Genomic DNA, 288,358 nt, shown 5'->3' with positions numbered 1-288,358 from the left:
TCACACTATGTTTTCAATATTAATCGTGTCCCACTTCAATTCTAAATGGCATTATATTACCATACGTGTAGTTTATGAGGCCCCTTACATATCAGCAAGGGTATCAAAGAAAAACAGAACACACAGCACAAGTGATCAAGTAGATAATGCCCAAATAAAGTGAGATGGATACCTGATTGCTGCTGCCGTGTATTTAGTGATGCTGTCAGGACTTTCAGCTTCCTGCCCCGACGCGCGCGTTTCGCCCTGCTTCTTCGGGGGACATATCCTGAACAAAGAGGCATGTTTGCATAAATACCTGACCTCTCCAATGAAAGAATTTCCTTACATGACATCAGTAATTGCAATATGTATTGCGAATGCACGAAGAAGAAGAAATTCTCCAATAGGATAATGTTTTGGATGGTGACATAGGCTTTTGCCAGGTATCATGGCGCATGGGCGGGGTATATAGCACATTCATAGTAATGTAGCCCAACTGCAGCGATCCTGTGGAGCACAACCTCACCATCACACACCCTAATGGGGCGAGGGAGGTGGTGACCACATCCTGATCAGCTGATATTGGAGCTGAATGAGTGCACAGCCAAAAGACGTGCACCAGCCAGCACTGCCACGGTCATAAATTAAACTGCCTTGCTGAATGAGTGACACAATGTGAAAAAATATATGATGTAGTATGTGAGAATAATTTGTAATTATTAAGGTTTAAACTATTAAAAATGCCAAAAGCAAAGACAAAGTGAAAGATAGTAATTGAAATTATTTAGTTTTAATTGCTAACGACCCTTAAAAATGAAATAGTGAAGACAAAGTGAAAGATATTGATAAAACCATTTAGTTTTAATTTTAATTAGATTAGTAATCACCCTATATTAAAGCTGAATAAAGTGAAGACACATAAATGAAATGAACAAATATAGAATATCACAGGAAAAATTATTTTACAGGAGAAGTTGTTTGGAACATCAGCATTATGAGTATATGTTGACAGAATTCACCTACATACATTAAATATACTTAAAGTTATATATTCTTTTTAAGATGTAGATACATGTAGGCTAAAATGCAATCACAAGACATTAAGACCTATTCATACACCTATCAGTGGTGTTTTTAATAGTACCACCATATACGTTTAAAAATAAGTGGGAACAGGAACCCATGTCCATAGAAAATAGAAGAATTCTTATTACTAAATGTCCTTCATTTTTCCATCACAGATGTTTTTTTAGCAGTATCGTTAAATATTATTTCATTTTTTCTTTTCTTTATTGCAGGGTTTACCAGAAACACCAGCCAGTACTCACGACCAGGGCCGGACTGGGAATAAAATTCAGCCCTGGCATTTGAAGTTACACAGGCCCACTTGTCACATGGTGACTGTATAATATCTTTGTAGGTTACAAAAAGTGAGGGGAGTTTAATACGACTATATAACATATAATTACAGCTGTATCCAGCATTACAGCTCAGTCCTAATTATTGCTTTTAGTTGCAGTACCAAGAAAATACGATACTTTACCTACATAACTGGATCTCGTAGATAATGAAAGGATTGAGACAACCAAAGGCTATGAAACCTCAGTCTGATGCTCCATAAATTTTGCCTACAGCCACTTTTGGTTCCGCTGCGCAGCACGAGACCCGGTGACTCTGAAGAACGGTTACATCAGTAACGTCGCCGCTCTTCAGATGTTCCGGGTCTTGCACTGAGCTCGGTGAAGAGTGGTACCGTTACTACCGTCACCACTAGAGTTGAGCGACCTTGAACTTTTTAGAGTCGAGCCGGGTTTCGCGAAACCCGACTATCTCAAAAGTCGGGTCGAGTGAAATCGGCCGATTATGACGTAAAGTCGGGATCGACCGAAACACGAAACCCAATGCAAGTCAATGGGGCAGCATAGTCGGCAGTGAGTGGGGGCCAGGAAAACACCTAGAGTGCCCATTTTAATGTCAAAACCATCCATTCTTCTTAATGAAGCTTGTCAAGCGTAATTTACCTTATAATAATTGTAAGGCATTTGAAATTGGGGGTCATTTGGCTAAAGTTGTGGTGGGTAGGGCTGGTTCAAGTAATTAGTGGGCCCAGGAAATCTGGACCACGTCACGGCAGTGGAGCAGGGAGAGGTAAGTATTTCAACTTTGCAAGTGCTGTGAACCTGAGCAAGCAGGGGGGGCCCACTCGTTGGCATTGGCACTGGCACAGGGCCCCTCAAAGTACAGTGGTGTGTTTGCACGGCGGGGGCGCCTCCCACCGGCAGCAACACTTTTGCGTACTATGAGAGGCCCTGTGCCAGTGATGTCGCCAACTAGTATTCCTCCCCCCACCTGATGAAGGAACCTGCACTTTCATCTGCACCTTCCTCTTTGTCCCCGTGTAAGGTGGTATGGTATGCGGGAAAAGCAACCTGACTTTCAGCAGGGTCACAATGTTGTTGTGTAGCGTGCATGGGGAATGTTGCGTTATGGGTCAATGTACCAGCAGACTCATCTATCACTGGCTGGGCAATGGGCAGGATGAGGAGGAAACACAGATATAGGCCCAAAGAATAAAGTTGGCTAAATGCAGTTCAAAATTGGTAACACAGGAATAACCAGGGGGCATTGCAATGGAGGACAACTGGAATGAGAGGCTGACACAGAGAGTAGGCCCAAATCAGTAAGTAGTCGAAATGCAGTTCAAAATTGGCAACCGTAGTAAACAGGCGGCACAGCTTTGTTCAGTGGAGGAGAACAGCAAGGAGTGGCAGACACCGATAGTAGGCCCCAACCCAACTAGTAGGCCAAATGCAGTCTAACATTAACAACTACTTAACGAGCGCCTGAAAACGGAATTTCAGGACAGGAAACCAGGAGAACAGCAAGGAGTGGCAGACACCGATAGTAGGCCCCAAACCAACTAGTACGCCAAATGCAGTTGTTCCGTTTAACCACAATTTAATGAGAGCCTGAAGATAGAAGTTCAGGAAAGGCAACCTGGAGAACACCTTGGAGTGGAACACACCATCTCTCTACACCCCATACCCAATTTGTAGGCCTAATGCAGTGTAGTTTCCAAGAACTACTAAACGAGAGCCGGAAGATCAAAGCTCAGGAAAGGCAACCTGGAGAACACCTTGGAGTGGAACACACCATCTCTCTACACCCCATACCCAATTTGTAGGCCTAATGCAGTGTAGTTTCCAACAACTACTAAACGAGAGCCGGAAGATCGAAGCTCAGGAAAGGCAACCTGGAGAACACCTTGGAGTGGAACACACCATCTCTCTACACCCCATACCCAATTTGTAGGCCTAATGCAGCGTAGTTTCCAACAACTACTAAACGAGAGCCGGAAGATCGAAGCTCAGGAAAGGCAACCTGGAGAACACCTTGGAGTGGAACACACCATCTCTCTACACCCCATACCCAATTTGTAGGCCTAATGCAGCGTAGTTTCCAAGAACTACTAAACGAGAGCCGGAAGATCGAAGCTCAGGAAAGGCAACCTGGAGAACACCTTGGAGTGGAACACACCATCTCTCTACACCCCATACCCAATTTGTAGGCCTAATGCAGCGTAGTTTCCAACAACTACTAAAAGAGAGCCGGAAGATCGAAGCTCAGGAAAGGCAACCTGGAGAACACCTTGGAGTGGAACACACCATCTCTCTACACCCCATACCCAATTTGTAGGCCTAATGCAGTGTAGTTTCCAAGAACTACTAAACGAGAGCCGGAAGATCGAAGCTCAGGAAAGGCAACCTGGAGAACACCTTGGAGTGGAACACACCATCTCTCTACACCCCATACCCAATTTGTAGGCCTAATGCAGTGTAGTTTCCAAGAACTACTAAACGAGAGCCGGAAGATCGAAGCTCAGGAAAGGCAACCTGGAGAACACCTTGGAGTGGAACACACCATCTCTCTACACCCCATACCCAATTTGTAGGCCTAATGCAGCGTAGTTTCCAACAACTACTAAACGAGAGCCGGAAGATCGAAGCTCAGGAAAGGCAACCTGGAGAACACCTTGGAGTGGAACACACCATCTCTCTACACCCCATACCCAATTTGTAGGCCTAATGCAGCGTAGTTTCCAACAACTACTAAACGAGAGCCGGAAGATCGAAGCTCAGGAAAGGCAGCCTGGAGAACACCTTGGAGTGGAACACACCATCTCTCTACACCCCATACCCAATTCGTAGGCCTAATGCAGCGTAGTTTCCAACAACTACTAAACGAGAGCCGGAAGATCGAAGCTCAGGAAAGGCAACCTGGAGAACACCTTGGAGTGGAACACACCATCTCTCTACACCCCATACCCAATTTGTAGGCCTAATGCAGCATAGTTTCCAACAACTACTAAACGAGAGCATGAAGATCGAAGCATTGGCGAGGAAACCTGGGGAACACCTTGGAGTGGAACACACCATCTCTCTACACCCCATACCCAATTTGTAGGCCTAATGCAGCGTAGTTTCCAACAACTACTAAATGAGAGCCGGAAGATCGAAGCTCAGGAAAGGCAACCTGGAGAACACCTTGGAGTGGAACACACCATCTCTCTACACCCCATACCCAATTTGTAGGCCTAATGCAGTGTAGTTTCCAACAACTACTAAACGAGAGCCGGAAGATCGAAGCTCAGGAAAGGCAACCTGGAGAACACCTTGGAGTGGAACACACCATCTCTCTACACCCCATACCCAATTTGTAGGCCTAATGCAGCTTAGTTTCCAACAACTACTAAACGAGAGCATGAAGATCGAAGCATTGGCGAGGAAACCTGGGGAACACCTTGGAGTGGAACACACCATCTCTCGACACCCCATACCCAATTTGTAGGCCTAATGCAGCGTAGTTTCCAACAACTACTAAACGAGAGCCGGAAGATCGAAGCTCAGGAAAGGCAACCTGGAGAACACCTTGGAGTGGAACACACCATCTCTCTACACCCCATACCCAATTTGTAGGCCTAATGCAGTGTAGTTTCCAACAACTACTAAACGAGAGCCGGAAGATCGAAGCTCAGGAAAGGCAACCTGGGGAACACCTTGGAGTGTAACACACCATCTCTCTCCACCCGATACCCATTTTGTAGGCCTAATGCAGTGTAGTTTTCTACAACTACTAAACGAGAGTCGGAAGACCGAAGCAATGGCAAGGAAACCTGGGGAACACCTTGGAGTGTAACACACCATCTCTCTCCACCCCATACCCAATTTGTAGGCCTAATGCAGCCTACTTTCCGACAACTACTAAACGAGAGCATGAAGATCGAAGCTCAGGAAAGGCAACCTGGGGAACACCTTGGAGTGTAACAAACCCTCTCTCTACACCACGGAAGGGCTGATTCTTAGGAAGGAAGGCTGTCGGAAAGAAGCAGGGTGCGTCCGAGGGTGATTATATTCTTATTAGGTATATACTCACCCTCGGACGCGCCCTGCTTCTTTATTTGTAATGAATGTTTATTTGCAATGTGGTTTTGACTTACTCTATTTTTTTGGTAAATAATGATTTTATTATTTTCATTGTTTTGCATCTTCTTGGCAATAATATAAAGAAGACGCGACAGGACAACACTCGGTGGATGCCATATCTGTGTTTTAAATTGAAAAAAACTTTCAGTTAACTACTTGCAGGAGAAAGTTATTGTAGCTGGTGGCCATTTTTAGTACTGTACCAGATTTTTGTTGTATGTGTTTGTTTTTAATGTTAAAATGTCTGCATTTGATATCTCTCCAGTATTTTCTTTTTTATAAGCAAAATACTTATTTTTATATTTTCTGATGTTGGTTCAAGGGGTACACGGGCAGCAGTAGACAGGTCAGTGGAGGCCTAGTGGAAGGAGGGACCGCAGACAGGCTTCGAAGCCCTAACATAATAAATTGGGCTGGCTGTAGGCAATTTAAAATTGGTTCCAGGGGAACATGGGCAGCAGTAGACAGGTCAGTGGAGGCCTAGTGGAAGGAGGGACCGCAGACAGGCTTCGAAGCCCTAACATAATAAATTGGGCTGGCTGTAGGCAATTTAAAATTGGTTCCAGGGGAACACGGGCAGCAGTAGACAGGTCAGTGGAGGCCTAGTGGAAGGAGGGACCGCAGACAGGCTTCGAAGCCCTAACATAATAAATTGGGCTGGCTGTAGGCAATTTAAAATTGGTTCCAGGGGAACACGGGCAGCAGTAGACAGGTCAGTGGAGGCCTAGTGGAAGGAGGGACCGCAGACAGGCTTCGAAGCCCTAACATAATAAATTGGGCTGGCTGTAGGCAATTTAAAATTGGTTCCAGGGGAACACGGGCAGCAGTAGACAGGTCAGTGGAGGCCTAGTGGAAGGAGGGACCGCAGACAGGCTTCGAAGCCCTAACATAATAAATTGGGCTGGCTGTAGGCAATTTAAAATTGGTTCCAGGGGAACACGGGCAGCAGTAGACAGGTCAGTGGAGGCCTAGTGGAAGGAGGGACCGCAGACAGGCTTTGAAGCCCTAACATAATAAATTGGGCTGGCTGTAGGCAATTTAAAATTGGTTCCAGGGGAACACGGGCAGCAGTAGACAGGTCAGTGGAGGCCTAGTGGAAGGAGGGACCGCAGACAGGCTTCGAAGCCCTAACATAATAAATTGGGCTGGCTGTAGGCAATTTAAAATTGGTTCAAGGGGTACACGGGCAGCAGTAGACAGGTCAGTGGAGGCCTAGTGGAAGGAGGGACCGCAGACAGGCTTTGAAGCCCTAACATAATAAATTGGGCTGGCTGTAGGCAATTTAAAATTGGTTCCAGGGGAACACGGGCAGCAGTAGACAGGTCAGTGGAGGCCTAGTGGAAGGAGGGACCGCAGACAGGCTTCGAAGCCCTAACATAATAAATTGGGCTGGCTGTAGGCAATTTAAAATTGGTTCCAGGGGAACACGGGCAGCAGTAGACAGGTCAGTGGAGGCCTAGTGGAAGGAGGGACCGCAGACAGGCTTCGAAGCCCTAACATAATAAATTGGGCTGGCTGTAGGCAATATAAAATTGGTTCCAGGGGAACACGGGCGGCAGTAGACAGGTCAGTGGAGGCCTAGTGGAAGGAGGGACCGCAGACAGGCTTCGAAGCCCTAACATAATAAATTGGGCTGGCTGTAGGCAATTTAAAATTGGTTCCAGGGGAACACCGGCAGTAGACAGGTCAGTGGAGGCCTAGTGGAAGGAGGGACCGCAGACAGGCTTCGAAGCCCTAACATAATCAATTGGGCTGGCTGTAGGCAATTTAAAATTGGTTCCAGGGGAACACGGGCAGCGGTAGACAGGTCAGTGGAGGCCTAGTGGAAGGAGGGACCGCAGACAGGCTTCGAAGGCCTAACATAAGAAAAATGTCAATACAATGGTATTGACAGTGCCAGGCATTGAAGGATGTCAGCGCATAGACTAAACATTGGTGGAGCTGTGAGAGAAAATTTTGCAAGTCGTAGAGCACTGTTTGACCTGGGGGGGGGACTGTCTTGTGGCCGGCGGTACAGGCCCAGGGCCCCTCATATTACAACGGTGTGTCTGACGTTGGGTGCGCACCACCACCGCCAGACACTTTATTGTACTATGAGGGACCTAGTGGCAGTGCCGTCGACCAAAAGCGGGCACACCCACCTCTTCAGACAAACAGTACTCTCACGGGTGCTGGCGCCAAGTGGCGATACCACGGCCCCGTGTGGGGACTTTGGCCATTTAGGGAGGTGTTAACATGTCGGATGCTGGACAATCAGGTGCTGCAAATTACGAGATTGGAAAAGTAGTTCAGAATAGTCCACAGGCAAGACCTTTACATAGGAAAGCTAGGTGTCAGCCGGGCAAGGTGGGGCAAAAGATTTCGAAATCCAGTTGTGGTTCATTTTAATGAAGGTTAGATCATCTACATTTTGGGTAGCCAGACGAGTCCTTTTTTCTGTTAGTATTGAACCTGCAGCACTGAATACTCTTTCTGATAGGACACTAGCTGCCGGGCAAGCAAGCTCCTGCAATGCATATTCTGCCAATTCTGGCCAGGTGTCTAATTTTGATGCCCAGTAATCAAATGGGAATGACGGTTGAGGGAGAACATCGATAAGGGATGAAAAATAGTTTGTAACCATACTGGACAAATGTTGTCTCCTGTCACTTTGAATTGATGCTGCAGTACCTGTCCTGTCTGCGGTCATAGCAAAATCACTCCACAACCTGGTCAGAAAACCCCTCTGGCCAACGCCACTTCTGATTTCTGCCCCTCTAACTCCTCTGGTCTGCTGGCCCCTGCAGCTCATGTGAGAACGATCACGGGCGCTGTGTGCAGGGAATGCCAGAAGCAAACGGTCAACAAGAGTTGATTGTTTGGTTGCTAATATTAGTTCCAAGTTCTCATGTGGCATTATATTTTGCAATTTGCCTTTATAGTGAGGATCAAGGAGGCAGGCCAACCAGTAATCGTCATCGTTCATCATTTTAGTTATGCGTGTGTCCCTTTTGAGGATACGTAAGGCATAATCCGCCATGTGGGCCAAAGTTCCAGTTCTCAAATCTCCGGTTGTGCTTGGTTGAGGGGCAGTTTCAGGCAAATCCACGTCACTTGTGTCCCTCCAAAAACCAGAACCCGGCCTTGCCGCGCCACCAATTTCCAGTGGCCCCGAAAAAGCTTCCTCATTACAAATATAATCATCCCCATCATCCTCCTCGTCCTCCTCCTCCTCTTCGCCCGCTAACTCGTCCTGTACACTGCCCTGGCCAGACAATGGCTGACTGTCATCAAGGCTTTCCTCTTCCTCAGCTGCAGACGCCTGATCCTTTATGTGCGTCAAACTTTGCATCAGCAGACGCATTAGGGGGATGCTCATGCTTATTATGGCGTTGTCTGCACTAACCAGCCGTGTGCATTCCTCAAAACACTGAAGGACTTGACACATGTCTTGAATCTTCGACCACTGCACACCTGACAACTCCATGTCTGCCATCCTACTGCCTGCCCGTGTATGTGTATCCTCCCACAAAAACATAACAGCCCGCCTCTGTTCGCACAGTCTCTGAAGCATGTGCAGTGTTGAGTTCCACCTTGTTGCAACGTCTATGATTAGGCGATGCTGGGGAAGGTTCAAAGAACGCTGATAGGTCTGCATACGGCTGGAGTGTACGGGCGAACGGCGGATATGTGAGCAAAGTCCACGCACTTTGAGGAGCAGGTCGGATAACCCCGGATAACTTTTCAGGAAGCACTGCACCACCAGGTTTAAGGTGTGAGCCAGGCAAGGAATGTGTTTCAGTTGGGAAAGGGAGATGGCAGCCATGAAATTCCTTCCGTTATCACTCACTACCTTGCCTGCCTCAAGATCTACAGTGTCCAGCCACGACTGCGTTTCTTTCTGCAAGAACTCGGACAGAACTTCCGCGGTGTGTCTGTTGTCGCCCAAACACTTCATAGCCAATACAGCCTGCTGACGTTTGCCAGTAGCTGCCCCATAATGGGAGACCTGGTGTGCAACAGTGGCAGCTGCGGATGGAGTGGTTGTGCGACTGCGGTCTGTGGACGAGCTCTCGCTTCTGCAGGAGGACGAAGAGGAGGAGGAGGGGGTGCGAACGGCTACAGCCAACTGTTTCCTAGACCGTGGGCTAGGCAGAACTGTCCCAAACTTGCTGTCCCCTGTGGACCCTGCATCCACCACATTTACCCAGTGTGCCATGATGGACACGTAACGTCCCTGGCCATGCCTACTGGTCCATGCATCTGTTGTCAGGTGCACCTTTGTGCTCACAGATTACCTGAGTGCATGGACGATGCGCTCTTTAACATGCTGGTGGAGGGCTGGGATGGCTTTTCTGGAAAAAAGTGTCGACTGGGTAGCTCGTACAGCTGGTACAGCGTAGTCCATCAGGGCTTTGAAAGCTTCGCTTTCAACTAACCGGTAGGGCATCATCTCTAACGAGATTAGTCTAGCTATGTGGGCGTTCAAACCCTGTGTACGCGGATGCGAGGCTAAGTACTTCCATTTTCTAACCATAGTCTCATGTAGGGTGAGCTGGACTGGAGAGCTGGAGATCGTGGAACTAGCGGGGGTGCCGGTGGACATGGCAGACTGAGAGACGGTGGGAGATGGTATTGTTGCCGCCGGTGTCCTAGATGCAGTGTTTCCTACTACGAAACTGGTGATTCCCTGACCCTGACTGCTTTGGCCTGGCAAAGAAACCTGCACAGATACTGCAGGTGGTGCTGAAAATGGTGGCCCTACACTGCCGGAAGGGATGTTGCGTTGCTGACTAGCTTCATTGGCCGAGGGTGCTACAACCTTAAGGGACGTTTGGTAGTTAGTCCAGGCTTGCAAATGCATGGTGGTTAAATGTCTATGCATGCAACTTGTATTGAGACTTTTCAGATTCTGTCCTCTGCTTAAGGTAGTTGAACATTTTTGACAGATGACTTTGCGCTGATCAATTGGATGTTGTTTAAAAAAATGCCAGACTGCACTCTTTCTAGCATCGGATACCTTTTCAGGCATTGCAGACTGAGCTTTAACCGGATGGCCACGCTGTCCTCCAACAGGTTTTGGCTTTGCCACGCGTTTTGGGCAAGATACGGGCCCGGCAGATGGAACCTGTTGCGATGTTGATGCCTGCTGCGGCCCCTCCTCCTCCGCTTCAGAACTGCTGCCGCCTGCACCCTGTTCCCCCAATGGCTGCCAATCGGGGTCAAGAACTGGGTCATCTATTACCTCTTCTTGTAGCTCGTGTGCAACTTCGTCTGTGTCACCGTGTCGGTCGGTGGTATAGCGTTCGTGATGGGGCAACATAGTCTCATCAGGGTCTGATTCTTGATCATTACCCTGCGAGGGCAATGTTGTGGTCTGAGTCAAAGGACCAGCATAGTAGTCTGGCTGTGGCTGTGCATCAGTGCACTCCATGTCAGATTCAACTTGTAATGGGCATGGACTGTTAACTGCTTCACTTTCTAAGCCAGGGACGGTATGTGTAAAGAGCTCCATGGAGTAACCCGTTGTGTCGCCTGCTGCATTCTTCTCTGTTGTTGTTTTTGCTGAAGAGGACAAGGAAGCGACTTGTCCCTGACCGTGAACATCCACTAACGACGCGCTGCTTTGACATTTACCAGTTTCACGAGAGGAGGCAAAAGAGCTAGAGGCTGAGTCAGCAAGATAAGCCAAAACTTGCTCTTGCTGCTCCGGCTTTAAAAGCGGTTTTCCTACTCCCAGAAAAGGGAGCGTTCGAGGCCTTGTGTAGCCAGACGACGAACCTGGCTCCACAGCTCCAGACTTAGGTGCAATATTTTTTTTCCCACGACCAGCTGATGCTCCACCACTACCACTACCCTCATTACCAGCTGACAATGAACGCCCCCGGCCACGACCTCTTCCACCAGACTTCCTCATTGTTTTAAAAACGTAAACAAACTAATGGTATTTGTTGCTGGTACACAAATTACACGGTGAGCTATAACTTCAGTATGATTTAGCTACCCCTTTACAGGTGAGTGAGACCACAACGAAAATCAGGCACAATGTTACACACTCTGTTGTTGGTGGCAACAAATGAGAGAGATGCCACACACGCAGGACTGTCACTGAAGCACATATGTAAATATTAATCTCCCACTGATTTGATTTTTTTTTTTTTTCAGGGAGACTTTAGGAAAAAAAAATAATAGAATAAAATGATTTTTTCAGGAAGAATTTAGAAACCAAATAAAATAAAATGATTTTTTCAGGGAGAATTTAGAAAACAAATAAAACAAAAAAAGGCTTTCTATGGCCCACTGAGTGAGAGATGACGCACACAGGAGTCAGGAGTGGCACACAAGCCCAGAGGCCAATATTTATCTCCCACTGATTGATGTAGTGATTTTTTCAGGTAGATTTTGGAACCCAAATCAAGCTAAAAAAATAATAGGCTTTCTATGGCCCACAATTGGAGAGAGAGAGATAGATGGCACACCCAGGAGTCAAGACTGGCACACAAGCAGAAAGGGCAATATTAATCTCCCACTGATTTGTTGTTGTTGTTTTTTTCAGGGAGACTTTAGGAAAAAAAAATAATAGAATAAAATGATTTTTTCAGGAAGAATTTAGAAACCAAATAAAATAAAATGATTTTTTCAGGGAGAATTTAGAAAACAAATAAAACAAAAAAAGGCTTTCTATGGCCCACTGAGTGAGAGATGACGCACACAGGAGTCAGGAGTGGCACACAAGCCCAGAGGCCAATATTTATCTCCCATTGATTGATGTAGTGATTTTTTCAGGTAGATTTTGGAACCCAAATCAAGCTAAAAAAATAATAGGCTTTCTATGGCCCACAATTGGAGAGAGAGAGAGAGAGATGGCACACCCAGGAGTCAAGACTGGCACACAAGCAGAAAGGGCAATATTAATCTCCCACTGATTTGTTTTTTTTTTTTGTTTCAGGGAGACTTTAGGAAAAAAAAATAATAGAATAAAATGATTTTTTCAGGAAGAATTTAGAAACCAAATAAAATAAAATGATTTTTTCAGGGAGAATTTAGAAAACAAATAAAACAAAAAAAGGCTTTCTATGGCCCACTGAGTGAGAGATGACGCACACAGGAGTCAGGAGTGGCACACAAGCCCAGAGGCCAATATTTATCTCCCACTGATTGATGTAGTGATTTTTTCAGGTAGATTTTGGAACCCAAATCAAGCTAAAAAAATAATAGGCTTTCTATGGCCCACAATTGGAGAGAGAGAGAGAGATGGCACACCCAGGAGTCAAGACTGGCACACAAGCAGAAAGGGCAATATTAATCTCCCACTGATTTGTTTTTTTTTTTTGTTTCAGGGAGACTTTAGGAAAAAAAAATAATAGAATAAAATGATTTTTTCAGGAAGAATTTAGAAACCAAATAAAATAAAATGATTTTTTCAGGGAGAATTTAGAAAACACATAAAACAAAAAAAGGCTTTCTATGGCCCACTGAGTGAGAGATGACGCACACAGGAGTCAGGAGTGGCACACAAGCCCAGGGGCCAATATTTATCTCCCACTTTTTTTTTTTGTTCCAGGGAAAATTTATAAACCCAATAAAAAAAATAATAAATAGGCTTTCTATGGCCCACTATCTGAGAGAGAGAGAGAGATGGCACGCTTAGGACTGGCACACAAGCCCAAAGGCCAATATTAATTTCCCTTTTTTTTTTCAGGGAGAATTTATAAAACCAAAAAAAAATAAATAAATAGGCTTTCTATGGCCCACTATTTGTGAGAGAGATGGCACGCTCAGGACTGGCACACAAGCCCAGAGGCCAATATTAATCTCCCACTTTTTTTTTTTTGTTCCAGGGAAAATTTATAAACCCAATAAAAAAAATAATAAATAGGCTTTCTATGGCCCACTATCTGAGAGAGAGAGATGGCACGCTTAGGACTGGCACACAAGCCCAAAGGCCAATATTAATCTCCCACTGATTGATTTATTGATTTTTTCAGGTAGAATTTAGAACCCAAATAAAGCAAAAAAAAAAAAAAAAGGGCTTTCTATGGCCCACTGAGTGAGTGATGATGCACACAGGAGTCAGGAGTGGCACACAAGCCCTGAGGCCAATATTTTTCTCCCACTGATTGATGTAGTGATTTTTTCAGGTAGATTTTAGAACCCAAATCAAGCAAAAAAATAAATAGGCTTTCTATGGCCCACTATTTGTGAGAGAGATGGCACGCTCAGGACTGGCACACAAGCCCAGAGGCCAATATTAATCTCCCACTTTTTTTTTTTTTGTTCCAGGGAAAATTTATAAACCCAATAAAAAAAATAATAAATAGGCTTTCTATGGCCCACTATCCGAGAGAGAGAGATGGCACGCTTAGGACTGGCACACAAGCCCAAAGGCCAATATTAATCTCCCACTGATTGATTTATTGATTTTTTCAGGTTGAATTTAGAACCCAAATAAAGCAAAAAAAAAAAAAAGGGCTTTCTATGGCCCACTGAGTGAGTGATGATGCACACAGGAGTCAGGAGTGGCACACAAGCCCTGAGGCCAATATTTTTCTCCCACTGATTGATGTAGTGATTTTTTCAGGTAGATTTTAGAACCAAAATCAAGCAAAAAAATAAATAGGCTTTCTATGGCCCACTGACTGAGAGATGGCACACACAGGAGTCAAGAGTGGCACACAAGCCCTGAGGCCAATATTTTTCTCCTACTGATTGATGTAGTGATTTTTTCAGGTAGATTTTATAACCCAAATCAAGCAAAAAAATAAATAGGCTTTCTATGGCCCACTGAGTGAGAGATGGCACACACAGGGATGGCACTCTAGCAGAAATGTCAATCTTAATCTCCCACAAAAAAAAAACAAAAAAAAAAAAACAGGGAGTGTCCTTCAATTACTATCTCCCTGCAGTAATCTCAGCCAGGTATGGCAGGCAGCAATATGGAGTGGACTGATGCACAAATTAAATAAAAAGTGTGTACAAACAAAAAAGATAGCTGTGCAGAAAGGAAGGAACAAGAGGATTTGTGCTTTGAAAAAAGCAGTTGGTTTGCACAGCGGCGTACACACAGCAATGCAGCTATCAGGGAGCCTTCTAGGGCAGCCCAATGAGCTACAGCGCTGAGGGGAAAAAAAAAAAAAAATGTAGCTTCCACTGTCCCTGCACACCGAAGGTGGTGTTGGGCAGTGGAAATCGCTACAGCACAAGTGGTTTGGTGGTTAATGGACCCTGCCTAACGCTATCCCTGCTTCTGACGAAGCGGCAGCAACCTCTCCCTAAGCTCAGATCAGCAGCAGTAACATGGCGGTCGGCGGGAACGCCCCTTTATAGCCCCTGTGACGCCGCAGACAGCAAGCCAATCACTGCAATGCCCTTCTCTAAGATGGTGGGGACCAGGACCTATGTCATCACGCTGCCCACACTCTGCGTTTACCTTCATTGGCTGAGAAATGGCGCTTTTCGCGTCATTGAAACGCGACTTTGGCGCGAAAGTCGCGTACCGCATGGCCGACCCCGCACAGGGGTCGGATCGGGTTTCATGAAACCCGACTTTGCCAAAAGTCGGCGACTTTTGAAAATGAACGACCCGTTTCGCTCAACCCTAGTCACCACTCTTCAGAGTCGCTGGGTCTCGCCAGGTCTGGGCTAGTAGTGGGGGTGTCTGATAGACACCTCTCCATTACTTACACCAGGGATTGATAGCAGCTGACAGAGTATAATGCAGCCACCCCACAGAATATATTGTAGCCCCCTGAGTATAATGTAACACCCAAGAGAATATAATGCAGCCCCCTCATATAGTATAATGCAGCCCCTGCATATACATGGTAGCCCCCTCATAGAGCATAATGCAGCCCCCCATAGAATATAATGTAGCCCATCCATAGAATACAATGCAGCCCTCCTCATATAGTATAATGCAGCTCCCCATACAATATAATGTAGCCCCCTCATAGATTATGATGCAAGTGCAGCGCCCCAGAGTCCTGGTCGTTGCAGTAATGTAATTCTCCCACCAGGGGGAGTGATGTTACGTCTGATGGCAATAAAGGATATCACCTTACCAGGTATCAGAAACAACACAACACACTTTACACTCCAGTCCACCAGGGGGAGCTATGCTCCTATCTAGTAGGACACTCCTCACAGTTGGGTAAAACTGGTGGTCTGAATAGGAAGTTAGGCAGAAGCTGACTGGGCATTGACCCAGGCAGAAGCTGACTGGGCATTGACCCAGGCAGAACCTGTCAGGCAGACAGGGGGAAGGAGGAACATCAAACAGCTGCCGACAGAGAGGTGGGATCCTGTCAGAGGCCTAGATAGAGGATTACAGAGCTGCTCCTGCCTCGATGTGCGGCAGCATCCTAAGGAAGGACACAAAGAGAATTGCTTGTAAAAAGCCTCAGGCCATCAGTCATACGGGTTTGTCCAATCCATACCATCTGGGGAACAGAGAGAAAGATACAGAACACCTAGAACACCGACATCAGTTGTGAGGACCTCACCGAGAAGCTCAGCAGGGAGGTACTACAACACTCAGGCGCTAGAGGAAGGCTACTGATTTCTACCTGGATAAGAAGGGAACTCTGGAATTGCCTTCAGACCGGCCAGACTCTGCCTACCCTGTGATCTGGTGCTCTGGACTATGGATGCTGAACCCTTCAGTAAAAGTAAAGAGACTGCAACCTTGTGTCCTTGTTATTCACTGCGCCTTACAGCATCCACCATTCACCATCTACACTCTGGGAAGCCCTGGGGACATACTTCACCTGTGGGAAGGTATACCATCTAGCTGCCATCACATCACCCCAGTGGACCCCTAAGCAGCGTCGGTCACCCTGACCGAATACTACAGGTGGCGTCACGAACATTATCCTATTAACTTTCGTCCTTTTATTAGACGCTCCTCAAAGGGCCACGGACCGGGTCAGGCCACCGTCACATCCCTGACGAGTACCGAAGGGCCCGGCTCCGAGTACCCCATTGCCCTGACACGGGGGCACTCCAACTTTGGCGTCACGAACAGGATCTACTTAAGCCTGAAAATCGGGTCATGAGCGCCTAAGAACTGTGCCAGAATCGTATTTGAACTGTTTGTGCTTAAAGAACTGTGTATTGCCATTTACCGCCAAAAATTCCCGCCAAAACCGCCGCCATTAAAGCGCCATGCAGCATGAAGGAGGAGTGGGGTGTGTCATCGTGGGCGTAGCCTGGAAGAACGGTGCGATAATGGAGCCAGCCCCTCACAGATACTACTATGTCAGAAAAATATGCCCATCAACCAAAGGAAACCACCTCCTAGTCTGGGATGGTGGAGGAAGAAGAAACCGCCCTCCTGAAGAGGAGGAGGGGGAGAACACCCGCAGTGCTGTCCACCAATCAGGAGCCGAAGAGGCCCCGCCGCCATGTATGAACCCGGAGGTTCTCGGCGTGGAAGTCGAGGAGCTGTGCCACCAGCTCTGGAAATCTTGGTACCGCGCAGCTGCTAGCGTCGAGGAGCAGCACGCAGCCAGCCCACGGAGCCGCCACCTGCAGTGGAAGAGACCGGCACCGGAGACGCTGCGGCGGCAGGTAAGCAATCCGAATCTGCCCCAGCCACTGACGAGACCCTCCTAGTGCCCATCAACTCCCTGCCATCGCTGTTGTGAATTCCGTTCTTGGTTGTAAGTAGTATTTTTGTGAGTTCTGCTCTTGGGCTCCTCCTGTGGTCTTTAGTGGTATTGCTGCTTCTTGGATTTAGCTTCTCAGCTGTTTCCTTTGATTGTCTTTTGGGCTCGGCTATATTAGTCTGGCCTTAGCCCTCAATCAATGCCAGTTGTCAATTGTCTCTGCCTGGAGTCATTGCTCTTTGGATTGTCCTGACTCTCTGACCAAGTTCTGCAAAGCTAAGTCCTTCTATGTCCTTTGCGGTTCACTTATTGTGGACTTGTTGTTTTGTACTGTCTTGTTTTTTGCTCATTTGTCCAGTTTATCAGTATGGATCTATTTAGCAAAACTGGAAGCTCTGGGCAGCAGAGTTTGCCCTCCACACCTTTAGTTAGGTGTGGAGATGTTTGCATTTCTCTGCGGTGGACTTTTTTTTAGTTTTTTCTACTGACCGCACAGAGCTCTTTTCTGTACTTTCCTTTTTAGCTAGAAGTGGCCTCCTGTGCTCAATCTTGTTTCATACTACATATGTCATTTCATTCTCCTCTCACAGTCATTACATGTGGGGGGCTGTCTTTCCTTTGAGGATTTTCTCTGAGGCAAGATAGTTTTCCTGCTTCTATCTTTAGGGGAAGTTAGCTCTTAGGCTGTGACGAGTTGCCTAGGGAGCTGTTATGCTGTGCTGTCAGGCAACACAGTGTGCAGTAATCAGCGCACATACAGTGATATGGCAATAACCCAAAAACAATAGAACAAGCTCTGAGACGTGGAATCTCTGCAGACTGCAATACCTGAACCTATCCTCACACAACTAAAAGCAGCAGTGGATTGCGCCTAACACTACCTATGCAACTCGGCACTGCCTGAGGAGCTGACTAGCCTGAAGATAGAAATACAAGCCTGACTTGCCTCAGAGAAATACCCCAAAGGAATAGGCAGCCCCCCACATATAATGACTGTTAGCAAGATGAAAAGACAAAACGTAGGAATGAAATAGATTCAGCAAAGTGAGGCCCGATATTCTAGACAGAGCGAGGATAGCAAAGAGAACTATGCAGTCTACAAAAAACCCTAAAGCAGAACCACGCAAAGGGGGGCAAAAAGACCCACCGTGCCGAACTAACGGCACGGCGGTGCACCCTTTGCGTCTCAGAGCTTCCAGCAAAAGAGAATAGCACAGCTGGACAGAAAAAACGGAAACAAAAACAAAGTAACACTTATCTAGCAGAGCAGCAGGCCACAGGAAAGATGCAGTAGCTCAGATCCAACACTGGAACATTGACAAGGAGCAAGGAAGACAGACTCAGGTGGAGTTAAATAGCAAGGCAGCCAACGAGCTCACCAAAACACCTGAGGGAGGAAGCCCAGAGGCTGCAATACCACTTGTGACCGCAGGAGTGAATTCAGCCACAGAATTCACAACAGTACCCCCCCCTTGAGGAGGGGTCACTGAACCCTCACCAGAACCCCCAGGCCGACCAGGATGAGCCACATGAAAGGCACGAACAAGATCTGGGGCATGGACATCAGAGGCAAAAACCCAGGAATTATCCTCCTGAGCATAACCCTTCCATTTGACCAGATACTGGAGTTTCCGTCTAGAGACACGAGAATCCAAAATTTTCTCCACAATATACTCCAATTCCCCCTCCACCAAAACAGGGGCAGGAGGCTCCACAGATGGAACCATAGGTGCCACGTATCTTCTCAACAACGACCTATGGAATACATTATGTATGGAAAAGGAGTCTGGGAGGGTCAGACGAAAAGACACCGGATTGAGAATCTCAGAAATCCTATACGGACCAATAAAACGAGGTTTAAATTTAGGAGAGGAAACCTTCATAGGAATATGACGAGAAGATAACCAAACCAGATCCCCAACACGAAGTCGGGGACCCACACGGCGTCTACGATTAGCGAAAAGCTGAGCCTTCTCCTGGGACAAGGTCAAATTGTCCACTACCTGAGTCCAGATCAGCTGCAACCTGTCCACCACAGAATCCACACCAGGACAGTCCGAAGACTCAACCTGTCCTGAATTGAAACGAGGATGGAACCCAGAATTACAGAAAAATGGAGAGACCAAGGTAGCCGAGCTGGCCCGATTATTAAGGGCGAACTCAGCCAACGGCAAAAATGACACCCAATCATCCTGGTCAGCAGAAACAAAACATCTCAGATATGTTTCCAAGGTCTGATTGGTTCGTTCGGTCTGGCCATTAGTCTGAGGATGGAAGGCCGAGGAAAAAGATAGGTCAATGCCCATCCTACCACAAAAGGCTCGCCAGAACCTCGAGACAAACTGGGAACCTCTGTCAGAAACAATATTCTCAGGAATGCCATGCAAACGAACCACATGCTGGAAGAACAAAGGCACCAAATCAGAGGAGGAAGGCAATTTAACCAAGGGCACCAGATGGACCATTTTAGAAAAGCGATCACAGACCACCCAAATGACCGACATCTTTTGAGAAACGGGAAGGTCAGAAATGAAATCCATCGAAATATGTGTCCAAGGCCTCTTCGGGACCGGCAAGGGCAAAAGCAACCCACTGGCACGTGAACAGCAGGGCTTAGCCCTAGCACAAATCCCACAGGACTGCACAAAAGCACGCACATCCCGTGACAGAGATGGCCACCAGAAGGATCTAGCCACTAACTCTCTGGTACCAAAGATTCCTGGATGACCAGCCAGCACCGAACAATGAAGTTCAGAGATAACTTTACTAGTCCACCTATCAGGGACGAACAGTTTCTCGGCCGGACAACGATCAGGTTTATTAGCCTGAAATTTCTGCAACACTCTCCGCAAATCAGGAGAGATGGCAGACACAATGACTCCTTCCTTGAGGATACTCGCCGGCTCAGATAACCCCGGAGAGTCAGGCACAAAACTCCTAGACAGAGCATCCGCCTTCACATTTTTAGAGCCCGGAAGGTACGAAATCACAAAATCAAAACGAGCAAAAAATAACGACCAACGGGCCTGTCTAGGATTCAAGCGCTTGGCAGACTCGAGATAAGTAAGATTCTTATGATCAGTCAATACCACCACGCGATGCTGAGCTCCCTCAAGCCAATGACGCCACTCCTCGAATGCCCACTTCATGGCCAGCAACTCTCGGTTGCCCACATCATAATTACGCTCAGCAGCAGAAAATTTCCTGGAAAAGAAAGCACATGGTTTCAACACTGAGCAACCAGAACCTCTCTGTGACAAAACCGCCCCTGCTCCAATCTCAGAAGCATCAACCTCGACCTGGAACGGAAGAGAAACATCTGGTTGACACAACACAGGGGCACAGCAAAAACGACGCTTCAACTCCTGAAAAGCTTCCACGGCAGCAGAAGACCAATTAACCAAATCAGCACCCTTCTTGGTCAAATCGGTCAATGGTCTGGCAATGCTAGAAAAATTACAGATGAAGCGACGATAAAAATTAGCAAAGCCCAGGAATTTCTGCAGACTTTTCAGAGATGTAGGCTGAGTCCAATCCTGGATGGCCTGGACCTTAACCGGATCCATCTCGATAGTAGAAGGGGAAAAGATGAACCCCAAAAATGAAACTTTCTGCACACCGAAGAGACACTTTGATCCCTTCACGAACAAGGAATTAGCACGCAGTACCTGGAAAACCATTCTGACTTGCTTCACATGAGACTCCCAATCATCAGAGAAGATCAAAATGTCATCCAAGTAAACAATCAGGAATTTATCCAGATACTCACGGAAAATGTCATGCATAAAAGACTGAAAAACAGATGGAGCATTGGCAAGTCCGAACGGCATCACCAGATACTCAAAATGACCCTCGGGCGTATTAAATGCAGTTTTCCATTCATCTCCCTGCCTGATTCTCACCAGATTATACGCACCACGAAGATCAATCTTAGTAAACCAACTAGCCCCCTTAATCCGAGCAAACAAGTCAGATATCAATGGCAAGGGATACTGAAACTTAACAGTGATCTTATTAAGAAGGCGGTAATCAATACACGGTCTTAGCGAACCATCCTTTTTGGCTACAAAAAAGAACCCTGCTCCCAATGGTGATGACGATGGGCGAATATGTCCCTTCTCCAGGGATTCTTTCACATAACTGCGCATAGCGGTGTGTTCAGGCACGGACAAATTAAATAAACGACCCTTAGGGAATTTACTACCAGGAATCAAATTGATAGCACAATCACAATTCCTATGCGGAGGTAGGGCATCAGACTTGGGCTCTTCAAATACATCCTGATAATCAGACAAGAACTCTGGGACCTCAGAAGGGGTGGATGACGAAATAGACAAAAATGGAACATCACCATGTACTCCCTGACAACCCCAGCTGGTTACCGACATAGAGTTCCAATCTAAGACTGGATTATGGGTTTGTAGCCATGGCAACCCCAACACGACCACATCATGCAGATTATGCAGTACCAGAAAGCGAATAACTTCCTGATGTGCAGGAGCCATGCACATGGTCAGCTGGGCCCAGTACTGAGGCTTATTCTTGGCCAAAGGTGTAGCATCAATTCCTCTCAACGGAATAGGACACCGCAAAGGCTCCAAGAAAAATCCACAACGTTTAGCATAATCCAAATCCATCAGATTCAGGGCAGCGCCTGAATCCACAAACGCCATGACAGAATACGATGACAAAGAGCATATCAAGGTAATGGACAGAAGGAATTTGGACTGTACAGTACCAATGACGGCAGAGCTATCGAGCCGCCTAGTGCGCTTAGGACAATTAGAAATAGCATGAGTGGAATCACCACAGTAGAAACACAGCCTGTTCAGACGTCTGTGTTCTTGCCGTTCAACTTTAGTCATAGTCCTGTCGCACTGCATAGGCTCAGGTTTACTCTCAGACAATACCGCCAGATGGTGCACAGATTTACGCTCGCGCAAGCGACGACCGATCTGAATGGCCAAGGACATAGACTCATTCAAACCAGCAGGCATAGGAAATCCCACCATGACATCCTTAAGAGCTTCAGAGAGACCCTTTCTGAACCAAGCCGCCAGTGCAGATTCATTCCACAGAGTGAGTACTGACCACTTCCTAAATTTCTGACAATATACTTCTACATCATCCTGACCCTGGCATAAAGCCAGCAAATTTTTCTCAGCCTGATCCACTGAATTAGGCTCATCGTAAAGCAATCCAAGCGCCTGGAAAAACGCATCAACATTACTCAATGCAGGGTCTCCTGGCGCAAGAGAAAACGCCCAGTCTTGAGGGTCGCCGCGCAAAAAAGAAATAATAATCAAAACCTGTTGAATAGGATTACCAGAAGAATGAGGTTTCAAAGCCAGAAATAGCTTACAATTATTTTTGAAGCTCAGGAACTTAGTTCTGTCACCAAAAAACAAATCAGGAATAGGAATTCTTGGTTCTAGCATAGATTTCTGATCAATTGTATCTTGAATCTTTTGTACATTTATAACGAGATTATCCATTGAGGAGCACAGAGCCTGAATATCCATGTCCACAGCTGTGTCCTGAAGCACTCTAATGTCTAGGGGAAAAAAAAAAAAACAACTGAAGACAGAGCTGAGGAAAAAAAAAAATGATGTCAGGACTTCTTTTTTCCCTCTATTGAGAATCATTGGTTTGGCTCCTTGTACTGTTATGCTGTGCTGTCAGGCAACACAGTGTGCAGTAATCAGCGCACATACAGTGATATGGCAATAACCCAAAAACAATAGAACAAGCTCTGAGACGTGGAATCTCTGCAGACTGCAATACCTGAACCTATCCTCACACAACTAAAAGCAGCAGTGGATTGCGCCTAACACTACCTATGCAACTCGGCACTGCCTGAGGAGCTGACTAGCCTGAAGATAGAAATACAAGCCTGACTTGCCTCAGAGAAATACCCCAAAGGAATAGGCAGCCCCCCACATATAATGACTGTTAGCAAGATGAAAAGACAAAACGTAGGAATGAAATAGATTCAGCAAAGTGAGGCCCGATATTCTAGACAGAGCGAGGATAGCAAAGAGAACTATGCAGTCTACAAAAAACCCTAAAGCAGAACCACGCAAAGGGGGGCAAAAAGACCCATCGTGCCGAACTAACGGCACGGCGGTGCACCCTTTGCGTCTCAGAGCTTCCAGCAAAAGAGAATAGCACAGCTGGACAGAAAAAACGGAAACAAAAACAAAGTAACACTTATCTAGCAGAGCAGCAGGCCACAGGAAAGATGCAGTAGCTCAGATCCAACACTGGAACATTGACAAGGAGCAAGGAAGACAGACTCAGGTGGAGTTAAATAGCAAGGCAGCCAACGAGCTCACCAAAACACCTGAGGGAGGAAGCCCAGAGTGCAATACCACTTGTGACCGCAGGAGTGAATTCAGCCACAGAATTCACAACAGGGAGCGTTAGGAGCAATCCACGGCTGCTTCTAGTTGTGTGTTGAGCTTAGGGTCTGCGGTCAGTATAGACACCACCTGCTCAGAGCTAGTCTCATGTCGCTCCATAATCACCAGACCATAACAGTACAACTGGCCAAAATTGAACTGAATGCCTCTCAAAAGAAGGAAAAGAAAAGGAGTTTTGAGTCATTTTTTTTTCTTGGGTTTTGTCTTTTTTTTTCCTCTTGATTTCTGGGTGATTCTGGATTTGGATGCAGGCATGGATGTTCAAGGGTTATTTTCTCGTGTTGATCAGCTTGCTGCAAGAGTACAGAATATCCAAGATTTTGTTGTTCAGACTCCGGCCTTAGAGCCTAGAATTCCTACTCCGGATTTGTTTTACGGGGATAGATCTAAGTTTCTGAACTTTAAAAATAATTGCAAATTGTTTTTTGCTCTGAAACCCCGTTCCTCTGGTGATCCCATTCAGCAAGTAAAGATTGTTATTTCTCTGCTACGTGGCGATCCTCAGGACTGGGCATTCTCTCTTGAGTCAGGGAATCCGGCATTGCTTAATGTAGATGCATTTTTTCAATCGCTCGGATTATTGTATGACGAACCTAACTCTGTAGAGCATGCTGAGAAAACACTGTTGGCCCTGTGTCAGGGTCAGGAAGCAGCAGAGTTATACTGCCAGAAATTTAGAAAATGGTCTGTGCTCACTGGATGGAATGAGGACGCTCTGGCAGCCATTTTCAGGAAGGGTCTTTCTGAAGCCCTTAAAGATGTTATGGTGGGGTTTCCCACGCCTATTGGTTTGAGCGAATGTATGTCTCTAGCCATTCAGATTGATCGTCGCCTGCGTGAACGCAGGGTGGTGCACCATATGGCAGTGTCCTCTGAGCAGAGTCCTGAGTCCATGCAATGTGATAGGATTTTGACTAGAGCGGAACAGAGGGGATACAGACGTCAGAATGGGTTGTGTTTTTACTGTGGTGATTCAGCTCATGCTATTTCTGATTGCCCTAAGCGTATTAAGAAGGTCGCCAGATCTGTTACCATTAGTGCTGTGCACCCTAAATTTCTCCTGTCTGTAACCCTGATTTGCTCATTGTCATCTTTTTCTGTCATGGCATTTGTGGATTCAGGCGCTGCTCTGAATTTAATGGACTTAGAATTCGCTAGGCGCTGTGGTTTTTCTTTGCAGCCTTTGCAGAGTCCCATACCCTTGAGGGGTATTGATGCTACACCATTGGCCAAGAATAAACCTCAGTATTGGACTCAGCTGACTATGTGCATGACTCCTGCACATCAGGAAGATTGCCGTTTTCTGGTGTTGCATAATTTACATGATGATGTTGTACTGGGTTTTCCATGGTTACAAGTACACAATCCAGTGCTGGATTGGAAATCAATGTCTGTGACTAGTTGGGGTTGTCAAGGGGTACATAGTGACGTTCCTCTGATGTCTATTTCCTCTTCCCCCTCTTCTGATGTTCCTGAATTTTTGTCGGATTTCCAGGATGTATTCGATGAGCCCAAGTCCAGTTCCCTTCCTCCACACAGGGACTGTAATTGTGCTATTGACTTAATTCCTGGTTGTAAATTCCCTAAGGGCTGACTTTTCAATCTGTCTGTACCAGAGCATGCCGCCATGCGGAGCTATGTTAAGGAGTCTTTAGAGAAGGGGCATATTCGGCCGTCTTCGTCATCATTGGGAGCGGGATTCTTTTTTGTTGCCAAGAAGGATGGCTTCTTAAGACCCTGTATTGATTATCGCCTTCTTAATAAGATCAAATTCCAATATCCTTTACCTTTGCTCTCTGATTTATTTGCTAGGATTAAGGGGGCTAGTTGGTTTACCAAGATTGACCTTCGAGGGGCATATAATCTTGTTCGTATTAGAAAGGGTGACGAATGGAAAACTGCATTCAATACGCCCGAAGGCCATTTTGAATACCTGGTGATGCCTTTCGGGCTTTCTAATGCTCCTTCTGTGTTTCAGTCCTTTATGCATGATATGTTCCGCAATTATCTTGACTAATTCTTGATTGTGTATTTGGATGATATTTTGATTTTTTGTAATGATTGGGAGTCTCATGTGAAGTAGGTCAGGATGGTGTTCCAGATCCTTCGTGATAATGCTCTATTTGTGAAGGGGGTCTAAGTGCCTATTTGGAGTTCAGAAGGTTTCTTTTTTGGGGTTTATTTTTTCCCCTTCGTCTATAGAAATGGATCCTGTTAAGGTCCAAGCCATTCATGACTGGATTCAACCCACATCTGTGAAGAGCCTTCAGAAATTTTTGGGCTTTGCTAATTTTTATCGTCGTTTCGTCGCTAACTTCTCTAGTGTGGTTAAACCCCTGACCGATTTGACTAAGAAAGGCGCTGATGTGACTAACTGGTCCTCTGAGGCTGTCGAGGCTTTTCAGGAACTTAAACGCCGATTTACTTCTGCCCCTGTCTTGCGTCAGCCGGATGTTTCTCTTCATTTTCAGGTTGAGGTTGATGCTTCCGAGATTGGGGCAGGGGCCGTTTTGTCACAGAGGAATTCTGATGGTTCCTTGATGAAGCCATGTGCCTTCTTTTCTCGGAAGTTTTCGCCTGCGGAACGCAATTATGATGTCGGCAATCGGGAGTTGTTGGCTATGAAGTGGGCATTTGAGGAGTGGCATCATTGGCTTGAGGGAGCCAAGCACCGCATTGTGGTCTTGACCGATCATAAGAATCTGATTTACCTTGAGTCGGCCAAGCGGCTGAACCCTAGACAGGCTCGGTGGTCCCTGTTTTTCTCCCGTTTTGATTTTGTGGTCTCGTATCTTCCGGGATCTAAGAATGTTAAGGCGGATGCCCTCTCTAGGAGTTTTTTGCCTGATTCCCCTGGAGTCCTTGAGCCGGTTGGCATTCTTAGGGAAGGGGTGATTTTATCTGCCATCTCCCCTGATTTACGGCGGGCGCTTCAGGAGTTTCAGGCTGATAAGCCTGACCGCTGTCCTGTGGGGAAGCTGTTTGTCCCTGATAGATGGACAAGTAAGGTAATTTCTGAGGTCCATTGTTCTGTGTTGGCCGGTCATCCTGGAATTTTTGGTACCAGAGATTTGGTTGCTAGGTCCTTTTGGTGGCCTTCCTTGTCGCGGGATGTGCGTGCTTTTGTGCAGTCCTGTGGGACCTGTGCCCGGGCTAAGCCTTGCTGTTCCCGTGCTAGTGGGTTGCTTACACCTTTGCCCATTCCGGAGAGGCCTTGGACGCATATTTCCATGGATTTTATTTCAGATCTTCCTGTGTCCCAGAGGATGTCTGTTATCTGGGTGGTTTGTGACCGGTTCTCTAAAATGGTCCATTTGGTACCTTTGCCTAAATTGCCTTCCTCCTCTGATTTGGTTCCATTGTTTTTTCAACATGTGGTTCGTTTGCATGGCATTCCGGAGAATATTGTGTCTGATAGAGGTTCCCAGTTTGTTTCCAGGTTTTGGCGGGCCTTTTGTGTTAGGATGGGTATTGATTTGTCTTTTTCTTCAGCGTTCCATCCTCAGACAAATGGCCAAACTGAGCGAACTAATCAAACCTTGGAAACCTATTTGAGATGCTTTGTGTCTGCTGATCAGGATGATTGGGTGACTTTTTTGCCGTTGGCCGAGTTTGCCCTTAATAATCGGGCCAGTTTGGCTACTTTGGTTTCGCCTTTCTTTTGTAATATTGGTTTCCATCCTCGTTTTTCTTCAGGGCAGGTTGAGTCTTCTGATTGTCCTGGTGTGGATTCTGTGGTGGACAGGTTGCAGCGGATTTGGGCTCATGTGGTGGACAATTTGACATTGTCCCAGGAAAGGGCTCAGCGTCTTGCTAACCGCCGTCGGTGTGTTGGTTCTCGGCTTCGTGTGGGGGATTTGGTCTGGTTATCCTCTCGTCATGTCCCTATGAAGGTTTCTTCCCCTAAGTTCAAGCCTCAGTTTATTGGTCCTTATAAGATTTCTGAGATTATCAATCCTGTGTCTTTTCGTTTGGCCCTTCCAGCTTCTTTATCCATACACAATGTTTTCCATAGATCTTTGTTGCGGAGATATGTGAAGCCCGTTTGTTATGATAAGGTAATTCAGTACCACAATGGACATAGAAGTCAGAGCACATACAGTGACCTGACTATAATCCAAAAACATAGAACGAGCTCTGAGACGTGGGAACTCTGCTGACCGCAATCCCTAATCCTCTCCAACCACACTAGAGGCAGCCGTGGATTGCGCCTAACGCTCCCTATGCAACTCGGCACAGCCTGAGAAACTAGCTAGCCTGAAGATAGAAAATAAGCCTACCTTGCCTCAGAGAAATACCCCAAAGGAAAAGGCAGCCCCCACATATAATGACTGTGAGTTAAGATGAAAAGACAAACGTAGAGATGAAATAGATTTAGCAAAGTGAGGCCCGACTTTCTGAACAGAGCGAGGATAGGAAAGGTAACTTTGCGGTCAACACAAAACCCTACAAACAACCACGCAAAGGGGGCAAAAAGACCCTCCGTACCGAACTAACGGCACGGAGGCACACCCTCTGCGTCCCAGAGCTTCCAGCAAGCAAGAAAAAACAAATAAGCAAGCTGGACAGAAAAAAACAGCAAACAAAATAGCAAAAGCGGAACTTAGCTATGCAGAGCAGCAGGCCACAGGAAGATCCAGGAGGAAACAGGTCCAACACTAGAACATTGACTGGAGGCCAGGATCAAAGCACTAGGTGGAGTTAAATAGAGCAGCACCTAACGACTTCACCACATCACCTGAGGAAGGAAACTCAGAAGCCGCAGTACCACTCTCCTCCACCAACGGAAGCTCACAGAGAGAATCAGCCGAAGTACCACTTGTGACCACAGGAGGGAGCTCTGCCACAGAATTCACAACAGTGCCCCCCCCTTGAGGAGGGGTCACCGAACCATCACCAGAGCCCCCAGGACGATCAGGATGAGCCATATGAAAGGCACGAACAAGATCGGGAGCATGGACATCAGAGGCAAAGACCCAGGAATTATCTTCCTGAGCATAACCCTTCCACTTAACCAGATACTGGAGTTTCCGTCTTGAAACACGAGAATCCAAAATCTTCTCCACAATATACTCCAACTCCCCCTCCACCAAAACCGGGGCAGGAGGAACAACAGATGGAACCATAGGTGCCACGTATCTCCGCAACAATGACCTATGGAATACGTTATGAATGGAAAAAGAATCTGGAAGGGTCAGACGAAAAGACACAGGATTAAGAACCTCAGAAATCATATACGGACCAATGAAACGAGGTTTAAACTTAGGAGAGGAAACCTTCATAGGAATATGACGAGAAGATAACCAAACCAAATCCCCAACACGAAGTCGGGGACCCACACAGCGTCTGCGATTAGCGAAACGTTGAGCCTTCTCCTGGGACAAGGTCAAATTGTCCACTACATGAGTCCAAATCTGCTGCAACCTGTCCACCACAGTATCCACACCAGGACAGTCCGAAGACTCAACCTGCCCTGAAGAGAAACGAGGATGGAACCCAGAGTTGCAGAAAAACGGCGAAACCAAGGTAGCCGAGCTGGCCCGATTATTAAGGGCGAACTCAGCCAAAGGCAAAAAGGACACCCAGTCATCCTGATCAGCAGAAACAAAGCATCTCAGATATGTTTCCAAGGTCTGATTGGTTCGTTCGGTCTGGCTATTAGTCTGAGGATGGAAAGCCGAGGAAAAAGACAAGTCAATGCCCATCCTAGCACAAAAGGCTCGCCAAAACCTCGAAACAAACTGGGAACCTCTGTCAGAAACGATATTCTCTGGAATGCCATGTAAACGAACCACATGCTGGAAGAACAATGGCACCAAATCAGAGGAGGAAGGTAATTTAGACAAGGGTACCAAATGGATCATCTTAGAGAAGCTATCACAAACCACCCAAATGAATGACATTTTTTGAGAGACGGGAAGATCTGAAATAAAATCCATAGAGATATGTGTCCAAGGCCTCTTCGGGACCGGCAAGGGCAAAAGCAACCCACTGGCACGAGAACAGCAGGGCTTAGCCCGAGCACAAATCCCACAGGACTGCACAAAAGAACGCACATCCCGCGACAGAGGTGGCCACCAAAAGGATCTAGCCACTAACTCTCTGGTACCAAAGATTCCAGGATGACCAGCCAACACCGAACAATGAACCTCAGAGATAACTTTATTCGTCCACCTATCAGGGACAAACAGTTTCTCCGCTGGGCAACGATCAGGTTTATTAGCCTGAAATTTTTGCAGCACCCGCCGCAAATCAGGGGAGATGGCAGACACAATTACTCCCTCTTTGAGAATACCCACCGGCTCAGATAAACCCGGAGAGTCGGGCACAAAACTCCTAGACAGAGCATCCGCCTTCACATTTTTAGAGCCCGGAAGGTACGAAATCACAAAGTCAAAACGGGCAAAAAACAGCGACCAACGAGCCTGTCTAGGATTCAACCGCTTGGCAGACTCGAGATAAGTCAAGTTCTTATGATCAGTCAAGACCACCACGCGATGCTTAGCTCCTTCAAGTCAATGATGCCACTCCTCGAATGCGCACTTCATGGCCAGCAACTCTCGATTGCCAACATCATAATTTCGCTCAGCAGGCGAAAACTTCCTGGAAAAGAAGGCGCATGGTTTCATCACCGAGCAATCAGAACTTTTCTGCGACAAAACAGCCCCTGCTCCAATCTCAGAAGCATCAACCTCGACCTGGAATGGAAGTGAAACATCTGGTTGACACAACACAGGGGCAGAAGAAAAACGACGCTTCAACTCTTGAAAAGCTTCCACAGCAGCAGAAGACCAATTGACCACATCAGCACCCTTCTTGGTCAAATCGGTCAATGGTTTAGCAATACTAGAAAAATTGCAGATGAAGCGACGATAAAAATTAGCAAAGCCCAGGAACTTTTGCAGACTTTTCAGAGATGTCGGCTGAGTCCAATCATGGATGGCTTGGACCTTAACAGGGTCCATCTCGATAGTAGAAGGGGAAAAGATGAACCCCAAAAATGAAACCTTCTGAACACCAAAGAGACACTTTGATCCCTTCACAAACAAAGAATTAGCACGCAGGACCTGAAACACCGTTCTGACCTGTTTCACATGAGACTCCCAATCATCCGAGAAGATCAAAATGTCATCCAAGTAGACAATCAGGAATTTATCCAGGTACTCTCGGAAGATGTCATGCATAAAGGACTGAAACACTGATGGAGCATTGGCAAGTCCGAATGGCATTACTAGATACTCAAAATGGCCCTCGGGCGTATTAAATGCAGTTTTCCATTCATCGCCTCGCTTAATACGCACAAGATTATACGCACCACGAAGATCTATCTTGGTGAAACAACTAGCCCCCTTAATCCGAGCAAACAAATCAGGTAACAACGGCAAGGGGTACTGAAATTTAACCGTGATCTTATTTAGAAGGCGGTAATCTATACAAGGTCTCAGCGAACCATCCTTCTTGGCCACAAAAAAGAACCCTGCTCCTAATGGCGACGATGACGGGTGAATATGCCTCTTCTCCAAGGACTCCTTCACGTAACTCCGCATAGCGGCGTGCTCAGGCACAGATAAATTAAACAGTCGACCCTTTGGGAATTTACTACCAGGAATCAAATCGATAGCACAATCACAATCCCTATGTGGAGGTAGGGTATCGGACTTGGGCTCATCAAATACATCCCGGTAATCAGACAAGAACTCTGGAACCTCAGAAGGGGTGGATGACAAAATAGACAGAAATGGGACATCACCATGTACCCCCTGACAACCCCAGCTGGACACAGACATGGATTTCCAATCTAATACTGGATTATGGACTTGTAGCCATGGCAACCCCAACACGACCACATCATGCAGATTATGCAACACCAGAAAGCGAATAACCTCCTGATGTGCAGGAGCCATGCACATGGTCAGCTGGGTCCAGTACTGAGGCTTATTCTTGGCCAAAGGCGTAGCATCAATTCCTCTCAATGGAATAGGACACTGCAAGGGCTCCAAGAAAAACCCACAACGCCTAGCATACTCCAAGTCCATCAAATTCAGGGCAGCGCCTGAATCCACAAATGCCATGACAGAATAAGATGACAAAGAGCAGATCAAGGTAACGGACAAAAGAAATTTTGACTGTACCGTACCAATGGTGGCAGACCTAGCGAACCGCTTAGTGCGCTTAGGACAATCAGATATAGCATGAGTGGAATCACCACAGTAGAAACACAGCCCTTTCAGACGTCTGTGTTCTTGCCGTTCAACTCTGGTCAAAGTCCTATCACACTGCATAGGCTCAGGTTTATGCTCAAATAATACCGCCAAATGGTGCACAGATTTACGCTCACGCAGGCGTCGACCGATCTGAATGGCCAAAGACATAGACTCATTCAGACCAGCAGGCATAGGAAATCCCACCATGACATCCTTAAGGGCTTCAGAGAGACCCTTTCTGAAAATAGCTGCGAGCGCACCTTCATTCCATTGAGTGAGTACGGACCACTTTCTAAATTTCTGACAATATACCTCTATCTCATCCTGACCCTGACACAGAGCCAGCAAATTTTTCTCTGCCTGATCCACTGAATTAGGTTCATCGTACAGCAATCCGAGCGCCAGGAAAAACTCATCGATATTACTTAATGCAGGATCTCCTGACGCAAGAGAAAATGCCCAGTTCTGAGGGTCGCCACGTAAAAAAGAAATAATGATCCTAACTTGTTGAACTGGGTCACCAGAGGAGCGAGGTTTCAAAGCCAGAAATAGTTTACAATTATTTTTGAAACTCAGAAATTTAGTTCTATCTCCAAACAACAAATCAGGAATAGGAATTCTTGGTTCTAACATAAAATTCTGAACCACAAAGTCTTGAATATTTTGTACTCTTGCCGTGAGCTGATCCACACATGAAGACAGACCTTTAATGTCCATCGCTACACCTGTGTCCTGAACCACCCAAATTTCTAGGGGAAAAAAAAGGCAAAACACAGTGCAGAGAAAAAAAAAATGGTCTCAGAACTTCTTTTTTCCCTCTATTGAGAATCATTAGTACTTTGGGCCTCCAGTACTGTTATGATAAGGTAATTCAGTACCACAATGGACATAGAAGTCAGAGCACATACAGTGACCTGACTATAATCCAAAAACATAGAACGAGCTCTGAGACGTGGGAACTCTGCTGACCGCAATCCCTAATCCTCTCCAACCACACTAGAGGCAGCCGTGGATTGCGCCTAACGCTCCCTATGCAACTCGGCACAGCCTGAGAAACTAGCTAGCCTGAAGATAGAAAATAAGCCTACCTTGCCTCAGAGAAATACCCCAAAGGAAAAGGCAGCCCCCACATATAATGACTGTGAGTTAAGATGAAAAGACAAACGTAGAGATGAAATAGATTTAGCAAAGTGAGGCCCGACTTTCTGAACAGAGCGAGGATAGGAAAGGTAACTTTGCGGTCAACACAAAACCCTACAAACAACCACGCAAAGGGGGCAAAAAGACCCTCCGTACCGAACTAACGGCACGGAGGTACACCCTCTGCGTCCCAGAGCTTCCAGCAAGCAAGAAAAAACAAATAAGCAAGCTGGACAGAAAAAAACAGCAAACAAAATAGCAAAAGCAGAACTTCGCTATGCAGAGCAGCAGGCCACAGGAAGATCCAGGAGGAAACAGGTCCAACACTAGAACATTGACTGGAGGCCAGGATCAAAGCACTAGGTGGAGTTAAATAGAGCAGCACCTAACGACTTCACCACATCACCTGAGGAAGGAAACTCAGAAGCCGCAGTACCATTCTCCTCCACCAACGGAAGCTCACAGAGAGAATCAGCCGAAGTACCACTTGTGACCACAGGAGGGAGCTCTGCCACAGAATTCACAACACCCGTTGTTCCATCTGTTGATCCTCCTGCCCTGGTGTTGGTTGAGGGGGAGTTGGAATATGTGGTTGAGAAAATTTTGGATTCTCGTTTTTCAAGGCGGAAGCTTCAGTATCTTGTCAAGTGGAAGTTATGGCCAGGAAGATAATTCTTGGGTTGTTGCCTCCGATGTTCATGCTGCCGAGTTGGTTTGTGCTTTTCATTTGGCTCGTCCTGATAGGCCTGGGGGCTCTGGTGAGGGTTCGGTGACCCCTCCTCAAGGGGGGGGGTACTGTTGTGAATTCCGTTCTTGGTTGTAAGTAGTATTTTTGTGAGTTCTGCTCTTGGGCTCCTCCTGTGGTCTTTAGTGGTATTGCTGCTTCTTGGATTTAGCTTCTCAGCTGTTTCCTTTGATTGTCTTTTGGGCTCGGCTATATTAGTCTGGCCTTAGCCCTCAATCAATGCCAGTTGTCAATTGTCTCTGCCTGGAGTCATTGCTCTTTGGATTGTCCTGACTCTCTGACCAAGTTCTGCAAAGCTAAGTCCTTCTATGTCCTTTGTGGTTCACTTATTGTGGACTTGTTGTTTTGTACTGTCTTCTTTTTTGCTCATTTGTCCAGTTTATCAGTATGGATCTATTTAGCTAAACTGGAAGCTCTGGGCAGCAGAGTTTGCCCTCCACACCTTTAGTTAGGTGTGGAGATTTTTGCATTTCTCTGCGGTGGACTTTTTTTAGTTTTTTCTACTGACCGCACAGAGCTCTTTTCTGTACTTTCCTTTTTAGCTAGAAGTGGCCTCCTGTGCTCAATCTTGTTTCATACTACGTATGTCATTTCATTCTCCTCTCACAGTCATTACATGTGGGGGGCTGTCTTTCCTTTGGGGATTTTCTCTGAGGCAAGATAGTTTTCCTGCTTCTATCTTTAGGGGAAGTTAGCTCTTAGGCTGTGACGAGTTGCCTAGGGAGCGTTAGGAGCAATCCACGGCTGCTTCTAGTTGTGTGTTGAGCTTAGGGTCTGCGGTCAGTATAGATACCACCTGCTCAGAAATAGTCTCATGTCGCTCCATAATCACCAGACCATAACACATCGCCACCTAGAGACTCGGAGCCGTTGTCATCAGAGGCTCCACATTGCCCAACATCGCCCTCATCTGGCCAGGTGAGAGAAACAATAACCCCCACCATTCCTGAAAGAGCCCCTGTCATTCTGTGCTCCAGATGTCCTTGTGCCCTGGTGGAGCAAAGAACTGTGAGCACACAGACTGCAATTCATAGCGCAGATGCCCTCTATGTAGTACCGGGTAGTCAACAGTACCCAAAGTGCCTCCGCCGGTACTATCTCCAGAACTGCAATAAAGCCTTGGAACCCTGGCTGAATGTAAATAGTTTTAAAAACAATTTTCTTGCTGCTTTCCCATTTTAAACCTGCCCAGGGTTAATCCTTAAAGGGGTCCTCAGTTATAGGAGGATTCCAAGTTCTGCATTTGTTTTTGCACAAGTTTTCATATTTCTTTTACCAAAGACTGCAGGATCATGGATGGTGAATGATTCCTGAACTGCCTGTACATAGTTTGCACCTTCTTAAAGGTGCTTTCTACTGGTTTTACAAAGGAGGCTTTTACAGAGACTGCCTCTTAACAGAAACTGCTGTTAAATCTTGCTGTAATAATTGCTTTACTCTACAGACCTGAAGAAAAACCCGTTGGTGCGGCAGAGTTCCGGGTCAGGATTACACATCTTGCTGCCGACCCAAGACCAACGTTCGGGGGTTCGTCACGGGTCCCTCGCATCACGTCACCTCTGTTGCTAAAACTGACTTGAATATTGATGATGTGATTGTTTGCACTACCTCAGAAGAGACTTGACTTTGCCCTTAAAGGGAACGTTCATTTATTGCACTTTGCTTTAGAGTAATAATGTTTGAAAGTATTGAGTAGTTAGATAGTAATAATGTTTGCATAGTAGATAGGATATAGAATAGAAAATGTTTGAAGATGATGTACTTGTGAATAAACTGAAGAAAATGCAGTGAGCCCGTGGGGGTTGATAGATAGTCCTGCATGTGTAGAAAAATAAAGAAAATGTTGATTTGCACTTTGAGGTTTAATGATAGTATACTCTAAGGGTACCGTCACACTATACGATTTACCAACGATCACGACCAGCGATACGACCTGGCCGTGATCGTTGGTAAGTCGTTGTGTGGTCGCTGGAGAGCTGTCACACAGACAGCTCTCCAGCGACCAACGATGCCGAGGTCCCCAGGTAACCAGGGTAAACATCGGGTTACTAAACGCAGAGCCGCGCTTAGTAACCCGATGTTTACCCTGGTTACCAGCGTAAAAAAAAACAAACACTACATACTTACATTCCGGTGTCTGTCCCTTGCCGTCTGCTTCCCGCACTGACTGACTGCCGGCTGTAAAGTGAAAGCAGAGCACAGCACTTTACGGCCGGCAGTCAGTCAGTGCGGGAAGCAGACGGCAAGGGACCTGACGGACACCGGAATGTAAGTATGTACTGTTTTTTTACATTTACGATGGTAACCAGGATAAACATCGGGTTACTAAGCGCGGCCCTGCGCTTAGTAACCCGATGTTTAACCTGGTTACAAGCGAACGCATCGCTGGATCGGTGTCACACACACCGATCCAGCGATGACAGCGGGAGATCCAGCGACGAAAGAATGTTCCAAACGATCTGCTACGACGTACGATTCTCAGCAGGGTCCCTGATCGCTGCTGCGTGTCAGACACAGCGATATCGTATGGATATCGCTGGAACGTCACGAATCGTACCGTCATAGCGATTAAAATGGCACTGTGTGACGGTACCCTTAGAGAGTACTTGCACCTAGTAGATAGTATACCTGTATGGGTAATTGTGTTTCATAGATAGATAGTAACTGTTTCTACTTGCCTTAGAAAGTCGTACGCACAATGTAAATATGTTACTGTTTGTAATGTTCAAGTGTTCTCACCTCCCATAAAGGGAAGCACAGTTATATTAATTTGTTTTATAGCATTTCAAAAATTTGCATGTCTTTTGCTAATGTATTGTTGTTTTCTTTTCCCAGTCCAGGAGTACTGGATTTAATGGGGGGGTGGAAGTGGGGGAGTGCAGCGCCCCAGAGTCCTGGTCGTTGCAGTAATGTCATTCTTCCACCAGTGGGAGTGATGTTACGTCTGATGGCAATAAAGGAGATCACCTTACCAGGTATCACAAACCACACAACACGCTTCACACTCCAGTCCACCAGGGGGAGCTATGCTCCTATCTAGTAAGGCACTCCTCACAGTTGGGTAAAACTGGTGGTCTGGATAGGAAGTTAGGCAGAAGCTGACTGGGCATTGACCCAGGCAGAAGCTGACTGGGAATTGACCCAGGCAGAACCTGTCAGGCAGACAGGGGGAAGGAGGAACATCAAACAGCTGCAGACAGAGAGGTCCCTGACAGGGGTGGGATCCTGTCAGAGGCCTAGATAGAGGGTTACGGAGCTGCTCCTGCCTCGATGTGCGGCAGCATCCTAAGGAAGGACACGAAGAGAATTGCATTGTTGAGAGTGAAAATCGAAGTCATAGCACAAGTAGAGGAATCCAGAGGGAGTTCTGCCCTGCAATAGGCTGCCTCCCTCTGAGGCGCAGAAGCCGGTAGCCAGAACACCGAGGGAGGACAGTTAATTCCACGTTAGCTGCCCGACCTTACACCCAGGAGCCACGGTGGCAACTTGTGGGGGCTGGGGAATCTCTAGGGTCCCTGTAAAAAGCCTCAGGCCATCAGTCATACAGGTTTGTCCAATTCATACCGTCTGGGGGACAGAGAGAAAGAGACAGAACACCTAGAACATCGACATCAGTTGTGAGGACCTTACCGAGAAGCTCAGCAGGGAGGTACTACAACACTCAGGTGCTAGAGGAAGGCTACTGATTTCCACCTGGATGAGGGGACTCTGGAGTTGCCTTCAGACCGGCCGGACTCTGCCTACCCTGTGACTGGTGCTCTGGACTGTGGACGCTGAAGCCTTCAGTAAAGGTAAAGAGACTGCAACCTTGTGTCCTCGTTATTCACTGTGCCTTACAGCATCCACCATTCACCATCGACACTCTGGGAAGCCCTAGGGACATACTTCACCTGTGGGAAGGTATACCATCTAGGTGCCATCACATCACCCCAGTGGACCCCTAAGCAGCGTCGGTCACCCTGACCGAATACCGTCCCGAACATTATCCTACTAACTTTTGTCCTTTCTATCAGACGCCCCTCAAAGGGCCACGGACCAGGTCAGGCCATTGTGACATCCTTGACGAGTACCGAAGGGCCTGGCTCCGGGTACCCCATTGCCCTGACGTGGGGGCGCTCCACAATCACCCCTCATAGAATATAATACAGTCCCCTTAAAATATAATGCAGTCCCCAGAGAATGTATTACAGCCCCCCATAGAATGTAATACAGCCCCCCCTATAGAATATAATACAGACCACCTCCCCACAGAATATAATACAAGCCCCCATGGAATATAATGTAGCCCCCATAGCATGTAATACAGCCCAGCCCCCATAGAATGTAATACAGCACAGCCCCCATAGAATGTAATACAGCACAGCCCCCATAGAATGCAATGCAGCCAGCCCCCATAGAATGTAATAAAGCCACCCCAATAGAATGTAATACAGCACAGCCCCCAAAGAATGTAATGCAGCCAGCCCCCATAGAATGTAATGCAGCCAGCCCCCATAGAATGTAATGCAGCCAGCCCCTATAGAATGTTATGCAGCCAGCCCCCATAGAATGTAATACAGCACAGCCCACATAGAATGTAATACAGCACAGCCCCCATAGAATGTAATACAACCAGCCCCATAGAATGTAATAAAGCCCCCCCATAGAATGTAATACAGCCCTTCCTCATAGAATGTAATACAGCACAGCCCCCATGGAATGTAATGCAGCTAGCCCCCATAGAATGTAATGCAGCCAGCCCCCATAGAATGTAATGCAGCCAGCCCCCATAGAATGTAATGCAGCCAGCCCCCATAGAATGTAATGCAGCACAGCCCCCATAGAATGTAATGCAGCACAGCCCCCATAGAATGTAATATAGCACAGCCCCCATAGAATGTAATAAAGCCCCCCATTGAATGTAATACAGCACAGCCCCCATAGAATGTAATGCAGCCAGCCCCCATAGAATGTAATGCAGCCAGCCCCCATAGAATGTAATGCAGCCAGCCCTCATAGAATGTAATGCAGCCAGCCCCCATAGAATGTAATACAGCCAGCCCCCATAGAATGTAATACAGCACAGCCCCCCATAGAATGTAATACAGCCCCCCAATTGCCCCACAATCCAGTTATCACTCACTGATATATTTTTAAAAAAACACTCTACGCACCTCTCCTCGTGCCCCGCGCTGCTCCCGGCTCCGGTCTCAGCAGCTGCAGTCTTCCCGCCCAACACACAACAGGTACACGATGATATGATGTCATTGCGCACCCGTAGTGTCAGAGCGAGGCAGAGCGGGGAATGATTGGAGAGGGAGCGACAGCGGATGCTCTCTCCTCCATCATTGCATTCAACTGTACCGGTGTCATAGACGCCGGTATAGTTGAATGCGGGGCGGGCGATCGGGGAGGTGAGTCTGCGCTGGGGTGGAGTCGGCCCTAGCACCACTGATAGCGGCAGCGGTCCACTCCTGGCACCGAATCTTCTGGCATTTGCCAGAAGTGCCCGATGGCCAGTCTGGCCCTGCTCACAACGATCGATGCCATCGCCAAACATTAGGTAAGTATGCACAAACTAGAATTAATAAAGAACAATAATTAAAATCAAATCCTACATTATATAACAATATTAAAATAAAAGACTAAAACCACTCAATAACTACTAAAACATCTCTCCATATACAAAGAGCCCCAAACTAATGGACCTATGTACATTACAAACTCCTATCATACAAAGGAATATAACAATTCTCTACTTAAAGAAAAGCCAAAAAGCCAAAGCTCTCATTAAGGCCTTGTAGCGTCAAGGAGCCCAGTTGGAAAACCCATCAACTTTCCTTTTTTTGCCAAGTGTTTCCCTAAATCCCCACTTCTAAATCCCATAGTGACCAAATCTATCCCCTGGATTCTGGGGAGGTTGGGGTTGCTTTGATGGAATGTTTCAAAATGCCTAGGGAGTGTTTTAAGATCAGAATCATCTGTTGAGCTTTTTGCCTTTCCTATATCCAAACAGTGCTCTCTCGCCCTTACCTTTAGTTCTCTGCTAGTGAGGCTAACACAAATTGTTTGCCATCGACACTCAGCCCGATAAATTACCCCCTTAGAACTGCATGTTATATTTTTGAAATTTTTGCTTTTTGTTAAATTAGCACAAGCTTTACATAATCCACATGGAAATAATCCATTTTTTTCATTCCCAATTCAGCTTGTTGTTTCGACTCATAATGTCTATGGACCAAGAGATTTCATAAGTTTTTAGAGCATCTCGCCACAATGGAAGGAGTAGGGGTTAAAATCCTTTTTAAAATGAGATCAGTTGATAAAATGTCCCAATGACATGTTATAATTTGTTTAAAATCAGCACGAGCAGTACTGTGACTCAGTGGTTAGCACTGCAGGCTTGCAGCGCTGGAGTTCTGGGTTCAAATCCCTCCAAGGACAACATCTGCAAGGAGTTTGTATGTTCTCTCCGTGTTTGCGTGGGTTTCCTCCGGGTACTCCGGTTTCCTCCAACATTACAAAACCATACTGATAGGGAATTTAGATTGTGAGCCCCATCGGGGACAGCGATGATAATGTGTGCAAACTGTAAAGCGCTGTGTTATATTTTAGCGCTATATAATAAAAATAAAGAGACAAATAACGATAACATTGTGAGTGAAAATTGGTAATCAATCGTACCTCATCTTCTGTTGTCCTTATCTTTGCTTTTGATTCGTTTTTATATAGCAGAGAATTTCTTGTTGTCTTTTTGGCTCGTTGAAAGCCTTTTTTGATGTTTCGATGGCTATAGCTTCTTTCTTTGAAGCATATTGATAGTTGTTTGGATTGTGTCAGAAAATCACTTTCTTCTTAACAGATTCTCTTCAATCTTAAAAATTGCCTTTAATTGTGGACCTTGAATGAGAAGATGTAGCCTCAAGAAGCGAATTTGTTGCTGTTGGTTTCCTGAATATGGTGGTGGTTAAATGTACATCCAATCCTGTAGAAATTAATACATCTAGAAATGTAACTAATTTACCATATTTATAAGTTAATTGTAAGTTATAGTTGTTGACATTGAGTCTCTACATTAGTTTGGTCAGATCTTCTATTGATCCCTCAAAGACAAACAGAATGTCATCAATGTAATATATCCATTTCTGGATTTTATCGATGCCCGGTATGGATTCACTCTGAAAAATCTCTCGCTCCCAATACTCAAAAAAAAAGGTTTGCATATGACGGGGCACATGCTGCCCCCACTGCTGTTCCCTGATGTTGCTGTTTTCTTAAAAGTAAAGACATTTTGGTTCAAGATGAAACTTAATACGGTAACCAAAAGATCCGCTATTGGTTTGTCAATGTTACTTGACTCAAGAAAGCAATTAACTGCCTTTAGACCATCATGATGTTGAATCAAAGTATATAGTGTTTCTACGTCTGCTGTTACAAGTAACATGTTTTCATTCGAAATCATGTGGTTTAAATGTCCCAGGGCCGCCGTAGTGTCTTTTATATGTGATGGCAATTCCGATACCAATAATCAATAATTTTACAAATAGCTTCACACTGGCTATCATTCCCAGAGACTATTGGTCTCCCTGGAGGATGCTCAGCATCTTTATGCATTTTTGGAATCAAATAAAATGTTGCCAGTTTTGGATGCAAATTTTTGTAGAGCTCCAATATTCTCTTGGGAATGTTGCCTTTTTCAAAGGCTTCTGATAAAATTTCCCCTGTACAGGGGACAGATGTTTATAGCCTGCGAAGAGGGTAATACCCATGGAGCTTCCCGGGCTATTAATATCAGCTCACAACTGTATACTTACCTTTACTGGCTATTAACCCCTTAGTGACGGAGCCAAATTTTTTAAATCTGACCAGTGTCCTTATATGTGGTAATAACTCTGGAACAAATCCCAGTGATTTTGAGACTGTTTTTTCGTGACACATTATTACTTTATGATAGTGATAAATGTAGGTCAATATGTTTTGTGTTTGTTTATAAAAAATATCAGAAATTTGAGAAAATTTTTAAAAAATTTGCAATTTTCAAACTTTGAATGAATTATCTCTTTAATCCAGATAGTCATACCATAGAAAAAAATTAATAAATAACATTTCCCACATGTCTGCTTTACATCAGCACCATTTGTAATTGCTGATTGGCTTTCCCTCTGCTGGTTACAAAAATTGCGCTGGAGCCCACGCCATTTTTTTCCGAAAAATAATCTTTTATTAATTAAATACATGTACAGTAATTTGCACACACACTGTATTAATTCTATTTGTCACTAACATCTATTTATATACCTATTCTATTTGTATTTACTGTATCTAATCCTTTTCTATTATCCTGTCGTGATTCTACAGAACACGGCAGAGGAATTACCGGCTTCTATTCTATCTATCTATGCAATATAAATACATATATATATATATATACCGTATTTCCCGGCGTATAAGACGACTTTTTGACCCAAAAAAATTGTCCCAAAAGTCGGGGGTCGTCTTATACGCCAGGTACGGCGTGTGCAGGGAGCGATCCTGCATTTCGGTGTGTGGTTCCCAGGGTCTGGAGCAGAGGAGACTCTCCTTCAGGCCCTGGGATCCATTCTCATGTAAAAAATAAAGAATAAAAATAAAAAACATGGATATACTCACCCTCGGACGGCCCCTGGCTCACAGCGCTGCTAGCGTCTCCCTCTGTTCCTTAGAATGCGGTGAGTGAAGGACCTTCAATGACGTCGCGGTCACATGAGCGGTCAGGTGACCGGTCAGGGCCCGTCCGAGGGTGAGTATATCCATGTTTTTTATTTTTATTCTTTATTTTTTACATGAATATGGAACCCAGGGCCTGAAGGAGAGTCTCCTCTCCTCCAGACCCTGGGAACCACACGCCGTATAAGATGACTGGGCATATAAGAAGACCCCCGTCTTATATGGCGGGCATATCCCAAATTCCATATTTTATATGGAAAAGTTGGGGGTCGTCTTATACGCCCAGTCGTCTTATACGCCAGAAAATACAGTATATGTATCTTGAAGATTGTGAGCCCTCGCAGGCAGGGTCCTCTCTCCTCCTGTACCAGTTGTGACTTGTATTGTTCAAGATTATTGTACCTGTTTTTATTATTTTATACCCCTCCTCACATGTAAAGCGCCATGGAATAAATGGCGCTATAATAATAAATAATAATAATAATAAAAAAATAAAATAAAATAATATATATGTGTGTGTGTGTGTTACTGACATCTACAGTATATATCTATGTATTCTATATGTATATATCTATTCTATCTATTCTATTCTAACATGTCAGTGTGATTTTACTTTACACCACACATGATTTGCCAGCTTTTCAAAGGGCACCGGTGCGTAAACATTGGACAGCACCCGCATGGTCCGTGTGATGTCCCATTTTTTCTCACACCCATAGACTTGCATTGGCGAGACTCGGCCAATATACGCATAAATCGCAGCATGCTGCGATTTTACACACATGTAGAATATGCCCCGAGAAAAAATATGCTGCCCCATAGATTAACACTGGTCCAAGTGCTATGCGATGTTTTCTCCCAGCCCATTACACCAGCACTGTTGTGAATTCTGTTTTCGAACTCCCTCCTGTGGTCATGAATGGTACTTCGGCGAGTTCTGTCCATGGACTCCCTCTGGTGGCTGTGAGTGGAGCTGCTGCTTCTGAGGTTCCTTCCACAGGTGACGTAGTTTATTCTTTGGCTGGCTGTTCTATTTAACTCCACTCAGATCGTTACTCCATGCCAGCTGTCAATGTTCTTGTACTGGTTCAGTTCGCTCTTGGATCTTTCTGGTGACCTGTCTACTCCAGCAGAAGCTAAGTCCCTGCTAGTTATTATTTATTCATTGTTTCCTTGTCCAGTTGGCTATCATGATTTTGCCTTGCTATCTGGAAGCTCTGGGATGCAGAGTGGCACCTCCGCACCGTGAGTCGGTGCGGAGGTCTTTTTTGCACACTCTGCGTGGTCTTTTGTAGTTTTTTGTGCTGACCGCAAAGATACCTTTCCTATCCTCAGTCTGTTTAGTAAGTCTGGCCTCCCTTTGCTGAAACCTGTTTCATTTCTGTGTTTGTGACTTTCATCTTAACTCACAGTCAATATATGTGGGGGGCTGCCTTTTCCTTTGGGGAATTTCTCTGAGGCAAGGTAGGCTTTATTTTCTATCTTTAGGGCTAGTTAGCTCTTAGGCTGTGAAGAGGCGTCTAGGTCGTGTTAGGTACGCTCCACGGCTATTTCTAGTTGTGTGATAGGATTAGGGGTTGCGGTCAGCAGGGCTCCCACTTCCCAGAGCTTGTCCTGTGTGAGTTTAACCATCAGGTCGTTCCGGGTGCTCCTAACCACCAGGTCCATAACAGTACAGCTGGCCCAAAGTATTAATGCATCTCAATAGAGGGATAAGAGAAGTTCTGAGACCATTTTTTTTTCTCTGCAGTGTTTTGTGTCTTTCTTTTCTCCTTAACCTCTGGGTGGTTCAGGACACAGGTGTAGATATGGACATTCAAGGTCTGTCCTCTTGTGTGGATCATCTCACTGCAAGGGTACAAAACATTCAAGATTTTGTGGTTCAGAATCCGATGTTAGAGCCTAGAATTCCAATTCCTGATTTGTTTTCTGGGGATAGATCTAAATTCCTGAATTTCAAAAATAATTGTAAACTGTTTCTAGCTTTGAAACCCTGCTCCTCTGCTGACCCCGTTCAACAAGTAAAAATCATTATTTCTTTGTTGCGTGGTGACCCTCAAGACTGGGCATTTTCCCTTGCGCCTTGAGATCCTGCATTGCGTGATGTAGATGCGTTTTTTCTGGCGCTTGGATTGCTTTATGATGAACCAAATTCAGTGGATCAGGCAGAGAAAATCTTGCTGGCTTTGTATCAGGGTCAGGATGAAGCGGAGGTGTACTGTCAGAAGTTTAGAAAGTGGTCTGTGCTTACTCAGTGGAATGAGTGTGCCCAGGCGGCAATTTTCAGAAAGGGTCTTTCTGAAGCCCTTAAGGATGTCATGGTGGGATTTCCCACGCCTGCTGGTCTGAATGAGTCTATGTCCTTGGCCAGTCAGATCGATCGGCGCTTGCGTGAGCGCAAAGCTGTGCACCATTTGGCGGTATTCTCTGAGCATAGGCCTGAGCCTATGCAATGTGATAGGACTTTGACCAGAGCGGAACGGCAAGAACACAAACGTCGGAATGGGCTGTTTTTACTGTGGTGATTCCACTCATGCTATCTCTGATTGTCCTAAGCGCACTAAGCGGTTCGCTAGGTCTGCCACCATTGGTATGGTACAGTCTAAATTTCTTTTGTCCGTTAGTCTGATTTGCTCTTTGTCGTCGTATTCTGTTATGGCATTTGTGGATTCAGGCGCTGCCCTGAATTTGATGGACTTGAAGTTTGCCAGGCGCTGTGGTTTTTTCTTGGAGCCCTTGCAGTATCCTATTCCATTGAGAGGAATTGATGCTACGCCTTTGGCCAAGAATAAGTCTCAGTACTGGACTCAATTGACCATGTGCATGGCTCCTGCACATCAGGAGGATATTCGCTTTTTGGTGTTGCATAATCTGCATGATGTGGTCGTTTTGGGGTTGCCATGGCTACAGGTCCATAATCCAGTATTGGATTGGAAATCTATGTCTGTGTCCGGCTGGGGTTGTCAGGGGGTACATGGTGATGTTCCATTGCTGTCAATTTCGCCTTCCACTCCTTCTGAAGTCCCTGAGTTTTTGTCAGATTACCGGGATGTATTTGAAGAGCCCAAATCCGGTGCCCTACCTCCTCATAGGGATTGCGATTGTGCTATTAATTTGATTCCTGGTAGTAAGTTTCCTAAGGGCCGACTGTTTAATTTATCTGTGCCAGAGCACGCCGCTATGCGGAGTTATATAAAGGAATCCTTGGAGAAAGGTCATATTCGCCCGTCGTCATCACCGTTGGGAGCAGGGTTCTTTTTTGTGGCCAAGAAGGATGGCTCTTTGAGACCTTGTATTGATTACCGCCTTCTTAATAAGATCACAGTCAAATTTCAGTACCCTTTGCCGCTGCTGTCTGATTTGTTTGCTCGGATTAAGGGGGCTAGTTGGTTCACCAAGATAGATCTTCGTGGGGTGTATAATCTTGTGCAAATTAAACAGGGCGATGAATGGAAAACAGCATTTAATACGCCCGAGGACCATTTTGAGTACATGGTTATGCCATTCGGGCTTTCTAATGCTCCATCTGTGTTTCAGTCCTTTATGCATGACATCTTCCGAGAGTACCTGGATAGATTCATGATTGTATATTTGGATGATATTTTGGTCTTTTCGGATGATTGGGAGTCTCATGTGAAGCAGGTCAGAATGGTGTTCCAGGTCCTTCGTGCGAATTCCTTGTTTGTGAAGGGGTCGAAATGTCTCTTTGGGGTTCAGAAGGTTTCATTTTTGGGTTTCATTTTTTCCCCTTCTACTATCGAGATGGACCCTGTTAAAGTTCAGGCCATTTATGATTGGACTCAGCCGACATCTGTGAAGAGCCTGCAGAAGTTCCTGGGCTTTGCTAATTTTTACCGTCGCTTCATCGCTAATTTTTCTAGTGTTGCTAAACCGTTGACTGATTTGACCAAGAAAGGTGCTGATGTGGTCAATTGATCCTCGGCGGCTGTAGAGGCTTTTCAGGAGTTGAAGCGTCGTTTTTCTTCTGCCCCTGTGTTGTGCCAGCCAGATGTTTCGCTCCCGTTTCAGGTTGAGGTTGATGCTTCTGAGATTGGAGCAGGGGCTGTTTTGTCGCAAAGAAGTTCTGATGGCTCGGTGATGAAAACATGTGCCTTCTTTTCTAGAAAATTCTCGCCTGCTGAGCGCAATTATGATGTTGGCAATCGAGAGTTGTTGGCCATGAAGTGGGCATTTGAGGAGTGGCGACATTGGCTTGAAGGAGCCAAGCATCGCGTGGTGGTCTTGACGGAGCACAAGAATTTGACTTATCTCGAGTCTGCCAAACGGTTGAATCCTAGACAGGCTCGATGGTCGCTGTTTTTCTCCCGTTTTGATTTTGTGGTTTCGTACCTTCCGGGCTCTAAGAATGTGAAGGCTGATGCCCTGTCAAGGAGTTTTGTGCCTGACTCTCCGGGTGTTCCTGAGCCAGCGGGTATTCTCAAAGAGGGGGTAATTTTGTCTGCCATCTCCCCTGATTTGCGGCGTGTGCTTCAGAAGTTTCAGGCTGATAAACCTGACCGTTGTCCGGCGGAGAAACTGTTTGTCCCTGATAGATGGACTAGTAGAGTTATCTCTGAGGTTCATTGTTCGGTGTTGGCAGGTCATCCTGGAATCTTTGGTACCAGAGATTTTGTGGCTAGATCCTTTTGGTGGCCTTCTTTGTCACGGGATGTGCGTTCTTTTGTGCAGTCCTGTGGGACTTGTGCTCGGGCTAAGCCCTGCTGTTCTCGTGCCAGTGGGTTGCTTTTGCCCTTGCCGGTCCCGGAGAGGCCCTGGACGCATATTTCCATGGATTTTATTTCAGATCTCCCTGTCTCTCAAAGGATGTCGGTCATTTGGGTGTGGTTTGTGATCGCTTCTCTAAGATGGTTCATTTGGAACCCTTGTCTAAATTGCCTTCCTCCTCTGATTTGGTGCCATTGTTTTTCCAGCATGTGGTTCGTTTGCATGGCATTCCGGAGAACATCGTCTCGGACAGAGGTTCCCAGTTTGTTTCGAGGTTTTGGCGGTCCTTTTGTGCTAAGATGGGCATTGATTTGTCTTTTTCTTCGGCTTTCCATCCTCAGACAAATGGCCAAACCAAACGAACTAATCAGACTTTGGAGACATATCTGAGATGCTTTGTTTCTGCTGATCAGGATGATTGGGTGTCCTTCTTGCCTTTGGCTGAGTTCGCCCTTAATAATCGGGCCAGCTCGGCTACTTTGGTTTCGCCTTTTTTCTGTAATTCTGGTTTCCATCCTCGTTTCTCTTCAGGGCAGTTTGAGCCTTCGGACTGTCCTGGTGTGGATACGGTGGTGGACAGGTTGCAGCAGATTTGGACTCATGTGGTGGACAATTTGACATTGTCCCAGGAGAAGGCTCAACGTTTCGCTAACCGCCGGCGCTGTGTTGGTCCCCGACTTCGTGTTGGGGATTTGGTTTGGTTGTCATCTCGTCATGTTACTATGAAGGTTTCCTCTCCTAAGTTTAAGCCTCGTTTCATTGGTCCGTATAAGATTTCTGAGGTTCTCAATCCTGTGTCATTTCGTTTCGCCCTTCTAGCTTCTTTTGCCATCCATAATGTGTTCCATAGGTCGTTATTGCGGAGATACGTGGCGCCTATGGTTCCCTCCGTTGATCCTCCTGCCCCGGTGTTGGTCGAGGGGGAGTTGGAGTATGTGGTGGAGAAGATTTTGGATTCTCGTATTTCGAGACGGAAACTCCAGTACCTGGTCAAGTGGAAGGGTTATGATCAGGAAGATAATTCCTGGGTTTTTGCCTCTGATTTTCATGCTGCCGATCTAGTTTGTGCCTTTCATTTGGCTCATCCTGATCGGCCTGGGGGCTCTGGTGAGGGTTCGGTGACCCCTCCTCAAGGGGGGGTACTGTTGTGAATTCTGTTTTCGAACTCCCTCCTGTGGTCATGAATGGTACTTCGGCGAGTTCTGTCCATGGACTCCCTCTGGTGGCTGTGAGTGGAGCTGCTGCTTCTGAGGTTCCTTCCACAGGTGACGTAGTTTATTCTTTGGCTGGCTGTTCTATTTAACTCCACTCAGATCGTTACTCCATGCCAGCTGTCAATGTTCTTTTACTGGTTCAGTTCGCTCTTGGATCTTTCTGGTGACCTGTCTACTCCAGCAGAAGCTAAGTCCCTGCTAGTTATTATTTGTTCATTGTTTCCTTGTCCAGTTGGCTATCATGATTTTGCCTTGCTAGCTGGAAGCTCTGGGATGCAGAGTGGCACCTCCGCACCGTGAGTCGGTGCGGAGGTCTTTTTTGCACACTCTGCGTGGTCTTTTGTAGTTTTTTGTGCTGAACGCAAAGATACCTTTCCTATCCTCAGTCTGTTTAGTAAGTCTGGCCTCCCTTTGCTGAAACCTGTTTCATTTCTGTGTTTGTGACTTTCATCTTAACTCACAGTCAATATATGTGGGGGGCTGCCTTTTCCTTTGGGGAATTTCTCTGAGGCAAGGTAGGCTTTATTTTCTATCTTTAGGGCTAGTTAGCTCTTAGGCTGTGAAGAGGCGTCTAGGTCGTGTTAGGTACGCTCCACGGCTATTTCTAGTTGTGTGATAGGATTAGGGGTTGCGGTCAGCAGGGCTCCCACTTTCCAGAGCTTGTCCTGTGTGAGTTTAACCATCAGGTCGTTCCGGGTGCTCCTAACCACCAGGTCCATAACACAGCACCTCTCCTACTAGACAGAGTGCACGCTAATTCTGTACCTTTGGCACATGAAGGCACATGACAGCAAAGCACCCAACCAGTTGGGCCGAATGCCAGGGTCCAGAAACAGTGTCTGCAGGTGACACCACTGCCTCCTCCCCTGTTCTACGTACATGCCAATACCCTTTTCATGAAGCAGGCAATATACCTCCCACCCTGCACCTTTCATTGCACACTTGCAACCCCCATCAGCACCCAGGTTCCCGTCCTTTTCTCAGCGCAGTGTTCAGTTGTCCCTACCCCAGTCCTTGGAATGCAAGCGTAAATACGCAGCCACCCACAGGCCACAATACTAAATGTCTAAATTTCCAGATTGCTTGGCCTGGAAATGTTGCCGTTTAGGCCTGTGGAGATGGAATCTTTTCGCAATCTCATGGCGGCAGCTGTCCCTTGGTTTTCGGTCCCCAGCCACAACTATTTCTCCTAGTGTGACTTCCCCGCCTTACACAAGCACGTGTCCCATAACATCATCCGTGGCCTGACCAAAGCTGTTACTGGGAAAGTCCACTTTACCATGGACACATTGAAAAGTGCTTGTGACCCGGGACTCTACATTTTTTTGATGGCAAACTGGATGAACATTGTGGAAGCCGGGACCCAGTCAGACCCTGGGATGGAACAGGTGCTACCGGCACCGAGGATTACGGCACCTGGTTCAATCAGCGTTTCCCCCGCCTTCTACAGCAGTTCCTGCACCTCCTTCTCACCCTCCATCTCAGAAACGTCAACATCAGTGACAAGCTGGAAGCATTGCAGCACTGCCTAGGCCAAGCAGCAATAGGCTCTGATGAAGCTAATCTGCATTGGTGACAAACCACACACCGCTTCAGAGTTGTTGAAAGGTCTAACAGACCAGACTTCTCTATGGCTCTCACACCTGAACTTACAAACAGGTATAGTTGTGAGTGACAATGGCGGTAACCTGGAGGTGACTCTGTAGCTTGGCAACCTTGCACACGTACCATGCCAGGCCCACATGCTCAACCTAGTGGTTCGGCTATTTCTCAAAACCTACCCAGATCTGCCTGCGCTACTTGTGAAAGTATGCCGTGTTTTTGCCGTTAAGTCAGCTACAGGTATTGCCGCCCTGGCAGTGCTGCAGCAGCGTTTGCAACTTCCAGCTCACTGACTGATGTGCAATGTCACCATGCGTTGGAACTCAATGTTACATATGTTGCCAATACTTGGCAAGCAGCAGAGTGCAGTAGTTGAATACTAGCTGCAATATGCCCATCGGTATTCCGGTCAGCCTCTGCAAATAGGAGCTGATGAGTGGGCATAGATGTCTGACATGTGTGTGGTTCTCCAAAACTTTGAGGACTTAAACAAGATGGTGAGCAGCGTTTACAGCATAATCAGAGTAACCATCCTGCAGTGCCCAGGCCAAAAATAAAGAAATTAGAAATGTCACAGGCGGTGTTGTGGCGTGCTAGCCCTGTGTCCCTCACACTGAGCCCTTACAGCCTCTTAGTGTGTGTGCGCAGTTTCAAGGATGAATGCTGACAAGGGTATTAACGTAATCAAAAGTGAGTCCTTATTGTATTCACTTCACAATACATAGTCCATAGCGATGGTATCACAGTCCTTCATACAAGCTTGAAATTTTAGGTAGCAAGAAAGCAGGTTACCATGACGTTTAAGATGGAATCTTCCCAGTTAATGGCTTAAATAAAGTGATCGGCTGACTGCTGCTTATATACCGAGTTACTATATTAATTCACACATTCCTTCAGTTAGATTACTACCAAGGATGGGCCTACACAGTTTGGTTCACAGTGGAAATAGTTTTCATGGCTTACTTATGATTAAGTCCTGATATGGTTCCCTGTCACAGGGCCTACAGTAGAAGATGCAGTACACATGAGGCACTCATGCTGGCAGAACCATTAAAGGCGTGGAGTGTAGCAGAAGAGCCCTTTTACAGCTCTATCTCTTCTGTCTCTATGAAGATTAAAATTTAACATGCCCTCCTGGCGTAGGCTGTGGCAGTTTTCTGGCCAATTGAAGATTAAGGGAAGCGGGTCCTAGGCTAAAGGCAGGGCAGCCTAGGAAGTCAACCTCTCCTCACAGGAAAGACAGGAACGCCTCTCTGACTTTTATCTCAGTAGAGGCTTCTGCAGGAAACCAGCTGAGAGAGTGTCATGTGACCAAAAACTCTTGCATCTTTACACTTTCGACAGTAGATGGCAGTTTAGGACAATTGAACGTTGAATATACCACATAACAGAACATAGGTTTTTGGTAATAATCACCCAACAACTATATTTTGCAACAGATAGGAGGAGGTATTGGGACACTACAATCCCACTTCTCTGTCTACTGAAACGCTCGCTGCTCACAATTAAAAAGGAGGCTTTACAGGCGAAGCAAGTTGAGATGGAGCAAGAAACTATACAGGGTGATGCTACACAGCTCCGCCTCATCTCATCACCTCAACACGGATTTGGTGATGATGAGGAAGAGGAGGAGGAACATAATCTGCTTGCTTACACTACAGACAGTACTACCCACACCACCTTCATCCCGTCTGTTCAGCGTGGATCACCTGAAGACAAGGAGGAGAAGATGGACAGTCATCCTCTTGATGGGGACAGGAAAGTCTTGGCTGTTGGCAGTCTGGAAGACATGGTATAGTTTATGTTCCACTGCCTTTCCCATGGTATGCATTTTGGCCAACAGTTAGTCACCCCTCTAGACCCACGCTACAAGGTGAAATTTCCATCTCTACTTTCTGTGGGAAAGAGGTCTAATAGAATGTTGCAGTACCAGAAGCCCCTAGTTGAAGAATTATTTAAAAAATTTCCATCTGACAACACTGGCGGCAAAGGTCACAGATTTTTGTACAACCAAGAAGTAGAGATGATTAAGTCACACACCAGATGCAGTAGAGGCACGGGAACAATCTCAAAGGTCTGGGACAGTTCTTGACAAGGAGGGAAAAGTTTTGAAAGATGCTGAAAGAGTACCTTGTCAACCGTACCAAAATCCTCAGTGATTCCTCTGTGCCTTACAACTATTGAGTATCCAAGCTAGACACATGGCATGAACTGTGTCTCTATGCCTTGGCGGTCCTGACCTGCCCTCCTGCTAGCGTTTTGTCATAGCAAGTTTGTAGTGCCGCCGAGGGTATTATAACCAATAGGCGCATCCCCCTGTCAAATGAAAATGCAGAATCTTATCAAAATGAACAAGGGCTGGATTGGCTCAGACTTCTCAACACCACCAGATGACAGTAGCGGAACATGAACTCAAATCCAGCAGGGGAGGGTTTTCTGGTCTATTCCCATGCACCTTTTCCCACCCAAACATGGGTATATGCTTCAGAATTTCATCTTTTTTGTGTCGTCCTCCACCTCCACCACCACATCAACAGGGTGATCATACTACCCTCCCTATAAATTTTTAAAGGATGCTTATTAGTGATGGGCGAGTGTACTCGTTGCTCGGGTGGTCTCCGAGTATTTATGACTGCTAAGAGATTTAGTTTTCATCGCTTCAGCTGAATGATTTACAGCTATTATCCAGCCTGAGTACATGTCGGGGTTGCCTCGTTGCTAGGGAATCCTCACGTGTAATCAAGCTGTCTAGTAGCTGTAAATCATTCAGCTGCCGATGAAAACTAAATCTCCGAACACTAACAAATACTCGGAGATCCCGAGCAACGAGTACACTCGCTCATCACTAGTGCTTATGATTCCTACATTAAGATCTTTGAGAGGCTTACCTCTAAGATTCTTAGAGATATATGTATACTCCCTAGTGGTAAATGTTTTTCAGCCCATGCCCATAGTGCATGCGCATTACCAGTCTAGGATACCCACTCTTTAGTAATGGGAAAAAATGCTTTTCTGAGGCTCTACCTTCTAGCTGAGGGAACATTTTTGGAAACCAAAAGAACTGGTGAGTTCTATTAGTATATGATCCAGTGCTTTTTTTGTGGGCTGTTAGGTGGTCATCACAAAAGGAGTTCTCACGCTGCTTACAGGATTTCACAGCCAGGACAGGAGACTTTGTACAGTAAGTACAGAAGATCCTGATCTCCTCTATATCAGGCTGAAATGCTCCACTATATTCCCCAGCAGGGTTGATGAAACAACAGTTCTTGATGTTGCTATGTTTAACTAATAGCTTTTTTCAGGGCTAATTCAAATAGATTCTATTCTCTAATAATACCGCTCTTATCTGCAATTCATGTGGGGTGAGTTGTCACAGTAAGGATAGCATATTAAACGGCTTATTGCCTTATATATTATAATCCTTGTGCTGCGACCTACAAAAAAAATCAAGGTAACATATATTCTATTCCCTATTAATGCCGCTGTTAACTGCGTTTAGTGTAGGGATAGGTGCTATGTATCATCTGCTGGAAATGAGTGTTTATTATGGTCACATTCATCTCTTCTACAGTCCATAACTTGATTGCTTTTTTCCAAGCAATCATTGACAGATTCGTGTTTTCTACGGTGATCTGTATTCAGAAATTCCTCAAAGCTAGCAGTATTGCTTGCGTTCCTCCAGAGTTTGTTGCTGCCACGTACCATAAAAAATCTATTCAGTATCAGATCAAATCCCTTCTATATTCTGCAATAATACCATTCTTATCTGCAATTTGTCTACAGTGAGCTGTTACAATAGGGATTGCGCATTACAGGCATCTAGTTAGGGAATATTGCCTTATAAATTATAATTCTTGCTGCAGCTTTTTTTCCATACACTCATTGACATATTTGTATTTTTTATGCTGATCTGTACTCCGAAATTAATCAAAACTGGCAGTGTTGCTTGCGTTTCTCCACAGTTTGTTGCTGTCACATAGAACAAAAAATATTTTCAGGGCTGGTTCAAATTCTTTTTTATATTCTGCAATAATTTGTCTACTGTGAGCTGTCGCAGTAGGGATGGCATACTACAGGCATCTAGTTAGGGATTATTGCCTTATAAATTATAATCCTTGCTGCTGCTTTTTTCCATACACTGATTGAAAGATTTATGTTTTTTTACGGTGATCTGTACTTAGAAATTCATCAAAGCTGGCAGTGTTGCTTGTATTCCTCCAGAGTTTGTTGCTGCCACGTACAAGAAAAAATCATTTCAGGGCTGGTTCTAATCCCTTCTATACTCTACAATAATACCGCTCTTATCTGTAATTCAGCTACGGTGAGCTGTCGCAGTAGGGATAGCAAACTACAGGCATCTAGTCAGCGATTATTGCCTTATAACTTATAATCCTAGCATCTATTCTATTTTCTATTAATATCGCTCTTAGCTGCATTTAGTGTAGGGACAGGTGCTAGGTACCATCTATTGGAAATGAGTGTTCATTCTGGTCACATACATATCTATCACAGTCCATAGCTTGATTACTTTTTTTCTATACACTCATTGACAGATTCGTGTTTTTTACAGCGATCTGTAATCAGAAATTCATCAAAGCAGGCAAAATTAATTGATTTACTGTGTCCATTCGCAGTCTCACTGTAGCAGCTGTACGTAAGAGGTAGTGGTGGGCGACTTTTCGCTACTGGAGTTTGAATTACCACTTTTGAACTCTCCAGTGCTTTGTTTCCATCCATTCCTGGGTGCCTCTTGAAGTATGTTTGGGGTCATTGTCATGCTGGAAACCCCATGACCTAGGATGCAAATCCACCTTTCTGACACTGGGCACTACATGTGACCAAAAATCATGAGGCAACCTTCACATTTAATGATGCCTTGCACACAGTCAAGGCACCCAGGGCCTAGAGGCAGCAAACCAACCTCAAAATATCTTTGAACCTCCAACATATTTGACTGTAACTACTGTGTTCTTTTATTTGTAGGCCTAATTCCATTTACAGTAAACAGCAGAATGATGTGCTTTACCAAAAAGCTGTATATTGGTCTCATCTGTCAACAAGATGCCTGCTGGCTCTCTAAAAATAGTGGGAGCTGCCTGCTGGCCCTCTATAAATTGTGAGGGCTGCCTGCTGGCCCTCTACAAATAGAGTGAGGGCAACCTGATGGCCTTCCAACAATAGTGAGGGTCAAATGCTGGCCCTCTAACAATAGTGAGGGCCACCTGATGGCCCTCTAGAAATAGTGAGGCCAGGCTGATGGCCCGGAAAAAAAAGTACGACTTTCAGAATCCCTCCTTCATAAATTAAACAGGATGTGTCTGATCATGTCTCACACACCACATGGACAGAGGTAGTAAAATGTTAAAATTACATTTTCTGGTGAATTTTTTTTCACCAATTTCACCATTGAAAGTAATGCAAAATTAGTATGTGTGAACATAGCCCAACGTGTATTTTATCTTCTCTTACTCATTTTGCCTTATATACAAGTCATAATCCTGGAAAGAATGTTTCTGAACATTTTTTTCCAGTAAAATTCATTTTAACCTCGATTTTGTATGTTTTATTATCAGTCCATAAAAGTGGCATAATACTCTGACAACATAGTAGCCGCCGGATGGTTCGAGGGAGGCGGCATGACTCTGGCAGGGAGGAAGTGATGGATGGGTGGAATTGGGAAGAAAGCAGGGAGGGGTGGATCGGGGGATGGAGGTGGACGAGAGGTGGGCTAGGGGGGCGGGTATGAAGTGACATTGGCAAGGGGGGGTTTGAGTAACAAAAAGGAAGAGGCAATTGCTCTCATTGCTCAAAGGACGTGCGGACAGCAAGTCACTGCAGCCCCTCACGCTCCCTACTGGACAGGCCCCATCAGACTCCCCTTCACCCCCCTTCTTACTAGCATGGACATCCTCGTCACCAGACTGCAGGCAGCAGCCAGCGCTCACCCACTAATATGGCTGGAGAACGCGTTAGAAGGTATCCTGAAGGGTGGAAGTGGTAGTCCAGAGGTTGCAGGGAGGTCACTGTCGGGGTCCCGGAGGAGATGGGATGAAAGGTCCCATGGGAAGCGGGTGGAGGTGTCCCCCTCAGGGAGCTGTGCCTTGGAGGGCTGGGGGCATTCAGGCGGGCACCGGCCGGCAGATGCTGCATGCTCCGCCACACAGCGGCCGGTGGTGTCCCCTGCAGGGAGCGGCGCCTTACAGGGTCAGGGGTCCTTGGGTGCAGGTGGATGCCACACAACCAGTCCGAGATTAGATCGGTGGCTTCCAGGCTGAGCGGGGAAGTCGCGAGGCGTAGGCGGCGCCATCTTGTTTACGGGGTCCTTCACAAAGGCCATCAAAGGAGATGCTGGGTAAAAAATCCCAAAGTAGCGGGTTGTCCAGGGAAATGCCTGGGGGAAGAAAGGGATATTATGCCAGCCGGCATGACTAGGCCCCCAGAAAGGCTGTCCCTGGACTTGCCTGTGAGGGCACAGCGGTGGCGGGGTAGAAATCTCTCAAGAGATCCCGGGCCGGGTCATAACAGGAGGGGCCGGCCCCACTCAGCTGTCGGGCTCCTTAGTGTGGTAGGATGAGGGCTACCACCAGGGAGGCGAAGCGGCATCCATTCCCCCCAGGACAGCTGTGGACAATGAGGTAGCAATGGGCTGCCTTTATAGGACCTGCAGACCACTGTGCAAAGGAGGTGCAGGGGGTGTGCGCCAACTTCAGGAATCAGCAGCTGCCCTAACCCTGGCCGTGGACGATGACGACGATGACGTGGAGGATTCCAGGACAACAGCGGCCATGGGGAAGATGACTCCCAGGCGGCCTGGTAATTATGATTCTGTTTTCTAAGCCAAAAAAGTAAAGAAAAAACAGATTGCCGCACCAGCTGCTAGTGAGTACACCTATACACATGCATGTCAGATATCCAGCGTGTATGCCAATTACAGAAATCGGGTGCTGCCACCGAAAAAAAGTCCATAAAGTTGCAAAATCATAGAAGAAGAGTGGGCACTCACCATCTGCTAATATTCAGTCTTTATTATGACCACATGTTAATTGCAGGAACAGCAGGGAGAATCGTGATATCACAAGACGACGGTCTTCCCCGTGGAAGCGCGGCAGCGCAAAACGGCCATCATCTTGTAGCAGATGGTGAGTGCCCACTTTTCTTCCACGAGCTTGCAACTTTATGATTCTATGTTTTGTCCGTCCTCTTAAGCCGGTCCATTAGAAGGGGGAGGGGGGAGTCAGGGATCACCGGGAGATAGCTTAGTTCCCAACACAGCCTTCTCAGAGTCCACCACCAGCGAAATTAAAGCATTGTTAACAAGCCTCAAAAGAAGAATGGACCAGTTAGAGGGGCACGGGCCAGCACACTTATCAGCTTGGACGAGTCCTTACGCCCCCCCTCGGGGGGCATGAGTGGTAGGGAAGTGATTATAGGCAGGTCAGAAACAGTGTCAACTGGGAAAGGAGATAATGTTCAGTTAGATGACAGGGCGCTGGGGGAGGTTTATATTTGCTTCTCGGGTCCCCTAGGTGCCCTTCTTTAAAAAAAAAGTTAGGGAACAAACTTGGAAAAATGAGTATGTAGATATTTTTTCGCTGCTGCCAATGGATAGGTTGAGTTCTGAGAAGTCAGGAAAGGAAGGAGGAAAAAAGGATGAAGAGGAAAGACGAAGGGGTCAAATGATACCACAAATATTCTCAAATTGGTTTCAAGCCTTTGCGATCTTAGCTAGTGTGATAGGGGAGAAAGCGCCAGAAAACTGCTCACAATTGTTTTGCTACATGGACTCCATTGGGGAAGCTTATAGAGTGGATGGGGGGCAAGCGTGGCTGCGATATGACTAGCAATTTCATCAACGGAAGGCCGTTCGCCCATCCATTAGATGGGACCAGAATGATATTGGCCTCTGGCTTAAGATTATGGCCTTTCACAATAGATATGGCAATTCCTTTCATGGGTGGGCCGGTAATTCTGGCCAGACAGGGTACAACTCAGCAGGTCAGGCATCAGGAAGCTTTCAGGGCCGGGCGGCACACAGAAACACGGCCTGTGTTGGCAATTTAATGAGAGCCAATGTAGATTCGGTGCAGGTTGCAAATTTAGACACCTGTGTTCCATGGGCAATGGAACTTCACATGGGGCCAATAGGTGTCCCAGAAAGTACGGTGGTAGAGCGGGAGGAGCTGGCTATGGTCAGGGGCCAAACACCAGTCAGGCTACAAGCGATGCTCCCCTATCTAAATAGGTACCCTGATAGACAAAAAGCAGACATACTAGCAAGGGGCTTCAGAGATGGTTTTATTATCCCCGGCGTTCCAAACACCATTTAAATTGAAAAATCTAAGTTCGGCCTATCAGCACTATGGAGTTGTAAAAGAGAAACTAAGAAAAGAAGTGCTGATGGGTCAGATGGCAGGTCCCGCCCCGGACTTGGTGGTTTCTCGAAGAACGAACCAGTACCGAATGATTCATCACCTGTCCTACCCACGGAGTTTGCCCAACAATGACGGCATTGATCCCGATTTATGTTCGGTCTTATACGCATTGTTCGATGAGGCAGTGAAATGGGTGAGAAAATGCGGGAGGGGGCGCTGATGGCAAAAACCGACGTGGAATCAGCATTTCGGTTAATGCCAGTGCATCCGGTTAGTTACCGTCTGCTCGGTTGCTATTGGGAAGGAGAGTATTTTGTTGACAGGTGCTTACCTATGGGATACTCCTTGTTGTGTTCATTGTTTGAGGCCTTTAGCACCTTTTTGGAGTGGGTAGTAAAAGACATCACAGGGCTGGGATCGTTTATCTACTACTTAGATGATTTTAGTGTGTAGGCCCCCCCAATCGCATGTGTGTGATACCATTTTAAAAAGACTGGAGTGAGTCGCAAAGCAGTTTGGGGTCCCATTAGCTCCTGAAAAAAACGGTCAGGCCAACGTCACGTATTTCCTTTCTGGGGATTGTGATCGATACAGTTCAATGGGAATGTCGGCTCCCGGAGGATAAGTTGACAGCACTAAGAGCAGAAATAAGCAGGTCTTTCAGGCCTAAAAAACTGAGGCTGCAGGAGGTTCAGTATTTGCTAGGCAGCTTAAATTTTGCATGCCGGGTCATGCCTATGGGCAGAGTTTTCTCAAGAAGGTTAGCGGGGCAATGGCGGATTTGAAGGCGCCTCTTCATTGTGTGCGGTTATTGGTGGAAAATAAAGCGGACCTGGCGATTTGGGATACATTCTTGGAAAAGTATAATGGGCGATCCTTGATGATTGAGGGAGTGTGTTGTAATTTGGACACTGACTTATACACGGATGTAGCTGGCAGTTCTGGTTTTGGAGCTCACTTTCAAGGGCAATGGTGTGCAGCCAAATGGCCGGATGAATGGGTGGTCGGGCTGGTCAAGAACATAGTATTACTGGAGATTTTCCCCATCTTAGTAGCAGTGACACTATGGAAGGGACGGCTAAAAAACAAAAAGGTTCGGTTCAAATGTGATAACATGGGCGTGGTGATGGCCATAAATAATATCACCACGTCCTCTCCGCCAGTAGTTAGAATGTTGTGCCAGTTGGTGCTAGAAAGCTTTGTTCATCAATGCTCATTTTACCACGTCTCATGTCCCGGGCGAATGTAACTCAATAGCTGATGCATTTTCTCATTTCCAGTGGGAGCGGTTTCGGGCATTGGCCCTGGAGGCAGAAGAAGAGGGCCAACCCTGCCCTCCCGGACTCTGGAGTGTGGCATCAGGGCTGCCGAGCAACTGATCAAATCATCTTTAGCAAGTAGCACTTGGGCAGCTTATCTACGGACATGGGAGCTGTGGGAACAATGGTTAGGACAGGGGAGGGAGCACTTGACAGAGGAAGAGCAGACGGGGTGTTACTGATGGGAATTAGTCAAGCTGCGGATGGTAAGTGGTCGACAGTGAAGATAAATCAATTAATTTCAGGGTTAGCGTTCGGGTTTAAATTTAGGAACAGAATTGATTTGACAAAGAATTTTCTAGTAAGACGGGCCCTTAAGGGTTTGCGGAGAGGGGAAAGCCGGAGGGATAACAGGCGGCCTGTGTCACTCGGCTTACTGGAGAACTTAGGATTACAATTAGAAGCGGTTTGCAGGTCACATTTTGAGATGAGGTTGTTTAGGTTGGCTTTCTCATTGGCATTTTATGGAGCAATGAGAATAGGGGAATTGGTAGCGCCAGGCAGAGCTAAGGTTGAGTACATTTTAGCCGGAGACATCATGGCTACTCAGAAGCAGTTAGAATTTTGGATTAGAAAGTCGAAAACAGAACAGGTGGGGAAAGGAAAAATGGTACTATTGGGAAGGGTGAAAGATTCTGTCTTGTGCCCTTTGAGATGTTTTGAAGGATTCATGGCCTCCAGGCCTCGGCAGAGTGGACCGTTGTTATGTCATGAGGACTGGTCGTTCTTGTCTAGGTATCAGTTCATTAGAGTGTTCCAGAAGTGCTTGGTGAGGGCAGGCGTTGAACCGGGTAATCATGCGGGCCATTCTTTCCACATTAGAGCTGCGACTGAGGCAGCGGTAGCAGGTCTGAGCTTGGAAATTGTAAGGATTGGCCAGTGGGAGTCGCAACGTTACAGGTCCTATAAATGACATCATGGATGAGGGAGCCAATCCTTCGAATGAACAGGATTTCGCACTAACTTATGTTTGGTTTTGTAGATCACATGTCCAGTAATCATCCATTTGAAACAGATCCAACAGCAATTGGTTGTATTACTAAGACAAAAAAGTTCTAAAGGCACATCTTATTTTGTCCGGTCTAAATGGACTTTGTTAATGTAGAATGACTGTAACATTGACTGTTGGGGCCTACTTTTCACCTGTATACAAATATTACACTACCGTTGTTCACAAATTTACCTATATCTCTATCTATCTATATAATTGTCTAAGGGTTTTTCCGTCTGTCTGTCTGTCCTGGAAATCCCGCGCCTCGACCAATCAGCGACGGGCACAGTATCGACGTAGAAATCCTGCGTCTCTGATTGGTCGAGGCCGCCAGGTCTCGACCAATCAGCGACGGGCACAGCGACGATGATGTCATAAAGGACGTAGACATCCCGCATCTCTGATTGGTCGAGGCCGCCATGCATATTCTAGAATACCCGATGCGTTAGAATCGGGCCACAGTCTAGTCTATATATATAATTGTCTAAGGGTTTTTCTGTCTGTCTGTCTGTCCTGGAAATCCCGCGTCTCTGATTGGTCGAGGCTGCCAGACCTCGACCAATCAGCGACGGGCACAGCATGGCGACAATTATGTCATAAAGGTTGCCTCGACCAATCAGCGACGGGCACAGTCTGCCACGAATTCGCCTTGACCAATCAGCGACGGGCACAGTATCGACGTAGATGTCATAATGGTTGCCATGGCGACGATGATGTCATAAAGGTTGCCTCGACCAATCAGCAACGGGCACAGTCTGCCGCGAATTCTGGAATCATCATTGTCCATATGCTACGGGGACATGCATATTCTAGAATACCCGATGCGTTAGAATCGGGCCACAATCTAGTCTATTTATAATTGTCTAAGGGTTTAATTGTCTGTCTGTCCTGGAAATCCCGCGTTGCTGATTGGTCGAGGCCGCCAGGCACAGTCTCTGATTGGTCGAGGCCAGCCGGCCTCGACAAATCAGCGACGGGCACAGTCTGCCGCGAATTCTGGAATCATCATTGTTCTCCACTGCTGTCAAGTGCCGCCATTGTGTTGTCTAAGGCTACTTTCACACTAGTGTCGGACTCGGCCCGTCGCAGTGCGTCGGGCCGAGGTTCCGACGCTAGCTGTGAAACGGAGGCACAACGGAGGCAGCGGATGCATTTTTCCTGCGCATCCGCTGCCCCATTGTAAGGTGTGGGGAGGTGGGGGCGGAGTTCCGGCCGCGCATGAACGGTCGGAAAAAGCGGTCCGTCGGCAGCAAAAAATGTTACATGTAACGTTTTTTGCTCCCGGCGGTCCGGCGCAACTGTCGCACGATGGTTGCGACGTGTGTCAATGCGTCGCAATGCGTCGCTAATGTTAATCTATGGGGCAAAAACGCATCCTGCAAACAACTTTGCAGGATGCGTTTTTTCCCATAAACGACGCATTGCGACGTATTGCAAAAAACGCTAGTGTGAAAGTAGCCTAAGGGTCTAATTGTCTGTCTCAGAAATCCCGCCTTGCTGATTGGTCGAGGCCAGCTGGCCTCTATGGGGCCGTAACTGCATGGAGCATTATAATACGTGACTGGGCAAAATACTACGTGACTGGGCAATATACTACGTGGACATGCATATTCTAGAATACCCGATGCGTTAGAATAGGGCCACCATCTAGTATAATAATAAACTGGGTAGTTTGGTTAATGAATGATGATATGCTTCTTTTTTATGTACAGAGTAAATCAATATAATTATGCCAAATAATGCCCATATAGTGGGGTTGGGGGCCCAGATCTGCAGAGGGGCCTACCGGGAGATTCCCCTGTTACCCTATGGGCCAGTCCGAGCCTGTGTATATAAATGATTGGCCCTGCTGTGATGCACCAAGTGCCTGTACTTGGTTTGAACAGTCATTCTGGGCTCACAGAGTCCCTTTAAAAAAAATGGATTGCAATTGATTGAGCTGCTTTTTGTTTTTTAGTCTATGGAAAACTTATCTTGTTAAATAGTCATTCGTTTTTCTTCCATTTAAAACTTGTCAGATTTTTTGCCTATTGGATCTGTTTCAAACAGATGATTACTGGACATGTGAATTTAGCCTTAGATGCCCGTTGTTAATCTCTGACAGAAGCATTTAAATGGAGTGGATGCTGGTGGTTTCCCTGTGCTCAGCACAACAATCATGAGGCACTGATGGGTTAGGGTGCTTTCACATTGCATGCTTGTCCATGTTGATTGGTCCTGGGCTTGTGTCAGAACCCACCCGCATGACGGGATTCGGATGTATGCGCCGGTGGGACTGTAGACTATAATGGTGACAACACAGTCAACGTGTTCTCTGACATGCATCATTTTCGTGTGTGTATGCCTACTGGAGGTGGCACCAAGATGTAGCCTAGTACTCAAATTGAGATCGGAATGCAGTGCACAGACTGGCCGGCCACTCTCCTGGCCTGAGCGTGACAGCATCATGGGTTTCTATGGGGCTGATATGCTCAGGTTGGGAAAGTCAGCTCCCAGTCCATGCACTGTGTCCCGATCTCGGTCCGATTTACATGGCTGTGTCTGACTGCACCTTTACCGGCAATACCAGAGAATCCTGATGGTGTGTGGTTCATCAGAAGACCGGACAACCCCTTTAAATAATCAAAAAAATGTTATGCAAGTTTGGTATCACTGTAATTGTACTGACATGGAAAATCATACTTCCATTCTATTTTACTATATAAAGAATGCTGCAAAACAAAACAAAAAATGATGGTGAAGTGGGCGTTTTTTTCCCCCCACTCGATCCTACTTGGTTTTTTTCCCCCATTTTTCAGAAAACAGTATTGTTAATTGAATGTTGTCAGTCAAAATTACAACACGTCCTTCATAAAACAAGCCCTCATCCAGGTATGCTGACAGAAAAATAAAAAAGTTATGGCTCTTGGAAGATGGGGAAGGGGGCTAAAATTGTAAATCCAACATGGAGTGTGGCAAAGGACGAGGGATGTTCCCAGTTAGCTGTCTATGAAGTGTGGTTTATGTGTAAACAAAGTGCAAACATGAAAGGAAAATATCAAGATAAATCATCAATGTAACATGCCTTAAAAGTAAAAGAAATTTGCAGCAACAAAAAAATGGGTGGATACAGGAGTCAATGTTTGATATCAGTAACCTTCTGACCAACAGGATATTTACATATAGAACAGCCAATCAAAGACTATCACCAAAGCTGGCCATACACGTTAGTCGAACAGTAGACCGTTGTCACGCCTGACTTCCCATACACTTGAGCGCTCTTCTTGGCTGTGCATTTGTGTTTTCAAAAGGAAGAGAGGAGGAAGCTGCTGCTAGACGCCACTTATGGGAGGCTCCACTCCATATCAGGTAGTTGTCTGGTCCTGCTCAAATCGACTTGTTTGGCTGACTGTCAAATTTGCATTAGGCAAGGAGACGATACAGGATTTTTTTTCTGTTGCTGCTCTACTAAAACATAGAGATCATAACCTGATAAACTATAACATTTCCCACTTATTTGTAAGGGGTGAATGTCAGGGAAAATTACACTTGTTATTATAACTCAATTCAAACTTTGGACACTTTTTTCAATTCTTCAGTTGGTTTAGTGATGGTCATTTTTGAGGATGATAATGCATCCTGTGATTTAGGCAAGCCAACCTCTTCTGGTTGGCACCAGCTTATCACAGCAGAAGTCCCTGGTTCAAAAAGATCAGGAGAAGCAACAAAGTACTATTTGATATATATTTTTTAATTCCACAATTTTTTCCCTTTGTCTGATCTGGAAAACAAATGCCATTAATTAACAAAATGTACGTCCATTTCTCTGAGGTAGGTTTCCTGAAGCCGTTCAGCTTTTAAACAGTCTTGTATCATATATGTGACTTACTTGTTGTGATTAGAGATGGGCGAACCCAAACAGTAAAGTTCAGCGTCCCTACCGAACATCTACTGTTCAGGCATGGACACCGAACACGGACTTGACCAGGAAGTCCATGTTAGGTTGGGGTCCCACTTCCAAGTGCAATGTGAGTCTCTTGCTTCAATACCCAGCACTGCTGCCCGCACTCGGGACCAGAGCACGAGGCTGCATGTACAAAGTACTGCAGTGCGCAGGCGCCGGGAAAGGTCAGAGAGGCCTGGTGCCTGCGCAGTACTTTACCCTGCCCTCAACAGGGCAAATCAGTATGCCTGTGCAGGAGCCGCAACAGAAGCAAGGAGGATGACGATATTGTATGAAGATGGGAGGCGTCGGACCCGGACCTGTGACGCCAATCGGACCGCACCGCAGCAGACCGCCCATGGGTGAGTATAATCTAACTTGTTTTCTTATCTTTCAGGTTATATCAGGGGCTTATCTACAGCATTACAGAATGCTGTAGATAAGCCCTGATGGCGGTGGCCGAAGCTTATAGGCCTAAAATGAGGTGACAGATTCCCTTTAAACAGCTTTTTCAGGAATTTTTCGAGAAGAAACTTTCCCATCAAAGCGAAAAAAAAACTTAGTCTGAACATACCTTAAGTTTGGTACTCCATGATTGCCAAGAGTTGTAGATCCAATTTGCCCTTTTGTGTGGACAGCTATGTATGAGATCTTTTTCCACTGTGACATTTGAGTGTTGCAATTCACATAAAAGAATTAATAAGCTGCTGGTGGAGTAAGAATTTCACAAACCAAACAAACAAATACTATTCAAAGCTGCAAACATTTATTAAAATTGAGAAAAGCTTCAAAATGTCTAAACACTTTCACATGTAAGAATTATTCTGTTCTACTGAGGGGGGAAGGGGGATAGAAGAAATGGGGAGCAACGGTTGTGCTTCTAAAAAATCAAACTAGTAATGGCTCAGTGTGGACAGTTCTCTATTTGTCACTGTTCCTGACAGGTAACTGAAGGTAATTGTTATAGTCTTCTAAACAATATATGCAGCGTCTATTGTTTCCAGTATTTATTATTAAGCATTCCTGAGAGGCTGAGATGGAAGTGCAAGGTTCTACATTTCTACTTTTCCTGCGGGAATGCAACACACGGATGTAATGGGTTGGCACGGAAAAATAGCTACATGTAAATGGTGATCGCACTGGTGTAACCTTTTGTAACACTGGTTATACCCTGCCAACAAGAGGCGCTAGCTGCTGCTGTCAGACCATTTCATTGTAATGATTAGTTCTCTACTCTCAGCTTTCTGCAGTGAACATTTCAGGCACCTCCTTACCAAGGCTCATTACTCTCAGTGTATGGGTGGCAGTTATCTGATCATTTTATTTTTCTAACTTTTGCCTTGGCTGTCTCGTCCTTCTGGTTATTCTGTCCTTGCTGTAATAGAGATCAGCCCTCCATGCGCGAGCTGCCTGTCACGGTATATAGCAGACTTGTTTTATACACAGCAGCCAATCTAAAGAAGGCAGAGCTGGAGGAAGCGGGCGAGAACAGCAGACTGGACCAATGAGAAGACAGGAGGTGTGTCTCAGACTACCTCAGACTCACTGCAGACCTGCCATCACAGATCGCAGCCCTCCACTAACATAGCCGACAACAAACCGCCAAATACAGTACACAAGAAAAACAAACAGCAGCTAGTTGTCCTCTGTGTGTACTGACTAACATATGGTTTTTAAGATCAAGACTCGACAGTTACTTAAGAGCGTTATTTACATTGGCTCAGATTGCCCTATACGTAAATGTAACCAGAAATGTCTGGAAGACCTATGTACCTCACTATGTTTGGCTCACCTGGTGACAGGTTATTTTTAATGAGCCAGACAAACCCAAAACTCAGTTATAATTTTACACAGTGACGCATTACAGACATATAGTATGGATAAAAGATCCACCAACAGCAGCATATTGATTTTTCTGAAGAAAAAAAATAGCCAGCGTTGGTCAAGAGTGATGCTGAGCCTTTCTTTATTATATTGCTCCATGTACAGTACCTGTGCTGTTGGCTGATAAAGAATAAATGAGACTGCTTCCAAAGAGGTAATGGTTGGTGTCTGATGGATGCAACCAACCATTAGATTTTATCTCATTTTTCGATGGACTATCCGCAAATGATTGTGATAACTGTCTATGACAAATTACTAAATAAATAAATAAATGCCTCATTTCCAAGTGTGAATATGCTGTCTTTCTAGTCAGTTAGGGCACCCCTTTTTGTCCATTTATCCTCATAAATTAGCTTAGGATAGAGGAGAACCCAAACTTGAAGGGGTTTTACACTTCAAGACAAGTGGACCCCAAGGATTTTATATACAGTATGTAAAATGAAAAAAAATGAGAAGGTACTCACCCTCCCCGGGTCTAGCACCGGCCCCCTGTCACTGCATCGGTTTCAATGTTTGTCTGCAGCAGTGATGTCACGTCGACAGCTCACATCAACACTGCAGCCAATCACTGACCTCTGCATTTTCTATTATTTCTATTTTAATGTAAAAAGCTGTTGAGATGCTATCAGTGCATTAGATGCTGCACACACAGGGATTGGTAAACTCTACACTTATGGAGACTTATATAGACTCAATCTATGTGGGTGGGGAAGGGAGGACTCACAGCTATTCTCTGACTCCTGGCAGCATTTATGTAGCTTTTACACATAGAAATATAAAATCAAATTATAGGGAACTCTTTCCCTGAGCTAAGCATCTCATGCTTTACCCTGTGCTGCCCAAACATCAGTCTGCTAGGTTTCATATCCATTTTTGGGTTAGTAGAAGAACATATGTAAGTGCCATCATTATGCAATTTCGAAGACTACTAAGAAGACTTTAATAGTTAAACTAACCTGAATGGGATCTGCTAATCAAAACCAAATAGTGGATGTAAGAAAAAGGAAAACTGTCTACTTTCTTTTAGCTAAGAATCTAATCCTAGCTTGTGGTTTACAAATGAGGCCAATAACATAAACCTACACAAGACTTTATGCTACAGTCACACATCGGTGTCTGAGCCCGGGCCGTAACGGATGGACTGTCTGCTGCTCTCCTGAGCCAACCTGACATCCTCAGACTCAGATATAAGGCTGTTAGGTTGGAGGCCGGAGATCCGCAACAGTCCATGCATTACATTACGTGTTCAGACGGGTACATACGGATGTACCAATGTGGCGTTATTCAGGCAGCCACATTTGAGGCGTATGTACGAATTCTCTGCACTTTCAGTATTCAAATGATGGGATCTTTAATCGTAATGTTAGAAAAGGTGAACTATAAACATCTTTACTTTTCTTTTTAAGGAAATAAAATACAGTAAAGAAGAAGTCATTGGCACAAATGCCTGGTACCTACAACAATTTCTTTACTAGTAACTGAATATATTAAAGGACTGTTAGACCACGTTCACACATTCAGTATTTGGTCAGTTTTTTACATCAGTATGTGTAAGCCAAAACCAGGAGTGGGTGATAAATACAGAAGTGGTGCATATGTTTCTATTATACTTTCCCTCTTGATTGTTCCACTCCTGGTTTTGGCTACAAATACTGAGGTAAAATACTGACCAAATACTGAACGTGTGCATGTTCTGTCTACGCAATCTGAAAGTGACATAATGTAGGGGCACACCCTGATTCAGGTGATGTGTCACTTACTGAGCTGTATGCTGTTAATTAGATACAATCACTGTTTTAGTCTGCAGCAGATCTACTATTTCCCTGAAATATAACTCTGCTCACAACAATGTTTGGCAACTTTCTGTGTATAGGCAGAAAACTGCCAATCAGTGGTGGAGACGTGGCTACACAGGGCAGAAGGACCACCTGGCACGAGACACCTAGTCCTGTAGTTATAATCTCCTGTTGATAAACACTGATTTTTATTGAAACAGCAACACACAGCCTAGTAAGTGACACATCACTGGAATCAGGCTCTCATCCCCTACATCATGCTGTTCTCAAAATACATAACAAAAACCTTCTGACAGATTCCTTTTAATGGTATAAAAGAAATGTCTTCCCCAAGCTCTACCGATATCATTACAGAAATGGTTAAAACGAGTTGCTAGGACAGAAATAATATATTTCTCTAAAGATTTGTATGTAGTGTACAGACATCTATTTGATGGTTAGATGTATGTTGTCCAGGTAATATAGGCATCTAACAGGGGTTTACTGAGCCATTAATTGAAGTCATGCGCCTGTGATGAATATCCCTAAAAGGTGGAGGACATGAATATTCTATGGGGAGGCCACAACCACCAACCCTGTAGGTAGTTATAAGCTGCATTCCTGTCAGAAGTGATGGCATGTACTAGGCTAGTATCCTACCATAACACTTGTATGCTGATTTTCAATCTCTTCACTGCATTTCATAATATAGCTATAACTAAGAAGGATTATCCCTGAAAGCCACAGCCATTGTGATGTGATTATAGTGCAGACAATATCATTATCCTCTACCCTTTCAGTGATAAGTACCCTTCATAAAACTAGGCTAGGATACAATACCTGTCACTATGCAAGCCCTCCTTGTCAGGGAACGGTAACAGTCCTGTTGTATATGTGATTAAGGCATTGATGTAGCTGGTCCCAGATTGTGTGGGAGTTCATGTTGTTTTTGCCCTGAAAAAACTGGTCTATAACACGGAAAAGCACAGTGAATGTATTCTGTCACCACAGGGAATAATTGGACTACATGGCACCTGTCTAATCTGGTGCACAGTCCACATGTTCCTTTTGGTTTTGTTTCATGGCTTTTGTTCCTAGTTAGAAATTGGTGCAAACTATAGAAAAGAAATCTATTTTCAATTAGATTTGCAGCGGAAGTATAGGTAATAGAGCAAGTAAATATGCTGGACTTGGACCTGGTGTTTCTACCTGTACAGCTGCCGCCTGGACTAGACAACTAACATTTACGGACATGAAGCCAGTAAATAGAATGACAAGTGGCGACTGTTACACTCCAGGCTCATCGGTCTCTCATTAGGTGCTAGGCATGGTCCAGCGTCCAGCCCAACTCCCACTAGATATACAATCATAATCAATAGTGTGGTCAGAAGCCATCCACGCGGCTCTCAGTTTCCTTCTAGAAGTTGGGAGAGGCCCAATCGCAATTCATTGAGCTGACAGATTTTTATATCCAGCTCATCTCCGGCTCTGCCGATCTCTTCCCGTATCCTGTCTCTCTCCAAGTGAGTATCTTTCAAACCCCGCTCCGCCTTCTGCAGCTCTTCCTCCAGTTCTTGGTTTCGATCCTGCAGCTCCTGCCAAACCACACAGTAAAATGTTCAGTAATGTGATTTTACATAGTACACAGGAAGAATGAAAAGATACCAGCCTAATTCTAACTATTGTGCACAGTGTGGCATCTAAATTCAACAGGGAGATATAAAATCCAAAGAAATCCCATGTTATACATAGCATTCATGTGCACAAAGTGGCAAATCAGGTAATTTAGCGTTTATTGTCACTATGTAGTGGGTTCTGACTAGACATTCTCTGGATTCTGGGTATTGATGCACTATATAAATATGTTTCAGGACAATAGTGTAATCCAGTTCCCACATACGCTCCACATGCCATATGGCTCTCATATAAATCATGGATGTTCCATCAGATCCCAAGTTATGGTGATATGCCACTAATGTAGAACACTTCCATAATTAAGTACCATACAGATATCGAATCAGCTGTAGAAAGCTACCATAATAGGCATTACAATGGCTGGGTTACATTTGCATTGAGAGGTTCAATATGTGAGGCAGTGACCCCTGATACAGCTTGGGGGCGCTGTTTGTTCTCCCCAGGATGCGCACAGAGGCTGTGGCTGTGATTACAATTGTTAAAAGCCCTGTAGTATAGAGAGGTTTGAGAATTGAGCCTGAGGAATGTGTGTCAGGGCCAGAGTGAGGCCTGACAACCCATAGGATACACAGTGGTGGTGCTGTCCATGATGACTGGTCACGGATGTGGACAGGTATTGTGCCCAGAGGTGAACTGGAGGTAGACTGTCCTGTGCCCGAAGGAAGGACCAGCGTGTGTCACAGCTGCAGACTGCAATCTAAAGGATGCTGTTATGAACTGGTGTGAATTGAACACTGAAGTTATAATGCATTTGTGTGGATTGGAACATTTTTTGTGTGAAGAAAACACATTAAAAAGACTTGAACTTTGTGGGTCACTGCCTCATCACTCAGCTCCTGCTTCTAAAGACACACCACCCGTAAACTAGACGGGCTCTTGTCACTACAGAAATGCCAAACATGTGGTAAATGTGGTTTACGCAGACTGTGTGGCTCAGAAGGGAGGGGGGCATTTGGATTTGGGAGTGCAGAATTCATTGGAATTCTTTGGGGGGCAAGGATCCATAGCACTTTTCCAGAGCCTTTGTATTACCAATATCGTGGAAGACCCTATATTTAAATTCAGAGATGACGGAAATGAGTGGGTCCTTGCTTTTTCGTGGAACTTTTTTTGGAACATTTTACATAACATTTTGGTTTCCATCTAAATCTCCAAGTGACGTAATTCAGATGATACCCCGAAGGATCCATTCACTGTAATGAGGCAGCAGAATTACTCTAGACTCCATCTGGCCTCTGTTCAGTGTTGCTTTTTTTTTTTCAGAGGTGTACAAAACTGTGGGCCAACTACACGCTTAAAAACACGGACACCGCCAGATCACAGGTCAGACGGTATCCACAGTATCTCAATCTGCCTCATTATTACGAATCTTCTGCTGGTGCTTCTGTCTGAATCACGTATTTCAGAGATTTACACAGAAACCTAAGTGTAAGCGTAGAGCGCAGGATATATGTGCACCAAGCTTTAATGCGACCTTTGGCTGGCAGAATGAACAAATTAACAGCAGGTGAAAAATTGATTTTATTTATTTTTTACGCCATTTCTTGTGTGGTATAAGTGATTAGATTACTTACAGCAAACCCAGATTTATATCTTTTTTATGTTTGACTGTTGTCACATACTAAAAGACACTTTAGTTTTTGCAAAAACAAGCTTTTTGCATCGTCATATTTGAGACCTATAATTTTTAGGCTATATTCACACTTTGCGGATTTTGCTGCGGATCCGCAGCGGATTTGACCGCTGCGGATCCGCAGCAGTTTCCCATGAGTTTACAGAACAATGTAAACCTATGGGAAACAAAAAACGCAGTGCACATGCTGTGGAAAAAACCGCGCGGAAACGCTGCGGATTACATTCCGCAGCATGTCACTTCTTTTCTGCGGATTTTCACCTGCTCCAATAGAAAACTGCAGATGAAAATCCGCAGAAGAAACCGCAGTAAAAACCGCGATAAATCCGCAGTAAAAACCGCGACGGGTTTTCACTGCGGATTTTGTAATTCTGCTGCGGAAAAATCCGCAGTGGAATCTGCAAAGTGTGAACATAGCCTTACATATTTCTGTCGACAGTTGTGTGAGGCCTAGATTTCTGTGGGACGAGTTGACATTTTTATTGGTACCATTTTTGGGCACATGATATTTTTTGATCGCTTTCTATTTTGATTTTTGTGAAGTAGAATGAACAAAAACCAGCAATTCAGGATTATTTTTTTTTGCCTTTTTATGCCATTCCGCTTTTGGTAAAATTGATAAGGTAGTTTTATTCTTCGGGTCAGTACGATTACAGAAATATCATATTTATATTTTTTTATGTTTTGGCACTCTTACACAACAAAAACTATTTCATAAAAAAATAATTATTTTTGCCTCGCTTTCTTCTGAGAGCTATAACTTTTATACTTTTCCGCTAATGGAGCTGTATGGCAGCTTGGTTCTTGCAGGACATGATGACGTTTTCAGCTATACCTTTTTTTTTTTTTCCCAAAATTCAATTTTTTTGAAAGATTATATTATTTTTAATTACAAAAATGCAAAAAAGAATAAACAGGACAATATCAGTATGAATATATCATAGAAAATGAGTATAACATCCAATAAAACATGAAGTTATAGGAAGAAAAAGGAGGGCAGGGAAGGTAACATTTTAAGCCATCAATATTCCAATTATGAGATTACGAAAATCCAATAAAAAACATACACAGTGCAGCCAGGCACAGACCACAGCTATACTATTTTTATTTACTTTCATCTTTTTGATCGTGTTTTATTCCACTTTTTATTTGGCGGTATGATGATAAAGACTGTTTTTGTTCTTTTTTTTTTTTCTTTCTTTCTTTATTTTTTTTAGGGTGTTCATTTAAGGGGTAAGCTAGTGTGAATTTTTTTTTATAGATGGTGTTGTTCCAGAGGTGGTGATACCAAATATGTGTACTTTTGTTTTTTTTTTTCCATAAAAGTATCTATTTATGGGTACAATATATGTTTTAATTTTATTTTCATTATTTTGTGATTTGTTTGTTAAATATTTGTACAACTTTTTTTAAACTTTTTTACTTAGTCCCACTATGGGACTTTCACTTTTTGCAGTCTGATTGCAGTCATAAATAGAGATAAGTGAATATGTACGGGAAACGGTTGCTGAATCTGAATTTGCCATATTGGTGCCATAATTATCCCATTATCTACCAATGTCCTTTTTTTGGGATGCCTAATCTTTAGCTTCTAGCAACTAAGATTTTATCATTTTTATAATTAGGTCTAATTTTTTATGTTGTGTTTGTAAAATAAATGTTTTCAAAATAGGAAATCATGTCATTGTCATTTTTAATTGAATATTGGGACGCCCTTTTCTGAAAAATCCGTACTTGTAAAAATTTTAATTTGGCAAGTAATGCGTTAATACCACATTCGTGCCAAATTTATGTTTGATCGTTTCCGAACATATTCGCTCATCTGTAATCTCATTGACTCCAATGGCATTCGGTTCGGCGATATTGCAAATATGGCGATTGGAATCCGAACCAAATTTTGAAATATTCGCTCATCTCTAGTCATAAAGCATAGCAACGTAGGAGCATTGCTATGCTTTGTAACTGTCAGTGCTGCACTGACACAAGTTAGTTAGATCATGCACTGCGCATGATCTAATTAACTTGCTCGAGCCTAGTGATCTGGATATCGTTATGATGTCATCAGGTGACCATAGCAAAGATCGGGCCCCTGCTGTCGCCGATCGGAGGGTAGAGCGGGCCCCCTCCCTCTGCCTGCGATATCGATCGTAGTAGTTAGCTGGTTAAGCTGCCTGGACGTATGGATATGTCTAAGGTCGTTAAGGGGTTAATTTACATGAGTACCTCCTTGAATTGCTGCTGTTCCTCCATACTAGAACAGTTTTTCTTTTTCTTCTATGCCTCTCCATTCCAAACTCCTTTGTCTGCTAATAATGGTGCAAATTTTCCCTTCAACCAACTGGGTATATATCATTGAACGTTACTCTTGGTGCGGCTTTAGGGAAAAAGCTAATTCCTACAGAGATGTTCTGTGATATGCCCAGTTGGTTGAATGGACAATTTGCATCTTAATTACCAATAACGGGGGAGGGGGGGGGAAGAACTTTGGAATGAAGGGGCACAAAAGGAAAACTGTTCAAGAATTAGAGGAACAGCAGCAATTGGAAGAGGTACTCAGTGTAAATTAAAAAAGAAATCAAGTGAAAGCTCCTCTTTAAAGGAGGTAGGGGCCAGCTGCTATGATTTACAGCACATACAGTTGAAACCAGAAGTTTACATATGTAACACCCCAGGAAGCCGGTTGTTACAGTGGTGTTGCCTTCCTTTCAGGGTGGGTGATGCCATGCCTGAAAGCGAGGAGAATCCCTTTAACAGGTGGTACATACATGCAACATGTTCTGACTCCAGGCCAGAAGGGGGAGCTCTGAACCCGGTTTTCAGGGGAGCTTCCCCAAATATATATATTCTGGCTTGGAGGAGGAGTCAGTTAGTTCAGTGAGGAGTTTAGTCTGGAGCAGACTGTGATAGAGAGAGGAGCTGGGGCAGTGCAGCCGTGTTGTGCTGCAGCTCCAGGCCAGAGAGGAGAAGCAGACTGGTTGCATCTGTAGAACGTGATGGGAGAGAAGATAACCACAGGAGAATTAAGGAACTGGAAGGGAGTTGCAACTGAGCTCCTTCCATGCTGGAGCGCAGGAACTGGGCACCAGGAGCCCGAGGCTGTGTGGAACTGCATGTCCCATAGCAGAACCGGAGGGCAGAAGATTCTAGGTCATTTGTCATCTGAAGGTACAGCAACATATAGAGCCTGGAGTTATCTGAGAGACACCTGTAAAAAGGCTCGCGTTGCCTACCATGTGGGTACTGTCTTAGAACAGGGAAAGAGAGAACCTTGTGTGAGGCCTAAGGCAGCAAGGGACTCTCCTTACAGTGCTAGAAGGAAGGCTTACAACCTCACCTGGAGAAGGGGATCCATAATCGCTTCCAGGCAGATCGGACCTCACCAACACCTGTTACCGGTACCCTGAACTGTGGCCATGAATCACCAGTAAACAGGTAAAGACAGTGCAATCCTCTGATTATTTCTGGCACCACACTATCTTTGCCAAATACACCGGGAGCCCTGGGGACCCAGCTTCACCTGTCGAAAGCCATACCGTCTTTGCTGCAGTGCCATCACTCCCCAGAGGACCCCTTTAAGCAGAGTCGGTCATCCCTGACTGAATACCACAGGTGGCGTCACAAACATTCTTATTTCTAAAAACCCCTTTAAAGACAACCCCTTTAATTTGGACACCCAGGGCCACGGACGGGGTCGCTGCCACCGTGACCACCCTTTTAATGACCGGACCCGGTACCAAGTACCCCTAGGCCCTGGCGGGCGCTCCACATATGCTATATAAAAAGACACATATGCATGTTTTTCTCAATATCTGACATGAAATCAGAATAAAGCTTTCCTGTTTTAGGTCAATTAGGATTACCATAATCATTAATATTTGCCAAATGCCAGAATAATGAGAGAGGGAATATTTTAAGGCATTTTTATTACTTACTGCAAAGTCAAAAGTTTATATACATTTCATTAGTAATTGGTACGATTGCCCTTAACCCCTTAGTGACAGAGCCATTTTGGTACGTAATGACCAAGCAAATTTTTACAATTCTGACCACTGTCACTTTATGAGGTTATAACTCATAAACTCTGGAATGCTTTAACAGATCCCACTGAGGCCGGCGTCACACTACCATGTTTTACGGACGTAAGAGAGGTGCTGAAAATACGGATTGCACACAGTACAATGCTTCTCTATGGCCCAGCTCCTATCAGCCGTATTTTACTGATCCGTATTATACGGTCTTCTACGGCCGTAGAAAATCGCAGCATGCTGCGTTTGTCACCGTATTGCGCAAAAAATACGCCAATGAAAGTCTATGGGGGCCAGAAAAATACGGATTACACATGGACCAGCAGTGTGACTTGCCAGAAATACGCAGCGGTGTTAGAGAGAAAAGCCGGCAATTCAGCGCGGTGTACAGTAAAATCACACTGCCAGGTTAGAATAGAATAGCTAAAATAAATGTCTACACATAGTATAGGGGTATATATATATGTCAGTGAGACACATACAGTGGGGCAAAAAAGTATTTAGTCAGTCAGCAATAGTGCAAGTTCCACCACTTAAAAAGATGAGAGGCGTCTGTAATTTACATCATAGGTAGACCTCAACTATGGGAGACAAACTGAGAAAAAAAAATCCAGAAAATCACATTGTCTGTTTTTTTAACAATTTATTTGCATATTATGGTGGAAAATAAGTATTTGGTCAGAAACAAACAATCAAGATTTCTGGCTCTCACAGACCTGTAACTGTTATGGCTGGCAATCAGGCAACACAGCGTGCAGTAATCAGCGCACATACAGAGATCTGGCAAAAACCCAAAACAATAGGACGAGCTCTGAGACGTGGAATCTCTGTAGACTGCAGTACCTGAACTGTCCTCACACAACTGGAAGCAGCAGTGGATTGCGCCTATCACTACCTATGCAACTCGGCACTGCCTGAGGAGCTGACTAGCCTGAAGATAGAAATACAAGCCTGACTTACCTCAGAGAAATACCCCAAAGGAATAGGCAGCCCCCACATATAATGACTGTTAGCAAGATGAAAAGACAAACGTAGAAATGAAATAGATTCAGCAAAGTGAGGCCCGATATTCTAGACAGAGCGAGGATAGCAAAGAGAACTATGCAGTCTACAAAAAACCCTAAAACGAAAACCACGCAAAGGGGCAAAAAAGACCCACCGTGCCGAACTAACAGCACGGTGGTGCACCCCTTTGCTTCTCAGAGCTTCCAGCAAAAGATAATAACAAGCTGGACAGAAAAAACAGAAAACAAACTAGAAGCACTTATCTAGCAGAGCAGCAGGCCCAAGGAAAGATGCAGTAGCTCAGATCCAACACTGGAACATTGACAAGGAGCAAGGAAGACAGACTCAGGTGGAGCTAAATAGCAAGGCAGCCAACGAGCTCACCAAAACACCTGAGGGAGGACGCCCAGAGACTGCAATACCACTTGTGACCACAGAATTCACAACAGTACCCCCCCCTTGAGGAGGGGTCACCGAACCCTCACCAGAACCCCCAGGCCGACCAGGATGAGCCACATGAAAGGCACGAACAAGATCTGGGGCATGGACATCAGAGGCAAAAACCCAGGAATTATCTTCCTGAGCATAACCCTTCCATTTGACCAGATACTGGAGTTTCCGTCTAGAGACACGAGAATCCAAAATCTTCTCCACAATATACTCCAATTCCCCCTCCACCAAAACAGGGGCAGGAGGCTCCACAGATGGAACCATAGGTGCCACGTATCTCCTCAACAACGACCTATGGAATACATTATGTATGGAAAAGGAGTCTGGGAGGGTCAGACGAAAAGACACCGGATTGAGAATCTCAGAAATCCTATACGGACCAATAAAACGAGGTTTAAATTTAGGAGAGGAAACCTTCATAGGTATATGACGAGAAGATAACCAAACCAGATCCCCAACACGAAGTCGGGGTCCCACACGGCGTCTGCGATTAGCGAAAAGCTGAGCCTTCTCCTGGGACAAGGTCAAATTGTCCACTACCTGAGTCCAGATCTGCTGCAACCTGTCCACCACATAATCCACACCAGGACAGTCCGAAGACTCAACCTGTCCTGAAGAGAAACGAGGATGGAACCCAGAATTGCAGAAAAATGGAGAGACCAAGGTAGCCGAGCTGGCCCGATTATTAAGGGCGAACTCAGCCAACGGCAAAAATGACACCCAATCATCCTGGTCAGCGGAAACAAAACATCTCAGATATGTTTCCAAGGTCTGATTGGTTCGTTCGGTCTGGCCATTAGTCTGAGGATGGAAGGCCGAGGAAAAAGATAGGTCAATGCCCATCCTACCACAAAAGGCTCGCCAGAACCTTGAGACAAACTGGGAACCTCTGTCAGAAACAATATTCTCAGGAATGCCATGCAAACGAACCACATGCTGGAAGAACAAAGGCACCAAATCAGAGGAGGAAGGCAATTTAACCAAGGGCACCAGATGGACCATTTTAGAAAAGCGATCACAGACCACCCAAATGACAGACATCTTTTGAGAAACGGGAAGGTCAGAAATGAAATCCATCGAAATATGTGTCCAAGGCCTCTTCGGGACCGGCAAGGGCAAAAGCAACCCACTGGCACGTGAACAGCAGGGCTTAGCCCTAGCACAAATTCCACAGGACTGCACAAAAGCACGCACATCCCGCGACAGAGACGGCCACCAAAAGGATCTAGCAACCAACTCCCTGGTACCAAAGATTCCTGGATGACCGGCCAGCACCGAACAATGAAGTTCAGAGATGACTTTACTAGTCCACCCATCAGGGACGAACAGTTTCTCGGCCGGACAACGATCAGGTTTATTAGCCTGAAATTTCTGCAACACTCTCCGCAAATCAGGGGAGATGGCAGACACAATGACTCCTTCCTTGAGGATACTCGCCGGCTCAGATAACCCCGGAGAGTCGGGCACAAAACTCCTAGACAGAGCATCCGCCTTCACATTTTTAGAGCCCGGAAGGTATGAAATCACAAAATCAAAACGAGCAAAAAATAACGACCAACGGGCCTGTCTAGGATTCAAGCGCTTGGCAGACTCAAGATAAGTAAGGTTCTTATGATCAGTCAAAACCACCACGCGATGCTTAGCACCCTCAAGCCAATGACGCCACTCCTCGAATGCCCACTTCATGGCCAGCAACTCTCGGTTGCCCACATCATAATTACGCTCAGCAGCAGAAAATTTCCTGGAAAAGAAAGCACATGGTTTGAACACTGAGCAACCAGAACCTCTCTGTGACAAAACCGCCCCTGCACCAATCTCAGAAGCATCAACCTCGACCTGGAACGGAAGAGAAACATCAGGTTGACACAACACAGGGGCACAGCAAAAACGACGCTTCAACTCCTGAAAAGCTTCCACGGCAGCAGAAGACCAATTAACCAAATCAGCACCCTTCTTGGTCAAATCGGTCAATGGTCTGGCAATGCTAGAAAAATTACAGATGAAGCGACGATAAAAATTAGCAAAGCCCAGGAATTTCTGCAAACTTTTTAGAGATGTCGGCTGAGTCCAATCCTGGATGGCCTGAACCTTAACCGGATCCATCTCGATAGTAGAAGGGGAAAAGATGAACCCCAAAAATGAAACTTTCTGCACACCGAAGAGACACTTTGATCCCTTCACAAACAAGGAATTAGCACGCAGTACCTGGAAAACCATTCTGACTTGCTTTACATGAGACTCCCAATCATCAGAGAAGATCAAAATGTCATCCAAGTAAACAATCAAGAATTTATCCAGATACTCACGAAAAATGTCATGCATAAAAGACTGAAAAACAGATGGAGCATTGGCAAGTCCGAACGGCATCACCAGATACTCAAAATGACCCTCGGGCGTATTAAATGCCGTTTTCCATTCATCTCCCTGCCTGATTCTCACCAGATTATACGCACCACGAAGATCAATCTTAGTAAACCAACTAGCCCCCTTAATCCGAGCAAACAAGTCAGAAATCAATGGCAAGGGATACTGAAACTTAACAGTGATCTTATTAAGAAGGCGGTAATCAATACACGGTCTTAGCGAACCATCCTTCTTGGCTACAAAAAAGAACCCTGCTCCCAATGGTGACGACGATGGGCGAATATGTCCCTTCTCCAGGGACTCCTTCACATAACTGCGCATAGCGGTGTGTTCAGGTACGGACAAATTAAATAAACGACCCTTAGGGAATTTACTACCAGGAATCAAATCGATAGCACAATCACACTTCCTATGCGGAGGAAGGGCATCAGACTTGGACTCTTCAAATACATCCTGAAAGTCCGACAAGAACTCTGGGATGTCAGAAGGAATGGATGACGAAATAGACAAAAATGGAACATCACCATGTACTCCCTGACAACCCCAGCTGGTTACCGACATAGAGTTCCAATCCAATACTGGATTATGGGTTTGTAGCCATGGCAACCCCAACACGACCACATCATGCAAATTATGCAGTACCAAAAAGCGAATAACTTCCTGATGTGCAGGAGCCATGCACATGGTCAGCTGGGCCCAGTACTGAGGCTTATTCTTGGCCAGAGGTGTAGCATCAATTCCTCTCAACGGAATAGGACACCGCAAAGGCTCCAAGAAAAATCCACAACGTTTAGCATAATCCAAATCCATCAGATTCAGGGCAGCGCCTGAATCCACAAACGCCATGACAGAATATGATGACAAAGAGCACATTAAGGTAATGGACAAAAGGAATTTGGACTGTACAGTACCAATAACGGCAGAGCTATCGAACCGCCTAGTGCGTTTAGGACAATTAGAAATAGCATGAGTAGAATCACCACAATAGAAACACAGTCTGTTCAGACGTCTGTGTTCGTGCCGCTCTACTTTAGTCATAGTCCTGTCGCACTGCATAGGCTCAGGCTTACTCTCAGACAATACCGCCAGATGGTGCACAGATTTACGCTCGCGCAAGCGACGACCGATCTGAATGGCCAAGGACATAGACTCATTCAAACCAGCAGGCATAGGAAATCCCACCATTACATCCTTAAGAGCTTCAGAGAGACCCTTTCTGAACAAAGCCGCTAGTGCAGATTCATTCCACAGAGTGAGTACTGACCATTTTCTAAATTTCTGACAATATAGTTCTACATCATCCTGACCCTGGCATAAAGCCAGCAGATTTTTCTCAGCTTGATCCACTGAATTAGGCTCATCGTAAAGCAATCCCAGCGCCTGGAAAAATGCATCAATATTACTCAATGCAGAATCTCCTGGTGCAAGAGAAAACGCCCAGTCCTGTGGGTCGCCGCGCAAAAAAGAAATAATAATCAAAACCTGTTGAATAGGATTACCAGAAGAATGAGGTTTCAAGGCCAAAAATAGCTTACAATTATTTCTGAAGCTCAGGAACTTAGTTCTGTCACCAAAAAACAAATCAGGAATCGGAATTCTTGGTTCTAGCATCGATTTCTGATCAATAGTATCTTGAATCTTTTGTACATTTACAACGAGATTATCCATTGAGGAGCACAGAGCCTGAATATCCATGTCCACAGCTGTGTCCTGAAGCACTCTAATGTCTAGGGGAAAAAAAAGACTGAAGACAAAGCTAAGAAAAAAAAATGATGTCAGGATTTCTTTTTTCCCTCTATTGGAAATCATTGAATTGGCTCCTTGTACTGTTATGGCTGGCAATCAGGCAACACAGCGTGCAGTAATCAGCGCACATACAGAGATCTGGCAAAAACCCAAAACAATAGGACGAGCTCTGAGACGTGGAATCTCTGTAGACTGCAGTACCTGAACTGTCCTCACACAACTGGAAGCAGCAGTGGATTGCGCCTATCACTACCTATGCAACTCGGCACTGCCTGAGGAGCTGACTAGCCTGAAGATAGAAATACAAGCCTGACTTACCTCAGAGAAATACCCCAAAGGAATAGGCAGCCCCCACATATAATGACTGTTAGCAAGATGAAAAGACAAACGTAGAAATGAAATAGATTCAGCAAAGTGAGGCCCGATATTCTAGACAGAGCGAGGATAGCAAAGAGAACTATGCAGTCTACAAAAAACCCTAAAACGAAAACCACGCAAAGGGGCAAAAAAGACCCACCGTGCCGAACTAACAGCACGGTGGTGCACCCCTTTGCTTCTCAGAGCTTCCAGCAAAAGATAATAACAAGCTGGACAGAAAAAACAGAAAACAAACTAGAAGCACTTATCTAGCAGAGCAGCAGGCCCAAGGAAAGATGCAGTAGCTCAGATCCAACACTGGAACATTGACAAGGAGCAAGGAAGACAGACTCAGGTGGAGCTAAATAGCAAGGCAGCCAACGAGCTCACCAAAACACCTGAGGGAGGACGCCCAGAGACTGCAATACCACTTGTGACCACAGAATTCACAACATGTAACTTCTTCTTTAAGAGTCTCCTCTTTCCTCCACTCATTACCTGTAGTAATGGCACCTGTTTAAACTTGTTATCAGTATAAAAAGACACCTGTGCACACCCTCAAACAGTCTGACTCCAAACTCCACTATGGTGAAGACCAAAGAGCTGTCAAAGGACACCAGAAACAAAATTGTAGCCCTGCACCAGGCTGGGAAGACTGAATCTGCAATAGCCAACCAGCTTGGAGTGAAGAAATCAACAGTGGGAGCAATAATTAGAAAATGGAAGACATACAAGACCACTGATAATCTCCCTCGATCTGGGGCTCCACGCAAAATCCCACCCCGTGGGGTCAGAATGATCACAAGAACGGTGAGCAAAAATCCCAGAACCACGCGGGGGGACCTAGTGAATGAACTGCAGAGAGCTGGGACCAATGTAACAAGGCCTACCATAAGTAACACACTACGCCACCATGGACTCAGATCCTGCAGTGCCAGACGTATCCCACTGCTTAAGCCAGTACATGTCCGGGCCCATCTGAAGTTTGCTAGAGAGCATTTGGATGATCCAGAGGAGTTTTGGGAGAATGTCCTATGGTCTGATGAAACCAAACTGGAACTGTTTGGTAGAAACACAACTTGTCGTGTTTGGAGGAAAAAGAATACTGAGCTGCATCCATCAAACACCATACCTACTGTAAAGTATGGTGGTGGAAACATCATGCTTTGGGGCTGTTTCTCTGCAAAGGGGCCAGGACGACTGATCCGGGTACATGAAAGAATGAATGGGGCCATGTATCGTGAGATTTTGAGTGCAAACCTCCTTCCATCAGCAAGGGCATTGAAGATGAAACGTGGCTGGGTCTTTCAACATGACAATGATCCAAAGCACACCGCCAGGGCAACGAAGGAGTGGCTTCGTAAGAAGCATTTCAAGGTCCTGGAGTGGCCTAGCCAGTCTCCAGATCTCAACCCTATAGAAAACCTTTGGAGGGAGTTGAAAGTCCGTGTTGCCAAGCGAAAAGCCAAAAACATCACTGCTCTAGAGGAGATCTGCATGGAGGAATGGGCCAACATACCAACAACAGTGTGTGGCAACCTTGTGAAGACTTACAGAAAACGTTTGACCTCTGTCATTGCCAACAAAGGATATATTACAAAGTATTGAGATGAAATTTTGTTTCTGACCAAATACTTATTTTCCACCATAATATGCAAATAAATTGTTAAAAAAACAGACAATGTGATTTTCTGGATTTTTTTTTCTCAGTTTGTCTCCCATAGTTGAGGTCTACCTATGATGTAAATTACAGACGCCTCTCATCTTTTTAAGTGGTGGAACTTGCACTATTGCTGACTGACTAAATACTTTTTTGCCCCACTGTATATGTATACCGTATTTTTCGCTTTGTAAGACGCTCCAGATTATAAGACGCACCCCAAATTTTGAGGAGAAAAATAGGGAAAAACTTTTTTTTAATAAATTGGTGGTGCGTCTTATAATCCATGCGTCTTATTACTTACCACTGTTACCAGGGGTTGTGGCTGCGGTGGATCAGGGTCCCAGGGTCGTTGCTGGAGACAGGAGTGGAGCATTGCTGCAGGCTGGGATGAGGGGGTCTGCAGGGGAGCTTCTGTGCTGCAGGGGGCTCCTGTGCTGCAGGCTGGGATGAGGGGGTCTGTAGGGGGGCTCCGGTGCTGCGGGGGCTCTGGCGACATTTTGTGAAGGACCAGAGCCCCCCAGCACTTCGTCCATGCGTTCCTGTATGACTGACTCCGGGAAAATGGCCGGTAATTCAATTGCTGGCTTTTGCTATCTCCTTCCCAAACCCGACATGATATGAGACATGGTTTACATACAGTAAACCATCTCATATCCCTTTTTTTTGCATATTCCACACTACTAATGTTAGTAGTGTGTATGTGCAAAATTTGGGCGCTCTAGCTATTAATTTAAAGGGTTAAATCGCGGAAAAAATTGGCGTGGGCTCACGCACAATTTTCTCCGCCAGAATGGTAAAGCCAGTGACTGAGGGCAGATATTAATACCCGGGAGAGGGTCCATGGTTATTGCCCCCCCCCCTGCCTAAAAACATCTGTCCCCAGCCACCCCAGAAAAGGCACATCTGGAAGATGAGCCTATTCTGGCATTTGGCCAATCTCTTCCCATTCCTGTGTAGCTGTGGGATATGGGATAATGAAGGGTTAATGTCACCTTGCTATTGAAAAGTGACATTAAGCCAGATTAATAATGGAGAGGCGTCAATTATGACACCTATTCATTATTAATCCAATAGTATGAAATGGTTAAAAAACACACACATTATTACAAAGTTCTTTAATGAAATAAATACACAGGTTGTTGGAATAGTTTATTATACTGGTAATCCACCTGAAGACCCTCGCTCTGTAAAAAAGGTAAAATAAAAAAACAACAATATCACATACCTTCTGATGTTCAGTCTCGTCCCACGCTGTAAATCCATCTGAAGGGGTTAACTAATTTTAGGAGCTGTGCTTATGCCAGTAAAACCCCAGCGAATGAATGGAATGTAGGTCAATGACCTGTAGTTACCTTCAGTCACGGTGAGGCGCCCTCTGCTGGATGTCCTCATATGAACTCGAGCCTGGAAACTTTTCAGAATATTTTCCCACGCTTTGGGTCATTGTCCACTTGGAAGATCCATTTCCGCCGAAGCTATTTCCTGGCTGATGTCTTCAGATGTTGCTTCAGTATTGCCACATAATCCTCTTTTCTCATGATGCCATCTATTTTATGTAGTGCATCAGTTCCTCCTGCAGCAAAACAACCCCACAACATGATGCTGCCACCTCTGTGTTTCACAGTTGGGATGGTGTTCTTAGGCTTCCAAGCTTATCCCTTTTTCCTCCAAACGTAGCAATGGTCATTATGCTTAAAAAGTTCAATTTTAGTTTCATCAGACGAAAGGACATGTCTCCAAAAATTAAGATTTCCGTTCCTGTGTGCATTTGCAAACATTAATCTTTTTTATTTTTGTTTTGGAGTAATGGCTTTTTCCTGGCAGAGTGGCCTTTCAGCCCATGTTGATACAAAACTTGTTTCACTGTAGATATTGACACAATCTTACCAGCTTCTACCATGATCTTCACAAGGTCTTTTGCTTTTGTCCTTGGGTTGAAATGCACATGTTGGACCAAAACACATTCATCTCTAGGACACAGAACCCATCTCCTTCCTGAGCGGCATGATGGCTAGACATTCCCATCTTGTTTGTACTTGCCTAGAATTGTTTGTACAAGTGAATGAGGTACCTGTAGGTATCTTGAAATTGTACCCAAGGATTAGCCAGACTTATGCAAGTCCACAATTCTCTTCCTGATATCTTGGCTGATTTCTTTAGACTTTCCCATGATGCTACACAAAGAAGCAGTGTGCTTCAGGTGTGCATTAAAACACATCCACAGGTGTGTCTCTAATTAACTCAGATGTTGCCAAAAAATCTATTAGAAGCTTCCGAACACATGACATCATCATACAGGCAGTCCAGAATTGTTTAAAGGCATAGTAATCTTAGTGTATTTAAACTTTTGACTTTATAGTACATAATAAAAATTCCTTAAAACATTCTCTCTCTCTCTCTCATTATTCTGGCATTTGGCAAATATTAATAATTATGGTAATCCTAATTGGCCTAAAATGAGAAACGTTTATTCTGATTTAATGTCAGATATTGACAATATAAAACGTGCATATGTGTCTTTTTATATAGTGTATGTAAACCTCTGGTTTCAACTGTATAGCATCCCACCAGGCTCCAGCACTATGCCCACCCCCCCATGCCACCCTCAAACATAGTATGCTGCCACATATTGCCCCTCTTCTCCGATCCCCCCACTTACTATATATATTCACCACCACCCTCACCCACCCCTGTGTGAACACATTCCCTGCAAGTAATTAAGAACCTAAAACTTGCACAATAAAATGTTTATGGGTAGGTGATGAGGTAACATAGTAACATAGTTATTAAGGTTGAAGGAAGACTTTAAGTCCATCTAGTTCAACCCATAGCCTAACCTAACATGCCCTAACATGTTGATCCAGAGGAAGGTAAAGAAAACCCATGTGGCAAAGAGTAAGCTCCACATTGGGGAAAAAAATTCCTTCCCGACTCCACATATGGCAATCAGACTAGATCCCTGGATCAACGCCCTATTAAGGAATCTAGTATATATACCCTGTAACATTATATATTATTCCCTAGAGCAGGGAAGTAAGCCTATCCTTCTGCTGTGAGTGTCAGTGTTCTTTGCTATGATTGGTGGTGCAGTGGGACTGCTGTTGCACCAATCAGAGCAATGATATTCACTACAATTCCTTAGTTCTTCTCCCACAATCACCCTACTCTGGACAAGTTTGTAAAAAAAATAAAAAATTCAGGTCATTGTCACTGATACCGGCGGAGAGCCAGGGCCTATTGGCAAATACAGGCCTGATTACAGCTAACTGAAAATGGTTGTTTTGATGAATGGAGCCAACCAGCTAACAAATAGGGAAAAGCTCCTATAGAACATTGAGGAAATGCTCTGTGGGAACAGCATGCTCCTGTATTTGTGAAAAACACCATTCCTATGGATGAAAATATGGATTGACAAGATACTGTTTTCAGATGTAAAAAATGTGGACATTCCCTTAGAGGACATATATAGTATAAGGCATGATTTTACCACATCGCCTTACATATTTCTCATATCTCAAGGTCTTGTGCCTCTAGGAGATATCATGGTGCGGAGAGAATACAGTTAGACTGCTCCCCCCATCCAGGGACTTCTCCCTCCCAACAAACTAGAATAACAGGAAGCCAAATGTGTATCCTTCAACAAAGCGCCAGGGCAATGTGTCTCCATAGCAACCTGCCGCAAGCTGACAAAGGGAATCCAGAATGAAATAATACTCACATGGATGAAATGCGTACAAGTGTACATAAGGCACATGGATGTGCTATATGGATCTCGCCTGATGTGCTTCTCGGGTAATTTAGAAAGAATCCATAAGGCTAAATAAGCATGCCAGGGTTGGATGGATGCAATAATTAATAACCAACAGTGAATAGTTGTTAATAATGCAGCACATTTTTTTGCCAGAGACTATTAGTGTCATCGGTAAGCTACCAGCAGTCAGATGAGGACAGTGGCAAAGAGTACACTTTCCCTCCTTGAGTAACAGACTGGGCAGGAGTGTTTTAGAGTATATTCAGAATGGCACTTCATCATAATTTGCGATCTGCATTCGAGCATTGTTGTTAAAGGGGTTTTCCCGGTTTTTATGCCTTTGGGCTTGCTCTAGGTGAAAATAATAAGCTGATAAGCTGAGCTGGTACTCACTTTCCCCTGCTCCAGCACGGCCTCTCTGCTGCTGCCCCCAGCTATTGTCTACAAGCTACAGAGGTGACTTCACTACACTCCCTGACAGAAGTTATGTCGCTTATCCATGTTTTGTAAATAAAAGCTTATAACCTGACGTTAAATTCATCCATTGGTTGTATAAATTATTCATTTGAAAGCTGAAACCCTCCGAAATGTGGTTTTGGTTAAGAAAATAAATTGGCATCAATGCAGAAATATTTATCGGTTAATGGACACAGAATGGTCAGATTTTGGCAAGACAAAAGTTTTGTCACCCACAGAAAGTAATGTGATATTCAAACAAATAATTAACTTAAAATACAAATATAGCTGTGGTGCTATTAGAATCATATTTAATATTTTGTGTGACTTCCATGAGCTTGAAGGATTGCATCCATGCGGTCAGGAATAGCAAAGAATGCAGTCTTACATGCCTCCCAGAGTTCATCTAGATTCTTTGGTTTTGTCTTCCAAGCTTCCCCTTTCATCCTACCCCAAACATGCTCAATGATGTTCATGTCTGGTGACTGGACTGGCCAGTCCTTGAGCACCTTCATTTTTTTTGCCTGGAGGAACTTTGTTGTAGAGATGGATGCATGAGATGGAACACCATCCTGCTGCAGAATTTGACCCTTTTTATTATTTGGAATATAAGAGGTACCTAATACTTCTTGATATTTTAGGCTATTGATATTGCCTTCCACCTTGCAAATGTTTTGCACACCCCCATACTGAATGTAACCCCAGACCATGATCTTTCCACCACAAATGTAACTGTTTTCTGGGTGTCTTTTGGATCCATACGGGCTCCAGTAGGTCTCCTGCAGTATTTGCGGTGTCTGTGGTGTAATTCTACTGAAGATTCATCAGAGAAATCCACTTTCTGCCACTTTTTCAGCGTCTATCTGTTTAGCAGGCGGTGGGACTTTGCCAAATGCCACACGTTTTTTTATTTGCCTTTTGTTTAGTGCTGGCTTCTGGGCACTGATTCGACCATGGAGGCCATTGCGAGTCAGAATCCTACAAACTGTTCTAGATGACACAGGGACTTGAGGTGACCAGGCCTGTTGGAGCTCTGCTGCAGTGGAAGAGGGACTTGCTTTGGATTTTCTAACCAACAAACGTTCCTCCTGAGCAGTTGACTTGCGGGGTTTGCCGAACCTAGGCTAGTCAAACACATCTCCAGTCTCTTCAAATCTTTTTTTAATTCTTTGTACTTGACGCTGAGACACATTAAAGGTGCCAGCCACCTCTGCAGTGGATCTGGCCTTCAGCCTCTTGATAATCCAGGCTTTGGTCGCAGGGTGGATCTTTGGCATGTTGTCAGAACTCAAGTTGCAGTTCAAGTGAAGGTCTGGGGTGCTGGGTTTCTTTTTATACACACACTAATTAACCGATCATTTACTGAGCACAGGTGAGGATGTAAACTAGGATTGGGTGCATTATATGACCAGGCGACAAAACTTTTGTCTTGCCAAAATCTGACCATTCTGTGTCCATTAACTGATAAATATTTCTGCATTGATGCCAATTTATTTTCTTAACCAAAACCATATTTTGGAGGGTTTCAGCTTTCAAAAGAATAATTTATACAACCAATGGATGAACTTAACGTCGGGTTATAAGCTTTTATTTACATAACATGGATAAGCGACATAACTTCTGTCAGGGAGTGTACAGTGCACATGATTGATACAGCCAATCACTTGCCTCAGCAGTGATGATGATTTTTTTCATCTAGAGCAGGGGTGTCAAACTGCATTCCTCGAGGGCTGCAAACAGGTCATGTTTTCAGGATTTCCTTGTACTGCACAGGTGATAATTTAATCACCTACACACATAATGATTGCAGCACCTTGTGCAATGCTAAGGAAATCTTGAAAACACACATGGTTTGCGGCCCTCGAGGAACGCAGTTTGACACCCCTGATCTAGAGGGCTCTCATAGATATAAAAAAGTATATCTGGAAAATCCCTTTAACCAGCTAGACACCAGAGGACAAAATAAACATGATGTCATTGGCCTGCTACACACGGGTTATTACTCACTAAAGGAGTATTGCATAGTAATTAGTGATGAGCGAGTGTGCTCGTTACTCGAGATTTCCGAGCATGCTCGGGTGATCTCCGAGTATCTTGGGCATGCTCAGAGATTTAGTTTGAGTCGCGGCAGCTGCAGCTGCATGATTTGCGGCTATTAGACAGCTTGAATACATGTGATGATTCCCTAACAAACAGGCAATCCATGCATGTGTTCAGGCTGTTTGTTAGGGAATCATCACGTGTTCAGGAGGTCTAAAAGCCGCAAATCATGCAGCTGCGGAGATATAATCTAAATCTCTAAGCTCGCCCAAGATACTTGGAGACCACCCGAGCATGCTCGGAAATCTCAAGTAACGAGCACACTCGCTCATCGCTAATACAGTAGTAATTGGATCTATTCACACATAACAGATCTATTGCAGACATTTTTTAAAATGTGCTGTTTACTTGAATGGGGCTTTGGTAAATAAATCCATGTTCTTGCCGACAAAACAGCTTCTTTCAGCTAACTGGTACTGATTTTCAGTTGAATAATTTCTGCTGCATATGAATACACTCTTATGCCACACTTCACCAAGGCTGGCTTGATGTAGGAAACACTGCAGTAAAATGCAGCAAATTGATGAAGAGACATGCTCTTTTTAATAACTTTGGTGCATCGTTCAGCTGCTGTGCTCCACCATAAGAAATGTTATTCCAAGGGCTGAAATATATTTCTTACATAATTTATTCCACTTTTGTGATGTAAATTATGATGCATTTCTTGGCCATTATCAGTCCCAACCAAACGTCACAAACTTTTCAACAGAGTGGCAGAGATGACCAGGACTAACCGAAAAATGCCAAAAGTCACATTTTATTTTGAAACTATAAGTCATGCATAGGTTTAACAACATTTCAGTTTTAAACCAGAATTCTGTCGAAAAGAGTTTGATGCATCAAATCCCAGTGTTTCTGCACAAAAAAACACCAAGTTTCAAAGAAAGGGAAAAACACAAAGAACGTAGGACTAATGCAATAATAAAAGTAGATTGCGAGGTTCAGAGAAGACACCTGCAGAAGGAAAGCACTGGAAAAAGCAGCATTTCTGCCTGTGGGAAAGTGTGCTGCACAAAGCAGAAGGATTTCTTACCATTGATCATTTTCTTACCTGGAGTTTCTGGAGTAGCTCATCTCGTTCACTCTCCAGCTCTATCAGGTCAGGTCTCTGTCCTTTCAAGTGAAGGATCTCCTGCAGCCAAAGGAAAGGTAAACCCATGAACACTTTTGCTGTGACAGCTATGTTTTTGTGTTTATTGTGCTCTCTTTTGCATTATCATTGTTATATTATTTTGTACTTTTACTATTACTATGTGGTCAGTACAATGTGATATCTCTATTTAATGGTGAGCAATCTCATATATTGCACAACTGAATACGTGCTCATCATCAACATGCAGTCGCACTGTTCAATAGACTATATGCTAATTAATATACTGAATTTTACATGACGTGTACTTCTACAAATCAATTCATTATACAACACTTGAATCACCTCTTCTTTGTTCCTTAGCAGTGTCTCCAGCTCCCGCAGTCGCTCAGAAAGTTCACTTTCTTGATCTGTGGCTGTCATTGTTGTAGACTGAGTCTCCAGCTCTGTAACCTGCACAATAGTGGGATAAAACAATTTTTCTACATATTATCTATGAAGCCTACTCACAACACTGAGTTAATAAGGTTACAATGATGTACAATTATGGAAGAATAGAATTGTAAGATGTTAAACAAAAGCAAAATAAGCCCAAATTAAAACTATATATGTATACATATACATCCTGTAGAACAGTGGTCCCCAACCTTTCTGACCTTGAGAGCCACATTCATCACTGAGAGAGGGTCGCGAGCCACATCCAGCTCCCACCTCCTTCAAAGAAGTGTCAACCAAAGCCCCCATTACAGGTATAATGATAACCAAAGCTTTTCCACAGAAATCACTCCAGAGCAGTACACTGAGATCCAGGGGTTCCCACAATACCCCCATTCAGTATTCTCCCAACACACTGTCACATCCAGCTTTGCGCACCTCCTCTAACAGGTAGTACAAACCTCCAGCGTACCAAACCTAAAACATCTCTAGACCCCTAAGACCAGTAAATATGCATCCAGTATGTAAACCTATAAAAACACACTAGGTTGCGGGGCGAATGAAGATGAGTGAAATACAGAACCCATCAAAAATATAAATATGTCCAAAAGTCCACAACCAAGCGGTAGAGGTATCAAGAACAATTTTATTAAAGTGTCAAATGCACAGAATTATAATAAATACACATGGACAAAAAACAATGCATGGCAAAAAACAGGCATAATGACACCAGCATAAGAGATGTTAAACTAGATGCTGGGGAAAGACACAGAAAAATCCAGGCATCCTAACTACACCAACACGCCGGTATATGCTCATTACTCAAAAATGAAAAAAGGTACACAGATGGGCATCCCCAAGGGAGGACATCATAATATAAGATAATATATAACAAACCCTTAGAGGTAGCCCATCAGGGTATCTCATAAAAAATGTATAACTATGTGCAAAAAGAGCATAGAGGTGTAAATGTCGCCAGCAAACCCAAGTCCTAGGAAAAATGCGTGCATGCTGCTAATGTTGCTGTAACATTACCTTGGGACATGCTGGTGACAGAAAGCCGGCGTGGTGGGAGCAGGGAAAGGCCTCGACGCGCGTTTCGGCGTTTCAAAAAGTTTAGGGTCACCCAGGCAATTTTGTGCTTTCCATGAAGACTCATACTTTTATTAATCAAATGAGTTGCCAAATAATTATAAAATCTAGTCCAGACATTGACAAGGTTTGAAAAAAAGATTTTTATTTGAAATAATAATTTTCTCCTTCAAACTTTGCTTTTGTCAAAGAATGCTCCCTTTGCAGCAATTACAGCATTGCAGACCTTTGGCATTCTAGCAGTTAATTTGCTGAGGTAATCTGGAGAAATTTCACCCCATGCTTCCGGAAGCCCCTCCCACAAGTTGGTTAGCTTGATGGGCACTTTTTGCGTACCATACGGTCAAACCATACGGTCAAGCTGCTCCCACAACAGCTCAATGGGGCTGAGATCTGGTGACTGCACTGGCCACTCCATTAGATAGAATACCAGCTGCCTGCTTCTTCTCTAAATAGTTCTTGCATAATTTGGAGGTGTGCTTTGGGTCATTGTCCTGTTGTAGGATGAAATTGGCTCCAATCAAGCGCTGTCCACAGGGTATGGCATGGTGCTGCAAAATGGAGTGATAGCCTTCCTTACTCAATATTCCCTTTTACCTTGTACAAATCTCCCACTTTACCAGCACCAAAGCAACCCCAGACCATCACAATGCCTCCACTATGCTTGACAGATGGCGCCAGTCACTCTTCCAGCATATTTTCAGTTGTTCTGCGTCTCACAAATGTTCTTCTGTGTGATCCAAACACCTCAAACTTGGATTCGTTTGTCCATAACACTTTATTCCAATCTTCCTCTGTCCAATTTCTGTGTTCTTTTGCCCATATTAATCTTTTCCTTTTACTAGCCAGTCTCAAATATGGCTTTTTTTGCCACACAGCTCTGAAGGCCAGTATTCCAGAGTCGCTTCTTCACTATAGACATTGACACTGGCATTTTGTGTGTACTATTTAATGAAGCTGCCAGTTGAGGACCTGTGAGGCATCGATTTCTCAAACTACAGACTGTAATGTAGTTGTCTTGTTGCTCAGTTGTGCATTGGGGCCACCCACTTCTCTTTTTACTCTGGTTAGAGCCTGTTTGTGCTCTCCTCTGAAGGGAGTAGTACACACCGTTGTAGGAAATCTTCAGTTTCTTGTCAATTTTTCGCATGGTATAGCCTTCATTTCACTTTCAAATCATTTTTATTAACTTTTTAACATAAAGGGAAGATAAGTGGTAGAGGGTGAGGGATAACAGCGAAGGGGGAAAGGAAAGACCCCATACAATATGGGGAAAGGGAAGGAAAAGAGACAGGTATACATACAGACATTTCCGTAGGTTAACGATACAGCTTGAAATAGAAATCATACATGTATACATTTGCTTGTGATGCCAATTTAAATATTATTACTGAAAATAAAATCATTAAACTTAAACAATACAAGTATACATCAGCATATATCACCAAGATAAGTTGCTAAATGTCTGCTTCTCAAACTAAAAGTCAGAATTATGTTATGTAAACCTGCCTGGTCCGGAATCACCCTTAGTGACCCCAAGACCAACTGGAGGGCAGTGTCCGGTTTAGCCTTCATTTCTAAGAACAAGAATAGACTGTCCAGTTTCACATGAAAGTTCTTTTTTTCTGGCCATTTTGAGAGTTTAATGGAACCAACAAATGTAATGCTCCAGATTCTCAACTAGCTCAAAGGAAGGTCAGGTTTATAGGTTCTCTAATCAGCCAAACTGTTTTCAGCTGTGCTAACATACCATCCATTAGCCTTCTTACACAGTTATCAAACACAACGTAGCATAAGAACACTGGAGTGATGGTTGTTGGAAATGGGCCTCTATACACCTCTGAAGATATTGCATTATAAACCAGACGTTTGCAGCTAGAATAGTTATTTACCACATTAACAATGTATTGAGTGTATTTCTGAATCATTTAATGTTAGCTTCATTGGAAAAAGCTGTGCTTTTCTTTAAAAAATAAGAAAATTTCTAAGTGACCCTAAACTTTTGAACGGTAGTGTGTATGTGTGTACACTGCTCAAAAAAATAAAGGGAACACTTAAACAAGAGAATATAACACCAAGTAAACTTCTGTGAAATCAAACTGTCCACTTAGGAAGCAACACTGTTTGACAATCAATTTTGCATGCTGTTATGCAAATTGAATAGACAACAGATGGAAATTATTGGCAATTATCAAGACACACTCACTAAAGGAGTGGTTCTGCAGGTGGGGACCACAGACCGCATCTCAGTACCAATGCTTTCTGGCTGATGTTTTTGTCATTTTTGAATGTTGGTTGTGCATTCACACTCATGGTAGCATGAGACAGACTTTACAAGCCACACATGTGTCTCAGGTAGTGCAGCTCATCCAGGATGGCACATCAGTGCGAGCTGTGGAAAGGTTTGCTTTGCTGGAGGCGCTACCAGCAGACAGGCCAGTACACCAGGAGATGTGGAGGGGGCCGTAGGAAGGCAACAACCCAGCAGGACTGCTACCTCAGCCTTTGTGCAAGGAGGAACAGGAGGAGCACTGCCAGAGCCCTGCAAAATGACCTCCAGCAGGCCATAAATGTGCATGTGTCTGCACAAATGGTTAGAAACCGACTCTATGAGGATGGTCTGAGTGCCCAACATCCACAGATGGGGGTTGTGCTCACAACCCAACACCTTGCAGGACGCTTGGCATTTGCCACAGAACACCATGATTGTCAAATTCGCCACTGGCGCCCTGTGCTCTTCACAGATGAAAGCAGGTTCACACTGAGCACATGTGACAGACATGACAGAGTCTGGAGACGCCGTGGACAGCGATCTGCTGCCTGCAACATCCTTCAGCATGACCGGTTTGGCAGTAGATCAGTAGTGGTGTGGGGTGGAATTTCTTTGGAGGGCCGCACAGCCCTCCATGTGCTTGCCAAAGGTAGCCTGACTGCCATTAGGTACCAAGATAAGATCCTCAGACCCCTTGTGAGACCATATGCTGGTGCGATTGGCCCTGGGGTCCTCCTAATGCAGGACAATGCCAGACCTCATGTGGCTGGAGTGTGTCAAAAGTTCCTGCAAGATGAAGGCATTGAAGCTATGGACTGGCCCGCCCGTTCCCCCGTCCCAATTGAACACATCTGGGACATCATGTCTCGCACCATCCACCAACGTCACGTTGCACCACAGACCACCATCCACCACGTCCAGGTCTGGAAGGAGATCCCTCAGGAGACCATCCGCTGCCTCATCAGGAGCATGCCCAGGCATTTTAGGGAGGTCATACAGGCACGTGGAGGCCACACACACTACTAAGCATCATTTCCTTGTCTTGAGGCATTACCACTGAAGTTGGATCAGCCTACAACTTCATTTTCCACTTTGATTTTGAGCATCATTCCAACTCCAGACCTCCGTGGGATATTAGTTGTGATTTTACATTGATAATTTTTAGTTTTTTTTTTGTTCTCAACACATTCCACTATGTAATGACCAAAGATTTACAACTGGAATATTTCATTCAGTGATATTTAGGATGTGGGTTTTTGTGTTCCCTTTATTTTTTAGAGCAGTGTATATACACACTTTACAGTGGGTATGGAAGGAATGTATACCCCTTTAAAATTTTCACTCTTTGTTTCATTGCTACCATTTGGTAAATTCAAAAAAGTTCATTGTTTTTTCTAAAAAAATATATACTCTGCACCCCATCTTGACTTAAAAAAAACAGAAATGCAATAATTTTTGTAAATTTATTAAAAAAGAAAAACTGAACTATCACAGTCATAAGTATTCAGACCCTTTGCTCAGTACTGAGTAGAAGCACCCTTTTGAGCTAGTACAGCCAGGAGTCTTCTTGGGAATGATATAACAAGTTTTTCACACCTGGTTTTGGGGATCCTCTGACATTCTTCCTTGCAGAACCTCTCCAGTTCCATAAGGTTGGATGTTGAATGTTGGTGGACAGCCATTTTCAGGTCTCTCCAGAGCTGCTCAATTGGGTTTAGGTCAGGGCTCTGGCTGGGCCTGTCAAGAATGGTCAAAGAGTTGTTCTGAAGCCACTACTTTGTTATTATAGCTGTGTGCTTAGGGTCATTGTCTTGTTGGAAGGTGAACCTTTGGCCAAGTCTGAGGTTCAGAGCACTCTGGAAGAGGTTTTCATCCAGGATATCTCTTTACTTGGCCGCATTCATGTTTCCTTCAATGACAACCAGACATCCTGTCCCTGCAGCTGAACACCACCCCCATAGCATGATGCCGCCACCACCTTGTTTCATTGTTGGGATTGTATTGGGCAGGTGATGAGCAGTGCCTGGTTTTCTCCACACATACCACTTAGAATTATCACCAAAAAGGTCCATCTTCATCTCATCAGACCAGAGAATCTTATTTCTCATAGTCTGGGAGTCCTTCATGTGTTTTTTGGCAAACTCTATGCGGGCTTTCAAATATTTTGCACTGGGTAGAGGCTTCTATCGGGATACTCTGCAATAAAATCCTTACTGGTGGAAGGCTGCATTGATACTTGACGTTGTGGAACTCTCTCCTATCTCCCTACTGCATCTCTGGAGCTCAGCCACAGTGATCTTGGGGTTCCTTTTTTTACCTCTGTCACCAAGGCTCTTTGCTCACGATTGCTCAGTTTGGCTGGACGGCCAAGTCTAGGAAGACTTCTGGTGGTCTCAAACTTCTTCCGTTTAAGGATTATGGAGGCCACTGTGCTCTTAGGAACCTTGAGTACTGCAGAAATTCTGTTGTAACCTTGGCCAGATCTGTGCCTTGCCACAATTCTGTCTCTGAGCTCCTTGGCCAGTTCCTTTCACCTCCTGATTCTCATTTGGTCTGACATGCACTCTGAGCTATGAGGTCTTATATAGACACGTGTGTGCCTTTCCAAATCAAGTCCTAGAAGTTTGATTGAACACAGCTGGCCTCCAATGAAGGAGTAGAACCATCTCAAGGAGGATCACTAGAAAATGGACAGCATGTAACTTAAATATGAGTGTCTGAGCAAAGGGTTTGGATACTTATGATTCTGATATTTCAGTTTTTCTTTTTTATAAAATTTGAAAAAATTACTACATTTCAGGTTTTTTTCAGTCAAGATGGGGTGCAGAGTGTAAATTAATGTGAAAAAATTTACTTTTTTGAATTTACAAAATAGCTGCAATAAAACAGAGTGAAACATTTAATGGGGTCTGAATACTTTCTGTACCCACTGTATATACAGGTGCTTCTCACAAAATTAGAATATCATCAAAAAGTTAATTTATTTCAGTTCTTCAATACAAAAAGTAAAATTCATATATTAGAGTCATTACAAACAGAGTGATCTATTTCAGGTGTTTATTTCTGTTAATGTTGATGATTATGGCTTACAGCCAATGAAAACTCAAACATCATTGTCTCAGTAAATTAAGATAATTTATAACACCAGCTTGAAAAAATGATTTCAGAATCTGAAATGCTGCCCTATTGAAATGTATGTTCAGTAAATGCACTCAATGCTCAGGTCTCCTTTTACATCAATTACTGCATCAATGCGGCGTGGCACGGAGGCGATCAGCCTGTGGCACTGCTGAGTTGTTATGGAAGCCCAGTTTGCTTTGATAGCAACATTCAACTCGTCTGCATTGTGGGGTCTGGTGTCTCTCCTCTTCTTCTTTACAATATCCCATAGATTTTCTACGGGGTTAAGGTCAGGTGAGTTTGCTGGCCAATCAAGCACAGGGATACTGTTGTTTTTAAGCCAGGTATTTGTACTTTTGGCAGTGTGGACAGGTGCTGCTAGAGAATGATATTTCCAACTCCAACAAGCTTGTCAGCAGAGGGAAGCATGAAGTGCTCTAAAATATCCTGCTACACCACTGCCGCAACCTCCTTGTAAGCCTGCGTTCGCACTATAAGACGCACCCCCGATTTTCCTCCTAATTTTTTTGGGGAAAGGTACATCTCATAGTCCAAAAAATCCTGTATTATGAGTTTCACTTTTTGTATTGAAGAACTGAAATTAATTAACTTTTTGATGATATTCTAATTTTGTGAGACGCACGTGTGTGTGCGTATATACACACAGGACGGGCAATTTATGTGGGTACACCTAAATAAAATAGGAATGGTTGGTGATATCAACTTCCTGTTTGTGGCACATTAGTATATGGGAGGAGGGAAACTTTTCAAGATGGGTGGTGACCATGACGGCCATTTTGAAGTTGGCCATTTTGGATCCAACTTTATTTTTTCCAATGGGAATAGGGTCATGTGACACATCAAATTTATTGAGAATTTCACAAGAAAAACAATAGTGTGCTTGGTTTTAGCGTAACTTTATTATTTCATGAGTTATTTACAAGTTTATGACCACTTATAAAATGTGTTCAAAGTGCTGCCCATTGTGTTGGATTGTCAATGCAAGCCTCTTCTCCCACTCTTGACACACTGATAGCAACACCGCAGAAGAAATGCTAGCCCAGGCTTCTAGCATCCGTTGTTTCAGATGCTGCACATCACATATCTTCTCAGCATAGGCAATTGCCTTCAGATGACCCCTAAAAGTCTAAGGGGGTCAGATCGGGAGATCTTGGCCCATGACGACCAATCCACTTTCGAGGAAACTGTTCATGTAGGAATGCTCGGACCTGACACCCATATTTGATGGTATGGTGTGGTATATGGGGTGCAAAGATAGTGGGGCCATTCATCAATGGAAACCTCAATGCCACTGAATATCTGAAATTGCTACATGATGATGTGTTGCCCTCTTTACGCACTGAAGATGGCACGTTCCCTGAGTTTTTCCAGCAAGATGGTGCACCACCACATTATGGGTGTCAAGTCCGAGCATTCCTACAAGGAATCTGACCCCTTTAGACTAGCATATCTTCTGCAGTGTTGCTATCAGTGTATCAAGAGTGGGAAAAAAGGCTTGCATTGACAATCCAACACAATGGGCAGCATTTTGAACACATTTTATAAGTGGTCATAACTTGTAAATAACTCATGAAAGAATAAAGTTATGTTAAAACCAAGCACACCATTGTTTTTCTTGTGAAATTCTCACTAAATTTGATGTGGCACATGACCCTCTGCCCATTGGAAAAAATAAAGTTGGATCCAAAATGGCCAACTTCAAAATGGCCGCCATGGTCACCACCCATCTTGAAAAGTTTTCCTCCTCCCATATACTAATGTGCCACAAACAGGAAGTTGATATCACCAACCAATCCCATTTTATTTAGGTGTACCCATATAAATGGCCCACCCTGTACACACGTGTCTGTGTGTGTTCATTATCCAACCTCTGTCTCAGTGGTGGACACAGACTGTACTTGGTCCCCTGTGCAACAACAGTACATGGGCCCCTCTTTGCATCTGTGACTAAGGGTACATTCACACTGGAGTATATCCTCTCATGCGAAAGAATTGGGCCAATGACAATGACAGAGTTTGAGCCAAGTGTCATCTGAGTGTGATCTGATTCTCTTGCATGAGAAAATGGCAGCGCAGGAGCGAGGAAGATAAAATACTACTCAGCATGAGAAAACAATCACAGATCTGCACTGCCCCACAGTATAACACTGAGCCGAATGCTATCTGATAAAACATTGGATATCACTTGGCCATGTTAGGGTACCGTCACACTGAAACGACGCTGCAGTGATACGACAACGATGTCGATCGCTGCAGCGTCGCTGTTTGGTCGCTGGAGACCTGTCACACAGACAGCTCTCCAGCGACCAACGATCCCGAAGTCCCCTGGTAACCAGGGTAAACATCGGGTTACTAAGCGCAGGGCCGCGCTTAGTAACCCGATGTTTACCCTGGTTACCAGCGTAAACGTAAAAAAAACAAACACTACATACTTACATTCCGGTGTCTGTCCCCGGCGCTGTGCTTCTCTGCACTGACTGTGAGCACAGCGGCCGGAAAGCAGAGCGGTGACGTCACCGCTGTGCTTTCCGGCTGGCCGACGCTCACAGCCAGAGCAGAGAAGCACAGCGCCGGGGACAGACAGCAGAAGGTAAGTATGTAGTGTTTGTTTTTTTTTACGCTTACGCTGGTAACCAGGGTAAAAATCGGGTTACTAAGCGCGGCCCTGCGCTTAGTAACCCGATGTTTACCCTGGTTACCAGTGAAGACATCGCTGAATCGACGTCACACACGCCGATTCAGCAATGTCTGCAGGAAGTCCAGCGACGAAATAAAGTTCTGGACTTTCAGCAGCGACCAACGACATCACAGCAGGATCCTGACCGCTGCTGCGTGTCAAACTGAACGATATCGCTAGCCAGGATGCTGCAACGTCACGGATCGCTTGCGATATCGTTCAGTGTGACGGTACCTTTAGACACCAGTGTGAGTGAACCCTGAAGCATAGGTTGCACCATTACTTTGTCCACCCTTGTTGTCTGTCTAGCTCTTGTTTTAAACTTGTACTTAGCAAACTCCAAACTTGAAGCCGTTAATATCAGAATGATATTGAGTCATGAGAGCGATTTCTGATTTTCACAGTATGGAAGTTTCATGTCTTAAACAAATCAAATCTCAGTACATTTCTTTGGTACAAAAAGAACATTTTATGTCTACTTGTGTTAAGTAAGTACAGCATGGGGGACAAACTGTGTGCATTCACTCAGGCAGGAATAAAAAAAAAAACCCTGACATTGGAAATATGAAAGCTACACTGCTGTCCTACCTTGGTCCGCAAAGTGTTTTGCTGTCTGAGTTAGCCCGCTATTTGTGTTGTAATTTTGACTGACATATGAACACTTGTCAAATTGCAGGCTGTATTTTACAACACCTACACATAAACCATGGTCTTAGGCTTCTTTCACACTTCCGTCTTCCAAATCTGCACAGGATCCGTCAAGACATTGAAATGACGGATCCTGTGCAGATTGTGGAGAACGTGTACACTGGGCCCGTCTTTCTAACGGACCTATCGAGGCTATGTGCACCTGTTGTGTATGCGTCTTCGCAGCAGTTTTCCGCTGCAAAAACGCATACACAACACAAACCAGGTTAAAAAAAATTGCAATATTCTCACCTACAGGAGTCCCGCGCACCGATGCTCCCGGCAGCTAGCATTCCTACGCGAGACCGCGAGATTTCGCAATGCATTACTAGGAACGCTAGCTGCCGGGAGCACCGGTGACGCTGCGCGGGACGTCGGTAGGTGAGAATATTGCAATTTTTTATTTTTTTAATTATTTTTCACATTATATCTTGTTACTATTGATGCTGCAAGAGAAAGAGAGCGAGCGAGAGAGAATTTCCTTGACGGGAAATTCTTCCAAGCATGCTCAGTTTGAAAAGGTGGGACCCGTCGCTGGATTCCTGCTTTTCACAGTCAGCGACGCATCCTGGGTCCATAGGCTTCCATTGTAGCCAGTGACGAGCAACGCAGGATGCGTAGCTGACTAATTTTCCGACGTGCAGAAAAAATGTTCCTCTGAACATTTTCTCTGCCCGACGGACCATTTTTTCATCCGTCACAATCCATCGCTAATACAAGTCTATGGGAAAATGCAGGATCCTGCATTCTCAAAAATCGACGGATTGTGACGGGAGCTGAAAGACGGAAGTGTGAAAGAGGCCTAGTTTCATGAAGGTACTTAAAGTGAAGATGAGTAATTTAATACATATTTGTAGCATAACTTATACAATGTTCCATAAATGATTGCTACCCATACCCTTTGCCGTAATCTTTCTGCCTCCTCTTGATATCCAGCCAGCTGCTTCTTCCACTTCTCCACATTGGCATTTGCTTCCCTCAAAGCAGCAACCAACTTATTGTTGTTGTCCTGAAGACTGAAAAACTCAGCTTCCCATTGCACCTCGCATACTGATCTGGTGAAGAGATACAAGTCATGTTGTATGTATGAAAGTGTAACATATTCATTAAAGGCATTCTCACTTTCTATTGCCATATATTGCAGTCAAGAATTTCAAGGTAGAAGTGTCAAGAGTTATCAAATACTTCCACCATTATGTGTTGTAAAACAGACTTTCTTCAACCAGCAAACCTTTTCTTAAGGTTCCTCAAATATTACAACTTGCAGGTTGATATGCTATAGGGAATACACTGCAAGTCAGTGTGAGAACCACAACAACCTGTCATTATTATGCATATAGTGGCCATTCTAATGGATCCTAAACACAATATTCAGTTGATATGGTGCTAAAGCTTTGAAAGTGATTTCCTCTGGTCTACACAGGTGGTCAAAATTGTTGGTACCCCTCATTTAATGACAGCAAAAAAGCCACAATGGTCATAGAAATAACTTGAATCTGACAAAATTAATAATAAATAAAAAATCTATGAAAATGAACAAATGAAAGTCAGACACTGCTTTTGAACCATGCTTCCACTGAATTTAAAAAAAATAAAACTCATGAAATAGGCCTGGACAGAAATGATGGTACCCCTGAAAATAATGTGACAAAAAGGACATGTTAAATCATGGCATCACTATCTAGCATCACATTGTCTACAATCTTGGAATCCGTGACTGGGCCTGTATATAGGGCTACAGATATTCACTATGCTGTTTGGTGACATGTTGTGTATCACACACAACATGGACCAGAGGAAGCAAAAGAAAGAGTTGTTTCAGGAGATTAGAAAGAAAATTATAGACAAACAGGTAAAAGTTATAACAACATCTCCAAGCAGCTTGATGTTCCTGTGACTACAGTTGCACATGTTATTCAGAAATTTAAGATCCATGGGACTATAGCCATCCTCCCTGGACATGGCTGAAGTAGGAAAATGTATGACAAATCAAAGAGTCGGGTAATACGAATGGTAACAAAGGAGCCCAGAAAAACTTCAAAACAGATTAAAGGTGAACTTCAAGCTCAAGGAACATCAGTGTCAGATCGCACCATCCGTCGTTGTCTGGGGCAAAGTGGACTTCATGGTAGATGACCAGGGTGGACACCATTGGTGAAAAAAATCATTAAAAAACAGACAGGAATTTGCCCAACTTCATGTTGACAAGCCACAATGCTTCTGGGAGAATGTCCTATGGACAGATAAGACAAAAATGGAACTTTTTGGCAAGGGACATCAGCTTTATGTTCACAGACGGAAAAAAGAAGCATATCAAGAAAAGCACACTGTCCCTACTGTGAAACATGGAGGAGGCTCTGTTATGTTCTGGGGCTGCTTTGCTGCATCTGGTACAGGGTGTCTAGAATCTGTGCAAGGTACAATGAAATCTCAAGACTATCAAGGGATTCTAGAAGGAAATGTGCTGACCAGTGTCAGAAAGCTTAGTCTCAGTCGCAGGTCATGGGTCATGCAACAGGATAATGACCCAAAACACACAGCTAAAAACACCCAAGAAAGGCTAAGAGGAAAACCTTGGACTATTCTGAAGTGGCCTTCAATGAGCCCTTACCTAAATCCTATTGAGCATTTTTGGAAAGAGCTTAAACATGCCGTATGGAAAAGGCAACCTTCAAACACGAGACAAATGTAGCAGTTTGCTCTTGAGGAGTGGGACAAAATAACTGTCGAGAGGTGCAGAAGACTCATTGACAGTTACAGGAATCGTTTGATTGCAGTGATTGCATTATTTATTATGCTTATTTATACAGTGCCATCATAGTCCACAGGGCTTTACAGATATTGTCATCACTGTCCCCATTGGGGCTCACAATTTCAGTTCCCTATCAGTACATTTTTAGAGTGTGGGAGGAGACCAGCAAAAACGTACATAAACACATGAAGACCGTATAAACTCCTTGCAGATGTTGTCCTTGGTGGGATTTGAACCCAGGACTAGAGATGGGCGAACACCTGGATGTTCGGATCAAGCAGGTTTGGCGGAACAGTTACAAAAAGTTCAGGTTCGGGTACCCGGACCCAAACCCAATCCCCATTCACTTGAATGAGGGGACCGAACATCCAATGTTTGCCACGCTGTCATGTGCATGATCGCGCAGCAAGCACCTTTTCTGATCGGCGGTAAAATAATTACCGTCAGTCAAACGGCCGCAGTTTCCATGTTATCAAAAGACAGCGGGAGCGCACATCTGTGATCGGAGATATAAAGTTTACCTCCGGTCACTGGTGTCGGCTGATGGGACTACTGCTCCCATCAGCCGACGCTTGCTGCTGCTAATAACAGTGAGATCAGCAGTGGCTGATGGGAGTATTAATCAGCCGGCGCTGTAAATAAATAATTTAAAAAAAAAAACAGGGGTGGGTTCCCCTGTATTTTTGATAACCAACCAGGCAAAACTCACGGCTGGGGGCTGCAACCCTCAGCTGTTAGCGTCAGCAAGGCTGGTTATCAAGAATAGAGTGGTCCCCATTCTGATTTTTTAAATTATTTAAATAAATAATTGTTTAAAAATAATGGCATGGGGTCTCCCCATTTTTGACAACCAGCCATGCTAAAGCAGACAACTGGGGGCTGGTACTCTCAGGCTGGTAAGGGGCCATGGATATTGAACCCCCATCCTAAAAATAGCAGCCCGCAGCTGCCCAGAAAAGGCACATCTATTAGATGCGCCAATTCAGGCGTTTTGCCTGGCTCTTCCCACTTGCCCTGTAGCGGTGGAAAGTGGGGTTCATATTTGTGGGGTTGATGTCACCTTTGTAGTGTCCGGTGATATCAAGGTCACGAATTAATAATGGAGAGGCGTCTATAAAACACCTATCCATTACTAATCCTATAGTTGTATTGTAAATAAAGACAAAGCCAAAATAAAGTTCTTTATTTGAAATAAAACAAAACATACTTTTCCATTTTTATTTAAAAATAACAAACACAGTTATACTCACCTAATGCCTAATTCCACTGAATCTCTCGTCTCCTGTAATAAAACAAAAATAAAAAACAACAATATCCCTCACCTGTCCGTCGTTCTGTCCCACGACGTAATCCATTTCTGGGGGATGAACAGTTTTCAACCTGGACGGTGCCAAGATGCGGCCGTCCAAGCTGAGAACCACTGATGAATGAGCTGCTGAGAGCGCAGCCTCAGTGACTAGCGGTGATGTCATTGAGTTTAATGCAGGTCACTGAGGCTGCGTTTCTTTAACACATACACTGTGTTGCATCAGTGAAAAATAATACATCCGACAAATGTGCTCTTTTACAATAGATTATAAGTTATAACACATGCCTAAAACGCAAAGTGAAAATAGCCATACAGACCACAGGGTACTGATATGCTGCTCTAGTCCAGATGCTATTATATCTAATACAGGACAAGTAAGGAGAGGTCATTGTCTTGGCATTTTTGCATTTTCTATTTTAAGGCACTTTCCCAGATTTTACAAAATTTGCCAAGAAGGCAATGCCATAGAATAATGAAATAGCGTTTATTTACTTGTTGTATTTGCCATTGAAATTGACCAGTTTAGAACCACTAGGATAATTCCAGCCATATTACTCAAACAGTATCAGAGTGCCAACATAATTGATCAACAGATAGTGACAAACAATTTTCATTCTGTCTATATATCTACTATATAATTGTCTATGGGTCACTTCCCTCTATCCTTCTGTCTGTCACGGATATTCATTGGTCGCGGCCTCTGTCTGTCATGGAAATCCAAGTCGCTGATTGGTTACGGCAAAACAGCCACGACCAATCAGCGACAGGCACAGTCCGGCGGCAACATGGCCGCTCCTTCTTCCCCGCAGTCAGTGCCCCCTCCATACTCCCCTCCAGTCAGCGCTCACAGGGTTAATGGCAGCACTAATGGACCGCGTTAAGCCGCGGTGTAACACACTAGGTTAACGCTGTTATTAACCCTGTCTGACCAACGTTTTACTATTGATGCTGCCTATGCGGCATGAATAGTAAAAAGATCTAATGTTAAAAATAATTAAAAAATAAAAAATCGTTATATATTCACCGTCCGTCAGCCCATCGGATCCACAACAGGCCTTTCCCGCTCGCAACCCTCCGGTAACCGGTCCATGCTGCGATCTTGCGAGATGATGACGCAGCGGTCTCGCGAGACTGCTACGTCATCATCTCGCGAGACCGCAATGCACTCTTGAGACTGGAGTGCGGGAGGAGCGTCGGTAACTGCTTCGCTTGAATCCGGGGGCTCTGTAAGGTGAGTATACAACTATTTTTTATGTTAATTCTTTTTTTAACAGGGATATGATGCCCACATTGCTATATACTACGTGGGCTGGGCAATATACTACATGGGCTGTGCAATATACTACGTGGGCTGTGCAACGTGGCTTGGCAATATACTACGTGGGCTGTGCTATATACTACGTGGGCTGTGCTATATACTACATGGGCTGTGCTATATACTACGTGGGCTGTGTAATATACTACGTGACTGGGCAATATACTACGTGACTGGGCAATATACTACGTGGCTGGGCAATATACTACATACTACGTGGCTGGGCAATATACTACGTGGACGGGCAATATACTACGTGGACGGGCAATATACTACGTGGACATGCATATTCTAGAATACCCGATGCGTTAGAATCGGACCACCATCTAGTTATTAATATTGACAAACACTATAACTAACTGTGTGATTGAAATACAGTTATGGCCGAAAATGTTGGAACCCTTGAAATTGCTCCAGAAAATTAAGTATTTCTCCAGGAACATTATTGCAATTACACATGTTTATTTTCTTTGTGTGTATTGGAACAGCACACTGAATGCCTTGACTGTGTGCAAGGCTTCATAAAATTTGAAGACTACCAAAGGATTTTGGGTCGCAATGAAGTGCCAGGTGTCAGAAAGCTGGGTTTGCATCCTAGATTATGGGTCTTCTAGCAGGACAATGACCCCAAACATACTTCAGAACTCTCCAGCGCTTTGTTTCCATCCATTTCTGGGTGTTTCTTGAAGTGGCCAGCAATGTGTCCAGATCTAAATCACATTGAACATCTGTGGAGAGATCTTAAAATTGTTGTTGGGAGAAGGCGACTTGAAATATGAGAGACCTGGAGCAGTTTGCAAAAGGAAGACTGGTCCAACATTCCACTTGAGATGTGTAAGACGTTTGTTGATGGTAAGGTTCACGGAAGCGATTGATTGCAGTTATTTTTTCCTAAGGGTGTGCAGCTAAATATTAGGCTGGAGTCACACACTACGTATAAAAAATCGTTCCGTTTCATCGGTCCATTCATACTATTGGATTAATAATGGACAGGTGTCTTATTAACACCTCTCCAATAGCAAGGTGACATTACCCCTTATTACCCCATATGCCACAGCTACAGGGCAATGGGAAGAGAGAGGATAAGTGCTGGGGACAGATGTTTTTAGCCAGAGGGGGCCAAAAACCATGGTCCCTTTATAGGCTATTAACATCTGCCCGCAGTCACTGGCTTTCCCTCTCTGGCGAAGAAACATATAGAAGAGGGACACATATAAATCTAACGGATATGGATATGCAATGGTTTACTGTATGTAAACCATGTCTCATATCCTGTCGGGTTCTGCAATGACTTTACGAAACCTGACAATTCAATTATCGGGCGCGGGAGAGTAGCATTGGCACTCCACATACAGCGCACGGCACTCTTAGATTTACATCTGCACCGCAGGTAATTAACCCATTATACGGAATCTCTTCCCTTTCTCTGGCACCCCCTTTTTTTGGCGTATGCAGTGGTTTCACTTACCAGTTCATTAACAACTGGATGTTGTATTGCTGGGCATATACTCCATACTTACCTCCCCTATTGGGAAGAACAAATGAATGGGATTTTTTAGACTTATCCTCTGCATGTGCATATACATAATTGTTGGGCCTTTGTGTGATTGTTTTTTTTCTTATTTTATATCACCATAACTTCCATCTCTTTATGGTATAAATACAATCTGGTTAATTATACTCTATTGGCCTGGTGGATTTGTGCTGTGCTATCTCCCTCCTTAGTCTGGTGGTTTCAAAACCCCCCTCCCCTTTGTGTCTTCATGTAAAGCTGATTTTTATTTTAATCATTTATAAATAAACACACGATTTTTAATATCATTCCTTTTTCACTTCCTTTCTTATATGGTATTCCATATCTGAATATGTATTTGTTGTACTGTTGAAGTGACTTCAGCCGCAATTAATTAGGACTATGGGAATAATTGAATTATCTTCTATTCTACTACCTAACTCTCTATGAAATATATATCAATAACATATATACCGTACCTATACTATGTGTATACATTTATTTTATTGATTCTATTTTAACCTGTCAGTGTGATTTTACATTACACTGCACTGAATTGCCGGCTTTTCTCGCAAGTCACACTGATGGTCCGTGTGGTGTGCGAGTTTTTCACGCACCCATAGACTTTCATTGGTGAGTCTCAGCCGTAAAATGTGTGATGGGAGCTGCCCATAGATTAACATTGGTCAGAGTGGTATGCAATTTTTTTGTAGCATAGCACTAGTCTGTATTACTCTAGTGTGACTCCGGCCTTAAATTGAGGGTGCCAACAATTCTGTCTGGCCCATTTTGGGGATTTGTGTGAAATTACGTCCAATTTGCCATTTTCTCTCTGTAATTATTGTGTTGTTCCAATACACATAAAGGAAATAAACATTTGTAGAACCAAACGTGTAATTGCAATAATTTTCTGGGAGAAATACTTCATTTTCTGGAACAATTTCAAGGGTGCCAAGACTTTTGGCCATGACTGTATAACAATATAAAGTTAGGCACTTGTAAAGTAATGGAGAATACTTTTCATTTTTATATGAAAGGATAGTAAAGTACAGTAGGCAATAACCAAATATAACCCACTGGAAAGTGAAATAGAAAATGATTAGGCCTTCTAATCTTTTCCATAAAGGAAAGTGATTTACGGATGTGTCTGCACGCTAATCTTTCCCACAGTAATGAAAAGCTCCAGCACTGCAAGCCAGGAGGTATGAGGTTACACGTAAGCTCTCTGGAGTCATTTCATTCTTGGATGCTATACCATTAGACTCTGCTGTAAAGTTTACAAAGAGTTAATATTCTGAGGAAAATGTGCAGAGCTTCTAAAGATGGAGTGTCCCTGAGTCTCTTGTAATTACTGGGTATTTTAATTGGCTTGTGGCAGATGGAGAGGGAACTAAGCCTTAAATCTGGGTTATACTAACACATTTTCAGTAATTTTATATTATGTGTGTCACTGTAAATCTAAACTTAATAATTTCAGCAGTATACTAAAGGTTTATCCTGATGCAAAATGTAAGGAGTCTGTCAATGTATACACTGTATGTACATTACAAGGAGTCTTTTTATAACATATATGTGCTTTCTTCATATACAGTACCTGTGAGTAACGGTAGGACGATTACCTGGAGGAACGGCCCACATCTGCAATATATCTTTATTTCATATTTTAATTTCCCGCTATGGGGTCTCAAATACTTTGCTATGTCAAGTTGCCATATGGCAGATTAGCTGCAGGTAAGTGGATTTTTTAAAACAGATTCCACAATGAAAACCTGAAAATAAATAAAATATCATCCAAGTAATAGATGTGTAAAAAATCCACAATAACTTGAGGCCGTGCTGAGGATTTTTATATCTGCAGCATTCGCTATTTAGATATCTTCCGTATCTGCTGTGGGTTGTCACATATTGCAATTCAAAGAGTAAAATCCACATTCAGGCTCGAATACACATGATTACCTTGATGCAGATTATGATGCTGACTTGCTGCTATCAGAAGCTTGGCAGCTGCATGAAGCCAAAGTCTAAGGCTACGTTCACACTAGCGTTGTGCGCCGCTGCGTCGGCGACGCAACGCACAACGCACGCAAAAACGCGGCAAAACGCATGCAAAAACGCTGCGTTTTGCGACGCATGCGTCGTTTTTTGCCGAAAATCGGACGCAAGAAAAATGCAACTTGTTGCGTTTTCTTGGTCCGATGCTTGCGGCAAAAAAGACGCATGCGTCGCACAACGCAACAAACAAAAACGCATGCGTCCCCCATGTTAAATATAGGGACGCATGACGCGTGCGTCGCCGCTGCGTCGCCCGACGCTAACCCGACGCACACTAGCATAACGCTAGTGTGAACGTAGCCTAAGTTATCTCAGGCTACTCTATTTGCCTTTTATGTAAATGTAATGTAATGTTGGGGAACAGTCAGGAGGTTCCAGAGCCAGCCATGTTGAATTACATGTACAATCCTTAGTTTTTGGGGGAGATAAGGCTATTATCTCCATTTTTCCACCATTCAAAATAGCTTAATGTCCCAAGTATAGGCAAAGATTTGTTGGATGAGTGAGCAAGCTAACTAGTGATGAGCGAATATACTCATTACTCAAGATTTCTCAAGCACACTCGGGTGTCCTCCGAGTATTTTTTAGTACTCGGAGATTTAGTTTTCATCGTCGCAGCTGAATGATTTACAGCTACTAGCCAGCATAAGTACATGTGGGGGTTGCCTGGTTGCTAGGAAATCCCCACATGTACTTATACTGGCTATGAGATGTAAATCATTCAGCTGAGGTGAGGAAAACTAAATCTCTGATAAACTTATCTTCAGAAGCAGAGGTGACTCTTGGTCTTCCTTTCCTGGGGTGGTCCTCATGTGATCCAGTTTCTTTGTAGCGCTTGATGGTTTTTGCCACTGCACTTGGGGACACTTTCAAAGTTTTCCCAATTTTTCGGACTGACTGAACTTCATTTCTTAAAGTAATGAAGGCCACTCATTTTTCTTTACTTAGAATTTGTATTAGGCTGCCGTCACACATTCAGTATTTGGTCAGTATTTTACATCAGTATTTGTAGCCAAAACCAGGAGTGGGTGATAAATACAGAAGTGGTGCATATGTTTCTATTATACTTTTCCTCTAATTGTTCCACTCCTGGTTTTGGCTTCCAAATACTGATGTAAAATACTGACCAAATACTGCTAGTGTGACGGCAGCCTTATAGCAAGAAAAAAGCAGCTAACAGTCTATTCAGCAGGACGATCAGCTGTATATCCACCAGACTTCTGCACAACACAACTGATGGTCCCAACCCAATTTATAAGGCAAGAAATCCCACTTATTAAACCTGACAGGCCACATCTGTGAAGCACCTCTTGAAGCTCATCAAGAGAATGCCAAGAGTGTGCAAAGCAGTCATCAAAGCAAAAGGTGGCTACTTTGAAGAACCTAGAATATAAGACATATTTTCAGTTGTTTCACATTTTTTGTTACGTATATAGTTCCACATGTGTTATTTCATAGTCTTGATGCCTTCAGTGTGAATGTACAATTTTCATAGTCATGAAAATACAGAAAAATCTTTAAATGAGAAGGTGTGTCCAAACTTTTGGTCTCTGTACTGTATATATATATACAGTATATATATATTTTTGTCTATATATATATATATATATATATATATATATATACACACAGACAAAAAGTTGGCTGGTGGGAGCTGCCCCATAGCTTAAAATTGGTCCGAGTGCAATCCAAAGTCAATTGGAGGCATTAAAGACAACCAGGAGTCTTTTTGAGCATTTTTGCTCAAAGAACAGCTAGCAGTTTCTTTATTGCTGAGTTAAAGACAACATCCGGAAAACGCTAGTAAAAAAGATGGCACCAAAAATCCTGGAAAACACTAAAAAAACTGACAGTGGTAAAAAATGTTGAAAAACATTTAGAAAATGACCCAATAAAATGCTGTAAAAATATATGAGGAAAAAAAAAACTGGGGTGTGCACATGCCCTTAGAGAGAACACTTTTCCTCTTTCATACAGTATATATCTCAGTAAAAATATGTCTGGTATGTATTTACCCTTCTGACAACATCTTCTTGACACGTTCTCGTTCTGTACTGAGCTCCATCTCTGCACTTTGGCTCCTGAACAGCTTATCATCTGGTCCATTGGCACTTATGATCGGTGAAGGTACTATCTAGGGAGAATAAAATATGTTAAACTAGAGATCATAGAGATCCTAATGTAGGCCGCATGTGAATTCCCCATGGTTATCTATGACTTCTATTGATTTTAGAATGTTCCAAAAGAGATAAAACAAGGGTGTAAAAGGTCAACCTGTCCCTGACACAACATTTTAACTATAAAAACTCAGATCCTTCTCATGCATGCAGATTGAATGTTAAAACCTATTAATTGGACCTCACATTGGCTCTGCACAGATGCAAGGTAAGATGTCCTGCTCGGAGCATAGGTAGCATAAAATTCTCAATTCACTTAAAATATTGCCAAGATGCTACAATGGTTATGTATACATCCCTGTTAAAATGCCAGGGTTGTGTCATGTAAAAAAATCAAAGCAAACTTTTTACTACGTTTAGTGTCAATTGAAAAATAAGATGAAATGTTTTCAAGTGGAAAAAGAAAAAGAAACAACTAAGATAATATGATTGCATAACGATGCACACCCCTAAACTAATACTTTGTTGAAGTATCCTTTGAATTTATGACAGAATTCAATATTTTTTGGTAGGAGTCTATCAACATGGCACATCTAGAATTGGCAATCTTTGCTCACTCTTTCTTGCAGTAGAGCTCCAAGTCTGTCAGATTGCATGGACATCTCCTCTGTACAGTCCTCTTCAGTTCAACCCACAGATTAATATTTAGAACTTTCAATAATTCACTCAACCTTGACTAAAGCCACAGTTCCAGTTACCAAAAACAGCCCCAAAGCATATTACTGCCTTCTCCATGCTTCACTGTGGGAATTGTGTTCTTTAGTTGATGCCCAATATTGACTTTGCATTAAAAAATCCTTTTGGAACTATGGCTAAAAAGCTCAATCTTGGTTTCGTCAGACCACAACAGGTGGTCCCACATGCTTTGGCAGACTTAATGTAGGTTTTGGCAAAGCATAGCTGGGCTTGGCTATTTTTCTTTGTATTACAATACATCTGTCTTGCTACCCACAGGTCAGATATTTGAAGAATATGGGAGATTGTTGTCATGAGCAGTACACAACCAGTAGTTGCCAGAAATTCCTGCAGGTCCTTTAGTGTTGCAGTAGGACTCTTGGCACCCTCCTGGACCAATTGTCTTCTTGTCTTTTTATCAATTTTTAAGATACTTCTAGTTCTAGGTAATGTCACAGTTGTTCCAAATTTAAGCCACCTCCTCATGACTATCTTCACAGTGTTCCATGTTTTATCTAATACCTTAACATTTTTTTGTATCTTTCCCTTAGCAGATAACTTTCAACAATGAGATCCCTTTGCTGTGTTGTAAGCTGTTTACGGCCCATGGCCTTTGTTGGAAAAGACAACTAAGAAAATGACGGCAAAATCCTATTAGATCAGCTAAACTTTATAACAAGTTATTCAAAATCACGGTAAATGATGGCAGCTATGTACTGACTACTAATTATCATGGGTTTAAATGTGATTGGCTAATTCTGAACACAACCATATCCCCAATATTAAGACAGTGTTAATAATTATGCAACCACTTTATTTTAGTCTTATATTTATTTTCCCATTCAAAATTATTTTATTTTGTTTCTTAATGGATTTCTACAGATTATGGGTGACTTTAAAAGTGAAAACATTCTGAGATTATACTTCTTGGTATGATTTTTTACATGACAGTAAAATGCCATTTTAATAGGGGTGTGTAAACTTTTTATATCCAACATATTTTGTCAGTTTGCCTCAATGTACATTATTTAATTTGCTAAAAATGTCATGTATGTCTAAAATACAGTAGATCCTAAAAAAGACCTTAATAGGTCTCTGTAAAGCTAGTCTTTTTCTAACAAGCAAATGACATTTAAGAGTTAAAGTATCCTCTGGATATAGCCTTATTTAACCCAGTCAACACTGGTAAGAGGCTCCAGGCTCAGAGAAGCTAAATTAAGAGCTTCACATGGATATAACAGCTGAGCCAAAGACATTAGGGAAAAGAAATGACAGGCAAGGCTGCGAGAAATTGATTAGTCTGTGTACTTAAATATGTAAAAGATGGATGCCCCACTATTGGCCCTCCTGTCTCACATTGATTTTATGCAGCACTGTTACATTATTTCAATTTGCACAAGATTATATTGTACATTAGTTTATTTGTAAGTAAACTAATGTACGGCACATAATCTAACAGCAGAATTGCAACACCAATAAGAAAAAGACTTGTAATCATGGAAATTATAAGATCAATAGACATAGTAAGGATATGCAAATGATGAAAAAGTGGAAATAGAATTTTAAAAATATATCAACTTATTCAGTATCAAGTATGAGCACCACACACATGATATCAATGAGGATTCCAATGGTTGTCTGAGGACCGTCCTGCCATGCTGATTACACTAGAGCATGCAAATACTCAAGATCAGATCTGGTCGATGAGACAAAAATGTCTTCTGGGACATTTAAAAAATATAGTCATATCACTGGTTCCACGACCAAATCAATGTAATGCCGAGATGCTAGTGTAACTGGAATGAAGAGGGTCCGGCTACCACATAATATGCCACCACACACATTAATCCCGGAAGTAGGACCGGTGAGGCGTTCCCTCAGGATGGACTCCCTCGTGGCATTGCCTATGTGTTCTCAAGTAAAAAACACTGGCTCAATATAACAAACGCCTCACGCCTTATTAAAGCCGTATAGCAGTCATTCCTTTCAACTGCCTATAGTCCATCATACGTCACAGAAAAATATCTTCTTCGTAGTATTTATATAAGAAAAATCCTTTGTATATACACACACTTTCATATTGAATTCATTATAATCACCACAGTGAACAACTTATCCAGACTGCACTGCGGGCTTATCCAAGCTTCCAAGCTGCAGTTACTGTAGATCCTCGGTGAGGGCTGTAAATGCGCATTCATGGCTTCCGATAAGATGAACAGGAGGTCAGAGACACTGATCAGATTACAGGGAGGCATGCCTGTTGCCTACGTCTTCTCATCATATTCGAAGAATAGCAAGTAGTGACCCATTCTGTACCTAAAGTGAAATTGGACATCACATACCAAGCTTAAGGTGTCAAAATGTGTGTACACAAAGCATTTGAAGGCATTTCCACCACATTAGACTATGAGCCAGATGTCCAGCTACAGGTGTTCAACTGATGTCATGCCACTGCTCTCGAAGGCTATCATGGTTTACAGCAAGCCGGCAATGGAGATCTATTCTCTTCAGCAATGAGTCTTGGATGCATTGAAAGCCAGAGACTGGTCTGGAGACAACATGAACAACACCAAGAGGTCAGCACGAATGAATGTGCAAAGTGCCCATGAGCTGTTTTTCATCATGACCACACCAGTGTACAGGTTCCTCATACTACTGTAAGCAGCCAGCCTGGCCGAAATGTGCTACCATGGCCCTCAGTGGCTCCAAACTTGTCCAACATTGAACACATCTGGGACGCCATTGGTCGGCAATTGCAAAGAGAGTTGCCAGAAGCGGATATTGATGATTTCTATGCCCAAGTAGATTCAGCATGGCAGAAAATTCTTCAGACAACCATGAATAAATTTATTGATAGCAGTGTGGCGTTTATACTTGATACTGAGTAAATCGAGATGTTTTGACATTTTGCTTTCATTTTTTTTAGGTAAATAAAAACTGCAACTGACCCTGCTGGTTCCCGTACAGACTAGAGATCTTGACCAGCAGTCTCTAAAGATTACTGCGTGAGCAGAGACAGCCATAACAACAGAATAGAAGATGGCAGTTCAAACCTAAACTGTCTAAAAGGGTGTTGAGTGCTTCACATACTTCCTAAATAGCCGGAGGGCAGCGCAGAGTGTAAATTACCGACAAAGTGGAATGTATGCTGAGCTATAGCAGAATGGCTGAACATCCACAAGAAACTATCACCAGCAGGAAATTCCAGCAGGGGGACAGAATATAAAGCCGCACCCAAGAGGTGATAGATCAGACAATGAAAACACCTGTGTCATGCTAAACACACTGCAGCCAGAATTACAGAACCTAAACACCCGGAGAAGAGATGGGTCTGCTGTGGCTCTGCGGACAGAGAAACCGACCACAAAACACAGGTTCGAAGACAGGAGCATGACAATTATCATGCTTACTGATCCTGAGATTTTCAGAATTCCACAACTTTTCTTTCTTATTATTGCAATTTCATTTTTGTATTTCAGATTATTAATGAAGTTGGTTTAAACATTTTTTTTTCAATTTAGCTCTATGTGTATCTGAAGTTCCAATGCAATAATCGTGGAACAGCTTGTTTAAAACCGACAGAGTTTTTCACCCATTTGTTCAATGCAGTGGTTAGTCCAGTAGTCTTGTCCAGCGTCTGGCACTCTGTAGGATGCCTGAATGCCAGGATATTGCACTGCCAGTCTGTGGAATTGCCAAGGTCCACCACTCCAGCATTATATAAAGCCGTTTAGGTGGGTGTGGGAACTACAGGCAGAGGCAGTTCAACATGGGGAGAAGGAAGTAAACATGACGGGAAGTATAGTAGAAATAGGTGGAAGAAAAAAGAAAAACAGAAACAACTGGCACAAAAAGTAACATAGTAACATAGTAACATAGTTAGTAAGGCCGAAAAAAGACATTTGTCCATCCAGTTCAGCCTATATTCCATCATAATAAATCCCCAGATCTACGTCCTTCTACAGAACCTAATTGTATGATACAATATTGTTCTGCTCCAGGAAGACATTCAGGCCTCTCTTGAACCCCTCGACTGAGTTCGCCATCACCATCTCCTCAGGCAAGCAATTCCAGATTCTCACTGCCCTAACAGTAAAGAATCCTCTTCTATGTTGGTGGAAAAACCTTCTCTCCTCCAGACGCAAAGAATGCCCCCTTGTGCCCGTCACCTTCCTTGGTATAAACAGATCCTCAGCGAGATATTTGTATTGTCCCCTTATATACTTATACATGGTTATTAGATCGCCCCTCAGTCGTCTTTTTTCTAGACTAAATAATCCTAATTTCGCTAATCTATCTGGGTATTGTAGTTCTCCCATCCCCTTTATTAATTTTGTTGCCCTCCTTTGTACTCTCTCTAGTTCCATTATATCCTTCCTGAGCACCGGTGCCCAAAACTGGACACAGTACTCCATGTGCGGTCTAACTAGGGATTTGTACAGAGGCAGTATAATGCTCTCATCATGTGTATCCAGACCTCTTTTAATGCACCCCATGATCCTGTTTGCCTTGGCAGCTGCTGCCTGGCACTGGCTGCTCCAGGTAAGTTTATCATTAACTAGGATCCCCAAGTCCTTCTCCCTGTCAGATTTACCCAGTGGTTTCCCGTTCAGTGTGTAATGGTGATATTGATTCCTTCTTCCCATGTGTATAATCTTACATTTATCATTGTTAAACCTCATCTGCCACCTTTCAGCCCAAGTTTCCAACTTATCCAGATCCATCTGTAGCAGAATACTATCTTCTCTTGTATTAACTGCTTTACATAGTTTTGTATCATCTGCAAATATCGATATTTTACTGTGTAAACCTTCTACCAGATCATTAATGAATATGTTGAAGAGAACAGGTCCCAATACCGACCCCTGTGGAACCCCACTGGTCACAGCGACCCAGTTAGAGACTATACCATTTATAACCACCCTCTGCTTTCTATCACTAAGCCAGTTACTAACCCATTTACACACATTTTCCCCCAGACCAAGCATTCTCATTTTGTGTACCAACCTCTTGTGCGGCACGGTATCAAACGCTTTGGAAAAATCGAGATATACCACGTCCAATGACTCACCGTGGTCCAGCCTATAGCTTACCTCTTCATAAAAACTGATTAGATTGGTTTGACAGGAGCGATTTCTCATAAACCCATGCTGTAATTTAGCATAATGATCATAATATACTCTTTGCACCATTCATAAAAGAGTAAAGTGTTGCTAATGTATATAAGTAATTCTGAAGCTTCTCAGAATAGATAATATGTGACATAAATCAAGGATCATAGAAAATATTCAGCCCAATGGCTGAAACCCAGATGTTGATGACCTGACACCCTAACATTGATTGTTGATCGATGAAAAACTGGTCTAGCACAATTATGCCTGACAAATAACAAACAGTTATCGGAATGAGGCCTGAGGTACATCAAGTCCAATCTGCATTTGTCAGGTAATAATGGACAATTACATGTATAATGAATTGTTATCAGGCAAATTGTCTTTAATTACCCCATGATATAGGCTGTTGGACTCCAGCCGCAGGGATGCTTTTAATGTGATAAAGTGATATATGGTCACCCTATCTAAACCTCATGGATTCTGAAAGCAATGACCTCCCATCCTTCAGTCACCTAGCCGCTGAGGCCTTATCTTAATAATGTCCAGTGAAACCAACATGCTGTCTGTCCAATGCTCTGGAGTCCATGGATTTTCCATGCTCACTCACTCATTTCATTTCATTTATTACTTTCCTGTTCACGGTGCCTTACCTGCTGTGCAGTGATATTAAGAGCTGGATTTGTCAGGTCCGTTTTATCCTGAGATTTCTCTCTTGCCAGTCGGGCAGCTTCTCTCACTTCCTGGAACTTCTCTGCGAACTGAAGTCAGGAGCGTCATTTATAAAAAAAAAACAAGTGTTACTTTTTTACAATTTTACAGATTTCATATAAGTTGTTACAATACTTTGTAGCAATAATATGTCAATCCGTTTGTTTTCAAAGTAAATTTGCTGCTACATGTTGGAGACCCTAGTTTGGGATTTCTTAAAACCAGCAATTAGAGCAAATATTTTCAGTTTTGATTAAAACCCAGATTTGCTCATTAACTGGAAGACGGAAACTAAACCTCATCTACTGTATATATCATGGAAAACTGTTTGCATATTGTGCGGACCTGTAATATAATTACCACAGCGTTCAATGTGCCTAAACTCAGCCTCTATGTTTATTCAATTTTGCAAAATAACTGTAACCTTTACCATTCCCACTCTTGGGGCTCATGCAGACATCCATGGATCTCCGTCTGATCACAGACTGGTTGCTAGTCTCCGGACTGGAGCATGATGGCTTCATATATGTTTATGAGAGCTGCAGCCAATCCATGCATTGTGGTCCACGACTGCATGAGCCCTTAAGGCTACGTTCCCACAATGAGTATTTCATGAGGTTTTGCACCTATTAGGTTGCTTGAGTTTTTAATGCATTTTTTTTTTGCCTGAGTTTTTATTGTCTCTTTTTGGTAGGTTATGTTTTTAATAAATCTGCTCAGTTTTGTGCATCTAATGCAATTCTATGGGAAAAATCCAAACAAGAAAAATTAACATGTTGCGTATTTCAAACACGCACCGCAGATCAGTTTATGCTGCATAAAAAAAGCACACTTTGCTGAAACTGGAAGAATCTGCGTAATAAAGTGATCAAAAACTCATTGGGGGAACATACGATGTTTTCCAATACATTAACATTGATAACTTATCCCTAGGATAGGTCTTCAATGACTAATCGAAGGGGGTGCGAGACCCGTCACCCCTGCCAATCAGCTGTTCCTGGTGTCAGTGGCTGCCAGAACTGCTCAGTTACATAGCTGTACTGCACAGCTCCGTCAGCTCTATACAATAGGGGGTGGATGTGCAGTACCCGAGGCCACTATTGTTGTGAGTTCTGTTTTTGGGCTCCCTCTGGTGGTTACTGATGGTACTGGGTGATTTGTGTTCTGCTGTCTCTGGTGTCCACCTGTTCTATTAGGATTTGGGAGTTTCCTATTTAACCGGGCTTTCTTGTCATTTCCCCGCCGGCTATCAAGGTTATCAGAGTGTTTTGTTACCTCAGCTTCTGGCTTCAGTTATCTTCAGGACAAGCTAAGTTTTTGTTTTTCTTGTTCCACGTTTTGATTTATTTTTGTCTTGTCCAGCTTGCATATAATTGTTTCTTTGCTGCTGGTTGCTCTAGCGGGCTGTAATTGCTCCTCATGTTCCATGAGTTGGAACATGAGTTCAAGTAATTACAGGATGGTTTTTTGAAGGGTTTTTTGCTGACCGCGCAGTTTACTTTTGTATCCTCTGCTATCTAGTTTTAGCGGGCCTCATTTTGCTGAATCTGATTTCATACTGTGTATGTGCCTTCCTCTCATTTCACCGTCATTATATGTGGGGGGCTGCTATTTCTGTGGGGTATTTCTCTGGAGGCAAGAGAGGTCTGTGTTTCTTCTAATAGGGGAAGTTAGATCTTCGGCTGGTGCGAGACGTCTAGGATCAACGTAGGCACGTTCCCTGGCTATTGTTATTTGTGTGTTCAGGTTTAGGGTCGTGGTCAGCTCAGGTTCCATCACCCTAGAGCTCGTTGGTGCTTGTCCTTTTGTGATTCCCTGCCATTGGAATCATGACACACTATGCTGTCGAAAGAGAGAACTGTGCAGCTCCGTAACTGAGCAGTTCCAGCTGCCGCTGACACCATGACCAACTGATCGGCAAGCTTGCCAGGTGTCGCACTCGCACCGATCAGACACTGATGACCTATGCTAATGATAGGTCAGCAATTTTAAAGTAGTGGACAACCTCTTTAACCAAACACAGAGGTATTGTATGCTTGAAGTATTGTATCTGGGGAAAATATTATGCTTAAAGAGGTTGTCCACTACTTTTTCATTGTTCAATGTCTGATTGGTCGGGGTCCAACACCCGGCACCCTTGCCAATCAGCTGTTCTGGTGCCGGGTGCCGTAACAGCTTGATAGCGGAGCTGCTCTGTTACTGGTCGTGGCTGGGTACTGCACATCTGCCTCCTACTGAAATCAATAGGAGGCAGATGTTTAGTACCCTGTCACCGCCACTATCAGAAGATGGAGCAGCTCAGAAATCAAGTCTTTCCGGCCAGCGAAAACAGCTGGTTAGTTGGGGTGCAGGGTGTCGGACCATAACAGATGAGACATTGATGAGCTCTCCTACGGAAAGGTCATCAATGAACAAGCAGTGGACAACCTCTTTATAAGGCAATACATATACCCAGTGTGCTGCCATACTGCGTATGGATTCCAAAAACACAGTGTGAGTACTAGTCAATTACAGTAATTCAGTAAATACAGTCTGCTTCTGATGGTTTGCATACATTATATCTGAACATTTTTTGTATTCTTCATTTACCTGGGTCAGGTTCTGTTCCGAGGCAAAGCCCAAACCATATACTGTGTTAGCTCGACTGTCAGCCCACTGTCCAAATTTCTGAGAAGTCTTAGTGAAGGTCATGTTTGGGGTAATAGTGCTGTTGATAATAGCCTATAAAATAAATTAGTCACTCAGGAAAAATTGAGCTTATTCTGCATTGTCAAACACATATCACCCGCCCCAATGCCTCACCTTTGTGCCACCCACGCTAATGATCCGATACACATTTCTTGTAGCATCAAAGAAGTATGATACAGTAGCAGCATGTTTGCTGGCTGGAATCCAGTTCTTTTTGGTGACAGGATCAATTTGAAAAACATGGGCTCGGGTGCTGAATATGGGTTGTTCCCTAGAAAAGAGAAACCATCAGAAAAATCTATCAGAAAACTCTCAGAAGAATGAACATATACCTTTTTATGTTAAACGACTTGCTGTGCTTGTGTTAAGTTTTCTGAGCGCCTTTTATCCACTCCAGGTTTCTAAAAAGCATTTAAAAGAGGTAGCATGTCCTTTCTTATGGGGTTTTCTGCTCTGCAAGACACTCTGTACTTTACAACGTAAGTCAATGGGAAAGCTCAAAAGTTCACAGAAAACAACCATACGTCTTTTGCCATCATTTTGCTTAAAACATTTTTAGTGGTTTCCTAATTTTTCTTTGGAATGAAAAGAAAACGACTGTAAAATAACAGTAAAGAAGACTTCACAGAAACCATGGGAAAACTCTTAAAAAAAACACCATCAGCCAAAACATTGGAAAAACACTCATGAAAAGACCACAAAATAACAACACAAAAGCTTTAGGAAAAAAAAGCTGGAGTGTCTTCTGCTTGAAAACGGATAGGATTGGCTGAGTTTAAAAGATGTTCTGTGCAAGTAGAATAACTGGGTACTCAATGACCCTCAATGATCAGGTCTTTTTGAAATTCATAAAAACACTGAAAAATATAATCAGCCAGCTTATCATACAAATTATGTTTGCTTGAATATAAATCACATTTACCCACATTGTAGCCCAGAATTTTAGGCCACCATCATTTTTTAGGGAAATCTAGTACCTGTAACTTTCTGTATTATCTTTCATGTCATCTAAGGCTCTATCAACCATGACAACATTCTGTGACTAAAACATTCTGTGACTAAGAGTTAGGGTAAGCTCACACAGGGCGTTTTTGCTGCCTTTTTATGCTAATTTTCAGCTGCTTTTTTTACCAGCAAAGCCTATGAGATTTCAGAAATCTCATGCACACACATTGGTATTTTGTGCTTTGCTGCGTTTTTTGGATGTCACTTCTTTCAGCGTTTTTGCTGCGTTTTTTCACCCATTGACTTGAATGGGTGTTGAAAAAAACGCAGCAAAAATGCAGCGAAAACGCAGGTATCATTATTTGCTGCATTTTTGCTGCTGAAAATCCAAGGACATTAGCATGGACAAAGAGAAAAAAACGCACCAAATACGCAATAAAAAAAGCACTAAAACGCACCTAAACCTGCGTTGTTGACACAGCTTCTTTCCTGCCAAGAAGATCAGGTTTTGCTGCAGGAAAAAAAAGCAACAAAAACGCCCTGTGTGAACTTACCCTTATATAGTCTCACTGTGCTACAGTAACGATTCCTCTGTGAAGATGGTGAAACTTTAAACATAAAGCATGCCTCTTTGATTAAAACGGACCTGTCAGCAGTTTTTTTCTCAGTAACCAACAAGCAGTGTCAGGTTGCCGCCATTATGCTGATTACAGTGATACCTTGGCTGATGAAATCCATCTTGTGGCTGTTGTTTAATCTTTATTTTCAGTTTTCAGTTTATGACATTCTCCTGTTCCGATGTGGCCTGTGGGGGAGGGGAGTCTTTATGTGGTGCTCTGCTTACATATTCATCTGTATGGCTTATCACAGGTTAGTGTTCCTTTAGTGACCTGCCCCCTTTTTTACATACTGCATAGAATATTGTTGATATTACTATTGATAATATTGTTGATAATGCATTTAATATTGTGGTTATTGTAAGGCTTAGAAAAAAAATTACATCTAGCAAAATTGCACGGCTGGTGGCAACTGTGCAATAGCATCTATTACTTACTGATAGATGCTACTGTGCAGGCGTCGCTGCCATTTTGCTGCAGCCAAATGTTTTTTTCCTCCAGCAAAATGGTGGCGGCACAGGTAAAGAAGCATCTAGACCAACCTTTTTGTTGATGAAAAAAAATATGGCATAATGGCGGTGGCACTTGCACAGTAGAATCTATCGGCATGCAGTAGATGTTACTATGCAAGTGCTGCTGCCAGCGCCATTTTACTGGAGGAAAAAAAAATTTGGCTGCAGCAAAATGCTGGCCGCGTTTGTGCAGTATGCTGCAGCGCAAGCGCCGCCAACGGCAACATTTTGATGAAGAAAAAAAATAAATTGGCAGCAGCACAATGGTGGTGGCGCTTGAGACAGATGCTACTGCGCAGGCACCGCCGCTGACATTTTGCTGGATGTAAAAAATGTTCTAAGCCTCACAATAGCTGACAATATTATATGCATTATCAACAATAATGCATATCAACAATAACATCAACAATATTATATGTGTTATGTAAAATAGGAGGAAGGTCACTGTCTTAAGCCCATAAGCATGCATATGTAAGCAAAGCACCACATAAAGACCCCCCACAGGCCACCCCGGAGCACGAGAATTGCATTAAATGAAAACTGAAAAAAAGATAAAAACAACAACCACAAGACGGATTTAATCAACCAAGGTATAATTTTAATCAGTATAGCAGCATCAACCTGACAATGTTTGTAGATGTCATTTCTTGTCCAACCTCTTCATTTACGTACTCCATTGAAGAATAATGTTTACACGCACAGATATAGATAGATAGATCTACAGATAGATAGATAGATAATACCAAGCCCAATGTTTAGTAATAAACATAATAAAATGGTACATAAACAGTTAAATAAAGAAACACACACACACAAAATCTGGGTTAGACCGGGGTCACACTTGCGAGAAACTCGCACAAGTCTCGCCCCTCAATACCCGGCACTGCCGCCGGCACTCAGACTGGAATTTTCAGCTACACAAAAATACATGTAGCTGTACACTCCAGTCCCGAGTGCCGGGTATTAAGGTGCGAGACTCGTGCGAATTTCTCACAAGTGTGACCCTGGCCTTAAATGCAATATCTGTTTAATATAAAAAAAAAGGTGTGGGCTGCCGCACAATTTTCTGCGCCAGAGAGGGAAAGCCAGCGACTGGGGGCAGATGTTTATAGCCTGGGAAGGGGTTAAAACCATGAATCTTCCCAGGCTTTGAATCACAGCCCGCAGCTGTATATTTAGCCTTTACTGGCTATTAAAATAGAGGGACCCCCCAAAAAATGATGTGGGGTCCCCCTATAATTAATAGCCAAAAAACGCTATGCAGAGAGCTGCGGGCTGATATTCAGAGCCTAGGAAGGGGCATGAATATTGCCCCCCCCCCCCTGGCTACAAACACCAGTCACCGCCATCCCAGAAATGGCACATCTCTAAGATGCCCTGTAGCAGTGGCATATGGGGTAATAGGTGGTTAATGTCACCTTTGTATTGTAAGGTGACATCAAGCCAGCTTAGTAATGGAGAGGATTCAATAAGACACCCCTCCATTACTAATCCTATAGTTGTTATATGTTAAATAAACACACAGCCAGAATAAAGTATTTTAGTGAAATAAAACACCACACATTTTTCCCTTATTTATTGTTCTGCTAATCCATGCAACGCCCTCAATCTCCTGAAAAAAAATAAACAAATAAACCAACACAAATACTCCCTGTTCCAACACAGTCCATTTAATAATGACTGTCTCACAAAGATCTCCCCTATAGAGCTGTCACATCAGGAGATGTGACCACTCTACAGGGCCTTCAGTGACACACTGACAGGAGACAATGGCTCCTGCAGTGTTATCACTGAAGAGTTTACCCGAGTTCAGGCTCTCATTTTACGGCAATTCTACGTGAGAATTTTCCCATGCAGCATTGCCGGTGACAGCGACCTCTGACGGTGGAGTGACCTCTGATGTCATTGTCTCACCAGAGCCCCTGGAGAGCGGCCACATCTGCCAATGTGACAGCTCTCCATTGGAGATCGTTGTGGGACACTCGTCATTACATGGATTACATCGGAACAGGGAGTATACTGTTGGTTTATTATTTTATTTTTTACAGGAGATCGAGGGCGTCGGGGATTAGCTGTGTGGTGAGTATATACTGTATATGTGCGTATATGTTTTTCTTTATACAGTAGCCAGATGATGGGATTACTACTGTCCCATTGTCGGCTAGCTGTCACTCTAGCAGGCATAGCCGGATGGGACTAGTGGTCCCATCGGACGATGTCTGCCTTCACACAGACCCGCACACAGACACGCACGCACACAAACACACACAGCCCCGCAGACACCCGCAACCGTGTGCTCGGCCAGCAAGCAGCACAAGCAGGGGAGAGGGGATGAAAGAAAAAAACAACGTGGGGTCCCCCCTATATTTTACAAACTACCCGGCAAAACTCACAGGTGCGGGCTGCTATTCTGAGGCTGGTAAGGGTCCATGGATATGGGCCCCCCAGCCCGGTTCTTCCCACATGTCCTGTAGTGGTGGCAAGTGGGGTAATGAGGGGTTAATGTCACCTTCCTATTGTAAAGTGACATTAAGCCGGCTTAGTAATGGAGAGGTGTCAATAAGACATCTATCCATTTCTAATCCTATGGTTGTTAAAAGGTTAATCAAACACACCACACAGTTAGAAAAAAGTCACCTTGTGCTCAAACAGTAGTTTCCAAACTATCCTAAACTTTTGCAATCCAAAAGCCAAATAGCATTCTTTCCCTTCTGTGCTCTGCATTTGTCCAAACAGTAGCTTTTGACTACATATTGGGTATTGGCGTGTTCATGAGAAATTTCTTTACAATTTGTGGCTCCTATTATTTCCTATTTCTCCTTCTGAAAAAACATATTCGACGATAAAGCATCTATTTAGTGGAGAAAAATGTACGTTTTTCATTTCTCTCGTCCCTATGTTATAAACTTTTGAGAAACATGTGGGTCCAAAAGGGTCACTAGACCCAGAATAAATTCTATGAGGTGTGCACTTGAGGGGAATTTCTTCTGTTTCCGCTCCTTGCAGGACCTGTAAATTCTTCCTTAATCAATTCTAGCCAGAAATACATAACAGAAGTAATATTGTGCTTCTTCCGAGCACTGATTTGTACCCAAATAGTAGATTCTGACCATATGGGTATTGGCGTAGTGAAGAAAAATTGATTCACAAATTGTTCAGTCCATTTTCTCCTATTAGCCATGTAAAAATGAAACACTTGGGGCTATAACTTGTAGGATTGCTACTTCCAACAGGTGGCACTATAGAGTTCAAGTCCTCTTTTTCTCTGAAGAAGCAATTTGCATATTATATTTCCCAAAGGAGAATTGTACAGCAAATAAGCCTCCTTACCTTGACAAGCCAGAGCTGTTATGTCACTATCCACAAGGAGAAACCTTACCCCTTAGACCTCAGTCCAGAGCCTCTCACCTAGCCAAATCAGTTCTCATACTTCACACTGACGAGGGCCAACAGCCCGAAACACCGTGTCTGCGAATTGAGATACTTATTTGGCTTTTATCCTATATTGCAAGACTCATTTAAGGGTTGATTGTGACTTGTAGGATCGCTACTTCCGACAGGTGGCGCTATAGAGTTCAAGTCCTCTTTTTCTCTGAAGAGGCAATTTGTACATTGGGGCAATAACAACATTTTTGTGCAAAAAACTGATGTTTCCACACCTTGGGAGTTTTATAAATGTGATATGGCATCAACAATAAATTCCTGACAGAATTGCACCGCAAAAGTCCATTTGCGCTCATTCCCTTCTGTACCCTGCTGTGTGTCCATGGAGTACATTCTGAAAACACATGAGGACCGTGTTTGCATGTTGAGTCGAATTTGCTTAACAAATTTTCATGTACCTTTTCTCCCATTACAGCTTGCGAAAAAGCAAAATTTGATGTGAAACCAACAATTTAGTTGAAATAATGTAATTTATCATTTTTTTCATTTCAGTGTGCATTAATTCCTGTGAAGCACCTGAAAGGTTAACAAGCTTCCTGAATGCAGTTTTGAGTGCTTCAAAGGGTGCAATTTTTTAAATTGTTTCACTTTTGGGTGCTTTCTGACATACAGTGAAGAAAATGAGTATTTGATACACTGAAAATTTTGCAAGTTTTCCCACCTACAAAGAATGCAGAGGTCTGTAATTTGCCTTTGTTTGCATTTACAGAGGTCAGACGTTTCCAGCCAGAATTCTTGCTGTTGATAGGTGATCAAATACTTATTTCATGCAATAAAATGCAAATTAATTATGTAAGAATCATACAATGTGATTGTCAGGTTTTTATTTTTAGATTCTGTCTCTCACAGTTGAAGTGTACCTACGATAAAAATTACAGACTCCTCCATTCTTGGTAAGTAGGAAAACTTGCAAAATTGGAAGTGCGTCAAACACTTATTTTCCACACTGTAGGACCCTTCACACATTATTTGGTCAGTATTTTACATCAGTATTTATAAGCCAAAATCGCGAGTGGAAAAATCTGAGAAAAGTATAATAGAAACACATCACCACTTCTGTATTTATCACCCACTCCTGGTTTTAGCTTAGTAATACCGATGTGAAATACTGACCAAATACTCAATGTGCGCACGTGACCTTAAAGTCACTTCAAAACGGAAAACGTGTGGTAAAAATAGGTTTGTACATTTTCTTAAAAAAAATGAAATTTATGGATAACACTCACATGTGAAAAACGGACATCTGAACAATACTTTAAAAAAAATCAAAAGAAATTTCAAAAGTGATGCAAAGGTAGATTAGACTTATAGGAAATGTTATTTATTAACTATTTTGTGTAGTCAGACGGCGGTATAAATGAGGCTATCCGGCAGCTCTTCCATCCTGAGAGTGACAGCTTCATGTACTGTATTTCTATGCAGCTGTCACACTCGGGTCGGGAGAGCCACGCAAGTCTGAGCATTCCAGTCCAATCCCAGTCCGATTTATACTAATGGCTGACTGTGCCCTTACAAGGGCATAAAAAGACGAAGTTTGAATATTGCTAATTTTTCTGAATTTTCACAAATTTTATAGACCTAAATTTTCCACTATCAAGAAGTACAATGTGTCAACAACAAAAAATATCAGAATCACTGGGATTGGAAAAAGGGTTCTAAAAAGTTATTACCAAATAAAGTGACAGAATTTGGGTCCTGTTAGAAAGTTGAAATCTGGCTTCGGCACTAAGGGGTTAATAAAAACTTCCTGAATTTTTATTCTTGAAAAAAGTGTTACCTTAATTAACCCCTTAATCCCATATGACGTACTATCCCGTCCAGGTGACCTGGGACTTAATTCCCATGGACGGGATAGTACGTCATATGCGATCGGCCGCGCTCACGGGGGGAGCGCGGCCGATCGCGGCCGGGTGTCAGCTGCCTATCGCAGCTGACATCCGGCACTATGTGCCAGGAGCGGTCACGGACCGCTCCCGGCACATTAACCCCCGGCACACCGCGATCAAAGATGATCGCGGTGTGCCGGCGGTGCAGGGAAGCATCGCGCAGGGAGGGGGCTCCCTGCGGGCTTCCCTGAGACGATCGGTACACGGTGATGTGCTCACCGTGTACCGAGCGTCTTCTCCCTGCAGTCCCCGGATCCAAAATGGCCGCCGGGCTGCATCCGGGTCCTGCAGGGAGCACTTCCGGGTCAGGATCAGGCTGCAGCTGCAGCTCTAATCCTGCCCGGCTGTATGTCAGATCACCGATCTGATAGAGTGCTGTGCACACTGTCAGATCGGTGATCTGTGATGTCCCCCCCTGGGACAAAGTGAAAAAGTAAAAAAAAAAATTTCCACACTTGTAAAAAAAAAAATAAAAAAAAAATTCCTAAATAAAGCAGAAACAAAAAAAATATTATTCCCATAAATACATTTCTTTACATAAAAAAAAAACAAAAAAACAATAAAAGTACACATATTTAGTATCGCCGCGTCCGTAACGACCCGACCTATAAAACTGGCCCACTAGTTAACCCCTTCAGTGAACACCGTAAGAAAAAAAAAAAAAAAACGAGCCAAAAAACAACGCTTTATTATCATAACGCTGAACAAAGAGTGGAATAACACGCGATCAAAAAGACGGATATAAATAACCATGTTACCTCTGAAAACGTCATCTTGTCCCGCAAAAAACGAGCCGCCATATAGCATCATAACCAAAAAAATAAAAAAGTTATAGTCCTCTGAATAAAGCGATGCCAAAATAATTATTTTTTCTATAAAATAGCTTTTATCGTATAAAAGCGCCAAAACATAAAAAAAATGATATAAATGAGGTGTCGCTGTAATTGTACTGACCCGAAGAATAAAACTGCTTCATCAATTTTACCAAACGCGGAACGGTATAAACGCCTCCCCCAAAAGAAATTCATGAATAGCTGGTTTTTGGTCATTCTGCCTCACAAAAAAATCGGAATAAAAAGCGATCAAAAACTGTCACGTGTCCGAAAATGTAACCGATAAAAACGTCAACTCGTCCCGCAAAAAACAAGACCTCACATGACTCTGTGGACCAAAATATGGAAAAATTATAGGTCTCAAAATGTGGAGACGCAAAAACTTTTTTGCTATAAAAAGCGTCTTTTAGTGTGTGACGGCTGCCAATCATAAAAATCCGCTAAAAAACTCGCTATAAAAGTAAATCAAACCCCCCTTCATCACCCCCTTAGTTAGGCTAGGTTCACATTGCGTTAATGGGTTAACGCTAACGGACAGCGTTGCACGGCGAAAATGTCACAATTAACGCCGTGCAACGGGTCCGTTAGCACAACCATTGACAGCAATGTGATTTTCAGGTGTAGCGCATCGCTAGAGCGTGCCATTTTCGGCTCGCGCTAGCAAGGTGCCATTCTTTTGTGGCGCGCCTCAGACGCTGCTTGCAGCGTCCGCGGCGCGCCCGAGGTCCGATCCCCGATCTTCCAGAGCGGGGACGTTAACGCGACCACTAAACACGACACCTAAAAAGACATTGTGTTAGCGCAATCCGCTAGTGCTAAACGGATTTCCCTAACGCAATGTGAACCTAGCCTTAGGGAAAAATAATAAAATTAAAAAAAATGTATTTATTTCCATTTTCCGGTTAGGGTTAGGGTTAGGGCTAGGGTTGGGGCTAGGGTTAGGGTTTGGATTACATTTACGGTTGGGATTAGGGTTGGGATTAGAATTAGGGGTGTGTCTGGGTTAGGTGTGTGGTTAGGGTTACAGTTGGGATTAGGGTTAGTGGTGCGTTTGGATTAGGGTTTCATTTATAATTGGGGGGTTTCCACTGTTTAGACACATCAGGGGCTCTCCAAACGCGACATGGCGTCCGATCTCAATTCCAGCCAATTCTGCATTGAAAAAGTAAAACAGTGCTCCTTCACTTCCGAGCTCTCCCGTGCGCCCAAACAGGGGTTTACCCCAACATATGGGGTATCAGCGTACTCGAGACAAATTGGACAACAACTTTTTGGGTCCAAGTTCTCTTGTTATCCTTGGGAAAATAAAAATTTGGGGGGCTAAAAATCATTTTTGTGGGAAAAAAAAGGATTTTTATTTTCACGGCTCTGCGTTGTAAACTGTAGTGAAACACTTGGGGGTTCAAAGTTTTCACAACACATCTAGATAAGTTCCATGGGAGGTCTAGTTTCCAATATGGGGTCACTTGTGGGTGGTTTCTACTGTTTGGGTACATCAGGGGCTCTGCAAATGCAACGTGACGCCTGCAGACCAATCCATCTAAGTCTGCATTCCAAATGGCGCTCCTTCCCTTCCGAGCTCTGCCATGAGCCCAAACAGTGGTTCCCCCCCACATATGGGGTATCAGCGTACTCATGACAAATTGAACAACAACTTTTGGGGTCCAATTTATTCTGTTACCCTTGTAAAAATACAAAGCTGGGGGCTAAAAAATCATTTTTGTGAAAAAAAAAAGAATTTTTATTTTCACGGGTCTGCGTTATAACATGTAGTGAAACACTTAGGGGTTCAAAGTTCTCACAACACATCTAGATAAGTTCCATGGGAGGTCTAGTTTCTAATATGGGGTCACTTGTGGGGGGTTTGTACTGTTTGGGTACATCAGGGGCTCTGCAAATGCAACGTGACTCCTGCAGACCAATCCATCTAAGTCTGCATTCCAAATGGCGCTCCTTCCCTTCCGAGCTCTGCCATGCGCCCAAACAGTGGTTCCCCCCCACATATGGGGTATCAGCGTACTCAGGACAAATTGGACAACAACTTTTGGGGTCCAATTTATTATGTTACCCTTGTGAAAATACAAAACTGGGGGCTAAAAAATTTTTGCGAAAAAAAAATAAATTTATTTTAACGGCTCTGCGTTATAAACTGTAGTGAAACACTTGGGGGTTCAAAGCTCTCAAAACACATCTAGATAAGTTCCTTAGAGGGTCTAGTTTCCAAAATGGTGTCACTTGTGGGGTTTTTTAATGTTTAGGCACATCAGGGGCTCTCCAAACCAACATGGCGTCCCATCTTAATTCCAGTCAATTTTGCATTGAAAAGTCAAATGGCGCTCCTTCCCTTCCGAGCTCTGCTATGCACCCAAAAAGTGGTTTACCCCCACATATGGGGTATCGTCGCACTCAGGACAAATTGCACAACAACTTTTGTGGTCTAATTTCTTCTCTTACCCTTGGGAAAATAAAAAATTGGGGGCGAAAAGATCATTTTTGTGAAAAAATAAGATTTTTTATTTTTACGGCTCTGCATAATAAACTTCTGTGAAGCACTTGTTGGGTCAAAGTGCTCACCACACATCTAGATAAGTTCCTTAAGGGGTCTACTTTTCAAAATGGTGTCACTTGTGAGGGGTTCCAATGTTTAGGCACATCAGGGGCTCTCCAAACGCAACATGGCGTCCCATCTCAATTCCAGTCAATTTTGCATTGAAAAGTCAAATGGCGCTCCTTTCCTTCCGAGCTCTGCCATGCGCCCAAACAGTGGTTTACCCCCACATATGGGGTATCGTCGCACTCAGGACAAATTGCACAACAACTTTTGTGGTCTAATTTCTTCTCTTACCCTTGGGAAAATAAAAAATTGGTGGCGAAAAGATTATTTTTGTGAAAAAATATGATTTTTTATTTTTACGGCTCTGCATTATAAACTTCTGTGAAGCACTTGTTGGGTCAAAGTGCTCACCACACCTCTAGATAAGTTCCTTAAGGGGTCTACTTTCCAAAATGGTGTCACTTGTGGGGATTTCAATGTTTAGGCACATCAGGGGCTCTCCAAACGCAACATGGCATCCCATCTCAATTCCAGTCAATTTTGCATTGAAAAGTAAAATGGCGCTCCTTCCCTTCCGAGCTCTGCCATACGCCCAAACAATGGTTTACACCCATATACGGGGTATCAGCGTACTCAGGACAAATTGGCCAACAATTTTTGAGGTTCAAGTTCTTCTCTTACTCTTGGGAAAATAAAAAATTGGGGGCGAAAAGATCATTTTTGTGAAAAAATATGATTTTTTATTTTTACGGCTCTGCATTATAAACTTCTGTGAAGCAATTGGTGGGTCAAAGTGGTCACCACACATCTAGATAAGTTCCTTAGGGTGTCTACTTTCCAAAATGGTGTCACTTGTGGGGGGTTTCAATGTTTAGGCACATCAGTGGCTCTCCAAACGCAACATGGTGTCCCATCTCAATTCCTGTCAATTTTGCATTTAAAAGTCAAATGGCGCTCCTTCCCTTCCGAGCTCTGCCATGCGCCCAAACAGTGGTTTACCCCCACATATGGGGTATCAGCGTACTCAGTACAGATTGTACAACAATGTTTGGCATCCATTTTATCCTGTTACCCTTGGTAAAATAAAACAAATTGGAGCTGAAATAAATTTTGTGTGAAAAAAAGTTAAATATTCATTTTTATTTAAACATTCCAAAAATTCCTGTGAAACCCCTGAAGGGTTAATAAACTTCTTGAATGTGGTTTTGAGCACCTTGAGGGGTGCAGTTTTTAGAATGGTGTCACACTTGGGTATTTTCTATCATATAGACCCCTCAAAATGACATCAAATGAGATGTGGTCCCTAAAAAAAAATGGTGTTGTAAAAATGAGAAATTGCTGGTCAACTTTGAACCCTTATAACTTCCTAACAAAAAAAAATTTTGGTTCCAAAATTGTGCTGATGTAAAGGAGACATGTGGGAAATGTTACTTATTAAGTATTTTGCGTGACATATCTCTGTGATTTAAGGGCATAAATATTTAAAGTTGGAAAATTGCGAAATTTTCAAAATTTTCGCCAAATTTCCGTTTTTTTCACAAATAAACGCAAGTTATATCGAATAAATGTTACTACTAAAATGAAGTACAATATGTCACGAGAAAACAATGTCAGAATCGCCAAGATCCGTTGAAGCGTTCCAGAGTTATAACCTCATAAAGGGACAGTGGTCAGAATTGTAAAAATTGGCCCGGTCATTAACGTGCAAACCACCCTCGGGGCTTAAGGGGTTAAACATACTTTTCCACTGTTTTCTACTAATTTTGTATGTAGCAACATATGAAATAACTCTGAAAAGCCTTGATATACAACATCAAGTCTTACCAAGGTCTAGTCTATAACTCACAGAAGCTAGCCGATCCCTTATACAATGGGTACGGACTCTGCACCCCATCTTGACTGAAAAAAACAGAAATGTAGTAATTTTTGCAAATTTACTAAAAAAGGAAAACTGAAATATCACATGGTCATAAGTATTCAGACCCTTGCTCAGTATTGAGTAGAAGCACCCTTTTGAGCTAGTACAGCCATGAGTCTTCTTGGGAATGATGCAACAAGTTTTTCACACCTGGATTTGGGGATCCTCTGCCATTCTTCATTGCAGATCCTCTCCAGTTCCGTCAGGTTGGATGGTGAACGTTGGTGGACAGCCATTTTCAGGTCTCTCCAGAGATGTTCAATTGGGTTTAGGTCAGGGCTCTGGCTGGGCCAGTCAAGAATGGTCAGAGTTGTTCTGAAGCCACCCCTTTGTTATTTTAGCTGTGTGCTTAGGGTCATTGTCCTGTTGGAAGGTGAACCTTCAACCAAGACTGAGGTCCAGAGCACTCTGGTTTTCATCCAGGATATCTCTGTACTTGGCCGCATTCATGTTTCCTTTAATGACAACCAGTCGTCCTGTCCCTGCAGCTGAAAAACAGCCCTATAGTATGATGCTGCCTCCACCATGTTTCACTGTTGGGATTGTATTGGGTAGGTGATGAGCAATGCCTGGTTTTCTCCACACAAACCACTTAGAACTATCACCAAAAAGGTCCATCTTCGTCTTATCAGAGCAGAGAATCTTATTTCTCACAGTCCGAGAGTCCTTCATGTGTTTTTTTTAGCAAACTCTATGTGGACTTTCATATGTCTTGCACTGAGGAGAGGCCACTCTGCCATAAATGCCCAACTGGTGGAGGCCTGCAGTGATAGTTGAGTTTGTGGAACTTTCTCCCATCTGCCTACTGCATCTGTGGAGCTCAGCCACAGTGATCTTGGGGTTCTTCTTTACCTCTCTCACCAAGGCTCTTCTCCCACGATTGCTCAGTTTGGCTGGACGGCCAGGTCTAGAAACACTTCTGGTGGCCCCAATCTTCTTCCATTTAGGGATTATGGAGGCCACTGTGCTCTCAGAAACCTTGAGTACTACTGAAATTGTGTTGTAACCTTGGCCAGATCTGTGCCTTGTCACAATTCTGTCTCTGAGCTCCTTGGCCAGCTCATTTGACCTCACGATTCTCATTTGGCTTAACATGCTTGTGAGCTGTGAGGTCTTATATAGACAGGTGTGTTCCTTTCTAAATCAAGTCCTATCAGTTTAATTAAACATGGTTGGACTCCAATGAAGGAGTAGAACCATCTCAAGGAGGATCACAAGGAAATGGACAGCATGTGAATTAAATAGGAGTGTCAGAGCAAAGGGTCTGAATACTTATGACCATGTGATATTTCAGTGTCTTTCTTTTCATAAATTTGCAAAAATTTCTACATTTCTGTTTTTTTTTTCAGTCAAGATGGGGTGCAGAGTGTACATTAAAGAGAAAAAAATGAACTTTTTTGAATTTACCAAATGGCTACATTGAAACAAAGAGTGAAAAATTTAAAGGGGTCTGAATACTTTTCATACCCACTGTAAATCTATACTCATGTTAATCCATAAGATTATTTTCAGTAGAATAATTCAGAATAGTGTCTTTAACATATGTAACTCCTCTTCTTACCCATTTCCCCACAAAAGTTAACACCTACAGCTACCAGACTGTCAAACAGATTTTAAAGGGTTGGTTGCTCGGGATAATTTTTTAAGTGCTAGTCCAGTGCTGGCTCTTTGCTGCTGCTCTAGACTTTGCTGATAGACTGCAGCAGTGACAATATGACTATAGCACACGTGATTGCTGCAGCCAATCACCAGGCAAATGGGAAATGATCATGCAGACAGCACAAGAAGCTCAGTTCGACAATTGGCTGGAGTGGTAACATATGCTGTAATCATGGCGTCACCACTGCAGCCGATCCACTAAGACCAAAGCAGCAGCTGAGAGCCAGTGCTGGACCTATAGAGAAGGAAGGGTAGTATTAGTGCGTATCTTATTTTTTATTGCTGAAAACCTGTGCCCAAAATAAAAAATATGTAGAATCACTTTTTAAAGAATCATAACTGGCAATCTCACTGAAAAAAGATGGTGAAAAATCAGTTGACATTATATACAATTTTAATCCTTTTTCCACTGAGTTGCTCAAATCCTTACCATTATTCCCAAACAAACACACAGTGCATTAGTATTGTGACCAGGTATTGGTAAGTATGGCTGCTTTTTTTCTGTGATGTTTGTTGGATTTATGCCCTTTTAAATGATCTACTGTTTATTTTAGTATTGGGACTAACAAGACAATAAAGACCCTTGACGTGCATTGTGAGCTTGCGTATTTTGGGCAAAATATCAATTAATACCTCATGTATTCATTTTCTATAGGATGCAGACAGACAATATAATGTTTGTGGAGTGAATTGTGGCGTTTGTCCCTCTTAGTTGCATTTATACAGTGCTGGGAAGCCCCCCTGATCTAATAGTATGCTTTTTTATGTCATCTTTATTATCAAAATAATAAGTTATCCCCAGCCCATAGGAAAGGGGAAGACTTAGGGTATGAGCACATGTTGCGGATTTTGCTGCGGATCCGCAGCGTTTCCGCTACGTGTGCACATACCCTTACTGATCGCTGGAGGTCAAACATCTAGGAACTCCAGCAATCCTGAGAATAGGGCTCTGCAACCTCTGAACTGGACTCTGCAGAGGCCCATTTTGATTGGATAGGAGGTGCTCACGCTCGACCTCTGCTCCTTTCACTGTCTACTGGACTACTGGAAAAACTAGAGCGCTGTATAATTAATGTATATGTATTAATTTTACAAATGAGCATATGAATTTCTATATCCTTCAGATATATGCTTTTCTGAATGATAAATCGTTTTCTTCCACTGCTATTTTAGATGGAAATCCAGGATTAGAATGTCTCAGCTAGAGACAGTGTCTTCCACCGGGCAAATTGTCATTGGGAAATAACATTCTGACAATAGGGCAGAATGCCACTCGCATTTTAAAAGAGTGTTGCTACATGCTGGGTTACAAGACAGCCAAAGAAGTGCTGCCAGAAACTGCTGGGAGACCTAGCAATGACATTTAGAGAATGAAAGGCTGCAACTTGAACAGAATAATGCACATATTACACTTACCCTGCTGAATATACATGCAGACTACTACTGAATAAAATGTCACTTATAAATAACACGACAGAACATGAAGAAGACATTCCTAGCATGTAGGAGGATTGGAAAATGACCAACCACCCTCTACAGAAAAATATCTAACAATGTACAGTGACATGAGAACGTGTTCACCCCCATGGCATTTTTCATATTTTGCTAGCTCACAACCTGAAATTTCATAGTTTTTTTTGAGAGTTTGCATCAGTTCATGTAGAGAGCATGTCTACAACTGTGAACTTTTGGTTTTCTTTTTATTGTCATGCAAACAACAAATAGGACAAAATACCTGAAAGCTTCAGTGTGCATAACTATTTACCCCCTAAAGGTCGTACTTTTATGGCAATTAAATCTGCAAGTCGCTTACGATAAGTCTCTATCAGTTTTCCACATCTTGTCACTGGGATTTTTGCTCTAGCAGTGAAACAGCTTGGTCATAAGTCAATGATGGATAAGCTCAGCAGGTGTCCTCATAGTCTCTTAGAAACCGCAGGAATTTTCCCACCAGTAAAGGTCCGACTTACAGATCGTGCAGGTATGAATGGTAGGGAAGAAAAACATTTCTGGGAAGAAAAAGCCTGTGCCAATATGTTGCCACGTGTGTGTGCATACAAGCTACTGCACAACATTACCGCCAAGGAGAGGTGACCGTTCACCTGCATAATGTATTTCCCGTATATACAGCCCTTTCTCGATCAGAAATCCACCTTTACAGAGCTGCACAGTAAAAAGCCAGTACTAAGCTTTAACCTGTTAACGACCGCCTTTTACAAGACGTCGCAATGCGTCGTTCTGTGTAAAAAATGCATCCTGCAGAGTTGCCCGCAGGATGCGTTTTTTGCACATAGACTTGTATTAGCGACGCATCGCGAAGTATAGACATACGTCGGTATTTGGCGGGCCATCGTATCGAAAAAACGTTCAAGGGAACGTTTTTTCGTACGTCGGCTCCTGCATTTTAAACTGCGCAGGTGCGGCCGGAACTCTGTCCCTTCCTCCCCGGACTTAAGAATGGGCAGCGGACGTGTTGAAACACTGTGTCCGCTGCCCACGTTGTGCTAAAAAACTTCAATGTCCGTTGGTACGTCGCACCGATCCTTAGCGACGCCCGCGTACCCACGGAAGTCTGAAAGAAGCCTAAGGGTACTTATTCCTCAGCGCCGCTTTTTAATGGCACTGAGAAATAAGGTTATAGTGCCCCCCAGTAGGGTTGAGCGAAACGGATCGGACAAAATCGCCGACTTTCGGCAAAGTCTCTGCGCGCAAAAGTCGCGTTTCACATGACGCTTTCAGCGCCATTTTTCAGCCAATGAAGGAGGACACAGAGTGTGGGCAGCGTGATGACATATGTCTCGGTCCCCACCATCTTAGAGAAAGGCATGACAGTGATTGGCTTGCTTTCTGCGGCATCACAGGGGCTATAAAGGGGCGTGCATGCCGACTGCCATCTTACTTCTGCTGATCTTAGCATAGGGAGAGGTTGCTGCAGCTTCATCAGAAGAAGGGATATAGTTAGGGAGGGAAGATTAACCCCCAAACTGCTTGTGCTGTAGCGATTTCCACTGTCCAACACCACCATTGTTTTGCAGGGACAGTGGAGGCTATATTTTTGTGCATCAGCTCTGTAGCTTATTGGGCTGCCTTATAAGGCTACCTGATAGCTGCATTGCTCTTTGCACGCTGCTGTGCAAACCAACTACTTTTTTTAACCCCTTCAAGACCCAGCCTATTTTGACCTTAAAGACCTTGCCGTTTTTTGCAATTCTGACCAGTGTCCCTTTATGAGGTAATAACTCAGGAACGCTTCAACGGATCCTAGCGGTTCTGAGATTGTTTTTTCGTGACATAGTGGGCTTCATGTTAGTGGTAAATTTAGGTCAATAAATTCTGCATTTATTTGTGATAAACACGGAAATTTGGCGAAAATTTTGAAAATTTCGCAATTTTCACATTTTGAATTTTTATTCTGTTAAACCAGAGAGATATGTGACACAAAATAGTTAATAAATAACATTTCCCACATGTTTACTTTACATCAGCACAATTTTGGAAACAAAATTTTTTTTTGTTAGGAAGTTATAAGGGTTAAAATTTGACCAGCGATTTGTCATTTTTACAACGAAATTTACAAAACCATTTTTTTTAGGGACCACCTCACATTTGAAGTCAGTTTGAGGGGTCTATATGGCTGAAAATACCCAAAAGTGACACCATTCTAAAAACTGCACCCCTCAAGGTACTCAAAACCACATTCAAGAAGTTTATTAACCCTTCAGGTGCTTCACAGCAGCAGAAGCAACATGGAAGGAAAAAATGAACATTTAACTTTTTAGTCACAAAAATTATCTTTTAGCAACAATTTTTTTATTTTCCCAATGGTAAAAGGAGAAACTGAACCACGAAAGTTGTTGTCCAATTTGTCCTGAGTACGCTGATACCTCATATGTGGGGGTAAACCACTGTTTGGGCGCACGGCAGGGCTTGGAAGGGAAGGAGCGCCATTTGACTTTTTGAATCAAAAATTGGCTCCACTCTTTAGCGGACACCATGTCACGTTTGGAGAGCCCCCGTGTGCCTAAAAATTGGAGCTCCCCCACAAGTGACCCCATTTTGGAAACTAGACGCCCCAAGGAACTTATCTAGATGCATAGTGAGCACTTTGAACCCCCAGGTGCTTCACAAATTGATCCGTAAAAATGAAAAAGTACTTTTTTTTCACAAAAAAATTCTTTTAGCCTCAATTTTTTCATTTTCACATGGGCAACAGGATAAAATGGATCCTAAAATGTGTTGGGCAATTTCTCCTGAGTACACCAATACCTCACATGTGGGGGTAAACCACTGTTTGGGCACATGGTAAGGCTCGGAAGGGAAGGAGCGCCATTTGACTTTTTGAATGAAAAATTATTTCCATCGTTAGCGGACACCATGTCGCGTTTGGATAGCTCCTGTGTGCCTAAACATTGGCGCTCCCCCACAAGTGACCCCATTTTGGAAACTAGACCCCCCAAGGAACTTATTTAGATGCCTAGTGAGCACTTTAAACCCTCAGGTGCTTCACAAATTGATCTGTAAAAATGAAAAAGTACTTTTTTTTCACAAAAAAATTATTTTCGCCTCAATTTTTTCATTTTCACATGGGCAGTAGGATAAAATGGATCATAAAATTTGTTGGGCAATTTCTCCCGAGTACGCCGATACTTCATATGTGGGGGTAAACCACTGTTTGGGCACACGGCAGGGCTCGGAAGGGAAGGCGCGCCATTTGACTTTTTGAATGGAAAATTAGCTCCAATTGTTAGCGGACACCATGTCGCGTTTGGAGAGCCCCCTGTGTGCCTAAACATTGGAGCTCCCCCACAAGTGACCCCATTTTGGAAACTAGACCCCCCAAGGAACTTATCTAGATGCATATTGAGCACTTTAAACCCCCAGGTGCTTCACAGAAGTTTATAACGCAGAGCCATGAAAATAAAAAATAATTTTTCTTTCCTCAAAAATGATTTTTTAGCCTGGAATTTCCTATTTTGCCAAGGATAATGGGAGAAATTGGACCCCAAATATTGTTGTCCAGTTTGTCCTGAGTACGCTGATACCCCATATGTGGGGGTAAACCACTGTTTGGGCGCACGGCAGGGCTCGGAAGGGATGGCACGCCATTTGGCTTTTTAAATGGAAAATTAGCTCCAATCATTAGCGGACACCATGTCACGTTTGGAGAGCCCCTGTGTGCTTAAACATTGGAGATCCCCCAGAAATGACACCATTTTGGAAACTAGACCCCCAAAGGAACTAATCTAGATGTGTGGTGAGGACTTTGAACCCCCAAGTGCTTCACAGAAGTTTATAACGCAGAGCCATGAAAATAAAAAAAAAAATTATTTTCTCAAAAATGATCTTTTAGCCTGCAATTTTTTATTTTCCCAAGGGTAACAGGAGAAATTTGACCCCAAAAGTTGTTGTCCAGTTTCTCCTGAGTACGCTGATACCCCATATGTGGGGGTAAATCACTGTTTGGGCACATGCCGGGGCTCGGAAGTGAAGTAGTGACGTTTTGAAATGCAGACTTTGATGGAATGCTCTGTGGGCGTCACGTTGCGTTTGCAGAGCCCCTGATGTGGCTTAACAGTAGAAACCCCCCACAAGTGACCCCATTTTGGAAACTAGACCCCCAAAGGAACTTATCTAGATGTGTGGTGAGCACTTTGAACCCCCAAGTGCTTCATAGAAGTTTATAATGCAGAGCCGTGAAAATAATAAATACGTTTTCTTTCCTCAAAAATAATTATTTAGCCCAGAATTTTTTAATTTTCCCAAGGGTAACAGGAGAAATTTGACCCCAAAAGTTGTTGTCCAGTTTCTCCTGAGTACGGTGATACCCCATATGTGGGGGTAAACTACTGTTTGGGCACATGCCGGGGCTTGGAATTGAAGTAGTGACGTTTTGAAATGCAGACTTTGATGGAATGCTCTGCGGGCGTCACGTTGCGTTTGCAGAGCCCCTGATGTGCCTAAACAGTAGAAACCCCCCACAAGTGACCCCATTTTGGAAACTAGACCCTGAAAGGAACTTATCTAGATGTGTGGTGAGCACTTTGAACCCCCAAGTGCTTCATAGAAGTTTATAATGCAGAGCCGTGAAAATAATAAATACGTTTTCTTTCCTCAAAAATAATTATTTAGCCCAGAATTTTTTATTTTCCCAAGGGTTACAGGAGAAATTGGACCCCAAAAGTTGTTGTCCAGTTTCTCCTGAGTACGCTGATACCCCATATGTGGGGGTAAACCACTGTTTGGGCACACGTCGGGGCTCAGAAGGGAAGTAGTGACTTTTGAAATGCAGACTTTGATGGAATGGTCTGCGGGTGTCACGTTGCGTTTGCAGAGCCCCTGGTGTGCCTAAACAGTAGAGACCCCCCACAAGTGACCCCATTTTAGAAACTAGACCCCCCAAGGAACTTATCTAGATATGTGGTGAGCACTTTGAACCCCCAAGTGCTTCACAGACGTTTACAACGCAGAGCCGTGAAAATAAAAAATCATTTTTCTTTCCTCAAAAATTATGTTTTAGCAAGCATTTTTTTAGATTCACAAGGGTAACAGGAGAAATTGGACCCCAGTAATTGTTGCGCAGTTTGTCCTGAGTATGCTGGTACCCCATATGTGGGGGTAAACCACTGTTTGGGCACACGTCAGGGCTCGGAAGTGAGGGAGCACCATTTGACTTTTTGAATACGAGATTGGCTGGAATCAATGGTGGCGCCATGTTGCGTTTGGAGACCCCTGATGTGCCTAAACAGTGGTAACCCCTCAATTCTACCTCCAACACTAACCCCAACACACCCCTAACCCTAATCCCAACTGTAGCCATAATCCTAATCACAACCCTAACCCCAACACACCCCTAACCACAACACTAACCCCAACACACCCCTAACCCTAACCACAACCCTAATTCCAACCCTAACCCTAAGGCTATGTGCCCACGTTGCGGATTCGTGTGAGATATTTCCGCACCATTTTTGAAAAATCTGCGGGTAAAAGGCACTGTGTTTTACCTGCGGATTTTCCGCGGATTTCCAGTGTTTTTTGTGCGGATTTCACCTGTGGATTCCTATTGAGGAACAGGTGTAAAACGCTGCGGAATCCGCACAAAGAATTGACATGCTGCGGAAAATACAACGCAGCGTTCCCGCGCGGTATTTTCCGCACCATGGGCACAGCGGATTTGGTTTTTCATATGTTTACATGGTACTGTACACCTGATGGAACACTGCTGCGAATCCGCAGCGGCCAATCCGCAGCCAAATCCGCACCGTGTGCACATAGCCTAATTCTAAAGGTATGTGCACACGCTGCGGATCCGCAGCAGTTTCCCATGAGTGTACAGTTCAATGTAAACCTATGGGAAACAAAAATCGCTGCACACATGCTGCGGAAAAACTGCACGGAAACGCAGCGGTTTACATTCCGCAGCATGTCACTTCTTTGTGCGGATTCCGCAGCGGTTTTACAACTGCTCCAATAGAAAATCGCAATTGTAAAACCGCAGTGAAATGCGCAGAAAAAAACGCGGTAAATCCGCCATAAATCCGCAGCGGTTTAGCACTGCGGATTTATCAAATCCGCAGCGGAAAAATCCGCAGAGGACCAGAATACGTGTGCACATTCCTAACCCTAACCCTAACCCTAGCCCTAACCCTAGCCCTAACCCTAACCCTACCCCTAACCCTACCCCTAACCCTAACCCTACCCCTACCCCTACCCCTAGCCCTAGCCCTAACCTTAACCCTAACCCTACCCCTAACCCTAACCCTATTCTAACATTAGTGGAAAAAAAAAAAATTCTTTATTTTTTTATTGTCCCTACCTATGGGGGTGACAAAGGGGGGGGGGGTCATTTATTATTTTTTTTATTTTGATCACTGATCAATGATCTCAGTGATCAAAATGCACTTTGGAACGAATCTGCCGGCCGGCAGATTCGGCGGGCGCACTGCGCATGCGCCCGCCATTTTGGAAGATGGCGGCGCCCGGGAGAAGACGGACGGGACCACGGCTGGATCGGTAAGTATGATAGGGTGGGGGGGGACCACGGGGGGGGGGATCGGAGCACGGGGGGGGAATCGGAGCGCGGGAGGGGTGGAACGGAGCGCGGGGGGCGTGGAACGGAGCACGGGGGGCTGGAATGGAGCACGAGAGGGTGGAACGGAGCACGGGGGGGGTGGATCGGAGTGCAGGGGGGGTGATTGGAGCACGGGGGGGTGATTGGAGCACGGGGGGAGCGGACACGAGCACGGGGGGGAGCGGAGCACTGGACGGAGGGGAGCCGGAGCAGTGTACCGGCCAGATCGGGGGGGTGGGGGGGCGATCGGAGGGGTGGGGTGGGGGCACACTAGTATTTCCAGCCATGGCCGATGATATTTCAGCATCGGCCATGGCTGGATTGTAATATTTCACCCGTTATAATGGGTGAAATATTACAAATCGCTCTGATTGGCAGTTTCACTTTCAACAGCCAATCAGAGCGATCGTAGCCACGAGGGGGTGAAGCCACCCCCCCTGGGCTAAACTACCACTCCCCCTGTCCCTGCAGATCGGGTGAAATGGGAGTTAACCCTTTCACCCGATCTGCAGGGACGCGATCTTTCCATGACGCCGCATAGGCGTCATGGGTCGGAATGGCACCGACTTTCATGACGCCTACGTGGCGTCAAAGGTCGGGAAGGGGTTAAAAGCAAAAATCCTGTTGCTCCTTTCTGCACACTTTTGTGTGCAGCAGTCCTTTTATTGTTGCCATACTTGTCCTGAGATCATTGTAGGGAGATTGAAATTGTACTACAGTCTTGTTTTTTTTCATGTATCTTCCAGTCACTTTCTGCCACTTACATTGTGTTGTTTTATACACTGGGCCTGAGTTTTGGTTCAGTCTCACCCCAAAAAAGGGAGATTCAAATTCTCACAAAGTGGATATACTTCAGTCCTGTTAGTTTGTCATATGTCAGCCAGCCACTTTCTGCCACTTAGATTGCGTTGTTATATACACTGGGCCTGAGTTTTGGTTCAGTCTCCCAAAAAAAAGTGAGATTCAAATTCTCAACAAGTTTATGTACACCTTCTACCTTGTTTTACAGTACCATATAACGGTTGTTATTTTGGTTAGATTTTCCAAAAAATGAGGAAGTCTTGTGGAAGAGCCCGTGGGCGGTGGTTGCCAGCTGGTACTGATGGTGGTGGTGGTGGTGCATCTGGTGGTAGTGGCAAAAGCACAATAGCACCTAAGGCTGGAGGTGTTGAGCCAGCGTCATCGTCTGGCTACACAAGGCCTCGAAAGCTCCCTTATCTGGGAGTAGGAAAACAGCTTTTAAAGCTGGAGCAGCAGGAAAATGTTTTGTCTTTCCTTGCTGACTCAGCCTCTAGCTCTTTCGCCTACTCTTCAGAAAGTTCCAAATATAAAAGCAGCGAGTCAGTGGATGCTCCCGGTCAGGAACAAGACGTTTCCTTGTGTCCTTCACCCAAACCAAAAGTGAAGGATGCGTCAGGCGACACTACAGGTTACTCCATGGAGCTCTTTACACATACTGTGCCTAGGTTAGAAAGGGAATTGTTAACTGCCCATTACAAGATGAATCGGACATGGAGTGCACTAATGAAAAGCCACAACTAGATTATTATGCTGTTCCATTGACTCAGATCACTACATTGCCCTCGCAGTGTACTGAGCCAGAATCTGACCCTGATGAGACTATGGTGCCCCGTCCCGAACGCTATAGCACCTTACACGGTGACACAGAGGAAGGTGCACATGACATTGAAGAGGAGGTGATAGATGACCCAGTTGTTGACCCAGATTGGCAGCCATTGGGGGAAGAGGGTGCCGCTGCCAGTAGCTCAGAAGCGGAGGAGGATGATGCGCAGCAGCCATCTACACCACAACAGCTGTCATCTGGCAGGCCCGTATCAGGCCAAAAACGTTTGTCAAAAACAAAAACAGTTTTAGGACAGCGTGGCCATTCGGTGAAAGTAGCACAGCGTGCAATGCCAGAAAAGGTATTCCATAGTAGGAAGAGTGTAGTGTGGCAATTTTTTAACCAAGATCCGAAGGATCAGTGAAAAGTTATCTGTAAGAAATGCTCAAAGACCTTTAGCAGAGGGAAGAATCTTCAAAATTTAAATACAACGTGCATGCTTAGACATTTAACCAGCATGCACTTGCAAGCCTGGACTAGCTACCAAACGTCCCGTACCGTTGGTGCACCTGCTCAGAATGAAGGTAGTCAGCAACGCTACATTGCTTCCCTCACTGTAAGCCCACTGGTTAGGACACCACCAGCACCAAATGTGGAGGTATCGTCACAAGGACAAAGCAGTCAGGGAATCACAAGGTTATTGGTAGGAAACACTGTATGTAGGCCAACATTAAGAATACCATCACCAACCCTCTCTAAATCCGCCATGTCCACCACCACCACCGCTAGTTCCACCATATGCAGCTCTCCAGTCCAGCTCACCCTACAAGAGACTCTCGTTAGGAAAAAGAAAGTACTCATCCTCTCATCCGTGTACACAGGGTTTGAACACCCACATTGCTATACTAATCTCGTTAGAGATGATGCCCTACCGGATGGTTGAAAGCGAAGCTTTTAAAGACCTATGGCCTACGCAGTACCACGCTATGACCTACCCAGTGGGCACTTCTTTGCGAGAAAAGCCATCCCAGCCCTCCACCAGCATGTCAAAGACCGCATTGTCCATGCACTGAGGCAATCAGTCAGTGGAAAGGTGCACCTCACAACAGATGCATGGACCAGTAGACATGGCCAGGGATGTTATGTGTCCATCACGGTGCACTGGGTTAATGTGGTGGATGCAGGGTCCACAGGGGACAGCCATAGTGGGACAGTTCTGCCTAGCCCACGGTCTAGGAAACAGTTGGCTGTAGGCGTTCGCCACGCCTCCTGCTCCTCCTCCTCCAGAAGCGAAAGCTCGTCCACAGAGCACAGTCGCACGACCACTCCATCCGCAGCTGCCAGTGTTGCACACGAGGTGTCCCATTATCGAACAGCTAGTGGTAAGCATCAGCAGGCTGTGTTACAAATGAAGTGTTTGGGCGACAACAGACACACCGCAGAAGTACTGGCTGAGTACTTGGAGCAACAAACTTAGTCATGGCTGGGTAGTGTACATGTTGAGGCAGGCAAGGTAGTCAGTGATAACAGAAGGAATTTTATGGCTGCCATAGCCCTTTCAGAACTTAAACACATACCTTGCCTAGCTCACACATTGAACCTGGTGGTGCAGTGCTTCCTCAAAAATTATCCGGAGTTACCAGCCCTGCTCCTGAAGGTGCGAAGACTTTGCTCGCAAATCCGCCGGTCGCCCGTACATTCAGCCATCGCTGAATCTTCCCCAGCACTGCCTAATAATCGACGTTGCAACAAGGTGGAACTCCACACTGCACATGGTTCAGAGGCTGTGCGAACAGAGGCGTGCTGTAATTAATTTGTGGGAGGATACACATACACGGGCAGGCACTTGGATGGCAGACATGGAGTTGTCTGGTGTGCAGTGGTCGAAGCTACAAGACCTCTGTCAAGTCCTTCAGTGTTTTGAGGAATGCACACAGCTGGTAAGTGCAGACGACGCCATCATAAGCATGAGCATCCCACTAATGCGTCTACTGATGCCAAGTTTGACGCACATTAAGGAGCTGGCGTCTGCAGCCGAGGAGAAGGAAAGCATTGATGACAGTCAGCCATTGTCTGCTCAGGGAACTCTCCTGGACGAGGTTGCGGACGAAGAGGAGGAGGATGATGGGGATGAATATTTATGGGAGGAGGATGCTTCTCCGGGGCAATAGAAACTGGTGGCGTTGCAAGGTTAGGTACAGGGTTTTTGCGGGACACAAGTGATGTTGATTTGCAAGAAAGTGCTCCTCAACCCAGCACAAGCAGTGAATTGACACCTGGAACATTGGCCCACATGGCTGAGAATGCCTTGCTTATCCTAAAACGGGACCCCCGCATTATCAAAATGTTGACCGATGACGATTACTGGTTGGCCTGCCTCCTCGATCCACGATATAAAGGAAAATTACAAAATATCATGCCAAACAAGCAACTCTTGTAGACCGTTTGGTTCAGGCATTCCCAGCACACAGCGGTGGTGATGGTTCTCACACGAGCCGTAGGGGGCAACATGGCAGAGGTGTTACAGGTGCACAAATCCGAAGTGGCATTGGACAGAGGGGTTTTATGACCAGGTTGTGGAGTGATTTCGCAATGACCGCTGATACGAATGGTACTGCTGCATCGATTCAAAGTGACAGGAGACAGCATTTGTCCGGTATGGTTATGAACTACTTTTCCTCCCTTATCGATGTTCTCCCTCACAGGTCATTCCCCTTTGATTACTGGGCATCTAAAATAGACACCTGGCCTGAATTGGCAGAATATGCATTACAGGAGCTCACTTGCCCTGCTGCTAGTGTGCTATTAGAAAGGGTCTTCAGTGCTGCTGGTTCAATGCTGACCGAAAAAAGGACAAATCTGGCTACCCAGAATGTTGATGATCTAACCTCCATTAAATCAAATTATTTTGCCCCACCTTCCTCTGCTGACATGTAGCTTGCCTGAAAAATGTCTTGCTTTTGGCCTCCTCTTACTGACTTCTCCAATTCCTCCATTTGCAGCTGCTGAATGTCCACCATAGGCCATTTTTATACCTCCCTAAATGGGCTGACTCCCCCCACAGGGCCATGGTCACCACCTGGCGCAAGCACCGTGCGAGTGCCGTTTGCCTGGACAGGTGGGTGTGCCCACTCTTGGGCGACGGCACTGGCACAGGGTCCCTCATAATACAATGAAGTGTCTCTGACGGTGGTGGTGCACAACCAACGTCAGAAACACCGTCGTAATATGAGGGGCCCTGTGCCAGTACCGCCGCCCATGAGACAGTGTTTTCCTCCAGCTCGAATAGTGCTCTACCACTTGCAATACTTACCTCTCCCTGCTCCTCCACTGTTTAGTCTGTGCTGTTAAATCCTTCAATGGCACTGCCAATACAAATTTGTTGAAATGATAGATGATAGTTAAAATATACAGGGGCCCTGGCCCCCAATTAGACGAGTTAATACTTTGCGCCTACTACCACTGTCTGCTACTAAGCAGAGGAGCCCACCCCTGTACCTAGCTATGCCACCTGTTTATTTATGAACAATTTTTTGGCAGACATTTAGCCCACTTTATTATTTGGGCCTACTAACTTAGTCTGCTACTCATTACAATTTTCCGACACTGAGCAAAGCAATGCCGCCTGTTTAGTCCTGTTACCAATTTTGAACTGCATTTAGCCTACTTTATTATTTGGACCTACTAACTGTGTCTGCCACTCATTACAGTTTTCCTCCACCAAACAAAGCAATGCCGCCTGTTTAGTCCTGTTACCAATTTTTAACTGCATTTAGCCTACTTTATTATTTGGACCTACTAACTGTGTCTGCCACTCATTACAGTTTTCCTCCACTGAACAAAGCAATGCCGCCTGTTTAGTCCTGTTGCCAATTTTGAACTGCATTTAGCCTACTTTATTATTTGGACCTACAAACTGTGTCTGCCACTCATTACAGTTTTCCTCCACTGAACAAAGCAATGCCGCCTGTTTAGTCCTGTTGCCAATTTTGAACTGCATTTAGCCTACTTTATTATTTGGGCCTACTAACTGTGTCTGCCACTCATTACAGTTTTCCTCCACTGAACAAAGCAATGCTGCCTGTTTAGTCCTGTTACCAATTTTGAACTGCATTTAGCCTACTTTATTGTTTGGGCCTACTAAATGTGTCTGCCACTCATTACAGTTTTCCTCCACTGAACAAAGCAATGCCGCCTGTTTAGTCCTGTTACCAATTTTGAACTGCATTTAGCCTACTTCATTATTTGGGCCTACTAACTGAGTCTGCCACTCATTAAAAATTTCCTCCACTGAACAAAGCAATGCCGCCTGTTTAGTCCTGTTACCAATTTTGAACTGCATTTAGCCTACTTTATTATTTGGGCCTATATCTGTGTTTCCTCTTCACCCTGCCCATTGCCCAGCCACTGCTAGATGAGTCTGCTGGTACATTGACCCAGACCACTACATTACCCTTGCACTCTACACAGCCAGAATATGACCCTGCTGAAAGTCAGGTTCGCCTTCCTGCATACTATACCACCTTACACGGGGACAAAGAAAAAGGTGCAGATGAAAGTGCAGGTTCTTTCATCAGGTGGGGGGGCATACTCGTTGGCGACGTCACTGGCACAGGACCCCTCATAGTAAGAAAAGGTGTCTCTGCCAGTGGGGGCGCCACGCGCTGTCAAACATGCCGCCGTACTATGAGGAGCCCTGTGCTAGGGCCAACGAGTGGGCCCCCCCTGCTTGCTCAGGATCACAGCACTTGCAAAGTTGAAATACTTACCTCTCCCTGCTCCACCGCCGTGACGTATTCCGCGTTTCCTGGGCCCACGAAAATCTTGAGTCAGCCCTACCCCCCCCACAACTTTAGCCAAATGACCGCCAGTTTTCAATGCCTAACTATTATTATAGAGTAAATTAAGATTGACAAGCTTAACACTAGGACTACTGGACTCGTGAACCCTGACTAGAACTACTGCAAGTAAGTAGTCAAAATGACTATACCAGTAGTCCTAGTGTTAAGTAATAAGAATTGATGTTTTTGGCATTAAAATGGGCACTGTAGGTGTTTTCCTGTCCTCCACTAACTGCCGACTTTGATTCCCCATTGACTTGCAATGGGTTTCGTGTTTCAGTCGGCCCCCGACTTTTCGAAATAATAGGCTGATTTCACCCGACCCGACTTTTGACAAAGTCGAGTTTCACGAAACCCGACTCGATCCGAAATAAGTAAAAGTCGCTCAACTCTACCCCCAAGGTGTTGGAAAATCTCCGGGGTCTCAGCTACTGGGGGTAGCTGAAACCCAGAGAACATGATTGACAGCAAAAAAAAGAAGTCTGATTTCCCATTTACTTTCTCTTTCCATTGATGTGATCTAGCAAATCAGAAGAGAGAGAAATGAGGTCTTCACGAGCCCACCCCGGTACCTCCGGTGTCTGTGGACCCTCCTGCATCCCCTGGCCCTCAGTTTCTTCTTCCGGGAAGAACATGGAGGGCGAGATCTGCCGGCCAGCACCCAGCAATACTAGGAGATTTTTCCTATTGGTTCATTGATCACTGTGATAGATCCTATTACAATGATCAAAATAAAAAAAATAGTAAATCAACCCCCCTTTATCACCCCCCTTAGATAAACAAAAATAATAAAATTAAGAAAAATGTTTTTTTTCCATTAGGGTTAGAGTTAGGGCTAGGGTTAAGGTTGGGGTTAGAACTAGGGTTAGGGTTGGGGCTAGGGTTAGGATTGAACTAGGGTTAGGGTTGGGGCTAGAGTTGGTTTAGAGCTAGGGTTAGGGTAGGGCCAGGGTTAGGGCTGGGGCTAGGGTTGGGGCTTTCCCCCACATACGGGGTATCGCCGTACTCAGTAGAGATTGTACAACAAATTTTGTGATCCATTTTCTCCTGATACCCTTGTGAAAATAAAAAATTTGGTTCCAAAGTAAAAAATTTTGTGAAAAAAGCAAAATGTTCATTTTTCCTTCCCCATTGCTTTAGTTCTCATAAAGCACCTGAAGGGTTAATAAACTTCTTGAATGTGTTTTTGCGCACCTTGAGGGGTGCAGTTTTTAGAATGGTGTCACTTTGGGGTATTTTCTGTTATATTGACTCCCCAAACTCACTTCAAATGTGAGGTGGTCACTAAAAAAATGGTTTTGTAAATTTTAATGGAAAAATTAGAAATCGCTGGTCAACTTTTAACCCTTATAACTTCCTAACAGAAAAAAACATTTGTTTCCAAAATATTGCTGATGTAAAGTAGACGTGTGGGAAATTTTATTTATTAAGTATTTTGTGTGACACCACTCTCTGATTTAAGGGCATAAAAATTCAAAGTTTGAAAATTGCAAAATATTTGCCATATTTCCGTCTTTTTCATAAATAAACGCAAGTCATATCGAAGAAGGATGAATTGACCCCCTAGTTAATGCGAAATACGCGTCAGGGTGCCACACTGCACAACCAGGTCATGTATACCTCATTTACTTAAAGCTTTTTACTGCCTCCTTCTTGCTCACTACTAAATAATCACTGTTCTGTTAACCTTGCAACACTAGGCTTACTTTTGGTACAATGGGTTCTTCTTTAGATATAACCTTTGCTAAATATTTCCACTTGGAAACCCTATTTTTTGAATATAGTACTTATATATATCTGACAGAATAAATAAGTTATTTAACTATTTACTGAACCAATTGTTGTGGAAAGCAGGTTTACATTACTTTATGCATAGACTCTCATGAAAACCAATTGCTTTGAAATAATTGTTGTTGGCAAGGTGGTTAATATAATCTTGCACATAGATTCTTGCAAGTACTAACTGCTTTTGAAATAAATACTTTTGGACTAGTTCAGCTACCCTTTAATATAACCCTGATATAAGTTCAAGCCAGTAACTGCCTCCTAGACTGAATATATTTTTACTGTTCACTATAAGCACTTAGCACTTTATGTCAGTAACATCCTGCAATTATTTCAGAAAAAATCATTATATAAACAGTGGAAGATATATCATTTTTCTATGTATGGTGACTCCTATATGAAGCATACTTTGCTCAGGCTTTTATTTTACTTTATGCATAGACTCTCATGAAAACCAATTGCTTTGAAATAATTGTTGTTGGCAAGGTGGTTAATTGAAGAAATCTTACCACTAACATGAAGTACAGTATGTCATGAAGAAAACAGTATTAGAATCAGTGGGATCCGTTGAAGCGTTCCAGAGTTATAACCTCATAAAGTGACAGTGGTCAAAATTGTTAAAATTGGCTTGGTCATTAAGTACAAAATTGGCTCTGTCACTAAGGGGTTAAGTTCTTGGCTCCAATGCAAAATATGTCCCAGACCCCATCCCCATCACATGCCATTTAGAATAAAACTATTTGCTTATTAGGCTAAATGTCCTTTGCCTATTCTAGGTCATCAAGCTTGCAGATGTCACACAAATCCGCAACTCAAACCCGCATATTCCTCATATTCTTGATCAAGCGCCTTAAAGGTTTTCCCACGAACAAGGTACATTTGAATCAATAGATCTTGGAATAATAAGTTCCACAATTAGATTTATGATAAGCTCACAGGTTTGTTGACCCAGAAAAGTGTTTACTTCTTGCTGCCAGTGCAAAAAGCAACTAATCGCATGGGTGGTGGGTGGCAGAGCCCCACTAATCTGCTACTGACCTATCCTGAATACCTATCCTGTTGATCGGTCAACAAATACCTATGCGTGGATGTAATGTGGCCAGGGTGGTAGTCATGACAACGGACTGTAATTTTCCCACACTTTGGAGCCCCACAGATAGAATACAGTGTCTCTTCATTTGCATGTGCAGCGTGCAGCAGTACACTTACGTTCACTGTCAGAGTCCTCTCAAGTTTTGTCACTCCAGCTTTGCGTTTCCGAGCTCCATAAAACATCCCAGAGACACAGTTCTTTTCCAAAAATTGAACTTTACTAAGCAATAGGGCATCGATCACACTTGCAGCACCGGTTTCACAAAGGGACATCTTCTGTGCTTTCCCTGCCTTCCGGGCAGCCCCTATCCTTCCTATCAGCTCCGTCTCTCTTCTTCTGACAATCTCTGCCTTATCTCTAGACAATCTCTGTCTCTTCCGTGCCTTCTTTCAAACCAGTTCTCTGCCATCCTCTCGCCCGGTTCCAATAGGGAAAGGTGCCAAGAATGCCATCTGAGCTACTCCTGCCATGGTCGTAGACCTTGATTCCTTCTTAGGATGGTCCTCCTTGAGCTGGTGCCCGCCTGCACGATCCTCAGCCTGGGGCCACTTCATGCCATAGCAGCTCTATCCCCACAGCTGGCAGACTGTCTTCTTCACTGCTCCTTACACCTCACCCTGGGCAAGGCTGCCCCAGCTCTGCTCCCTAACCAGGAAGGGTCTCTCTTATCTCCCCTTGCTTCTGCACTGCACTGCCCTATAGCTTCTCCCAACTACTACACATCTATGCTGCCTGTACCTTACTAACACTCGTATCTATTCTATTCCCTATCTCATTGATGCCCCCACTATTCTAATCCTAACCCATCCCTAAGAATATACACAGTATATGACAAGCACATCATATTACAGTACATAACAAGTATAATAACATTAGCGAACTATGAGGTGCCACTCGTAATCATGTGAACAGCATCCAGGCGAGAGGAGGCAGGTGATGGTCCCCGCAACCTCCTTACACAATTTATTTTCTTAATGCCTTGACTTATGGACTTCGCAGTGGGTCAACAGTGGACTGGAGCAAACCCCACAATCTTGCACTTTGAGTATTTTAGCCAAAAATACATTGGGGTGAACATGCCCCTATAATTTGTGTTAAGACCGGTCAGCTGCTTCCCTACTGTTCGCCCCTATAATTTGTGCTCAGGCCAGTCAGCTGCTTCCCTACTGTTCGCCCTTATAATTTGTGCTCAGGCCAGTCAGCTGCTTCCCTACTGTTCGCCCCTATAATTTGTGCTTGAGCCAGTCAGTTTCTTTTCTACTGTTCACCCCAATAACTTGCGCTTGGGCCAGTCAGCTGCTTCCCTACTGTTCCCAACTGCCCCAATCTAATGAATTACAGTGGCTTCTATTTCATCTATTAACCAGGGAGGATTATTTTGACTCCTGGGAATACAGGCTGTATGGAAGATGGTTCTTTCCTTAATGAGATATATTAAAGTACAAAGCTCAGTGCCAAATATTGTGATACATTAACAATACTATAGCAAAGTAGTGACATCACCTCTAAAGTCTGATAAAACAGAAAATATTTTGACAAGTAAAATGCAACAGAATGCAAGTCATTTTAAGCCTAGGAGAATTAGAGTGAATTTCATTCCATTAAGAAATTATTTTGCTTTACTAATTATTCACTTTCCAATTAATCTGTTTATTTCCCCAAAGAGTAGGGGTGCAGGCATCTTTGCATCTGCACTGTGTGACCCAGATGAAGTGACAGCTGATTAATCTGACCCAAACCACAGCTTTTCTTAATTGGGTCTTGGGGAATTTCCAAATGAAATGCACATATTTCCAGTTAATCACGCCCGGGTCACTGAGAGATATTGCTTTCTCTAGCTGTAAAGTGAAAAACTACATATGCCAACAAAACAAAGATATTTGAAATTCCGAATTGCTTGCTACATTTCAGCCTTGGAAAGTCTGTAATTTGCATTGTTTCATATGGTTATCTATGACAGCTGGCAGTGAATAAAAAGAGACAGGGAACAGACTTCCTTTGCAGTTCCGGCTGACGCAATAATAGATATTACAAGCATTTTGGAGAAAAATTCACTCACGTAAATAGCAACTGTACTTCCAGCAAACTTTCTGTAAATCGATAAAACATTCAAATACAACATTAGAAACCGTGCAATATATCTTATTCCGATGCATTTTTTTCCACAATTTTCCAAAAACGTGGTAAAATTGCCATGGATTTACTATTTTTTTCAGAATATCACAGCAAAAAAACGCATTGCAAATGCAGCATATGAGCCACTTCGTCCCCTATCCCCTAAACACCCCTTCCATTTTCAATAAACAGCTCAAATCTGTCTTGCTCAATAGAGGACAGACTACCAGCCATGAGAAGTCAGGTTTCTCGGCCCTAATTATACTCTATAGAGTTTTGAGAAAGAAGAGTAGTGAGAAAACAGGCACAGAAAAATGGTGCAGAGTTTAGGGCTCATACCCATCCGTGTAAAAAACAAAACAAAAAAAAGGTCCAATATTGTTCCTAAAAAGTCGGACTAGTTTCATACCAGTGGCATGCGATTTTCATGAGAGTACTTTTATGACTTTTATTACCTAGTATCCCATTAACATCCGAATCCCATGTGAATGCAATTCGATTTTAACATTAGCTTTTACATAGAGGAGTTCTCCATGTCATTTAAATATAGCTTTCAATATATATATATATATATATATATATATATATATATATATATACTGTATGCAAGTGAGATATAGAATCAGTGCTTTTGTGTGTGCAGCTTACTGTGCATGTAATTTAGTAATGAATAATTACATTTCAGAAAAAAATACTGTGGGAGCCCCTGAAAAATAATTTACCAGAAGAGGGAAAGCGGACAGCTTCCCAGGCTATTGATATCAGCTTCCCAGGCTATTAATATCAGCTCACAGCTGTATACTAAGCCTTTACTGTTTATTAAAATGGGTGACCCCCTATAAAAATAAAGATTATTATTATTATTATGAATAAATGATGTAGAGTCCTCTATAATTAATAACCAGCAAAGGCTATGCAGACAGCTGCAGGCTAATATTAATAGGCTAGGAAGGGGTCATGGATATTGACCCTGTCTCACACTAAAAACATCAGCTCTCAGCTGCCGCAAAAAAGGCGCATCCATAACATGTGCCAATTCTGGCACTTACCCTCACTCTTCCCACTTGCTCTGGTGCCTTGGCAAGTGGGGTAAAAGTTGGGGAGTTGATGTCAGCTTTGTATTTGCAGTTGACATCAAGCACAGGGGTTAGTAATACAGAACAGAATATTATAAGTCACCACAATTACTAACCTCCATAGTCATATTGTAAATTAAAAAACTCCCTGAATAAAGTCCTTTATTGAAATAATGACACTGACACCTTTATCGAATTAAAAATTAAACAAACAATTATACTCACTTTTACTCCCAATCCGTTGAAACCCATGTCCCTTGTAAAGAAATAAGACAATAAAGCAACATAATCGTTACCTTCCCCAAAGTGAAAATAATAACCCATTTGTCCATAGCCAACTCTAGCTCTGCTACATCTACTTAGCATTCTGAAAGCTGGCATGATGTGAGCATTCAGGATGTTAGGCAACAGAGACACTGAGCTGTGCATGCTTTTAGCATGCCAAGTGTATGTAGCATTACTAACCCCAAATTGACTATGGAGTTAGTAATGGGGGTGTCTTATAGATGCCTCTCCATTACTAACCCCTGGGCTTGATGTTACCTGACAATACAAGGTGACATCAACCCCAACCCTATCACCCTCTTTCCAATGCCACAGGGCACGTGAGAAGAGAGAATCTAAGTGCCAGATTTGACCCATCCTGCGGATGCGCTATTTCGGGGGGGGGGGGGGGGGGGGGCTCAGCTCAGAGCTGATGTTATAAGTCTGGGAGGGAATCAATATACAAAGACCCTTCTTAGCCTATTTATATCAGCACTAGATTGTGGCCCGATTCTAACGCATCGGGTATTCTAGAATATGCATGTCCCCGTAGTATATGGACAATGATGATTCCAGAATTCGCGGCAGACTGTGCCCGTCGCTGATTAGTCGAGGCAACCTTTATGACATCATTGTCACCATGGCAACCATTATGTCAGACAGACAGACAGAAAGACAGACAGACAGACAGACAGACGGAAAAACCCTTAGACAATTATATATATAGATACAACTGTCTGTCTAGCCTTTGCTGGTCTGGTTATTAATTATAGTGGGGACCCCACATTGTTTTCTTTTGGGGTCCTCCATTTTAATAACCATACCTGTGAGCTGATAGTAATAGCCTGGGAAGCTGCATGGGTATTAACCCCTTCCCAGGCTATAAACATCAGCTCCCAGCTGTCCACTTTCCCTCTGCTGGTTAATAAAATGTTGGGGGATCCCACGCCACTTTTTTCAGAAAATTATTCATTTATTAATTAAAAACATGTACAGTAAGTTACACACGCACTGTTCTGATTATAAATGTCACTGACATCTTTATATCTATCTATTCTATGTATTCTATGGCCACAGTATTGCATGTAACAGAAATAATAGTAAAGTAGCACGAGTGCATGTGGTGCCGCACTGATGGATGCCACTAACCCAGGCCTTCCTGGAGGACCAATAGGAGCTACTGCAGTACCTGAGCATGTGACCCCAGACCTCCACTGAGAGGTCTTCCTTTGGGCATGCTCAGAAGGGGAAAAACAGGACTTAGTCCCAGAGACGTCTGCTCGCCGCTGATCAGTACAGGCTACAATGGCAGAGCCTGGAAAGGCAGCAATAACCCTTTGCACAGAACCAGACTGAGCGAGACGCTGGGTCCGACGTCTCCGGTGAGCAGGCTCCACTGCGGCTGAAGCAGAATGAGAGACCGCAGCAGACAAGGCTCGAGATTCCCCCTGTGCAGCGTCAGGAACTCAACTCCTAACAAATATATCTACATATAAATATATCTCTTATATCTATCCTACTCTGAGTTGTCATGCTCTGATTGTACTGTACTGTACGGTACCTGAAATGTCGGGTTTTCAAGGACATGGGTGTGTAAAAATCGGACAGCATTCACATGGTCCAAGTGCTATACGATTTTTATTTTTTTAATCACACCCATTAACTTGCATTGGCTGGTCCCAGCCGAGACACGAAGACAAACACAGCATGCTGTGATTTTTTTTCTCAGTATGATCTGAGCTGAGAAAAAATTATTTTTTTCATCCTTTAATGCATGTTCTACCATTCTTGCAGGATGCAGCCAGGCCTTTTTTTGTTGGTTGGGTGAACTGGGGCATCTGTTCTTGTGGGGTGCACTCATATAGTTCCAGGCAGCCTGCCTGACATGCAGTGGGGGATATAATTATTTGATCCCTTGCTGATGACATGAACAGGCTATAATTAATTGTAGGTTCATTTTAACATTGAGAGATAGAATATCAAAAATAAAATCCAGAAAATCACATTGTATAAATTATATAAATGTATTTGCCTTTTGCAGTGAGAAATAAGTATTTGATCCCCTACCAACCATTAAGAGTTCTGGTTCCTGCAGACCAGTTAGACGCTCCTAACCAGCTCGTTACCTGCATTAACCCCTTACCGACCTGTGCCGTACTATTACTGCGGAGGTTGGATCCCCTGTTGATGTGGGCTCCAGTGCTGAGCCAACCTCAAAGCTGGGACATGTCAGCTGTTTTGAACAACTGACATGTGCCCTGCGTTGAGAAACACGTGATGGTGTCTCCGTGGTGTTGGATGTTATGATCTCCCCGAGGTCATTCATCCTTATGTTTATAGTCCTTTTACTAGGCACTGCTCCTAATAGCCAGTTTCCTACTCCACACTGATGAGGGGCAAATACCCCGAAACAGCTGTCTGTGGATGGATACCATGTTTTGGCATAGGTGGTTTTCCTTTTTGGATGCTGCCCTTCCCGTGGTTGTTCCTTCCCGGTGAAAGACCTGGCTATTTATTGCTTGCGTTGAGAAACATGTGATGGTGTCTCAGTGGCTTTTCTACATGCATTTGCATATTTCCCATAAGAGATGGGAGCAGTGTTCTGGATCACTGCGTTGAGAAACACGTGATGGTGTCTCCGTGGTGTTGGATGTTTTGATCTCCCCGAGGTCATTCATCCTTATGTTTATAGTCCTTTTACTAGGCACTGCTCCTAATAGCCAGTTTCCTACTCCACACTGATGAGGGGCAAATACCCCGAAACAGCTGTCTGTGGATGGATACCATGTTTTGGCATAGGTGGTTTTCCTTTTTGGATGCTGCCCTTCCCGTGGTTGTTCCTTCCCGGTGAAAGACCTGGATATTTATTGCTTGCGTTGAGAAACACGTGATGGTGTCTCCGCGGCTTTTCTACATGCATTTGCATATTTCCCATAAGGGATGGGAGCAGTGTTCTGGATCACTGCGTTGAGAAACACGTGATGGTGTCTCCGTGGTGTTGGATGTTTTGATCTCCCCGAGGTCATTCATCCTTATGTTTATAGTCCTTTTACTAGGCACTGCTCCTAATAGCCAGTTTCCTACTCCACACTGATGAGGGGCAAATACCCCGAAACAGCTGTCTGTGGATGGATACCATGTTTTGGCATAGGTGGTTTTCCTTTTTGGATGCTGCCCTTCCCGTGGTTGTTCCTTCCCGGTGAGAGACCTGGCTATTTATTGCTTGCGTTGAGAAACACGTGATGGTGTCTCAGCGGCTTTTCTACATGCATTTGCATATTTCCCATAAGAGATGGGAGCAGTGTTCTGGATCACTGCGTTGAGAAACACGTGATGGTGTCTCCGTGGTGCTGGATGTTTTGATCTCCCCGAGGTCATTCATCCTTATGTTTATAGTCCTTTTACTAGGCACTGCTCCTAATAGCCAGTTTCCTACTCCACACTGATGAGGGGCAAATACCCCGAAACAGCTGTCTGTGGATGGATACCATGTTTTGGCATAAGTGGTTTTCCTTTTTGGATGCTGCCCTTCCCATGGTTGTTCCTTCCCGGTGAAAGACCTGGCTATTTATTGCTTGCGTTGAGAAACATGTGATGGTGTCTCCGCGGCTTTTCTACATGTATGAACTCATACTGACCTGGAGAATCATAATGGCAGGTCAGTTTTAGCATTTACTGAACCTAGCAAAAAAGCCAAACAAAAAACAAGTGTGGGATTGCACTTTTTTTGCAATTTCACCGCACTTGGAATTTTTTCCGGCTTTCTAGTACATGACATGCTAAAACCAATGATGTCGTTCAAAAGTGCAACTTGTCCCGGAAAAAACAAGCCCTCAAATGGCCATATTGACGGAAAAATAAAAAAGTTATGGCTCTGGGAAGGAAGGGAGCGAAAAACGAGAACGCAAAAATGGAAAAGGGCAAGGTCATGAAGGGGTTAAAGACAGCTGTCTTACATAGTCACCTTTATAAAAGACTCCTGTCCACAGACTCAATCAGTCAGACTCTAACCTCGACAACATGGGCAAGACCAAAGAGCTTTCTAAGGATGTCAGGGATAAGATCATAGATCTGCACAAAGATGGAATGGGCTACAAAACCATAAGTAGGACGCTGGGTGAAAAGGACACAACTGTTGGTGCAATAGTAAGAGAATGGAAGAAATACAAAATGACTGTCAATCAACATCGATCTGGGGCACCATGCAAAATCTCACCTCATGAGATAGCCTTGATCATTAGGAAGGTGAGAGATCAGCCTAAAACTACCAGTAAGGAACTTGTTAATGATCTCAAGGCAGCTGGGACCACAGTCACCAAGAAAACCATTGGTAACACATTATACCGTAAAGGTTTAAAATTCTGCAGTGCCCACAAGGTCCCCTTGCTCAAGAAGGCACATGTGCAGACCCATATGAAGCTTGCCAATGAACACCTGGATGATTCTGTGAGTGATCTGGAGAAGTGCTGTGGTCAGATGAGATAAAAATTGAAGTAGTTGGCTTTAACTGAACTCGCCGTGTTTGGAGCAAGAGAAATGCTGCCTATGACCCAAAGAACACAGTCACCACTGTCAAGCATGGAGGTGGAAACATTATGTTTTGTGGTTGTTTCTCTGCTATGAGCACAGAACTACTTCACCGCATCAATGGGAGAGTGGATGGAATCCTGAGTGACAATCTCCTTCCCTCCGCCAGGACATTAAAAATGGGTCGTGACTGGGTCTTCCAGCAAGACAATGACCCAAAACATACAGCCAAGGCAATAAAGGAGTGGCTCAAAAAGAAGCACATGACCAGTCTCCATACCTTAATCCCATAGAAAACCTATGGAGGGAGTTGAAGCTCCGAGTGGCCAGGTAACAGCCTCAAAATCTTAATGATTTAGAAATGATCTGCAAAGAGGAGTGGACCAAAATTCTTCCTGACATGTGCACAAACCTCATCATCAACTACAAAAAAAAGTCTGACTGCTGTACATGCCAACAAGGGTTTTGCCACCAAGTATTGAGTCTTGTTTGCCAGAGGGATCAAATACTTATTTCTCACTGCAAAATGAAAATAAAATAACATAAATTATACAATGTGATTTTCTGGATTTTAATTTTGATATTCTGTCTATCAATGTTAAAATTAACCTACCCTTAAAATTATAGCCTGTTCATGTCTTTGTCTGTGGGTAAACTTACAAAATCAGCAAGGGATCAAATACTTATTTCCCCCACTGTAATACTATGGGCGTCATAAATAGGCTGTAAGTGGACGCTGTGCATCACACGTACCTGTGTGACTGGCGTTTTATTCAAGCCTCATTTGTGTGCATTTTTTACTTGGCAGCCACCCCTCCATAAATTGGTAGGTTTGTGAGTGGCTGCTTTCATCAGTAGTTTGCTCCTGTGCTGCCCCTGCCTTTATAATTTGGGTCTGCTGCATCCTGCATGTGCATTTGTGATCTGACTTAGTTTTGGTAAGGCTGTTTTTTTCTGGTTTGTATTCTGAGAATAAAATAGCAGATGACTAGGAACTCATAGATTAACATTGGTCAGAGTGCAATCAATTTTTTTTTATCAGATTGCAATTGTCTGTTTTTGTTACACATGAGTATGAGCCCTTAGAACCAGTCTTTTATCTCACTTCAGAGTTGGATTCACATCTACACGGCTCAGTACTGCTGTAAATCTCCCTCCTTGCTGCTAATACCTTTCTCTAAAGGTACCGTCACACTGAACGATATCGCTAGCGATCCGTGACGTTGCAGCGTACTCGCTAGCGATATCGTCCAGTGTGACAGGCAGCAGCGATCAGGCCCCTGCTGGGAGATCGCTGGTCGGGGAAGAAAGTCCAGAACTTTATTTCGTCGCTGGACTCCCCGTAGACATCGCTGAATCGGCGTGTGTGACACCGATTCAGCGATGTCTTCGCTGGTAACCAGGGTAAACATCGGGTAACTAAGCGCAGGGCCGCGCTTAGTAACCCGATGTTTACCCTGGTTACCATCCTAAAAGTAAAAAAACAAACACTACATACTTACCTACAGCCGTCTGTCCTCCAGCGCTGTGCTCTGCTCTCCTCCTGCTCTAGCTGTGAGCGTCGGTCAGCCGGAATGCAGAGCGGTGACGTCACCGCTCTGCTTTCTGGCTGCCCGGCGCTCACAGCCAGACCAGAGAAGCAGAGCGCCGAGGACAGACGGCTGTAGGTAAGTATGTAGCGTTTGTTTTTTTACTTTTTAGGATGGTAACCAGGGTAAACATCGGGTTACTAAGCGCGGCCCTGCGCTTAGTTACCCGATGTTTACCCTGGTTACCGGGGACCTCGGGATCGTTGGTCGCTGGAGAGCGGTCTGTGTGACAGCTCTCCAGCGACCAAACAGCGACGCTGCAGCGATCCGGATCGTTGTCGGTATCGCTGCAGCGTCGCTATGTGTGACGGTACCTTAAGTAAAGGAACTAAGAGCATAAATCCCTCTTTATGTGCTGTATGTTTTGAGAGAGACCATAGCAACTAGTCTCTTTCCACTAGTTCAGAGTCATTTGAAAATTAAAGGGGTTGTCTCATTGTTAATCAAATTGGTAAAATTGGAAGGTAATTCTATAAACAAGTAACTTTGCAACTTACCTCTAATTAAAAAGATTTTTTTATTCAATTGCGTTACCTAAGTTACCAGCCACCTCTGTAGTCTGCCAGAGGTGGCCAGTTTCTTAGGCAAGAAGCAGGTTTTATGATTTAAGGACTGCAGCAGTGCTCTAAAGCATAGCATCTGCTCCTTACCTATGAGGGGACAAACCATTCAGAAAAGCGGACAAGCAGGCTTCTGGTCTGAATTGTGAACCTTGAGAAGTGCAATGCTCCACGGCAAGCAGGAAGTTGGGAGGCAGAAGGGTGGTGCGTTCATAAAGACAGAAGATTGATACAATCTCTATAAGAGATACTGTAGAACCATCAGAGAGGAAATCTGGTGAAAATGCAGTAGACAAGTCATGTAATGCCCAGACGGCCAGATATAGTGTTATTCCTCATGTACTGGAGAACTTATTCCGAAGTCACCTGAAAGTACAGCCATCCTTTAAGTTTTACTAAACTTACAATGTGGTGGTTTATGTGATGATTTGTGAATAATACATAGATTTTCACAAAGAAAAAATGAAAAAGAAAACAAGTAAATGTCAACTGCATGCATACAATATTTATGGGTCAGTCTCCCCAGTGGCATCCGTGGCCATAATGCGATCTGTCAACAGCAGACAGGCTGCAGAAGGCAACAGCAGGTGATCACTATTCAGCAGTTCTGAATAATGTAATGATTCCATAAAAGCACCCTTTTTTTTAATAAAGATTCAAGTAACTATGGAATTCATGGAAATGCAGACAGTCTCTATGCAAAAACAATATATGAGCTCATCACTCTGCCCCCTTTTAAAGAGGTCGGTCGCAAGGTTATTAATTGCTCCAGTGCTCTCCATAAATTAAAAAATCTATACTTAGGCTGTTCACATGTTGCAGCCACAATTTTTTTTTTCTCAGCAGCAAAAGCAAAAAGAATTTTGCCACTTTTTTTTTTCAAAATTGGGGCAAAAACACTGTGGCAAAAAATGCAACATGGCTGACTCTAAAATTACGTCTGAGCGGAATAGCAATATTTATTAATGCAAAGAAGGGAAAGGGAATGAGAAAATAATGAAAAAAGGCTAAAAAAAGCTGAAGCCAGCCCACCAACCAGACCATCAGAAATGGAATCCGTCCAGACCAAGACGTCCTGCAACAGCAACTCCAAACACCGAAAATATTCCATCTCCAGAAAGATGGGTAAAAAAGTCTGTAATGTAGGCATGAGTAAGACCTACATTGGTCGAAACGCGTAGCCGTATTCACACTATCACCTGTTTGGTCTACCTGGTGTAAGGAATTTTTATATCTTCATGGTGTTATAAATAAAGACTTTTTTACCCATCTTGCTGGAGCTGGAATATTTTCGGTGTTTAAAGGGAATGAGAGTCAGCTCACCACATCCAGAAGCACCTTGCTGTGAAGCCGCGCAGAGTCGTCCCAGTCCAGGACATGGAAAGAAATCAAAGAAGAAGGAGGTCCTACAGCATCAAATATCCACTACATAAGTTGATAATCCGTTTGGAATAAAAAATAGTCTTTTATTATCTCAACATAAGAAGTATACCTAGGAGGATGGCATTTCGTGTTTCAGAGAAGTGCTTTAACCCCTTAATCCCATATGATGTACTATCCCGTCAAGGTGACCTGGGACTTAATTTCTAGTGACGGGATAGTATGCCATACTGTTTAATGCGACATCGCAACTTAAGTCGCGGTGATCGCATTAAATTTCCGGCGCCATCTTACCTGGAGGAAGATGGCGCTGGCATCCCAGGGCATGGCTCCACCCCCAGGCCTCTCGATCGCTGTGATTGGCTGTTCAATTCTGAACAGCCAATCAAAGCGTTTCTCATTGTTTCAGCCAATTCAGATTGGCTGAAACAATGAGGTCCCAGGTTAGGATCGAGTACCGATGTTGGCCTCCTGAAATGTATGTTCGCTAAATGCACTCAATACTTGGTCAGGACTCCTTTTGCATCAATTACTGCATCAATAGAGCGTGGCATGGAGGCGATCAGCCTGTGGCACTGCTGAGGTGTTACGGAAGCCCAGGTTGCTTTGATAGCAGCCTTCAGATCGTCTGCATTGTTGGGTCTGGGGTCTCATCTTCCTCTTGACAATACCTCACAGATTCTCAATGGGGTTAAGGTCAGGCGAGTTTGCTGGCCAATCAAGCACAGTGATACTGTTGTTTTTAAACCAGGTATTGGTACTTTTGGCAGTGTGGACAGGTGCCAAGTCCTGCTGGAGAATGAAATGTCCATCTCCAAAAAGCTTGTCTGCGGTAAAGTGCTCTAAAATTTTCTGGTAGATGGCTGCGCTGACTTTGGTCTAGATAAAACACAGTGGACCTACACCAGCAGATGACATGGCTCCTGAAACCATCACTGATTATGGAAACTTCACACTAGACCTCAAGCAGCTTGGATTGTGGCCTCTACACTCTTCCTCCAGATCCTGGGACCTTGATTTCCAAATGAAATGTAAAATTTACTTTCATCTGAAAACAACACCTTGGACCACTGAGCAACAGTCCAGTTCCTTTTCTCCTTAGCCCAGGTAAGACACTTCTGGCGTTGTCTATTCATCATGAGTGGCTTGACACAAGGAATGTGACACTTGTAGCCCATGTCCTGGATATGTCTGTGTGTGGTTGCTCTTGAATGGCCTTTTTTAACAATTCTTTTAAGGCTGCGGTTATCCCGGTTGCTTGTGCACCTTTTTCTACTACACTTTTTCCTTCCACTCAACTTTCCATTATTATGCTTGGATACAGCACTCTGTGAACTTCTCTGTGCTTCTTTAGCAATGACCTTTTGTGGCTTACCCTATTTGTGGAGTGTGGAGCCTACTGAAACAGACTAAGGGACCTTTTTGAATGCTTAGGAAGCCTTTGCGAGTGTTTTTGGTGAATTATTTTAATTTACTGAGATAAAGACTTTTGGGTTTTATTGGCTGTAAGCCATAATCGTCAACATTAACAGATATAAACACTTGTAACAGATCACTCTCTAATGACTCTATATAATATATGAGTTTCACTTTTTGTACCGATGAACTGAAATAAATTAACTTTTTGATGATATTCTAATTGAGTGAGAAGCACTTGTATATACAGATCTCTATATAGCATGTTACTACAAACAAGAGTGGACTGGTCAAGTGCAAATTACACGATGAGCAGATAAAGGAAGTTGCACCAAAGACCAATATAGAAAATAAAAAAAATTGTTGCATCAATTATTGCATCAATTATATAAAAATATACTGATAGTATTAAAAAGCTTGGATATTGTCAAAATGAGTGATCAAAATGCCAAAATGTTGCTTGCTAGTCATTTTTACCAAACAACGAATACCGTAAAAACAAACCCAGAAAAAACAATTGCAGAATTGCATTTTGTTTTAGCAATTCCACCACACTTGTAATTTCTTTCCGTTTTGTATGTGAATACTTTTCTGCTCAATGATGACAAAAGTATTCTCGGAGTGATACCATTATTGGCTAAGCAGAAAATAATATGTTTGCAAGCTTTCAGAGTACAGAAGCTTATTCTTCTGAAAGCTGGCAAACATATATTATTTTCTATTTAGCCAATAACGGTATCACTCCGAGAATACTTCTGTCATCATTGGGCAGAAAAGTATTCACATCAATTCTACTGTCTAACACGCTACCACAATATAATTTGTTATTGAAAATAATTTCCATTTTGCAATACATTGAATAGTAAAATGCATGGTTCAATTCAAAACTTCAATTCATCCAACAAAACAAACTCAAACCCTCAAATATCTATGTTGATGCAAAAATGGAAAAGATGCTGCTCTTGGAAGAAAGGGAGGAAGAAACCAAAAATTGGAAAATCACCAAGTCTGGATAGGATTAATGTGGCAGTGCATCACTCTGTGCAGCTGTACAAGTTTCACAACAGCGTTGTATAATCATATTTCTCTTTTCAGCATTGCTTCAGGATAATATATAAAGTTCACTTTTCACAATAATGAAATTAGTAGAAATAAATAGCAATGGTGTATTACTGCTGTATAGATATAGGGTTTGGTTAGGAGTGAACAGAAAACCATACCTGTTAGTAGTAGAAGACATTTGCGAAGTAAAGATTGTGGAAGTGTAACAACAAAAAAGAAAAGAGAGAAGTCACGGTATCCTTGATAGACGAGAACACAGCATATGTTACAATAGTTCTTTCCTTAGGCTCCACAATGGCAATGTCTGGCCTTCTCAGGGCCCAAATTATTCATTTCCTGAAGAGATAGGAAACACATGTCATTTGTCTGTGCTAAGAAAGCCAGAAGTCCTGGCACCCAGACTTATCACGTCGCGCTTCATTGTTCTAGTCGTAGAAATACACATGCATATTGGTCAGGTGAATATGTGATAAAGCATCAATCTTTTACTTTTAGTGACAAAACGATATGTACATACAGACACCAGAATAAAACAAGATACAACATACAGTGGTTACTTCTGCCTATTTGTAAATATGGCAGGGAGCACATCATTTCTTCGGACAACACTCTATCAACGTGTCCAAAGTACAAACAGTATACAGCAGGCAAACTAGAAATAAAACTAGGTGTTGGTAAAAGATAGCAATACCGTCATTGCCAGAAATAGGAACCTTCAATTCAAATTTTTTTTTTTATTGTAGCACTTAAAGAGGGGGATTATTCAAATTAAATGGAGTACTTCCTCCAATTACTGCTGTTCCACTGATTCTGGAAGTTTTTCTTGTTTTTCTGTCCCCTCTGTTTCAAGTTTTAACAATATAAGCCGAAAAGTTTTGTGCCACAGAGGACATGTATCTACAGGGCAGGCAATAAATGATGGATCACAAGTACTGCCTCAGACAGATCTAGAACAGAGATCCTGAGCCCCCTCCTCCTCACTGCGCAACAGAGTCGAGGAGCAGTTTGGATATTCCAGTGGTCGTGAGTATGCCCTACCACTCCATTCAATGTCTTTGGGCAGACGACAAAAAATGATGGTTGTACATGATTGTATTAGTGCGATAAACGTTGCATGAATAGGCACCGCACATGTATGACACCTGTTAAATTCATTCTCCTACTCACTGTGGTCCTAAGAGTTCAAGATGTAGGACACCTACAAATCAAACATTTATCACAGTGGACACGCAATAAATATCCTCTATAGCAAATCTCCTACGCTACTTTGAAGGCCGAATAAGATAGAAAAGGAGAAACTGGATCAGGGATACACTGTATGGCTGCAGTCACACATTTAGTATTTGGTCAGTATTTTACATCAGTATGTGTAAGCCAAAACCAGGAGTGGGTGATAAATACAGAAGTGGTGAATATGTTTCTATAATACTTTTCCTCTGTTCCACTCCAGGTTTTGGCTTACACAAACTGAGGTAAAAAACTGACCAAATACTGATAGTGTGACCATGGCCTATGAATTCTGCTATTGCTGTTTGGGTTTTGGTTTTGTCCAATTGTAGTACAAATGATAAAGTCACGGGTTTACTGCGACAGACGAGCCAAAAGACCGCAGTGTCTGATTTCTTCTACTCCTGCACTGATTAGAAGCACTTCACCTTTATATTATATGGTGTAAATTACTTTTAGCAGTGCAGGGGTTACTCTGCTCAGCTGAGAGCTCCTGGAAGCTTTCCTGAGTGTAGGCTCTCAGCTCTGCACTGTCAGCCACTGCCATCTCCTATAAAATCTGGGCCCTGGCTAGCACTCATTGTCAGAGTTAGCTTATGCTGCATGGCTGGAGGTTGTTGGTAGCTGTTGTTGGAGAAGGCATTTTGTAGATTTATATGTGACTGTTGCTAATTTTTGAGTGTGTAATAATTCCCTTTCTTCTCCTAAATTGATTTAACCCCATCCTCCACTCCCTGCTGCATTCATCTGTTATATGTATGTATATTTGGTATGTTTCGTTACCCCTGTTCGTATTACATTGTTTGTCTGGTTGGTGTACTACTGCACTGCACTGCACTCCTACTCCCCTTTTCCCTAGGTGGGGGAAGGGTACAGACGGAGGCTGGATTCAGGAGCTAAGGCAAGATACGTGGCCCTGGTGTCTTCACCAACAGAAATAATCCAGGAGCAGGGTGAGCTAAGGCACCCCAATTGTTAGAGACAGGGAAGGAGCACCTGGTCCCAGGTCACCCGACAACAGAGTCGTGACAGATAAATTAACTTTACTTTGTAGGTCAAGTGTGACAAATTTATAGGAATACTTAATATTTTTTTGTTTATCACTTTTACACGATAAAAACAAAGATGAGCTCTAATAGGCTGCATGTCAGTATACATTGCACTTTATAAGTAGTGAATTGTGCAATATAATATCGCATGTGTAGGTTCCTTATGCTTTTAAAGGTAAAAAAAAGAAAGGCAAATAATGTTTACATACTGCGGCACAAAGAAAGAATTAAGGTCAAATACTTGCATGTACTACCCACAGTCCTGTAAACAGAAAATTTAAAGCACCACTCCAGCGTTTTTTTGTTGTTGCGGTGCTGGAATGGTACAACTAATCTAAGTTCCCTGCCCCTAGTATTATACTTACCAGCTGCCGTCTTCATCTGTTCCCGGCGCTGCCTTGGTCCCATACCACCATCTTGTGACTGCAACTTCTGACTGGCCAAAAGTCAGAGATAATGGTCACAGTCTCTTTTTCTGGCTCTCATAGATTTACATTGAATAGTGACATTTGGGTAAACCAGCAAACACTGAAGCAATCAGGCAGGTCACAAATTGCAGAAAACTGTGCAGAGGTGAAGATAACTGAAGATGACGGTGGCTAGTTAGTATTTTACTAGGGGAAAATAACTTAGATTAGCTGCATTACTTCAGTGCTGCAATAAAAACATGTTGCAGTGGTGCTTTAAAAAATTACATTTGTTACAATACCACAACCAAAAAAATCATTTCTTGTTTTTTTATTTGTGCAAAAGTAGTAAACTATAAAACAATTCACTCCTTTTTTAAGTATAAAACAAAGGTATACATTTTTTGCTCTTCTTACCTCCCAAAAAATGGAAAAGAAAAAAAATAGTCATATGTACAGCTAAATGTTTGCAATGAAAATGACAGTTTGCTCCATAAACAAATAAGCCCCTACACAGCTAGGCTACGTTCACATTAGCGTTTCCCGACGCAGCTTCGGGAAACGCTGCGGCGACGCATGCGTCATGCACCCCTAAGTTTAACATGGGTTGTGCTGCGTTTTACGACGCATGCGTTTTTTTGGCCGCAAGTGTGGGGCGCAGAAAACACAGCAAGTTGCATTTTTTTTGCGTCCCAATTTCGCCAAAAAAGGACGCATGCGTCGCAAAACGCAGCGATTTAGCGTGCATTTTGTTGCGTTTTTGTTTGCGTTGTGCGGTGCGTCGCCGACGCAGCCCAGCACAACGCAAATGTGAACATAGCCTAAGCAAAACAATAGATACAATGTTCAACACTTTTTTTCCTCAACATCTGTGTACATTCTAAAAAGGTAACAAAACATAAAAAAATTACAACCCCAATTCCAAAAATTATAAACTTGCTATAATCATACCGACCACTATATTTGTATTGCATGGTGAATGTCAGTAAAAATGTAAAAGTAAAAAATGGCAAAATTGCTGTTATTTACCATTAATCCCCCTAGACAGTTAATAAAAAGTGAATAAGTAAATTATACAGTGGCATTTAAAAGTCTGGGTAATAAAAGATAGTCATTTTTTAAATTTTAAAAATTACAAAAAGGAAAAAACCCAGCCTCCTCTAACATTGTGACAAAAACAGCAGCCATTGGTTCTTCTAAGCAGCTGCCTAGCACTTTGAAAATTAAAATAATGGAGGCCCACAAAGCAGGAGTAGTCTATAAGGAGATAGCAAAGAGTTTTCAAGTTGCTCTTTTCTCAGTTCAAATGTAATTAAGAAATGGCAGTTAATGAGAAAAGTAGAGGTCAAGATAAGGTCTGGAAGGCCAAGCAAAATTTCAATGAGAGCGGCTCGTGGGATTGCAAGAGAGGCAAATCAGAACCCCCGCTTGACTGAAAAAGACCTTCAGAAAGATTTAGCAGACTCTGGAGTTGTGGTACATTGTTATATTGTTCAGAGACGCCTGCACAAATATGGCCTTCATGGAAGAGTCATCAGAACAAAACCTCTCCTGACATGTTGGTTTGATTGAACTTAAACGGAACACGTCAGCAGGATTGTGTACAGTAACCTACAGACAGTGTCAGGTTGGCGCCGATATACTGATTATAATGATACCTGGGTTGATGAAATCCGTCTTGTGGTTGTTGTTTAATCTTTATTTTCCGGTTTGAGTTAATGATATGCTTGTGCTCCAGTGTGGCCTGTGGGGGGTCTTCATGTGGTGCTCTGCTTAGATATTCATAATGCAGCCTACTGACAGGTCACTGATCCCTCATTGACCTGCCCCCTAGTTCAGTGACCTGTCAGCAGTCAGTATAACGGTGCTGACCTGACATTGTCTGTAGGATACTGTTCTCAATTCTGCTGACAGGTTCCCTTTAAGTGCCTGCTTCAATGTTCTCTAAGTACAGATCACATCTTCTAAACCATTTACAATGATCATTTAGAGGGCCCTAAAGGAAGCCGTGTCAGAGCAAAGGTCATCGCACCGGCCTAGTCATCAAGTATTTAGTTACTGCAGCGATGACTGTCAGTTCCATGTGTGAAAGCCTGGCCAGCTGTCCAGCAATTTATTTACTCCCTTCTCATTTTACTGTAAAAATCGCTCACCACTGTACTGTCCAGTACTGTAAAGTCCACTCTGTATCACTTTTGTAAATCAAAATTCTGAATAATAAAGTAATTTATTTGGTGATAAGCTGCATTAATTGGCAAACTGAACTATCATTTATACAGGTCCTTCTCAAAAAATTAGCATATAGTGTTAAATTTCATTATTTACCATAATGTAATGATTACAATTAAACTTTCATATATTATAGATTCATTATCCACCAACTGAAATTTGTCAGGTCTTTTATTGTTTTAATACTGATGATTTTGGCATACAACTCCTGATAACCCAAAAAACCTGTCTCAATAAATTAGCATATCAAGAAAAGGTTCTCTAAACCAGTGTTTTTCAACCAGTGTGCCGCGGCACACTAGTGTGCCGCGACACATGGTCGGGTGTGCCGCGGGGAACGGGAGTCAGCTGTTCTCTGTGAAGACTGTCAAGCTGACAGCCGGCACAGAGAAGCTGCAGCGCGCCGGCTCCCGGAGATCAATTGTACTCGCAGACATCTACCAGCTGCGAGTACAATTGAGGCTCTGACCGCTGGGTCAGAGCGACGCCAGCAGCGTGATCAAGTCATGTGATCACGCTGCTGGCGTCACTATCCGGCGCGCAGGAGAAAGAAGAGACTTGGTGGTAAGTGCTCCTGTTGTTGTGGAGCTGAAGACACCGAAGATTCAGCGTGTGGTGGGTTTATGGGGAGTATGTGGGGGGATTTATTAAGTGTGTGGGGGGATTTATTCAGTGTGTGGGGGGATTTATTCAGTGTGTGGGGGGATTTATTCAGTGTGTGGGGGGATTTATTCAGTGTGTGGGGGGCATTTATTCAGTGTGTGGGGGGATTTATTCAGTGTGTGGGGGGGATTTATTCAGTGTGTGGGGGGGATTTATTCAGTGTGTGGGGGGGATTTATTCAGTGTGTGGGGGGGATTTATTCAGTGTGTGGGGGGCATTTATTCAGTGTGTGGGGGGATTTATTCAGTGTGTGGAGTGGGTTTATGGGGAGTATGTGGGGGGATTTATTAAGTGTGTGGAGGGATTTATTCAGTGTGTGGGGGGATTTATTCAGTGTGTGGGGGGATTTATTCAGTGTGTGGGGGGGATTTATTCAGTGTGTGGGGGGGATTTATTCAGTGTGTGGGGGGGATTTATTCAGTGTGTGGGGGGATTTATTCAGTGTGTGGGGGGGATTTATTCAGTGTGTGGGGGGGATTTATTCAGTGTGTGGGGGGGATTTATTCAGTGTGTGGGGGGATTTATTCAGTGTGTGGGGGGGATTTATTCAGTGTGTACGTGGGGGGGGGGGGCTGGAATTTATTTAGCATGTGTGGGGCAGGGTGCATTTATTCTGTGGAAGGGGATGGATTTATTCTATCGGAAGGGCAGTGGATATATTCTGTGGGGGTGAGTGGGGAGATGGGGGTGGACACAGTAGCGAGGGGAAAAATGTGTGCTGACAGTACTGGGAGCAACAGCGATGGGATGTGTGAGGACAGTATGGGGAGTCGGGGGAATGTGTGAGGGGGGAATGTGTGAGGAGGAAATATGGAGAGAGCAAAGGGGTATGTTAGCGGGGGGGGGATGTACATGAGGAGGCTATTAGAAATGTGTGCAGACAGTATGGGGGGATGAAAGTGTGAGTGGACACAGAATAGATACTGAGTAGTGTGAGGGTAACAGCCAGGAGGAGACAGTATGCCAAGTAGGAGGAGTGTAATGAAGGGGCACAGTAGAGAGACTGGGCTCTCTATGAGGGACACCGTATGAGAAGGCAGTGTGAAGTATGGAAAAGAGAGAGAGGGTAGTGTGGATGGCATGTACCATAAGAGGGACAGTGAGGGTCATATTATGTGCTGGGAATAAAGTGAGGGGCAATTATTTACTCAGGGGCTCAGCCTAGGGCAGATATTTTTATTCCGGAGCATTATAATAACACTGCTATCTTTAAGGGTGTTGTGTCGGGATGTGCTGCAGAAGACAGGAGAAGATGGAAGTCTGCAGAAACGAGCTCTGCCGGTGGATGACAAGAGTCATCATGGCATCTGGACAAGGTGAAGATGAAAAGAAAGAGGCGACTCCACAAACAACGTCATCTATCAGGTACCTGGATGTAAATGTGTTTTTTTTGTGATACTAATTCTCATTTTTATTTGTTAGGAACATTAAAGGGGATGTCCAAGGTTGTGATGAGTCTGCAGTCATACTATGTGACTGCAGACTTCTGAATTCTCACAGTACACACTGCTATCATAATTCTCTGATGTTGGTGATTTACATACATGCGGTCACGTGCTGACTAGACATGTGTGGCCTCATTCAATGAAAATGAATTGACTGAGGCCGGACACGTCTAGTTAGAATGTGACCAGAAGTATCCAAATCACATACTTGTGCTGTCATGACCGTCCACTCTGGCCACCGGCAAGGGAGAATCCTGAAAGTGTGCAGTGCTTGCGCTGTGAGAATTCAGAAGCCTGCAGTCACATAGAATGACTGCAGACTTTCATCTCAAACCTGGACGCACCATTTTGTGCCATTTTGGTTGGTGGTGTGCCTCGGGATTTTTTAAGTATAAAAAGTGTGCCGCGGCTCAAAAAAGGTTGAAAAACACTGCTCTAAACGACCTATTACCCTAATCTTCTGAATCAACTAATTAACTCTAAACACATGCAAAAGATACCTGAGGCTTTTATAAACTCCCTGCCTGGTTCATTACTCAAAACCCCCATCATGGGTAAGACTAGCGACCTGACAGATGTCAAGAAGGCCATCATTGACACCCTCAAGCAAGAGGGTAAGACCCAGAAAGAAATTTCTCAACAAATAGGCTGTTCCCAGAGTGCTGTATCAAGGCACCTCAATGGTAAGTCTGTTGGAAGGAAACAATGTGGCAGAAAACGCTGTACAACGAGAAGAGGAGACCGGACCCTGAGGAAGATTGTGGAGAAGGACCGATTCCAGACCTTGGGGAACCTGAGGAAGCAGTGGACTGAGTCTGGTGTGGAAACATCCAGAGCCACCGTGCACAGGCGTGTGCAGGAAATGGGCTACAGGTGCCGCATTCCCCAGGTAAAGCCACTTTTGAACCATAAACAGCGGCAGAGGCGCCTGACCTGGGCTACAGAGAAGCAGCACTGGACTGTTGCTAAGTGGTCCCAAGTACTTTTTTCTGATGAAAGCAAATTTTGCATGTCATTCGGAAATCAAGGTGCCAGAGTCTGGAGGAAGACTGGGGAGAAGGAAATGCCAAAATGCCTGAAGTCCAGTGTCAAGTACCCACAGTCAGTGATGGTGTGGGGTGCCATGTCAGCTGCTGGTGTTGGTCCACTGTGTTTCATCAAGGGCAGGGTCAATGCAGCTAGCTATAAGGAGATTTTGGAGCACTTCATGCTTCCATCGGCTGAAATGCTTAATGGAGATGAAGATTTCATTTTTCAGCACGACCTGGCACCTGCTCACAGTGCCAAAACCACTGGTAAATGGTTTACTGACCATGGTATTACTGTGCTCAATTGGCCTGCCAACTCTCCTGACCTGAACCCCATAGAGAATCTGTGGGATATTGTGAAGAGACCCAACACACTGGATGAGCTTAAGGCCGCTATTGAAGCATCCTGGGCCTCCATAACATCTCAGCAGTGTCACAGGCTGATTGCCTCCATGCCACGCCGCATTGAAGCAGTCATTTCTGCAAAAGGATTCCCGACCAAGTATTGAGTGCATAACTGAACATTATTATTTGATGGTTTTTTTTGTTTGTTATTAAAAAACACTTTTATTTGATTGGATGGGTGAAATATGCTAATTTATTGAGACAGGTTTTTTGGGTTATCAGGAGTTGTATGCCAAAATCATCAGTATTAAAACAATAAAAGACCTGACAAATTTCAGTTGGTGGATAATGAATCTATAATATATTAAAGTTTAATTGTAATTATTACATTATGGTAAATAATGAAATTTAACACTATATGCTAATTTTTTGAGAAGGACCTGTATTTAAATGATAAAATAATTTGTTGCCATTTTCCACTGCACATCAACCTGTAAAGAGCTCATATGTTCTGTCAATTGGTGAAAAAACTTTCATAAAAATACATACAATTCAGATACACTTCAACCACAATAAATTACATATTAAATTTTTTTTTTTTGAATGAAGCATGTGAAATATAGTTTGGCCTAATAATATTGTGAGGGAGCACAGGAGTGCAAGGAATAGGAGTTGAATGTGTACAGTAGCTAGCAGGAGTATAGGTGACCATTCAATAACAGCTTTAAATAGGACCTGTCTCAGGTCAAAAGTGAATAGGTTTTTGCTTTTCTCTTATTCACGATTCTCCTAAGTATTCACTTTTTTAAAAAAATAACAAAAATTTACCAGACAATTCCAGAGATATTGGTCTTTTTATTAGATATATTTATGGTCTCTTCCGAGGGACATGGCACACAGGATTCTCTGGGGCGCACCTTTAGGGTTCTCAATCACTTTATGAGCCCCATCCTTCAGTATACACAATAAAAATTAGCAGCAAATAAAAAAGTCCATATATCTTGAACCATATGATGAACATACAAAAAAACAAACAGAATACTCATGGGAACGGCAGGAATAAAATAAAAGCAAAAACGGGCCTTCATGGACCGGGTCCTCTTTTAGTATGGGTATAACTTGTTTTTACAGTAAACCTGTCACACTAAACTGTCATCAACACATTTACTCTTCTCTTTTATCATATTACAGACATTCCTTTACATAAAAACCTAATTACCTGCATAGTGCATGGTGTACTTGCCATGATGACAACCCTAACTCACCTCTTCAACCTATCACTCACAACTAGTGTCTCTACCTCATCCTTCAAGCATGCCTCGATCACACCATCCTCAAAAAGCCCTCCCTCGACCAATCCACTGTGTCTAGCTTTTGCCCGATATCTCTTCTCCCTTATGCCTCAAAACTACTGGAACAGCATGTCCATATTGAACTGTCCTCCCACCTTTCCTCCTCCTCCTCTTTGACGGTTACAATCTGGCTTCCGACCCCATCACTCAACTGAAACTGCCCTAATTAAAGTCACCAATGACCTACTAACCGCCAAGAGCAAGCGACACTACTCTGTCCTCCTTCTCTTGGACCTGTCTTCTGTCTTTGACACTGTGGACCACTCCCTCCTGCTACAGATTCTCTCATCAATTGGCATCACAGACTTGGCCCTATCCTGGATCTCGTCATATCTAACAGACCGAACATTCAGTGTCTCCCTCCTCCATACCACCTCCTCACCTCTTGTCTGTCAGTGTTCCTCAAGGCTCAGTTCTAGGACCCCAACTCTTCTCCATCTACACCTTCGGCCTGGTACAGCTCATAGAATCCCATGGTTTACAGTATCATCTTAACGCCGATGACACGCAGATCTACCTATCCGGACCTGACCTCACCTCCTTACTCACCAAAATTTCACATGGACAAAACAGAATTCATCATCTTTCCTCCATCTCACTCTACCCCTCCACCAGACCTATCAATCAATGTCAATGGCTGCTCATTTTCCCTGTCCCACATGTCCGGTGCCTCGGAGTGATCCTCAACTCTGCCCTCTCTTTCAAGCCACATATCAAATCTCTTGCCCCCTCCTGCCATTTAAAACTCAAAACATTTTCACATATCCATGCAGTCCTTGACCATGAAACCACAAAAACACTAGTGCCTGCCCTTATCATTTCCCGTCTTGACAACTGCAATCTCCTACTCTCTGGCCTCCCCTCTAGCACTCTGGCACTACTCCAATCCATCCTACACTTTGCTGCCCGACTAATCTACATGTCTCCCCACTATTCTCCAGCCTCTCCCCTATGCCAAGCCCTTCACTGGCTTCCTATTGTCTAGAGACTCCAGTTCAAAACCCTTACTATGACATACAATGTCATCCACACCCTGTCTCCTCCATACATCTGTGACATGGTCTCCCGGTACTTACCTACATGCAACCTTTGACCCTCACAAGATCTCATTCTCTACTCCTCTCTTATCTCTTCTTCCCACAACCACATCAAAGACTTCTCCTGTGTTTCCCCCATACTCTGGAACACTCTACCCAACACATCAGAGTCTCGCCTACCATGGAAACCATCAAAAAGAACCTGAAGACTCATCTCTTCCGACAAGCCTACAACCTGCAGTGATCCTCAACCTACTGAACCGTGGCACAACCAGCTCTACCCTCTCCTAGTGTATCCTCACCCATCCCCTGTAGACTGTGAACCCTCGCGGGCAGGGTCCTTTCTCCTTCTGTACCTGTTTGTGCCTTGTTTTTGCTCATGTTTATTGTGTTTGCCTATACTTGCCCCCTTTTCACATGTAAAGCGCCATGGAATAAATGGCGCTATAAAAATGTATTATAATGATAATAAAAATAATAATAATAATGATTTCAGTTGCGCATGTGATGGGAGAGCTTTGTTACAGTTATCATTATATGTCTTCCAGTGAAGGCGTAGTCATGTCAGATACATCACAATGGCTCAATGGCTGTGATTACAGCCCACACAACATGACTATTCAAAGGAACTACCCGCCCAGATAACTAGTTGGGGGTAATTAGCATATTGCACAAGAATTTTGTTACAATGTAAAAAAAAAATAGTTACAGAAGCACTCCGCCTCCCATCAAAGTTTTTATGTTCTTCATATGTTGCAGTCATCATATTATACAGTACTGTGTACTTACAATTGCTCCTTTTGTCCTTCTACCAAGTTAATTCTCTTTTTTTATGCTCTATGTAGAACCAGGAAGTTTCTTGTCTCTGTATTTATCATTCGCTTCTTCTACTCCTTCAGGAGTTGTCCACTCCTCCCCCTGCCAGAAACTTTTGCAGTGACTATGATTATACAGGGAAACCTGATATCCTGTTTTTACATAGAGCTTAGAAGGATTCAGCTAGACTGTTATTAATCACGTGATGTCATAGACCTAATGGAAAACTGAAGAATTAGCTGTGTAGAAAGGCAAAATGAGCAATTGTAAGTACACAGTGCTACAGTATATAAAATGATGACTGCAATATATTAAGATAAAAACTTTGATAGGAGTCCTTCTCGAATGATCTTGCAATCACTCATTAATTGGGTGCAGTACCCTATGTATTACAGATCACTCAATGTGCATAGTTTACTTTGGTCTCCTTGTGTAAATAGTCTATTATCAACCATCAATCATGAACCTTTACCAATTAGTGGTTGTTTAGTGCATGTAAAACAGAACCTGTAAATGTAAAGAAGAAGGGGGGTATAATATAAGCAAATGTATTTGTTGCACCTCGGAAGCAGCAAGATTGAAATATGTGCTCATAAATGCGGACTGAATTGGATGGATCATCCACTCTTTCCAAAGGCTTGTAAATATATTATCAACACAGTAATGGTTGTCGTTCCAAGGACAAAAAAACTCTGAACCAACAGAAACCTATCCCAACTAGCAGCATACAGAAAACACATTTTTTGGACATGGATATGAGTGCTCAGTTAAGGAACAGCACGCTGTAATTGTAGCCCAGCATGAATTTATCCAAACATCTCCCTATCCATTATTAATGCTGCGGGATCCCCACTCTGGCTGCTAACGCTGTCCTCTATCTGCACTGCCACTGATCGCAGAGAGCCAGATATCTTTCTGAACGCTCTATTGTACTAGTAGTACTGAGAGAATATACTCCCATATTCTCTTTTCTACAGAATGTTACGTTTTTCTCCACTCACTAAACAGTATGTATTATATAGGCTGTAATGAACACACAAGCTGTGTACTGACATCTTCAAAGCTAAGATTTGCCAGAGGGGCTTGCAACATATTCTTAATATATATAGCGAAGGAAAGGTTAAATCAGGATTTTCAAATTGGATGTTCAGCCCTCCTCCCGATGGCCCCCGTCTTTCTCACTCGCATGGTTGCTCTTCTGTGCTATGATTCTCTGGTGTGCAGTTACCCTTCCTTCCCTGACTACTGAGTAAATCCAGTTATGACCCCATTCAGTATTTAACCTGCTATGAACCAAAGAGCATTGGTGATTTACCCACTATATAAAATTACTTTGTCTTCAGCCATAATGAACATAACCATCATGAGGTTTACTGAGGGGCATGACATAGGTCACATAGTGGAAGTATGATAGACGTGTAAGCCAACCCGTCTGCTGCGTGCGCAGAACATGAGACACAATGACACAACACAGGGGTGGAAAAGGATAAATGTTCCTCATCAGATTAGCTTCTCGACCGGACTCCATCACTATTATCAGTCAAAATGTAATAAAGAAGTAGTCTTGTGCAAATATTTTATCAACCTGTCAGTCAAAACATCCCAATACTTTTCTTGTAGGCAACCTAAAATCGTGTATTCTTCTTGGAAGAACACTGAGGGCTCACTGAGATGAGCAAATTTTTGATCTGTGTCTGCATGTGTCACCGACCACACATGGACAGGACATGTACTAATTTTATCTAATGTGCTGGTGCACAAAGGTGATTTTCCACATGGACAGGAACGTTTTCTGGACCAGCGGAGTCTACTTTTGTAGATTTAACCCCTGATGCAGTCATGAAACTGTGGCCAAAACGTGACGTTAACCTGGCCTAAACATTTTCAATTGAGGAGTGTTTTAGACAATAGTTTTATTGTAAATGTATTATAAAAAAAAAAAAGCCTGATAGGCAATATGCTGTTCTTGGTGGCAGAAGCTTAAAGTAGCTAGACATTTTCTCTTAAGTATTTGCTGCTGGAAAAATGTAGAATTACATGGCATTCACTGAAACAACTGACCATACATGAATGGGCTGGATGTACTAAAGTTTGTAAGCAGTTCTCTCCTCTGGCATGTCTTTAAAAGCACAATAAATACCTAAGTAAATGGCAAAAACTTATGATAAAGTGCTTTGACCAGCAGGAATTGCTGCAGTGTAATGTGAAAAAGTCCAAGAAACAGTTTATTATTGCCGGGAGCAGGTGTAGAAACCACAGGAGTTTGCAGAGATGATTTACGCATAATGTATATAGTGTCCCGATAATAGATCGTAATGCTTACAGCAAATTATGTGTTACTCAGAAGGTCTGAGAATCAGTAGACGCAACATGTAGAACCAAAGGAGTTTGCCGAGATGATTGCAGCTGAAGGAATTAAATGGTGGCAATCTCCAAAACAAACTGCAACTGAACACATCACTTACTGACTACTCAGAAACTCCTATGTTTATAAGTTGACCTTTAAAAACGTTAGGTGATGATGTCAGAGAGGTACGCTGGGTAACTTGTGAAACCCAATGTGGAGAACATCAAACGGAGCAGCCATTAGGGGAAGGGGACAGAGTCTGACCCTGGGGTTGTGACATGTATGTAACAGCAACCAGTTTATAATAGGACCGATAAGCACTTTAATGCTGAAACTTGATCATTTTGTTCTAGGAACTACAAAAATATATATTTTTTCACTTTAAACAGTATTTTTAAATCCAAAATAATTATTTCTGAATTAAAAATAGAAAATAATATCAGGAGCACTGCCTTTCATTAAGGAGCATCCAGACATGTTCTGAACTCCTGTTACTACTACTGCTGGTGTTAAAACCATCATCCAGGAAACTGGGATTTCCCATTTAGTTTGCTCTGCCTCTATCCCCTTAACAACCAGTAAAAGTTTCATGTAAATAGAAATAATCAGTTTCTTATCACATTAGTCACATTCACACATTCAGTATTTGGTCAGTATTTTACCTCAGTATCTATAAGCCAAAACCAGGAGTGGAACAAATAGAGGAGCAGTATAATAGAAACATAGTCACCACTTCTGCATTTATCACCCACTCCTGGTTTTGGCTTACACATACTGATGTAAAATACTGACCAAATACTTGTAAAGAGGTGGTGGGGACCCTCAATTGCCTTCTCCCTCCTGAGTATCAAGCACATGTGTTATGTGCGGCTTGCTAGTGTTTTATGAATGTAATGTGTTGTACACATTCTCTTAATGTTTTACAATTTAATGTGAATGCATTTGTACATGTTTAGTTTAGGGATAGCGAGCTAAAGGTTAAACAGTTGGGAGGAGTTAAAAGGGGGACGGTACAAAGCCTCTGAACTTAGGAAAATGACTTCCTGCTCTGAGAGTAAAGCCTGGGCAGATTTGCCCAGGGCTTGACATGCACCATAGCAAGGACAGAGGATTCCCCGGTAGGGGCAATAGAAGCTGCCCTAGCTTGACGGGCAGCGTGGACAGACATTAGCTCAGGGGAATCGACCCCGGGAGAAATACGGGGTTTGGGACCAGGACAGAAGCTGCTGTCGTGCAGTCTATTGAAGCCGCATGTTAGGGTTGGCGGAACGCACCAAATAAATGTAATAATAAGGTACATTCACAACCCGGGGTCCACCGTGCAGAGATGGCAACTGCTGCTCAGCAACGGCGGACACTAAATGGCGGTATCGCACAAAACACACACGGGTTAACAGTCACCCCGTGTGTACTGCGGTTAGCACTGTTACTTCACAGAACCGCTGTTTCATAACAAATGGAAATTGTACCCTGTTAGCTGTCACAGGGCACAGCAGAATCAGCACAAGTGAGGTCACAAGACTCAGCTCCTAGGACGCAGGGGTAAGAGTTTATCTAGACCCACTATGCACGCGGCGTCGCAATAGCAATGCCTAAAGAGACATAAACAGAATACATTTAGCGCACAGAGTGCATGTGGCATCACACTGGTGAACGCCACTAACAAACGCTATCGTGCACTGTGGTGTACTGGTGTTGCCACTACTTGGTGCTGTAATTTACTCCTCTCACCCAGACACATACACAACACGAGGGTAGGGGATAATTAGGAGCTAGCACCAGAGACATACACGCTTGCACACACACCACGGTTTTGGATATATTAGTGCACGCGGCCGTGTGATCCTTTTATTGCTGCAGTCTTCCAGGACCTTGCTAATGGATCAATCCGAGCTGCTTAAGGACCTGGGCATGTGACCTCCAACCACCAATGAGTGGTCATCTCATGCTCAGAAGGCCAAAAGCAGGAATTAGTCCCAGGAGCGTCTGCTCGCAGTTGACTAATGCTGGTTGCTATAGCCGGACCTGGGGAGGCAGCAGCAACCAGACGCACAGCATTAGCCTGAGCAAGACGCTGGGACCGACGTCTCTGCTGAGCAGGATCTTCTGAGGCTGAGAAAGAATGGGAGACTGCAGAAGACATGGATTGAGATTCCCCCGTGCAGCAGTGGGATCTCGATGCCTAACACCGCAGGGAAAGAGCAGGCTGCATTGTCTTGTTTGCACCGTGTTCAGTAAAGTTTTACCGTTGGAACAGAACTTTGGATTGTGGCGTTTTCCTGAAACTTCGTCCACTCCATCCTGAGTGACTGTAAGCTGGAGGTAACTGACTGTGCTGGAGGTAACTGACTGTACTGCAGGACTGGGACTTCACCTGTTGTTTCATGTGCAAGGGATCGGGTTGCTCACTGACTGTGACTTAGTAGACTCGCCCATGACTACCACCCTGTGCCATTTTGTTACATACTGATAGTGTGAACGTGACCTTGAACTGACAAAAGTATTGCTCCTCTAATCCCTAAAAAAATTAATTCCCTGTATCAAGAACAGCTTTGGGAGCAAATATAAAAATGTTCCTTCCCTACTTCTTGAGCCCTAGTCATCTTTAACATTTTGACAGTGTGCTCTAGATAGAGCATACCTTTTTGCTAAATAAATGTATTTAGAAAAATGTTTAATATTTTAATGTGTATCATTTATTTTGTTTATGTATCTATTTATTTTATTAAAAAAGAGGCAGCACTCCATTGTGCAAAAAGTGCTATTGCCCAACAAATATGGCGATATAGAAACGATGCCACACAGCCTAGTTGATTGGCCGGTAATCCTTTCCATAGCGGTGACGCGCTCAGACATGCGCAGTAGGTCAGGCAAAACGCTGGACAACAGTGATGGCGCCCTCCACGCGTAACATGTGTCCCCAGGGTAAAGTAAACTAATATATTATCAATACAGCAATTCATTATACAGTGCTAGATACAATCTGAGGAAACAATAAGGATTATAATAAGTTTTATGTAAGCACATGAGCAATAGCACTTTTTGCACTGATGCACTTTGTATTATCAAGAAATGATGGTGATTTATGATGTAATATGTAAAGCACTTTATTATGTATATATGAATAAGCATAATTAAGGATTGTTAAGACATGTATAAATACACAGCATATGGATACACCCACTGCTTGAGAAAGCTTATTTTGAGCTGAAACGTTGCCCAGACGTGGGTAAATTAAACCCTGCACATTTTTATATTGGAACAATGGAGTGCTGCCTCTTTTTTTGAAATTTTATGAAGTCTGGATGATCGGTGGACGGATTGTCTGGGGCCCTGCACCCGAAGATAAGTATTTTGTGCTGTTCCTTCTTTTTGCTATATTTATTTTATTACATTTCTAGGAGAACCCCTTTAAAACTATAAACTTGGCAAAAAAAAATTCTAGGCAACAAAAATGGATAAAGTAGATCTGTTTGGTATATGCGTGACAAAGACAGATAGCGAACTGTATTTTCTTTTGTTTTACCCTATGTTCTACTACATGAGATGTTCCACTATTCCATCCAGATCAGAAAATGGCCTGAGACAGAACTGATGGATCCATTATAAATAAATGTGAGGAAAAAACAGATTAACAGAGATCCATCCAATAAATCTTCAAAGAACTGTTATTACTTAGGACTGTCTTTTTTTCCATCAAGCATGAGAATTCAGCAATGAAATTAAAAGCCATTTTAACTACACTTCACTCTAGCCTGGTTAAAATCACTTAGCACATATAAGTTGTCATGATAGACCTGGTAGCCACAAGACATCATTGATATACATTGTGCATCTGATGCTAGTCATTGTGATAAAATACTGTTTGGTCTTGTAAAACATATCTGAATAGGACCTAATGAGGATGTAAGAAAGTATGTTACCAAGATTGCATGATCTGACAATGTTAGTTTGTTTATATTTTCATTTAATCCCCTCTTCCCTCTGTCCATGAAATATTCTGTGCCATTGGCTGCAACACAACCCCAAAGCATGATTGATCCACCCCCATGTTGACTGCCATATCTTAATAGCATTTCGAACTGAGAAAAGGGCAACCTGAAAAGTCTATGCTAGCTTATAGCCTTCTCCTGCTTTGTGGGCTTCCACCATTTTCATTTTCAGAATGATAGGCGGTTGCTTAGAAGAACCCATGGCTTCTGTCTTTTGGCACAATGTTAGAGGAGGCTGGGTTTTTATAAAGCTGGGAAACTTGCATCACTCAGCCTTTCTTAACGATGATAGTGAACAAGCCATAACCCTAACAGGCTAAATAAGGTCTGAAACCTTGGTCAAAGTTACCTGAGCACACAGATCGCTAAGAATGCCCAAACTTTTGCATCTGAACATTTCCCTTTTTCTAATTTTTAGGATGAAAAAAATGACTATACAGTATATATATAGGTAATCCTAATTGACCTAAAACAGGAAAGGTTTATTCTGATTTGACGTCAGATATTGAGAAAAACATGCATATGTGTCTTTTAATATATAGTGTATGTAAACTTCTGGTGTCAACTGTATATATACACTGTATGTTAGGAGTCGAGTTTCCTCTGCTGCACAGGGGGAATCTCGATCCGTGTCTGCTGCGGTCTCCCATTCGGTATCGGCCGCAGTGGGCTCTGCTCAGCGGAGACGTCGCTCCCAGCGTCTCGCTGGGGCTGATTCGGTGCATAGGGTCACTACTGCCTTTCTGGCTTTCCTATGGTACCCTGCACTGATCTGCGGCGAGCGAGCCTCTCTGGGACTAAGTCCTTGTTTACTCACACTGAGCATGCCCAGGGCAGGGTCTCCCATTGGAGGTCGAGGGCCACATGTTCGCTCACATGCTCAGGTGCTGCAGTACATTCCATTGGTCCTTTTGGAAGGTCCTGAAAGGGCAAAACATGCTCAGGTACTGCAGCACTTTCCATTGGTTCTTCTGGAAGGTCCTGAAAGGGCAAAAACTTCAGTAGCAGCTTCCTGTGCTGCAACTATATAAACTGCGCATGACCGCACGGCCATGCGCTAGTATCGTCTTATGCTATATGCTTTGCGCCAATGTGGTCATGTGTTTGAATGTGTTCAGGGACCCGGCTGAAATAAGCCCCTAGAATGCTGGCATCTCCGGCGAGGAGTTTTGTATGCATGCATGACCACTCACTACTCACATCTGGGTAGTTGGCCTGTGCCTCTGTGAAAGTCTAACAGGGCACAGAGCTTTCCTCTCGCGGTTACTCTGTGAAGCTAACAGAGTTGGTATATACCGCCATATAGAGCCGCCATTATTTAGCAGCAGGTGCTTTCCTGCACGGTGGATCCCGGGTTGCGAACGCACCAATTCCATTTAATAAATTATATATTTGGTGCGTTCCGCCAACCCTAACACTGTATATACAGTACAGTCCAAAAGTTTGGACACACCTTCTCATTTAAAGATTTTTCTGTATTTTCATGACTATGAAAATTGTACATTCACACTGAAGGCATCAAAACTATAAATTAACACATGTGGAATTATATACTTAACAAAAAAGTGTGAAACAACTGAAAATCTGTCATATTCTAGGTTCTTCAAAGTAGCCACCTTTTGCTTTGATGACTGCTTTGCACACTCTTGGCATTCTCTTGGTGAGCTTCAAGAGGTAGTCACCGGAATTGGTTTTCACTTCACAAGTGAGCCCTGTCAGGTTTAATAAGTGGGATTTCTTGCCTTATAAATGGGGTTGGGACCATCAGTTGTGTTGAGCAGAAGTCTGGTGGATACACAGCTGATAGTCCTACTGAATAGACTGTTAGAATTTGTATTATGGCAAGAAAAAAGCAGCTAAGTAAAGAAAAACAAGTGGCCATCATTATGTTAAGAAATGAAGGTCAGTCAGTTCAAAAAATTGGGAAAACTTTGAAAGTGTCCCCAAGTGCAGTTGCAAAAACCATCAAGCTCTACAAAGAACCTGGCTCACATGAAGACCGCCCCAGGAAAGGAAGACCAAGAGTCACCTCTGCTTCTGAGGATAAGTTTATCCGAGTCACCAGCCTCAGAAATCGTAGGTTAACAGCAGCTCAGATTAGAGACCAGGTCAATGCCACACACAGTTCTAGCAGCAGACACATCTCTACAACAACTGTTAAGAGGAGACTTTGTGCAGCAGGCCTTCATGGTAAAATAGCTGCTAGGAAACCACTGCTAAGGACAGGCAACAAGTAGAAGAGACTTGTTTGGGCTAAAGAACAAAAGGAATGGCCAATAGACCAGAGGAAATCTGTGCTTTGGTCTGATAAGTCCAAATTTGAGATCTTTGGTTCCAACCACCGTGTTTTTGTGCGACGCAGAAAAGGTGAACAGATGGACAGTACATGCCTGGTTCCCACCGTGAAGCATGGAGGAGGAGGTGTGATGGTGTGGGGGTGCTTTGCTAGTAACACTGTTGGGGATTTATTCAAAACTGAAGGCATGCTGAACCAGCATGGCTACCACAGCATCTTGCAGCGGCATGCTATTCCATCCGGTTTGCGTTTAGTTGGACCATCGTTTATTTTTCAACAGGACAATGACCCCAAACACACCTCCAGGCTGTCTAAGGGCTATTTGACCAAGAAGGAGAGTGATGGGGTGCTATACCAGATGGACCGCAGAGTGAAGGCAAAAGGGCCAACAAGTGCTAAGCATCTCTGGGAACTCCTTCAAGATTGTTGGAAGACCATTTCCGCTGACTACCTCTTGAAGCTCATCAAGAGAATGCCAAGAGTGTGCAAAGCAGTCATCAAAGCAAAAGGTGGCTACTTTGAAGAACCTAGAATATAAGACATATTTTCAGTTGTTTCACACTTTTTTGTTAAGTATATAATTCCACATGTGTTAATTCATAGTTTTGATGCCTTCAGTGTGAATTTACAATTCTCATAGTCATGAAAATACAGAAAAAATCTTTAAATGAGATGGTGTGTCCAAACTTTTGGTCTGTACTGTATATACAGTGTATATATACAGTTGAATCCAGAGGTTTACATACACTATATATTAAAAGACACATATGCATGTTTTTCTCAATATCTGCCAAATGCCAGAATAATGAGAGAGAGAGAATGTTATGGCATCCATTTTTTTTCTCACATCCATCTGATTTCGTAGAGAAATTGCACCATGCTGCAATTTTTTTCTCATGCCAAATACCGCTGAGAAAAAAAAACACAGACCTGCACAGCCTCATTGAATAACGTTTGACTGTGTTTGATCCCTTCTTTTATCAGATTATACTCTTTCAATTTATAGACTTGTGTGAGCGAGCCTAAAAAGAAGTATAGGAGGTGTAAAACTGGGTGTAGAACAGCCAAACTCTGCAACAAAGGTGAGGTTGTCAAATGTAGCTTAATGTCACAGGTCATATACATCATGGAAAGACTGAGCACAGCAACAAGACACAAGGTAGTTATACTGCATCAACACTTTCCCAGGCAAAGATATCAAAGCATATATACGGTATATAAGTTCTTATACTATGTGTACTCCAATTTAATTTAGCTAACACCTAAATATATTCTGGTGTGATGTAATTATTTCATTATCTACCCCTTACATCCTAAAAACGTTTTCCATATTGTCTACAAGCTGCCCTTTCAGTATACCAGGATATATATTTTGGTCCCTTGTATTAAGATACTACTTATATAAAAATGCTTATAGCTCTCTATTTCTAAATTCTTATCTATACCAGGAGTCGCTAACTCAGGATCGTAAATTGGCTGCACACAAAGCAAAAATATGAATTTGATGGACCACATTCTTTGTAGGGTGAAATTAAGTTTTCAGTGATAAAGTGTTTTTTTTTTTGGCCAACTTCTTTTCATTTGTGTCAGTATGATGAAAAAAAAACACATTTTTGGTGTATTTTCTTTTTTTTTTACAGTGTTCATTGTATGGGTTATGATACAGTTTTGTAGCTCGGAGCTTGGGTCGTTCTAGATGTTGTGGGGATTCACGATCTCAAGCAGGCATTAGGTAGCGTTTACACAAGCACTGCGGGTTTTGTCCAAACGTGCAATTTTATTGCTTTCATAATACTCCAAGGGATTCACAACTAAAACAGCCTCTCTGAGCAGAAAGGTATAACAGCAACTAACCAGCTCATTTAGCAGGCACATAGATGTTAGTGTGGGCTCATCCGAACAGATTAGTCCTTTCTCTCAGAGCAAACTTTATACACAGAACAGGTAAGGCCTACCAGTCTCGGTATCACCTTCAGCCTGAGCTCCAGCAGCTTTCAGCGCCACACAGAAGTGTTCAACTCCATGCACAGTTCACACTGCAGCTGCAGCTTCCACACGTTTCTCTGCAGTTCTAACACACAGACTGCTTGCTTTCCTAGCTGATCCGTGCAGTCTAAATTCAGAGACAGACCCTGGCTTGCCTCTCTCCCATCTACAGCTCTCATTCTTGGCTAGTCGCTCAGCAGTTTCAACACACTGAACTCTGCTCAACATTCAGCAGACTGACCAATAGCGAACCTATTTCCTGGTTCTTTAATTAGTTTTTAATGTTGGTCTCCATCCTGTTGCAATGCCCCCCCTCTAGTATTATTATCTCCATCCAGTAATAATCGACTCCTTCTAGTATTATTGCCACCCTTCCTGTAGTAATGGTCCGCTTCCTGCAATAATGGCCTCTTTCTTGCAATGATGTCCCCCTTACTGGCTCCCATTTTGTGGTGAAGACTCCAATCCTGACGCTCCTTCACATACATATTTAAAAAATAACAAACAAATGATTCTTCTTACCTGCCTCGCTCCCAAAACAATCATCATTCTCTTTCTCCTGCACAGTCAGTGCAAGGGGGCAGCACTTGGCAGTGATATCATGTACCGCCCATAATGGGCAAACCAACATCTGCTGCTCTCCTCTCATAGGCCAGTGAGTGCAGGCTAACTTCTTGTCTTGACTGGATCGCAATCATCTTGGTACATCCAGTGCCCACTAGCCACAGAATACAACCTCAGGGGCTGCATGGGGACCTCAAACCGTGTGTTTTTGATCCAACTGCACGTTCTTTTGGGGAGGTCCCATCTAAGCTCCCTAAACTATTTTTTCTGTATTGTTGGGTCTATTGTTCCTACAAATAATAAGGCCACCTTTTTATGCTGCTATCGATTTTCTAATTTTTATATTTATTTATATATTTATTTTTCAATAAAGATATACTGTATTTTTCATTTCTATAATCAGCAATTTAGTCATTCTTTTTTGGTTTACTAGAAATTTAAATACAGGAAAGATATATATCTTTGTACCGTGTTAGCCAATAGATAGAAAAATATTTAGAATTGAGAGTCCTCATTTGTTGATACCTTTTAATGGCTGACTGAAAAGATGGTAACAAATTGCAAGCTTTTGAGACTACTACGGTCCCTTCATCAGGCATAGACATGGACATAGACATAGATCATTGCCTGTATGTAGCAGAGCCGATCTGATTATTGCAGCTTCTAGTCTCCCAAGAAGACTATTGAAGCATGCAAAAAGTAAAAAAAATGTTTTTAACATATAAAAAAAAGTAAAAAAAAGTATAAAAGTTCAAATCACCCCCCTTTCTCCCCATTCAAAATAAAACAATAAAAAAATCAAAGGTACACATATTTGGTATCACTGCATTCAGAATCACCCAATCTATCAATAAAAAAAGATTAACCTGATTGCTAAACGGCGTAGCAAGAAAAAAAAGTGAAAACGCCAGAATTAAAATGCAATAACGGGCTATCAAAAGATCGTATCTGCACCAAAATGGTATCATTAAAAACGTCAGCTGGGCACACAAAAAAAAGCCCTCACCCAGCCCAAGGTCACAAAAAATAGAAACACTACGGGTATCGGAAAATGGCGCAATTTTTTTAAACAAAGTTTGGAATCTTTTTTAGATAAAAATGAACCTAAACATGTTTGGTGTCTATGAACTCGTAATGACGTGGAAAATTATAATGGCAGGTCAGTTTTAGCATTTAGTGAACATAGTAAAAAAGCAAAACAAAAAACAACTGTGGGATTGCACTTTTTTGCAATTTCACTGCACTTGGAATTTTTTTTCCTGTTTTCTAGTACAGGTTATATTAAAACCAATGGTGCTGTTCAAAAGTACAAATTGTCCCGCAAAAAAAAAAAAACAAGCTCTCACATGGCCATATTGACAAAAAATAAAAACAGTTATAGTTCTGGGAAGAAGGGGAGCAAAAAACGAAAACGCAAAAATGAAAATACCACCGGTCATGAACATTTGATTTAAAAACTCTTGAAATTCAGTGTGAAATGCAAGCATTATTTTAATTTCACAAGCTCCTTACCAAGAGATAATCAACTTCCACTTTTTCAGCATTTATTGTTATCTACAAAATGTTATCTACAAAATGTCATTCCAGCAAAATTTTTATTTCCCTTTAACCCCTTAATTCCATTGGACATACTATCCTGTCGAGGTGACCTGGGACTTAATTCCCAGTGACGGGATAGTACGTCCAGCGCAATCAGCCGCGCTCACTGGGGGAGCGCGGCCAATCGCCGCTGGGTGTCAGCTGATTATTACAGCTGACATCCGGCACTATGTGCCAGGAGCAGTCACGATCTGCTCCTGGCACATTAACCCCCGATACACTGCGATCAAACATGATTGCTAGGTTCAAGCTGTACAGGGAAGCATCCCTGCGTGCTTCCCTGAGACCCTCGGAGCAATACGATGTGATCGTGTTGCTCCAAGGGTCTCCTACCTCCACCTCCCTGCAGGCCCCGGATCCAAAATGGCCTTCCGGGTCCTTCTGGGAGGTGGCTTTCAAGCGCCTTCTCAGAGCAAGCGTCGGGAAGCCTGCAGTGCCTGTGTGATCCCCCAGGGACAAAGTAAAAAAGAAAAAAATAAAATATTTACATGTGTAAAAAAAAAAAAATCCTAAATAAAGAAAAAAAAATATTGTTCCAATAAATAAATGTCTTCATCTAAATAAAAAAAACAATAAAAGTACACATATTTAGTATTGCCGCGTCCGTAACGACCCGACCTATAAAACTGTCCCGCTAGTTAACCCCTTCAGTGAACACCATAAAAAAACGAAGCAAAAAACGCTTTATTATCATATCGCTGAACAAAAAGTGGAATAATGCGCGATCAAAAAGACCGATATAAATAACCATGGTACCGCTGAAAACGTCATCTTGTCCCGCAAAAATTGAGCTGCCATACAGCATTATAATCAAAAAAATAAAAAAGTTATAGTCCTCAGAATAAAGCGATGCAAAAATAATTATTTTATTTTTTATGTAAAATAGTTTTTATCGTATAAAAGCGCCAAAACATAAAAAAATGATATAAATGAGGTATCGCTGTAATCGTACTGACCCGAAGAATAAAACTTCTTTATCAATTTTACCAAATGTGGAACAGTATAAACGATCCTCCCCCAAAAGAAATTCATGAATAGCTGGTTTTTGGTCATCCTGCCTCACAAAAATCGGAATAAAAAGCGATCAAAAAATGTCACGTGCCCGAAAATGGTACCAATAACATAGTCAGCTCGTCCCGCAAAAAACAAAACCTCACATGACTCTGTGGACCAAAATATGGAAAAATTATAGCTCTTAAAATGTGTAGACGCAAAAACTATTTTTTGCAATGAAAAGCGTCTTTTAGTGTGTGACGGCTGCCAACCGTAAAAATCCACTAAAAACCCGCTATGAAAGTAAATCAAGTCCCCCTTCATCACCCCCTTAGTTAGGGAAAAATAATACAATTTAAAAAAATGTATTTATTTCCATTTTCCCATTAGGGTTAGGGTTGGGGCTAAAGTTAGGGTTAGGGTTGGGGCTAAAGTTAGGGTTGGTGCTAAAGTTAGGGTTGGTGCTAAAGTTAGGGTTGGGGCTAAAGTTAGGGTTAGGGCTACAGTTAGGGTTAGGGTTGGGGCTAAAGTTAGGGTTAGGGTTGGGGCTAAAGTTAGGGTTGGGGCTACAGTTAAGATTTGGGCTAAAGTTAGGGTTGGGGCTAAAGTTAGGGTTGGGCTAAAGTAAGGGTTAGGGCTAAAGTTAGGGTTAGGTTTGGGGCTAAAGTTAGGGTTAGGATTGGGGCTAAAGTTGGGGTTTGGATAACATTTAAGGTTAGAATTACGGTTGGGATTAGGGTTAGGGGTGTGGTTAGGTTTATGGTTGGGATTAGGGTTAGGGGTGTGTTGGAGTTAGGGGTGTGGTTGGGATTAGGGCTAGGCGCATGATCGGGTTAGGGGTGTGGTTAGGGTTATGGTTAGGGTTGGGATTAGGGTAAAGGGTGTGTTTGGGTTAGGGTTTCAGTTAGAATTCGGGGGTTTCTACTGTTTAGGCACATCAGGGGCTCTCCAAACGTGACATGGCATCCGATCTCAATTTCAGCCAATTCTGCATTGAAAAAGTAAAACAGTGCTCCTTCCCTTCCGAGCTCTCCCGTGCGCCGAAACAGGGGTTTACCCCAACATATGGGGTATCAGCGTACTCAGGACAAATAGGACAACAATATTTGGGGTCTAATTTCTCCTGTTACCCTTGGAAAAATACAAAACCGGGGGCTAAAAAATAATTTTTGTGGACAAAAAAAGGATTTTTTATTTTCACGGCTCTGCGTTATAAACTGTAGTGAAACACTTGGAGGTTCAAAGTTCTCACAACACATCTAGATAAGTTCCGTAGGGGGTCTACTTTCCAAAATGGGGTCACTTGTGGGGGTTTCAATGTTTAGGCACATCAGGGGCTCTCCAAACGCGACATGGCATCCCATCTCAATTCCAGTCAATTTTGCATTGAAAAGTCAAACGGCACTCCTTCCCTTCCGAAATCTGCCATGCGTCTAAATGGTGGTTCCCCCCCACATATTGGGTATCAGCGTACTCAGGACAAATTGCACAACAACTTTTGGGGTCCAATTTCTTCTGTTACTCTTGGGAAAATAAAAAATTGGGGGCGAAATATCATTTTTGTGAAAAAATACGATTTTTTATCTTTATGGCTCTACATTATAAACTTCTGTGAAGCACTTGGTGGGTCAAAGTGCTCACCACACATCTAGATAAGTTCCTTAGGGGGTCTACTTTCTAAAATGGTGTCACTTGTGGGGGGTTTCAATGTTTAGGCACATCAGGGGCTCTCCAAATGCAACATGGCATGCCATCTCAATTCCAGTCAATTTTGCATTGAAAAGTCAAACGGCGTTCCTTCCATCCTGAGCTCTGCCATGCGCCCAAACAGTGGTTTACCCCCACATATGGGATATCAGTGTACTCAGGACAAATTTCACAACAACTTTTGGGGTCCAATTTCTTCTGGTACCCTTAGGAAAATAAAAAATTGGGGGCAAAAATTTCATTTTTGTGAAAAATATGATTTTTTATTTTTACGGCTCTGCATTATAAACTTCTGTGAAGCACTTGGTAGATCAAAGTGCTCACCACAAATCTAGATAAGTTCCTTAGGGGGTCTATTATCCAAAATGGTGTCACTTGTGGGGGGTTTCAATGTTTAGGCACAACAGGGGCTCTCCAAACGCGACATGGCATCCGATCTCAATTCCAGTCAATTTTGCATTGAAAAGTCAAATGGCGCTCCTTCCCTTCCGAGCTCTGCCATGTGCCCAAACAGTGGTTTACGCCCACATATGGGGTATCGACGTACTCAGGCCAAATTGTACAACAACTTTTTCAGTCCAATTTCTCCTGTTACCCTTGGTAAAATAAAACAAATTGGAGCTGAATTAAATTTTTTGTGAAAAAAGTTAAATGTTCATTTTTTTTAAACATTCCAAAAATTCCGGTGAAACACCTGAAGGGTTAATAAACTCCTTGAATGTGGTTTTGAGCACCTTGAGGGGTGCAGTTTTTAGAATGGTGTCACACTTGGTTATTTTCTATCATATAGACCCCTCAAAGTGACTTCAAATGTGATGTGGTCCCTAAAATAAAATGGTGTTGTAAAAATGAGAAATTGCTTAACCCTTATAACTCCCTAACAAAAAAAATTTGGGTTCCAAAATTGTGCTGATGTAAAGTAGACATTTGGAAAATGTTACTTTTTAAGTATTTTGTGTGACATAGGGTATCTCTGTGATTTAAGGGCATAAAAATTCAAAGTTGGAAAATTGTGACATTTTCAAAATTTTCACCAAATTTCCATTTTTTTTCACAAATAAACGCAAGTAATATCAAAGAAATTTTACAACTATCATGAAGTACAGTATGTCAGAATCATCAGGACCCGTTGAAGCGTTCCAGAGTTATAACCCCATAAAAATTGGCACAGTCATTAACGTGCAAACCACCCTTGGGGGTTAAAGGGTTAAACTTTAAAATATTTGGCAACTATTTCCCAAAATGTTGTCTTCTAACCTTAGCAAACCTGTCTTACATCTTTTGCTGCTTTCTAAGGCCCCCTGCTGGCTGTTGCCCAGGCCTTGTTTCTCAATATAAGAGGCTGTTCTCAGTAAAGTTATTTTGACTTAAAAGACACTTAAAAGACAACAAACCTTCAAAGCTAAGTGTCAAAATTTTGTGTCAGCTAGCCGTTGTTATCTATTTTAAAGGGAACCTGCCAGATACCTTAACTGTCCCAAATCGCAGAGGAAAGTAGTGATGATTACTTTATTCATTATATCGTTACTTTATTGTAAAATGGTATTTTATGTTCAATTAGTTTTGAGCAGCACCAAAACTTAATTCCCAATGCTAGTAGTCAGGTAATAATAATAATAATTTTTATTTATATAGCGCCAACATATTCCGCAGCGCTTTACAAATTATAGAGGGGACTTGTACAGACAATAGACATTACAGCATAACAGATAACAGGTAGTCAATACTCCACATTAAGTGCATTTTGCGGTAGGCTCCAACCTCAACCTCACAGTCACAGAGATAGATATCAAATGGAAAAGAAATCACAGCACTCTAGTGGATGTAAATGTAGGACAATTCCTCTTTGATTTGATCGATTTAAAAACAATAATGTTTTGACCCATAAGTCTTTTTCAAGCTTTTGATATTCTATATTAAATAGTAATGTTGCTGCTTTTTTATAGTGTTCTTTAACCCTGCTGTTCTGTTCGGTCTGGGGAGACCTATTTTGAACTTTGGTATTTTTTGGGGTGTTCAAGATGCGGTTCTGAAACTTGTGGTTGATTGACTTAAATGAGGATGGGTCGGTCGGCCACGGGTTTCAGAGCCGCATCTTGAATATTTTAAAGAATATTGAAGTTCAAAGTCGGTCATTTTTGACCAACAGAACAGCAGGGTTAATTCTGCTGCTCATTATTTGCTCATGAGTCAGATCTAGTCAAGAGGGGCTTCTCTTACCCTAGCCTCAAATCCTGTAATCTGTATTTTCTGGGCAAACCACACTCGGACCATCCAAGTGCGTCTGATATTTACGGAATGTCAGAAAGGAGAAGCTGTAGATTTTTTTTTTACTTTACAAGTAAGAAAAATTGAAGAAAGTCGGACCACACTCTGATCAAAGTCTAATCATAATAATTGGTCCGTGTTTCTCATACGCGGAAAATACTGATGTCTGAATGAGCCCTAAATATCATAGCCGGACTCTCTGGGGGGAAGATAATCCCCCCTGCCGGAAAAAAAACTGTAGACTTAACATTGCATATAAAATACCATTTCAGAATAAAGGAGTGATGATGAACACCGCAATCAATAGAGGATAAGAAAATGACCTAACAGGTTCCCTTCAAATCGAATTGGTCGAATGACTGACTACTTTTGCGTCATTAAACTTGCATAACATTTCTACTCTTTCATTGATCAAACGCTTGATACTTTATAAGAACGTCTTGCCCAACTATAAAGTGAAATATATATTTGCTTTGACACAAAGTTTCTTCCTACAATACAAAACTTGTGATGTTGATAGCAAAACAACTGAACATATGACATACCCTCTGTCGCAAAGCAGAAGCCAAGCTATACTGAATACCTACCAAGCTGTTAGTGTCATTTCATCCAAGTATATTCAGTGTGAAAACAGGCAACCTTTTAGCGAGAATCATTGTATCAAGAAGAAATATCTGCATGTGACTGTACAAAGTATTCTAGTGCTGACAGTGCAAAAAGTTTGAAGCAAGAGCGAACATACCGCCGGTGAAGCCGATGCAGCTGCATCTGGCCCCAGAGGTGGAGGGTGGCTAATGTTGAGAGTAATCTGGCCTGTTTCTCGGAGCATAAAGCTTCGGGGAGCCTATGGCCCTGATTGCCCTCATCATGCGCCGCGGGCAGGGAGCGATCCGCTGCCTATAGGAAACAATGGCAGCAGAGCTGCAGGGATCCGTCCTCTGCTTCCAGTCATGCGCTTTCTCTCTCACAAAGGCACGCGTGGCTTGATGACATGCAAGCAGTGCGCATCTGTGTCAGAGAGCAAGTTGCCGGTGAGGACGATGCTGCAAGGGAACGGTCAGAGAAGTAAGGGATGCTGTTGTGTTTTGTATTAAACCAGTACCCTTGGGAGAACAATGATGAGGGTGGGGGATAGGACAGTAAGGTGTGGTGGGGGAGAACATTGAAGGGGGTGGTGGAGAGGACACTGAGGTGTCCTGGAGGAGAAGAGTGATGGAGTGGTGGAAAGGTACTGAGGTGTGGTAGGGGAGAACAATGATGAGAGTGGTGGAGAAGATACTAAGGTGTGGGGGAGAACAATGAAGGAGGTAGTGGAGAGGACACTGAGGTGTGGTGGGGAGAACAATGTTGAGGGTGGGGAGAACAATGATGGAGGTGGGGAGAGGACACTAAGGTGAGGTGGGAGAGAACAATTATGAGGGTGGTGGAGAGAATACTGATGTGTTATGGAGGAGAACAGTGATGGAGTGGTGGAAAGGATACTGAGGTGTGGTAGGGGAGAACAATGATGAGGGTGGTGGAGAGGATAAGGATACTAAGGGTTGGTGGGAGAGAACAATGATGGAGGTAGTGGAGAGGACACTGAGGTGTGGTGGGGAGAACAATGTTGAGGGTGGGGAGAGGACACTGAGTCGTGTTGGGGGAGAATGATGATGTGTGGTGGGGAGAACAATAATGAGGGTGGGGAGGACAATGATGGAGGTGGGGAGAGGACACTAAGGTGTCGTGGGGGAGAACAACTATGAGGGTGGGGAGAGGACACTGTGGTGTGGTGGGAAGTACAATGATGGGGTGGTGAAGAGGATACTGAGGTGTCATGGGGAGAACAATGATGGGGTGGTGGAGAGAATACTGATGTGTAGTGGGGAAGAACAATGATGGGGTGGTGGAGAGGATATTGATGTGTGGTGGATGAGAACAAAGATGGGGTTGGTGAAGAGGACACTGAGGTGTGGTGGGGAGAACAATGATGGGGGTGGTGAAGAGGATACTGAGATGTCATGGGGAAAACAATGATGGGGTGGTGGAGAGAATACTGATGTGTGGTGGGGAGAACAATGATGGGGTTGTGGAGAGGATATTGATGTGTGGTGGAGGAGAACAAAGATGGGGCTGGTGGAGAGAACACTGAGGTGTGCTGGGAAGAACAATGATGAGGGTGGTGGAAAGGATACAGATGTAGTGGGGAGAACAATGAGGACGGTGGTGAAGAGGATACCGTGGTGTGATCGGGAGAAAAATGATGAGGGTGGTGGAGACGATACTGAGGTGTAGTGAGGGAGAACAATGATGTAGGTGGTGGAGAGGACACTGAGATGTGGTGAGGAGAAAAATTATAGGGGTGGGGTAGAGCACACTAAGGTGTGGTGGGGGAGAGGATGCTGAGGTGTGGTGGGGAGAACAATAATGAGGGTGGGGAGAGGACACTGAGGTATCAGAAAAAGACTCTAATCAGATGAGACGTCAGTGGTAAGTAACTCGGTGCAAATATTATTCTGTATCTGCACTGTGTGATTTGGAGTGATAATGTTATCTGTAAAATCCCATAGCCCACATTCTCACATTTGTGTGAAATGTCCGTTTGCTGCCAGATTGGACTCATAGAGTTTTACAGGTCCATTCACACATCCGTGAAAATCACGGCTCTAAGAATGAGATCCATGAGGGTCAGATAATGTTCTGTTCTGATCTGATTTTGATAATCAGTATAGGACATGTTCAATGCGTCGGTAAAAGTAGGCAGCACACCAACACTGGACATAGTGTAATGCAGCGATCACTAATGGGTTGGTGAATACTCGCTTGGCAGCGATAAGTCACACAGCAGGACTGTATTTTCTTCAAAAGGTCAACTAGGTTTATTACTCCGTAAGCCCCAGCGGCACAAACACAAAATAACAGCTTTAAGATCCGGCAAAACAAAGTAATAGTGTTCATAGCATGGTTCTACTCTATCAAGACTGTGACCATACTTGGTAGAGTCCAGTATTCAGGCTCGATCTGGAGCCTCACACAGTCTGGGTTACCTACTTGACAGCATTGCAGGTTTTCACCGGCTGACATCACATGGGTCCTATCCTGCAGAGAAGCTGCCTTACAGGGATCACCAACTTGCCTGGCAGGCACACATCAGTCAGTTCCAGACCCACTGATTTATTTCTGTTAATGTTGAGGATTATGGCAAAAGTCATTAACTCAGTAAATTAGAACAATTAACAAAAAACACCTGCAAAGGCTTCCTAAGCGTTTAAAAAGGTCTTTTAGTCTGTTTCAGTAGGCTCCACAGTCATCCCTGGGAAGACTGTTGACTTCACAGATGTCCAGAAGGCAGTCATTGACACACTCCACAAGGAGGGTAAGCCACAAAAGGTCATTGCTAAAAAAGCTGGCTGTTCACAGAGTGCTGTATCCAAGCATATTAATAGAAAGTTGAGTGGAAGGAAAAAGTGTGGTAGAAAAAGGTGCACAAGCAAACGGGATAACCGCAGCCTTTTAAGGATTGTTAAGAAAAGGCCATTCAAAAATTGGGTTGATTCACAAGGAGTGGACTGCTGCTGGAGTCATTGCTTCAAGAGCCACCTCACACAGACGTATCCAGGACATGGGCTACAAGTGTCGCATTCCTTGTGTCAAGCCACTCATGACCAATGTTAGAAGTGTCTTACCTGGGCCAAGGAGATAAAGTACTGGACTGTTGCTCAGTGGTCCAAGGTGTTGTTTTCAGATGAAAGTAAATTTTGCATTTCTTTTGGAAATCAAGGTCCCAGAGTCTGGAGGAAGAGTGGAGAGGTACACAATCCAAGCTGCTTGAGGTCTAGTGTGAAGTTTTCACAATCAGTGCTTGTTTGGTGAGCCATGTCATCTGCTGGTGTAGGTCCACTGTTTTTTTAAAGAAGACCAAAGTCAGTGCACCTGTCCACACTGCCAAAAGTACCAATACCTGGTGTAAAAACAACAGTATCACTGTGCTTGATTGGCCATCAAACTCGCCTGACCTTAACCCCATAGAGAATCTATGGGACACTGTCAAGAGGAAGATGAGGGATACCAGACCCAACAATGCAGACAAGCTGAAGGCTGTTCTAAAAGCAACCTGGGCTTCCATAACACCTCAGCAGTGTCACAGGCTGATCACCTCTATTCCACACCACATTGATGCAGTAATTGATGCAAAAGGAGCCCCGACCAAATATTGAGTGCATGTACTGAACATACATTTCACTAGGCCAATATTTCGGATATTGAAATAATTTTTTCAAGGTGGTGTTATAAAGTATTCTTATTTACTGAGATAATGACCTTTGGGTTTTCATTGGTTGTAAGCCATAATCATCAACATTAACATAAATAAACACTTGAAATAGATCACTCTGTTTGTAATGACTCTATATAATATACGAGTTTCACTTCTTGTATTGAAGAACTGAAAAGAATTAACTTTTTGATGATATTCTAATCAAGCACCTGTAATATTGGACTGAGAAAATGAAGTTACATTTTTTTCCACTAAAATGTTGTTTTAGCCCCAAGTTTTTAATTTACACCTCTTAATTAAATCACTTACGGGTGCAGTGAGCATATTGACACCACATGTGGTTCACTAATTTTTTTACTATTAAGAGATGGAAAAAGGTTACACTACTACCACTATAATTTTGTTTTAGCCCCAGATTTTACATTTTTCACAAGGAGAAATAAGCAAAAATGACCACGTAATTTGTTATACAATTTCTCGTGAACATGATAATACCTCATATGTGGCTATACAGTACTGTTTGGCCACATGGCGAGACTCGGGAGGAATGGAGCGCTATTTGACTCTTGGAGAACAAATTTTCGTATAATAGTTTGCGGACTCCATATACAGAGCCCCCAATTGCCAGAAAAGCAGAATCCTCCCTCAGCTGTCTCCAATTTAGAAATTACACCCCTCTGGGAATTCATCTACAGGTGCAGTGATGATTTTGACTCCATGGGCGTTACTAAGTGAAAATGCAAATATGCCATTGTAGTACCCAGTACATTGTAGTGCCTGTACATTGTGTCTGCAGACACGCACCGCATAAATTAAGTTGCTCTCCTTGCTACAGTAATGCCAAACACGTGGACGCTAACTGCAGTTTAGGCACACTGTGGGGCTCAGGAGGAGGTGGAATTTGGATTTGGGAGCGAAGATTTCGCTGGATCTCTTTTGGTGGGAGCCACATCATTTTTCTCAGAGCCTTTGTGCTATACCAGTAATGTGGACTCCTGCTATTTTTCTGTTAACAGATGATGTTAGCAATAACAGTATTGCTGTTTTGCAAGATGCATAGAAGCTTTTATTGGTGGCATTTTGGGGTACAGAACAGTTTGAATCAGTTCACATTTATCCTGTGCTCTATGCTAAGCACTTACATCGGGATTGCATCTACGGTAAATCTACAAAACAAGTGATTCGGAAGAAAGCCCAGAGGGATCCACTCACTAATGAGGCAGCAGATAAACTCTGGACTCTGCGTGGCTTCTGTTCGGCAGTTAAGAGGTGCACAAAACTGTGGCCGCCTGCGCTTTTATGCATGCCTAAAAAGACAGGTACCACTGGATCATAGGCTAGACAGCATCCACAGTGACTCCATCTACCTCATCATAGGAAGTTTTCTGCCGGGGTTCCATCTGAATCACATATTTCAGAGATTTACATGAAAACCCTGGTGTGAACGCTCAGCATAGAGCGCTTTACTGCGATCTTTGGGAGACAGAATAAACAAATCAGTAGCAGGTGTAGAATTGGTTTTATTTATTTTTTATGCCATTCACCGTGTGGTGTATGTGATTAGATGACTTTATTCTTCAGGTTGGTGTGATTACAAGTTTTATATCTTTTTTTATGTTTAGCTGCTTTCAGACACTAAAAAAATATTTTTTACTATATTGCTATATTTTGAGAGCTATAATTGTTCTATATTTCTGGTGACAGAGTGATTGAGGGATTATTTGTTGAGGGACAAGTTCACATTTTTATTGGTATTATTTCCAGACACAACATTTTTGATCAATTTCTATTATGATTTTGGGAGTCAGAATGAAAAAAAAACAAAAAAAACCCTCTTTTTCCACTTATGGATCTGTATGTCAGCTTGGTTTTTCTGTAAAAAATGATATTTTTAGGGATATCAGTTTTATTTATATTTATATTGCGTTTTATTTAACTTTGTTCCAGTGGTATGATGAAAAACCATATTTTTGTGCCATTTTTTAAAATTTTTTAATGGCATTCACTGTAGGGGTTAACTAGTGTGACAATTTTATAGATCGCGCTGTTCTGGATGCTGCCATATCAAATACATGTATGTGTACTTTTTTTGTTTATTTTTATACAAATATGTGTATTTATTGGTATAATATTTTTTTTTCTTTATTTTGTTTTTGAATATTTTTTTCCATCTTCTTAACTTTTTTTATTTTTTCACTTAGTCCCTCTATGGTACATTAACTTTTATTAGTCTGATCACTGGTTTCATGCATTGTAATACACCAGCGCTACAATGCATGAGCCCTGTAATATTACAGGGCAGATCACCTGTTATACCCTACCTATAGCTGGGTCCAACAGGCCAACGCACTTGGCACACCAGTAGGTCATTGCTTGATCTCTGGGTTTCATGACAACCATTGGCTCCCCTTGATTTCGTTGTGAGGGTGCCGATGGGGGTGAGAGAAAAAACCCTCCCTCTCACAAGCTTGTAAATGCTGCAATCATGGCACCAAGAGGGTTTATCAGTCAGAGAGGTGCGGCCACCGGCCCTGGCTGTTATCGCAGGAGCTTGGCTGTCATACAGGGAAGTGCCAATATTTCAGCACTTCCCAGCGATCACATGCTGTGATCGGTCAGTCCCGACCCGTTGAAGCGCAGTTGGCGTGAAACGGCCGTCGTCCTGTTTGCTCCTTGCACCTTCGTGTACACCCGCCACCCTAGAGGTATGTCCTCACCCCACTAAGTGGGAGAATAAAAGGACTTTTAAAGGTATCGCTTCGTGAGTGCCACTATTTCTTTTTCTTTATATTTCTCAGAAAAATATTACAATTTGAGAGTACTCCCTGGTTAATACCTTTTAATGGCTAACTGAAAAGATGGAAATAAAAAGGAAGCTTTTAAGACTACTTCTGTCTCTTCATCTGGCATAGAATAACACAAAATCTGAAGAGTCACATATTTATACACAACAGGGCACAGAAATAATGCAGTAAATAAGACAAGTAATGTGAAGTAGAACTCTCAATGTGAGATGGGGGAAAAAGCAGTTGTGGAACTAAATATTGGAGGAGTTCATAGATAATGTGACAGAGTCACTGGCATAGTATGTGAAGGGAGATATGTGTCACTGCGCATACTGCATGCGGTTGGTGATGTAAAAACAGAGTGTTATTGCCTCCAGAACTCTAGGTGCTGAGAGGGTTAATAGGAACCTATGTTATGGGCTAGTGTTAGTGGATCTCCATAGAGAGGGTGGGTGGAGGTCCACCATACCTCCACATGCAGAGTCCTGACAGGAACTGTATGAGGTTAAGATCATGTGATCAGCACACGGGTGTTAAATACCTGGCCATGGGGGGAAGTGTGTTGTGTATTGGGAGAGCAGGAACTCTCACATAGCTCCCGGAGGAGCTAAAGGACTGTACCTGCAGAGAAAGGACTCTGATGATCTTTGTTTTACCTTTATGTCAAAAAGGCTCTGTTTATTTTGCTGAACCCTGTTAAGGTTTATGCTGTCTATAATAAACCAGTTCTGAACTACTACCAGAACTGTTCCTGTGTCTACCTTGTGAAGCAGTTGAGTGAGTTAACCCCTCAAAATAAGGAGTGGTCAAGTTTTATTGTCCTCTGATTGAAGTTGGTCTAGGGTTGTGATGACCCCACAAGTTCTGAGGAGCACATTCCTTAATTGATGTAGAAATACATAAATCCATGCAACACATTCATTCCTGTACTAAGTGTGTCAAAGGTTGTCATAAATTGGTACTCCCAGACTCTTCTGTCTCTCTGGGATGTGAAGTTACCTTTCAATACCAGCAATTTTATGCCCATGATGTTGTGATCAAGACAACAAAAATGTTTGGCCATGGGTAGATCTATTATTCTTTCTTTTAAAGTGTGGCAATGGGAATTCATCGTTCTACGTTTTTCTCCTGTCTCATGTTATGATGACCTTTGACACATTCAGAGCAGGAATGAGTCGCAAGGATTTATGTTTTTTTTTACATCAATTAAAGGGAACCTGTCACCCCGTTTTTTCAGATTGAGATAAAAATACTGTTAAATAGGGCCTGCGCTGTGCGTTACAATAGTGTATGTAGTGTACCCTGATTCCCCACCTATGCTGCAAAATACATTACCAAAGTCGCCGTTTTCGCCTGTCAATCAGGCTGGTCAGGTCAGGTGGGCGTGGTGACATCGCTGTTTCTTCCCCAGCTTTCCGTTGGTGGCGTAGTGGTGTGCGCATGTCCAAGTGCCGAATCCACTGCGCGCAGGTGAATAAAAAGCGCGCGATCTGCGCTATTACCCTTGTCATCGGTGGGGGCGGCCATCTTCCTGAGGCCGCGCGTACGCAGAAGGAGTGCTCTGCTGCACGGGGCTTCAGGAAAATGGCCGCGGGATGCCACGCGTGCGCAGATGGAGTTCGCGGCGGCCATTTTCCCAAAGCCGAGTTTGCGCGCAGTGGATTCGGCACTTGGACATGCGCACACCACTACGCCACCAACGGAAAGCTGGGGAAGAAACAGCGATGTCACCACGCCCACCTGACCTGACCAGCCTGATTGACAGGCGAAAACGGCGACTTTGGTAATGTATTTCGCAGCATAGGTGGGGAATCAGGGTACACTACATACACTATTGTAACGCACAGCGCAGGCCCTATTTAACAGTATTTTTATCTCAATCTGAAAAAATGGGGTGACAGGTTCCCTTTAAGGAATGTGCTCCTCAGACCTCATGGGGGCATCATAACCCTGGACCAGACATCAATAAGAGGACAATAAAACTTTCACACTCCTTAGCTATGAACTCCTCCAATATTTTCTGCCTGAACTTCATTTCCCTCGTTCCCCCCAAATTGATAGTTCTGCTTCACATCACTTGTCTTATTTACTGCATTATTCCTGTGTCCTGTTGTGTATAAATATGTGACTCTTCAGAATTTGTGTTATAATATGCCTGATGAAGAGACCTGAGTAGTAGGGCAGCACGGTGGCGCAGTGGTTAGCACAGCAGCCTTGCAGCGCTGGGGTCCTGGGTTCTAATCCCACCCAGGACAACATCTGCAAAGAGTTTGTATGTTCTCTCCGTGTTTGCGTGGGTTTCCTCCGGGCACTCCGGTTTCCTCCCACATTCCAAAGACATACTGATAGGGATTCTAGATTGTGAGCCCCATCAGGGACAGTGATGATAATGTGTGCAAAACTGTAAAGCGCTGCGGAATATGTTAGCGCTATATAAAGATTATTATTATTATTAGTCTTCAAAGCTTGCTATTTACTATCTTTTCAGTTAGCCATTATAAGGTATCAACCACTGAGGACTGTTACATTTTACTAATGTTCTTGGATCACAGATAATGTATCTTTTTTATAGTATAGCTACAGCTTAGAGAGGTAAAAGTTAAAACAGTAGACTAAGTATACATGTCATTTTTTTTAGACAGTCTGTACTCTGCAGTTCACAGGCAGTGCAATTAACAAGCTCCAAAGGCAACTGCGGAGAATATGTTTTCCACATGGCTGGATATTGAACCAGAGCCTACTTGTAGCAGGAGCAATTCAGATAATGAAAATATGCCAGGGACTTCCAGATTCAGATCCTAGTCATACTGTAATCCTAGGACATTATGCTAATGTGTGCTTAGCAAATGCCTGCATTTTAGGTAATGCTGATATACTATAGGGTTTCATAATGTGCACAGTGTTGATACAAACAATAAAGGGAGTGCACCAAGGAACCTTTACTGATTGACTGAATTTATTATTATAATTATTAAATTATTATAAATATATGCTATCTAGCAACATTATCTCTGGCTGTTTGCACACAAAATGTATTCACTGACTTTGCTGTCCCAAGTGAGCCTCAGACTAATTTGTCTAGCGCAGAAAGGCACACATACTTAGGCCAATTTCAAAGGAAACAAACCAATAAACCAGAGTACCTGGAGAAAATCCATACAAGATCCGTTATTTCACGTGTCAGAAAATAACAACCCTATGTGTACAATTTCAATTGAAAGAGATCTCAACATACAAAAAATAATAAGCAAAGCTAAGAGACATATAGATTCTTAGCTGTGAAAAAAAGCCGCTGTTGACTCCTCTTCTAATGAAACATTCATTAGTAAGATAGCAGGAATTTCCCTTGGAGACGGGGTAGCCAATAGATTGTAAACACTTCAGTGAGGAAACAGAACAGAGAAAACTGACAGCTGATTAGAAGCGCTCCTCGCTCACTGTCTGCCTAGATGTACAGAATCACATTCCCGGACTAGGTTTGTGTTAGTCGCTGTGACTAAACATCTCATAGCTCACATATACTGCGACAATGTATGCAGGGATGACTACTGTCTTCAACCATTAACATTCATTTACTCTGACTTCTCCACTGAATTTAGAAGCAATCTCTTTAGATATATTTTCTTGTAAATGTCAGAGAAAATATACTTTATCATTCTGATGTCATTACTTCCTGTACTATAAAATCAAATAGGCCAAAGTATCTTACTTTATAAATGAATTCATAATAAATATCCTCCAGGGCAGAAGCACAAGCAAAACATATGGCTGGAGAAGTATCTATTCTTACTCCAGCTATATCTGTAGCTACTATGTTGTGAATCTATTCCTCCTTGTACCTAAGCCAAGCTGTGTAACAAAGCAGACAATGGAATGTGACACATTTTTTTCTTATAAATTTCATATGAGTTCATTAGAAAAAAGGAGTCTGTATGCCTGTACATAAATACTGGCACACACAGGTATAGTATGGACTCGTAATAGTCGAGTGCCATATTACAGATCTGTGCTTAGGCTTGGTTCATGCCACATTTTTTATCTATCTTCAATGTACATGACTGTATGTAAAAACATATTATTATTTATTTTTAGAGCACCATTGATTCCAATTTTGCTGAACATGTGAAAAGGCTTACATACAAAATACAAATAGAAATTCCCACACTCAGAACCGCCACAACCCCCCTGCCTACTGTCTCCTTCCCCATTACCCTGTAGAATGTAATCCCGCAAAGGAAGGGTCCTCTGCCCTCTGTACCTGTCTGTCAATATAAGTTTATTCAAAGATAAATTACAGCTAATAAACATATAATGACAGACTTGTACACATGGGAGAGAGGACCCTGCCCTTGCAATCTTACGTTTTACAGGGTAATGGGGATGGAGACAGTAGGTTGGGGGCTGTGGCAGCTCTAGTGGTGGGGAGGTTGGTTATTGCAAGTTGTAAACTTTCCTGAAGATATATGTTGTCAAGTTCTTTCTGAAAGGTCCGAATGTGGTGGATAATCGGACCTGTTGGAGAACAGAATTCCAGAGGATTGGGGTTACTCGGGAGAAGTTTTGGAGTTGATTGGGTGAGGAATGCATTAGTGTGGAGGTGAACAGGAAGTCTTGGAGGACCGGAGATTAGGTGTTGGAAGATATTGTGAGATTAGCTATTAGAGATATACTGTATGGAGGAGACAGATAATGGACGGCTTTGTAGGTCAATGCTAGTAGTTTGAACTGGATATTCTGGGCAACTGGGAGCCAATGAAGGGACTTGCAGATGGATGAAACAGAGAAGTAGTGAGGAGAGAGGTGGATTAGTCGGGCAGCAGAGTTAAGGATGGACTGGAGAGGTGCAAAAGTGTTAGCAGGGAAGACACAAAGAAGCATGCTGAAGTAGTCGAGGCGGCAGATGATGAGGGCATGAACTAGCATTTAGTAAATTCAGGGTTGACTAAAAGATAAATCCTGGAAAGATTTTTGAGTTGGAGGTGGCAGGAGGTGGTAACAGCTTGGATGTGAAGTTTGAAGGACAGGGCAGAGTCAAGGGTTACTCTGAGACAGTGGACTTCTGGTACAGGGGAAAGCGTGATGCAATTTATTGTGATAGATCAGGTAGGAGAGTTAGACGAGATGGAGAAAAGATGATGAGCTCAGTTTTGTCCACATTGAACTTTAGGAAGTATGAAGAGAAGTAGGAAGATATGACTGATAGACAATCTTGGATTTTGGACAGCAGAGGTGACATCTGGGCCAGAGAGGTAGATCTGAGTGTCATCAGTGAAGAGGTGGTATTGGAAGCCAAGGGACTTTATGAGTTGTCCAAGTCCAAATGTATAGGTGGAGAAGAGTAGGGGTCCAAAGACAGAACCTTGAGGGACACTAACAGAGGGAGGGAAGATGAGGTAGTATGGGAGTGGGAGACGCTAAATGTCCAAACAGAAAGACACTGTATAGCACTCTGTACTAACATATTATAAAAGTGTACCCTATAAAAGGGAATCGCTAAGCAGATTATTGCTATCTAATCTGAGAGCAGCATAATGTAAATCAGTGATCCTCAATCTTTCTGACCTTGAAAGCCACTTTTAGATTTGAGAGAGGGTTGCGTGCCATATTTAGGTCTGAGAGAGTCGCGAGCCCCCTCACAGTAGCACAAAGCCCCCATTAGGGTAAGCTCTCACAGGGCGTTTTTGCTGCTTTTTTTATGCTAATTTTCAGCTGCTTTTTACAGTACCTGCAAAGTCTATGAGATTTCAGAAATCTCATGCAAACACATTTTTTTCTTGTTTGATCAGTATTTTGTGCTTTGCTGCGTTTTTGGACATAGAGCATGTCACTTCTTTCAGCATTTTTGATGCGTTTTTTCACCCAATGACTTGAATGGGTGTTGAAAAGAACGCAGCAAAAACGCAGGTATCATTATTTGCTGCATTTTTGCAGCTGAAAATCCAAGGACATTAGCATGGACAAAGAGAAAAAAAACACACCAAATACGCCTGCGTATCGCGCCGGACGGACATATAGATGTGGACACAGAACATACCCATCACAGCGGCCATATTCTTAAAGCCTGACATGTGCAAAGGGAATGGAGACTTCAGATGGCTACGTAGTCATGGTACACCCGCGCCTGCGCACATCGCATCCGGTGGCCATAAAACTGTAGGCCAAGTCCTCACTCAGCACTGCGGCCATGTTACTCGAGACAGACATGCGCAGACAATGCGGTGCGGCCATGTTAGAAAAGCAAAAGTACGGCCACCTTATTAAAGTCAGGCATATGCAGACACAAACCAAGCGGCCGCACTTATATATATACACTATCTCCACACCACCAAGGCCGGTCATGCGCAGATGAAAAAGCGCAGACATATTAGTAGGTGCCAAAGATAGCACCTATGGGCAGAAGACATAGCCAGACATAAAAAAAAAAAAATGCGATGTCCGTCCGGCGCGATGTGCGCAGGTGCGGACACATTATGATTACATAGCCATTTGCAGTCATTTCCTCTGTCCCCGATCGCATGACGCTATCTCTTTGGAGACGCATGGGGCCCCATATGTTCCCTGATGAGTGGCGTTCAGGTGTATTGGGTGCAGAGTGTTTAGGCTCTATGTGGTGATTGGTCAGCCTGCTAATTACACTCCCACCAGTGTGTGCTGCCCTTTACTATATATTAAACCCAGCGCTATGCTTATGTACCCATTAAGAAAGGCAATAGCCGAAACGCGCGTCGGGGGGGACAGGGGTGAGGTGCCAGTCCACGCCGAGATTTTTTCTACACTGACCGGTATGTATATTAGCTTTACTCATTGTGTATGTGCTTTTCTATATAATCCTCTGGACCTGTGTGTTTAATGCAGGTGTTTGTACTTTATTTACTTGCACGGTCACTTTGATTTCCCTGTGATACCTGTCTCGGTTATAATGTGGATATACTTACACTGTAGGCACCTGTCCCCTGTTCATGTAGGTGCGTGCTGAGTACAGCACGGGGATTATTTCCCCTTGTCGTTTTTAAACCTGGAATTATTATCAATAAAGTTTGTTATACATATTTATCTGGACTTTATGCTGCTTTTTTTCTATTGGTTTTTGTCGAAAACACGAAATAAGTAAAGTAATTTGGGGAGAATGGTCATCTTTAGTGCACGTACCCAGCCGAGCCAGGAGAGATGTAGCTTCTCCCATGACTGAAGTAGTAGACGGATTTTGCGGAGCATGTGAGGATAATTGGCTGCATAAAGGGAGTCTAAACTAGCAGTCAGTTTCACCCCTAGGTAATCCAGATGGTTAGTGGCCCATTGAATGGAAAGTCGTGTTAGAGCTGTGAAACAATAGGTGAAGGGAGGGATATATTCATGGCATAAGATTTTGAAGGTGTAACTTGTAGACCAGAGATAGATTCAAAATTACTAAGGGTTTGAAGTAGGGCCGGCAAGGATGTCTGAAGGGTTAATAGAAGAAGTAGCATGTCATCTGCAAACAAAAAGAGCTTGTGAGAAACTGACGCTATTTTTACACCCTGTATATTAGAGTTGAGGAGATGAATAGCTAATGGTTCGAATGCCAAAAGGAATAATAAGGGCGAAAGAGGGCATCCTTGCAGAGTGCCTCTACTAATGGGGAAAAGCGCAGAGCAGAAGCCATTGTAGCGTACGTAAGCGGATGGGGAGCTGTAAAGAGCGTGAATCCAAGAAAGTGGTTGGGGAACATCCACTTCCGCAAGACCGCAAACAGGTAAGGCCAAGAAATGGAGTCAAAGGCTTTTTTAATATCCAGTGACAGTAACATGCTTGATTGTTTGCAGAGGTGCAGCAGGTGGGAGACCCTCCGTATGTTGTCTGAGGCTTGTCTACAAGGAACAAAGCCTACTTGATCTCTATGTAATAGAGTTCCCAAACCTGAGTTCAACCGCTGAGAATTTTAGCTAGTATTTTAAGGTCTATGTTAATAAGGGATATTGGTCTATAATTAGACCAGAGTAAGTGGTCTGAGTTGGGTTTTGGTATCATGGATATAGCGGCCATTAAAGAGGCTCCTCCTGGTTTGTTACCGTCCCTTAAAGAGTTAACGTAGTTAGTGAGGTGAGGAATTAGTACCTATGCATATTTTTTATAATAGAGGGCCGTAAATCCGTCGGGACCAGGTTTTTTATTAATTTTCAGGTGCTGAATAGTTAGTTCTATTTCATGTAGTTCATGTTAGAGCTAATGGCTGGGAGGGGGGTAGAATCTAAAAAAGCATCTAACGTTTCTGAGTTTATAGTGGTAGAGACGTTATATAACTGTCTAAGTTGTTGTTGGAACATGAGTAATCTGTTGTGGGTTGGATGTAATGCCCGAAGGTGTACGGAAACGTATGGGGGGCGGGGTGGGGATTTTAAGCGACGAGCTAAGTTAGAATTATTCTTATTACTAAGGGCGTAGAAGCGTTGTTGTGACCAGCGTATGGCCCGGTCTGCGTTCTCAGAAAGACAGACGTCAAGTTCTGTACGAGCGTGGGAAAGGTCTTGGTAAGTAGCAGGTAAGGGTGAGTAAACCTGCGTTTTCGACGCAGTTTCTTTCCTACCAAGAAGATCAGGTTTTCCTGCAGAAAAAAAGCAGCAAAACCGCCCTGTGTGAACTTACCCTTACTGGTATAATTACAGCCAAAGCTTTTCCACAGTAGCAGTATGTCAAGATCAACCACAATACCTCCATTCAGTAATTCTCATCAATCACTCCCACAACACTGATGCATCCAGCTTCAAGCACCTGCTCTGACAGTTGGCATCCGGTCTCCGGCTTACCAAACGTAAGTTTGGGACTACTCACAAAACTCAACAACTGGAGACTTGCTCTTCATAGTCATTTGCTAGATCTGGTGCTAATGCATCAAGCTGGCAGGCAGACGCGAGCCAATATAATGGGCCCCGAGCCACAGGTTGGGGACCCTTGATGTAGAAACAGATATCCTGGTTCCAGCGATGTGCCACTAAGGCTAGGTTCACACTAGCGTTGCGCCGCCCTGCGTCGGCGACGCAACGCGCGACGCACGTAAAAACGCGCGCAAACGCGCGCAAAAACGCGCGCGTTTTGCGACGCGTGCGTCGTTTTTGATGAAAATCGGACGCACAGAAAATGCTACAATGTAGCGTTTTCTTGCGTCCGACGCTAGCGTCGGAAACGACGCACGTGGCGAAAAACGCCACCAAAACAACACACGCGTCCCCTATGTTAAACATAGGGGCGCGTCGCCGCTGCGTCGCCGCTGCGTCGCCAGCGCAACAGCGACGCACATTGGCGGAACGCCAATGTGAACGTAGCCTAACTGGGCTGCTTGTGGCAGTTTTGGGGAAATCACTGTTTTATCAGTAGAAGATTATCATTAAAGGCTTGCTGTCAGGTAGTCCTCCATATTCATAAGCTCTCTTTAACTCTGCCCCACAACTGATTGGCAGCTTTCTGTATTCACTGTGCATAGGCAGAAAGCTGCTAACAATCAGTGGTGTGGGTAGGGATATACACAGTTCAGCATTCAGAGAAATGGTAGATCTGTGGCATATAAAACAGTTTTTAATCAAAACTGCAGCAAAGTGCTACATGGCTGGAATCAGAGGCTTTGCCCCAACATCATGTTGCTCGCAGATGCGAGTAGAAAAAACCTGGTGACAGATTCCTTTAAACTGAATAACGTTTAGATGATTTTCTTTAGCGTACCAGTTGCTATGTTTTCTGAACCACATTGTGTTAATTAAAGTGGTTTTTCACTACTAGACGACTCCTTGATAATGGGCCCAGTGAGGTGAAAAAAAGATTGTTACCTCCTAGACTGGTACTACTCCTCCGCCAGTCTTCAACATTCGGTGTCGGCATCATATGAGCACTGCAGCCCATCAGTGGTTGCTGATATACTCTGCAGTTTCTTACTGAATATGGTATAATGATTTGATGAATATCTAATTTTCAAAACATATATATTATTCAATTCAAAATTTGTGTTTTCATAAAAACAAATGACCTTAAAAGCTTTAAATCTACTATTACAAAAATGTAATTGTTTAGGCAAAGAGCTTCCCATCTGGCAAATCTACTTCTAAAAATCAAAACCTGTCAATCAATTTCTTCATGTGGCATATTGTCAGACTGTTTCACAGGGGAGCACAATCTTTTTTTTGGTCCATTGGTTACATTCTCATACTGTATAATTTGGGTCTGGCATGATATCATGTACATAACAAACGTAAAGCACATATACTGCTCAGCTAAATTGATTATAATATTCATGCAACTTAACAATTAATTTATTGGGTTTTACCCACTACAATTTTTTATCTATTCATAAATTTGGTAATAAATGTGTTATGTCAGAGGGAGAAGCAGTGGTCATATATGCGCACCACTACTCCACTCCTGTTCTATGTATTATCAGGGTCCCTGCGATCAGACCCCCTGCAATCAGACATTTATCAACTCTCCTGTGGAGATTGATAAATGTATTCAATGGGAAAACTCCTTTCATTTTATTCTGAATTGTAGTAATAATGGATCTAGATGGCAACATGTCATGAGATGTCTCATTGTCTACATTCTGTCATAACAAAGCAAATCACATCGTCTACCATTAAATAGATATGAAGCAATATGGCAGTTATCTGAAACTGTATCCCTGCTCCTATGGTATCACAGGCTGAAAAAAGCCATTTGTCCCATTGCTGTGGCAGTATCCCATGCTGGCAGTGTAATGTCAGCAATCCTACCATTGTAACTGAAGACCTTGGATATAATTCATAGTATTAGCACACAGTGTAACAAATGTCAGCCGCTCTTCAGTTTTTATGCTAAACATGTTTGACAAATGGAGTCCAATATGTGTATTACAATCTTGTATCCTGCCATAGGTAGCAGAGCTGAACATGAGTTTCCTGCATCAATGTTATTCTACTAAAGATCCTACCCAATAGATTGTTAGACTTGCAGCCAAAGCTGAAAAATAAATGTTTAGATTGCTTACAAATTGCCATTTACTTGTATTTGCATTTTTTTTAACGGTTCGACAGGAAATGCAGCCATATTGGTTGTGTCAATTGATCTTACTTTCAGTAATTGATGTTTACTTCTAAACCTATAAGTCACTGTCCAACACTTTAACAGGCCTTACAACATTATTATTATATTACTAGATGGTGGCCCGATTCTAACGCATCGGGTATTCTAGAAAATGCATGTCCTCGTAGTATATTGCCCAGTCACGTAGTATATTGCCCAGCCACGTAGTATATTGCCCAGCCACGTAGTATATTGCCCAGTCATGTAGTATATTGCCCAGCCACGTAGTATATTGCCCAGCCACGTAGTATATTGCCCAGTCATGTAGTATATTGCCCAGTCACGTAGTATATTGCCCAGCCACGTAGTATATTGCCCAGCCACATAGTATATTGCCCAGTCACGTAGTATATTGCCCAGCCACGTAGTATATTGCCCAGCCACTTAGTATATTGCCCAGCCACATAGTATATTGCCCACCCACGTAGTATACTGCCCAGTCACGTACTATATTGCCCAGTCACGTACTATATTGCCCAGCCACATAGTATATTGTCCAGCCACGTAGTATATTGCCCAGCCACGTAGTATATTGCCCAGTGACGTAGTATATTGCCCAGCCACGTAGTATATTGACCAGTCACGTACTATATTGCCCAGCCACATAGTATATTGTCCAGCCACGTAGTATATTGCCCAGCCACGTAGTGTATTGCCCAGTGACGTAGTATATTGCCCAGCCACGTAGTATATTTCCCCGTCACGTAGTATATTGCACAGCAATGTAGTATACAGAACAGAGCCACGTAGTATATTGCCCAGCCACGTAGTATACAGCAGAGCCACATAGTATATTGCACAGCGACGTAGTATATTGCCCAGGCACGTAGTATATTGCACAGCGACGTAGTATACAGCACAGAGCCACGTGGTATATTGCACAGCGACGTAGTATACAGCACAGAGCCACGTAGTATATTGCACAGCGACGTAGTATACAGCACAGAGCCACGTAGTATACAGCAGACACGTAGTATACTGCCCAGTCACGTAGTATACTGCCTAGTCACGTAGTATATTGCCCAGCTACATAGTATATTGCCCAGCGACGTAGTATATTGCCCAGCGACGTAGTATATTGTCCAGTCACGTAGTATATTGCACAGCGACGTAGTATATTGCCCAGCCACGTAGTATATTGCCCAGCCACGTAGTATATTGCCCAGCCACGTAGTATATTGCCTGTTATAAACAGGTAATTCAGAACCACAATGGACCTGGAAGTTCAGAGCATACAAAGTGACCTGACATTTACCAAAAACATATGACGAGCTCTGAGACGTGGAAACTCTGCTGACCGCAATCCCTAATCCTATCACACCACACTAGAGGTAGCCGTGGATTGCGCCTAACGCTCCCTATGCAACTCGGCACAGCCTGAGAAACTAACTAGCCCTGAAGATAGAAAAATAAGCCTACCTTGCCTCAGAGAAATTCCCCAAAGGAAAAGGCAGCCCCCCCACATATAATGACTGTGAGTAAAGATGAAATACAAACAGAGATGAAATAGATTTAGCAAAGTGAGGCCCAACTTACTGAATAGACCGAGGATAGGAAAGATAGCTTTGCGGTCAACACAAAAACCTACAAACAACCACGCAGAGGGGCAAAAAGACCCTCCGCACCGACTAACGGTACGGAGGTGCTCCATCTGCGTCTCAGAGCTTCCAGCAAGCAAGAAAAACCAATATAGCAAGCTGGACAGAAAATATAGCAAACAAAAATAACATAAGCAGAACTTAGCTTATGCAGGATAGACAGGCCACAGGAACGATCCAGGAGGAAGCAAGACCAATACTAGAACATTGACTGGAGGCCAGGATCAAAGCACCAGGTGGAGTTAAATAGAGCAGCACCTAACGACTTAACCTCATCACCTGAGGAAGAAAACTCAGAAGCCGCAGTACCACTCTCATCCACCAAAGGAAGCTTATAGACAGAACCAGCCGCAGTACCACTCACGACCACAGGAGGGAGCTTGGCCACAGAATTCACAACAGTACCCCCCCTTGAGGAGGGGTCACCGAACCCTCACCAGAGCCCCCAGGCCGACCAGGATGAGCCATATTAAAGGCACGAACCAGATCGGCAGCATGGACATCAGAGGCAAAGACCCAGGAATTGTCTTCCTGACCATAACCCTTCCACTTAACCAAATACTGGAGTTTCCGTCTCGAAACACGAGAATCCAAAATCTTCTCCACAATATACTCCAATTCCCCTTCAACCAAAACCGGAGCAGGAGGATCAATAGATGGAACCACAGGTGCCACGTATCTCCGCAACAATGACCTATGGAACACGTTATGGATGGAAAAAGAAGCTGGAAGAGTCAAACGAAAAGACACAGGATTAAGAACCTCAGAAATCCTATATGGACCAATGAAACGAGGCTTAAATTTAGGAGAGGAAACTTTCATAGGAATATAACGAGATGACAACCAAACCAAATCCCCAACACGAAGTCGGGGACCCACACAGCGCCTGCGGTTAGCGAAACGTTGAGCCTTCTCCTGGGACAAAGTCAGATTGTCCACTACATGAGTCCAAATCTGCTGCAACCTATCCACCACAGTATCCACACCAGGACAGTCCGAAGACTCAACCTGCCCTGAAGAGAAACGAGGGTGGAACCCAGAATTGCAGAAAAACGGCGAAACCAAAGTAGCCGAGCTGGCCCGATTATTAAGGGCGAACTCAGCCAAAGGCAAAAAGGACACCCAATCATCCTGATCAGCAGAAACAAAACATCTCAGATATGTTCCCAAGGTCTGATTGGTTCGTTCAGTCTGGCCATTTGTCTGAGGATGGAAAGCCGAGGAAAAAGACAAATCAATGCCCATCCTAGCACAAAAAGCTCGCCAAAACCTCGAAACAAACTGGGAACCTCTGTCAGAAACGATGTTCTCCGGAATGCCATGTAAACGAACCACATGCTGGAAAAACAACGGCACCAAATCAGAGGAGGAAGGCAATTTAGACAAGGGCACCAAATGGACCATCTTAGAGAAGCGATCACAAACCACCCAAATGACCGACATTCTTTGAGAGACGGGGAGATCCGAAATAAAATCCATAGAGATATGTGTCCAAGGCCTCTTCGGGACCGGCAAGGGCAAAAGCAACCCACTGGCAGGAGAACAGCTGGGCTTAGCCCGAGCACAAATCCCACAGGACTGCACAAAAGAACGCACATCCCGCGACAGAGACGGCCACCAAAAGGATCTAGCCACCAAATCTCTGGTACCAAAGATTCCAGGATGACCAACCAACACCGAACAATGAACCTCAGAGATAACTTTATTCGTCCACCTATCAGGGACAAACAGTTTCTCCGCTGGGCAACAGTCAGGTCTATTAGCCTGAAATTTTTGCAGCACCCGCCGCAAATCAGGGGAGATGGCAGACAAAATTACCCCCTCTTTGAGAATACCCGCCGGCGCAGACAAACCCAGAGAATCGGGCACAAAACTCCTAGACAGGGCATCCGCCTTCACATTTTTAGAGCCCGGAAGGTACGAAACCACAAAGTCAAAACGGGAGAAAAACAGCGACCAATGAGCCTGTCTAGGATTCAACCGTTTGGTAGACTCGAGATAAGTCAAGTTTTTGTGATCAGTCAAGACCACCACGCGATGCTTAGCTCCTTCAAGCCAATGACGCCACTCCTCGAATGCCCACTTCATGGCTAGCAACTCTCGATTGCCAACATCACAATTTCGCTCAGCAGGCGAAAATCTCCTGGAAAAGAAGGCGCATGGTTTCATCACCGAGCAATCAGAACTTCTCTGCGACAAAACAGCCCCTGCTCCAATTTTGGAAGCATCAACCTTGACCTGGAACGGAAGCGAAACATCTGGTTGGCACAACACAGGGGCAGAAGAAAAACGACGCTTCAACTCCTGAAAAGCTTCCACAGCAGCAGAAGACCAATTGACCACACCAGCACCCCTCCTGGTCAAATCAGTCAACGGTTCAGCAATGCTAGAAAAATTAGCGATGAAGCGACGATAAAAATTAGCAAAGCCCAGGAACTTCTGCAGACTCTTCAGAGATGTAGGCTGAGTCCAATCATAAATGGCCTGAACTTTAACAGGGTCCATCTCGATAGTAGAAGGAGAAAAAATGAACCCCAAAAATGAAATCTTCTGAACACCAAAGAGACACTTTGACCCCTTCACAAACAAAGAATTAGCACGCAGGACCTGGAACACCATTCTGACCTGCTTCACATGAGACTCCCAATCATCCGAGAAGACCAAGATATCATCCAAGTATACAATCAGGAATTTATCCAGGTACTCTCGGAAGATGTCATGCATAAAGGACTGAAACACTGATGGAGCATTAAAAAGTCCGAATGGCATAACCAGGTACTCAAAATGGCCTTCGGGCGTATTAAATGCTGTTTTCCATTCATCGCCCCGTTTAATACGCACAAGATTATACGCACCACGAAGATCTATCTTGGTGAACCAACTAGCCCCCTTAATCCGAGCAAACAAATCAGACAGCAGCGGCAAGGGGTACTGAAATTTGACCGTAATTTTATTTAGAAGGCGGTAATCAATACAAGGTCTCAGCGAACCATCCTTCTTGGCCACAAAAAAGAACCCCGCTCCCAATGGCGACGATGACGGGCGAATATGACCCTTCTCCAAAGACTCCTTCACGTAACTCCGCATAGCGGCGTGCTCAGGTACAGATAAATTAAACAGTCGACCCTTAGGAAACTTACTACCAGGAAACAAATCGATAGCACAATCACAATCCCTATGCGGAGGTAGGGCATTGGACTTGGGCTCATCGAATACATCCCGGTAATCAGACAAGAACTCTGGGACCTCAGAAGGGGTGGATGATGAGATAGACAGAAATGGAACATCACCATGTAGCCCCTGACAACCCCAGCTGGACACAGACATTGATTTCCAATCTAATACTGGGTTATGGACTTGTAGCCATGGCAACCCCAACACGACCACATCATGCAGATTATGCAACACCAGAAAGCGAATATCCTCCTGGTGCGCAGGAGCCATGCACATGGTCAGCTGGGTCCAATACTGAGGCTTATTCTTGGCCAAAGGCGTAGCATCAATTCCTCTCAATGGAATAGGACACTGCAAGGGCTCCAAGACAAACCCACAGCGCCTAGCAAACTCCAAGTCCATCAAATTCAGGGCAGCGCCTGAATCCACAAATGCCATGACAGAATAGGAAGACAAAGAGCAGATCAAAGTAACGGACAAAAGAAATTTCGACTGTACCATACCAATGGTGGCAGACCTAGCGAACCGTTTAGTGCGCTTAGGACAATCGGAGATAGCATGAGTGGAATCACCACAGTAGAAACACAGCCCATTCTGACGTCTGTGTTCTTGCCTTTCAGCTCTGGTTAAAGTCCTATCGCACTGCATAGGCTCAGGTTTATGCTCAGATAATACCGCCAAATGGTGCACAGATTTACGCTCGCGCAAGCGTCGACCGATCTGAATGGCCAAAGACATAGACTCATTCAGACCAGCAGGCATAGGAAATCCCACCATGACATCCTTAAGGGCTTCAGAGAGACCCTTTCTGAAAATAGCTGCCAGCGCACATTCATTCCATTGAGTGAGCACGGACCACTTTCTAAACTTCTGACAATAAATCTCTATCTCATCCTGACTCTGACACAGAGCCAGCAAATTTTTCTCTGCCTGATCCACTGAATTAGGTTCGTCGTACAGCAATCCGAGCGCCAGAAAAAACGCATCAATATTACATAATGCAGGATCTCCTGGCGCAAGGGAAAATGCCCAGTCTTGAGGGTCGCCACGTAATAAAGAAATAATAATTTTAACTTGTTGAACTGGGTTACCAGAGGAGCGGGGTTTCAAAGCCAGAAATAGTTTACAATTATTTTTAAAATTCAAAAACTTAGCTCTATCTCCAGAAAATAACTCAGGAATAGGAATTTTAGGTTCTAACATAGGATTCTGAACCACTAAATCTTGAATGTTCTGTACTCTTATAGTGAGATTATCCATCAAAGAGGACAGACCCTGAATGTCCATGTCCACACCTGTGTTCTGAACCACCCTGATGTATAGGGGAAAAGAAAGACAGAACACAGTGCAAAGAAAAAAAAATGGTCTCAGAACTTCTCTTTTCCCTCTATTGAGAAGCATTAGTACTTTGGGCCTCCAGTACTGTTATAAACAGGTAATTCAGAACCACAATGGACCTTGAAGTTCAGAGCATACAAAGTGACCTGACATTTACCAAAAACATATGACGAGCTCTGAGACGTGGAAACTCTGCTGACCGCAATCCCTAATCCTATCACACCACACTAGAGGTAGCCGTGGATTGCGCCTAACGCTCCCTATGCAACTCGGCACAGCCTGAGAAACTAACTAGCCCTGAAGATAGAAAAATAAGCCTACCTTGCCTCAGAGAAATTCCCCAAAGGAAAAGGCAGCCCCCCACATATAATGACTGTGAGTAAAGATGAAATACAAACACAGAGATGAAATAGATTTAGCAAAGTGAGGCCCGACTTACTGAATAGACCGAGGATAGGAAAGATAGCTTTGCGGTCAACACAAAAACCTACAAACAACCACGCAGAGGGGCAAAAAGACCCTCCGCACCGACTAACGGTACGGAGGTGCTCCCTCTGCGTCTCAGAGCTTCCAGCAAGCAAGAAAAACCAATATAGCAAGCTGGACAGAAAATATAGCAAACAAAAATAACATAAGCAGAACTTAGCTTATGCAGGATAGACAGGCCACAGGAACGATCCAGGAGGAAGCAAGACCAATACTAGAACATTGACTGGAGGCCAGGATCAAAGCACCAGGTGGAGTTAAATAGAGCAGCACCTAACGACTTAACCTCATCACCTGAGGAAGAAAACTCAGAAGCCGCAGTACCACTCTCATCCACCAAAGGAAGCTTATAGACAGAACCAGCCGCAGTACCACTCACGACCACAGGAGGGAGCTTGGCCACAGAATTCACAACAATTGCCCACCCACGTAGTATATTGCCCAGTCACGTAGTATATTGCCCAGCCACGTAGTATATTGCCCAGCCACTTAGTATATTGCCCAGCCACGTAGTATATTGCCCACCCACGTAGTATACTGCCAGCCACGTAGTATACTGCCCAGTCACGTACTATATTGCCCAGTCACGTACTATATTGCCCAGCCATAGTATATTGCCCAGCCACGTAGTATATTGCCCAGCCACGTAGTATATTGCCCAGTGACGTAGTATATTGCCCAGCCACGTAGTATATTGCCCAGTCACGTAGTATATTGCACAGCGACGTAGTATACAGCACAGAGCCACGTAGTATATTGCCCAGCCACGTAGTATATTGCACAGCGACGTAGTATACAGCACAGAGCCACGTAGTATACAGCACAGACACGTAGTATACTGCCCAGTCACGTAGTATACTGCCTAGTCATGTAGTATATTGCCCAGCTACATAGTATATTGCCCAGCGACGTAGTATATTGCCCAGTCACGTAGTATATTGCCCAGCGACGTAGTATATTGCAGTGACGTATATTGCACAGTGACGTAGTATACAGCACAGAGCCACGTAGTATACAGCACAGACACGTAGTATATTGCCCAGTGATGTAGTATATTGCCCAGTGACGTAGTATATTGCCCAGTGACGTAGTATATTGCCCAGCTACGTAGTATATTGCCCAGAAACATATACTCACCATCCGAGGGCCCGTTGTAGTTCTGGCGCTTGTGTGCGGTGCACCCGGCAGCTTCTGGTCCCAGGATTGGTATGAGCGCAGGACCTGTGATGATGTCGCGGTCACATGACTGTGACGTCATGGAAAGTCCTTCTCGCATAGCATCTTTGGAACCGGAACCTGCCGCTTGCAGTGCCGAGGAGAGGACGCAACGGCGGAGGGTGAGAATAACGTTTTGTTTTTTTTTTATTATTATTACTATTTTTAACATTAGATCATTTTACTATTGATGCTGCATACGCAGCATCAATAGTAAAAGTTGGTGACACAGGGTTAATAGCTGCGTAACGCTGGCATTAACCCTGGGTGAGGGCTGACTGGAGGGGAGTATGGAGCGGGCACTGAGTGACTGCGGGGAGGAAAGAACGGCCATATTGCCGCCGGACTGCGGCCGTCGCTGATTGGTCATGGAAATGGTCGTGTGCGTTTTGCCACGACCAATCAGCGACTTGGATTTCATGACAGAGGCCGCGACCAATGAATATCTTGTGACAGACAGAAAGACGGAAGTGACCCTTGGGGTACCGTCACACAGTGCCATTTTGATCGCTACGACGGTACGATTCGTGACGTTCCAGCGATATCGTTACGATATCGCTGTGTCTGACACGCAGCAGCGATCAGGGATCCTGCTGAGAATCGTACGTCGTAGCAGATCGTTTGGAACATTCTTTCGTCGCTGGATCTCCCGCTGTCATCGCTAGATCGGTGTGTGTGACACCGATCTAGCGATGCGTTCGCTTGTAACCAGGGTAAACATCGGGTTACTAAGCGCAGGACCGCGCTTAGTAACCCAATGTTTACCCTGGTTACCAGCGTAAATGTAAAAAAAAAAAAACAGTACATACTTACATTCCGGTGTCCGTCAGGTCCCTTGCCGTCTGCTTCCCGCACTGTGACTGCCGGCCGTAAAGTGAAAGCAGAGCACAGCGGTGACGTCACCGCTGTGCTGTGCTTTCACTTTACGGCCGGCAGTCAGTGAGTGCGGGAAGCAGACGGCAAGGGACAGACACCGGAATGTAAGTATGTACTGTTTTTTTTTTTTTACGCTTGTAACCAGGGTAAACATCGGGTTACTAAGTGCGGCCCTGCGCTTAGTAACCCGATGTTTACCCTGGTTACCCGGGGACCTCGGCATCGTTGGTCGCTGGAGAGCTGTCTGTGTGACAGCTCTCCAGCGACCACACTACGACTTACCAACGATCACGGCCAGGTCATATCGCTGGTCGTGATCGTTGGTAAATCGTATAGTGTGACGGTACCCTTAGACAATGATATAGTAGATATGTTTTGCTTAGATAGTACCATTAATTCCTCAGCACTTTACAGACATTATCATCATTGTGCCCATTGGGGCTCACAATCTAGATTCCCTATCAGTATGTCTTTGGAGTGTGGGAGGAAAACGGAGAACGCAGAGAAAACCCATGCAAACACGGGGAGAACATACAAATTCCTGGGAAATCTTGTCCTTGGTAAGATTTGAACCACGGTGCCCAGAGCTGCAAAGCAACAGTGTTAACCACTGAGCCACCGTGCTGCCCATGCCCATGGCTGGCTTAGTGAAATGCCCTTGAGGCAACATGGGGCAGTACTGATTCCTAAAGAGACCAGCTGAGTATAGATATAGAATCTTACAGTCAATACTCCAATGAGAGAAAACAAACACTCTGAAACACAGTATTGATGCCTGGTCATTTTGCAAGACTTGTTAAAGGATAAGACATTGACTTGTAGGGCAGATATTTCTCGTTCATGTCACATGTGAGATATTTTCTTTTGTTCTGCAAAAGAGCTAATTTGCAGACTTCTAAATCTGAAAATTGTATACTTCTCACAGCTGGAGGTTGGCTATCATTGTATAAAGTCTAAGCAATCGCACTGATTCACTGCAGCAAATGCTCAATGCATTATGTGACTGGATGTAAACAAAATGTTCCCATTCACTGACAACAGAGATCTTGAAAATCCTACTTTCCGCAATAGGTAAACTCGAATTAAAAAGCATTATTCATTTTCTGAATTTTCTGTTGGAGCCTGCACCATTAAATGCTTTATATTTTCCAGTGCTACTTTTCTTTTTGATTTTATATTTGAGATCTTGAAAATGGTGAGTTATCTTTTCATTCGGAGAACCCTAGACCATATTGCCTATTGAAGAATAGAAAGAGGGCCCGACGCTATCAGTCTGAGCAGAAAGCCACTAACGAGAAGCAGCTCTTGCATTTGACTAGAGCTATCCATGTAGTTCAACCACTTTAAGAATTGTTTTGGTATAAAACTCATTCAATCATCCTTCAGACAATGTTATTTTACACACTTTTCAAAATGCATGTAAAAACCATGAATAATTGAAGCAATTTGTTTTGGTAAGAATAGCAGAATCTGCTATTGAGCCTGAGTTTACATCCGACTCCTGGTTTTGGCTTACAAGTACTGATGCTAAATACTGTCCAAAATACTAATCTGAGAATAAGGCCTTTCAAGATGATAATAATAATAATTGGATTTATATAGCACCAACATAGTTCACAACACTTTACAAGTCACAGGGTACTTGTACAAACTATATCAGACATTACATAAATAAGTCTAGCACATAGTTCCACAATTTGACGAGTTGTAAGGGGTCTGATCAAAAGCTTATACTTATGAGGAAATAGGGACTTGCGGTAAATCATCCAGCCATCACTATAATTAATATAGGTATTCATGTAAAGCTGCAGGACACCAGCCAGTATATGTCCTGATACAAAGTGCTACTGTGTGCATGGAGGGCATGGGAAGACATGATAGAAAATACCAGATTCTAAAGAAGGTGGAACTGAGAAAAGTTAGATCAGCGAGGTAATGTGATATTACAACCCTAAAAAGATGTGTTTTTAAGGTGAGCCAAAGACTGTGGACACAACAAATTAACTAAGGTGTTTGGGTTTTGTATTCCAATTTAGTGTTAGTAGAGGTACCGTTACACTAAACGATTTACCAACGATCACGACCAGCGATACGACCTGGCCGTGATCGTTGGTAAGTCGTTGTGTGGTCGCTGGGGAGCTGTCACACAGACAGCTCTCTCCAGCGACCAACGATCAGGGGAATAACTTCGGCATCGTTGAAACTGTCTTCAACGATGCCGAAGTCCCCCTGCAGCACCCGAGTAACCAGGGTAAACATCGGGTTACTAAGTGCAGGGCCGCGCTTAGTAACCCGATATTTACCCTGGTTACCATTGTAAAAGTAAAAAAAAAAACACTACATACTTACATTCCGATGTCTGTCACGTCCCCCGGCGTCCACAGGGTTAAAACTGCTTTCGGCAGGAGCTAATGCACGCGCTGCTGCCGAGAAGGTAGACTTATCCTCAGGTTTTTCCTGAGGATAAGTCTACCTTATCCTCAGGAAAAACCTCCTGAGTTGAAAGGAAACTTTTTTCCCTTCAGGGAAAATGGGACACCTATGACTAGACAGTTGGTCACCGGTGGAAAGTTATGAATATTGGAGTTTGTATAGATCTGATATTCATTGGACATAGATCTTTAACTTCAGGACTAATCAGAGAAGAATATGCATATTTTTCCATAACTGTGACATTTGCCTATAAGTCCCAAATTAATAGTGGCCAGATAGCTGACAATGGCCATGCCATGTTTACTATCTAGTAATATACCTATATATATATATATATATATATATATATACATATATATATATATATACTAGACTGTGGCCCGATTCTAACGCATCGGGTATTCTAGAATATGCATGTCCCCGTAGTATATGGACAATGATGATTCCAGAATTCGCGGCAGACTGTGCCCGTCGCTGATTGGTCGAGGCAACCTTTATGACATCATCGTCGCCATGGCAACCATTATGACATCTACATCCCTAACACTAACAGGCAGCTTTTTGCATAGTGTAAACAAAAATTTGTTGATCAATGGTGTAAGTAGGGTTATACAGAACTCATCATTGAGAGCAAAGCTGCAGCAGATGAAACAGTATTTTTTATCAAAATTACAGCAAGGAGACCAGTAAGTGACACCTTGCTACCTTTTATGATGGGAAACATAAATTTGGTGACCGATTCCATTTTAAGCCTCTAATTTATGTGTTAAATTGCCTGACAACTACGTGAAAAGGTAAAAATCAGGGAATAATGTACTATGAAATTTTACCAATAGGACTATACCAATACCACAATAAGCACAAAAAGAACCTGCATGTGTAAATGTACTCTGGGAGTGTGTTCAATGGCAGTGCGTATTTGGTTGTCATATTGTTCAGTAGCACAATTTTAGGCATATTTACTTTTAATTTTATGAAACATTGGAGCAGACAGTAAAGTCGTGCATGAGCAGTAGATGTGACAATTAATAGAATATGGCTGGTTTCACACTTGCATTGGGTAGAGCTGCTGAGGGCTGCGTAGTTCCTCCGTTAAGCCCCACCCACTGCCGCACCTCTTCCATTCAGCTCCGCCTACATCAAAATGACGCAAGCAGAGGCATCAGCATACATTCGCATTGCCTGCGCACCCAATGTTGAAGATAGGTACACAGGACGCATGCCGACATAGGTGGAGCTGAATGGAAGAGGTGCGGCAGTGGGCGGGGCTTAACAGAGGAACTCCGCAGCTCTGCCCAAGGCAAGTGTGAAACCAGCCTAAGGCAATCATTGTAAATTATAATTTGCATGTATATACTTTTAATAATGAGATTTAGCCTTTCCTCACTTTAGCATAACTTTCCCACTTCCTCCAGAAGCCTTGCTAAAAATTGTGCTGTTAAGAGTGAAATATTTAAATGTACGCAGTGTGAGAGGAAGGTGTAATGCTTCCTGAAGTGAAGCAGAAGACTTTTCAGCTGACTTTATATTGCAGTGTATGAGGTCTCTTTTGCAGTGACTGATTCCAGAAATAAGGAAGGGTCACCTGGTGTGGCAAGTGAGTGCACAACTCGGTATGTACATAGACCCTTACACTCCTTTACCCCCATGTGGTCATGCTTTGTGGACACTCCTCTTCCACTAAAACACATTTACATATAGCTAATTATTTACAATTCAAAACAGCTCCAGTAACTAAAAATTATAAAACCTTACCAGTCGCTTGTGGCAATAAAAAACATAATTATCTTTACAAATGTCAGAAGTTTTTAACCACTAAAATAGAATAAAAACTACATAAGTTTGGTATTTCGGTAATCATGCTGAACTAAAGAATCATATCACCAGGTAACTTTTACTACACAATTAATGGGGTAAAGCCAAATGCCCCTGAAAAATTGTGAAATTGCCGTTTTCTCAGCACTCGGAATTTTATTCCCATTTTTCAGTATATTTTATGGTGACATGTATAGTAACGTTACAAAAATGAAAAATTGCCCCACAAAAAAAACAAGCCCTGTTTTGAGTATGTTACCTAAGAAAATAAAAAGCTAAGGCTCTTAGAAAAAGGGGAGAAAAATCTAAGCCCATGTTCACACAGTGCGTTTTTTACTGCGGAACCGCAGCGGTTTTGCAGCTGCGGTTCCGCAGCTGTTTTCCATGCAGGGTACATAACAATGTAACCCTATGGAAAACAGTCACTGCTGTGCACATGATCCGGAATTTCGTTTAAAAAGCCGCGCAGAATAGCTGCGGCAAAAAAGAAGGAGCATGTCACTTCTTTTTCCTGAACCGCAGCGGCTCTGCACCCATAGACCTCCATTGTGAGGTCAAAACCGCAGTAAAACCCGCAGATCAAAAATATATCTGCGGGTTTTACTGCGATTTGATGTGCAGAACCGCTGCAGCAGGAAGTGCGGGGGAGCGGGCGGAAGTGCGTGGGCGGAGTGTGGCTGCCCCCCCGTGCTCCGATCCCGCCCCCCGTGCTCCGATCCCCCCCCCAGTGCTCCGATGCCCCCCCCGTGCCCTAATCTCCCCCCCTTATACTTACCCGGCGTCCCGGTGTCCGTCCGGCCGTCTTCTCCCTGGGCGCCGCCATCTTGCAAAATGGCGGGCGCATGCGCAGTGCGCCCGCCGAATCTGCCGGCCGGCAGATTCGCTCCAAAGTGCATTTTGATCACTGAGATATAACCTATCTCAGTGATCAAAATAAAAAAATAGTAAATGACACCCCCCCACTTTGTCACCCCCATTGGTAGGGACAATAAAAAAATTAAGAATTTTTTTTTTTTTTTTTTTCCACTAAGGTTAGAATAGGGGTAGGGGTAGGGTTAGGGTTAGGGTTAGGGGTAGGGTTAGGGTTAGAAAACTGCATAAAAAAAAAGGATCAAAAACGCATCAAAAAACGCATCAAAAAAGGACAAAAAAGGACCAAAAAAAGGACCTGCGTTTTCTGCCAAGAGCTGCAGTTTTTTAAAAAAACAGTCCTGAAAAAAAAAGGATGGAAATCCTGAACGTGTGAACATACCCTTAAGAGCAAAAGAAAAAGGACTTCCCCTCTGCTTCTTGGTTCTCAGCAGTCGCCACATGAAAACTCATGCAATTTGCACATTACACACTGTTAAGATTTGGCATTATACAATCACTTTCGAAATTGCTGCCTGGCTAGCCAGAAAACTCGTTTCAAACCGCTGTCAGGTGAAGTGAATACATAATTTATCTTGTGATAGGAGATGGATATTTTAAGTAGCAAAAGAATGATCAGTTCTTGTTCTTGATGTGTTAGAAGTAGGAGAAATAGACAAGCATAAGGATCTGAGGGACTCCTCAGTCAAGGGCAGCACGGTGGCTCAGTGGATAGCATTGCAGCCTTGCAGCACTGGGGTTTGGGGTTCAAATCCAAGGGCAAAACATGCAAGGAGTTTGTTGTTCTCCCCGTGTTTGCATGGGTATCCTCTCACACTCCAAAGACATGCTGATAGGGAATGTAGATTGTGAAGCCCGATGGGGAAAGTAATATTAGTGTCCCTAAAGCGCTATGGATTTAATAGTGCTATATAAGAAAAGAAAATAATTTGTGACTGATAGATGACAGAGTCAGAACATATCCAAAACAACAGGTCTTGTGGAGTGTTCTCAGTATGCTCACCCCTGACCCTATAGCCTACCTAAACATTGTTGCAGACAGGTATAGAGACACTGTGTTAGGACTGGCGGAACGCACCAAGACAGATGGTATAGATGCGTTCGCAGTCCGGGGTCCACCGTGCAGGTGAAAACCTGCTGCTAGCAATTAGCAGACTATATGGCAGTACACTAGAGTATACACGCGTGGGTTAACCTCACCCAGCGTGAAAGAAGCAATCCTGTTAAGGCACAGGACCGCGGTACCGCATCTAAAGAGCGAGCAAGTAGTCAGCGAACTCAACCCCAACTGGGATTGAAGTCCGATTAGACCCTTGCTGGCGCAACACCGCAACTGCGTGTGAAATGAAACAGAAGAGCAAGCAGTGCCGCACTGACGAACGCCACTAACCACCCAGGCTTGGGTAAGGAAAGCACAGAGGAAGTGCACGGCGCCGTACTGGCGGTCACAGCAACTGGACGCTATAATGTGTGACTAGTGCTGTAGGATAAGTCGGGCGCTAGGTAGCAGCCATACACCTTCCGCGAACAGTCATACTATAGGGTAGGGGTATCCAAGGACGACTTGCACTCACAACATACACACATTAGCAATTGTTTGACAATACTAGCGCATGGCCGTGCGGTCATGCGCAGTTTATATAGCAGCAGCACAGGAAGTGGCCACAGCACTTTTGCCCTTCTAGGACCTGCCAAGAGGACCAATGGAATGTGCTGCAGAGCCTGAGCACATGACCCTCGATCTCCAACGGGAGACCTTACGCTGGGCATGCTCAGTACGTGCAGACAAGGACTTAGTCCCAGAGAAGTCCGCTCGCTGCTGACCAGCACAGACTTTAATAGCAGAGACTGGAGAAGCAGCAGTAACTCTCAGAACAGAGTGAGAATGAGCAAGACGCTGGGACCGACGTCCTTGCTGAGCAGACTCCACTGCGGCTGGACAAGAATGGGAGACCGCAGCGGAGGTGGCTCGAGATTCCCCCTGTGCAGAAGCGGGAACTCGACCCCTAACACACTGCTCCAGAAAATAACACTAAAATACCACATTCTAGATATCACTGAATGAAATATTCCAGTTGCAAATATTTATTCATTAAATATTGGAATGCTTTGACAATAAAATATAAGGGTATGTGCACACGATGCAGATTTAGTGCAGAAAAATCTGCTGCAGTTCTGCACTAAATCTGCATCTCCTGGCAGAATCTGCAGATGCGTTTTTTGAGCACAAAAAACGTATCAAAAACGCACCTGCAGATTTCTATTATGGAGGGGTGCAGAAATGCTGCAGAACTGCACAAAAGAAGTGACAGGCACTTCTTTGAAAACTGCAGCGTTTCTGCGCAGATTTTTCTGCACCATGTGCACAGCTTTTTTTTTTTCACATTGATTTACATTGTACTGTGATCACAGTGCAGTTCTGCAGCGTTTCTGCTGCAGAAAAATCTGCTGCAGTTCTGCACTAAATCTGCATCGTGTGCACATACCCTAAAAGTGGTCAATGTAAATAAAAATTAATATCCCATGGAGGTCTGGATTTGGAATGATACTCAAAAGCAAAGTGGAAAATGAAACAACAAGGCTGATCAAACTTCAGTGGAAATGCCTCAAGACAAAGAAATGATGCCTAACACGGTACAAAGATATATTTTTCCTGTGCTTGGCCTCTGAATTTTCCAGAAGTCAATCAGATCAAGCATCTGTGGGATGTTACAATCCATGGAGGTCCTTTGTTAACCTCTTTGTGCAGATACCTCAGCACACCTTCATACCTCAATGGGTCTGAACTTTTTTGTGGCTTGTGGCTGTTCACAATATCAGGCAGGTGGTTTTAAGGTTGTAACTAATTGGTGTGTGACAACATGCTATAATGATCTGCAGCCCTACTGCTGAGAATCCACAGCCATACACTAATGGCCAAGATCACAGAAACCTCTTCTTAACACCATTTAATCCTTCGTATGCTGCACTAAGAAAAAAAAAGTTGTTAAAGATTTGATTCCGCAGTAAAGGTGTTTGAGAGTTTGTCCAGTAACACCAGGTGCCAGCAGTGAAATACAAGTACTTTGTAATTATTTGGTTTATTGCATAATAACAATAGTAATAAGGATACTGGAACTATGACAGTGTACAGTTACTAAAAGGTATTCTACACTGCTGAAAAATCACACATAAAGTGATTTATGTGTGGACACCATGACAGTGTAGACTACATTAATGGAACCAGCTCAGGGATTTAGAGTCAAATACAATTACATATAAAACCATCCAATCCACACAGATCATATCAAAGGTGAAAAGTAATAGGTCAGGGAACTGGATAATTGTGAGAATAGTTCTTTATTAGCACTGCCTATTATAAAGGAACAGTCTTTTGCTGCGGACTGGAACATGCATTGTGGTTGTGCCTGTGCCCTTTCCCTTTGTCCTTTCCCGTTACTCGGTTGAACTTGATGGAAATTAGATTTTTTCAACTGTAATAATTATAGTTACATAGATAACTCTGTAATTATACTGAACTCATAGCAGAAACTATAAGGAACATAAGGTTAGTACTGAATTATACCCCAAGTTGTTTGTCATTTTAAAATGAACTTATATTTAAAAAAATTAAAAAAGAACTATCCAATCATTAGATTTTAATTGTATAAATCAATCACTTACTTAATGTATGGCTACACACTTGTGAGCCAAAAAGACAACTCATTTAAAAAAGGTAATTCAGTGGATAGTGTTTTAGTCTAAAATGGAGAAAGATAGAATTGATGCACAATAGGAATTTGTGACCACTTGTCAGTAGCCACTTTTTTATCACTTCCACCTTTCCTGAACTGTCATGAGTTCTTGTACTGTTTCAGCCTGGATCCAATAGACAAGGTTAAAAGGAATTTCCAATGATGAGGTAGCTCTTCCTGTTCTTTTTTAATTGAGATAGGAGACTACGCATCAATTGCAATCCAAAATCAAATCTGAATATCAGACGACTCAAAGTATAGTGAATGTCTGCAATGCAGGACATAGCTGAATACATGTTACCATAAACTCTAACTTTCCGAATGGCTATGGATGTAGAGATGTTAATATATCTTCCCAACAGGAAGAGGAAAGATGTTTCATCTGATTAATATATAAAGAGCTTATAAAGGATTTTTAGGGGATCAAACATATGTCAGCATAGGCCATCAGCATGTAAGCCAACACATTCATCCCATGGATAATGTATAATGCCTCGAATATATGCCACTGGTGATTTTCTTGGATCATCTATTACATCCCTTCACTGCATACAGGCTTTGCCAATGCCAAACGTGCACAATGTGAAAAGGAAGAAAAACCTAGAAAGTGAATCCTAGTTATGAAGGGAAACAATGTAATTTATCAGCAGACAAAAAATTCCTGAGTGTGATTAACCACAGTAATACATACATGTAAAGCTTTACTCTACTAAAACCAAACCGGGCTGCAATCAAGCGATCTGTAATCTCACTGTAAAGCATTGCATTTCGAGAGCAAGTCACTTTACCAAGGCTGTTAATCTGAGTTGTCGTCCAGTGCAAAGTCTTAAGCTGTCATTTTGCCATGGATATTGACAGAAGCATTTTACAAGTGCCAGGCAGGGGTATTTTGATACCATAAGAATGTAGAAGTAAGTGACATGAGGTCACACGAGACTACCTATAAATACATACATGAATCTTTGCACATGACATGCCGGCCAATCTAAAGAGTCAAACACCCTCTGAGTAATATCTCTGGAAAACGAAATCCTATAAAAGGTAATTGGAAATGTACCATTGATTATAAATATGTGGCTATAATCATGCAGGTTTATGAATCAAAATGTTTCGTTAGGTTCTCAGAACTGGAGATATCATTGAGACAGGGTTTTCTATGCACTTCCTGTTGTTAATCCTATTGCCTCCCCCAATAAGATATGGCTACCAATGGGATCCAGCTGCGCAAGAATTACAGATGATGTCGATTTCTGTTTACGGTCCCTTTAACCCCTTTACCCCCAAGGGTGGTTTGCACGTTAATGACCGGGCCAATTTTTACAATTCTGACCACTGTCCCATTATGAGGTTATAACTCTGGAACGCTTCAATGGATCCCGGTGATTCTGACATTGTTTTCTCGTGACATATTGTACTTCATGACAATGGTAAAAATTATTTGATAGTACCTGCGTTTATTTGTGAAAAAAACGGAAATTTGGCGAAAATTATGAAAATTTCGCAATTTTCCAACTTTGAATTTTTATGCAATTAAATCACAGAGATATGTCACACAAAATACTTAATAAGTAACATTTCCCACATGTCTACTTTACATCAGCACAATTTTGGAACCAAAATTTTTTTTTGTTAGGGAGTTATAAGGGTTAAAAGTTGACCAGCAATTTCTAATTTCTACAACACCATTTTATTTTAGGGACCACATCTCATTTGAAGTCATTTTGAGGGGTCTATATGATAGAAAATACCCAAGTGTGACACCATTCTAAAAACTACACCCCTCAAGGTGCTCAAAACCATATTCAAGAAGTTTATTAACCCTTCTGGTGCTTCACAGGAATTTTTTGAATGTTTAAATAAAAATGAACATTTAACTTTTTTTCACAAAAAATTTAATTCAACTCCAATTTGTTTTATTTTACCAAGGGTAACAGGAGAAAATGGACCCCAAACATTGTTGTACAATTTGTCCTGAGTATGCCAATACCCCACATGTGGGGGTAAACCACTGTTTGGGCGCATGGCAGAGCTCGGAAGCGAAGGAGTGCCATTTGACTTTTCAATGCAAAATTGACTGGAATTGAGATGGGACGCCATGTTTCGTTTGGAGAGCCCCTGATGTGGCTAAACATTGAAACCCCCCACAAGTGACACCATTTTGGAAAGTAGACCCCCTAAGGAACTTATCTAGAGGTGTGGTGAGCACTTTGACCCAACAAGTGCTTCACAGAAGTTTATAATGTAGAACCGTAAAAATAAAAAATCATATTTTTTCACAAAAATTATCTTTTCGCCCCCAATTTTTTATTTTCCCAAGGGTAAGAGAAGAAATTGGACCCCAAAAGTTGTTGTACAATTTGTCCTGAGTACGCTGATAGCCCATATGTGGGGGTAAACCACTGTTTGGGCGGATGGGAGAGCCTGGAAGGGAAGGAGCGCCGTTTGACTTTTCAATGCAAAATTGACAGGAATTGAGATGGGACGTCATGTTGCGTTTGAAGAGCCACTGATGTGCCTAAACATTGAAACCCCCCACAAGTGACACCATTTTGGAAAGTAGACCCCCTAAGGAACTTATCTAGAGGTGTGGTGAGCACTTTGACCCACCAAGTGCTTCACAGAAGTTTATAATGTAGAACCGTAAAAATAAAAAATCATATTTTTTCACAAAAATTATCTTTTTGCCCCCAATTTTTTATTTTCCCAAGGGTAAGAGAAGAAATTGGACCCCAAAAGTTGTTGTACAATTTGTCCTGAGTACGCTGATACCCCATATGTGGGGGTAAACCACTGTTTGGGTGGATGGGAGAGCTCGGAAGGGAAGGAGCGCCGTTTGACTTTTCAAAGCAAAATTGACAGGAATTGAGATGGGACGCCATGTTGCGTTTGAAGAGCCACTGATGTGCCTAAACATTGAAACCCCCCACAAATGATACCATTTTGGAAAGTAGACCCCCTAAGGAACTTATCTAGAGGTGTGGTGAGCACTTTGACCCACCAAGTGCTTCACAGAAGTTTATAATGCAGAGCCGTAAAAATAAAACAAAATTTTTTTCCCACAAAAATTATTTTTTTAGCCCCCAGTTTTGTATTTTCCTGAGGGTAACAGGAGAAATTGGACCCCAAAATTTGTTGCCCAATTTGTCCTGAGTGCGATGATACACCATATGTGGGGGGAACCACTGTTTGGGCACATGGGAGGGCTCAGAAGGGAAGGAGTGCCATTTGAATGCAGACTTAGATGGAATGGTCTGCAGGTGTCACATTGCGTTTGCAGAGCCCCTAATGTACCTAAACAGTAGAAACCCCCCACAAGTGACACCATTTTGGAAAGTAGACCCCCTTAGGAACTTATCTAGATGTGTGCTGAGCGCTTTGACCCACCAAGGGCTTCACAGAAGTTTATAATGGAGAGCCGTAAAAATAAAACAAACATTTTTTCCCACAAAAATTATTTTTTAGCCCCCAGTTTTGTATTTTCCCGAGGGTAACAGGAGAAATTCGACCCCACAATTTGTTGTCCAATTTGTCCTGAGTGCGCTGATACCCCATATGTGGGGGGGAACCACTGTTTGGGCGCATGGGAGGGCTCGGAAGGGAAGGAGCTCCATTTGGAATGAGGACTTAGATGGAATGGTCTGCAGGTGTCACATTGCATTTGCAGAGCCCCTAATGTACCTAAACAGTAGAAACCTCCCACAAGTGACACCATTTTGGAAACTAGACCCCCTAAGGAACTCATCTAGATGTGTTGTGATAGCTTTGAACCCCCAAGTGTTTCACTACAGTTTGTAACGCAGAGCCGTGAAAATTAAAAAAAAAAATCTTTCCCCCCAAAATTATTTTTTAGCCCCCAGTTTTGTATTTTCCCGAGGGTAAGAGGAGAAATTCGACCCCAAAAGTTGTTGTCCAATTTGTCCTGAGTACGCTGATACCCCGTATGTTGGGGGAAACCAACGTTTGAGCGCATGGCAGAGCTCGGAAGGGAAGGAGCGCCATTTGGAATGCAGACTTAGATGGAATGGTCTGCAGACGTCACATTGCGTTTGCAGAACCCCTAATGTACCTAAACAGTAGAAACCCCCCACAAGTGACCCCATATTGGAAACTAGACCCCCCAGGGAACTAATCTAGATGTGTTGTGAGAACTTTGAACCCCCAAGTGTTTCACTACAGTTTATAACGCAGAGCCGTGAAAATAAAAAATCTTTTTTTTTCCCACAAAAAATATGTTTTAGCCCCGAGTTTTGTATTTTCCCAAGGGTAGCAGGAGAAATTGGACCCCAAAAGTTGTTGTCCTATTTGTCCTGAGTACGCTGATACCCCATATGTTGGGGTAAACCCCTGTTTGGGCACACGGGAGAGCTCGGAAGGGAAGAAGCACTGTTTTACTTTTTCAACGCAAAATTGGCTGGAATTGAGATCGGACGCCATGTCGCGTTTGGAGAGCCCCTGATGTGCCTAAACAGTGGAAACCCCCCAATTATAACTGAAACCCTAATCCAAACACATCCCTAACCCTAATCCCAACAGTAACCCTAACCACACCTCTAACCCTGACACACCCCTAACCCTAATCCCAACCCTATTCCCAACCGTAAATGTAATCTAAACCCTAACTGTAACTTTAGCCCCAACCCAAACTGTAGCCCTAGCCCTGACCCTAGCCCTAACCCTAATCCTAACCCTAGCCCTAACCCTAGCCCTAACCCTAGCCCTAACCCTAACCCTAGCCCTAACCCTAGCCCTAACCCTAAACCTAACCCTAGCCCTAACCCTAACCCTAACCCTAGCCCTAACCCTAGCCCTAACCCTAACCCTAGCCCTAACCCTAGCCCTAACCCTAGCCCTAACTCTAACCCTAGCCCTAATGGGAAAATGGAAATAAATACATTTTTTTAATTTTTCCCTAACTAAGGGGGTGATGAAGGGGGGTTTGATTTACTTTTATAGCGGGTTTTTTAGCGGATTTTTATGATTGGCAGCCGTCACACACTGAAAGACGCTTTTTATTGCAAAAAATATTTTTTGCGTTACCACATTTTGAGAGCTATAATTTTTCTATATTTTGGTCCACAGAGTCATGTGAGGTCTTGTTTTTTGCGGGACGAGTTGATGTTTTTATTGGTAACATTTTCGGGCACGTGACATTTTTTGATCGCTTTTTATTCCGATTTTTGTGAGGCAGAATGACAAAAAACCAGCTACTCATGAATTTCTTTTGGGGGAGGCGTTTATACCGTTCCGCGTTTGGTAAAATTGATGAAGCAGTTTTATTCTTCGGGTCAGTACGATTACAGCGACACCTCATTTATATCATTTTTTTATGTTTTGGCGCTTTTATACGATAAAAACTATTTTATAGAAAAAATAATTATTTTTGCATCGCTTTATTCTCAGGACTACAACTTTTTTATTTTTTTGCTGATGATGCTGTATGGCGGCTCGTTTTTTGCGGGACAAGATGACGTTTTCAGCGGTACCATGGTTAGTTATATCTGTCTTTTTGATCGCGTGTTATTCCACTTTTTGTTCGGCGGTGTGATAATAAAGCGTTGTTTTTTGCCTCGTTTTTTTTTTTTTTTTTTCTTACGGTGTTTACTGAAGGGGTTAACTAGTGGGCCAGTTTTATAGGTCGGGCCGTTACGGACGCGGCGATACTAAATATGTGTACTTTTATTGTTTTTTTTTTTATTTAGATAAAGAAATGTATTTATGGGAATAATATTTTTATTTTTTTTTTTCATTATTTTGGAATATTTTTTTTTATTTTTTTTTACACATTTGAAATTTTTTTTTTTTACTTTTTTACTTTGTCCCAGGGGGGGACATCACAGATCAGTGATCTGACAGTTTGCACAGCACTCTGTCAGATCACTGATCTGACATGCAGCGCTGCAGCCTTCACAGTGCCTGCTCTGAGCAGGCTCTGTGAAGCCACCTCCCTCCCTGCAGGACCCGGATCCGCGGCCATCTTGGATCCGGGGCTGGAGGGAGCAGGGAGGGAGGTGAGACCCTCGCAGCAACGCGATCACATCGCGTTGCTGCGGGGGGCTCAGGGAAGCCCGCAGGGAGCCCCCTCCCTGCGCGGTGCTTCCCTGTACCGCCGGCACATCGCGATCATCTTTGATCGCGGTGTGCCGGGGGTTAATGTGCCGGGGGCGGTCCGTGACCGCTCCTGGCACATAGTGCCAGATGTCAGCTGCGATAAACAGCTGACACCCGGCCGCGATCGGCGGCGCTCCCCCCGTGAGCGCTGCCGATCGCATATGACGTACTATTGCGTCCTTGGGAAGTAAAGCCCACCCCACATGGACGCAATAGTACGTCTAATGGCAGAAAGGGGTTAAGAGAAGAGATGAGGTAATATTATGCAGATTGTATGACCTGTTATTGAACACAAGAATATCTGCTTTGGTCTTCAGATTTATTACATCCAACGGCAGGAACGTTCTTTAACCCCTTAGCGACCGCCGATACGCCTTTTAACGGCGGCCGCTAAGGGTACTTAAACCACAGCGCCGTTAATTAACGGCGCTGTGGAAAAAGTGAATAGCGCCCCCCAGAGGCCGATTTTCTCCGGGGTCTCGGCTGCCGGGGGTAGCCGAGACCCCAGAGAACATGATTCGGGGGGTTTTTAACCCACCCTGCATTTGCGATCGCCGGTAATTAACCGTTTACCGGCGATCGCAAAAAAAAACAACAACAAAAAAACGCGATCTCTTTTTAATTTCTCTGTCCTCCGATGTGATCGCACATCGGAGGACAGAGAAAAGGGGTCCCAGGTGGCCCCCCAATACTCATCTATCTCCCCCGATGCTCCTCGTGTCTCCCGGTGGGCGCCGCCATCTTCAAAATGGCGGGCGCATGCGCAGTGCGCCCGGCAGCCGGCCCCGCGAGAATCTTTGGGGTCTCGGCTGCCGGGGGTAGCCGAGACCCCAAAGAGCATGATCGGGGTCGGTTTTACCGACCCCTGTTTTGCGATCGCCGGTAATTAACTGTTTACCGGCGACCGCAAAAAAAAAAAAAGTTAAGTGTAATTCTCTGTCCTCTGATGTGATCGCACATCAGAGGACAGAGAAATAGGGGGATTCGGGGACCCTACAATACTCACTTGTGTCCCTGGATCCTCTTGCTGCTCCTCCTGGCTGCCGGCAGAAGAAAATGGCGGGCGCATGCGCAGTGCGCCCGCCATCTGTCTCCATCTGCCGGCCGGCAGGAGAACAGCAGTTGGGGCTAAAATTAGGGTTAGGGGTAGGGTTAGGGGTAGGGTTAGGGTTAGGGCTAGGGTTAGGGCTAGGGTTAGGGCTAAATTTAGGGTTAGGGTTGGGGCTAAACTTAGGGTTAGGGTTGGGGCTAAATTTAGGGTTAGGCTTCTTTCACACTTACGTCGGTACGGGGCCGTCGCAATGCTTCGGCCCGACATACCGACGCACGTTGTGAAAATTGTGCACAACGTGGGCAGCGGATGTAGTTTTTCAACGCATCCGCTGCCCAATCTATGTCCTGGGGAGGAGGGGACGGAGTTACGGCCACGCATGCGCGGTCAGAAATGGCGGAAGCGACGTACAAAAAAAGTTTCATTGAACGTTTTCTTGTGCCGACGGTCCGCCAAAACACAACTGATCCAGTGCACGACGGACGCGACGTGTGGCCATCCGTCACGATCCGTCGGCAATACAAGTCTATGGGCAAAAAACGCATCCTGCGGGCACATTTGCAGGATCCGTTTCTTGTCCAAAACGACGGATTGCGACGGAATGCCAAACGACGCAAGTGTGAAAGTAGCCTTAGGGCTAGGGTTAGGGTTGGGGCTAAAGTTAGGGCTAGGGTTGGGGCTAAAGTTAGGGTTAGAGCTGGAATTAGGGTTAGGGTTTGGATTAGGGTTGGTATTAGGGTTAGGGTTGGCATTAGGGTTACGCTTGGGATTAGGGTTAGGTTTGGGATTAGGGTTAAGGTTAGGGTTGTGATTAGGGGTGTATTGGGATTAGGGTTAGGTTTGAGGTTAGGGTTGAGATTAGGATTAGGGGTGTGTTGGATTTAGGGTTTTGATTAGGGTTATGGTTAGGGTTGATATTAAGGTTGTTTTGGGGTAAGGGTTGTGATTATGGTTAGGGTTAGTGATTAGGATTATGGATCAGGTTGGGATTAGGGTTAGGGGTGTGTTGGGGTTAGGGTTGGAGCTAGAATTGGGGGGTTTCCACTGTTTAGGTACATCAGGGGGTCTCCAAACACGACAGCCAATTTTGCGCTCAAAAAGTCAAATGGTGCTCCCTCCCTTCTGAGCTCTGCCGTGCGCCCAAACAGTGGGTTACCCCCACATATGGGGCATCAGCGTACTCGGGATAAATTGGACAACAACTTCTGGGGTCCAATTTCTCTTGTTACCCTTGTGAAAATAAAAACTTGGGGGCTACAATATCTTTTTTGTGAAAAAAAAAATATTTTTTATTTTCACGACTCTGCATTCTAAACTTCTGTGAAGCACTTGGGCATTCAAAGTTCTCACCACACATCTAGATAAGTTCCTTGGGGGGTCTAGTTTCCAAAATGGGGTCACTTGTCGGGGGTTACTACAGTTTAGGTACATCAGGGGCTCTGCAATCGCAACATAATGCCCACAGACCATTCTATCAAAGTCTGCATTCCAAAAAGGCGCTCCTTCCCTTCCGAGCTCTGCCGTGCGCCCAAACAGTGGTTTACCCCCACATATGGCGCATCAGCGTACTCGGGATAAATTGGACAACAACTATTGCAGTCCAATTTCTCCTGTTACCCTTGTGAAAATAAAAACTTGGGGGCTACAATATCTTTTTTGTGGAAAAAAATTTTTTTTTTTATTTTCACGACTCTGCATTCTAAACTTCTGTGAAGCACTTGGGCATTCAAAGTTCTCACCACACATCTAGATAAGTTCCATGGGGGGTCTAGTTTCCAAAATGGGGTCACTTGTGGAGGGTTTCTACTGGTTAGGTACATCAGGGGCTCTGCAAACGCAACATAATACCCGCAAACCATTCTATCAAAGTCTGCATTCCAAAACGGCGCTCCTTCCTTCCGAGCTCTGCCGTGCGCCCAAACAGTGGTTTACCCCCACATATGGGGTACCAGCATACTCAGGACAAATTGGACAACAACTTTTGGGGTCCAATTTCCATTGTTACCCTTGTGAAAATAAAAACTTGGGGGCTAAAAAATCTTTTTTGTGGAAAAAAAAATATTTTTTATTTTCACGGCTCTGCATTATAAACTTCTGTGAAGCACTTGGGCATTCAAGGTTCTCATCACACATCTAGATAAGTTCCATGGGGGTCTAGTTTCCAAAATGGGGTAACTTGTGGGGGATTTCTACTGTTTAGGCACATCAGGGGCTCTCCAAACGCGACATGGCGTCCGATCTCAATTCCAGCCAATTCTACATTGAAAAAGTAAAACGGCACTCTTTCTCTTCCAAGCTCTGCGGTGCGCCCAAACAGTGGTTTACCCCCACATATTGGGTATCGACGTACTCAGGAGAAATTGCACAACAACTTTAGTGGTCTAATTTCTCCTGTTACCCTGGTGAAAATAAAAATTTGTGGGCAAAAAGATAATTTTTGTAGAAAAAATGCAATTTTTTTTTTCACGGCTCTACGTTATAAACTTCTGTGAAGCACATGGGGGTTCAAAGTGCTCGCCACACATCTAGATAAGTTCCTTAAGGGGTCTAGTTTCCAAAATGGTGTCACTTGTGGGGGGTTTCCACTGTTTAGGCACATCAGGGGCTCTCCAAACGCGACATGGCGTCCAATCTCAATTCCAGCCAATTCTACATTGAAAAAGTAAAACTGCACTCCTTCTCTTCCAAGCTCTGCGGTGCGCCCTAACAGTGGTTTACCCCCACATATTGGGTATCAGCGTACTCAGGAGAAATTGCACAACAACTTTTGTGGTCTAATTTCTCCTGTTACCCTTGTGAAAATAAGAATTTGTGGGCGAAAAGATCATTTTTGTGTAAACAAAAGCGATTTTTTATTTTCACGGCTCTACGTTATAAACTTCTGTGAAGCACTTGGGGGTTCAAAGTGCTCACCACACATCTAGATAAGTTCCTTAAGGGGTCTAGTTTCCAAAATGGTGTCACTTGTGGGGAGTTTCCACTGTTTAGGCACATCAGGGGCTCTCTAAACGTGACATGGCGTCCGATCTCAATTCCAGCCAATTCTGCATTGAAAAAGTCAAACGGCGCTCCTTCACTTCTAAGTTCTGCGGTGCGCCCAAAAAGTGGTTTACCCCCACATATGGGGTATTGGCGTATTCAGGAGACATTGCATAACAAAATTTATGGTTACATTTCTGTTTTTACACTTGTGAAAATAAAAAAAATGGTTCTGAATTAAGATGTTTGCAAAAAAAAGTTAAATGTTCATTTTTTCCTTCCACATTGTTTCAGTTCCTGTGAAGCACGTAAAGGGTTAATAAACTTCTTGAATGTGGTTTTGAGAACCTTGAGGGGTGTAGTTTTTAGAATGGTGTCACACTTCATTATTTTCTATCATATAGACCCTTCAAAATGACTTCAAATGTGATGTGGTCCCTAAAAAAAATGGTGTTGTAAAAATGAGAAATTGCTGGTCAACTTTTAACCCTTATAACTCCCTAACAAAAAAAAATTTTGTTTCCAAAATTGTGCTGATGCAAAGTAGACATGTGGGAAATGTTATTTATTAACTATTTTTCATGACATATCTCTTTGATTTAAGGGCATAAAAATACAAAGTTTGAAAATTGCAAAATTTTAAAAATTTTCGCCATATTTCCGTTTTTTTCATAAATAATCGCAAGTAGTATCGAAGAAATGTTACCACTAACATGAAGTACAATATGTCACGAAAAAACAATCTCAGAATCAGCGGGATCCGTTGAAGCGTTCCAGAGTTATAACCTCATAAAGTGACAGTGGTCAGAATTGCAAAAATTGGCCTGGTCATTAAGTACCAAATTGGCTCTGTCACTAAGGGGTTAAATCTGCTCATTGTTTTCACATAGTACAAACCAGATTGTAGCTGGTGAATAAGAAAAAAAGGGTAGCTGACTGCTGCAAGTTCAGGAAAAATGCCTCCTGTCACAAAGCCTGAGCTTGATACTTATTATTAAACTTGTTTCGCCAGCTGATATTTCTTTTCGAGCATTCTTTGCACGTGATTTAGGAATACCATTTCCCTGATGTAAGGTCTCTTAAACCCAGCACAAATTTTACAAAGGTCCCATGGGTTTTGTTGCACGCGACAGACACTATTAAAAACAATTCTGAGCTTTTATAGATCTGATGTCAAGGCAGCGATACATTTAAATGGAATTTATGGTTTCCAACTGCTTTATTTAAAGGAGTGACATTACTAGGAATTCCCAGATTCCCAGTATTACAAGATAGCAAGGCAGCGCCTCCCTAAAGTCACAGGCTGAGGGAGAATAAAATACATGCTGGCATAAACTTCCTATGCTGCAACATACACAATAAATAATAAACCTGGCTCCATATCAGTCACTGGCTGCTTATTTGCTAGAATAGGTGGCTATACCATACATGCATAATGTAGGTTTAGCACATCCGGCCATTAGTGCTCAAAATATCCACTGTAGAAACATTACATTGTGGTGCTTTTCATTCTGGCACTGAAGTAATACCATCTGTTTCACATGAATAGTGGCACAAAACTGTGGCAAAGCAGTATTTCTTTGCAACGGAAATATATTACAGAGTATTTCTTAATTTGGAAGATGTAGAAAACGAGAATCCTTACACCCACATTCAGCTGTAAATTGTGACCATAATATGAGCATTGCCTTTAACACACTCATCTAAAATTGGCTATAAGGTGTATTCACACTATAAACATAGTAAATGCCATAATTTGTAGGTGCAGGGGACCACTGAAACCCTTAGGCTGCCGTCACACATTCAGTATTTGGTCAGTATTTTACATCAGTATTTGTAGCCAAAACCAGGAGTGGGTGATAAATGCAGAAGTGGTGAATATGTTTCTATTATACTTCTCCTCTTGATTGTTCCTCTCCTGGTTTTGGCTTACAAATACTGATGGAAAATACTGACAAAGTACTGCTAGTGTGACGGCAGCCTTACCCATTGACAGATCAGAGGTCCTAACACTGGACAGCTTGCCTAGCTTGCACTGCTCCCTCTATGCGGGTCTATACCTATCAAGTATTTATGGAATATCCTGTGGAAATGCCAAAAATGTTTATGCCGGAAACACCCCAGGACTTTGGGTGTTGGAAAATCAGTGCAAAATCAGTGGAAAATCTTACTACTGTGAAGAAAAAAGTGAACAATGTGGAATAAAAGAAGGAATATGAATGTAAAGCTGAGGAATGGAAGTATAAAGTACCATAAGTGACACAGGCAATGATGAATGGCATCAATATGTGCAGTGAATTAAAGAAGGGGATTGTGTATAGATACTGTAGTATGTGTGATTGTTGTAAAGGTAAAAAAAAAGGGTTGTAACCTAAAAAACGGAAATATATATATATATATATATATATATATACACATTTTTTAAATAATTATATTCTTTTTTCTTTTTCTTTTCAAGGTTTTTGATAGAAATTACTCACCTTTGGGTATCTTTGCATATAGGACTCATAATTTTTCTTCACAGTAGTAAGATTGACATCTAACTTAAATATAACACTTTATTATTTTATTCCCTTGCATTTATCACTTTATCAATTTAATAGATAATTGCTTATCTTTTTCTTGAATTTGCCCTGTTGACAAATGTGAATTCCAACGTTCATTCCCTGTGTCCATGTACACATGCGTGATGCGTCTGCCTTGGGCGCTTCAGCGAGTGGTCCATGTGGACGCTTGTGAGTTTGACGCTGCATAAATATGCGTCAAACCCGCAGCAGCTCCTAATCGTGAGTTTTAGGGACAAGCAGAAAAATCGGAACCACACACAGTATATATTGAAACAATGCATACTTCTAAGAAAAAAAAGATGCACACACAAATTACAGGATCTGCAAGCAACAGCTAAGCTAACCTGTTCAACAATAGCTTACAGGGGGCAACATTTTCATACAATGTACAGAAGAAAGTTACGGTAAGCGAAAAAAGATAATGACAAAATACCACAAATACATCAGTTTTCAAATACCCTGACAAGACACCTAATGAAATGTTAGTAAAATGTTCAACTTTCCTTTGAATCCTCAGTCTTTCTCTCTTTATAAATTAACTATATGTACTGTACATGCATTTAGATTGCAATTGTATGTCCTGAAAACATTATCAGTGCTTTGGTCTTTTGTTCCAACACTACAGCAGTCCAACCCATAGGATAAGCACCCACACTATGTAAAGTTCGCTGATATGCCAGTGCACATGTTGCATCATTATGGTGTTTCTCCTCTCACAGAATTGGCAAGTGGCTATAAAAGACATGCTGAAAGCAATGATATTGTACAAGGAAAGAATCTCACAGATTCAAAGGCATATTCCCTAGTATCCAGAGTGTTTAGCAAAGAATGCCACATGGTGACACCTTTTTGATGCCAGGAAAGAAACACATCCGATTTTCCTACGTAGGAGAAAGATGTACCAATTTTTCTGATCAGACTTTGATCAGAGTTTTTTTAGTGTGGTCCAATTTCGCATACTTGGAGAAATTAAAATTAAACTTCTGCACCTTCTCTATTCTGACAGTCCGTGAAAATCTGACCGCACTCGGATCTCATCCGAGTGATGTCCAATTTTTTCATGGACTCATTGACTTGCATTGCCATTTCTGATCCAACCCTCAGATCAAAATTGGACATGTTTCCGTGATTTTTCGTGGACCAAGAGGAAACAAGGACAGGTGAATGGCACTATAGACTACCAAAGGTGCGAGTGCTACCTGTGAAAAACACGGGATAGCATTTGTATGTGAAAATCTTTCATAGCTTTGAAAGCGAAGAGAACAGGTACTGGATACACTTGGAGCTGTGTTTGTGTGGATTACCTGGGAGTACTCTGGTTTCCTCCAGACTCCAAAGACATACTGTTAGGGAACTTAGATTGAGAGCCACAATGTGGACAGTGATGTGGACAGTCATGATAATGTCTGTAAAGCACTGTAGAATTAATGGCACTATATAAATGAGTAAAATAAATAAGTGCCTGAGTGTTCTGTAAAGATAATAAAAAGCACATATTCTCCTAGAAATCTACATCTCCTCCTCTGTATCACTGCCTAGATCAGTGATGGCGAACCTTTTAGAGACCAAGTGTCCAAACTACAATCCAAAATCCACTTATTTTTCGCAAAGTGCCCTGAATACTGAAGTTTTAGATTAGAAAGACAACTCTAACTCTACATTAGCGCGCTATAGAGTAAATATCAAAGAGCTTGTAAGTGCCGCACTCCAAGCCTAAGATACATGAGAATGGAGAGGATTTTTAATCAAAAGTAAAAGCTGTTTATTTTTACTACCTCTTTGCAATTGTAACCCTTTATCATGATGAGAACAAACCCTTTAAAGCAGGGATATCAAACTCAAACACACAGAGGGCCAGAGTTAAAAACTTGCAGAAAGTTGCAGGCCAACCTTATCAAATAAAACAAAAACTTTTGGAATTATAGTGGAATAATATAATACGTTACGCAACAGCAGTAAAAAGCATATGGCCCAATGGCCTAATTTAAATATGTAATAACAAAGGATAAAAAAAAACCTTGAATAAAACAGATAAAGTATGATGCAAACAAAAGTGCTCTCAAACAAAGTATGATACCCCCACAGTTAAATCCTCCACACGCGCAGTATGATGACCCTACTGTACTCCCCTCCCTCAGTTCTCCCAACAAAGAATGGTGATCCCATCACAGTATGATTCTATAACTGTAATCCCCACACAGCCCACCGTATAGTATAATGGGCAAATAAAGTCCTCCATAAAGTATAATGGCTCCACATAGTCCTTCATACAGTGTAATGGCCCCACAGTCCTGCATAAAGTGTAATGGGCTCCACATAGTGCTCCATGCAGTATAATTGGCCCACAGGATGCTCCACACTATAAAATGGCCCCACATAGTGCTCCATACTGTATAATGGCCTCACATAGTTCTCCATACAGCATAATGGCCTCACATAAAGCTCCATACTGTATAATGGCCCCACACGATGCTCTACACTGTATAATGTCCCCCCATGATTCTCCATACTGTATATAGAATATAAGGGGTGCTCACTGTTTAGTAGGTTATGGTGCTCTGAAGAAAAATGTATCCAAAAAATAATTCAAAACTTCAGCACTCAAGTGATAAATTTATTATCCAATATTCGTATGAAAAAATGAGGCAGAAACCACAATACAAAAATCAAAAAATGACGCTAGTGAAAACAGATATACTTCTGCAACGTTTCGGCATAGGTATGCCTTTTTCAAGCAAAATCTGTATGGAAATATATACAAATAGTGTTAGAATTTTAATAAATATGCAGTGGGTTATACAATTCAAGAGTTACACTCATCAGAGATAGGTCATGACAAATAAAAACACAATTTGAAACCATGTGTCTCCAACAATACAATAGTAAATGGCAAAATAAATGTTAAACTCCCAACAAGGTCTCATCACTGAAAAGTAAACAGATGGCATTGGATCCATGTAAGAGAAATGATAAGGAATACTAGTTTACATAAATTTCAAGTGGATGAAGGCTTCTGGTGTGCGTGTTTTCCTCCATAAGTGTTCAGCACACCTAGAGCATCGCTGAAGAAATCGGGTTTGCAATGTGAGCCAGGGCCGTTTTACTCTGTGCTTGGAGGTTCTGAGGGTGAGGGGCGCTACTTGGTCCAGGTTGCTTCTAAGAGTGTCATTGTAGTGATGTACAGCCAGATCAGGACAGGAAAAAGAGGAGATTGGGGACAGCGATGAGTCTAAGGTGTCTGAAAGCGTGAGAGAGTTAATGGCGTGTAGATTTCTGAATATGTGGTAAGTAGGAGTGTGCTGAGGTGGGCGAGGAATTGTGAGCACGAAGGAGAGAATGGTGTGGTCAGAGAGTATGTCCACACCTGATTGTGGACTTGTGTTGTGATATGCGGTCACAGATATGCTGGGCGGTCTCCCCAAACATATCGGAGACCGCACGGGCATTTAATCAGGCAAATTACGTATGTAGACTCACACATGTAGAAACCCTTAATGGGATAACATTTACGGGATCGTGAGTGGGTGAAACTATAACCATTGGAGATGTTGGAACACTGCAGGCATCCCAAGCACGGAAACGTGCCCTTGCGTGATGTTGCCAATGTACATTGTAGCGGGCCCAATTTTGAGGAACCCACATCAGCCCTTACAAGATGATTTTTTATATTCTCAGGTTGTTTATGAGGCAAAATGGGTCTGTTGGTGAATTCAGGCACTCCTGGATAAGATTCTTGTAAAATTGACCAATGTTTCAGTATACTCTGATTAATTGGTCTGCCAAAGGGGTGAAAAGTACTGTCAGGAATCCCTGACCGCTGCCACCAATTTGTCACGATTAACACCGTGACCGTCACCCCTACGTCACGGGTCGGGGTGATGGTCACGGTGTGAATAGTGACAAATTGGTGGCAGCGGTCAGGGATTCCTGACAAATTGGTGCCAATGCGGTGGGCTATTAGAGCATTAGCGATTTGGTTTGAGCAATCATTCCCCTCACTAAAAACTTGCAGAAAGTTCTTGCGAGGACTCTGCGCAAATAAGTTTGGAGAACGAACTCAGTGTTTTTTAGTCTTGAGACAATTGCGTACTGGTAATTATCCCCTCCCTTTCTCTTCGTTTTTCTATCCTATCTTTTATTTGGCAACCATGGCTGCGAATGGAGAAGCCTGGTACGCACAGCAGAAGAGGGACACTCTGGCTGGGATATGCACGTACCATGGCCTGAACTCCCAGGGCAAGACCAAGGTTCAAATGGTCGCTGAACTGGTGCAATTTGAAGCAGACCAAGCCAGGTCACAGAGCCCAGAGGCCGCAGAAGCCAGCACAAGTGAACATGGTGCTGCAGCAGAGGTCCAACCACTGAATACAGGCCCTACTGGCAACCAGGGGGGCGCAGACCTCTGTTATGATCTGGTGGTTTAGGAGCAACATGGGACGAGCTCTGAAGGAAGTGGTACCTGTACTGACTGCAGTCCCTAAGCTCAACACAACACTAGAAGTAGCCGTGGGATGCTCCTAACACTCCCTAGGCACCTCGTCACAGCCTGAGAACTAACTACCCCTAAAGATAGAAACAGGAAAACTATCTTGCCTCAGAGAAAATCCCCAAAGGATAGATAGCCCCCCACAAGTAATGACTGTGAGTGGAGAGGGAAAAGACATACACTGAATGAAACCAGGATGAGCACAGGAGGCCAGTCTAGCTAGATAGATAGGACAGGATGGAATACTGTGCGGTCAGTATAAAACACTACAAAAAATCCACACAGAGTTTACAAAAATCTCCACACCTGACTAAAGGTGTGGAGGGTAAATCTGCTTCCCAGAGCTTCCAGCATCACAGAATTATTTCATACTGACAAGCTGGACAAACATAGAAAGCACAGAACGGATAAGTCCACAACCTGTGGACAGAAAAGAGCAAGCAAGGACTTAGCTTTGCTGAACTGGTCAGGATAACACGGAAATCCAAAGAGATGTGAATCCAACCAGGAACCATTGACAAGTGGCACAAGCTGAAGGAAAGAGCCAAGCTAAATAGCCAAGCAGAATAGACAATCAGTGGAAGCAGCTGCTGACAGCTAAATCCAAGGAGCAGCCATTCCACTTAAAACCACCGGAGGGAGCCCAAGAGCAGAACTCACAAAAGTGCCACTTCCAACCACCGGAGGGAGCCCAAGAGCGGAATTCACAACAGTACCCCCCCCTTGAGGAGGGGTCACCGAACCCTCACCAGAGCCCCCAGGCCGATCAGGACGAGCCAAGTGAAAAGCACGAACCAAATCGGTGGCATGGACATCGGAGGCAACAACCCAAGAATTATCCTCCTGGCCATAACCCTTCCACTTGACAAGATACTGAAGCCTCCGCCTCGAAAAACGAGAATCCAAAATTTTCTCAACCTCGTATTCCAACTCTCCCTCAACCAACACCGGGGCAGGAGGATCAACTGAGAGAACAACGGGCACCACATATCTCCGCAACAAAGATCTATGGAAAACATTATGAATGGCAAAAGAGGCTGGAAGAGCCAAACGAAAAGACACCGGATTAATAATTTCAGAAATTTTATAAGGACCAATAAACCGAGGCTTAAACTTAGGGGAAGAAACCTTCATAGGAACATGACGAGAAGACAACCAAACCAAATCCCCCACACGAAGCCAGGGACCAACACACCGACGGCGGTTGGCAAAACGTTGAGCCCTTTCCTGAGACAACGTCAAATTGTCCACCACATGAGTCCAAATCTGCTGCATCCTGTCCACAACAGAATCCACACCAGGACAATCAGAAGGCTCAACCTGCCCAGAAGAAAAACGAGGATGAAAACCAAAATTACAAACGAAAGGTGAAACCAAAGTAGCCGAACTAGCCCGATTATTAAGGGCAAACTCGGCCAACGGCAAGAAAGCCACCCAATCATCCTGATCAGCAGACACAAAGCATCTCAAATAGGTCTCCAAGGACTGATTAGTTCGCTCAGTTTGGCCATTAGTCTGAGGATGAAACGCCGAAGAAAAAGACAAATCAATGCCCATCCTAGCACAAAAGGCCCGCCAAAACCTAGAGACAAACTGGGAACCTCTGTCGGACACAATATTCTCCGGAATGCCATGCAAACGAACCACATGCTGAAAAAACAATGGAACCAAATCTGAGGAGGAAGGCAACTTAGGCAAAGGTACCAGATGGACCATTTTAGAGAAGCGGTCACAAACAACCCAGATAACAGACATCTTCTGGGAAACAGGAAGATCCGAAATAAAATCCATGGAAATATGCATCCAGGGCCTCTCAGGGACCGGCAAAGGCAAAAGCAACCCACTAGCGCGGGAACAGCAAGGCTTGGCTCGGGCGCAAGTCCCACAGGACTTCACAAAAGCACGCACATCGCGCGACAAGGAAGGCCACCAAAAGGACCTAGCAACCAAATCTCTGGTACCAAAAATCTTAGGATGACCAGCCAACACTGAACAATGAACCTCAGAAATCACCTTACTTGTCCATCCATCAGGAACAAACAGCTTCCCCACTGGACAGCGGTCAGGCCTATCAGCCTGAAATTCCCGAAGCACCCGCCGCAAATCAGGGGAGATGGCAGAAAGAATCACCTCTTCCTTAAGAATGCCAAAAGGCTCAAGGACTCCAAGAGAATCAGGCGAAAAACTCCTAGAGAGGGCATCAGCCTTAACATTCTTAGATCCCGGAAGATACGAGACCACAAAATCAAAACGGGAGAAAAACAGGGACCGTCGAGCCTGTCTAGGATTCAGCCGCTTGGCTGACTCAAGGTAAATCAGATTCTTATGATCAGTCAAGACCACAACGCGGTACTTAGCTCCCTCAAGCCAATGTCGCCACTCCTCAAACGCCCACTTCATAGCCAACAACTCCCGATTGCCGACATCATAATTCAAGTGAAAACTTTCTGGAAAAAAAAGCACACGGTTTCATCAAAGAACCATCAGAATCCCTCTGAGACAAAACGGCCCCTGCCCCAATCTCAGAAGCGTCAACCTCAACCTGAAAAGGAAGAGAAACATCCGGCTGACGCAACACAGGGGCAGAAGTAAATCGGCGTTTAAGCTCCCGAAAGGCCTCAACAGCCGCAGAGGACCAATTCGTCACATCAGCGCCTTTCTTCGTCAAATCAGTAAGGGGCTTAACCACACTGGAAAAGTTGGCAATGAAACGGCGATAGAAATTAGCAAAGCCCAAAAATTTTTGAAGGCTCTTCACAGATGTGGGTTGAATCCAGTCAAGAATAGCTTGGACCTTAACAGGATCCATTTCCACAGACGAGGGAGAAAAAATAAAACCCAAAAAAGAGACCTTCTGAACTCCGAATAGGCACTTAGACCCCTTCACAAATAAAGCATTATCACGAAGGATCTGGAACACCATCCTGACCTGCTTCACATGAAACTCCCAATCATCGGAAAAAATCAAAATATCATCCAAATAGACAACCATGAATTTATCAAGATAATTGCGGAAAATATCATGCATGAAGGATTGGAACACAGATGGAGCATTAGAGAGCCCGAATGGCATCACAAGGTATTCAAAATGGCCTTCGGGCGTATTAAATGCCGTTTTCCATTTGTCACCCTGTTTAATACGAACAAGATTATATGCCCCTCGGAGGTCAATCTTAGTAAACCAACTAGCCCCCTTAATCTGAGCAAACAAATCAGAAAGCAAAGGCAAGGGGTATTGGAATTTGACCGTGATCTTATTAAGAAGACGATAATCTATACAGGGTCTCAAGGAGCCATCCTTCTTAGCAACAAAAAAGAAACCCGCTCCCAATGGTGACGAAGACGGTCGAATATGCCCTTTCTCCAAAGATTCCTTAACATAGCTCCGCATGGCGGCATGCTCTGGCACAGATTGAAAAGTCGGCCCTTAGGGAACTTACAACCAGGAATCAAGTTAATAGCACAATCACAGTCCCTATGTGGAGGAAGGGAACTGGACTTGGGGTCATCAAATACATCCTGGAAATCCAACAAAAACTCAGGGACCTCAGAAGAGGGGGAAGAGGAAATTGACATCAAAGGAACGTCACAATGTACCCCTTGACAACCCCAACTAGTCACAGACATAGTTTTCCAATCCAGCACCGGATTATGTTCCTGTAACCATGGAAAACCCAGTACAACATCATGCAGGTTATGCAACACCAGAAAACGGCAATTTTCCTGATGTGCAGGAGCCATGTACATGGTCATCTGCGTCCAGTACTGAGGTTTATCCTTGGCCAATGGAGTAGCATCAATGCCCCTCAAAGGAATATGGCTCTGCAAAGCCTGCAAGGAAAAACCACAGCGTATGGTGAATTCTAAGTCCATTAAGTTCAGAGCAGCGCCTGAATCCACAAATGCCATGACAGAAAAGGACGACAATGAGCAAATCAGGGTCACAGATAAAAGAAATTTAGGCTGTACAGTACTAATGGTAACAGACCTAGCGACCCTCCTAGTACGTTTAGGGCAATCAGAAATAACATGAGCAGAATCACCACAGTAAAAACACAGCCTATTCTGACGTCTGAATTCCTGCCGTTCTGTTCTAGTCAAAATCCTATCACATTGCATAGGTTCAGGACTCTGCTCAGAGGACACTGCCATATGGTGCATAGCTTTGCGCTCGCGCAAACGCCGATCAATCTGAATGGCTAGAGACATAGATTCGCTCAAACCAGTAGGCGTAGGGAAGCCCACCATAACATCTTTAAGGGCTTCAGAAAGACCTTTTCTGAAAATAGCAGCCAGAGCATCCTCATTCCATTTAGTGAGCAAAGACCATTTCCTAAATTTCTGGCAGTATAATTCTGCCGCGTCCTGACCTTGACACAAGGCCAACAGGGTTTTTTCTGCATGATCCACAGAATTAGGTTCGTCATACAATAATCCGAGCGCTTGAAAAAATGCGTCTACATTCAGCAATGCCGGATCCCCTGATTCAAAGGAGAATGCCCAGTCCTGAGGGTCACCACGCAGCAAGGATATGATGATTTTAACTTGCTGAATGGGATCACCAGAAGAACGGGGTTTCAAAGCAAAAAACAATTTGCAGTTATTTTTAAAGTTCAAAAACTTGGATCTGTCTCCAAAAAACAAATCAGGAGTAGGAATTCTAGGCTCCAAAGCCGGAGTCTGGACAACATAATCTTGGATACTCTGTACTCTTGCAGCAAGTTGATCCACACGAGAAAACAAACCCTGAACATCCATGCCAGAGCATAAATCCTGAACCACCCAGAGATCAAGAGGAAAAAAAAGACAAAAAAGAGCACAGAAAAAAAAATGGCTCAGAATTTTTTCCTTCTTTTGAGATGCATTTAATTCATGCTTGGCCACTTGTACTGTTATGATCTGGTGGTTTAGGAGCAACATGGGACGAGCTCTGAAGGAAGTGGTACCTGTACTGACCGCAGTCCCTAAGCTCAACACAACACTAGAAGTAGCCGTGGGATGCTCCTAACACTCCCTAGGCACCTCGTCACAGCCTGAGAACTAACTACCCCTAAAGATAGAAACAGGAAAACTATCTTGCCTCAGAGAAAATCCCCAAAGGATAGATAGCCCCCCACAAGTAATGACTGTGAGTGGAGAGGGAAAAGACATACACAGAATGAAACCAGGATGAGCACAGGAGGCCAGTCTAGCTAGATAGATAGGACAGGATGGAATACTGTGCGGTCAGTATAAAACACTACAAAAAATCCACACAGAGTTTACAAAAATCTCCACACCTGACTAAAGGTGTGGAGGGTAAATCTGCTTCCCAGAGCTTCCAGCATCACAGAATTAATTCATACTGACAAGCTGGACAAACATAGAAAGCACAGAATGGATAAGTCCACAACCTGTGGACAGAAAAGAGCAAGCAAGGACTTAGCTTTGCTGAACTGGTCAGGATAACAGGGAAATCCAAAGAGATGTGAATCCAACCAGGAATCATTGACAAGTGGCACAAGCTGAAGGAAAGAGCCAGGCTAATTAGCCGAGCAGAATAGACAATCAGTGGAAGCAGCTGCTGACAGCTAAATCCAAGGAGCAGCCATTCCACTTAAAACCACCGGAGGGAGTCCAAGAGCAGAACTCACAAAAGTGCCACTTACAACCACCGGAGGGAGCCCAAGAGCGGAATTCACAACAGACCTCCTCCTGCAGCTGGCTCTGCATCAAGGCTCCGCAGATGACCTAGAGAGACGTCTGCAGCTGATCCAGCAATACCAGCAAGCCGAGCAGGAGGCTGAGAGAGCCGTGCGCCAAGACCAGCGAGAACACGAACTGGAGATGCTCCGGCAGGGGGGGATGCCCTCCACCGCCCAGAGACGTGAGCCCAGCAGCGCTCAGATACCTAAGCCCCGGCCCGATCACTTTCCTGTTATGGAGAAGGACGAGGACTTGGACACGTTTCTGCGGGGCTTTGAGAAAGCCTGCAGACAGTATTGGCTGCCTACAGATGAATGGGCACGATACCTGACACCAGGGCTGAGAGGCAAAGCTCTGGAGGCGTTTGCTGCCCTCCCTCAAGAACAAGATGGAGACTATGAGGCCATCAAGCAGGATCTGATAGCCAAGTACCAGCTTACACCCGAGGTATACCGTAGAAAGTTCCGGACCCTCCAACGTGGCCCACATGACAGTTACAGTGATGTGGTGCATGGACTGGGGACCCACTTTGACCAGTGGACCCAAGGACTGTCAGTGACCACCTTTGCACAGCTGCGAGACCTGATGATCAAAGACCAGTTCTTTCATCTTTGCCCAGCTGAGGCGCGACAGTTCGTGATGGACAGAGAACCCAAAGACGTGACGAAAGCAGCGCAGATTGCCGATGCCTATGAGGCCAACCGTAGATCGGAAGTGCGGAAGCCAGTCACCACCAGCTGGAAGGGGGTAAGCCTGCAACCAACGCCAGTATCCCTGCCAGCCAACACACCAGAGGTCCTGGCCCCGTGGCCAACAGCACCAGACCTACCACTGAACCTCGCAAGTGTTACACCTGCAATCAGACTGGTCATCTCAGTCCCTCCTGCCCAACCAAGCAGAACACCCCAGCCAAGGCCCCAGGGCCTAATGCAGCAGTTCTTTTGGTGGGTGGTGTGGTTGGGAGGGTGTGTGACAACGTACAGCACGTCACTGTGGGAGGCCATGTTGCTACAGGCCTCAAAGACACCGGGGCTGAACGAACCCTCATCCGACCCGAACTGGCGGCCCCTGAAGAAATCATTCCGGGGAAAACCCTGTCACTGGGATTGGGGGCATCAGCTGTCCCTTACCGATGGCCCGGGTTTTTATTAATTGGGGTGCCGGGAGCGGGGTGAAGGAAGTGGGGCTGTCTGATAATTTGCCCACTGATGTTTTGTTGGGGACTGATTTGGGGAGGTTGGTTGCACACTACGTCCCTGACACCCCTCCCCAATCTACTAATAAGGGTAACGTTAACCATGATGATGATGATGATGGGAAATTGCATGTGTTACCTGACCATGCTTTATCTTGTAATGATGCATCTAATAACCATTTTTTTCCTAGGATTGATGGTGAAAATGTTGTACCTGTGCCAGCTGAACCTGATAATGATTTTTCTGTGAAGGTTAATGTGTCCATCGGTACAGGCGTGCCCAGCCACGTCGCTCTGCGGAGTGAGACGGCTGAGGAACCCCTAACAGGGGCAAGTGTCGGTGCTACAGGAAATGGGGAGATGCATGGGAACCGTGAGGAAGGTGATGCCATGAAAGTGACCAGTGCCACCGAGGAAGGTAACTGGCCCATAAGTAGCACTGCCCCTGGAGTGTTGGGGGTGGATGGGGAGGTAGAGCCCATAGCAGCGCCGGCTGATGGGTCTGTAGAAACCCCCGGGGAGACAGCCTACATAGCTGCTGTCACCCGCAGTCAGAGTGCCCGGAACGCAGATCACTGTCAGCCTTCCGGACCCTCCTCAGTCATCACTGTGACTGAACCAGAGGTGGACTCAGAGCAGGTCCAAGAGGGTTCCCGTGGGGAAGGGACCCTGACATCGCTTCTGGCTTCCCCTAGCCAGGAGTTTCAGGCTGCTCTGCACACAGATGCGAGCCTAGAGAGTTTGAGGCAACTCGCCGAGACGCCCACCTCCGAGACTGATAAGGAGAGGGTGTTCTGGGAACGAGGAAGGTTATACCAGGAGGCAGTACCCGGAGAATCACAAAAGGAGTGGTTGAGGGAAAGACAGCTGGTCGTCCCACAGCAATTCCGGGGTGAGTTGTTGCGGATTGCCCATGAGATCCCGCTAGCTGGACACTTGGGGATCAGGAAAACTAAGGCCCAGCTGTCTCAACACTTCTATTGGCCTAAGATGGGGACAGATGTGTCAAACTACTGCCGATCCTGTGTCACCTGTCAAAGAGTGGGGAAGGCGGGGCCTGCTAGTAAGGCTCCCCTGATCCCTTTGCCAGTGATAGAGGAGCCTTTCCAGAGGATCGCGGTGGACATTGTGGGCCCGCTGGCCGTCCCCAGCAGCTCTGGAAAGCGATATATCCTTACTGTGGTAGAATACGCTACCCAGTACCCAGAGGCAGTAGCTCTGTCGTCAACTAGGGCAGATAAGGTGGCGGATGCCCTGTTGGCCATCTTTTCACATGTAGGATTTCCCAGGGAAATGCTTACTGATCAAGGGACCCAATTTATGTCTCGCCTAATGGAGGCTCTCTGTAAGAGACTGCAGGTGAAGCACCTGGTATCGAGTGCGTATCACCCACAGACCAATGGCTTGTGTGAACGCTTCAATGGTACCCTCAAACAGATGCTACGCATGCTGGTTGAGACTGAAGGGCGCGACTGGGAGCGGTACCTCCCACACCTGCTGTTCGCTTACCGAGAGGTTCCGCAGGCCTCGATGGGGTTCTCCCCCTTCGAGCTCCTGTACGGCAGGCGAGTCCGGGGACCCCTTGGGTTGGTAAGAGAATCCTGGGAAGAGGGGCGAAACCCTTCTGAAGTGTCCATAGTGGAGTATGTCATGCGCTTCCGTGACAAGATGCAGACCTTGACGCAGTTGGTGCATGACAACATGACGCAGGCTCAGGCTGACCAGAAGCACTGGTATGACCAGAACACCCGGGAGCGGACCTACCACGTGGGTGAAAAGGTGTGGGTGCTGGTCCCCGTACCAACGGATAAGCTTCAGGCAACCTGGGAGGGCCCGTACGTCGTCCACCAACAGCTCAACCCGGTCACTTACGTGGTCACGCTTGACCACGCTCGGGGTAGGCGAAAGGCCTTTCACGTCAACATGATGAAGGCTCATCACGAACGTGAACCTTTCGTCCTACCGGTCTGCAGCTTGCCCGAAGACAGGGAGGAAGACACCCTCCTGGACATGCTGGCCCAAGCCAAGGCCAATGGGTCCATCGAGGACGTGGAGGTAAGCACCTCGTTAACTGCACCCCAACGGTTGCAGTTGCAAACCACACTGGAACCCTTCCGGGTCGTGTTCTCCAACCGACCTGGGAGGACTGAGTTAGCCGTCCACGAGGTGGACACCGGGAATCACGCCCCACTACGGCGAACACCCTATCAAATCTCTGACCAGGTGCAGCAGATTATGCGCCAAGAGATCGATGAGATGTTACAGCTGGGGTGATTCGACAGTCAAAGAGCGCGTGGGCCTCACCTGTAGTTCTTGTGCCAAAGAAAGACCGGACCACCCGGTTCTGCGTGGACTACAGGGGGCTCAACACCATCACAGCCTCTGACGTGCACCCAATGCCGCACATCGAGGAGCTGCTTGAGCAGTTAGCTGGCGCGAAATACCTGACGATAATGGATCTGAGTCGAGGATACTGGCAGATTCCCCTTAGCCCCGAGGCGCAGGAGAAGTCCGGCTTTATCACACCCTTTGGACTGTACGAGTCCACGGTCATGCCCTTCGGCATGAAAAATGCCCCTGCCACTTTCCAGCGGATGGTCAACCTCCTGCTTCAGGGACTGGAGAAGTACGCCGTGGCGTACTTGGATGACATTGCCATCTTCAGTTCCTCCTGGAAGGAACATCTGCAGCATCTCGAGGAGGTGCTCAGGCGAATTCACCAAGCAGGACTGACTATCAAGCCGGGAAAGTGCCAGATGGGCATGAGGGAGGTTCATTACCTGGGGCACTGGGTAGGCGTGAACACCCTGAAGCCAGAGCCGGAGAAAGTGGACTGGCCCACTCCCGTGACCAAGAAACAGGTGATGTCCTTCTTGGGCACTGCAGTGTACTATAGGCGCTTCGTACAGCACTATAGTAGCCTGGCAAAACCTTTGACGGACCTCACCAGGAAGAAGCTACCCCACATTGTCAACTGGACAGATGGCTGTGAGGGGGCCTTCCAGGCGTTGAAAACCGCACTGTGCAACGCCCCTGTGTTGAAAGCAGTCGACAGCAGTCGACCGTTCTTGGTGCAGACCGACACCAGCGAGTTTAGCCTGGGTGCTGTGCTCAGCCAGGTTGACTCGGAGGACCAAGAGCACCCCGTGTTATACCTGAGCCGGAAACTTTTGCCGAGGGAAGTGGCCTACTCCACCATCGAGAAGGAGTGCCTGGCCATAGTCTGGGCCCTGCAGCGCTTGCAGCCCTACTTGTACGGTCGCCCCTTCACTGTGGTGACCGACCACAACCCTTTGCGCTGGCTAAACGCCATGGGTGGAACCAACGACAGGTTGCTACGCTGGAGCCTTGCCCTTCAGCAGTTTGACTTCACCATTGAATACAAAATGGGCAAAGAGCATGGGAATGCAGATGGACTGTCCCGCCAGGGTGAACCCACTGAGGTGCGCATGGAGGCATACCGTGGGGTTCTACCTCCCTAGCGCACACCAAAAGGGGGAGGTGTCACGATACGGTATGAAATATCATATAAGTAGTTTCTCTTGCAGCAGGCTGTGGGCTAAAAAGCCCCCCCCTTCCCTTTCACTCAGCCAAGAGCTGCTAGACCAATGTAGATGGGGGAAGAAGAGTTTATTACCTCTAGCTCGGAGAGCAGAAGTATTTATGACCGGCATTCTTGCAGTGGAAAGTGACAGGCTAGAACTGGATTCTAACTTTCCAGAAATGCATGGAAGTTCTTTGTTTTGTTTTTGTAAGATATTATGCAAACCGTTTACGTTACGAACACGAAAATATATATTCTTAATCTAACTCGGTGGACCTACCCATCCCTCGAAACACGGGCTTCTAACTCCATCTGGTAAAGAAGTAGGGATTTCTCTGTAAATATGTATCACAGATAGGACATATTTGATCTCATTAGAATGCTCACTGTTATGACCTGGTGGTTAGGAGCACCCGGCACGACCTGATAGTTAAACTCACACAGGACAAGCTCTGGGATGTGGGAGCTCTGCTGACCGCAGGCCCTAATCCTATCACAACAACTAGAAATAGCCGTGGAGCGTTCCTGACACTCCCTAGACGCCTCTTCACAGCCTAAGAGCTAGCTAGCCCTAGAGAAAGAAAATAAAGCCTACCTTGCCTCAGAGAAATTCCCTAAAGGAAAAGGCAGCCCCCCACATATATTGACTGTGAGTAAAGATGAAAGTCACAAACGCAGAAATGAAACAGGTTTCAGCAAAGAGAGGCCAGACTTACTAAACAGACAGAGGATAGGAAAGGTATCTTTGCGGTTAGCACAAAAAACTACAAAGACCACGCAGAGTGTGCAAAAAGACCTCCGCACCGACTAACGGTGCGGAGATGCCACTCTGCATCCCAGAGCTTCCAGCTAGCAAGACAAAATCATAATAACCAGCTGGACAAGGAAACAATGAACAAATAATAACTATCAGGAACTTAGCTTCTGCTGGAGAAGACAGGTCACCAGAAAGATCCAAGAGCGAACTGAACCAATGCAGGAACATTGACAGCTGGCATGGAGTAACGATCTGAGTGGAGTTAAATAGAGCAGCCAACCAAAGGATAAACCACGTCACCTGTGTAAGGAACCTCAGAAGCAGCAGCTTCACTCATAGCCACCAGAGGGAGTCCATGGACAGAACTCGCCGAAGTACCATTCACGACCACAGGAGGGAGTTCGACAACAGAATTCACAACAGTACCCCCCCCTTGAGGAGGGGTCACCGAACCCTCACCAGAGCCCCCAGGCCGATCAGGATGAGCCAAATGAAAGGCACGAACCAGATCGGCAGCATGAACATCAGAGGCAAAAACCCAGGAATTATCTTCCTGACCATAACTCTTCCACTTGACCAGGTACTGGAGTTTCCGTCTCGAAACACGAGAATCCAAAATCTTCTCCACCACATACTCCAACTCCCCCTCGACCAACACCGGGGCAGGAGGATCAACGGAGGGAACCATAGGCGCCACGTATCTCCGCAACAACGACCTATGGAACACATTATGGATGGCAAAAGAAGCTGGAAGGTCCAAACAAAATGACACAGGATTAAGAACTTCAGAAATCTTATATGGCCCAATGAAACGAGGCTTAAAGTTAGGAGAGGAAACCTTCATAGGAACATGACGAGATGACAACCAAACCAAATCCCCAACACAAAGTCGGGGACCAACACAGCGCCGGCGGTTAGCAAAACGTTGAGCCTTCTCCTGGGACAATGTCAAATTGTCCACCACATGAGTCCAAATCTGCTGCAACCTGTCCACCACCGTATCCACACCAGGACAGTCCGAAGGCTCAACCTGCCCTGAAGAGAAACGAGGATGGAAACCAGAATTACAGAAAAAAGGAGAAACTAAAGTAGCCGAGCTGGCCCGATTATTAAGGGCGAACTCAGCCAAAGGCAAGAAGGACACCCAATCATCCTGATCAGCAGAAACAAAGCATCTCAGATATGTTTCCAAAGTCTGATTAGTTCGTTCGGTTTGGCCATTAGTCTGAGGATGGAAAGCCGAAGAAAAAGACAAATCAATGCCCATCTTAGCACAAAAGGACCGCCAAAACCTCGAAACAAACTGGGAACCTCTGTCCGAGACGATGTTCTCTGGAATGCCATGCAAACGAACCACATGCTGGAAAAACAATGGCACCAAATCAGAGGAGGAAGGCAATTTAGACAAGGGTACCAAATGGACCATCTTAGAGAAGCGATCACAAACCACCCAAATGACTGACATCCTTTGAGAAACAGGGAGATCAGAAATAAAATCCATGGAAATATGCGTCCAGGGCCTCTTCGGGACCGGCAAGGGCAAAAGCAACCCACTGGCACGAGAACAGCAGGGCTTAGCCCGAGCACAAGTCCCACAGGACTGCACAAAAGAACGCACATCCCGTGACAAAGAAGGCCACCAAAAGGATCTAGCCACCAAATCTCTGGTACCAAAGATTCCAGGATGACCAGCCAACACCGAACAATGAACCTCAGAGATAACTCTACTAGTCCATCTATCAGGAACAAACAGTCTCTCCGCTGGACAACGGTCAGGTCTATCAGCCTGAAACTTCTGCAGCACGAGCCGCAAATCAGGGGAGATGGCAGACTAAATTACCCCCTCTTTAAGAATACCCGCCGGCTCCGGAACACCCGGAGAGTCAGGCACAAAACTCCTTGACAGGGCATCAGCCTTCACATTCTTAGATCCCGGAAGGTATGAAACCACAAAATCAAAACGGGAGAAAAAGAGCGACCATCGAGCCTGTCTAGGATTCAACCGTTTGGCAGACTCGAGATAAGTCAAATTCTTGTGATCCGTCAAGACCACCATGCGATGCTTGGCTCCTTCAAGCCAATGTCGCCACTCCTCGAATGCCCACTTCATGGCCAACAACTCTCGATTGCCAACATCATAATTGCGCTCAGCAGGCGAGAATTTTCTAGAAAAGAAGGCACATGGTTTCATCACCGAGCCATCAGAACTTCTTTGTGACAAAACAGCCCCTGCTCCAATCTCAGAAGCATCAACCTCGACCTGAAACAGGAGCGAAACATCTGGCTGGCACAACACAGGGGCAGAAGAAAAACGACGCTTCAACTCCTGAAAAGCCTCTACAGCCGCAGAGGACCAATTGACCACATCAGCACCTTTCTTGGTCAAATCAGTCAACGGTTTAGCAATACTAGAAAAATTAGCGATGAAGCGACGGTAAAAATTAGCAAAACCCAGGAACTTCTGCAGGCTCTTCACAGATGTCGGCTGAGTCCAATCATAAATGGCCTGAACTTTAACAGGGTCCATCTCGCTAGTAGAAGGGGAAAAAATGAAACCCAAAAATGAAACCTTCTGAACTCCAAAGAGACACTTTCACCCCTTCACAAACAAGGAATTTGCACGAAGGACCTGGAACACCATTCTGACCTGCTTCACATGAGACTCCCAATCATCCGAAAAGACCAAAATGTCATCCAAATATACAATCATGAATCTATCCAGGTACTCTCGAAAGATGTCATGCATAAAGGACTGAAGAACAGATGGAGCATTAGAAAGCCCGAATGGCATAACCAGGTACTCAAAATGGCCCTCGGGCGCATTAAATGCTGTTTTCCATTCATCGCCCTGTTTAATTCGCACAAGATTATACGCCCCTCGAAGATCTATCTTGGTGAACCAACTAGCCCCCTTAATCCGAGCAAACAAATCAGACAGCAGCGGCAAAGGATACTGAAATTTGACTGTGATCTTATTAAGAAGGTGGTAATCAATACAAGGTCTCAAAGAGCCATCCTTCTTGGCCACAAAAAAGAACCTTGCTCCCAATGGTGACGACGACAGGCGAATATGACCCTTCTCCAAGGATTCCTTTATATAACTCCGCATAGCGGCGTGCTCTGGCACAGATAAATTAAACAGACGGCCCTTAGGAAACTTACTACCAGGAATCAAATTAATAGCACAATCGCAATCCCTATGAGGAGGTAGGGCACCGGATTTGGGCTCTTCAAATACATCCCGGTAATCTGATAAAAACTCAGGGACTTCAGAAGGAGTGGAAGGCGAAATTGACAACAATGGAACATCACCATGTACCCCCTGACAACCCCAGCCGGACACAGACATAGATTTCCAATCTAACACTGGATTATGGACCTGTAACCATGGCAACCCCAAAAAGACCACATCATGCAGATTATGCAACACCAAAAAGCGAATATCCTCCTGATGTGCAGGAGCCATGCACATGGTCAATTGAGTCCAGTACTGAGGCTTATTCTTGGCCAAAGGCGTAGCATCAATTCCTCTCAATGGAATAGGATACTGCAAGGGCTCCAAGAAAAAACCACAGTGCCTGGCAAACTCCAAGTCCATCAAATTCAGGGCAGCGCCTGAATCCACAAATGCCATAACAGAATAGGACGACAGAGAGCAAATCAGAGTAACGGACAAAAGAAATTTAGACTGTACCGTACCAATGGTGGCAGACCTAGCAAACCGCTTAGTGCGCTTAGGACAATCGGAGATAGCATGAGTGGATTCACCACAGTAAAAACACAGCCCATTCCGACGTCTGTGTTCTTGCCGTTCGGCTCTGGTCAAAGTCCAATCACACTGCATAGGCTCAGGCCTATGCTCAGAGAATACCGCCAGATGGTGCACAGCTTTGCGCTGACGCAAGCGCCGATCGATCTGAATGGCCAAGGACATAGACTCATTCAGACCAGCAGGCGTGGGAAATCCCACCATGACATCCTTAAGGGCTTCAGAAAGACCTTTTCTGAAAATTGCCGCCAGGGCACACTCATTCCACTGAGTAAGCACAGACCACTTTCTAAACTTCTGACAATACACCTCCGCTTCATCCTGACCCTGACACAAAGCCAGCAAGATTTTCTCTGCCTGATCCACTGAATTCGGTTCATCATAAAGCAATTCAAGAGCCAGAAAAAACGCATCTACATCACGCAATGCAGGATCTCCAGGCGCAAGGGAAAATGCCCAGTCTTGAGGGTCACCACGCAACAAAGAAATCATTTTTACTTGTTGAACGGGGTCACCAGAGGAGCGGGGTTTCAAAGCTAGAAACAGTTTACAATTATTTTTGAAATTCAGAAACTTAGATCTATCCCCAGAAAATAAATCAGGAATAGGAATTCTAGGCTCTAACATAGGATTCTGAACCACAAAATCTTGAATGTTTTGTACCCTTGCAGTGAGATGATCCACACAAGAGGACAGACCTTGAATGTCCATCTCCACACCTGTGTCCTGAACCACCCAAAGGTTTAGGGGAAAAGAAAGACAAAACACAGTGCAAAGAAAAAAAAAATGGTCTCAGAACTTCTCTTATCCCTCTATTGAGATGCATTAATACTCATGGCCAGCTGTACTGTTATGACCTGGTGGTTAGGAGCACCCGGCACGACCTGATAGTTAAACTCACACAGGACAAGCTCTGGGATGTGGGAGCTCTGCTGACCGCAGGCCCTAATCCTATCACAACAACTAGAAATAGCCGTAGAGCGTTCCTGACACTCCCTAGACGCCTCTTCACAGCCTAAGAGCTAGCTAGCCCTAGAGAAAGAAAATAAAGCCTACCTTGCCTCAGAGAAATTCCCCAAAGGAAAAGGCAGCCCCCAACATATATTGACTGTGAGTAAAGATGAAAGTCACAAACGCAGAAATGAAACAGGTTTCAGCAAAGGGAGGCCAGACATACTAAACAGACAGAGGATAGGAAAGGTATCTTTGCAGTCAGCACAAAAAACTACAAAGACCACGCAGAGTGTGCAAAAAGACCTCCGCACCGACTAACGGTGCGGAGATGCCACTCTGCATCCCAGAGCTTCCAGCTAGCAAGACAAAATCATAATAACCAGCTGGACAAGGAAACAATGAACAAATAATAACTATCAGGAACTTGGCTTCTGCTGGAGAAGACAGGTCACCAGAAAGATCCAAGAGCGAACTGAACCAATGCAGGAACATTGACAGCTAGCATAGAGTAACGATCTGAGTGGAGTTAAATAGAGCAGCCAAGCAAAGGATAAACCACGTCACCTGTGTAAGGAACCTCAGAAGCAGCAGCTTCACTCATAGCCACCAGAGGGAGTCCATGGACAGAACTCGCCGAAGTACCATTCACGACCACAGGAGGGAGTTCGACAACAGAATTCACAACAGCTCACGTTAATCCGAGATGAATGATGGGTTTGTTATGACTATGACATGTTTTGTAGCGGAGTTATCGAAATTAGATATAGATTAGGATAAAATTAGTTAACTGAAGAGGTAGGAGGGACGAGGTGATCCAACCCCTTTCTGGGATGTTACAGGCTTAGCTATAACTGTCTGCCCACATCCCCAGCTATTTCTTGCCTTTTTTTCCTTGGAGAGCGCTGAGCACGTCCAATGAACTGGGACGTATGGTTGCCTGCCATGCAATGAACTGAGAACATGTGAGTGTTATCTTTTCTCATTTAATGCCTGTTTATTTTATAATTACCCTTGTACATATTTGCAATTATCTCATTTGTAACATCTTTATAAAATATTTTTGATAAAGCACTGCCTAATTTTTATGGGATATAATATTTAATATTAGTTCATTCTCCATGCTCTAAACGTACCCTATCTCTTGAAGGGAAATACGCTACTGTGTTGGGTTAGCTTCGGACCCGTTTAATCGAAGCTGGTGGCAGTGATACCGTGTGCAGACTTTTGGGTTATGTTGTAGCGACTGCGGCGTTGATAATTATTGTTCCTGCCTGAGTGGGAGTAGTTTATCGCGTCGCTGCAGCGTGCCCAATAGCCAGTACATAGCAGGCAGCCTGTCTGGCGACTAATTACCCAGGGTGCAGTACCTAATCTGACCTGAGAGTAAGGGGGGCGCCAGAGAGCTGCAAGTGTTGAGTGGAACTGTAAGCGGGATATACATAAATCCCTGCAGTTCGTGGTATATTGAAAAGCAGTGGGATACCTAAAATAAGCCCCTGCTGGAAACTAAGAGGTCAATAACCTTGTGTGTGTTTTTTCATCGCATTGTTAGCAGTGGAGGGATAACTAAGATAAGCCTCCCTGCACATGTGATAGCCGACTGTTGGCCTAAAGTCACCCCGATCTGTGACGTAGGGGCGACGGTTACGGTGTGAATCGTGACAAATTGGTGGCAGCGGTCAGGGGATTCCTGACAAGTACTAATGAAGATTACCCTCTGATCCTTTACCTTTTGTGTATGTACAGATAGTGTCCAGGAAGATTTTAGCATACTGTCTGGGTATCCTCTCTGTCTTTGGCAAATAGAATTGGTCTTCAAAATGAAAAAAGTTTTCCATTAATGCTAGCAATCGGAAGCTATCGGCAGTACTTCCCTGTGAGCACTTAAGTAACAGACCGGAGAGGTCGCGTCCAGGCACTGGCACATGTAGCGTCCTTGACCAGGAGTTCGCGCACCACTCAGGTACACTAAACCACTTAGGTTACCCAGAGTGTTATCTTCAATACTAATTCCTCTACCTGGCAGCCTTTCTTGGCATTTTTCTGCGACATCTTCTCTTGGCATTCTTTCCTGGCTATTTTACCTTGGCGTTTTTGCCCTGGAACATTTGAATAAAGGACCGGCGTGATCTGTTTTAGGCATGAGTAAGGATTAAATTCCATACTCAAAGACCCCTTTCTCTACACAGGTAATACTGGGCTATTTTTACATGTTTTGGTTTCCACCTTCATTGTAAACTAGTATTCCTTATTATTTCTCTTACATGGATCCAATGCCATGTTTACTTTTCAGTGATGAGACCTTGTTGGAAGTTTTTTCAAACTAAATATTTGTTTTGTCATTTACTATTGTATTGTTGGAGACACATGGGTTCAAATTGTGTTTTTGTTTGTCATGACCTATCTCTGATGAGTGTAACTCTTGAATTGTGTAACCCACTGCATTTTTATTAAAATTCTAACACTGTTTGTATATATTTCCATACAGATTTTGCTTGAAAAAGGCATACCTATGCCGAAACATTGCAGAAGTATATCTATTTTCACTAGGGTCATTTTTCAATTTTCGTATTGTGGTGGTTTTTGCCTCATTTTTCATACAAATATTGGATAATAAATTTATCACTTGAGTGCTGAAGTTTTGTATTATTTTTCTCCATTCTGTATAATAGCACCACATAGTGTTTCATACTGTATAATGTGCCCACATAGTGCTCCATACAGTATAATGGCCTCACATTAAAAAATATATATATATATTGTAGCTAACTCACATCTGCCTGTTCCAATATTGATCTGGTCTCCTCATATATCACAATCCTACGTGTGGGCACTAGCGCCGCCACTCTCCTCAGCCAGCGCGCAGACTGATGGAAGGATGCGTGACCTGATGGGACGGCTCACCTGCAGAGGAGAGTGGCCACAGTGCTAGTGATGAAGGAGATGGCGAGGGGCCTGAGAGGTGGCTGCACTAGTCCTAGTGGTTTGTCGTCACTGGCTTATATGATTCCCCGCTGGTCACCTGTCATTCTATTCCAGAGAAGTCAGCATGTGACTGTAGCAAATCAGTGATTGCAGCAGTGACCAATGCAATATCGCTTTGGCTACTGGTTACAATTTACTAGAAGATATGTTCATGTGAATGTACCCTTATAGATGTAGCTTTTAAGGATATGTCCACATGGTCAGAACTGGATCAGATTCTGTGCCTAAAATAATTTTTCCAATGTAAGTAAAAATAGTACAGACCCTATTCATATGTGCTAGAAAAATTCAGTTTTTGCTGAATGATCATTCATGTCCATTCTTCTAGCAGGCAATGACAATGGGACTAATTCTTGTCCGGATCCGCAAGTACATCCGCAGAAGAAGTCTGTGTCGGCCTTGGGTTTTTATTGCAGATTATCCTGTAAATACATAATGAATTTGGCATAGCCAATTCCTGAACGTGTGAACATATCCTAACACTGTACAAGTTTAGAGAACTTGTACAAACCACTGTTTATTTCATACCTGAAAATATGATGACAGTTTTAAAGAACCATTATAATTTTTCTGAAACTACATTCTTCTATATTGCATCTACACAAGGGTTCTATCTAAATGTCACAAAAGGAACATTATAAATACTGGAAAAAAATGAAATACCACAAACACCCATGTTGATGAGAATGAACTATGCGCTACAAATTATATGTTCTGTAAACTGCTGGAACATAAATTATACACCAAAAAGAAAGACGTCTTGTGGCATTTAAGATTACACGAGGTACAGAACTGCATGGCAGCTTCTTATAAAGAAAGGACAGAAGCACTTGGCTTTAAAAAAACAATTAGAAGTAAATATACCTATTCACACAATAACCAGATGCTATGTGCACAATATAAAAAATATATAATCAAATATCACCTGGAAAATAAAATGTCAATAAACATACTACATCGAAGTGCAGTAACACAAGAGTAAATATATGATACGTATATGTATGCATGCATGTGTGTGTATATACAGTATATATATATATAGTTATTCAAACATATCCACTTATAGTAATCAATGGCACTTCCCATGTAAACAACCGACTCAGACTGAAGTAATAAAGCAATAAAGAGATCCATTAACCTCTTAGTGACAGAGCCAATTTGCTGCTTAATGACCAGGCCAATTTTTACAATTCTGACCACTGTCAATTTATGTGGCTACAACTCTGGAAAGCTTCGATGGATCCCACTGATTCTGAGACTTTTTTTTTGCTACATATTGTACTTCATGTTATTGGCAAAATTTATTCGATATGACTTGCGTTTATTTATGAAAAAAAATATGGAGAAAATTTAGAAAATTTTGCAATTTTCAAACTTTCAATTTTTATGCCCTTAAATCAGAGAGTGGTGTCACACAAAATAGTTAATAAATAACATTACCCACATGTCTACTTTACATCAGCACAATTTTAGAAACAAAATTTTCTTTTGTTAGGAAGTTATAAGCGTTAAAATTTGACCAGCGATTTCTAATTTTTCCAACAGAATTTACAAAACCATTTTTTAGGGACCATCTCACATTTGAAGTGAGTTTGTGGGGTCAATATAACAGAAAATACCCAAAAGTGACACTATTCTAAAAACTGCACCCCTCAAGGTGCACAAAACCACATTCAAAAAGTTTATTAACCCTTCAGGTGCTTCACGAGAACTAAAGCAATGTGGAAGGAAAAAATTAACATTTTACTTTTTCATAAAAAATTTACTTGGAACCAATTTTTTTTTATTTTCACAAGGGTATCAGGAGAAAATGGACCACAAAATTTATTGTGCAATTTCTCCTGAATACGCTGATACCCCATATGTGGAGGAAAGCCACTGTTTGGGTGCATGGCAGGGCTCAGAAGTGAGGGAGCACCGTTTGACTTTTTGAACGCAAAATTGGCTGGAATCAATGATGGCACATTGTGGAGACCCCTTGATGTACCTAAACAGTGGAAACCCCCAATTCTAATTCCAACCCTAACCCCAACACACTAACCCTAATCCCAACCCTAACCATAAACCTAACCCCAACACACCCCTAACCCTAATCACAACCCTATCCACAGACCTAACCCTAACACACCCCTAATCCCAATCCTAACCCTAGCCCTAACTTTAGCCCTAACCCTAACCCAAACTTTAGCCCAACTCACTTTAGCCCGACGCTAAGCAAAATGGAAATACTTTTTTATTTTTATTTCATTATTTTTCCCTAAGGGGGTGGTTGATTTACTATTTCTTTTTATTTTGATCACTGTGATAGTGTCTATCACAGTGATCAAAATGAACCAATAGAAAAATTTTCCTATTGTTGCCGATTGCTGGCTGTCAGATCCCGGCACGCCCTGCGCATGCGCCCGTCACTTTCTCCCGGAAGAAGACACCGGCAGCCCGGGGGACTTCACAGGGGTATGCCTGGACACCACAGGTACCGAGGGGTGATCGGGGGACCCTATTTCTCTCTCCTCTGATGTGCGATCACATCAGAGAAATTAAATGCAAAATCTGACTTTTTTTTCCGGTCGCTGTTATACCTTTAATAATGGCGATCACAACACCAACCCGATCATGTTCTCTGGGATCTCAGCTACCCCCAGTAGCTGAGACCCTGGAGAAATTCCGACTCTGGGGGGTGCTATACACTTTTTCCACAGCGCTGTTAATTAATGGTGCTGTGGTTTAAGTACCTTTAAATGCCGCCGTTAAAAGGCGCATCGGCGGTCATTAAGGGGTTAAGAATAGCTTTATTGAAATAACAAAAATTATAAAAAACATTAAAAATGCAAAATTTCCAACAGCAGTTGCTAGTGTGGCCAATAGAACAATTACAGTCCAAATAAAAAACCAGCAAATGCATAGAATGAGTATGCAGAAAAGGTACAGTGACCCCCTCTCCTGACAAACACTAATTATAAATACAGGGCATCACATACATGAGATCAGGTATCTGGAATAGAAAAAGCGATAGAGCAAGAGATGTGAATGAGTATACATCTAATGGGAGGTATATAGTTCACACTGAACCCAATGTTAAATCCATACAATTTTCATGAAACAAATCATATCCAAGTTTCTTATAATCCTGATAGATACCTGGGCGGAATGATAACCCTGGAGTAGGAATAGCCACCACTAGCGTCTCCTCACCCTGACGAGCGACTACCCACATATCCCAATGCCAAGGGCGTGGTTTGGCAGATAAAATGGAGGCCGAATCTCTCATTCAGTGTCTGGTGCTTGAGATGTGTGGATCTGCTGTGTGTTGGTCTAAGGCCTAAAGAACCGATGCCAAAAAGAAAAGCACTACTGTAAAGGTACCTTCACACATAACGATTTAGTTAACAATACCGTTGCTTTTTGTGACGTAGCAACGATATCGTTAACGAAATCGTTATGCGTGACAGCGACCAACGATCAGGCCCCTGCTGGGAGATCGTTGGTCATTGGGGAATGATCAGGGCCTTTATTTGGTCGCTGATCACCCGCTGTCATCGCTGAATCGGCGTTTGTGATGCAGATCCAGCGATGTGTTCACTGGTAACCAGGGTAAACATCGGGTTACTAAGCGCAGGGCCGCGCTTAGTAACCTGATGTTTACCCTGGTTACCGTTGTAAAAGTAAAAAAAAAACAAACAGTACATACTTACATTCCGGTGTCTGTCCCCCGGCGTCAGCTTCCCTGCACTGTGTCAGCGCCGGCCGGACGTAAAGCAGAGCACAGCGGCCCTGCGCTTAGTAACCCGATGTTTACCCTGGTTACCCGGGGACTTCGGCATCGTTGGTCGCTGGAGAGCTGTCTGTGTGACAGCTCTCCAGCGACCACACAACGACCTAAACAGCGACGCTGCAGCGATCGGCATCGTTGTCTATATCGCTGCAGCGTCGCTAAATGTGACGGTACCCTAAGGTATGCACACTACACCAAAATAATGAAATATAATAATTTTATTGATCCATAATTACAGAAACAGAAAACATAAAACACAAGTAAAAACATGCGAGAACAACCACTCAAACCCACTGCAATAAAAAGATACAATAAGTGCAAGGCAAACTTATAACCCTGAGGCGATATAGCTCCTAATAAATATTTATCCAATGCACCCTGGGATATCAATAATCAGGACATGTCAAAATTTGGACAATCTTTAGTATGCCCTAAATGGGACCAAATAAGGAGGAAAAAACTCAGAGAACCAACACAGAGCATCCCTACAATTAGGGTAAATGTAAGAAACCCCCCAAAAACCTGGGTTTATACTATGAGCGCTGTGAGTAACAGATCAGTCAAATAGGATTGATAATGATGACCAATGACTGATAAACCACTGAAGGAAAAATGACCAAAAATGGCCAAATGTACCAGAAAATACACAGCAGGAAAGCTCGGAAAAGATGAACCAGGCAGGAACGTCCAAACAGCAGGGGATATAAGTGGGGGACCCTGGAATGACCCCACGCTTGTCGCCGTATCCCTTATGGCTTCGTGAGGGGAAGTCAGGAAGGCCTAAAGAAACGGACACTATCTTGAGCGGGCAGACGTGTTGTATGTTGTATGGACTTTTTACTTTATGTTTTCACGTTGTGCCGGAAAAGGCTGATCTTTTGTTTTGCTATCCTGAGCAGTTTATGAAGTTTGAATAAACTTGCCTGGACATTGCAGCAATACCGCTTCCTGTGCCTACCTCAACCGCATCTGAGTGAGTACAAACGTCTACAATATATACTGTATTTTTCGCATTATAAGACGCACTAAAATGGGGGTGCGTCTTATAATGCGAATGTACCTTATCGGTACTGTTGCTGAAGGGGTGTCCGGCGCTGCTACCCAGTGCTCTGCGGGTGTCTCCAGTGCCTGGCAGCCATGCGGTGATGTCCAGTCCTGCTGCCTGGTGATCTGCTGGTGTCTCCAGTGCTGCGAGTGTGCGGCCGGCACTGCCCACTCTGGCAGTCCCATGATTTCCTGTGCTGTGGATAGGGCGGTGCATGAGCAGATGGAGATCTCGGAACCGAGATATCGGGAGATGAGATTTCAGCGCTGAAATCTCATCTCCCGAGATCTCGGTGCTGAGATCTTTATCTGCTCATGCGCGCCCAGCCCGGCGGCCATTTTACCGGAGTCCACCGCACAGGAAATCATAGGACTGTTGGGGCTCTGGCCTTTCACAAAATGTCGGCAGAGCCCCGGCAGCACCGGAGACCGCCGCCACATTACCGGGAAGCGCCGTCCGGGCACCCACAGCACCGGAGACACCAGCAGAGCAGCAGCGCCGGATACCTGCAGCAGGACCACCAGACACCCCCCCGCAGCGTCACCAGGTACCAGAGACACACGCAGAGCACCGGGCAGCAGCGCCAGACACCAGAAGCACTGCAGGACACCCGTTCATCCCAGCCTGCAGCATCACCCCACTCCTGCCTCCTCCAGCAGCGACCCCGGGTCCAGGCTTCACCGCAGCCACCACCCCCGGTAAGCAATACATTTTCCTATTTTTCTCCTCAAAATTTGGGGTGCGTCTTATAAAGCGAAGAATACAGTATATCAGGGGTGTCAAACTGCATTCCTTGAGGGCTGCAAACAGGTCATGTTTTCAGGATTTCCTTGTACTGCACAGGTGATAATTTAATCACCAACTCATTATTTGTGTAGGTGATTAAATTATCACCTGTGCAGTACAAGGAAATCCTGAAAACATGACCTGTTTGCAGCCCTCGAGGAATGCAGTTTGACACCTCTGCAGTATATAATATACAGCTGAGGCAAAAATTAAGAGACTTATTGCAAAATGTTCAGTTTGTCTGATTTTTCTCTTTATAGGTATATTTTTGAGTAAAATATATATTGTTCTTTTATTCAATAAACTTCTGACATGTCTCCGAATTTCCAAGCAATAAATGTTTTTTTGTTTGACAAAGAATGGTCAAAACTAAAAAAAAAACCAGTGCTTTCAGACCTCAGATAATGCAAAGAAAACAAGTTCATAATCATTAAGAAACAACAATACTAATGCTTTAACTCAGGAAGAGTTCATAAATCAATATTTTGTGGAATAACCATGATTTTTAATCACAGCTTTCATGCATCTTGGCATGCTTTCCACCAGTCTTTCACACTGCTTCTGGCGCAAAAATGTAAGCAGTTCTTCTTTGTTTGATGGCTTCTGACTATCCATCTTCCTTTTGATCACATTCCAGAGGTTTTCAATGGGGTTCAGGTCTGGAGATTAGGCTGCCCATGACAGGGTTTTGATGTAGTGGTCTCTTAAGTTTTGCCAGAGCTGTATGATAAATTTATTTATTTAAAAATATATACAGTATATACACTGCTCAAAAAATAAAGGGAACACTTAAACAGAATATAACTCCAAGTAAATCAAACTTCTGTGAAATCAAACTGTCCACTTAGGAAGCAACAATGTTTGACAATCAATTTCACATGCTGTTGTACAAATGGAATAGACAACAGATGGAAATTATTGGCAATTATCAAGACACACTCAATAAAGGAGTGGTTCTGCAGGTGGGGACCACAGACCACATCTCAGTACCAACGCTTTCTGGCTGATGTTTTGCCAGAGCCCTGCAAAATGACCTCCAGCAGGCCACAAATGTGCATGTGAACCCATAGTCCAAAGTATTAGTTGTGGTCACTTCGACAGGAATAAATACATATCCTAGCATGACATCCCATGCCAGAAAAGTGAAGGAGAAGAAAATTATTTTCAATAAAGGAATACATTTTATTACATAAATAAATCTGTACACGAAACAAATAAAAAAAATGATGAGAAAGAACGGGGGGGGGGGGGGGGGGGGGGGGGGAAAAACACCAGACTACCACGGGATCAATAACACCAAAAATGGCAAACTCCAAGAATAAATGAGAGCAGGAAGCCCAAAATAAAGCTATGTAGCGATGTGGGCTATAACAAGCATATTAACGGCACAGCCACGGAACAGAATATAAATATAGATATACGGCTGTTACAGGTAAAAAATGCATATACCCTAGAAAGTGGGCTGCCACTTGAAACAATTAAATAGCAGAAAAGGGATATTAGTAATGCAGCCTCATGTATATATATATATATATATATATATATACCCCTATGGCAGGTAAATAGTGTGGATTCCCCAGAAGCGGCTGCCAGAAAAAAACAATACCTAAATAGCAGAGCAGAGCAAAGAGACAATGGAAACCAGGGGAATACAACCGAAGTTGTTAGTACACCTGGTATGTGCGAACACTAACTAGCGCCTAAGACTGTCTGCCTGGTATAAGAGGCTTAGCTGAAAAAAGGGGGGGTTAATATTACCTGCGATATTGATGTTAATCAGGAGAGGGGGCTGTGCCTGCTTGGAGGTGCCAGGTGCCGTGATCCCGAGCCCGACGAGCGCCGTTTCGCACAAGCTTCTTCAACAGCGGCATGTGTCTGCACAAACGGTAAGAAACCGACTCCATGAGGATGGTCTGAGTGCCCGACGTGCACAGATGGGTGTTGTGCTCACAGCCCAACACCGTGCAGGATGCTAGACATTTGCCACAGAACACCAGGATTGGCAAATTCACCACTGGCGCCCTGTGCTCTTCACAGATGAAAGCAAGTTCACCCTGAGCACATGTGACAGATGTGACAGAGTCTGGAGACGCCATGGAGGGCGATTTGCTGCCTGCAGCATCCTTCAGCATGACCGGTTTGGCAGTGGGTCAGTAATGGTGTGGGGTGTCATTTCTTTGGAGGGCCGCACAGCCCTCCATGTGCTCGCCAGAGGTAGCCTGACTGCCATTAGATACCGAGATGAGGTCTTCAGACCCCTTGTGACACCATATGCTGGTGCGGTTGGCCCTGGGTTCCTCCTAATGCAGGACAATGCCAGACCTCATGTGGCTGGAGTGTGTCAGCAGTTCCTGTAAGATGAAGGCATTGAAGCTATGGACTGGCCCGCCCGTTCCCCAGAACTGAATCCGATTGAACACATCTGGGACATCATGTCTCACACCATCCACCAACGTCACGTTGCACCACCGACTGTCCAGGAGTTGCCGGATGCTTTAGTCCAGGTCTGGGAAGAGATCACTTAGGAGACCATCCGCCGCCTCATCAGGAGCATGCCCAGGCGTTGTAGGTAGGTCATACAGGCACGTGGAGGCTGCACACACTACTGAGCATCATTTCATTGTCTTGAGGCCTTTCCACTGAAGTTGGATCAGCCTGTAACTTCATTTTCCACTTTGATTTTGAGCATCAATCCAACTCCAGACCTCCGTGGGATATTAGTTGTGATTTACGTTGATCATTTTTAGGTTTTATTGTTGTCAACACATTCCACTATGTAATGAATAAAGATTTACAACTGGAGTATTTCATTCAGTGATATCTAGGATGTGGGATTTTAGTGCTCCCTTTATTTTTTGAGCAGTGTACATACATCTTAACATTGCAAATTGTGACACCAAGAAGGAACCATGATGGAAACCACAGTATGGATAGAGATGCTAATATCCAAATGATAAAGAAACACAAAGTTTTTACTTAGTATTGAGTATGAGCACCACATTCAGAAATTCCGCACTTATACACCTTGACATGCTATTAATGATGTTATGGTTGTCTGAGGATTGTTCTGCCACACTAAATGCACTTGGGTACGTAAATCATCAAGATCCATTGCTGGCAGCTCCCTTTGCAGATGCAGACCAATGCTGTCCCAGATGAGTTTAATCGGAGACAAATCCAGAGATGCTGCAGGCCATGGTACCACGTTTAGGCCATGCAGGCTGCTCACGGTAGCTTGAACAATAAGTGACCTGGTGTTATCGTGTTAAAAAACAGCACCAGAAAAAATTTAGAGAAATAGATGTACCACTGGTTCAATGATTGATCCATTCTGTAGTACTGTATAAGTGAAATTAGAAATCACAGTTGAAGCCTAAGGAATGAAATAGTGTCTACACAAATCATCAGAAGCATTCGGGCGATATTGGACTACGAGATAGATGTCCAGCTGCAGGTGTTCCACTGACCTCACACCACTGCTCTCAAAGGTTATCATGGTGCAGAGCAAGACTGGAATGGAGTCCGGCATAAAGATATATCTTCTTCACTGATGAGTCACAATTAATTTTGGAATCAATAGTAGCCAAAGACTGATCTGGAGACCACGTGTGCAATGCCATGAAGAGGCCTCAAGAGGGATAATTATACCGGTCCTACTCCCTGGATTATAATATTGGGTGGCATAATCTATGGTAGTCGGACCCTTCCAGGTACACTAATAGCTCGGCACATTGATTTGGTCATTTTTCCAAAGTGGCCCAGGAGCCAATTTTAACCACAATGCCAAGCCGCATATTGCTTGTGTGGTCTAAATGTGCTACCATTGATTACAGTGCCTCTAAACTTGTCTCCCATAAAGCACATGTGTGAGTTCATTAGTAGGCAATTCTAAAGAAAGCTGCCAGCAGTGGATCTTGATGATTTATGTACCCAAGTGCATTTAGTGTGGCAGAATATTCCTCAGACAACCATTAATAACCCCATTGATATCAACCAAGGCGTGTAAATGTGTCTATATCTGTGGATGGCGCTCAAACAAGTGTTTCAGCAGCTACTCCTATAAGCATTGGACCGTCTTCTTTTGCCACTCAAATCTGAAACCTAATTCACAAATCAGCATTGTGCATCAGAATTTGTAAGACAAAACTCTCAATTTCTGTCCATTGCTGCTTTGACTTAGGCTAAGTTCACACTTGTGTGTGGCTGGTCTGTGTATGGCTGCATACTTCCTCCCTTAAGCTCCGACTATGCTCCGCTTACTTCCGTATGTGTCCTGCGTATCTATCTTTAACATTGGGTAAGCAGGGACATGCGTTGTATGCGGATGCGTAAGCATGCGGTGTTTTGACGTGCCCACCGATCGCACGGGAATGCAACTTTTTGCGTTCCCGTGCGGTCGGCGGGCACGTCAAATCTCCGCATGCGGATGCATCCGCATACAACTCATGTCCCTGCGTACCCAATGTTAAAGATAGGTACGCAGGTCGACGCAGGATAATTTATTTCAATTCTTCAATACAAAAAGTGAAACTCATATGTTACATAGAATCATTACAGTGATCGATTTCAAGTGTTTATTTCTCTTAATGTTATTATGGCTTACAGCCAATGAAAACCAAATAGTTATTATCTCAGTAAATTAGAATACTTTAAAACACTAGCTTGAAAAATGATTTTAATCCGACATGTTGCCCTACTGAAATGTATGTTCAGTAAATGAACTCAATAATTGGTCGGGGATCCTTCTGCATCAATTACTGCATCAATGCGGCGTGGCATGGAGGCGATTAACCTGTCGCACTGCTGAGGTGTTATGGAAGCCCAGGTTACTTTAATAGCAGCCTTCATCTTGTCTGCATTGTTGGGTCTGGTGTCTCTCATCTTCCTCTTGACAATGAGAATCTATGGGGTTAAAGTCAGGCGAGTTTGCTGGCCAATCAAGCACAGTCATACCGTTGTTTTTAAACCAGGTATTGGTACTTTTGGCAGTGTGGACAGGTGCCAAGTCCTGCTGGAGAATGACTTTTCCATCTCCAATAAGCTTTTCGACAGAGGGAAGCATGAAGTACTCTAAAATTTCCTGGTAGACGTCTGCGCTGACTTTGGTCTTCATAAAACACAGTGGACCTACACCAGCAGATGACATGGCTCCCCAAACCATCACTGATTGTGGAAACTTCACACTAGACCTCAAGCACCTTGGATTGTGTGCCTCTCCACTTTTCCTCCAGACTCTGGGACCTTAATTTCCAAATGAAAGGCAAAATTTACTTTCTACTGAACACAACACCTTGGACCACTGAGCAACAGTCCAGTTCTTTTTCTCCTTGGCCCAGGTAAGAAGCTTCTGGCGTTGTCTATTGGTCATGAGTGGCTTGACACAAGGAATGTGACACTTATAGCCCATGTCCTGGATATGTCTGTGTGTGGTGGCTCTTGAAGCAATGACTCCAGCAGCAGTCCACTCCTTGTGAATCTCTCCAAAATTTTTGAATGTCCTTTTCTTAACAATCCTTTCAAAGCTGCGGTTATCCCGGTTGCGTGTACACCTTTTTCTACCACACTTTTTCTTTCCACTCAACTTTCCATTAATATGCTTGGATACAGCACTCGGTGAACAGCCAGCTTCTTTAGCAATGACCTTTTGTGGCTTACCCTCCTTGTGGAGTGTGTCAATGACTGCCATCTGTCAAGTCAGCAGTCTTTCCCATGATTGTGGAGCCCACTGAAACAAAGGGACCTTTTTAACTGCTTAGGAAGCCTTTGCAGGTATTTTTTGTTAATTATTATAATTTACTGAGATAATGACTCTTGGGTTTTCATTGGCTGCAAGCAGGGTCGGACTGGCCCACCGGAGAACCGGAGGATTCTCCGGTGGGCTCAGGCTCTGACACCTGCTGGCATACTGGCCAGCAGCTGCCTAGAGCCCCACTGCTCCAGGGGCCCCCAGCCAGTGGCTATGGGGCCCCTAAGTCAAGCGGGCCCACCCTGTGCCAGCGTAGCAGCAGCTGGAGACAGGATCCTGTCCCCGCTGCTAAAGAAAAATGAATATTCACACTTCCCCATGCCCCTATGGGCGTGGAGAGGCGTGAATACCATTTCTCTTTAATAGCGGGCAGCGTTAGCCGCAGGCTGTAGCTAACACTGCCCGCATGTAAAGCCGCACCACACACATGCACAAAGCACCGCACACACACATACAGGCACACAGACTCACACAGAGCAGCTCACCTCCCGGCGTCCTGCTTCCTGTCTGAGACAGCCCAGCTGGATGACGTCATCATCCAGCGTGCTGTCTCAGACAGAAAGCTTCCAGCGAGGAAGAGGCTGCTGGGATGAGCTGCTGCTGCGGGGAGGTGATCTGTGCTGTGTGCCTGCATATGTGTGTGTGTGTATGTAAGAGTGCGTCTGTGCCTGCGTGTGTGTGTGCCTGCATGTGTGAGTGTGTCTGTGTGCCTGCATGTGTGTGTGAGTATGTGTGTGCGCCTGCCTGTGTGTGTGATGAGCTGCGGTGAGGTGTGTGTGTGTGGTGGTGAAGGACAATGATATTGATGGGGGGAGATGATGGAGGTGATGGGCAATGATGGTGGTGGGGGGAGACAATGATGGAGGTGATGGGCAATGATGGTGGTGGGGGGAGACAATGATGGAGGTGATGGGCAATGATGGTGGTGGGGGAGACAATGATGGAGGTGATAGGCAATGATGGTGGGGAGGCGATGATGGAGGTGATGGGCAATGATGGTGGTGGGGGAGGCAATGATGGAGGTGATGGGCAATGATGGAGGTGATGGGCAATGATGGAGGTGATAGGCAATGATGGTGGGGAGGCAATGATGGAGGTGATGGGCAATGATGGTGGTGGGGGAGGCAATGATGGAGGTGATATGCAATGGAGGTGATAGGCAATGATGGTGGGGAGGCAATGATGGAGGTGATTGGCAATGATGGTGGTGGGGTTAGGCAATGATGGAGGTGATGGGCAATGATGGAGGTGATAGGCAATGGAGGTGATAGGCAATGATGGTGGGGAGGCAATGATGGAGGTGATGGGCAATAATTGTGGTGGGGGAGGCAATGATGGAGGTGAGGAAATGGACAATGATGGTGGGGGAGGAGGCAGTGATGCAGGTGGGCAGGTGGTGGTATGGGCAGTGATGGAGGAGAATGATAGGGGTGGAGGGGGAGAAGGCAATGATGGAGGTGGTGATGAGGACAATGATGGGGGTGGAGAGGGGCTGCTGTTGTGAATTCTGTTATCGAACTCCCTCCTGTGGTCATGAATGGTACTTCGGCGAGTTCTGTCCATGGACTCCCTCTGGTGGCTGTGAGTGGAGCTGCTGGTTCTGAGGTTCCTTCCACAGGTGACCTAGTTTAGTTTTTGGCTGGCTGCTCTATTTAACTCCACTCTGATCGTTACTCCATGCCACCTGTCAATGTTCTTGTACTGGTTCAGTTCGCTCTTGGATCTTTCTGGTGACCTGTCTACTCCAGCAGAAGCTAAGTCCCTGCTAGTTATTATTTGTTCATTGTTTCCTTGTCCAGCTGGCTTTTATGATTTTGCCTTGCTAGCTGGAAGCTCTGGGATGCAGAGTGGCACCTCCGCACCGTGAGTCGATGCGGAGGTCTTTTTGCACACTCTGCGTGGTCTTTTTGTAGTTTTTTGTGCTGACCGCAAAGTTACCTTTCCTATCCTCAGTCTGTTTAGTAAGTCTGGCCTCCCTTTGCTGAAACCTGTTTCATTTCTGTGTTTGTGACTTTCATCTTTACTCACAGTCAATATATGTGGGGGGCTGCCTTTTTCTTTGGGGAATTTCTCTGAGGCAAGGTAGGCTTTGTTTTCTATCTCTAGGGCTAGCTAGCTCTTAGGCTGTGAAGAGGCGTCTAGGTAGAGTTAGGTACGCTCCACGGCTATTTCTAGTTGTGTGATAGGATTAGGGGTTGCGGTCAGCAGAGTTCCCACTTCCCAAAGCTTGTCCTGTGTGAGTTTACCCATCAGGTCGTTCCCGGTGCTCCTAACCACCAGGTCCATAACAGGCTGCATTATACTTTATGAGGGGGCTACATTATATTCTGTGGGGTGACTGTATTATTCTCAGGGGACTACACTACATTATATTTGGGGGGGCTACATCATACTATATGGAGGGGCTACAGTATACTCTATGGGGGGCTGCATTATATTCTGTGGTGGGGCTGCATTCTCTCAGGGGACTACATTATATTCTGTGGTGGGCTGCATTATACTATATGAGGGGGGCTGCATTATACCCTGAGGGTGCTACATTATATTCTGTGGTGGGGACTGCGTTATACCTGAGGGGGTTGCATTATATTTTGTGGGGTGCTGCATTATATTCTATGAGAGGGGATTGCATTATATTTTATGAGGGGGCTACATTATACTCTGTGAGGGGGCTACCCCAACCCTTGCTACATAATTAAGACATGAACTACCTTATATTATACCCTGACATTAGCGCTTTTTACTGCACAATTGGTGGTCTTGCATCTATTTCTATGTAGCTACAAAGTGGGCCCCAAGAATGATTTTCTCTGGTGGGCCCAAGGTGCTCCAGTCCGACGCTGGCTGTAAGCCATAATCATCAAGATTAACAGAAATAAACACTTGCAATAAATCACTCTGTTTGAAATGACTCTATACATCACTTTCACTTTTTGTATTGAAGAACTGAACTAAATTAACTTTTTGATGATATTCTAATTTTGTGAGAAGCACCTATAGATATATATATAAATAGATGAAAAGAGATACATGATGGACAGTGAGACAGACAGCTGTGCCAGGTCCTGCCGGCCATATACAGCTGTGCCGGGTCCTGCCGGCCACCTACAGCCTGTGCCGGGTCCTGCCAGCCCTATACAGCTGTGCCGGGTCCTGCCGGCCATACACCGCTGTGCCGGGTCCTGCCGGCCATATACAGCTGTGCCGGGTCCTGCCGGCCATATATGCCGCTGTGCCGGGTCCTGCCGGCCATACACCGCTGTGCCGGGTCCTGCCGGCCATATACAGCTGTGCCGGGTCCTGCCGGCCATATACAGCTGTGCCGGGTCCTGCCGGCCATATACAGCTGTGCCGGGTCCTGCCGGCCATATACAGCTGTGCCGGGTCCTGCCGGCCATATACAGCTGTGCCGGGTCCTGCCGGCTATATATACCGCTGTGCCGGGTCCTGCCGGCCATATACAGCTGTGCCGGGTCCTGCCGGCCATATACCGCTGTGCCGGGTCCTGCCGGCTATATATACAGCTGTGCCGGTTCCTGCCCCATATACAGCTGTGCCGGGTCCTGCCGGCTATATACAGCTGTGCCGGGTCCTGCCGGCCATATATACAGCTGTGCCGGGTCCTGCCGGCTATATACAGCTGTGCCGGGTCCTGTCGGCTATATATACCGCTGTGCCGGGTCCTGCCGGCTATATATACCGCTGTGCCGGGTCCTGCCGGCCATATACAGCTGTGCCGGGTCCTGCCGGCCATATACCGCTGTGCCGGGTCCTGCCGGCCATATACAGCTGTGCCGGGTCCTGCCGGCCATATACAGCTGTGCCGGGTCCTGCCGGCCATATACAGCTGTGCCGGGTCCTGCCGGCTATATATACCGCTGTGCCGGGTCCTGCCGGCCATATACCGCTGTGCCGGGTCCTGCCGGCTATATATACCGCTGTGCCGGGTCCTGCCGGCCATATACAGCTGTGCCGGGTCCTGCCGGCCATATACCGCTGTGCCGGGTCCTGCCGGCCATATACAGCTGTGCCGGGTCCTGCCGGCCATATACCGCTGTGCCGGGTCCTGCCGGCCATATACAGCTGTGCCGGGTCCTGCTGGCTATATATACCGCTGTGCCGGGTCCTGCCGGCCATATACCGCTGTGCCGGGTCCTGCCGGCCATATACCGCTGTGCCGGGTCCTGCCGGCCATATACCGCTGTGCCGGGTCCTGCCGGCTATATATACCGCTGTGCCGGGTCCTGCCGGCCATATACAGCTGTGCCGGGTCCTGCCGGCTATATATACCGCTGTGCCGGGTCCTGCCGGCTATATATACCGCTGTGCCGGGTCCTGCCGGCTATATATATACCGCTGTGCCGGGTCCTGCCGGCCATATATACCGCTGTGCCGGGTCCTGCCGGCTATACAGGTCCTTCTCAAAAAATTAGCATATAGTGTTAAATTTCATTATTTACCATAATGTAATGATTACAATTAAACTTTCATATATTATAGATTCATTATCCACCAACTGAAATTTGTCAGGTCTTTTATTGTTTTAATACTGATGATTTTGGCATACAACTCCTGATAACCCAAAAAACCTGTCTCAATAAATTAGCATATTTCACCCATCCAATCAAATAAAAGTGTTTTTTAATAACAAACAAAAAAACCATCAAATAATAATGTTCAGTTATGCACTCAATACTTGGTCGGGAATCCTTTGGCAGAAATGACTGCTTCAATGCGGCGTGGCATGGAGGCAATCAGCCTGTGACACTGCTGAGATGTTATGGAGGCCCAGGATGCTTCAATAGCGGCCTTAAGCTCATCCAGAGTGTTGGGTCTTGCGTCTCTCAACTTTCTCTTCACAATATCCCACAGATTCTCTATGGGGTTCAGGTCAGGAGAGTTGGCAGGTCAATTGAGCACAGTAATACCATGGTCAGTAAACCATTTACCAGTGGTTTTGGCACTGTGAGCAGGTGCCAGGTCGTGCTGAAAAATGAAATCTTCATCTCCATTAAGCATTTCAGCCGATGGAAGCATGAAGTGCTCCAAAATCTCCTGATAGCTAGCTGCATTGACCCTGCCCTTGATGAAACACAGTGGACCAACACCAGCAGCTGACATGGCACCCCACACCATCACTGACTGTCGGTACTTGACACTGGACTTCAGGCATTTTGGCATTTCCTTCTCCCCAGTCTTCCTCCAGACTCTGGCACCTTGATTTCCGAATGACATGCAAAATTTGCTTTCATCAGAAAAAAGTACTTGGGACCACTTAGCAACAGTCCAGTGCTGCTTCTCTGTAGCCCAGGTCAGGCGCCTCTGCCGCTGTTTATGGTTCAAAAGTGGCTTTACCTGGGGAATGCGGCACCTGTAGCCCATTTCCTGCACACGCCTGTGCACGGTGGCTCTGGATGTTTCCACACCAGACTCAGTCCACTGCTTCCTCAGGTTCCCCAAGGTCTGGAATCGGTCCTTCTCCACAATCTTCCTCAGGGTCCGGTCTCCTCTTCTCGTTGTACAGCGTTTTCTGCCACATTGTTTCCTTCCAACAGACTTACCATTGAGGTGCCTTGATACAGCACTCTGGGAACAGCCTATTTGTTGAGAAATTTCTTTCTGGGTCTTACCCTCTTGCTTGAGGGTGTCAATGATGGCCTTCTTGACATCTGTCAGGTCGCTAGTCTTACCCATGATGGGGGTTTTGAGTAATGAACCAGGCAGGGAGTTTATAAAAGCCTCAGGTATCTTTTGCATGTGTTTAGAGTTAATTAGTTGATTCAGAAGATTAGGGTAATAGGTCGTTTAGAGAACCTTTTCTTGATATGCTAATTTATTGAGACAGGTTTTTTGGGTTATCAGGAGTTGTATGCCAAAATCATCAGTATTAAAACAATAAAAGACCTGACAAATTTCAGTTGGTGGATAATGAATCTATAATATATGAAAGTTTAATTGTAATCATTACATTATGGTAAATAATGAAATTTAACACTATATGCTAATTTTTTGAGAAGGACCTGTATATACAGCTGTGCCGGGTCCTGCCGGCCATATATACCGCTGTGCCGGGTCCTGCCGCCTATATACAGCTGTGCCGGGTCCTGCCGGCCATATATACCGCTGTGCCGGGTCCTGCCGGCCATATATACCGCTGTGCCGGGTCCTGCCGGCTGTATACAGCTGTGCCGGGTCCTGCCGGCCATATATACCGCTGTGCCGGGTCCTGCCGGCCATATATACCGCTGTGCCGGGTCCTGCCGGCCATATATACCGCTGTGCCGGGTCCTGCCGGCCATATATACCGCTGTGCCGGGTCCTGCCGGCTATATACAGCTGTGCCGGGTCCTGCCGGCCATATATACCGCTGTGCCGGGTCCTGCCGGCCATATATACCGCTGTGCCGGGTCCTGCCGGCTATATACAGCTGTGCCGGGTCCTGCCGGCCATATATACCGCTGTGCCGGGTCCTGCCGGCCATATATACTGCTGTGCCGGGTCCTGCCGGCCATATATACCGCTGTGCCGGGTCCTGCCGGCTATATACAGCTGTGCCGGGTCCTGCCGGCCATATATACCGCTGTGCCGGGTCCTGCCGGCCATATATACCGCTGTGCCGGGTCCTGCCGGCTATATACAGCTGTGCCGGGTCCTGCCGGCCATATATACCGCTGTGCCGGGTCCTGCCGGCCATATATACCGCTGTGCCGGGTCCTGCCGGCCATATATACCGCTGTGCCGGGTCCTGCCGGCCATATATACCGCTGTGCCGGGTCCTGCCGGCCATATATACCGCTGTGCCGGGTCCTGCCGGCTATATACAGCTGTGCCGGGTCCTGCCGGCCATATATACCGCTGTGCCGGGTCCTGCCGGCCATATATACTGCTGTGCCGGGTCCTGCCGGCCATATATACCGCTGTGCCGGGTCCTGCCGGCTATATACAGCTGTGCCGGGTCCTGCCGGCCATATATACCGCTGTGCCGGGTCCTGCCGGCCATATATACCGCTGTGCCGGGTCCTGCCGGCTATATACAGCTGTGCCGGGTCCTGCCGGCCATATATACCGCTGTGCCGGGTCCTGCCGGCCATATATACCGCTGTGCCGGGTCCTGCCGGCCATATATACCGCTGTGCCGGGTCCTGCCGGCCATATACCGCTGCGCCCGCTCACTTGTGGCAGTCTGTCCGCGCACATTGCATGCAGTCACTTACGCGCACTCCTTGTCCATGTCCGTCTCTCTCATGTCTCCGCAGTCACTTCTCCCTCTCTGTGGTGCCGGATGTCTCCAAATTTCCTGTCAGTGTCCCGCTCCCCAGACCGTTAGCTCCTTTCTAGCCCCCTCCTGTCCTTTCTCTTTCCAGACACAAAGGGCTGAGCAGACACCGCTGCTGCCCGGGGAGAAGCTGCCACCGGCTCTGCCTCCTCGTGTGGCACCACAACTTTCCGTCACTTTCCTGTCACATAAGTGGGAGCGAGGCAATCACTAAAAATGAGCGAAATCACGAGGTGCTTGTGAGACGTCCCGAGTGGCACCGCAGTCACTAGTGATGTGTACCCGTATTGGAGGCTGGCACAGCAGCGGCGTGGTGGCGGCCAGTGCCCAGTGATGCCCGTGTGCCTTTGTTCTGCCTTCCTTGTCCAGCTGCCCCATAGACTGTGCAGCTAGCCTCCGCTCCTCACTTTATTTCCAGGCACTTTACGGACTCGATGTCTCCCTCTGCTGCGCGTTCTGATAACAGCAGCTAGAACTGACTCATTTCTAGGATTTTCTGAGCTGTAGATCAGAGGAAAGTGGAAGAAGTCTGCAGGCGGGTCAGGCGATTGTATGGGAGATAGGCCGACATTCATCCAGTCTGTCATCGATCCATGCGTTGTGCTATCCGTGTGACACTAGTCTGTCCATATAGTATGTCCGTGTGTCCATATTGTATGTCCGTGTGTCCATATAGTATGTCCGTGTGTCCATATTGTATGTCCGTGTGACACTAGTCTGTCCATATAGTATGTCCGTGTGTCCATATTGTATGTCCGTGTGTCCATATAGTATGTCCGTGTGTCCATATAGTATGTCCGTGTGTCCATATTGTATGTCCGTGTGACACTAGTCTGTCCATATAGTATGTCCGTGTGTCCATATTGTATGTCCGTGTGTCCATATAGTATGTCCGTGTGTCCATATTGTATGTCCGTGTGACACTAGTCTGTCCATATAGTATGTCCGTGTGTCCATATTGTATGTCCGTGTGTCCATATAGTATGTCCGTGTGTCCATATAGTATGTCCGTGTGTCCATATTGTATGTCCGTGTGACACTAGTCTGTCCATATAGTATGTCCGTGTGTCCATATTGTATGTCCGTGTGTCCATATAGTATGTCCGTGTGTCCATATTGTATGTCCGTGTGACACTAGTCTGTCCATATAGTATGTCCGTGTGTCCATATTGTATGTCCGTGTGTCCATATTGTATGTCCGTGTGTCCATATTGTATGTCCATGTGACACTAGTCTGTCCATATAGTATGTCCGTGTGTCCATATTGTATGTCCGTGTGTCCATATAGTATGTCCGTGTGTCCATATTGTATGTCCGTGTGACACTAGTCTGTCCATATAGTATGTCCGTGTGTCCATATTGTATGTCCGTGTGACACTAGTCTGTCCATATAGTATGTCCGTGTGTCCATATTGTATGTCCGTGTGTCCATATTGTATGTCCGTGTGTCCATATTGTATGTCCATGTGACACTAGTCTGTCCATATAGTATGTCCGTGTGTCCATATTGTATGTCCGTGTGTCCATATAGTATGTCCGTGTGTTCATATTGTATGTCCGTGTGACACTAGTCTGTCCATATAGTATGTCCGTGTGTCCATATTGTATGTCCGTGTGTCCATATTGTATGTCCGTGTGTCCATATTGTATGTCCGTGTGTCCATATTGTATGTCCGTGTGACACTAGTCTGTCCATATTGTATGTCCGTGTGACCTCCGTGTGTCCATATTGTATGTCCGTGTGACCTCCGTGTGTCCATATTGTATGTCCATGTGACCTCCATGTGTCCATATTGTATGTCCGTGTGACCTCCATGTGTCCATATTGTATGTCCGTGTGACCTCCTTGTGTCCATATTGTATGTCCGTGTGACCTCCATGTGTCCATATTGTATGTCCGTGTGACCTCCTTGTGTCCATATTATATGTCTGTGTGAC

General features: G+C 44.0%; 1 protein-coding gene across 2 annotated transcripts; it reads right to left on the bottom strand.

Moving 5' to 3' along the window:
* Positions 1-65,140: 65,140 nt before the first annotated feature.
* On the bottom strand, positions 65,141-286,807 carry HOMER3 (homer scaffold protein 3). Of its 2 annotated transcripts, XM_069767718.1 has the most exons (10): positions 286,359-286,807; positions 166,862-167,039; positions 121,107-121,263; positions 120,894-121,025; positions 118,247-118,354; positions 111,646-111,764; positions 101,588-101,744; positions 90,731-90,838; positions 90,347-90,427; positions 65,141-69,645 (listed from the first exon to the last, which is right to left on the bottom strand). In XM_069767718.1, exons 2-10 carry the CDS (start codon positions 166,879-166,881, stop codon positions 69,457-69,459), a joined length of 1,071 nt encoding a protein of 356 aa, XP_069623819.1. In that variant the 5' UTR covers positions 166,882-167,039; positions 286,359-286,807; the 3' UTR covers positions 65,141-69,456. The 2 variants fall into 2 exon arrangements, with proteins under 2 accessions (XP_069623819.1, XP_069623818.1); XM_069767717.1 differs by lacking the exon at positions 166,862-167,039.
* Positions 286,808-288,358: the final 1,551 nt, after the last annotated feature.

This window comes from Ranitomeya imitator, chromosome 1, assembly GCF_032444005.1.
Source record: "Ranitomeya imitator isolate aRanImi1 chromosome 1, aRanImi1.pri, whole genome shotgun sequence".
Classification (NCBI taxonomy): domain Eukaryota; kingdom Metazoa; phylum Chordata; class Amphibia; order Anura; family Dendrobatidae; genus Ranitomeya; species Ranitomeya imitator.
The sequence above is the reverse complement of the archived record's forward strand: the minus strand, read 5'-3'. Positions and strand labels throughout refer to the sequence as shown.

Bases quoted from the DNA above. Each gene is read 5' to 3' on its own strand.
- HOMER3 (XM_069767717.1), bottom strand. From the start codon at position 286,390: ATGAGAGAGACGGACATGGACAAGGAGTGCGC. The intron at 121,026-121,106 runs GTGAGGCATTGG...TTTATTTTATAG, and splicing joins TTAGCGTGGGTGGCACAAAG to GCTATTATCAACAGCACTAT. The intron at 101,745-111,645 runs GTAAATACATAC...TCTCTTCACCAG, and splicing joins AAGAAGATGTTGTCAGAAGG to ATCAGTATGCGAGGTGCAAT.